General features: G+C 42.4%; 4 protein-coding genes and 1 non-coding gene across 5 annotated transcripts; 2 read left to right on the forward strand and 3 right to left on the reverse strand.

The window, feature by feature from the left end:
- Positions 1-7,703: 7,703 nt before the first annotated feature.
- Positions 7,704-7,776, reverse strand: TRNAG-UCC (transfer RNA glycine (anticodon UCC)). Its single transcript has one exon. It is a non-coding gene; the product is annotated as a tRNA-Gly (tRNA).
- Positions 7,777-74,911: 67,135 nt separating this feature from the next.
- Positions 74,912-90,731, forward strand: PDHA1 (pyruvate dehydrogenase E1 subunit alpha 1). The gene is made up of 11 exons (XM_055438531.2): positions 74,912-75,098; positions 81,199-81,258; positions 81,846-82,019; positions 82,789-82,915; positions 83,622-83,713; positions 84,495-84,587; positions 85,414-85,569; positions 85,780-85,851; positions 86,641-86,708; positions 87,706-87,814; positions 88,206-90,731. Exons 1-11 carry the CDS (start codon positions 75,042-75,044, stop codon positions 88,368-88,370), a joined length of 1,173 nt encoding a protein of 390 aa, XP_055294506.2. The 5' UTR covers positions 74,912-75,041; the 3' UTR covers positions 88,371-90,731.
- MAP3K15 (mitogen-activated protein kinase kinase kinase 15) lies at positions 89,697-242,886 on the reverse strand. Its single transcript, XM_055438529.2, has 29 exons — positions 242,529-242,886; positions 209,227-209,366; positions 206,768-206,791; positions 181,874-182,067; positions 178,644-178,812; positions 176,530-176,636; positions 146,088-146,258; positions 141,840-141,952; positions 141,218-141,377; positions 137,618-137,768; positions 136,670-136,777; positions 128,613-128,662; positions 126,442-126,537; positions 119,783-119,870; positions 117,781-117,914; positions 112,730-112,857; positions 109,447-109,577; positions 109,145-109,250; positions 97,564-97,721; positions 96,485-96,668; positions 95,756-95,912; positions 95,187-95,361; positions 94,325-94,510; positions 93,609-93,714; positions 92,513-92,726; positions 91,378-91,490; positions 90,534-90,634; positions 90,379-90,455; positions 89,697-89,784 (listed from the first exon to the last, which is right to left on the reverse strand). Exons 1-29 carry the CDS (start codon positions 242,884-242,886, stop codon positions 89,697-89,699), a joined length of 3,987 nt encoding a protein of 1,328 aa, XP_055294504.2.
- LOC148773237 (protein BEX3-like) lies at positions 132,236-132,630 on the forward strand. The gene has a single exon (XM_088834346.1). The coding sequence runs from the start codon at positions 132,316-132,318 to the stop codon at positions 132,622-132,624; it is 309 nt and encodes a 102-aa protein (XP_088690472.1). The 5' UTR covers positions 132,236-132,315; the 3' UTR covers positions 132,625-132,630.
- Positions 171,629-172,552, reverse strand: LOC129564494 (vesicle-associated membrane protein 3). Its single transcript, XM_055438532.2, has one exon. It carries the CDS (start codon positions 172,550-172,552, stop codon positions 172,238-172,240), a length of 315 nt encoding a protein of 104 aa, XP_055294507.2. The 3' UTR covers positions 171,629-172,237.
- Positions 242,887-243,793: the final 907 nt, after the last annotated feature.

Here is a 243,793-nt window from a genome sequence, read left to right on the forward strand (position 1 = left end):
GAGTTGGGGCTGGGTAGATGTCATAGCCAGCACTAACTGCTTTCACTGTCCATCTGCTTCTTAGAAAAGTTCAGGCATCTTTAGCATGGGAGCAAACTTTGTGTTGCAAAGAGGGGGACACAGCTGAGCAACTGAGCACGCACTTGTGTAGGGTTCTGGGGCTTCTTTTTGTTTTGTTTTGGGCTCTCTCTCTCTCTTTTTTTTTTCCTGACAAGCACACAAAGTCACACTGCCTTCTGGAAAAGCTTCCATTTCAAATTACTAGCACTACACAAATGTGAACCCCACCCTAGAGAACAGGAGGCTCCCATTTCATATACCCATCTAAATTTGAAAAGCTTCTTCCAAAGCATCCTCACGACTTAGAAATATCAGTGACAATGTGGTTTCTTGTCAGCTACTAAGAGGGTTTTACAGGGCATGATTTCTAAGTTAATTTAAATACATTAGTCTTTTCACATAACAAAATAAGCAAATCTCATAGAGAAAATGGATATGGGAAACTACTGTTGATATCATCAAAGCACAATAGAGGGACTTCCCTGGAGGTCCAGTGGTTAAGACTCCATGCTTCTGATGCAGGGGGTGAGGGTTCAATTCCTGGTCAGGGGAATTAAGATCTCACATGCTTCACAGCACAGGCAAAATTAAAAACAAAAAACAATACAATAGAGAAGAACAATGGAGAGGGGCGTATGAATCACCCTTTAGTTTACACTTACAAAGATACTTATTTTGTGATAGGTATATGGAAAGGAGAGTGAAAAAGCTGGCTTAAAACTCAACATTCAAAAAATGAGGATCATGGCATCTGGTCCCATCACTTCATGGCAAATTGATGGAGAAACAATGGAAACAGTGGAAGGCTTTATTTTGGGGGGCTCCAAAATCATTGCAGATGGTGACTGCAGCCATGAAATTAAAAGATACCTGCTCCTTGGAAGAAAACCTATGATCAACCTAGACAACTTATTAAAAAGCAGAGACATCACTTTGCCAACAAAGGTCCATCTAGTCAAAGCTCTGGTTTTTCCAGTAGTTGTGCATGGATGTGAGAGTTGGACCATAAAGAAAGCTGAGCACCAAGAATTGATACTTTCGAACTGTGGTGTCGGAGAAGACTCCCGAGAGCTCCTTGGACAGCAAGGAGATCAAACCGGTCAATCCTAAAGGAAATCAGTCCTGAATATTCATTGGAAGGACTGATGTTGAAGCTGAAACTCCAATACTTTGGCCACCTGATGGGAAAAGCCAATTCACTGGAAAAGACCCTGATGCTGGGCAAGATCGAGGGCAGGAGGAGAAGGGGACGGTAGAGGATGAGATGGTTGGATGGCATCACTGACTCGATGGACATGAGTTTGAGCAAGCTCTAGGAATTGTTGATGGACAGGGAAGCCTGGCATGTTGCAGTCCATGGGGTTGCAAAGAGTCAGACATGACTGAACAACAACAATACCTAGATAACTCATTAATGTCCATTCATAAGTAAAGCACTTATTTAATATGCATGTTTGAACTTTACAGCTATTGTATTATGTGTAAAGCAAGACGCCAAGATTACTCAACTTTAGCACCTTAATTTTCAAAGAATTTGAACCAGCAAATATAGACAGACCACAGAGGTTTTTGGTAACCCACTCCAGTATTCTTGCCTGGAGAATCCCATGGACGGAGAAGCCTGGTAGGCTACAGTCCACAGGGTTGCAAAAAGTCGGACACGACTGAGCGACGGAACGGAATGGAACAGAGGTTTTGCAGGTTCAGTTCCAGACCATTGCAATACATCAAGGATTACAATACAGCAAAATTTTTAGTTTTCCAGTGCATACAAATGTTATGTTTACGGGACTATAGTCTATTAAGTGTACAATAGCATTATGTCCAAAATAACAGTGTAAATACCTTTTAAGAACACTTAGACTGGGCTCCCTCTGTCCCTTCAAATATCAGCAGATGATGATTCTTGGCCTCTGGGATCAAGTGCTGTGACATTTGTAGTCACTTTAATTTTGAGATTTTCAACATCAGCCCTAGAGGCATTTTATTTCTTCTGCACCACTGCCACTGTGAGGACGCAGAAAACAGCAATCCCTGAGGTCAGAAGATGGATTCCCTCAGGCACAGACAATAGAAGTTGGGAGGTATGTGTAATCACACACTTCAGTCAATGGAGAATTTTCTCTAAACATGAGTAAATACCCAGTAATCACTACTATAAAGCTGATTATAATTTTCTTTCAATGGAAACAATCTAAGCAGCAATCAACAAGTGACTGCTGAAATAATACATTTTAGACAACCGTTAAAAATTACGATGTTTGGACAATTTTATTGACATGAAAAGTTGATATAACGTATCATGCAGTGAAAAAAATGGGAGGTTATACTACAGCATGTTTATATAGCAAAGACTATACAGGAATGTTGATATTCACAAAGAAATGCCTAATTTTCTTTAAATGGAAACTACCTAAACAACTAAATGCAGTGCCTGACCCTAGTCTGCATCCTGTACTATGCTATAAAAGACATTATTGGATCAACTGACAGAACTGAAACACAAATGGTAAAGTGAATAAAAATATTATATCAATGTTCAATTTCCTGAGGTTGATAACTGTACTGTGGTTATTTAAGAGAATATTCTTTTTCTTAGGAAATGTATACTGAACATTTCTCCAAGTTTAAATGATTCCCCCCACAAAAAAAAATTTGAAGGATTATTTAGGAAGTTCACAGAATCTCTAGAGAGTGGAGGTACAGCACAGAGAGTCAGGCTACTTCTCAGACAGATCCCACAGTTCCCACAGATTACAGTGGGGACTAGGTACCTGAAATTCAACTATTGTAGCCTCCAAAGAAGATGCCAGAGATGGGTTCCTCATATCACCTGCTCCCATACATTACTGGCTTTCAGATCCGAGTCTTATCCAGATACCTCTGGAGGAAAGTAGCTGAACTTGGGGAAAGCAAATGTATGATTTCAATCTTTAAAAAATCAGCATCCATGTAGGAAGGTCTCCAAATAAAAGGTGGGTGTTCAAAAGATGCCAGGTGGCCACAGATGACAGAAATGTCACCAGGGGAAAATAGTTATTCTCTAATGCTGACTTTTGTGGAGTCACCTAGCCTGGGTCTGAGATGCCTTCCTTGTGCTCATCTAATCAGTTCCTCATGGAAGCAGCTGCCTAAGGCTGGTCCAGACATATCAACCATGACATAGTCACTGGGCACCTCAAATCTATGCCCAAAATGCAAAGAGAGCTCAATGAGACATCACTACATACCCACCAGACTGGCTAAAGCATAAAAGGAAGGCTGACACACTAAGTGATGCTGAAGATATGGAAGGACTCTCTCACATTGTCAGTGAGAGTGTAAACACTGTGGAAAAGCAGAATCTAGGTACACTCTATGAGCAGTTCAGCTCCTGATACCTAATCAACTGCTATGAGTTCTTATGTCCACCAGAAGACATGCACAAAGTATTCAATGGCATCGTTATGCATAATAGCCTCAAACTGGAAACAACACACATATCCATCAATAGTAAAATGGGTAAGTCTTGCAACATATGCAAAATGGAATACTACACGGCCATAAAGAAAAGAATAGAATACTCTTGTACACAATAATATGGATGAATCTATCCAAGAATGTTGAGAAACAAATGCCAGACACAAAAGCACATGATTCCATTTGCATGAAGTTCAAGGACAGATAGACAAATACACGACAGTATGTTAAGAGCAGTTAAACTTACTGTGAGGGTAAGAGATATGGAGAAGGGGCATGAGGGAGCCTTTTAGGGTAATGAAAGTGTACACCCATAAAATTCAAACTAAGTACTAAAATCTGTGCACTTTACTGTGTGGAAGTTACATATCGACTTTTGAAGAAAAACTTCAAAAGTAGAATTACAGACTTTTAGAGCCTTAAGAATCCTTTTCTATTAAGAAGAAAGAATTGTCATCTGAGAAGTATGACATTTCCTAAAGCTCTGAGGTGACTTTGGGGTCATGCTATGATCTCTGCCAAGTTCAGCTCTTGACAGCGTTTTCCCAAATCTGCCTCACCCCTCCATATCCCTTCAGGAAAGTAACTTTTTGCACTTAAGCCCTAGGTAACTAGCTGAAAGTGGGTGTATGGAACATCCTGCATATTTGCACAGTGCTTTGCCATTCGCAAAGAAGAGGGTACATCATTTGATCCTGGCAACAACCTTGGCAGGTGGGCAAGGGTGAGCACTCCTCTTCATTACCAAGTGAAATATCTGGAGTTCAGAGAGGTTAAAAGGTCATTTAGACTCAGTACTTCTGACTCCTAATGTTTTTTAGTGGTGTTCATAAGTGTTCACTGCCATAAAATAACTAAAAATACAGCAAGTCATATCCTGGATTGGATCCTGCAAAGTAAAAAATGCTATAAAGGACATTTTGGGAACAATTAGTGAAATTCGAATACAGACTATATGTAGAGAATAATATTGTATCTACCACTGTTTAATTTCTTGATTTTGATAATTATATTGTAGTTTCATAAGCAAGTTTATAAAAAATGCATGCAAAAGTACTGAGGTTGAAATGTCATCAACTAGTCAGCAGCATGTCCACAACTCACTCTCAATTGGTTCTTTAAAACTCTATATCAATATATCTATATCTATACAGTAAGTCCCTTATATATGAACCTTCACATTGCAGACTTCCAAAGACGTAAATGTGCAGCTTATGAATGAAGGCCTGATGGAACTGGAGGCCCAGAGAAAGGATGAAGAGAGACAAGGGGAAGAAGTAACTGAAGAGATTCATGATGCAGGAGATGGCCAGGGGATTTTCTTTATCTGAGGAGGCACTGTTAGTTTTTGAGGCACAGGACCTGTGTAGAACAGTCCACGAAGGATGTAGCAGCTGTTCAGAATGCAGCCCAGTGCTACTGAGTCACAGATGATGAGAAAAAAAGAGAGAAGGCAACCCACTCCAGTATTCTTGCCTGGAAATCCCATGGACAGAGGAGTCTGGTGGACTGCAGTCCACGGGGTCGCAAAGAGTCGGTTACGACTGAGCAGGCAGGCAGCCACACGTTACTGGATTGTTTTTTTCAAGAGGACAGATAGAATTGAATTGAGCCAGGAACCAGAACCTGTGCTATCCGTGTCAGGCGTGAGTGAAATTGCAGCTTGCCCTCCATCTCCTACCCTTCACCTCTACCATCTCCCACCTCCTTTCCCTCCTGCGATTGCCTGTTCACTTGATGCCAGCCCCTCTATGTCAGCTTTTGTGCTGTACTATTGTACTTTTCAAGGTGCTATACTGTAAGATTTAAAATGTTTTATTTATTTTTTGTTTTTTATGTATTATTTCTGTGAAAAGTATTATTAACCTATTACAGTACAGTACTATATAGCTGATTGTGTTAGTTGGGTACCTAGGCTAACTTTGTTGGACTTATAAATAAACTGGACTTAGGAACATGCTCTCAGAATGGAACTCATTCATATGAGGGGGACTCAACTGTACCTGTATCTAGAGAGAGTACAAATGTGGCAGAATGTTAACAAAACACTAATGTAAGTGAATAAATATCTGTTGTACTGTTCTTGTAACTTTTCTGGAGAAAAGTTAAATATTTTTCTAAATTAAAAAAATCTTTAAAAATTCAAGAAAAAATAGGTATCTTAGGTAAAATCAAGTTGTGCCTTCTGTCGTGCACACCCCATTAAACCACAGTCATCTTGGGCAGTGTAGCAGAAAATGACTAAATTGAATCCCTAACAGATTTATTCATTGCTTCATTTCATCACCACACAAGCAAAACAGCTTCTCTCTTACTAACTTAGCATAGTCTAGTGAACTTAATAGAAGGACTTGCTTTGCTTGGAAGAGACATAGTTTTCATAAAATACCTTAGAACATTCTATTTTAAATCCCTGGGGGAGAGAAAGAGTCTGCTGTTTTGTGATCCTTGCTGCCTTTGTGGATGCCTGAGGAAAATAGTAAGACCTTGGTAAGCTCAGAGAGCCCCTGAGGCCCAGGAACAGGGGCTCCAGCTTTGCCAGAGTCCCATGATCCAGTTGTGTCTTGGCAGGACCAGAACTGCTGAACTTGAAAGGGAGCTTGTACCATGTCCAGTACAGGAGAATGGCTGATGACCATGAAGCAATTGCACAGCTGTGGCCTAGAGAAGACTCAGTAACTGAGATCAAATTTTTCTCCACCATGGCTATCTAAAATTGAATTTAAGCAAATAGTAAAATGATTTTGTTATATTTAAATTTTTGAACTGAGAGTCATTCCAATACATTAAGAAACATGTATTTAAATGGATGCTATGCTAGTAAGCGTGTTATAATGACTATCTCATTTTGTCCTCACAACAGCTAGCTGTATGATTTAGGTAAAATCATTCCTATTTTACAAATAGAGAAACTGAAGCTTTGTGGGGTTAATGACTACTTGCCTGAAGTTACACAGCAAGTAACCAAAGAAGCTAGTTGAACCCAGGCAGCTTGAATCCAGAGCCTAGGCTCTTAGTCCCTCTACCACACTTGAAGGTGGCTATTTATTACCTGTAAGGCTAACTCCTCCCTGTAGCAATTCCCACTTCTAACTCCCAGCTTACAGAATAGGGCTGGTGATTTATTAAAGGGAGATGCTACTCTTTGTTGTAACAGAAATGTAAGAAAATCCCAGCCCAACAGAGCACAAGAAAATCATTAATTCCATCCCTTTCAGTAAGCAGCCAAACTCTCTACACTGCATGCTGATGACTCAAAGACAGAGCTGATGTGCCCAGGAGGGTGGGACTCCCATGCTAAATGTCCTGGCTGGTTATGACCTCTTCTCCTACAAAGAGTAGGGTGCTTCCAAACAACTCTAGTGTGCTCCACTCCCCCCATGGATCTGTAACTTAGGTAAGCCCGCCAAAGTCATACACTGTGCCTCATCCAGCGCCTGAAAAGAGCTGGTCCCCCACTGAAAGCAATCTGTGAAACATAATTAATTGCAGATTCCTTTTGGAGCTGCTTCGGCTCCTTGATGTCTCACATGTGTGGTCAGGATGGAGCTCTCCTTGGCAGCTGAGGATCCTTCTGTGTCCAGCTGGAGAGGAGGTCCATAGACAGAGACCAAGGGCATTTCTCAGATTGAGTTTGGCCTTCCCAAGACTTGGTGGGGTGGGCTCAGATGTATGAATGAGGGTTTGGGGAGCCTACCCTTCCAGTAGATCCAAACCACACAGATCACAGAGATCAATGGAAAGTAAAGTCTTCCTGATGAGCTGATTGAGCATTAGTGATAGTCTCCATTTGACTCAACTGCACGCTGGGTGGGGAAATGATGCAAAGAGCCTTTTCTTTCAGTTAAAGGGGAAACATGATCAGCAGTGAACATGTCCAGTAACCAAACGGGAGGATTTTCCCAAGATAGCATTTGCTTTCTGTTCAGAGATGCACATAAGCTTTGATTCTGCTACTCTAGTGTTTCTAATTATATTATCTATTACTATCAAATCACAAAACTAGTATGGATGCAGCTGTCTATAAACTTAACTCTCCTCCAAATCCTAACACATAGCTGTCATAAGTAACCAAGATAATGTACGCTTGAAAGGATTTTAATTATTTAAATTTTTTTTTTATTTGGCCACATGAGTTCTTAGTTGCCACATGCAGGATCTTCAGTTGTAGCATGTAGGATTAGTTCCCTGACCAGGGATTGAACCTGGGCACCCTGCATTGGAAGCACAGAGTCTTAGCCATTAGACCATCAGGGAAGTCCCGAGAGGATTTTAATTTTTATTTTTTTAAAAAGCTTTAAAAATGTTATTTATTTAGTCTGTTCAGAGTCTTCACTGCTGCGAGGGCTTTTCTTTAGTTGTGCTGAGTGGGAGCCACTCTTTGCTGTGGTGCAAGGACTTCTCATGGTGGTGTTTTCTCTTGTTGTGGAGCACCACCTCTGGGCACGTGGGCTCAGTGGCTGTGGCTCCTGGGCTCTAGAACACAGGCTCAGTAGTTGTGGCATATGCACTTAGTTGCTCTGCATCATGTGGGAGCTTCCCGATCAGAGGTTAAACCTGTGTCTCCTGCATTGGTGGGTGGACTGCTCACCTCTGAGCCACCAGGGAAGCCCAAGATTTTTTTTTTTTTGTAATTAATTAATTTTTTATTGGAGGCAAATTATTTTACAATATTATATTGGTTGGTTTTGCCATACATTGACATGAATTTGCCCCGGGTTTACATAAGTTCCCCCTCCTGAACCCCCCTCCCCCCTCCCTCTTCCCTTTATCCTCCCTCTGGGTCATCCCCGCATGCCAGCCCCGAGCATCCTATAATATGCATTGACCCTGAACTAGTGGTTCATTTCACATATGAATTCATTTTTTTAGTTGAAGGATAACTGCTTTCCAGAATTTTGTTGCTTTCTGCCAAACATCAACATCAATCAGCCATAGGTATACATATGTCTCCTCCCTCTTGAACCTCCATCCCAAAAGCCCAAGATTTTAATCAAGGTCAGATCAAACTTAGAAGCAGAGGACATCCAACAACATGAATGAATGTCATAGATATTGAACCAAATGAAAGAAGCCAGATAAGAGTGCATACTATATGATTCCACTATATGATGCTCAAGAACAAGCAAAATTAATCTATAGTGACAGAAATCAGAACAGTGGGTACTCCCAGGAGGGTGGTATTGACTGGAATGAAGTATGAGGGAGCCTTCAGGGATCCTGATAACATTCTAGATCTTGACTTCAGTGGCAGGTGTATGTGTGTGTATGTGTGCTAAGTCGCTTCAGTCGTGTTGGACTCTGTGCAACCCTCAGTGGCAGGTGTCTACAAATGTGCAAATTTATCTAGCTGTGCTTTTATGATTTCAGTACTTTATTATATTTAAATTATCTCTCAAAAATGCTTTCATAATTTATGACAAAGGAGCCATTAATATACAACGGAGAAAGGATAGCCTCTTCAAAAGTGTTGGAAAACCTTGACAGCCACATACAAAAGAATGAAATTGGACCAGTATCTTACACCATACATGAAAATCAACTCAAAAATGGGTTAAAAAGTTGGATGTAAGACCCAAAACCACAAAACTCCTCAATCAAAATATGGGGGTAAGCTCCTTGACATTGGTATTGGTAATGACTTTCTGGATCTGGCAAAAAAAATGAAAATAAACAAGTGAGACTATATAAAATTAAAAAGCTTCTATACAGGAAATGAAGCCATGAGCAAAATGTAAAGGCAGCCTACAGAATGGGAGAAAATATTTGCAAATCATATATCTGATAAAGGGTTAATATCCAAAACATAGCAGAAATCTTAGGGAAGATTTAAGCTGCTAACTCTAGTGCTTCTGAAGAAGCAAAGCCCCAAATTGACAATCAACCTTTATTTAGATAGCTTCAAGCAAATAGTTTTTATACCAGTTACATAAAAATTCAGTTAATCTGTACTCTTGCCTGGAAAAATCCCATGGATGGAGGATTCTGGTAGGCTGTGGTCCATGGGGTCGCTAAGAGTCGGACACGACTGAGCAGCTTCACTTTCACTTTTCACTTTCCTACATTGGAGAAGGAAATGGCAACCCACTCCAGGGTTCTTGCCTGGAGAGTCCCAGGGACGGGGGAGCCTGGTGGGCTGCCGTCTATGGGGTCGCACAGAGTCGGACACGACTGAAGTGACTTTGCAGCAGCATACCCACAGAAGCGTGGTGGATGCGACAGACCGCGCAGAAGTGCGCCCGAGAGGAGTTACCCCACGCCCAATGTCAGGGGCGGTCACCGAGAGTGCCAGGCGGCAACGCAACGGCGCAGGAGCAGCAGAGAGGAGCTATGCCACTTCCAACGTCAGGGGCGGCGGCCAAGAGAAGCAACCGCAAGTCCACGGAGCCGCGGCTGCGCAGGCAGGGCCAAGAGGAGCTACCCCACGTTCAAAGTCAGGAGAGGCGACCTCGTCCAAGGTAAGGAGCAGCAGCTGCGCTTTGCTGGAGCAGCCGTGAAGAGATATCCCACGTCCAAGGTAAGAGAAGCCCAAGTAAGACCCCTTACCACCCCTAGGTTTTTACAGAGTCCCAGTTTGAGTTCCCTGAGTCATACATCAAATTTCCATTGGCTATCTATTTACATGTTAGTGTGTATCCTCCCATGCTATTCTCTCCATTCATCTCGCCCTCTCCCCGACCCTTGTCCCTAAGTCTTTTCTCTATGTCTGCATCTCCATTGCTGCTCTGTGAATAGGTTCATCAGTACCATCTTTCTAGATTCCATGTATATATGCATTAATATATGATATTTATTTTATCTATTTCTGACTTACTTCACTCTGTATGGCTCTAGGTTCATCCACTGCATTAGAACTGACTCAAATGTGTTCATTTTTATGGCTGAGTAGTATTCCATTGTGTATGTGTACCGCAGCTTCTTTATCCTTTCATCTGTTGATGGACATCTAGGTTGCTTCCATGTCCTAGCTATTGTAAATAGTGCTGCAATGAGCATTGGGGTACATGTGTCTTTCAGGTTTTTTTTTTTTTTTTTCCGGGTTATATGCCTAGAAGTGGCATTGCTGGGTTGTATGGTGGTTTTATTACTAGTTTTTTAAGGAATCTCCATACTGTCTTCCATAGTGGCTGTATCAATTTACATTCCCACCAGCAGTGCAAGAGTGTTCCCTTTCCTCCACACCCTTTCCAGCACTTGTTCTTTGTGGATTTTTTGATGATGGCCATTCTGACTTGTGTGAGGTCGTTTTGATTTGCTTTTCTCTAATAATGATTGATTTTGAGCATCTCTTCATGTGTTTGTTAGCCATCTGTATGTCTTTTTTGGAGAAATGTCTCTTTAGGTCTTTTTCCCACTTTTTGATTAGGCTGTTTATTTTTCTGGTATTGAGTTGTATGAGCTGCTTGTATATTTTGAAAATTAATCCTTTGTCAGTTGTTTCATTTGCTATTATTTTCTCCCATTCTAAGGGTTGTATTTTCACCTTGTTTATAGTTTCCTTTGCTGTGCAAAAGCTTTTAAGTTTAGTTAGATCACAGTTATTTATTTTTGTTTTTATTTCCATTATTCTGATCATAAAAAGGATCTTGCTATAGTTTATGTCATACAGTGTTCTGCCTATGTTTTCTTCTTAGTTTTATAGTTTCTGGTTTTACATTTCTGTCTTTAATCCGTTTCCAGTTTATCTTTGTGTATGGTGTTAAGAAGTGTTCTAATTTCATTCTTTTACATGTACTTGTTCAATTCTTCCAGCACCACTTATTGAAGAGACTATCTTTTTCCCATCGTATACTCTTGCCTCCTTTGTCAAAGATAAAGTTGCCCATATGTGTTTGGGTTTATCTGTGGACTTTCTATCTTTTTCCATTGGTCTGTATTTCTGTTTTTGTGCCAGTACCATACTGTCTTTATGACTGTACCTTTGTAGTATAGTCTGAAATCAGTTGATTCCTCCAGCTCCAATCTTTTTTCTCAAGATTGCTTTGGCTGTTCGAGGTCTTTTGTGTTTCCATACGAATTGTGAAATTTTTTGTTCTCAGTTCAGTTCAGTCACTCAGTCATGTCCGACCCTTTGCAATGCCATGGACTACAGCACATGAGGCTTCCCTGTCCATCACCAACTTCTGAAGCTTGCTCAAACTCCTGTGCATTGAGTCAGTGATGCCATCCAACCATCTCATCCTCTGTCATCCCCTTCTCCTTCCACCTTCAATCTTTCCTAGCATAAGGATCTTTTCAAATGAGTCAGTTCTTCGCATCAGGTGGCCAAAGTATTGGAGCTTCAGCTTTAGCATCAGTCCTTCTAATGAACACCCAGGACTGATCTCCTTTAGGATGGACTGGTTGGATCTCCTTGCAGTCCAAGGGACTCTCAAGAGTCTTCTCTAACACCACAGTTCAAAAGCATCAATTCTTCGGCGACCAGCTTTCTTTATAATCCAACTCTCACATCCATACATGACTACTGGAAAAACCATAGCTTTGACTAGACAGACCTTTGTTGGCAAAGTAATGTCTCTGCCTTTAAATATGTTGTCTAGGTTGGTCATAGGTTTTCTTCCAAGGAGTAGGTGTCTTTTAATTTCATGGCTGCAGTTACCATCTGCAGTGATTTTGGAGCCCAAAAAAATAAAGTCTCTCACTGTTTCCATTGTTTCTTCATCTATTTGCCATGAAGTGATGGGACCGGATGCCATGATCTTAGTTTTCTGAGTGTTCTGTTTTAAGCCAGTTTTTTCACTGCGACTTTACTAAATTCACTGATCAGTTCTAGTAATTTTCTGATCATATCTCTAGGGTTTTCTATGTACAGTATCATGTCATCTGCAAATAATGAGAGTTTTACTTCTTCCTTTCCAATCTGGATTCCTTTCATTTCTTTCTTTTCTCTGATTGCCAGCTAGGACTTCCAAAACTATGTTGAGTAATAGTGGAGAGTGATCACCCTTATCTTGTTCCTGGTCTTGGAGGGAATGCTTTCAGTTTCTCACTGTTGAGAATAATGTTTGCTGTGGTTTTGTTGTATATGGCCTTTATTATTATGTTAAGATAGGTTCCTTCGGTGCCCATTTTTTGAAGAGTTTTTTATCATAAACAGGTGCTGAATTTTGTCAAAAGCTTTTTCTGCATCTATTGAAACTATCATATGGTTTTTATCTTTCAATTTGTTAATATGGTGTATCACATTGATTGATGAGTGTATATTGAAGACTCCTTGCATCCCTGGGATAAACCCAACCTGATGATGGTGTATGATCTTTTTAATGTGCTGTTGAGTTCTGTTTGCTAGAATTTTGTTGAGGAGTTTTGCATCTATGTTCATCAGTGATATTGGCCTGTAATTTTCTTTTTGTGTGATGTCTTTGTTTGGTTTTGGTATCAGGGTGATTGTGGCCTCGTAGAATGAGTTTGGAAGTGTTCCTTCCTCTGCAGTTTTTTGGAAGAGTTTCCAAAGGGGAATTATCAATGATTATTATAGAAAGTTACATTTGTTAGAATATTTGTTCACTTAAAGTCATAGCCTCTGACTATGATGTGAATGGTTGATTTTACTCAACCTCCCTTAATTACCTAGATGGCCATGTTGTTCAGTCACTCAGTCATGTCTGACTCTTTGCGACCCCATGGACTGCAGCACGCCAGGCTTCTCTGTCCATCACCAACTCCTGGAGTTTACTCAAACTCAGGTCCATTGAGTCGGTGATGCCATCCAACCATCTCATCCTCTGTTGTCCCCTTCTCCTCCTGCCTTCAGTCTTTCCCAGCATCAGGGTCTTTTCCAGTGAGTCGGCTCTTCCCATCAAGTGACCAAGGTATTGGAGCTTCAACTTCAGCATCAGTTCTTCCCATGAATATTCAGGACTGATTTCCTTTAGGATTGACTGGTTTGATCTTCCTGCAGTCCAAGGGACTCTCAAGCGTTTTTTCCAACACCACGGTTCAAAAGCATCAATTCTTTGGCATTCAGCCTTCTTTATGGTCCAACTGTCACATCCATCCATGACTACTGGAAAAACCATGGTTTTGACTATATGGACCTTTGTCAGCAAAGTAATAAATCTGCTTTTTAATACCCCATCTAGATGTCTGTTGCTGTGATCTAATTTTAAGTGATCTAATCACTCCACAAAATACTGTGTATTCCATGAAAATAAGAACATAGTTAAAGGCATCTCTCCTTGAAGGGACATTTAGAGGGGAAATAACATGACCAAACATATTCTCTTAAAACACAAAAAGGAATCTTGAAACTGAGGGATGAGATAAGTAGTCCTGGGTTGTGTGGCTACCAAATATGAGAAATGGGCTAGAGCTCAGGCCTTCTCAGTCCTGATCTTACCATCTTTCCATTGTCTCATGACTCCTCGGACTGTAAAAAAAATTTTTATTGAAATGTAGTTAATTTACAGTGTGTTTCTTTCAGATGGATGTATAGCACAATGATTATGATATAAAGGTATAGATACAGATTCTTTTTTATTTATATTCTCTCCCATTATAAGTTATTGCAAGATAGTTTAGTTCCCTGTGCTATACAGTAGGTCCTTGTTGGCTATCTATTTTATATACTGTAGTGTGTATATTTTCATCCCAAAGTCCTAATTTATCCCTCCTTACCCTTTTCCTCTAATGAGAATCTTAAGTTTGTTTTCTAAGTGTATGAGTCTATTTCTGTTTTGTAAATAAGTTCATTTGTATCATATTTTAGATTTGACATATAAGTGATATCATATGATATTTGTCTTTGGCTTACTTCACTTTGTATGATAATCTCTAGGTCCATCTGTGTTGCTGCAAATGGCATTATTTCATTCTTTTTAATGGCTGAGTAATATTCCATTATATATATATATACACACACCATATTTTCTTTACCTAGTCATCTGTTGATGGACATTTAGGTTGTTTGCATGTCTTGGGGATTGTAAGCAGTGCTGCAGTGAACATTGGGGTGCGTGTATCTTTTCGAATTATGGTTTTCTCTAGATATATGCCCAGGAGTGGAGTTGCTAGATAATACGGTAACTCTGTTTTTAGTTTTTTAAGGAACCTCCAAACTGTTCTCCATAGTGTCTGTATCAACTTACATTCTTAACAACAGTGTAGGAGGGTTCCTTTCTCCACACCCTCTGCGGCATTTATCTGTAGACATTTTGTTGATGGCCATTCTGACTAGTGTGAGGTGATACCTCATTATAATTTTGGTTTGCATTCCTCTAATAATTAGTGAAGTTGAGCATCTTTTCATATGCCTGTATGTCTTCTTTGGAGAAATGTCTATTTAGATCTTCTGTCCATTTTTTTTAAAGAAATAGTTTTGTTTATTTATCTTTGGCTGTGCTGGCCCTTTGTTGCTGTGTGGGCTTCCTCTAGTTGCAGTGAGTGGGGGCTACTCTCTAGTTGCAGTGCACAGGTTTCTTATTGTGGTGTCTTCTCTTGTTGCAGAACATGGGCTCTAGGGCATTTGGGCTTCAGTAGTGTTGGTTCCTGGGCTCTAGGGCACAGGATCAATAGTTGCAGCCCATGGGCTTAGTTGCTTCTCAGTACATAGAACCTTCCCAGATCAGGGATCAAGCCTGCATCTCCTACATTGGCAGGCAGATTCTTTACCACTGAGCCACTAGGGAAGCCCTGTCCATTTTTTAGTTAGGTTGCTTGTTTGTTTGATATTGAGCTGTTTGTATATTTTGGAGATTAATCCCTTGTCAGTCATATCATTTGCAAATATTTCCTCCTGTTATATAGGTTCTCTTTTTCTTTTATTTATGTATTCTTTTGCTGTGCTAAAGTTTTCAAGTTTAATTAGGTCCCATTTAGGATTTTATTTATTTAATTTGCTTCTTATTTATTTATTCGACTGCGTGGGGTCTTAGTTGTGGCACACAGAATCTTCGTTGCAGCATGCAGGATGTGTAGTTATGAGATGTGGGCTCTTTAGTTGTGGCATGTTGGATCTAGTTCCCCTGCTGCTGCTGCTGCTGCTGCTAAGTCGCTTCAGTCGTGTCCGACTCTGTGCGACCCCATAGATGGCAGCCCACCAGGCTCCCCCGTCCCTGGGATTCTCCAGGCAAGAACACTGGAGTGGGTTGCCATTTCCTTCTCCAATGCACGAAAGTGAAAGTGAAATAATTCAGTCGTGTCCAATTCCTAGAGACCTCATGGACTGCAGGCCACCAGGCTCCTCCACCCATGGGATTTTCAGGCAAGAGTACTGGAGTGGGGTGCCATTGCCTTCTCCGCTAGTTCCCCTACCAGGGATCAAATCCATTGGGAGCACAGTCTGAGCACTGGACGACCAGGGAAGTCCCCTCTGTGTTTATTTTTGTCTTTATTTCCATTACTCTAGAAGATGGATCAAAAAAACAATTACTGCAATTTGTGTCAAAGTGTGTCCTGCTTGCGTTTTCCTCTAGGAGTTTTATAGTATTTGGTCTTACATTTAGGTCTTTTAATCCATTTTTAGTTCATTTTTGTGTGTGGTGTTAGAGAATGTTCTAATTCCATTCTTTTACATGTATCTGTCCAGTTTTCCCAGCACTAGTTGGTGATGAGACTGTCTTTTCTCCATTGTATATTTTTGCCTCCTTTGTCATAGATTAATTGACCATAGGTGCATGGGTTTCTCTCTTGGCTTTCCATCCTGTTCCACTGATCTGTATTTCTGTTTTTGTGCCAGTACCATACTATTTTGATTACTGTAGCTAAATTCTCTTTTATATTTAAAATGCAAATACCAATGGAAAAAAATATCTACTTCAGTGTAATAAAATTTGATATTAAAAGAAATGCCTGTCCCTTCCCAAAAAGGTTTCTCATGTGGATGTTTAAAAACACATTTTTCATAATTTCTTGGGGTATCCTACTCTACCCATGCTCCTACCTAAGACCCCTCTCTGTAGCTACCAAGGGCTAGTCTTTGAACACTCTGGGCTTTGTTAGTTATCAGTGTGCCTTTGCAAATGCTGGTCCCTCTTCCTGCAACTGTCTTTTCTCCACTCTCTACCTGACTCTGTACCTGGTACAATTATCACTTCCTCAGCAAGCCTTCCGCCAAGTGCCTCAGGCAGAATTCCCTCCCTTAGCTGGGTTTCCTTGTACCTCTGGGTAATTATTATTTAAGCTTATCTCCCCACTGAACTGTGAGCAGCTTGTCAAAGGCAGGGCATGTGTCATGTTTACTCTTCTGTCTCCAGTGATCAATAATGTTCGTTGTATTAATAATCTCCTGAGCTTCAATGTAAAGACAATAATGTTTGTTATGAATAAAATAATTTCCTGAGCTACAATGTTAAATTAAGAGCACATAATCCTGGAGTGGCAGTTATGAACTCTACACCTCTGGGGGTGCCAGAGCCATCTGGAGAGAGTCCAGAAACTCTGTCCAATAGGCCGAATCAGTCTTTGACTTTTCTAATATTGACCATCTCCAGAAGCCTGCTTTGTATGAATTGAAATACCATGTTCTATCAAAAACTACTCTTCTTGGGCATGGATGATAGGAATAAGGGAGAAGGGATAGAAGGAGAAAATGTCAACCTTCCATACAGAACCCTTTCCCTATACCTAACATCCTTGGAGAGTTACATGCTTGCATGCATGCTAAGTCGCTTCAGTCGTGTCCAACTCTGCGACCCTATGGACAGCAGCCCACCAGGCTCCTCTGTCCACGGGATTCTCTAGGCAAGAATACTGGAGTGGGTTGCCATTTCCTTCTCCTTGGAGAGTTACAAGGTCTCACCAAAAAGTCTTTGCTAGATTTTTAAAAGTAAGAACTACTGACATTTCACAACTGCAGTTTCTCTGAAAATTAAGAGTCTCTCAAGCCCACTTTCCTGGCATTCAGAAAGTGCATTTTCTGTAGCCCATAAAGCAGAGGGCAGGAAGGTGTTCTGATAGGAAATCTCAATACCAGACTCCTCTGGAGTCAGGAGCTACACTGAGCAAATCAACCTAGGCAGAGTGTTTTAAAGGTCATAAAGATGAAAAAGGGTAGAGAAAACATGACCTTCAAGAAAAGAAAAAAAGAACCAGATGGGAGTCTTTGCATAGCATCGTTTCAGATGACTGTGGAAAAGACTCTGAAATAAATAGGTGTTCAGTTAAATGTCTGAGTCTTTTTTTAAAAAAAATAATTTTAACTGGAAGCTAATTACTTCACAATACTGTGGTGGCTTCCGCCATACATTGACATGAATCAGCCATGGATGTATGTGTGTCCCACCATCCTGAACCCCTGCTCCCACCTCCCTCCCCACCCCATCCCTCTGGGTTGTCCCAGAAGAGCAGCTTTGAGTGTCCTACTTCATACGTCAAACTTGCACTGGTCACCTATTTTACATATGGTAATATACATGTTTCAATGCTATTCTCTCATATCATCCCACGCTCACCCTCTCCCACAGAGTCCAAAAGTCTGTTCTTTACATCTGTGTCTCTTTTGCTGTCTTTGTTACTGTCTTTCTACATTCCATATATACGCGTTAATAAACTGTATTGGTGTTTCTCTTTCTGGCTTACTTCACACTGTATAAAAGGTTCCCGTTTCATCCACCTCATTAGAACTGACTTAAATGTGTTCTTTTTATAGCTGAGTGAAGCTCAACATTCAGAAAACAAAGATCATGGCATCTGGTCCCATCACTTCATGGGAAATAGATGGAAAAACAGTGGAAACAGTGTCAGACTTTATTTTTTGGGGCTCCAAAATCACTGCAGATGCTGATTGCAGCCTTGAAATTAAAAGACGCTTACTCATTGGAAGGAAAGTTATGACCAACCTAGATAGTATATTAAAAAGCAGAGACATTACTTTGCCAACCAAGGTCCGTCTAGTCAAGGCTATGGTTTTTCCCGTGGTCATGTATGGATGTGAGAGTTGGACTGTGAAGAAAGCTGATCGCTGAAGAATTGATGCTTTTGAACTGTGGTGCTGGAGAAGACTCTTCAGAGTCCCTTGTACTGCAAGGAGACCCAACCAGTCCATTTTAAAGGAGATCAATCCTGAGTGTTCATTGGAGGGACTGATGCTAAAGCTGAAACTGCAATACTTCAGCCACCTCATGCGACGAGTTGACTCACTGGAAAAGACTCTGATGCTGGGAGGGATTGGGGGCAGGAGGAGAAGGGGACGACAGAGAATGAGATGGCTGGATGGCATCACTAACTCTATGGACATGAGTTTGAGTGAACTCCGGGAGTTGGTGATGGACAGGAAGGCCTGGCGTGCTGTGATTCATGGGGTCGCAGAGAGTCGGACACGACTGAGCGACTGAACTGAACTGAACTGAACTGAAAATTCCATTGTGTATATGTACCACAACTTCCTGATCCATTCGTCTGCCGATGGACATCTAGGTTGCTTCCATGTCCTGGCTATTGTAAACAGTGCTGCGATGAACATAGGAGTACACGTGTCTCTTTCAATTCTGGTTTCCTCGGTGTGTATGCCCAGGAGTGTGATTGCTGGGTCATATGGCAGTTCTATTTCCAGTTTTTTAAGGAATCTCCACACTGTTCTCCATAGTGGCTGTACTAGTTTGCATTCCCACCAACAGTGTAAGAGGGTTCCCTTTTCTCTGCACCCTCTCTAGCATTTATTGTTTGTAGACTTTTTGACAGCAGCCATTCTGACTGGCGTGCGGTGGTACCTCGTTGTGGTTTTGATTTGCGTTTCTCTGATAATGAGTGATGTTGAGCATCTTTTCATGTGTTTGTTAGCCATCTATCTGTCTTCTTTGGAAAAATGTCTGTTTAGTTCTTTGGCCTATTTTTTGGTTGGGTTAAATGTCTGTGTCTTAAACATACTAAATTATTGTATCAGCCAGGATCCTGGTAGAAAACAACTTGCAAATGGGGTAAGTTGAGACATGTTTAATAAAGAGTTTAGTCATAAAGGATTGGGGTCTTCCCTGGCAGTCCAGTGTTTAAGAGTCTGTGCCTCCACTGCAAGGGGCACAGGTCCAATCCCTGGTCAGGGAACTAAAATCCTGCTAGCCACATGGTGTGGCCAAAAAAAAGGAAAAGATTGGGAAAGCATTACAGAATTCCACAGGGGGTACTTACACTGACCCACTCAGCTCCCCATCTCTTACTGGTCTTGCCCACTGGTTGGACCCAACAGGAAGCCAGAGAGCAAGGGGGTCTATGGATGTAACTCATGCAGATCAGCCTCTTGGGCCACAGGATGGGGAAGCATGGAGAAAGCAGAGGGTGGAAGCAAGATGCTCAGCACGGCAACAAGCCCAAACAAATCAGGTGGCTCCCTGGCCTACCTTTGCTGAACACACTAGAAGAGCCTCTCTTCTTCATTTCCTTCTGCCCAAACAACTTGCTGGTCCCCTATACATTTTACAACCGTTGATTTGTGTTTGCTGTCCAGTCTCTGTTGGGCCTTTCATGCGCTTTAGCCATTTGATACCCATAGACCAGCGTGGCTTGGATGAGGAAGTGCCATTGGAATCAAGAGAGAAGAAGGTATTTGGGTAAATGTCTAGGGTAAACCATTCTATGCCAAAGGAAACAGCAAGTTTATAGTTCAAGTTCTGTCCCTCTGAGACATAAAGGAGTTTGGAATGCTTGAGGGACAGAAAATGCATCCCAGCATCCAGAGCTGAAGCTTAGTTACTTGTCAGTGATTGGAATGATCAGACCCATCACCCCACACATAGGCACATGCAGTCCATGACTGGGTGAGAAATGGAAGCCTTGCTTTGACAAGCCATTTCAGTTCTCTGGACCTCTTTCATCTGTGAACTACAAAGCTTGACTAGGGTCTTTCCGGAGCTCACCTCCTATTCCAAAATGGTATGACTCTTCCCTGCTTAGGCTAAAATCATAACTGTCACAAACTCCTTGGGGAATTTTCTTGTGTTGTTGCACCTATGTGCATACATGGAATCACAGTTAATCGCTAAACATTAGTGACATTATCTGAAAAATACTCTGTGGGCATCTAAGGTGTTTACTGCTATGGGGCCAGTGTGACTGACGCCATCACTTCATTAACAGTAATACCTTTTGCACTCACCATCCCCTCGTTCCTCTTGCCCACTCCTTCCATGGAAGTACATCCAACCTGTGTGCAAGGAAGGCCAGAGTGGCATAGAGTTGCCCTGGAGCAGCCCTGGGCCATGATGAATGAATGGGAGTAGGAGGGTCAATACCCCAGCTCCCTCTCCCTCAGATGAAACCCCAGTTGCCCACAGAGGTAACCTGTTCTTGCACTGGCTTCTCTGTTTCACTTCCTCTGTCTCACTTCCTCACTTCCTGACTGCTGCTCCTTCCAGATAAATGACTCGCATTTGAATTTCATTCTCAGATCAACTTCTGAGGGAGCCCTATCTAAGACAGCCAGGTGTATTGGGCAATACCAAGGAGCATAAAATATTTCTCCAAACACAAAGAGCTCACCATCTAGTTACCAGATTTTAGAGTAGACAGTAAAGCTTTGAAATACAAGTTTTGATGTAGCTGTCCAAGTTCTAAGAATACATTTTATGAAAATTATTGTTGTTGTACACAAACTTAGACACCAAAATATTCATCTCTTGTCAAAGCATTGAAAATAATAGATACAATTAGGAGATGTAAGTGACCTCTCATAGGGAAGTGAATAAATAATGGTATATCCATATAGCAAATATTTTTTTGTATGTGGGGACTGTCCTGGGCACTGTAGGATATTTCACAGCATCTGTGGATGCCAGCAATACCCCACCTCCAGTTGTGGCAAACAAAAGCATCTCTAAACATTGCCAAGAGTCTCCTGGGAGCAAAATCATTCCTGGTTCAGAACCACTGGCCTAAGAGTATTTCATACTGTAAAACAGTTAACGACCACAAAGTCAAGTAAGATGATTCAGAAGTTGTTTCAGATTTGCATGAGTTTTTTCTCATTTTGACGTAAACAGCATCATATCAACATTTAACTTAAAGTTGAGCTATTTCAAGTCCTAAAAGATGATGCTGTGAAAGTGCTGCACTCAATATGCCAGCAAATAGATAAAAGGAAAAGGTCAGTTTCATTCCAATCCCAAAGAAAGGCGATGCCAAAGAATGCTCAAACTACCGCACAATTGCACCCATCTCACACGCTAGCAGAGTAATGCTCAAAATTCTCCAAGCCAGGCTTCAACAGTATGTGAACCGAGAACTTCCAGATGTACAAGCTGGTTTTAGAAATGGCAGAGGAACCAGAGATCAAATTGCCAACATCCGTTGGATCATCCAAAAAGCAAGAGAGTTCCAGAAAAACATCTACTTCTGCTTTATTGGCTATGTCAAAGCCTTTGACTGTGTGGATCACAACAAACTGTGGAAAATTCTTAAAGAAACAGAAATACCAGACCACCTGACCTGCCTCTTGAGAAATCTGTATGCAGGTCAAGAAGCAACAGTTAGAACTGGACATGAAAAAATAGACTGGTTCCAAATCAGGAAAGGAGTATGTCAAGGTTGTACGTTGTCACCCTACTTATTTAACTTATATGCAGAGTACATCATGAGAAACGCTGGGCTGGAAGAAGCACAAGTTGGAATCAAGATTGCCGGGAGAAATATCAATAACCTCGGATATGCAGGTGACACCACCCTTATGGCAGAAAGTGAAGAAGAACTAAAGAGCCTCTTGATGAGAGTGAAAGAGGAGAGTGAAAAAGTTGGTTTAAAACTCAACATTCAGAAAACAAAGATCATGGCATCTGGTCCCATCACTTCATGGCAAATAGATGGGGAAACAGTGGAAACAGTGGCTGACTTTATTTTTCTGGGCTCCAAAATCACTGCAGATGGTGACTGCAGCCATGAAATTAAAATATGCTTGCTCCTTGGCAGAAAAGTTATGACCAACCTAGACAGCATATTAAAAAGCAGAGACATTACTTTGCTTACAAAGGTCCGTCTAGTCAAAGCTATGGTTTTTCCAGTAGTCATGTATGGATGTGAGAGTTGGATTATAAAGAAAGCTGAGCGCCGAAGAATTGATGCTTTTGAACTGTGGTGTTGGAGAAGACTCTTGAGAGTCCCTTGGACTGCAAGGAGATCCAACCAGTCCATCCTGAAGGAAATCAGTCCTGGGTGTTCATTGGAAGGACTGATGCTGAAGCTGAAACTCCAATACTTTGGCCACCTGATGCGAAGAACTGACTCATTGGAAAAGACTCTGATGCTGGGAAAGATTGAAGGCAGGAGGAGAAGGGGATGACAGAGGATGTGATGGTTGTATCGGATCATCAACTCAATGGACATGAGTTTGAGTAAACTCTGAAAGTTGGTGATGGACAGGGAGGCTTAATGTCCATGGGGTCACAGAGTCAGACACGACTGAGCGACTGACCTGAACATTTCTAGGAGAAGGGCCACTTCCTCAGACCTCTAAAACAAGAGCAAATAAGAGGTTTCAAGGTATCATCTGTTCAGTTTCTAAGTTTAGGCTTTAAAAAGTTAAAGTCTTGCCAGCCTCATGGGACGTTTGTTACCCATCTGTCCTGACACCGCATGAAGAACGTGAGATAAACAGAAGCCCCCCCAAAATATTCTATATTAGAGACTTCCTAGGCATGATAATGTTCAGTGATTAACTGTGATTCCTCGTATGAACACAGATGGAACAATGCAAGAAAATTCCCCAAGGAGTTTGTGAGAGTTAGGAGTTAGCCTGAGTGGTGAAGATTCCATCAAGACATGATTATTGAGCACCCACTCTGTGCCAAACAGTGTTCCAAGGCTGTGAGGATACAGAGGGGAGCCCCTTATGCTGACCCTAGATGGGTTCTCCATTCTAATGAGGGGTGCCAGTGATAAACACGGGCACAGCTAGGCCAACAAGCTAAATCTGGGACAAGAACTAGATCCTGTGGAAGAAAGCTGCTGGGTGGTGCGGAAGGGAGGGATGCCTTTAGCTGCTGCATCTGTGCAGACATCTGGGCCTAGACTGGTGAAAGCACACCTGCAATGCCCTGAGCTGGGAATGAGTCGGAGTATTTGAGGAACAGAAAGAGAAGCAGCTGGACCAGGGCAAACAGAAGGCGAGGGAAGAGAGGCTAGGGCAGGTGGCTCCTTTGAAGATCTTCGCAGGAAGTTTGGGTTGTAGTTCATGACAGAAGGTGCAGGAGAAGAAGGGGAGGGACAAGATCTGGTTTCTGCTTTGGAAAGATCCTTTTGAGCACATGCCAGAGTGACCTGGAGCAGGACGAGAGAAGCATCTGCTGTTTGGTCTCCTCAGGAGTCCAAGTGAGGCCAACTGGGTTGGAGGGGTGGAGGTGAAGTGCTTGCATTTGGAAGGAGATTTGGGAGAAGAGTTGGTGGCCTACATGGGCCTGGCAGCCCCGGTGTACTGAGCCAGCTGTGGACAGAGGCCAGAGTGAGGAGCTGGGGGCTTGGCAACACGCTCGGGCTGCTTGAAGCTGAAGCTCCAGGGAATGAAGCAGTGACTAATGACAGAGAGTGTGAATGCCAGGGCCTTGTAAACCCATTTTTATTTTTAAATAGGCTAACAGCCAGGGAGTAGGGCATTTTGTAACTTCCTTGGGAGTCAGAGCCAAGTGGCGCCAGGAGCTGCTGGCTGTGTGAGCAGCACAGAGCAGAGGCCAAAGCACGGCCGGCTTGGGGGAGATCCTCTTATTCCTTCCTGAAAAATCCCTGTCCGGTGACTGATGCCTGAAACTCCACTGTTTGAGAAATGCCTTTCAGAGTTAGGTTCGTAGTTTAGGACAAAATGCAAATTCCTTCCCAGAAGGCAAAGCAGAGGCCAGCCATGAGACTGAGCCCTGAGGAACAGTGCAACCATGACTTTCAGGACTGTCAGAAGTCATGGGGACAGAAGATTCTGGGTTAGAAACAGTTTTAGGCTGTGGCACCGGAAGTCCTGAGGTGTCTAGTGGGTGACTGCTGGGTGAGCAGGTTTGGGTGGGGTGAGGGGAGCTCAGAGAGAAGGAAGCCATCCATCAGGGCCTGAAAATGGGCAGGGGGACAAATACAGCCACACTTCCTGGGGCCACCCTGGCCTTCTGTGTCTGATCTGCAAATCGGGAAGCCCTAACCTCCTCCTCCCATGGCTGATGGACCCTAACAGCTTCCCCAGGCTCCTCTGGGTGAATAACAGCAACATTTAATTCAAAACCCAACATCCAGAGCATTTAAGTGACTGAAACAGTTTTGATGGCCATTGAAAACACAAATCAAAGAAACCATTTTAATAGGCTGTAAGCCTATTTAAAAATAGTTTTCTCACTGCATTTTATCCTTTAATGTGTTTTTTGCTGAATTTTCTTATCTTTCGATTCACTAAAAGGTCTCACCTTTGGAAGGCATTAAAATGAACAACACTGTTATTTCTGTCTCAATCACGTTTTCGCCTACTTTTCACCCTACATGTCTAACTGCAGGATACAGAAGCCTTGAGAATAGAGCTCAAATAATCTAGAATTTTATTCGTGTTTTCTTCCCTCCCTGTTCACTGGCCTCTCACAGTTTTATTCATTCGTTTCACTATTTAATAAATATTTACTGAATTCCCATTATGCATCAGCTACTGTAGGAGATTCTGGAGTGGTAGTAAAGTTAGACAGTTGTCCTCTGCCCTTGAGGACCTGCTAATGGTGGGAAGAGGATACAAACAAGTAATTAAAATGTAAAAGTTAAGCACTATAATTAAGATCTGCCAAAACCACTTGAAAAAATACGTATTAAAGTTTAATTTACACTGTAATTTACTAAGTAAATAAATCCTATAAGTTGATTATCACAATATTTCCTTTTAGTCTTTTTTTTTTCCCCCAATTTGTTGTGTTGGAGTACCATCTACTGTGAATTTCCCGGAACTACAACTGCAAGGTTTTCTATTTCTTATGTTAGAGTGCCATCATGTGGATTTTTTATGTAATTGCAAGGCATACTTTTTTCATTTCTTGTGTTAGAGTGCCATCATGTGGAATTTTATGTAATTGCAGGTCATCCTTTTCCATTTCTTACGTTAGGGTGCCATCTTGTGGAACTTTCGTGTAACTGCAGAATGGATTATTTGTGGTTTTTGTTTCTTTGTTATAGTGTCGCCTATTGGTTTTATTATATAATTGCAAAGAGTTGAACATGACTTAGTGACTTAGCAACAAATATTTTTCTTACTTATCAGGTAAGAGTGTCACCAGGTAGAGTTTTCATGTAATCGTACACAGATACGTTTTTCTTGTTATTCTGTTTAAAATGTCACTTGATTTTTTTCCTGAAATTGCAGATTAAATTTTTCATGTTTCTCAGGTTAGCGTGCCCCCAATGGAATTACTGTGTAACCGCAGAACTTATTTTTCTTATTACAGGTATCGCCTGCTTTCTGAAAATTATTATTACTCCATTGTGTTTTATGAGAGTCCGAGAGTTGGTGATGGACAGGGAGGCCTGGCGTGCTGTGATTCATGGGGTCGCAAAGAGTCGGACACGACTGAGCGACTGAACTGAACTGAAATTAGTAGATCTTTCATAAAAGATGCTATTGAAAATAATACCTAATTTTCAGTAATCAAAAGAAATCTGAAGAGGATTTTTGCTTTCACAAAAGAAGAAAAAGAGCCATTACTGACTGTATTGATGTTGGTCTTTTGTGACAGTTAAGTGGCATTATTGAAACTTCTAGAAATCTGAGATTCTCTTTACCCCATTTCTGTTTACAAAATGTTTTACAGCAACTTTGCTTTCAGATAGTGGGGGAAACCTGCAATAGGAAAGAAAAATGTGTTCTGCACTTACATGATAGTTCCACCAGGTGGCACCCCAGATCACCATAGCATGGAAATACCATATAATTGCAAAACAAGTTTCTTATTATTCAGGTTAGGATGCCACCCAGTGTAATTTTCCTGCAATTGTATAACAGATGTGCTTTCAGTTTCTTATGTTAAAGTGTCACCTTGCAGGATTACCCAGCAGTTGCAGAAAAAAAAGTTTTTATATTCTTGTGAAAGAGTTCCACCTAGTGGAACTGTTCTTTGTTATAAAGTACACTTGAGACATCTGAATCACCTGGAGAATTTCTTAAAACAAAAATTTCATGTCCCCATCCCCAGAGTTTCTTATTCAGGAGGTTTGGGGTGTGTGTGTGGGGATTTGCATTTCCAACAAGCTTTCCAGTTTATGCTGATTCTAATTATCTGAGACTGCCCTTTGAGAACCACTGAAATACCTACTCCTTAAATCTTAGTTTCACACATAACTGAGAATTGTTTTCCTGTATAATTTCTAGAATTGTTTCAGTTCAAAGAGCTGTAAGGATTGGAAACCTTTGCTCTCCTGAATCCAAGAACTTAGGATACCTGTTGATTAGATCTACAAGTTGCTTTTGATATCAGTGTTTGCAAACTTACCTAAGCCACATTACAATGTGTAATGAATTCTGTTTTCTGTACCATAGGACTACAGGCGCTCCCTATATATCTGTTGGATGAGTGAACAAACATGGGCCTTCAGCATTGCCAGGTTGTTAGGATAAACATGGCAGCTTTCCACAACTGAAACAGGACACTTAGTTTCCTTGTCTGCAGCTTCACTATCATGTTACAATGCAAGAAGCTGCAGACAGAAATCTGTCAAAATTTATTCACTATAACAAAGAAATAAAAATCATTTATTCACATGCAAGCACAAACCCTGCCCTACAGCCTGTGCCAAGAAGCAGCCAAGGGCCTGCTCTGTCTTTTCAGGCACCATGACAAGCTTCGAAGTGTTAAATCAAGGCAGAGATAACAGAGTCTCCGTAAGAGGTGAACATGGAGCACTGTTTCAGAGCTGTTACCCCTCTGACTTGTCAGATGCTTAGCCTTTGTTCATGCAAGGAGTGGGTCCCTCATTATCTTTGTAGCCAGTTACATGTTTTGAACACCTCTCATTTCACCAATTAAAAAGTTTTCCTTATATTTCTTAGGTGAATTAATAAGCTCTGGTGCAGATGGAGATGGGATATTTGCAGGTCGTCTACAATATGGAATCCCTATCAGGGTTCTTCCGATGTTAATGAGCTAACCTGCAGCATGGCTCCCTGATTAGGGTGCATCACAGGTTAACTGACTGCCCCTCTGTTAGAAAAGACTAATGTTAATTTATAGACATCTATACCACTTCATTTACGTTGGAGTCTGTGAAAGTAAATGGCAGACAGTATAAATCCTGGAAACCAGAAATGTTTTTTTCATGCATTTATTTACTCACTCTTTATTAAAAGTCTTAACACATGGGAATGTAGGCTAAAAGTTGGGAATTCTGAGTTCTGGTCTCAGCTAGGCCACCAGCTAGCTGTGTTATCTCAGGCAAATTCCTTAACCTCGCTCAGCCTTTTTTCATTTGTGAACAAGAGGCCTGAACTAGCCATTACTAAAGCTACCTCTAACTCTAAAATGTCAAGCTACCATTCTTTCGGAAAATGTCAGGACCGATTTGCAATTCCAGTTATCCTCCAGCCTTTGTCAGCTCCAGTGAGGATTAAACCCTGATATCCCCAAGCATCCATTGTATGTAGTGAATTAAATTCTCTCTTGTATGCCTAATATAGGAGTTCTGTATTCTCTCTGGCAGAAGGGAAAAGATAGTCACTGCCATCATCCGTGTTCTGTGGTCCAGATGAAGAACCTGGCGTGAGAAAGCCTTGCAAAGCCCTCTGAAGATCATCCAGAGCAGAACACCCAAGTGGGGTGCCACAGATGTGCTACGAGGATGCCACGATGGATTGATCTGCTTGCCTTGGCTGGAGGCTGGAACTCCTGTGGAGGCCCAGGTTGGTGTGACAGCTGCCTGGCCCGTTGATTCCAATGAGCTGAGTAAGGAGCATTGTTTTCTCCCTGTGCTGCAGCATGAACAGTGTGATAAGCACTTCTCAACTGTAGAACGAACTCAAAAGTGTGCAATTTAGGCCATGGGAATCATGGTCCTTACCCTAAAAGATGCCCCGTGGAGATGTGAGTCAGAGCGTGCCAAGCAGCTGAGGGGGAGGGGGGCACACATCAGTGGGAACGCTCCTCACTCAGTGGGGTGCCCAGTTCCCAAACTCTTGTCACTGTAGAAGACAACTGTCTGCTTCAGTACAAAACTTGGTGGCGCAACACAACATGCCTTTAGTATCTCCTGTGGCTCAGGAATCCAGAAGCAGCTGAGCTGGGGGGTTGGGGCTCAGGGTCTCTGGTGAGATTATAGGCCAGGCTGCAGTCATTTGAGCTGGGAAGAGCCATCCCCAGGTCCCTGGCTGGGCTGTGGGTACCCTGTGGGCCTCCCTGCAAGGCTGCTAGCGAGGCAGCTGGCTGCTCCCAGAGCCAGTGTGACCTAGCACATGGAAAAAAGCCTAGTGCTTTTAAGACCCTGTCTTAGCAGTGACAGATCACTGCTTCTGCCAGGGTGCAGGAGGAGGAGCCAAGGGTGTGAGTGCCAGGGGGGTGGCGCCATTGGGCCAGCCTGGGGGCTGCTGCACCTGCCTCTGCAGATTCCATGCTGCGGGGCAGCCGCCTAGGGAGCCATGCACATCACGGGTGATACCATCCTCTGGTGGGAAGGGAAATCTGGTTGTCCTGTGCTCTCTCCAAGTCCTCTAACTTGCCCCTCCTTCAGTATTCTTGTCTCCAGAAAAATTCACCGTTTTCTCCCCTTGCCAGCCAGACCTCCCAACCCAGACCGACCCGGGCCTTCTCACTCCCTTTTTTTTCTTGCCTTTCTTTCTTCCCTCCACTTTCTTTTTCTTCCTCATTCTCTCTTATGTATTCATTTTCCAGAAAGTGCAGGAGGATTTAATTTTCAAAATGATTACAAGGAAGAAGTCCAAGAAGAATGATGAAAACCGAAGTACTCTGGCCCCTTGAGACTTTAGTTTTTCTCTCTGAAAAGACACCTACTTCGGCTGCCAAAAGACACTATTCTTTCGGAGCAGAGGCCTCAAAGCTGCCAAAAGGAGCAAATAGCTTTTCCCAGTGAAATCATCTATTTAAGGCACGGAGGCTCATTTTGGGGGAACGCTGAGATTTGGGGAACCTTGCCTCCCCATGGGGAGTGAGCCACCTCCAGGGAAGGATTCACAGGGACCCTTCTGTGAGGTGGTCCTGCACTGTGCTCTGTTGCCTTTAGAAAAGTGCCAACGTCCATGAAATCCAGGCACTTTGGAAACTTCTCAGAGCACCGTGGTCTCATAACGTGAGACTGCTGAATACAGCTCACATAGACAAGGATTTAAAGTCAAGTTTGAACTTCTCCCCCCAGCAAGCCACGTCAGCACCACCTGGCAGACGCCAAGTCAGCCCTGCCCAGAAGTCCTGGATGTGAAACCCTCGGGGCAGGACCACCAAGTCCAAGGAGGGATGCTGGGGCGTTGAATTAAAGGACCACTGGTTGGAGAAAAGCAGGAGTCGAAAGTACACATTGGGACTCTGCCACTAATGGAGTAAAAGACCTGGGAGACACCAGCAGGTAAGACAGAAAAAATAAGGGAATGTGACGTGCTGAAATTTTCGGCATTCTTTCCCTTGCCTCTGACTGCCCCCCCGCCCCACTTTCCGCTCTATCCCCCCTGTTCAGGTACCAGCTCACTAACAGGAACCAGCCCTGTTTGAGTCTGGGCGGGTCGGGGGTGGGGGTGAGAAAGGGATCATTTCCTTAACCACATTTTGGAGCCAAAAGCTTTTAAAAGAGCCGCTGGCTATGAAGCATTGCTCTAGTACGCCACTAGGGGTCGCCAGCAAGTTGCTCTCAAGCCTATCACAACCCACTGCCAGCTTTTTAAAACAACTGTTTTTTAAGCATCCTCTTTAGTGTAATTCACAGGTAATAATACCTAACTTCACACATAATTTCTAGACTTTTTAAAGACTATAATACAACCAAGAAATCAAAACAGTATGTTATAAACTAATATGTATGCTTGAACGACTACATTAGAGTCACACCGAAGTGGTTGGACGTTTGCTCCCGATCGCTGTGACTGCGGCACCTGCGGGTATAGACCAAAGTGGGGTGTTAAAGCAGTGGCTTGAATAGCACTAGTAGCATTGCCGCTGGTGATAGGACTTTTCTGCAGTGGTAAACAACTCATGAAAAACCTGGAAAAAAGCAAAATATCAACACAGCCCTCAATTTACTTACTAGATACTTTTGTATTCCTGGAAAGTTCATTCAAAAGCTATTTTTTATTTTTCTGTAGAATGGCGATAGGATCTAAGTCCAGATAGTGCATGCAGGTTTTAGATGCAGGATTCCACCTACGTAAATGTCCAGAGGAACATTTGAAAGTCATGTGAGAAGTAGACAACATTGCCATTGCATAGGCTGTCAGCAGTCTAAGTTCAAGGGTACCCCCACATCACTGTCACAGCAAACCCTCACCCACAGAGATGCCCACTGTGAGCCACAGAGGACAGCGCAGCTCCCATTGAGAATCACTGCAAAAAGAGGAGCAAAGGCAAGAGAGGAGAGACTAAGGAATGTACTTGTAGGCTCAAGATGGGCCAAGGACCAGTCTTCTGGCGGATGCAGCACGTGGAGCCCACGTGGGCTAGGTTGCACATGCGCACTGTGTTGCCTGTTTGGGTGGCAGGGAAACAGCATACACCTGTGTCTTCCTCCCACTTTTTAGCCCCTCTACCACCGCCCTTGGAGTCAACAAAATATTTAAATATCTAGAAATCCTCTTTTAAAATTTCTACCTGTTTATTGCTACCAACCCATCTCCCTCCACCCCGGTCACATATGCGTGCTCTGTCGCATGACCCCATGGTTTGTAACCTGCCAGGCTCCTGTGTCCATGGACTTCTCCAGGCAAGAATACTGGAGTGGGTTTCCATTTCCTTCTCCTAAAAATATTTTTTAAAAATAGATGTAATGTTCTTTTTTGGCCCCAAGTGGATTTCTGAGCATGAATCTAATGCTTTCTAAGGGGCAAAGTAGGTTTATGAATCAGATCCCTGAAATGTTTGCATATTGTTGGACCCAGCAATTTCACCTCAAGAAATTTGGTCCTTAAAAATAATAATAATAATTTGAATGAGGTGATAGTTACAAATATACTCAAGCGTTGCTTATAATTGTAAAAACAGAAAATCATCTAGTTGGGCAAAAATGAGGGATCAGTGGGATAAGTTACAGCTACAGTGGAATATTAGGAGTTAAAAATCAGGTTGTTAAAAATCTTTACTTATGCCTGAGAGCGGGTTACAAACTAATAGGTACCTTCTGACTTCATTCATATAAATTTTTTAAATGTGTAAATGTGTGACAAAAGTATATTGCTGGCAGATCATACACTGACATTAACAGCGCTTTTTGTGGCCCTGTATGGTGGGAGAATATCTTTATCTTTTTAATTTTGATTTATCATTAGCTTCTAGAATTTCTATACAGAACATGTTTTCTTTTGTAATACGAAAAGTGCGAGTTGTAAAATGATGCAGAAAAGCTTTATGTAAGAATTCCATGATAGCTATTTGGTAAAGTCCCTAACTGCATCCCCTTGTGTTTGATAAATTCAAATTTTGGTTTTTTAAAGGCTGGCTAGTTGCTTAAGATTGGCAAGGTTTATCGATGGTTAAGCCAGTTGTGCAGACAGTTGGTGAAGTCTGGTGGGTTTTTTTTTATTGATTTTTTATTGGAGTGTAGTTGATCAACTACACTCCAATAAAAAATCAATCAAAAATAACAATGTTTCTAGTTTCTGCTGTACAGCCAAGTGACTCAGTTAAACATATACGTAGATCCACTCTTTTTCAGATTATTTTCCCACAGAGGTCATTACAGAATATTGAATATCGAGCTCCCTGTCCTATAAAGTATGTCCTTGTTTGTCATCTCTTTGACACATATTAGTGTGTATGTCAATCCCAGGCTCCCATTTTATCTTCCCCTCCTCCTCCCTGCTGCGTTCCCCTTTAGTAACCATAAGTTTGTTTTCTGTAGCCGTGACTCTATTTATGTTTTGTTGTAGGTTCATTTGTACTATTTTTTTGATTCCACGTATAAGCAAAATAACATGATATTTGTCTTTCTCTGACTTTACTCAGTATGGCAATCTCTAGGTCCATCCACGTTGATGCAAATGGCACTGTTTCATTCTGTTTTCATGGCTGAGTCATATTCCATTGTATATATGTGCACCACATCTTCTTCTTTATCCATTCCTGTATTGATAGACATTTAGCTTGCTTCCATGTGTTGGCTATTGTAAATAGTGCTGCAGTGAACATTGGAGTGAATGTATCCTTTCAAATTATGACTTTCTCCAGATACATGCCCAGGAGTGGGATTGCTGGATCATATGATCACTCTCTTTTTAGATTTTTAAGGAACCTCGGTGTGTGTACACACCAGGTCGCTTCAGTCTGTGTCCGACTCTTTGCAATCCCGTGGACTATAGCCTGCCAGGCTCCTCTGTCCATGGGATTTTCCAGGCAAGAATACTGGAATAGGTTGCCATGCCCTATTCCAGGGGATCTTCCTAACCTAGGGATTAAATCCATGTCTCTTATGTCTCCTGCATTGGCAGGCAGGTTCTTTACCACTAGGGGTACCTGGGAAGCCCGTATGAGGAACCTCCATACTATTTTCCATAGCGGCTGTACAAATTTACATTCCCACCAATAGTGTAAGAGGGTTCCCTTTTCTCTACACCCTCTCCAGAATTTATTGTTTGTAGGTTTTTTGATGATGCCCATTCTGCCAAGTGCAAGGTACTCCCTCATTGTAGTTTTGGATTTGCATTTCTCTCATTATTAGTGATGTCAAGCATCTTTTCATGTACCTCTTAGCCATCTGTATGTCTTCTTTGGAGAAATGTCTATGTAGATCTTCCACCCATTTCTGATTGGGTTGTTTGTTTCTTTAATTTTGGACTGCATGAGCTGTTTGTATATTTTGGAGATTAATCCATTCTCGGTTACTTCATTTGTAAATATTCTCTTCCATTCTGTATGTCATCTTTTCATTTTGTTTGTGATTTCCTTTGCTGTGCAACAGCTTTTAAGTTTAATTAGGTCCCATTTGAGGCCTAGTGGATTTTTGTGAGTGGAGAACCTTAACCAGAAAGAAGCTGAGCTGCAGGATGAGGTCAAAGGCCGCTGAGCACCCCAATTCCACCTGTCACTGGACATCTGTCTTTGTTTGGCCAGGTTGTTTAATTAATGATCTTTGGCTAAGCACTACACTGACACAGGTTCTCTCTGTTTATGTAGTAGCTCTTGTTGCTAGCCCCGAAACAATAGTTAACTATTGGCTGTGAAGATAGCAGTCACCTCTAAAACCTGCCGAGTACCCAACTGATTCATTCTCAAAGTGTACCTAGCAGAGAAGTTTCTAGAAGTTGCTTAACTAATGAGGACAGTGAGGTGCCAAGAGGTTCAAAGATACTAGTATGCTGCTTGTTATGGATCAGACATTCTTCAAAGTGCTTGACAAATGTGAATCTATATAAGTTTCATAAGGGCCCCAAGAGACGAATGTTTTCATCCCATTGCTTTTAATGATGAGAAAGCCCAGGCACTCAAAGGTTAGGCAACCTCCCCAGATCGCAGGATTTGAGATCAGACAGATTGACTGAGAGTCCAGATGCTATGCTACCTCTCCACAAGCCTATTCTTAGGTTTCCAAAGGCTGCTTCAATTTGGAAAGCAGCCACACAAAATGACTGGCAGGAATTTAAAGCTATGATGAACTTTGTTGTTGTTGTTCAGTGGTTAAGTTGTGTCGAGCTCTTTGCGACCCCATGGACTGCAGCACACCAGGCTTCCCTGTCCTTCACTATCTCCTGAAGTTGGCTCAGATGCATGTCCATTGAGTTGGTGATGCTAACTAACCATCTCATCCTCTGCCACCCCCTTCTCCTGCCTTCAATCTTTCCCAGCATCAAGGTCTTTTCCAATGAGTTGGCTCTTCACATCAGATGTCCAAAGTATTGGAGCTTCAGCTTCAGCATCAGTCCTTCCAATGAATATTCAGGGTTGGTTTCCTTTAGGACTGACTGGTTGGATCTCCTTGCTGTCCAAGGGGACTCTCAAGTCCTCTACAGCACAATTTGAAAGCTTCAATTATTTGGCTCTCAGCCTTCTTTTAGGGCTTCCCTGGTGGCTCAGACAGTAAAAGTGTCTGCCTGCAATGCTGGAGACCCAGGTTCAATCCCTGGGTTAGGAAGATCCCCTGGAGAAGGAAATGGCAACCCACTCCAGTACTCTTGCCTGGAAAATTCCATGCACAGAGGAGCCTGGTGGGCTACAGTCCATGGGGCTGCAGAGTCGGACACGACTGAGCGACTTCACTTTCACTTTCAGCCTTCTTTATGGTCCAACTCACATATCTATTCATGACTATTACTGGAGAAACCATAGCTTTGACCATATAGACCTTTGTCAGCAAAGTGATATATTTGCTTTTTAATACACTGTCTAGGTTTGTCATACCTTTTCTCCAAAGGAACAAGTGTCTTTTAATTCATGGCTGCAGTCACAATCTGCAGTGATTTTGGGGCCCAAGAAAATAAAATCTGTCATAGCTTCCACTTTTTCCCTATCTATTTGCCATGAAGTGATAAGACTGAATGCCATTATCTTAGTTTCTTGAATGTTGAGTTTTAAGCCAACTTTTCACTCTCCTCTTTGACCCTCATCAAGAGGTCCTTTAGTTTCTCTTCACTTTCTGCTGTTAGAGTGGTATCATCTGCATATCTGAGATTGTTAATATTTCTCCCCCCAGTCTTGATTCCAGCTTGTGATTCATCAAGCCCAGCATTTCACATGATGTATTCTACATAGAAGTTAAATAAGCAGGGTGACAGTATGCAGCCTTGTTGTACTTCTTTCCCAATTTGGAACCAATCCGTTGTTCCATGTAAGATTCTATTGCTTCTTGACCTGCATCCAAGTTTCTCAGGAGACAGGTAAGGTGGTATGGTATTCCCATCTCTTTAAGAAATTTCCATAGTTTATTCTGATCCACACAGTCAAAGGTGTTAGCATAGTCAGTGAAGCAGAAGTAGATTTTTTTCTGGAATTTCCTTGCTTTTTCTATGATCCAACGAATGTTGGCAATTTGGTCTCTGGTTCTTCTGCCTTTTCTAAACCCAACGTTAAACATCTGAAAGTTCTCGGTTCACATACTGTTGAATCCTAGCTTGAAGGATCTTGAGCATAACCTTACTACCATGTGAAATGAGCACTATTGTGCGGTAGTTTGAACATTCTTTGGCATTGCTCTTCTTTGGGATTAGAATGAATACTGACCTTTTCTAGTCCTGTGGCCACTGCTGAGTTTTCCAAATTTGCTGACCTGTTGACTGCAGCAATTTCGCAGCATCAACTTTTAGGATTCTAACTAGCTCAACTGGAATTCCATCACCTACACCAGCTTTGTTTGTAGTAATGCTTCCTAAGACCCACTTGACTTCATACTGCAGGATGTCTGGCTATAGGTGAGTGACCACACACATCATGGTTATCCAGCTTATTAAGACCTTTTTTGTATAGTTATTCTTGCCACCTCTTCCTAATCTCTTCTGTTGCTATTAGGTCCTTAGCATTTCTGTGCTTTATTGTGCCTATCCTTGCAAGAAATGTTCCCTTGATATCTCCAATTTTCTTGAAGAGATCTCTAGTCTTTCCCATTCTACTGTTTTCCTCTATTTCTTTGCACTGTTCCCTGAAGAAAGTATTCTTATCCCTCCTTGCTGTTCTCTGGAACTCTGCATTCAGTTGAGTATATCTTTCCCTTTCTCCCTTGCTTTTTGCTTCTCTTTTTTCCTCAGCTATGTGTAAGGCCTCCTCAGACAACCACTTTGCCTTCTTTCATTTCTTTTTCTTTGAGATGGTTTTGGTCACTGATTCCTGTACAGTGATACGAACCTCTGTCCATAATTCTTAAAGCAGTCTGTCTAGCAGATCTAATCTCTTGAATCTCTTTATCACCTCCACTGTGTAATCATAAGGGATTAGATTTAGTTCGTACCTGATTGGCCTAGTGGTTTTCCCTATTTTCTTCAGTTTAAGGCTGAACGTTGCAATAAGGAGCTGTTGATCTGAGCCACAGTCAGCCCCATGTCTTGTTTTTACTGACCGTATACAGTTTCTCCATGTTTGGCTGTAAAGAATATAATCAATCTGGTTTCAATATTGACCACCTGGTGATGTTCATGTGTAGAGTCATCTCTTGTGTTGTTGGAAGAGGGTGTTTGCTATGACGAGTGTGTTCTCTTGGCAAAACTCTCTTAGCCTTTGCCCTGCTTCATTTTGTACTCCAAGGCCAGACTTGCCTGTTACTCCAGGTATCTCTTGACTTCCTACTTTTGCATTCCAGTCCCCTATGATGAAAAGGACATTTTTTTGATGTTAACTATAGAATGTCTCATAGGTCTTCATAGAACCGATCAACTTCAGTTTCTTTGGCATCTGTAGTTGAGGCATTGACTTGCATTACTGTGATGTTGAATGATTTGCTTGGAAACGAACCGAGATCCCTCTGTTGTTTTTGAGATTGCACCCAAGTACTGCATTTTAGACTAGGAGGGCTATTCCATTTCTTCTAAGGGATTCTTGACTGTAGTATATATAATGGCCATCTGAATTAAATTTTCCCATTCCTGTGCATTGTAGTTCACTGATTCCTAAGATGTGGATGTTCAACCTTGCCATTTCTTTCTTGACCACGTCCAATTTACCTTGATTCATGGACCTAACATTCCAGGTTCCTATGTAATATTGTTCTTTACAGCACTGGATTTTACCTTCACCATCAAACACATCCACAACTGAGTGACATTTCTGCTTTGGCCCAGCTGCTTCATCCTTTCTGGAGCTATTAGTAATTTCCCTCCACTCTTCCTCAGTAGCATATTGGACACCTTCCGACCTGGGGTGCTCATCTTCCAGTGTAATATCTTTTATCATACCATCATGGTGTTCTCACAGCAAGAATACTGGAGTGGTTTGCCATCCCCTCCTCCAGTGGACCACGTTTTGTCAGAACTCTCCACTATGACCTGTCTGCCTTAAGTGGCCCTGCACAGCATGGCTCATAGTGTCATTGAGTTATGCAGGCCCCTTTGCCATGACAATGCTGTGGCAAACCTAGACATGAAGGGGATGACAAACCTAGACAGCATATTAAAAACCAGAGACCTCACTTTTCCAACACAGGTCCATCTAGTCAAAGCTATGGTTTTTCCAGTAGTCATATATGGATGTGAGAGTTGGAGCACCAAAGAATTCATGCTTTTGAATTGTGGTGCTGGTGAAGACTCTTGAGAATCCCTTGGACAGCAAGATCAAACCAGTCAATCCTAAAGGAAATCAACCGGAATATTCATTGGAAGGACTGATGCTGAAGCCAAAGGTCCAAAACTTTGGCCATGTGATGCAAAGAACGGAGTCATTGGAAAAGACCCTGATGCTAGGAAAGATTGAGGACAGGAGATGGGGGCAACAGAGAATGAGATGGTTGTATGGCTTTACCGACTCAATGGACATGAATCTGAGCAAACTCCAGGAGATAGTGATGGACAGGGAAACCTGGCGTGCTGCAGCCACACGAATCAGCCATGGTCTGCATGATGGGAAAACGCAGCCAGACTTTAAGAATGTGCCATGTGATGCAATACATGGTTTAGTGAAAACCAACCCATACAACTGCAGATGGAAGAAAAGGCTTGCCCTACAACATTCAGAAAACAAAGATCATGGCATCTGGTCCCATCACTTCATGGGAAATAGATGGAAAAACAGTGGAAACAGTGTCAGACTTTATTTTTTTGGGCTCCAAAATCACTGCAGATGCTGATTTCAGCCATGAAATTAAAAGACGCTTGCTCCTTGGAAGGAAAGTTATGACCAACCTTGATAGTATATTAAAAAGCAGAGACATTACTTTGCCAACCAAGGTCCGTCTAGTCAAGGCAATGGTTTTTCCCGTGGTCATGTATGGATGTGAGAGTTGGACTGTGAAGAAAGCTGATCACCGAAGAATCGATGCTTTTGAACTGTGGTGTTGGAGAAGACTCTTGAGAGTCCCTTGGACTGCAAGGAGATGCAACCAGTCCATTCTAAAGGAGATCAATCCTGGATGTTCATTGGAGGGACTGGTGCTAAAGCTGAAACTGCAATACTTTGGCCACCTCATGCGACGAGTTGACTCACTGGAAAAGACTCTGATGCTGGGAAAGGTTGGGGGTGGGAGGAGAAGGGGACGACAGAGAATGAGATGGCTGGATGGCATCACTGACTCTGTGGACATGAGTTTGAGTGAACTCCAGGAGTTGGTGATGGACAGGGAGGCCTGGTGTGCTGTGATTCATGGGGTCGCGGAGAGTCAGACACAACTGAGCGACTGAACTGAACTGAACTCTTGTCAGGCCACACAGAATAAGTCAAAGGCATCACCATGGTTGAACTACAGATCTGGTTGTCCCAGCATTTCATCCTGAAATTCTCTTCAACTGGAGCACACCCACATTTCAATAGGGAAGACTTTATAATTCTTTTTTTTTTTTAACATTTCTACATTGGCTATAAGAAAAAGATGATCATCAGTCAGTTCGTCACTCAGTAGTGTCTGACTCTTTGTGACTTCAGCACGCCAGGCTTCCCTGTCCATCACCAACTCCCGGAGCTTACTCAAACTCATGTCCATTGAGCCAGTGATGCCATCCAGCCATCTCATCCTCTGTCGTCCCCTTCTCCTCCCACCTTCAATATTTCCCAGCATCAGGGTCTTTTCCAATGAGTCAGTTCTTCCCATCAGGTAACCAAGGTATTGCAGTTTCAGCTTCAGCATCATTCCTTCCAGCCCTCCATTATTCACACATTTTACCATGTTTCAGGAAACCCACACTTCCAAGAAAACACTATGGGTCTTCTTTCAGTGACTTTCCCTTGGAGTCGTGCCATGAGTACATACTTCTATCTTCCATATGTACAAAATGCAAAGCTAAAGGTAAAATCCTTCTTTGGCTTCTCATTGTTCTTAAGACAAATGTCTAAATCTTCAGTGAATTTAAAAGGGCCAGGATGATCTACTGCCAATCTCATTCCCATTTCTCAAAAGCATCTGTGATGTGACTGAGGACTGCCTTGGGCATCATGCCCTCTACTTGCCTCAGCTCAGCTGGTTACCCAGTGCAGCTCAGCTAGCAGATCGCATCTGAAAGGCTTTTTCTCAGCCTTTCCTAACCACTTCAGACCCTCAGACCTACATAACACCCTTTATAATGGAAATGCATTGTTGTTGCTGTTTAGTCACTCAGTCTGTCTGACTGTTTGTGACCCCATGGACTGCAGCATGCCAGGCTTCCCTGTCCATCACCAACTCCTGGAGCTTACTCCAACTCATGTCCATTGAGTTGGTGATGCCATCCAACCATCTCATACTCTGTCATCCCCTTCTCCTCCTGCCTTCAATCTTTCCCAGCATCAGGGTCTTTTCTAATAAGTCAGCTCTTTGCATCAGGTGGCCAAAGTACTGGAGTTTCAGCTTCAGTGTCTGTCCTTCCAATGAATATTCAGGGTTGATTTCCTTAAGGACTGACTGGTTGTATCTCCTTGCAGTCCAAGGGACTCTCAAGAGTCTTCTCCAACACCATAGTTCAAAAGCATCAATTCTTTGGCACTCAGCCTTCTTTATGGTCCAGCTCTCACATCCATACATGACTACTAGAAAAACCATAGCTTTGACTAGATGGACCTTTGTCGGCAAAGTAATGTTTCTGCTTTTTAATATGTTGCCTAGGTTTGTCACAGCTTTTCTTCTAAGGAGCAAGCAGCTTTTAATCTCATGGCTGCAGTCACCATCTGCAGTGATTTTGGAATCCAAGAAAATGAAGTCTGTCACTGCTTCCATTGTTTCCCCATCTATATGACATGAAGTGATGTCATGATGATATGACATGATGTTAGTTTGTTGAATGTTGAGTTTTAAGCGAACTTTCTCACTCTCCTGTTTCACCTTCATCAAGAGGCTCTTTAGTTCTTCACTTTCTGCCATAAGGGTGGTGTCATCTGCATATCTGAGGTTGTTGATATTTCTCCCGGCAATCTTGATTCCAGCTTGTGCTTCATCCAGCCTGGCATTTCACATGATGTACTCTGCACATAAATTAAAGAAGCAGGGTGACAATATACAGCCTTGACAGACTCCTTTCCAGATTTGGAACCAGTCAGTTGTTCCATGTCCAATTCTAACTGTTCCTTTTTGACCTGCATACAGGTTTCTCAGGAGGCAGGTAAGATGGTCTGGTGTTCCATCTCTTTAAGAATTATCCACAATTTGTTGGAAATGTGTTAATTATGTATAAAATTATGTATGTATCTGTCAGATACATATATATTCTGTATCTGTCACCTTATCCCCTTGACCCTAAACTCCATGACAGCCATCATGTCCCTGTCACCTACAACTCTGGTGTCTGGTTTTCAGATGTTCAGAATGTATTGTGAAGTAAATAAATGAATATCTGTAAATGTTTACAATTGCTTGACACAAGCAGATCCTTCTGTAGATTCTATGCATTGTTCAGTTCAGTTCAGTTGCTCAGTTGTGTCCGACTCTTTGCGACCCCATGAACCGCAATACGCCAGGCCTCCCTGTCCATCACCAACTCCCGGAGTTCACCCAAACCCATGTCCATCGAGTCAGTGATGCCATCCAACCACCTCATCCTCTGTCATCCCCTTCTCCTCCTGCCCTCAATCTTTCCCAGCATCAGGGTCTTTTCCAATGAGTCAGCTCTCCGTATCAGGTGGCCAAAGTATTGGAGTTTCAGCTTCAACATCAGTCCTTCCAATGAACACCCAGGACCGATCTCCTTTAGGATGGACTGGTTGGATCTCCTTGCAGTCCAAGGGACTCTCAAGAGTCTTCTCCAACACCACAGTTCAAAAGCATCAATTCTTTAGCACTCAGCTTTCTTTATAGTCCAACTCTCACATCCATACATGACCACTGGAAAAACCATAGCCTTGACTAGAGAGACCTTTGTTGGCAAAATAATGTCTCTGCTTTTTAATATGCTGTCTAGGTTGGTCATAACTTTCCTAACTTTCCTTCCAAGGAGCAAGCATCTTTTAATTTTATGGCTGCAATCATCATCTGCAGTGATTTTGGAGCCCAGAAAAATAAAGTCAGCCACTGTTTCCACAGTTTCCCCATCTATCTGCCATGAAGTGATGGGACCAGATGCCATGATCTTAGTTTTCTGAATGTTGAGCTTCAAGCCAACCTTTTCACTCTCCTCTTTCACTTTCATCAAGAGGCTCTTCAGTTCCTCTTCACTTTCTGCCATAATGGTGGTGTCTGTAGAAAACAGCAAAAGATGAAACATGGATTTCCTTCAAACAACTGGAGATAATTGTTTAACATGTAATCCCTAATGTCTGGCATCTCCACTACTCTTTCTGTAATGAGAAATTTCCAAACATCCACAAGAGTACAGAGAAAAGTACAAGGAACACCTATTCAGACATCACCAGCTTAAACAATTATCAGCTCAGGTGCCATCTTGTTTCCTTTGTATGCATCTCCCAGCACAGCCACCACTGGCACTGCATTATTTTAAGTATGGAAATTATAAGAATATACTCCCACAAGATCTCAAAAAAATATATAATAAAGCTGCTTCCAGGCATTATAGCATCTCAGCTGTAAAAACTTCACTGTATCTGTAAAAGATAAGGACTTTTTATAAAATTGTTTTAATAACATTTGCATACCTAAACAAATTAATATCATCAAATATCCAATCAGTGTTGAAATTGTCCAAGTCATCTGATAAATTTTTTTTTTCCAGTTGACTTTGTATGAAATGCAGCCAGGATCCACAGGTTGCATTTATGTGACAATTCCTGTATCTTCTTTTTTTCTTTTTCATTTATCTTGCCATTTGCTTATTAAAGACACTAGGCCATCTCTTCTGTAATACTTACTGCATTTTTTGATTTTTACAGATTCCATCCTGTAAGCTGGTAAGAAGTCTGAAAGCTTGATGGGATTCCAGTGTGATATGGAAGCAAGAACATTCTGCAGGTGAGGAGGCATCTGAGCTTCTCCTGGGGCAGGAGTGTGGGCCGCTGGTTGGCTAGACATTGTCAACTTGATCCTACTTTATAAAGTTCTCCAGTGGCTAGATCCATCATCTCATTGAAGGTTGCAAGATGGAGATATTAAAACTCTAGGATTCCTTCTTTATGTATTAGTGAAAACTTTTCTATAAAGAACTTTCCCCCATCAGTTACTGGTTTACTTGTAATTCAGTCTGTGTAGGAAAGGGAGGATAAATTGTCGATTTTTTTTTCCCATTACCTATTTTCAGAGTAATTACTATTGGGTGTCTCTTTGCTTTTACGTCTTTCCAGTAGAGAGTTAGGATGTGTATTTTTTTTAAGGGGAAAATAGCCATGAGTTTATACTGTTATTTCCAATTCAAAATCAGTACCACCAGGCTTCTTTGCCTTTAATTTCATGCTTGTGTATCTTTTGTTTCATGTTTAAAATCTTGGTTCCTAATGACATCAACATAATTGTATATTCAGTTTTTCAGGCTGTGAGTGTGTATAGTCCCCATTAACGATGGCACTGATAACTGAAAACAACTGAAGCTTGTTTTTTGGCAGTTCTTTTTTTCTGACTATATTACTGTGTTGTTCAAGTCATGCCCTGTGAGGTTAGGTCAACAACTTGGTATATGGTTAAATTCATTTGTTGCATTTTGTCTCCATTTGTATTCCATTTGGTGTTGTGGTTATGGAAAACACTTATGTTGCCCCAGAGTGAACATAGCCCTGAGTGATAATCTTTCCAACAGGGACTTCCCTGGTGGTCCAGTGGGTAGGACTCAGTGCTTTCACAGCTGAGGGCCCGGGTTCGATCCTTGGTTGGGAAACCAAGATCCCACAAGCAATTTGATGTGGCCAAAAGTAGTAACTAAATACAACCCTTCTAGCAGCATGGGGTCTAGCTCACCAGAAACACTCAAATAGTCATTGACTTCTTTTTTTTTTAATTTATTTATTTTAATTGGAGGCTAATTACTTTACATTATTGTATTGGTTTTATGATCTGTGTATATGGTTTTTCTAAATCATCCACTGTGGGGATGGTTCTCACAAAGAAAGCCAAAGGTATGGAAAGGACAATGGAGTGCCTTAAAGTTAGCTTGATTGAGAATTTTTAGGGTGCTTTGTAAAGGAAAGGTCAGAAGGCATATTTCAATATCCCTAATCTAAATCCTCCAGCTTCACCCAGAGAAGCTGGTCCAAAATTGGCCAGAATGCTAGAGAAATAAGAGTCCCTTATCTCCAATTGTACCCTGGCTCTGAAAGCCTCCCCTTGTCTTTTTTTATATTATCATAGAGACTGTCAAAGTTTATTTTTCTTTAAGAAATAAAACAGATATTTTTTAATTGAGGTATAATTGACATACGATATTTCAGATACACAACATAATGATTCAGTATTTGTAGCTATTGTGAAATGATCACAATAGGTCTACAAAACATCCACCACTACACATAATTATGAATTTTTCCTTGTGATGACAACTTTTAAGGTGTACTTTTACCATCTTTCATATATGCTGTGTATGACATCCCCATGACTTACTTAGGAGCTTCCCAGGTGGCGCTAGTGGTAAAGAACCCACCTGCCAGTGCAGGAGACATAAGAGACCTGGGTTTGATCCCTGGATTGGGAGGATCCCCTGGAGGAGGGCATGGCAACCCACTCCAGTATCCTTGCCTGGAGAAGCCCATGGACAGAGGAGCCTGGCAGGCCACAGTCCATAGGGGCGCAAATAGACACGACTGAAGCGACTTAGCACAGTACACACATGACTTACTTTATAAAGATGAAAAAATTAATAGCTTCACAAATAAGTGGAAAGTTTCATTTGAACCAATCTGAGGATGATAACCCGGGAAACAGTCTTTTAGAGAGCTCTGAGGACAGTTCTGAAGAGGTGAAGGGAGGGGAGGCCAGTATGTCTGTGGCTTTAGAAGTCAGTGGGTACAGTCAAGCACACATCTTGCTGGAAGGCTGCTGCTCTTTGTTTGGGAACAGACATCTGCGTTAATGGATTTAGTGCTTTTCCAAGTATGGGAAGATGCAGAAAACTGGGTTCATAAAATTTTTACCCGAAAACACCTAATGATACCTGAGGCCAGTTCTGTCAATTTTCCTTGAATACAAAATTTCTCACTCTGATCTTCACCCTGAATTCCTTTTAGGGTATAATTTAGGTCAGTGACTGCAGTGGCTCACAACTGGATTCCTGTAGGACTGGGTGGTGGGCAACAATCTTTGTTTCACAAACTCCTCCCTTTAGGTCTTAACTTTGACCAAGGTTTGAGAGGCATTTTGTGACCAGTTTGGCCCACAACACTAGGAATGCTCATTCCCAGGTCAGGCCAGGGTTTCTTTGATAGGACCCTCCGTGTGCTGTTAGTGGACTCGGCCCTTCTGACAGTAGCCCACAGCCTCTGGATGGCTTGTCTTGCTGGTCTGTTACAGTCAGGAAATGAGTCCCTCTTGTTGCTTCTTCCCATAGCTAGAGTTCTGCTATTACCATCATTGATCTTAGAGAGCTATCAATTGGGTGAATGGTTTCAAGTCAGTTAGTTATTGTTTTTATCAGAGGCTTAGTCACACATCTGGTAATGCAAGAAACAATCATGTCGTCAAATAGGGAGAATATGAACAGTATAGCTAGTGAGACTAATAAAGTCTCAAGCAAGTATTTAAGGTGAGAACTTCTGGTAGGTGTGGCTCCATATCTCCTCACGTCCTGTGACCTGGTCTGTTCTGTACCAGTCCTTATCTTTAAGGGAAATGATCAGGGAAATGATCTATTGGCATCGTGTGTCAATTTCACCAAAGCTGTATGCACATGCAGGGTACGTGGCGAGTCATGGTGATCCCATGCAGAATTAAGAGAGGCGTGTTATCTTCTAAGGAGTTTCCATGGCTGGCACTAGAAGAAGAATAATTGATCTTTCTAGTTAAGCAGGTGTTTCTGCCGTTGGGGAGGTCAGGTTAATGCATAGTGCAGATGAACAGTGCACACTAGAGGGCAAGGGAAAATATTTATGTTTTACTCGTCTTCCCTTAAAATATTAATTTTATTCAGTGAGACTGAAAGTTGGTACCTTTTGAGCTCCTTCATCCATTTCGCCCCTACCCCAACCCAAAAATGATCTTAAGGATTCTTGGGAAATGGAACTTAAGTGATGTCACTTCCCTGTTTCTATCTGTTCAAGGGCTTTCCATTCCACGCAAGACACAATTCAATTTTGTATCACCAAAAAAAAGAAAGAAAGAAATCCCACTAGAGCTCTACTTGTCCTGGTGTCTTTTCTAATTCATTTCCCGTCTCCCTGCCTGCTCTATGCCCCTGTAGTATCCTGCTCCTCTTGTGAATTTCTGTCACCTACAAAGTTTATTTCCACCTCAGGGAGTTGGCATTTGTTGATCCCTCTTTGCAAAGCTCACCTTGGGTTCTTTGCACAGTATTTCCCCACTCGCATTCCAATCTCTGCTTCCAGGTCTCCTCCTCAGAGGAGCATTTGTTTGTTTCTTTCTTTTAAATTATTTTTTATTGGTGTATAGTTGCTTTGCAGTGTTGCTTTAGTTTCTACTGTACAGCAAAGTGAATCAGTTACTGTACACATATATCTGTCTTTTTTGGATTTCCTTTCCATTTCCATCACAGAGGTGTGTTTCTGATCTTCCTCTGGTTACTGTCTATTCCCTTGATGTTCTTTAGTTTCTAAGTGGTGTCTGACTCTCTTACAACCCCATTGTAGTCCAGGCTGTGCTGTCCACAGGATTTCCCAGGCAAGAATACTGGAGTGGGTTGCCGTTTCCTCCTCCAGGGGATCTTCCTGACCCAGGGATGGAAGTCGCATCTCCTGCATTGCAGGCAGATTCTGTACCACTAGTGCCACCAGGGAAAAGCCTCCATTCCCTTGTTTAATTGCCAAGTCGAGTTCTACTCTTTGCAACCTTATGGACTGCAACATGCCAGGCTCCTCTGTCCTTCACTGTCTCTGGAGTTTGCTCAGATTCATGTCCACTGAGTCTGATTCTATCTAACCATCTTATCCTCTGCTGCTCCTCTCTCCTCCTGCCCTCAGTCTTTCCCAGCACCAGGGTCTTTTCCAAAGAGTTCTCTCTTCACATCAGGTGGTCAAATTATTGGAGCTTCAGCATCAGCCCTTCCAGTGAATATTCAGGGTTGATTTCCTCTAGGATTAACTGATTTGATCTCCTTGCTGTCCAAGAAACTCTCAAGAGTCTTCTTCAGCACCACAGTTTGAAAGCATCAGTTCTTCGGCTCTCAGCCTCTTTTTGGCCCAACTCTCATATCCATACATGACTACTGGAAAACTATAGTTTTGACAAATACAGACCATTTTCAGCAAAGTGATTCTGCTTTTTAATATGCTGTCTGGGTTTATCATAGCTTTCCTTCCAAGGAGGAAGCATCGTTTAATTTCATGGCTGCAATCACTGCAGTGATTTTGGAGCCCAAAAAATAAAATCTGTCACTGTTTCACCTTTTCCCTGTTTTATTGGCCATGAGGTAATGGGACTGAATGCCATGATCTTACTTCTTTGAATGTTGAGTTTCAAGCCAGCTTTTTCACTCTCATCTTTCACCCTCATCAAGGAGCCCTTTAGTTCCTCTTTGCTTTCTACCATTAGAAAGCTATCATCTGCATATCTGAGGTTATTGATATTTCTCCCAGCAATCTTGAGTCCAGCTTGTGCTTCATCTAGCCTGACATTTCACATGATGTACTCTGCGTATAAGTTAAATAAGCAGGGTGACCATATATAGCCTTGATGTACTCCTTTCCCAATTTGGGACCAGTCTGTTGTTCCATGTTTGGTTTTAACTATTGCTTCTTGACCTGCATACAGGTTTTTCAGGAGACAGGTAAGGTGGTCTGGTGTTCCCATCTCTTTAAGAATTTTCCACAGTTTGTTGTGGTCTACATAGTCAAAGGTGTTAGCACAGTCAATAAAGCAGAAGTAGACGTTTTTCTGGAGCTCCCTGCTTTCTCCATGTTCCAAGGAATGTTGGCAGTTTGATCTCTGGTTCCTCTGCCTCTTTAAAACTCAGCTTGTACATCTGGAAGTTCACAGTTCTTCACTTTCTGCCACAACTTAGGTTGAAGCATTACCTTGCTAGCATGTGAAATGAGTGTAATTGTGTGGTAGTGATAGCTTACGGTGAACAGTGTCAGATTCGTGATCTCCAAAGAAGAAGATTTAACTTTGGGACCAGGAACCAGGCTTGATCACTCAAGAGCTTCTGTATAGCAGAGTTTTATTAAAGTATAAAAGGGACAGAGAAAGCTTCTGACATAGACATCAGAAGGGGGACGGAGAGTGCCCCCTGCTAGGCTTTAGCAAGCTGTTTTATGACTGTTCGAAAGCTATTATTCAGATAAGAGAGACACCTCAAGGCTGATGGAGTTTCACCAGGCCCCTCTCCCACAATATGCATTTTTGAGATAGGATGGCCATAAAACAATTGATATGAATACTGGTTTGTTGAGCTATTATCAGCCCAAGGTTTGAGAAAAGAAAAAAAGTTAGTCTTAGGTGGAACCATTTTGAAGAAAGGCAAATTCCAAAGCAAATAACATAGTTTCATTAACACAGCTTAAGAAAAACATTTCCATGGAGAAACCTCCGTTTAATTTTGTATGGAGAAGGAAAAAAAAACTGACACTTGTAGTTTGTTTCCTCCTGCCACTTAAGGGAGAGATAAAAAATGTCTTACACTTGTAGCCTATTTCCTCTGTTTGGAGAGCCCTGGCCTTCCTGCCTGTTACCAACTCATTCCCCCTTTTCTTTTAGGAGAATTATGTTGCCTAGGGAAAGGGGCGTTGTGTTCATTCCATAACTACTTCCTGCTGTTGAGGGGCATGGTCCCTAATTTGTTGAGGCAATATATTCTCCTAACCCTCATATGGAAAGTCTCTGATCCAGGAGCTCCAAGTAATAGTTGGAGGAGGCTGTGGCACTTGTAGGAGCCTGGACAACCTTTTGTAACTTAAAAGCTCTCAGATGGTTAGAAACAAATGCCATTTTACAGTTACAGATAAGTTACTGTAACTAAGTTAAAACCTAATCAAAGTTAAAAGTCACATTATGTCCATAGTTAAGGTACAATATGTTATACCAGTCCATCTTAGGATTGTTAGATGTCATCAGATCAAGAAGAGGCGTCACAGACGATTGTTGTTGGTGAAGGTATTCGCAGAGTTGTAGAAAGAGTTGTAGAAAGCCCTTACCTTGAAGTGGAGAAACCCACCATGGGAAGCCTTCAACTGATGAGTGTGGTGACCCAAGGACGAAAGAGCAGATAAAACCAAGGAGGGTCTTGGAATGCAGGAATGGAAAGTCCAGACCCTTAGCATTCTTCCCTTCCCCATGTTGTAACTATTAATGGAACAGTATAATCTGTCTCCCCTCCTACCCCATCGGGATAGGATGCCCTACTCTTCCCCCACCCCGTATACATGCTTCATCCAATCAGCAAATGACCTGCAAGATCCCTATCCCATGCCTTGTACCTTGGGTATAAAAGTGGACTAAGGACCCCTGTTCAGTTCTCCCTTGAGCTGACCTGCTGTTCTAACAGCGTCTCCCATTCTAATACACTTTATTCTTCTTTCATTCTGTCTCATGTCTGGAAATTCTTTTCCAACCTGCGCCTGGGCCACGACAATGAGGAGGTTGAAAAGCTGAAAGCTGAGTCAAATAGTTAGTTCTAAGGCTTTAGGATCTATGATGATGATATCTATGCAGAAAAACAGACAGTCATAGAGGCAGTCCCTTCTTCTTAGGGGCAGTTTGAGCCCTCATTAAAGCTACGAGTAAAACTTTAAACCAACTGTCTTGTGTTTTCTGAGTTAGCTTACACGGGTGTCTTTTAATAATGTAATTAGCCTTTTCAACTTTTTCTGAAGATTGGGGTCTCCAGGAACAGTGTGACATTCTATTCCTAGAGCTTTTGACACCCCTTGAGTTACAGCAGCTTTAAAGACGGAGCCATTGTCACTCTGAACTTCAGAGTTTAAGATACCACTACATCATGAGAACAGACTGGTTCCAAATAGGAAAAGGAGTACGTCAAGGTTGTATATTGTCACCCTGCTTATTTAACTTATATGCAGAGTACATCATGAGGAACGCTGGGCTGGAAGAAGCACAAGCTGGAATCAAGATTGCTGGGAGAAATATCAATAACCTCAGATATGCAGATGACACCACCCTTATGGCAGAAAGTGAAGAGGAACTCAAAGGCCTCTTGATGAAAGTGAAAGAGGAGAGTGAAAAGGTTGGCTTGAAGCTCAACATTCAGAAAACGAAGATCATGGCATCTGGTCCCATCACTTCATGGGAAATAGATGGGGAAACAGTGGAAACAGTGTCAGACTATTTTTGGGGGCTCCAAAATCACTGTGGATGCTGATTGCAGCCATGAAATTAAAAGACGCTTACTCCTTGGAAGGAAAGTTATGACCAGCATAGATAGCATATTAAAAAGCAGAGACATTACTTTGCCAACCAAGGTCCATCTAGTCAAGGCTATGGTTTTACCTGTGGTCATGTATGGATGTGAGAGTTGGACTGTGAAGAAAGCTGGTCGCCGAAGAATTGATGCTTTTGAACTGTGGTGCTGGAGAAGACTTTTGAGAGTCCCTTGGACTGCAAGGAGATTCAACCAGTCCATTCTAAAGGAGATCAATCCTGGGTGTTCATTGGAAGGACTGATGCTAAAGCTGAAACTGCAATACTTTGGCCACCTCATGCGAAGAGTTGACTCACTGGAAAAGAGTCTGATGCTGAGAGGGATTGGGGGTAGGAGGAGACGGGGACGACAGAGAATGAGATGGCTGGATGGCATCACTGACTCAATGGACATGAGTTTGAGTGAACTCCGGGAGTTGGTGATGGACAGGGAGGCCTGGCGTGCTGTGGTTCATGGGGTCGCAAAGAGTCGGACACGACTGAGTGACTGAACTGACTGACTGACATCATGAGAAGTCAGTATAGTAAAATTTTGCCCATTAGTAAATTTATGAGCTTTAGGCATTAGCAAAATAATAACAATTACCCTTATACAATGTGGCCATAGCCTTTTTTCAGTAACAACTCTGATCCTGTGGGCAAGCTCAAAGTTGGAGCCTATAAGAGAGCAGTTTGAAGAGCCTTAAAAGCTTTTTGAGTCTTCTGGGGACCAGATCAGCTTGTTGGTTTGGGCCTACCGAGTCTCAGTTATAAGTTTATATAAAGGCTGGGCAAGATCCCCATAACCCAGAATCCAAATGCGGCAATAGCCTGTAATGCCCAAGAATCCTCTCAATTGTCTTAGTCATATTTGACTCCTTTAGGAATTTCAGACAATAAAGTATAAGGATTCAGTTCAGTCAGTTCAGTCACTCAGTCGTGTCCGACTCTCCGCGACCCCATGAATCACAGCACGCCAGGCCTCCCTGTCCATCACCAACTCCCGGAGTACACTCAAACTCATGTCCACAGAGTCGGTGATGCCATCCAGCCATCTCATTCTCCGTCATCCCCTTCTCCTCCCACCCCCAACCTTTCCCAGCATCAGAGTCTTTTCCAGTGAGTCAACTCGTCGCATGAGGTGGCCAAAGTATTGCAGTTTCAGCTTTAGCATCAGTCCCTCCAATGAACACCCAGGATTGATCTCCTTTAGAATGGACTGGTTGGATCTCCTTGCAGTATAAGGGACTCTCAAGAGTCTTCTCCAACACCACAGTTCTAAAGCATCGATTCTTCGGTGATCAGCTTTCATGCAGATGACACTACCCTTATGGCAGAAAGTGAAGAGGAACTCAAAAGCCTCTTGATGAAAGTGAAAGAGGAGAGTGAAAAGGTTGGCTTGAAGCTCAACATTCAGAAAACAAAGATCATGGCATCTGGTCCCATCACTTCATGGGAAATAGATGGAAAAACAGTGGAAACAGTGTCAGACTTCATTTTTTTGGGCTCCAAAATCACTGCAGATGCTGATTGCAGCCATGGAATTAAAAGACGCTTGCTCCTTGGAAGGAAAGTTATGACCAACCTAGATAGTATATTAAAAAGCAGAGACATTACTTTGCCAACCAAGGTCCGTCTAGTCAAGGCAATGGTTTTTCCCGTGGTCATGTATGGATGTGAGAGTTGGACTGTGAAGAAAGTATAAGGATTAGACACTTATTATTCATATATCTTGAACAAGTCTCCATTTATCATTTGACTTTTTTACACCCAAAATAGGAGTGTTGTAGGAACTTTTACAGGGAATTAATAGCCCCTGCTCCTTTAAATTCTCAATGATGGGTTTTAACCCTTCCTTAACACCTCAGTCTTTAATGGATACTGCTTTTGATGTGAAAATAGGTGAGGGTCTTTGAGCTTGATAAAGACAGGAGCAGCATTGTATGCTCAACCCAGTTTTTCCATCAGCCCACACTTTAGGATTTACATTTTGTTCAATTAATGGGAGAGAAAGAGCAGGTTCCATATTCATGAAAACAGAGCCCTGAACCTTACTCAGTATATCCCTCCCCAGAAGCAGTGAGGGAGACTCTGGCACGATTAGAAACTGAAGAAAACAGCACAGAGTCCCAGTTGTAGCTTAAAGGATGACTGAAATAATAGCGTTTGGCTCATCCAGACAGTCCCATTACGGTAGTGGATCCAGAGGAAAGTGGACCAGGGGCTTCAGTGAGCACAGAGAAATTTGCCCCAGTGTCCAAAAGAAATCAACTGATTGGCCATCCACAGTTATTAATACACGGGGTTCCTCAGGTGTAATTAGGATGGGAGTTTGTGTGGGGACCCCTGGGCACCTTCAATCCTGATTGTCCCAAGAGCCTGACCCCTGGAGCCTACACCTCAGAGGGCAGTCTCTTCTCCAGTATGGTCCTCTGCAGACCGGACCTGGAGCAGGGGGCAGCTTAGATGCCTGAGGGCAATCCCACTTGAGATGCCTCTCCTTTCCACAGTAATAACAAGCCCATCCCTTTTCACCTGGGTCCCTCTGGGCATTTTTCTCAGGCTGTTTCAGAGCAGGTCTAACAGTCATGTTTGGGGCTTCAGTCTTTCGTCTGGTTCTTTTTTGCCCTTTATTTTCCTCCTCATATTCTCTACCATAATGTACTGTCTGAGCCAGCTGTAACAGTTTTTATAAAAACTGATTTGGTCCAAACACCTGTTTTTGTAACTTACGTCAGATATCTGGAGCTGACTGAGTGAGAAATCTATCTTTTAAGATCATTTCTCCCTCTGAACTTTCAGGATCAACGTCAGTAAACTTGTAGAGAGCCTCCAATAATTATTTAGGAATTCACCAGGAGTTTCCTTCTGTCCCTGTTCTTTGTCAGTAAACTTAGCCTAGTCTTAGCACGTGCTCACTTGAGTCCTTCAAGAATACATCCAGCAAAGTGGCTCTGTTATAGGAACTGCTTGGCTCCCAGTAGGGAGGAGGGTTATTTCGTGCTCTGTCTTTCCCCTTATCTTATGTTCAAGCCATTCATCTCCAAAAGTAGTGAAAAAAGTGAAAGTGAAGTCGCTCAGTCATGTCTGACTCTTTGCGACCCCATGGACTGTAGCTTACCAGGCTCCTCCATCCGTGGGATTCTCCAGGCAAGAGTACTGGAGTGGGTTGCCATTTCCTTCTCCAAAAGTAGTAGTTTCCCCCAAAACTCAGGTTCTCAAGTCAGGAGTCAGCATCTGTCCCAAGACATGCTTTACATCTCTCCAAGTAAGCTCATAGAGTAAAGTTAGTCCCATAAAGTCTTGTATGTACTTTTTGGATCCTCTCGATAGTCTCAACCACAATTAGTACTGTTTGAATTTCTACTGAGACCAAGGCAACCCCTCCTGGAAGGGTGCCCTGGCTCCCAGCCTGTTCAGTTGGGAGCCCCAGGTTCAGGGGCAAAGTAAGAGAACAGGAGGCAGCTGAAGGTTTCCCATCCAAATCTGTACCCTTAGGACACAAGGCTGGCATGTCTTGTAGAGAGATCAACACATATGGCACTTCTGCCCGTTTCTCTTGTTTTCTACAGATCTGGTCTAGGTGTAAAACAGTACCGTAATTGAGAGACCCTTTAACAGGCCAGTGTTCCCCATCTTCTAAAGGATACTGTGGCCATTCATTATCACAGAAGAAGATCAGGAGTGTCTTTTTTAAACTCTGGGGATCAAACTTGTCCCAGTTTTTAAAATACACTTTAAAGGAGTGGTTTTTGGAACTGCTAGCTCCAGTATTCTTGCCTAGAAAATCCCATGGATGGAGGAGCCTGTAGGCTGCAGTCCATGGGGTCACTAAGAGTCGGACATGACTGAGCGCCTTCACTTTCACTTTTCACTTTCATGCATTGGAGAAGGAAATGGCAACCCACTCCAGTGTTCTTGCCTGGAGAATCCCATGGACGGAGGAGCCTGGTGGGCTGCCGTCTATGGAGTCGCACAGAGTCGGACACGACCGAAGCAACTTAGCAGCAGCAGCAGCAGCTCCCATCTGCAAGAGAGGAAAAAAGCGGCATCCACAGCGTGCCTTTTTTCCGCCGGAAGCGTCCCTCCCTGCTCTAGATGGGGGTGTGGACAGACTCTCCATCAAAGCTTTCCTTCCCTGGTCGGACTTAGTCTGTCCCTTACTGATGCAGGCGTCTTACTGGCCCTCCCGGTTCTACCACCGAGACGGGGTGGAGATGCACCGGGGGTAGACCTGATGGCATCCCAGACTGACTTGAGTTCCATACCAACAAGGCCTTTCTTTGATTCGCCCTTTTCTCTGATGCCCCCTGGGGTGGAGCAGAATAGTTTTCCCAGAATGTTTCCCAAGCTAGGACTCCTAGGGGAAGCATCCATCTTTCATGTGCCTATGCACATTCCTGAGTACAGCCCTGACCGCAGTAGAAGCGGTGAGTCATAAAGGGATGAACAACGATCAAGATGTCCCTTCTGAGCGCCACTATATGTGATCGCAAAAGAGCTGGTGGAGGGTTGGCCAGCGAGGAAAAAATGATTTTTGTCCTCCAGTTACCAGGGCCAATCCTTCCAGTTCATTTCCACAGATTCCACAAAAGGAAAATCTAGGGAGTTGAGACAAAAGCCTTGAGAGAGCCTTCTCTGGTCCACGAAGAGCTAGCATTTCCAATCTGACCAGATCCTGCAATTCCCGATCTGTGTCCTCAAAAACCTCATGGTCACTAGCAGTGCTTCTGTCCATATAGATAGGAGAACACAACCCTGACAAAGACTCGCTTTCAGGTTGCTGGCCCCTGAGGCAGGCAGCCAAGAGAGTGACCTCTAGCCTGAGAGAGACATTCCTGGAGCTAGAACTCCACCTCGATCCCAATCATGCTCTTGTAACTTTCAGTTCCTAGCAAGGGTAGGCACTTCCATGACTACCAATCAGGGTCTAAGTAAAAGTACATAGTAACAGCATGTCCCTTGAAAGTCTATGATCCGACAGATTAGGTTAGTAGTTCTAATTCTCCACTCAATTACGAAATGGTCAAAGAGACCAGGAAAAGATGACCAAGAAAGGAAATTTCGGTCCACACGCTTTGCCCATCTCTGGCCTCTCCCCTCACAGGGATGTTGGGTGTCTCTTGGCATTGGCAGGTCGGTATAAACTACCGATAAGGCTCCCTGTTTTTTGGGCTGCCTTCAGTCATTATGAGGCACTGCGAAACCACAGAGCAGGGCTTATCACTTGCTTCGCGCACGGCATGTCATTCATTCACACAAGCACACCGTAGAGATAGTAAAGTAAAGCAGAAAACGTGCATACTGAGAAAGCAGAGAGGCTAGAGCTCTGAGTGTTTTTACCTTGTCCTGAAGATCCCGGATGAGCCCTCATGATGATAGCTTACGGTGAATGGTGTCAGACTCTTGATCTCTGAAGAAGATGATTTAACTCTGGGACCAGGAACCAGGCTTGATCACTCAAGAGCTTCTATATAGCAGAGGTTTATTAAAGTATTAAAAAGGAGACAGAGAAAGCTTCTGACATGGACATCAGAAGAGGTACGAGAGTGCCCCTTGTTAGGCTTTAGCAAGCTGTTTTATGTCTGTTCGAAAGCTATTAATTATATAAGAGAGACATCTCAAGGCTGACGGAGTTTCACCAGGCCCCTTTCCCACAATATGCATTTTTGAGATAGGATGGCACAAGGTGTGTCATCCCCCAGCCATAAAGCAATTGATATGAATACTGGTTTGTTGAGCTATTATCAGCCCAAGGTTTAAGAAAAGGAAAAAAGTTGGTCTTAGGTGGAACCATTTTGAAGAAAGGCAAATTCCAAAGCAAATACATAGTTTCACTAACACAGCTTAAGAAAAACATTTCCATAGAGAAACCTCCTTGTAATTTTGTATGGAGAAGGGAAAAATCTGACGCTTGTAGTTTGTGTCCTCCTGCCACTTTCAGTTCAGTTCAGTCGCTCAGTCGTGTCTGACTCTCCGCGACCCCATGAATCACAGCACGCCAGGCCTCCCTCTCCATCACCACCTCCCGGAGTTCACTCAAACTCATGTCCATCGAGTCGGTGATGCCATCCAGCCATCTCATTCTCTGCCGTCCCCGTCTCCTCCCGCCCCCAATCGCTCCCAGCATCAGGGTCTTTTCCAGTGAGTCAACTCTTTGCATGAGGTGGCCAAAGTATTGCAGTTTCAGCTTTAGCATCAGTCCTTCCAATGAACACCCAGGATTGATCAGCTCCAGAATGAACTGGTTGGATCTCCTTGCAGTCCAAGGGACTCTCAAGAGTCTTCTCCAGCACCAAGGGAGAGATAAAAAAATGTCTTACACTTGCAGCCTATTTCCTCTATTTGGAGAGCCCTGGCCTTCCTGTCTGTTACCCTCTCAGTAGTTTGAATATTCTTTGCATTGCCCTTCTTTGGGATTAGAATGAAAACTGACCTTTTCCAGACCTGTGGCCACTGCTGAGTTTTCCAAATGTGCTGACATAAGGGGCTTCCCAGGTGGCACTAATGGTAAAGAACCCACCTACCAATGCAGGTGAGATGCAAGAGACACCAGTTCGAGCCGAGTTGGGAAGATTCCCCCGGAGAAGGGAATGGCAATCCACTCCAGTATTCTTGCCTGGAGAATCCCAAAGACAGAGGAACCTAGCGGGCTACAGTCCCTAGGGTGGCACAGAGTTGGACATGACTGAAGCGACTTAGCACAGCACACAGCTGACATATTCAATGTGGCACTTTAACAGCATCATCTTTTAGGATTTGAAATAGCTCAGCTGGAATTGCATCACCTCCAATAGCTTTCTTTGTAGTAATGCTTCCTAAGGCCCACTTGACTTCAAACTCCAGGATGTCAGGTTCTAGGTGAGTGACAACACCATCCTGGTTATCCAGGTTATTAAGACCTTTCTTGTATCAGTTCAGTCACTCAGTCCTATCTGACTCTTTGCAACCCCATGGACTGCAGCATGCCAGGCTTCCCTGTCCATTACCAACTCCCAGAGCCTACTCAAACTCATGTCCATCATGTCGGCGATGCCTTCCAACCATCTCATCCTCTGTCGTTCCCTTTTCCTTCCACCTTCAATCTTTCCCAGCATCGGAGTCTCTTCCAATGAGTCAGTTCTTCGCATCAGGTGGCCAAAGTATTGGAGTTTCAGCTTCAGCATCAGGCCTTCCAATGAATATTCGGACTGATCTCCTTTAGGATTGACTGGTTGGATCTCCTTTCACTCCAAGGGACTCTCAAGAGTCTTCTCCAACACCACAGTTCAAAAGCATCAATTCTTTGGCGCTCAGCTTTCTTTATGGTCCAACTCTCACATCCATACATGACTACAGGAAAAACCATAGCTTTAACTACAAGGACCTTTGTTGGTAAAGTAATGTCTCTGCTTTTTAATATGCTGTCTTGTATAGTTCTGTGTATTCTTGCCACTTCTTAATCTCTTCTGCATCTCTTAGGTTTTTACCAGTTTTGTTCTTTACTATGCCTTTCCTTGCATGAAATGTTCCCTTGATATCTCCAATTTTCATGAAGAGATCTCTAATCTTCCCCACTCTATTGTTTTCCTCTGCTTCTTTGCACTGTTCACTTAAGATGTTTTTCTTATCTCTCCTTGATATTCTCTGGACTCTGCATTCAGTTGTGTATATCTTTCCCTTTTCCTTTGATTTTTGCTGCTTTTCCTTCCTCAGCTTTTTGTAAGCCCTCTTCAGACAATCATTTTGCCTTCTTGCATTTCTTCTTCTTGAGGATGGTTTTGATCACCGCCTCCTGTATAATGTTATGAACCTCTATTCATAGTTCTTTGGGCATTCTGTCTCCCAGATCTAATCCCTTGAAACTATTTGTCACCTCCACTGTAGAATCATAAGGGATTCAGTTCAGTTCAGTCGCTCAGTCGTGTCCAACTCTTTGCGACCCCATGAATCACAGCACGCCAGGCCTCCCTGTCCATCACCAACTCCCGGAGTTCACTCAAACTCATTTTCATTGAGTCGGTGATGCCATCCAGCCATCTCATTCCCTGTAGTCCCTGTCTCCTCCTGCCCCCAATCCCTCCCAACATCAGAGTCTTTTCCAGTGAGTCAACTCCTCGCATGAGATGGCCAAAGTATTGCAGTTTCAGCTTTAGCATCAGTCCTTCCAGTGAACACCCAGGATTGATCTCCTTTAGAATGGACTGGTTGAATCTCCTTGCAGTCCAAGGGACTCTCAAGAGTCTTCTCCAGCACCACAGTTCAAAAGCATCAATTTTTCGGCAATCAGCTTTCTTCACAGTCCAACTCTCACATCCATACATGACCACTGGAAAAACCATAGCCTTGACTAGACGGACCTTTGTTGGCAAAGTAATGTCTCTGCTTTTTATTTATTTTTTATTGGAGGCTAATTATTTTACAATATTATATTGGTTGGTTTTGCCATACATTGACATGAATCCACCCCGGGTGTACATGAGTTCCCCCTCCTGAACCCCCCTCCCACCTCCCTCCTCCCTTTATCCTCCCTCTGGGTCATCCCCACACACCAGCCCTGAGCATCCTGTAACATGCATCGACCCTGAACTGGTGATTCATTTCACATATGACAACATACATGTTTCAATGCCATTCTCCCAAATCACCCCACCCTCACCTTCTCCCACAGAGTCCCAAAGACTGTTCTATACATCTGTGTCTCTTTTGCTGTCTCATATACAGGGTTATCATTTGCATCTTTCTAAATTCCATATATATGTGTTAGTATACTGTATTGGTGTTTTTCTTTCTGGCTTACTTCACTCTGTATAATAGGCTCCAGTTTCATCCACCTCATTAGAACTGATTCAAATGCATTCTTTTTAATGGCTGAGTAATACTCCATTGTGTATATGTACCACAGCTTTCTTATCCATTCATCTGCAGATGGACATCTAGGTTGCTTCCATGTCCTGGCTATTATAAACAGTGCTGCAATGAACATTGGAGTACATGTGTCTCTTTCAATTCTGGTTTCCTCGGTGTGTATGCCCAGGAGTGCGATTGCTGGATCATATGGCAGTTCTATTTCCATTTTTTTGAGGAATCTCCACACTGTTCTCCATAGTGGCTGTACTAGTTTGCATTCCCACCAACAGTGTAAGAGGGTTCCCTTCTCTCCACACCCTCTCCAGCATTTATTGCATGTAGACTTTTGGATAGCAGCCATTCTGACTGGTGTGAAATGGTATCTCATTGTGGTTTTGTGTCTCTGCTTTTTAATAGGCTATCTAGGCTGGTCATAACTTTCCTTCCAAGGAGTAAGCGTCTTTTAATTTCATGGCTGCAATCAGCATCCGCAGTGATTTTGGAGCCCCCCAAAATAAAGTCTGACACTGCTTCCACTGTTTCCCCATCTATTTCCCATGAAGTAATGGGACCAGATGCCATGATCTTAGTTTTCTGAATGTTGAGCTTCAAGCCAACCTTTTCACTCTCCTCTTTCACTTTCATCAAGAGGCTTTTGAGTTCCTCTTCACTTTCTGCCACAAGGGTGGCGTCATCTGCATATCTGAGGTTATTGATATTTCTCCCGGCAATCTTGATTCCAGCTTGTGCTTCTTCCAGCCCAGCGTTCCTCATGATGTACACTGCATATAAGTTAAATAAGCAGGGTGACAATATACAACCTTGACGTACATCTAGGTAATACCTGAATGGCCTAATGGTTTCTCCTAGTTTCTTCAATTTAAACCTGAATTTTGCAATAAGGAGGTCATGATCTGATCCACTATCAGCCTCAGGTCTTGTTTTTACTGACTTCTCCATCTCTGGCTGCAAAAACACTATCTGATTTCAGTGTGGACCATCTGGTGATGTCCATGTGTAGAGTCATCTGTTGTATTGTTTGAAAAGGGTGTTTGCTATGACCAGTGTGTTCTCTTAGCAAAACTCTGTTAGCCTTTGCCCTGCTTCATTTTGTACTCTAGGGCAAATTTGCCTGTTATTCTGGTTATCTCCTAACTTCCTACTTTTGCATTCCAGACCCCTATAATGAAAAAAAACATTTTTTTTTTTTTGGTATTAGTTCTAGAAGGTGTTTCCCTCTTCATAGAACTGGTCAACTTCAGTTTCTTCAGTATCAGTGATTGAGTTGTGATGGTTGTGGTAGTTTAGTCACTAAGTCGTGTCCGACTCTTGTGACCCCATGGCCTGCCAGGCTCCTCTGCCCGTGGGATTCTCCAGGCAAGAATCCTGAAGTGGGTTGCCATGTCCTTCTCCAGGGGATCTTCCCGACCCAGGAATCGAACCCAGGTCTCCAGCATTGCAGGCAGATACTTTACTGACTGAGCTACGAGGGAAGCCCCCAATTGAGGGGGCTTGAGTAATGTTGAATGCTTTCTCTTGGAAATGAACTGAGATCATTCTGTCATTTTTGAGGTTGCACTCCTGTACTGCATTTCAGGCTCTCTTGTTGAGTATGAGGGCTACTTCATTTCTTCTAATTGCCCACAGTAATAGATATAATGGTCATCTGAATTAAATTTGCCCATTCCCGTTCATTTTAGTTCACTGATTGCTAAGATGTTGATGTGCAATCTTGTCATCTCCTGTTTGACCACGTCCAATTGCCTTGATTCATGGACCTAACATTCCAGGTTCCTATGCGATACTGATATTACAGCATTGGACTTTACTTTCATCACCAGATACATCCACAACTGAGCATTGTTTCCCCTTTCACCAGCTGCTTCATTCTTTCCGGAGGTGTTAGTAATTGCCCTCCACGCCTCCCCAGTAGCATATTGGACACCTGTCGACCTGGGAGGCTCATCTTCTAGTGTCATATCTTTTTGACTTTTCATACCATCCCTGGGGTTCTCCAGGCAAGAACAGTGGAGTGGTTTGCCATTTCCTCCCTAAGTGGACCATGTTTTGTCAGAACTATTCATTATAATCCTTCTGTCTTAGGTGACCATGAATGGCATGACTTGTAGCTTCATTGAGTTATGCAAGCCCCTTTGCCACAAGGCTGTGATCCATGAAGGGGTCTGTTCCCTTACCCTGAGAATTTGTCTTCACAGTATTTATTGGTAGTATTATATGCGCATATGTATTTATGTGCATTGTTGATTACCCCTCTCACGCTGTACGTTCTGTGAGAATAGAACCTATGTTCGACCTATTCCATGCAGTATCCCCAGTGCCTACTCCTACACTGGACACATAATTGATACACAGTAAATAGGTGTGGAATGAATGAAAGATTGAACAGGTTACTTATGTTCCTGTGTCCCACAGTGCTCTTGTCCATACACAGTCAGTATCACCCTGTGGAAAAAGAGTGGCCTGTCCTCCCAGTAAACAAAGGACATTGCAGCCATTAAGCCATCAGCCATGGCAGCCACCCTGGCTGTGCACACTGAGGGGATTCAGGTGGAGAGAAATAGGATACTGGCCCTAGTGAGTTAAGGTGCATAGCCAAGAGACCACGCTGTTGCTTCCTCCCATACACAGAAAAGGTCGACATTCATTTACTTGGGATGTCTGTTTTTCCTCAATTAACAGTCATCTTTTGATGTTCAAGATTTTGTTGTTGTTGTTGCAAAAACTCATATGTATCCTGGCTGTTCCGTTACCTCTTCAGAGCAGTCCCTCAGAGTGATGTGAGAGGCCGTCTTTTTGGCTTAAGTCTTCAGAAAGCCCAGGGAATAGAACATCATTCTCAACTTTTAGTTTGTGCATTTTTTTCAGTGGAAACCCCCTATGCAAATAACTCCAAGATTTCTATTTCTAGGCATGTGTTCCAGACTTACAACTCCACCTTCCTAGAGGACATCTTCAGAGAGCTGACCCACTGCCACCTCCAGGTCAACATGGCCCAAACCATCCCAATCAGCTTCTGCTCATGACCTGGGACATTTAACTTCCAATCCTTTTCACCCCCTCTTCCTCACCCCTCACGTTCTATCAGCAGCAGCATGGGCTGAAATCGGGCTCGCATGGATCTCATTTCTGTTGCTGCCTTTTAACAATTTCCTCTCGCTTCCTTAGGGAGCATTCGTCTCAGTGTAACCTGCTCACAGAGGTGGACGGAATCTCCAGGGTCTCTAAGTCCAGTCTACTGCCAGGGCCCAAGTCTTTTTCTAGCCTTTGTGGCAGCTGGTCATGCTTTGAGGTCCTGCTTTGCAGGGATTAGATCTGATAGAGTACCTGAAGAACTATGGACAGAGGTTCGTGACATTGTACAGGAGGCAGTGATCAAGACCATTCCCAAGAAAAAGAAATGCAAAAAGGCAAAATGGTTGTCTGAGGAGGCCTTACAAAAAGCTGAGAAAAGAAGAGAAGTGAAAGGCAAAGGAGAAAAGGAAAGATATACCCATTTGAATGCAGAGTTCCAAAGAATAGCAAGGAGAGATAAGAAAGCCTTCCTCAGTGATCAATGCAAAGAAATAGAGGAAAACAATAGAATGGGAAAGACTAGAGATCTCTTCAAGAAAATTAGAGATACCAAGGGAACATTTCATGCAATGATGGGCACGATAAAGGACAGAAATGGTATGGATCTAACGAAGCAGAAGATATTAAGAGGTGGCAAGAATACACAGAAGAACTATACAATAAAAGATCTTAATGACCCAGATAAGCATGATGGTGTGATTACTCACCTAGAGCCAGCCATCCTGGAATGTGAAGTCAAATGGGCCTTAGGAAGCATCACTACAAACAAAGCTAGTGGAGGTGATGGAATTCCAGTTGAGCTCTTTCAAATCCTAAAAGATGATGCTGTGAAAGTGCTGCACTCAATATGCCAGCAAATTTGGAATACTCAGCAGTGGCCACAGGACTGGAAAAGGTTAGTTTTCATTCCAATCCCAAAGAAAGGCAGTGCCAAAGAATGTTCAAACTACCACAAAATTGCACTCATCTCACATGCTAGTAAAGTCATGCTCAAAATTCTCCAAGCCAGGCTTCAGCAGTACATGAATCAAGAACTTCCAGATGTTCAAGCTGGATTTAGAAAAGGCAGAGGAACCAGAGATCAAATTGCCAACATGCACTGGATCGTCAAAAAAGCAAGGAAATTCCAGAAAACCATCTACTTTGCTTTATTGACTATGCCAAAGCCTTTGTGTGGATCACAACAAACTGTGGAAAATTCTTAAAGAGATGGAAATTAGACCACCTTACCTGTCTCCTGAAAATCCTGTATGCAGGTCAAGAATCAACAGTTAGAACTGGACGTGGAAAATCAGACTGGTTCCAAATCAGGAAAGGAGTACGTCAAGGCTGTATATTGTCACCCTGCTTATTTGACTTCTATGCAGCATACATCATGAGAAATGCCGGGCTGAATGAAGCACAAGCTGGAATCAAGATTGCTGGGAGATGCCACCTTCATCTGGCTCCTGAGCAGCTGTGGTTCCCCACAGAGAGGTGACAGGGGCACAGGTGGGTGGTGGTCTGAGACCCCCCGATCAGTGCAGGCCTGCCCTCCCCACATTCCTGCAGGGCAGGGTAGAGACACAGGCCCCAACCCTCTGCCCTCACCCCCTGTTGTCTGCCCCCAGCCCCAAGTGTCTCAGCCCCGGGGTTTGCAGCCTCCCACTGCCCACACCTCCTGAAGAACCTCTCCACCTTCCTGTCTATGCTCTGCCCCTGCCCTGTTCTGTCCAGGAAATATTTTTATTGCTTTTTTTCTTGATGGGGAAATGGCCTTCTACCATGACCTGTGTGTTTAGAGGTTAACACCTGTCCTATGCACTCCTCCTCCAAGGTTTCACCATCTTCTTAAAGCCAAGCCCTTTGGGAATTCAAGACCAAATACCACTTCTCTCTCTTCCCACCCACCCCCACACATGCACAAAACTAGCTCTTGCCAGTGTCTTCAGCTTCAGATGTTGTGAATTATGACTCTACTCAGCACCTCGCTGACTACTGTGTTCAGGCTGTCTCCACCTTCTCCTGGGCTCATTACGGCATCAGACCCATGGGTACAGAACCAACAGTTCCCAGAAGGAAAAGAACCTCAGCTTTAAATTTTAAACCTTCTATAATCCATATGGTGGTGTTTTGGTGGTTTAGTTGCTAAGTCGTGTCCGACTCTTGTGACCCCCATGGACTGTAGCCCGCCAGGCTTCTCTGTCCATGGGATTCTCCAGGCAAGAATACTGGAGTGGGTTGCCATTTCCTTCTCCAGATAACCCATATGCCTCCTCTCCACATAAATGGAGGTCAAAATGTGTGAGTAAAAGCCAAGACGACACGGGTCTAATTTGCCCCAGTCCTGATGTAACTTGAGCAAGGAGAAGCAGGGGTCCCTTGTCATAGCTCAGAGTAACTCACCACGTCGGTCGATGTTTCTTTGTTTCCACACTGTCCCATGGAGAAAATCACGGGGTCACCCTGCCTTCCCCCAAATCCAGTGGAGGCACAGACCACCTGAGCTCCTGCTTTCATCCATGAAGTCTGGGGCCATTTTGAAGTTAGCACCGTGGTCATGATTTGCGCTGTGGGTTCTTATCATAAAGACTTTATGTTTTAGAGGAAGCTGGGCTTCTGTGCTTGGAGTCTGCTGGGCTGGTTTTGTGTCATTTCTGAGGTACTTTCTGCAGGTGTCCATGTGGGGACGATGGTGCAGGCTCAACAGCAGTGATTTTTGGGGGGTGTTCCAGGCCCAGGCCCTCTGTGTGCAGCCATCCCCCATGGTCCCCGACCTCTGGAGGTCACTTTTTCCCACTCCACCTAGCCCACCACCCCCAATGGCCTGCAACTTGGCTGCACCAGTGGCATCTCAGCAGAGTTGATGGGCGATTTGGTAGGGACCCTGATGGGTAGTGGCCTGGGAGATGCAGCTCCATGGACACAGCTAGGGTTGGCTTCTTGGAAGGGAGGCAGAGGGGAGAAAAAGCAGAGATGTGATTCTAATGAGGAAGAGGGACATTGAGACTATTTCAGCATTTCCCCTGCGCTTCTCCATATGGGGGCAGAGGTGGCGCCTGAATTGACACGATCGTTGTGGAGGGGGAGGTGTTGCTCTTTAAGAAAGAACACTGCCTGGGGAGAGATCCCCGGTGTTCTCCTTACTTGCTGCAAGTAATCAATCCTTTCTTCTCCTGGCCAAAAAAAAAGGAATACAAAATTATGTTATGACATAAAGAAATTATGTTATGACATAACATAAAAATGTTATGACATAACTAAAAAATTAGTTATGACATAAAGAAATCACAACAGATTACATATTTTAAAAAACTAACAAATAAAATAAAAAAATCCAGGGGAAAAAAAAGATTGCCAGGAGAAATATCAATAACCTTAGATGTGCAGATGACACCACCCTTATGGCAGAAAGTGAAGAAGAACTAAAGAGCCTCTTGATGAAGGTGAAAGAGGAGAGTGAAAAAATTGGCTTAAAACTCAGCATTCAGAAAACTAAGATCATGGCATTGATCCCATCAATTCATGGCAAATAGATGGGGAAATAATGGAAATAGTGACAGACTTTATTTTTGGGGGCTTCAAAATCACTGTAGATGGTGACTGCAGCCATGAAATTAAAACACACTTGCTCCTTGGAAGAAAAGCTATGACCAACCTAGACAGCATATTAAAAAGCTGAGACATTACTTTGCCAACAAAGGTCCATCTAGTCAAAGCTATGGTTTTTCCAGTAGTCGTGTATGGATATGAGAGTTGGACCATAAAGAAAGCTGAGCACAGAAGAATTGATGCTGTTGAACTGTGGTGTTGGAGAAGACTCTTGAGAGTCCCTTGGACTGCAAGGAGAGCCAACCAGTCCATCCTAAAGGAAATCAGTCCTGAATATTCATTGGAAGGAAAATGAATAAGCTCCAATACTTTGGCCACCTGATGCGAAGAACTGACTCAATGGAAAAGACCCTGATGCTGGGAAAGATTGAAGGTGGGAGGAGAAGGGGATGACAGAGTATGAGATGGTTGGATGGCATCACTGACTTGATGGACATGAGTTTGAGCAAGCTCCGGGAGTTGGTGATGGACAGGGAAGCCTGGTGTGCTGCAGTCTATGGGGTTGCAAAGAGTCGGACACGACTGAGCAACTGAACTGAACTGAATTTCTGGATACTTCTGGTGACACTGGCAGGAACGGATCTGATTGGAAAGTTCTCATTGTTAGAAAATTCATTGTTATACTGAAGTTATTTTGCTCTCAGACATGTATACAGTATCTCTTTCTCTTGGAACATGACAGGCCTGAACGTGTGTGTAGATGTGTCTAATGCTCTGTGGTTTTAGTTTTCCTCCTGTTGTCTGACCTCCCTCTGGACAGGAGGATTATACTTGGCCCTGTGGCCGTGAGACATGGTTGGGGAACTAACTCTGATCTATAGAAGCTGAGAGGAGTGGCAGGTGTCACTTCTGGGTCGAAGTTCTGAGAGCCAGCTTGTGTGTGTGTTTGTTTCAGCTGTGCCCTGCCTCTTGTGGGATCTAATAATTTCCCGAACGATGGATTGAACCTGGGCCCTGGGCAGTGAAAGCACAGAATCCTAACCACTGGACTACCAGGGAAGTCCCCAGAGCCAATTTAAATGACCCCTTTCCCTCTACCATAAGCCAAGCTCAGCTCATGACAGAGGCTGCTCCATCAGTCTGAGTTCCAGTGTCAAGGGGACATGGAGCAGAAGCTCTGCCAAGCCTCGAGTGTCCTGTGATATGAACAGGGTACAGGAGCACCTCATGTCCTTGAAGTGACCGAAGATAGAAGTCCATTGTTCACAGAACGTCACCTAAGCCACCTCACGGTAGTCTGGCTTTTCCCTGACTCAATCATTCTTGGCAGGTCACAGTTTCAGTTCCTCAGCATTCTGACCATAGTTCCCAGGATGGCACTCATTCTTGTGAATGTGCACTTACAATGTGAAGTCCAGGTCTGAATCCAGTGTCCCAGGTCCAATCCCATTAGGGCACAATGGCCCCTCTCACCTGGGGTCTCCTCTGAGTAGTCTGGAGTTGCTTTTGTCTTTGTTTCTTCGTGTGTGCTTCTATTGTCAGTTGTGTCATGCTGTTGTGGAGCCTCAATGAACTTGTTAGCCAACAATTAGAGCTAAAGGCTTTTCCTATTGGTCTCTCACTATTTACCTAGGGAATGGATCTTTGGATCTGTCAACAAAACATGAATATTCAGCCTCAGAAAGTAATGGAAAGTTTCATTTGAGCCAACCTGAGGATGATAACCTGGGAGACAGTATCTCAGAGAGCTCTGAGGACGGTGGAGGTCAGTATGTCTGTAATCTTAGAATTTGGTGGGTACAGTCAAGCACACATCTTGCTAGAAGGTTACTGCTCTTCATTCAGGAACAGACACCTGAGTTAATGGTTTTAGTGTTTTTCCAAGTATGGGAAGATGCAGGAAACTGGGTTCATAAAATTTTCACCTGAAAATGCCTAATGATACCTGGCATCAGTTCAGTTCAGTCACTCAGTCGTGTCCGACTGTTTGCGACCCCATGACTCACAGCACGCCAGGCCTCCCTGTCCATCACCAACTCCTGGAGTTCACTCAAACTCATGTCCATCGACTCGGTGATGCCATCCAGCCATCTCATTCTCTGTCGTCCCCTTCTCCTCCTGCTCCCAACCTTTCCCAGCATCAGAGTCTTTTCCAGTGAGTCAACTCTTTGCATGAGGTGGCCAAAGTACTGGAGTTTCAGCTTTAGCATCAGTCCTTCCAATGAACACCCAGGATTGATCTCCTTTAGAATGGATTGGTTGGATCTCCTTGAAGTCCAAGGGAATCTCAAGAGTCTTCTCCAGCACCACAGTTCAAAAGCATCAATTCTTTGGCGATCAGCTTTCTTCACAGTCCAACTCTCACATCCACACATGACCACTGGAAAAACCATAGCCTTGACTAGATGGACCTTTGTTGGCAAAGTAATGTCTCTGCTTTTTAATACACTATCCAGGTTGGTTATAACCTTCCTTGCAAGGAGTAAGCGTCTTTTAATTTCATGGCTGCAACCAGCATCCGGAGTGATTTTGGAGCCCAAAAAAATAAAGTCTGACACTGTTTCCACTGTTTCCCCATCTATTTCCCATGAAGTGATGGGACCAGATGCCATGATCTTTGTTTTCTGAATGTTGAGCTTCAAGCCAACTTTTTCACTCTCCTCTTTCACTTTCATCAAGAGGCTTTTTAGTTCCTCTTCACTTTCTGCCATAAGGGTGGTGTCATCTGCATATCTGAGGTTATTGATATTTCTCCTGGCAATCTTGATTCCAGCTTGTGCTTCTTCCAGCCCAGCGTTCCTCATGATGTACTCTGCACATAAGTTAAATAAGCAGGGTGACAAGATACAACCTTGATGTACTCCTTTTCCTATTTCGAACCAGTCTGTTGTTCCATGTCCAGTTCTAACTGTTGCTTCCTGACCTGCATACGGGTTTCTCAAGAGGCAGGTCAGGTGTTCTGGTATGCCCATCTCTTTCAGAATTTTCCACAGTTTATTGTGATCCACACAGTCAAAGGCTTTGACATAGTCAATGAAGCAGAAATAGATGATTTTCTGGAACTCTCTTGCTTTCTCCATGATCCAGCGGATGTTGGCAATTTGATCTCTGGTGCCTCTGCCTTTTCTAAAACCTGTTTGAACATCTGGAAGTTCACGGTTCACATATTGCTGAAGCCTGGCTTGGAGAATTTTGAGCATGACTTTACTAGCATGTGAAATGAGTACAATTGTGCGGTAGTTTGAGCATTCTTTGGCATTGCCTTTCTTTGGGATTGGAATGAAGACTGACCTCTTCCAGTCCTGTGGCCACTGCTGAGTTTTCCAAATTTGCTGGCATATTGAGGGCAGCACTTTCACAGCATCATCTTTCAGGATTTGAAATAGCTCAACTGGAATTCCATCACCTCCACTAGCTTTGTTTGTAGTGATGCTTTCTAAGGCCCACTTGACTTCACATTCCAAGATGTCTGGCTCTAGGTGAGTGATCACGCCATCGTGATTATCTTGGTCATGAAGATCTTTTTTGTACAGTTCTTCTGTGTATTCTTGCCACCTATTAATATCTTCTGCTTCTGTTAGGTGATCTCTGTTTGTTTCCAAGGAAAACCATTCAGTATTACAGTAATCCAAGCCTATGCCCCAACCAGTAACGCTGAAGAAGCTGAATTTGAATGGTTCTATGAAGACCTAGAAGACCTTTTAGAACTAACACCCAAAAAAGATGTCATTTTCATTATAGGGGACTGGAATGCAAAAGTAGGAAGTCAAGAAACACCTGGAGTAATAGGCAAATTTGGCCTTGGAGCACGGAGTGAAGCAGGGCAAAGGCTAATAGAGTTTTGCCAAGAGAACGCACTAGTCATAGCAAACACCCTCTTCCAACAACACAAGAGAAGACTCTACACATGGACATCACCAGATGGTCAACACCGAAATCAGATTGGTTATATTCTTTGTAGCCAAAGATGGAGAAGCTGTATACAGTTAGCAAAAACAAGACCGGGAGCTGACTGTGGCTCAGATCATGAACTCCTTATTGCCAAATTCAGACTTAAATTGAAGAAAGTAGGGAAAACCACTAGACCATTCAGATATGACCTAAATCAAATCCCTTATGATTATACAGTGGAAGTGAGAAATAGATTTAAGGGACTAGATCTGATTGATAGAGTGCCTGATGAACTCTGGACGGAGGTTCGTGACATTGTACAGGAGACAGGGACCAAGACCATCCCCATGGAAAAGAAATGCAAAAAAGCAAAATGGCTGTCTGAGGAGGCCTTACAAATAGCTGTGAACAGAAGAGAAGCGAAAAGCAAAGGAGAAAAGGAAAGATATAAGCATCTGAATGCAGAATTCCAAAGAATAGCAAGGGGAGATAAGAAAGCCTTCCTCAGCTATCAATGTAAAGAAATAGAGGAAAACAACAGATTAGGAAAAACAAGAGATCTCTTCAAGAAAATTAGAGATACCAAGGGAACATTTCAGCAAAGACCTGGCATCAGTTTTGTCAATTTTCCCAGAGTACAAATTTCTCACTCTGATCTTCACCCTGAATTCCTTTTAGGGTATAATTTAGGTCAGTGACTGCAGTGGCTTACAACTTGATTCTTGTAGGACTGGATGGTGGGCAACAATCTTTGTTTCACAGACTCCTCCATTTATGTCTTAACTTCAACCAAGGTTTGAGAGGCATTTTGTGACCAATTTGTCCCACAACACTAGGAATGCTCATTCCCAGGTCAGGCCAGGGTTTCTTTGATAGGACCCTCCATGTGCTGTTAGTGGACTCGGCCCTTCTGACAGTAGCCCACAGCCTCTGGATGGCTTGTCTTGCTGGTCTGTTACAGTCAGGAAATGATTCCCTCTTGTTGCTTCTTCCCATAGCTAGAGTTCTGCTATTACCATCATTGATCTTAGAGAGCTATCGATTGGTGAATGGTTTCAAGTCATTTAGTTATTGTTTTTATCAGGGGCTCAGTCACACATCTGGTAATGCAAGAAACAATCATGTCATCAAATAGGCAGGATATGCACAGTAGAGCTAGTGAGACTAGTAAGGTCTTAAGCAAGTATTTAAGGTGAGAACTTCCGGTAGGTGTGGCTCCATATCTCCTCAGGTCCTGTGACCTGGTCTGTTCTGTACCAGTCCCTATCTTTAAAGGAAATGATCTATTGGCATTGTATGTGAATTTCACCAAAGATATATGTACATCCAGGGTGCGTGATGGGTCATGGTGATCCCTTGCAGGATTGAGAAATTCAAGTTATCTTCTAAGGAGTTTCCATGGCTGGCACTAGAAGAAGAATTGATTTTTCTAGTTGAGCAGATGTTTCTGCCATTGGGTCAGATCGGTGCATAGGGCAGATTCACAGTGCACACAAGAGAGAAAAATTGTTGCAAGTTTTCTTGTCTTGCTTTAAAATATGAATTTATCAGAGCTTCGCTCAGACAGACCCGGAAGACTTTTACAACTATTATACGATTTCTTAAAGACAATTTCGCAGCAGAACCATCTATAGAAACCAGATGTTTTGTCTTATGCCCTTACCCAGCTATTAATCTTAGAAAGTATGGTTAGATAGCATCATCAACTCAGTGGACATGAATCTGAGCTAACTAAGAGAGATACTGAAGGACAGGGGAGCCTGGCTTGCTGCAGTCCTGAGTTAGCAAAGAGTAGGACGGGACTTTTGTTGACCATGATGGCTACTCCATTTCTTCTAAGGGATTCCTGCCCACAGTAGTAGATATAATGGTCATCTGAATTAAATTCACCCATTCCAGTCCATTTTAGTTCACTGATTCCTAGAATGTCGACGTTCACTCTTGCCATCTCGTTTGACCACTTCCAATTTGCCTTGATTCATGGACCTAACATTCCAGGTTCCTATGCAATATTGTTCTTTACAGCATCGGACCTTGCTTCTATCACCAGTCACATCCACAACTGGGTATTTGTTTCGCTTTGGCTCCATCCCTTCATTCTTTCTGGAGTTAATTCTCCACTGATCTCCAGTAGCATACTGGGCAACTACTGACCTAGGGAATTCCTCATTCAGTATCCTATCATTTTGCCTTTTGATGCTGTTCATGGGGTTCTCAAGGCAAGTATACTGAAGTGGTTTGCCATTCCCTTCTCCAGTGGACCACATTCTGTCAGACCTCTCCACCATGACCCTTCCGTCTTGGGTGGCCCCACATGGCATGGCTTAGTTTCATTGAGTTAGACAGGGCTGTGGTCCATATGATCAGATCAACTAGTTTTTTGTGATTATGATTTCAGTGTGTCTGCCCTCTAATACCCCCTCCCAATACCTACCGTCTTATTTGGGTTTCACTTACCTTGGTCGTGGAGTATCTCTTCACAGCTACTCCAAGAAAGCGCAGCTGCTGTACCTTACCTTGGACGAGGGGTATCTCCTCAAGACCGCCCCTCCTGACCTTGAATGTGGAGTAGCTCCTCTCGGCCCTCCTGTGCCCGTTCGTTTCCAAGGCAAATATTACAGTAATCCAAGTCTATGCCCCAACCAGTAATGCTGAAGAAGCCGAAGTTGAACAGTTCTATGAAGACCTACAAGACCTTTTAGAACTAATACCCAAAAAAGATGTCTTTTTCATCATAGGGGACTGGAATGCAAAAGTAGGAAGTCAAGAAACACCTGAAGTAACATGCAAATTTGGCCTTGGAGCACGGAATGAAGCAGGGCAAAGGCTAATAGAGTTTTGCCAAGAGAACGCACTGGTCATAGCAAACACCCTCTTCCAACAACACAAGAGAAGACTCTACACATGGACATCACCAGATGGTCAACACCGAAATCAGATTGGTTATATTCTTTGTAGCCAAAGATGGAGAAGCTGTATACAGTTAGCAAAAACAAGACCGGGAGCTGACTGTGGCTCAGATCATGAACTCCTTATTGCCAAATTCAGACTTAAATTGAAGAAAGTAGGGAAAACCACTAGACCATTCAGATATGACCTAAATCAAATCCCTTATGATTATACAGTGGAAGTAAGAAATAGATTTAAGGGTCTAGATCTGATAGATAGAGTGCCTGATGAACTCTGGACGGAGGTTTGTGACATTGTACAGGAGACAGGGACCAAGACCATCCCCATGGAAAAGAAATGCAAAAAAGCAAAATGGCTGTCTGAGGAGGCCTTACAAATAGCTGTGAAAAGAAGAGAAGCGAAAAGCAAAGGAGGAAAGGAAAGATATAAGCATCTGAATGCAGAGTTCCAAAGAATAGCAAGGAGAGATAAGAATGCCTTCCTCAGCGATCAATGCAAAGAAGTAGAGGAAAACAACAGAACAGGAAAAACAAGAGATCTTTTCAAGAAAGTTAAAGATATCAAGGGAACATTTCATGCAAAGATGGGCTCGATAAAGGACAGAAATGGTATGGACCTAACAGAAGCAGAAGATATTAAGAAGAGGTGGCAAGAATACACAGAAGAACTGTACAAAAAAGATCTTCACGATGAAGATAATCACCATGGCGTGATCACTCACCTGGAACCAGACATCTTGGAATGTGAAGTCAAGTGGGCCTTAGAGAGCATCACTACAAACAAAGCTAGTGGAGGTGATGGAATTCCAATTGAGCTATTTCAAATCCTGAAAGATGATGCTGTGAAAGTGCTGCCCTCAATATGCCAGCAAATTTGGAAAACTCAGCAGTGGCCAAAGGACTGGAAAAGGTCAGTCTTCATTCCAATCCTAAAGAAAGGGAATGCCAAAGAATGCTCAAACTACCGCACAATTGCACTCATCTCACACGCTAGTAAAGTCATGCTCAAAATTCTCCAAGCCAGACTTCAGCAATATGTGAACCGTGAACTTCCAGATGTTCAAGCAGGTTTTAGAAAAGGGAGAGGCACCAGAGATCAAATTGCCAACATCCGCTGGATCACGGAGAAAGCAAGAGAGTTCCAGAAAATCATCTATTTCTGCTTCATTGACTATGCCAAAGCCTTTGACTGTGTGGATCACAATAAACTGTGGAACATTCTGAAAGAGATGGGAATCCCAGACCACCTGACCTGCCTCTTGAGAAACCTGTATGCAGGTCAGGAAGCAACAGTTAGAACTGGACATGGAACAACAGACTGGTTCGAAATAGGAAAAGGAGTACATCAAGGTTGTATCTTGTCACCCTGCTTATTTAACTTATGTGCAGAGTACATCATGAGGAACGCTGGGCTGGAAGAAGCACAAGCTGGAATCAAGACTGCCGGGAGAAATATCAATAACCTCAGATATGCAGATGACACCACCCTTATGGCAGAAAGTGAAGAGGAACTCAATGGCCTTTTGAAAGTGAAAGAGGAGAGTGAAAAGGTTGACTTGAAGCTCAACATTCAGAAAACGAAGATAATGGCATCTGGTCCCATCACTTCATGGGAAATAGATGGGGAAACAGTGGAAACAGTGTCAGACTTTATTTTTTTGGGCTCCAAAATCACTGCGGATGCTGATTGCAGCCATGAAATTAAAAGACGCTTGCTCCTTGGAAGGAAAGTTATGACCAGCCTAGATAGCATATTAAAAAGCAGAGACATTACTTTGCCAACCAAGGTCCGTCTAGTCAAGGCTATGGTTTTTCCCGTGGTCATGAATGGATGTGAGAGTTGGACTGTGAAGAAAGCTGAGCGCCGAAGGATTGATGCTTTTGAACTGTGGTGTTGGAGAAGACTCTTGAGAGTCCCTTGTACTGCAAGGAGATCCAACCAGTCCATTCTAGAGGAGATCAATCCTGGGTGTTCATTGGAAGGACTGATGCTAAAGCTGAAACTGCAATACTTTGGCCACCTCATGCGACGAGTTGACTCACTGGAAAAGAGTCTGATGCTAGGAGGGATTGTGGGTAGGAGGAGACGGGGACGGCAGAGAATGAGATGGCTGGATGGCATCACCGATTCGATGGACATGAGTTTGAGTGAACTCCGGGATTTGGTGATGGACAGGGAGGCCTGGCGTGCTGTGGTTCATGGGGTTGCAAAGAGTCGGATACGACTGAGCGACTGAACTGTACTGAACTGAGGACGGGACTTAGCGACTGATCAACAACAAGGCTATTAACTTTCATCATTCCGTGTGTTGAGCGAAGGCTGTTAAGTTGCAGCACCGGCAGGGTTGGATGCCCAGTAAGATTCGCTTTGCACGGTATCCATCGTGCGTGGCTTAAGCTGGGTACTAAAACTAGTTCCAACCCCCGCCCCTCCTCCGCCTGAAAGTGTGGCCCCACTTTCCCACGCAGGCGCCCTGGGGTCCACCGCGCCTCACCCGTCGGCGGCGTGGTGACGCGAGTATCGCTCAGCCGTGGCCTCTGGCCCCGACACCCAATGGCCGGCCGTCGTTCTCTCTGGTGGGCGGGGCATACGCTGGGAGCAGTCCTGGTTGGCTTGCGGCCGGGCGCGGCGCATGACGTGTCTCCGTCGCGTCGCGCTCCCGTTAAGGGGAAGCGTCCGCTCAGGGCACCTGAAGGAGATTTGGACGCACCTGGGCCGCACTCCTCGGCTTGTTGGAGGTTCGCAGCTGCAGCCACTGCCTGCGCTCCATGAGGAAGATGCTCGCCGCTGTCTCTCGCGTGTTGTCGGTCGTCGCCCAGAAGCCGGTGAGGCGGCGTGAACAACCCGGGGTGGGCGCGAGACTGGAGGACGGCAGCGGGCAGGGCGCGTGGGCTCAGTGGGCCGGGCGGGCCGGGCCTCGTGCAGCCACGGGCCTTTGTTCAGTTTTCACGTCTTGCGCTGTTCTCCTGATCGCGAGAGTAGCTATGGTTCGGCCTTTGGCGCCGACGCGGCGGGGCTGGGGGTGCGGTTTACAAGGTCCGCGTGGCGGCCAGCCGCGGCTGCCGATGTCGGACTAATCGAATCGCTCCGGAAGGGCGCGTTCGTTTACTACAGTCAGGAAAGGAGGCACTTGGGCTTCCTCGAGTGTACAGTTGACTGCCTCTTCCCGGCCCACTCGTTTTAAATCTTCGTAACTTTGTTCCTCCTGACCGGGAATCCGGAGACTGAGTGGCCCCGTTCCGTCAGAAGTTTCACCATTTGCTTATCCTGTGACCTTGGGCGAGAGTTTTTTGGTTTTGTCCTTTCTGAAACGTGTCGGTGCTCAGTTTCCTTACTTACCCCGTGGGGTGGCTGTGAGGCTTAATCGAGTGACAAGTATGCAGACCTTTCCCTATAGCGCTTGTTGCATAGTAGTTGTTGTCTGTTACATATTGTTACTGAGTGCCCAGTTTGGTATACATTTGTTGATCACCAGGGCTGGTCTCTGGAGGATTCACGCAGGGACAGAGAATGAGGTGGCTGGATGGCATCACCGACTGGATGGACATGAGTTTGAGTGAACTCCGGGAGTTGGTGACAGACAGGGAGGCCTGGCGTGCTGTGATTCATGGGGTCGCAAAGAGTCGGACACGACTGAGCGACTGAACTGAACTGAACTGAGTGTCCCCAGAAACACGCCTCCTACCGTTTCGTCTTCCTCAACCTTGAGCTTTGCTTGGCAGTCAGTTCAGGAGCCCTCAAGCCGAACCTAGAGGGAGACGCTCTGTCCCTTGCACACCTGCTCTTAGGGTAAAAGTAGCTGAAGGAAACAGCAGTGGTGCTTGGGAGGGTGGGGTTAGAGGTTATTTGTGGCTCTAGGGTTTAGATATGCCTAGACTAACCTTGGAGCATTTTGACCTCTAGGCACTGGGGGTAGTGTTACTTGGTAGAACTTCAGACAAGACTTGGAATTCTGGCTGTAGTAACTCTCCCAAGACTTTGTGGCAACTCTGCTTGGTATGGGCAGGGAGTTTGAAAAGGTAGAAAGTGTACCCCTCTAGGAATGCTATTGACTGGCAGATACAAAACTTGTAATGGATTAATCCTTATGAGCATGCAAGTTGAAGGACAGCCACGTTCCACTGTTCTTTATTTCTCCCTGTACACATGACATACCCAACATTTATTGAGCTCTTCGTTTGTGCCCGGCCCTTTGCTAGTTAATGTCCATAGCATCAAGTGTTAGTTGAATGTAGGTAACAGAAACATGTTTTCAATATGATAGAGGTATGTAATGTAATACATGTATATTTGTATATAACATAATGCAGACCTAGTCCTGTATTACATTAAATTTAAAGGGTTACATTAAAAAAAGTAAAACTTTGAATCAGTGATGTTCTACAGGAAAAGAAAAGTTGTGAGTTTTCAAATTACTGCCACCTCTGTGTCCCTAAGAGCAGAGAGAAGTCATTGTTGAAAATCAGAGCCTCGTTCCCTCAACTGTCCGAAGTACTCCTTTTTGTGTTTTTGTTTTCCAGCAATATGTTGGCACAGAAGGCAAATGGCGCTTCATCTTCACCTCAATAAAACTTTGGCCTTTTCAAAAATCATATAATACAGCTCAAATCAAACAAATCAGATTTGGCTTACAATGATCTGCTAATTGTATAAAACAAGAATGGAGTATAACTTTATTTAGTCAGAAATTCTAATCGAGAGAAAAGTTTGTTATGGCAGAAATTGATTACTGTGCAGAGCATTTCTCTTTTATTTAAGTAAAAATAATGTTTTAAATTTTTTGTTGAGGATGAGAGAGTGTGAAGGAGTTATGCTTCTTTGAGCTGCCCTTCTTTTGGGCTATTTTGCATTTTACTTTTTTTTTGGCTGCCTGCCCTTGTGCCCTTAAGTATACTAAGGTCTAGACACAAATATTTTAAGAATTCTATATTAACCCTGGATTGTGGGTGAGCTGAAATTTTGTTTAATAGCTCCCACTCCCTGCAACAAAGCAAGTCAGCTAACCAGCATTTCTATAAACGGTAGTAATCATGAAAGGTTCCCAGAGTGCTCAGTGCATTTTGGGCTCTTGGGTCCAGTGTGCTCATTCATGTATCAGGTTTCAGATGTGTTAGCACAGGCTACTTAGAGAGTTCAGAGTGTTTGGTTTAAAATCATCACAGACATTCTGTTTTTAACTTATTCATTTTAATGCTAAAAAGATCATTGTTAGGTGAAGGAAAAAACACTTAAAACTCGTAGGTCATGGACTAGACAAGTTTCTTGTTCCGTGAACCAGTGTGGCAGATTCCTAGTATTCTGGGATTAACACTTAAGTCAGCACATCGGACGTGAGACCTATCAAGACAGACGACAGCCAGCTTGTTTACTCAAGCATAAGTGACTCAAACACGTTTAAGGAACTTATTGTTTAACAAAATCATTGTATGAAGTAGTAATTTAGTAAACAAAGTAGTAGTTTAATTCATTGCCTCCTTTCAGCCAATCCACCAGAATTTTCAGAAACTGAATGCTTGCACTTGCTACAGAAAGATGAGCCTTTAAAATGAAAGCAGACAGTCCACTGTAACTGAAGTTACTTAAGGTGCTTATGTACCTGTGATTTCATCTTTGAAAGGTTGAGTTTTCAGAGTGCTTATTTCAGTGTTGTGCTAATTTCTGCTGTATAGCAAATTGACTAAGTTTACACATATATACATACTTTTAAAATATTCTTTTCTGGTATGGTTTATCTCAGGAGATTGAGTATTGTTCCCTGTGCTATAAGGTAGGACTTTGTTGTCTAAATGTCTTAGTTTGCATTTACTAATCTCAGACTTCCCAGTCCATCTCTCTCCCTCCTCCCGGCAATCACAAGTCTGTTCTCTGTATCTGAGAGTTTATTTGTTTTGTAGATAGGTTCATTTGTGCCATATTTTAGATTGCACATATAAATGAAATCATATGGTTTGTTCTTTTCTCCTCCTTGAAAGCCCTGGACCCCTTCCTCCTTGAAGGCCCCAGACTCCTTATCAACTTACCTAAGAATTAGCTCTCTTATTCCCCCCATTTTAGGAGAATTATGTTGCCAAGGGAAAGGGGTGGCATTCTCATTTCATAACTTCTTCAAACTGGTAAGGGAGGCAGACAGACCCTAAATTGTTGAGGCAACATATTCTAATGCTCATATTGAGGGTTTCTGATCCAGGGGCCCCAAGTAATAGTTGGAGGAGGCTGTAGAAATTGTAGGGGCATGAACAATCATTTGTAACCTAAAAGCTTTCAGACAGCTAGAAACAAACCCCATTATACAGATGTAAGGCAAAATAGTCATTAAACCAAGTTAAAACATAATAAAAATTAAAAGTCACATTATGCCCATAGTTAAGGTACAATGTGTTATACGAGTCCATCTTAGGATTGTTAGATGTCATCTGATCAAGAAGAGGTATCACATGATTGTTGTTGGTGAAGGTATTCGCAGTGTTGAACAAAGTCCTTTCCTTGAAGCAGAGGAACACACCATGTGAAGCCTTTCACTGATGAGGTTGAAAAGCTGAAAGTTTGTCTTGAAGATCCCAGACAGACAAGCCCAAGCTTATAGTGAACAGTGTGTCAGATTAGTGATCTCCAAAGAAGAAAATTTAGCTTTGGGATTAGGGACCAGGCTTCATTATTCAGAGCTTTTGTGTGGCAGAAGTTTTATTACAGTGAAAAAGGAGAGAGAAAGCTGCTGACATAGACATCAGAAGGGGACAGAGAGTGCCCCCCCACCAAGTTTCTCAGTTTTTTTCACTTATTCTTAGGTATTTTAATGAACTGTCTTTACCCCCGAATTGTCTGAAGCGTTTATTTCTAGCGTTTTCACTTCTTCTTGCAATGTCATTGTCTTTGTTGACTTCATTGGATTGTGGTATACTGATGGGTGTAGAGATAAGTAGGTAATAGCTTTCTGCTTTCTGGCTTGTACACTTAGCAGATCAACCTTATCCCTTCTCACCAAGATCAAGTCCAGGTCGTGAACATATCAAAAGTGCTTTTGTGGGATCTGAAGGGTGTGCTTCAGTTCTGCATGAGAAGTGTTTGTTTACATATATGTGATGTGGCAGAATGTGGCTAAAATAGTACCAGCTGATTAAATGTTTGTGATCTAGCCTGGGCCTTAGCCATCACATAGAGTACTTTTGCTGTGAGCGGAAACATTTCTCCTGGCTTGCCCCTGCCCCCAATCATTGACATCCCCTTGAACATCAAGAAGGGACCACTGGGACTTCTCTGGCGGTGGTGTCGGTTTGAGGAGGCAGCTCACGGGGCTGAGGTAACAGACCTTTGAGCCAGATTTGCTAGGTTTGTACCCCAGCCCGAACATTTAAGTGCTCTATGGCTTGTGGGCAACTCAGTTCAGTTCAGTCGCTCAGTCGTGTCTGACTCTTTGCGACCCCATGAATCGCAGCATGCCAGGCCTGCCTGTCCATCACCAATTCCTGGAGTTTACTCAAACTCATGTCCATTGAGTCAGTGATGCCATCCAACCATCTTATCCTCTGTCGTCCCCTTCTCCCACCTTCACTCTTTTCCAGTATCAGGGTCTTTTCCAGTGAGTCAGTTCTTTGCATTAGGTGGCCAAAGGATTGGAATTTCATCTTCAGCATCAGTCCTTCCAATGAATATTCAGGACTGATTTCCTTTAGGATGGACTGGTTGGATCTCCTTGCAGTCCAAGGGACTCAGGTAGCATGGGATTCATCAGTACAGAGAGAAAGCTTCAGTGAAAACTCATTGCAGCTCCCACCCCCTCAACTCAGATGCCCTTCTAAACCTCAGACCCGTGCAGCAATGGGAATTGAGGTTAAAACACAGATGCCACTGATGTGCACACCAAATGACATGAGTCAAGGACACCAGCTCCGAGACCTGTTTTGAGCCCAAGCAGTGGCCCAAGTCGCACATAGGTCACCTTGCTTGATCTAACAAGATATCAACCTCAGAACAAGGCGTTTTTGACAGAATTTCACCGACTGAAAAAACAGGTGGCTAATCCGTTTTTTCCCCAGTAGTAAACGAGGATTATTTATTACTTAAAAAGGGGGTGGGGTTACTGTTTAGAGAACATCTTTCTGGTGCTTCAGGAGGAGCCTCTGTCTGTCCAAATCATAAAACATCCCTTAGATCTTTTGTTTTCTTAAGTCAGAAAATGCTGAGTATCTTTTCTCTTTACCTTTCTTGCTTAAAGGGCTTCCGTGGTTGCTCAGTCAGTAAAGAATCTGCCTGGGTTTGATCCCTGGGTTGGGAAGATCCCCTGGAGAAGGGAACAGCTACCCACTCCAGTATCCTGGCCTGGAGAATTCCATGGACAGAGGATCCTGGCAGGCTACAGTCTATGGGGTTGCAAAGAGTCTGATTCGACTGAGTGATTTTCACTTTTCTCATTAAGGTGTTTATTTAATGCTTTGAGTAGTTTAAAATATTTTTCTTATAGTACTCTTATACAGAAATGATTTTCTTGAGACAGGAATTGAAACATAGGTTTATCTGAAGAACAGTTCTGAAAGTAAAGGTTTAGCTTGCCCAATATATCTAGTTATGACTAAGAATAGCATAAACAAACATATCCCACAGATCATCTAGTCTCTTCAAGTTCGCCATTAGCCTCATTATATTTTCACTAATTTCTTTGAAAACAAAGTGACGAACTAGATGGGTTTGGATTTTGCTCCCTTTCTGTTTCTGCTGTTTGCCTTCAGATGTGGGTGCAATCGTGTTCATTGGCCAAAGCATTTTGGAAGAAAGGATCCCAACAGTGACCAGAATGGAAGATAAAGCCCATGAATGTGTTAGGGCTCTTGAGTTCTAGGACTCCATCCTGATAACTGATTAGTAAGAATAATAACTAAAAAAAAACCCAGTAAAAAGTACTGATATACTTGTGTATTTTGATCTTTCAAGGCAAGCAGAGTGCTGGTGGCATCCCGTCATTTTGCAAATGATGCTACTTTTGAAATTAAGGTAAGAGGTGTTTTGCTTTCTGTTGAGTTTTTTTCCACAGGTAGACATTGATGTGTAGTTTCACCTTTGTGATAGGGCATTTTGATAATCATGCTTTTTCACCATCTTTTTCCAAGTGTTCTAGAATCAGAGATGCTGAGGAGTTCAGCAAAAGTTAGAATTTACTCCTTTCATGTAGCAGCTTGTTGGTAGTTTGGAGCAGGAGTGCAAGCTAAAAAAAATTAAAGACCTACTCTAAGATTTCAAAAGTAATTTGGTAAAAAGTTTGTTTGAATAAGAAGATTCTTAGAATGATTCTTTGAAAGTTTTGTCTTTGAACCTATAACTCAGTTGACCTAGAGGTTTTCAATGAAAGTCATCTTAGAAAGATTTCCTTCTTCCAAAACCCCATTTCATTGCACACTGAGTTTTAAGAAGGAATCAGAAGCAATGTGCAGCATTTCTGATATGCTTGTCTGCTGGTGTTCAAGTTAAAAAACAGTAAAGATTATAAATATTTAAGTTAATTATTTTGAGTTACATCTTAGAATGGGTTAGCAGTGTTTACACTGTAGTGACTGAGGGATAATTGTCTGATTTCATTTCAGAAATGTGATCTTCATCGGCTGGAAGAGGGCCCTCCTGTCACTACAGTGCTTACCAGGGAGGATGGGCTCAAATACTACAGGATGATGCAGACCGTTCGCCGAATGGAGTTAAAAGCAGATCAGCTGTATAAACAGAAAATTATCCGTGGTTTCTGTCACTTGTGTGATGGTCAGGTGAGTGGTAGTTTTGTAAGAAAGCTACGTTACCTTGGAATTTAAGTATAGTGTGTGTTTTTTGGCTGTTACCCTACCTTATTTGTCTGAAGGATTTGAGGCTGGTATTTTAGAATAAAAATGAAAATGCGGAGATCTGCTAGGGTGCTTATGCTAAAGAGTTTAGTCATGTATCACACTGCTGCTTTCCTGTTCCACTATGGCATTAACGATCACCTGCACTGGATATACTTTTGGAGAAAAGGGGTTTTGGTTTTTTTTGTTTTGTGGGTTTAGGACAAGGTTTACAAAACCAAATGCCTACCAGGGACCAATTAGGTAGAATGAATGAGTGAAGGCTGCCAGTTATATGAAGAATTGAGAATGGTGACAGGAATTGGTGGTGAACTGGAACAGATAGGTCCCACCTGCAGGATAAGTCATAACGATGCCAGCCAGTTGGTACCGTGTGGAAATACGGGGCTAATGCTTCCTGTTGTTTGTCTTCGAAAGTCTCCATTTTCATGTGGAATTCCCCCAATATTTTGATGTAGACATCTGATGCAGGATTTTCTCAGGTTGCTGTACAGGCTTAAAAGAAACAGCATATCTATGGATTGCCAGTTTATGGCTGTGCCTTGGGCTTTACCCTTTACTCTTTTCTGGTGAAAAAGGAGCTACTTGTCATGGTTATGAATGCGTTCTAAGAATGTTTCATAATAGTCAAGGAAGCCTGTTAACTAGAAATGTGTACTGTATTGACTCCCCGATGCTTCTTCCTTGAATGCAGGAAGCTTGTTGTGTAGGCCTGGAGGCTGGTATCAACCCCACAGACCATCTGATCACAGCGTACCGGGCTCATGGCTTTACCTTTACTCGTGGACTCTCTGTCCGGGAGATTCTCGCAGAGCTTACAGGTTTGCTATTAATTTACAAAAGCGGGGAATTGAGTGAGTCAAGTTTTCAAATCTCCAGTAAAGATGCTGTTTATAAGTTAACATTAAAACTTTTAAAAAATTAAAACCTTTTTGATGTTTTTTTTTTTTTTTTAAAGCTGAGAAACCAAGGGAAAAAAAAACCAACCTCTCCCTTTGGGTGCTCTGGTACCTCTATTGTGCTTTTGAGTAAACTGACCATTTTTGAGGTTATCTGGCCTCTTGGGTAAATAAAATCAGAGTAGTATTTATCACTCAAGCATGCCAACAGAAATCTAGCAGCCAGAGAAAGTAAATTGAGTATAAGTATTTCATTGTGTAGAAATGAAATTGTAGGCATCTTCTTAATACTCCCTTTGTCCCCCTTGACTTGTACACCAGTGTAGGAGAAATCGTAAGATGTTTTTAATGGGCCAAAAAAAAAAAAAAAGGTCTAGAGTACCACGCTAACATCTAAAGAAAACTTGGTGATTTGAGAGCTGGAAAGGTTTATGGGACTGGTCTAACCTTCATTATAAAAGGGCCAGGAGACAAGGAGGACTATATATTTACTCTGGGGGACACGTGATTATATAGTTGAGTTGGTCTCTTGGTATCTAATGGTCGAGCCAGTGCAAATACTCGTGGTGTGGTTTTGTGTTATATGTTTGGTGTTTGATATGTCACGTTTGTGTGCTGCCATGTATAGGACGAAGAGGTGGTTGCGCTAAAGGAAAAGGAGGATCGATGCATATGTATGCCAAGAATTTCTACGGAGGCAATGGCATCGTGGGAGCTCAGGTAGCTGAGGACTGGGATTGCATCATTTCTCTCTGAAGTACTTGCGGGCATGATGTGTTAAATGACCTGTTGCTTTCATCCTCTGTTATTTGACCATTTAATAGAGTTGGACAATGATTTAAAGATTTTCCTTTTTAGGTATTTGCTATGTTTTATAAGTAAGCAAGAGCCTCTAGCAGTAGAGCTATACCTTTGTCTTTTGATATTTAAGTACCTTAATTGCTTGGTCACATCCTCTTCGCCACAGCCCTCTCCCTGCTGTAGATAGTGCTGGCGCTGGTACCAGACCAGGAGAGGCAAGAGGTAAGGATATTCAGGGCCTAGTTTGAATCTAAAGCCAGCTTCTGTGGTTGTGCCATCCTCCTCGTTCTCATCAGTTAGTAAATAATGAACAAATAGAGGTATAAAATCATATCTAGATTGTTAAGTTTACTTCCTAATATAGTAAGGTTTTAGCATCTGGGCTTTTGTTGTTTGAGGTATTTTTTTTAACCCTTGGTTTGCTGGGGGCTGCTTTTAGGATTGATAGTTGAAACTTTGCAGAAATGTTATTGCTTAAGGGTTGAAATAGGATACAATAATACAGTAGCAGCTACTTGTGTTACTTTGCCAGTTTACAGTTTTAGGGCTGGGGTAAGCAGAGATAGGGTTGCGTAGGGAAGAGTTTGTAGGGACCCTGTCATTTCTGTCTCATTTTCTGATCAGGAGCTAACGTTCATAGCATTAATTTCTTCCCTCATGGATTTCCGTGGTTCCTTTCTTGCTTGTCCTCAAATATTAGGTGCCCCTGGGAGCTGGGATTGCTCTGGCCTGTAAGTATAATGGAAAAGATGAGGTCTGTTTGACTTTGTACGGCGACGGCGCTGCTAATCAGGTGAGTAAGTGCCTCTTAACTTTGCAGTAGTGTCTTAAGTGTTGAATATTCATAGTTTGTGGTGAAGCAGTGTATCAATTACTAGTTGAAATGGCCATTTATATGGCAGGCTAAAATTTGGTTTTGTGGCCACATTAGAGATTTGCATCTTGGCATTGTTTCACAAGTGATGTGTATGGGTGTACTCCTGAGAGGATGCTCTCCTTTGTTCTATGTCAGTGCTCCACAGACTCTGTGGTGAAGGACCGGTTTACATTGTAACCCTTTGCAAACCAACTCCTAAACCAGTACTGTGATGTGCAGACTCATTCTCTTGAATGTCAAGGCATTTTCAGACTCCTCTCATAGTTTTTGAGCCCTGACTCTTCTTATTCTTCTGTCATGGTCTGAGTGATCACCAGTCTGTGACACTCTCTGAGGCCTTGTGCTAGATTCCGATTCTCAGCCACTGGTTATCCAGAAGGTCTCATAGGATTTATAATCAAGCATAAAAAAAGCCCCAAACTAGGTAGCTGCAGTACATTTCTACATCCTGGTCTTTTCCAGTGTACTCTATACTGCTGTCTCAGCCCCAGAAGCAAGTAGAAGTATTTGGTTTGTCACTTCCTTAGGTGCAAAAAAAGATGAGTTTGCTACACCACCCCCCTCACACACACATTTCTTTGCCTCAGAATCTGGGTTGTAGGTGAGGCTTGTAGGTGGGTTGTAGGTTTCATCTTTTATGAGAGCTTTCTCTTGCTGGGTAGAGCAGTGGGTTTTGGGGATGATGAAGTTGAGAGAAACACAGCACAATGAAACCACTTGAACTTTTTATTTGTACTTCCAGGGTCAGATATTCGAAGCTTATAATATGGCAGCTTTGTGGAAATTGCCTTGTATTTTCATCTGTGAGAATAACCGCTATGGGATGGGAACATCTGTGGAGAGAGCAGCAGCCAGCACTGATTACTACAAGAGAGGCGACTTTATTCCTGGGCTGAGGGTAAGGACACCTGTGGTAGAGCTGGGGTGGCACTCTTGGCCCGATGTCTCACATCAAAGGAAGCATTCTGTTTTCTTAGTGGATGAACAGGTCATAGGAAAAGAAAACTATTTTAGGCAGTTGGAGTTAAGCTCTGCCCTTTTTATCTTTGAACCTTTATGAAGTATAGTTGATTTACAATGTTGTGTTTAAATCTTTCCTTACTGACAGGTAGATGGAATGGATATCCTGTGTGTCCGGGAGGCCACAAAATTTGCAGCTGCCTATTGTAGATCTGGAAAGGTAAGATTGTTTTTTGGCCTCTAAGCTAGAGATTTCTAATGGCATTTATCTGTCTTAAAGTTTAAAGAAGTGTCCATTGTGGCAATTTAGAGTTGCTGCTAATTGAGGTGTATAAGATAGAAGCAGGATCCACTGGAGTCAGTCGGGTCCCTTTATAAATAACATGGTCTTGGTAGCTCACATCCTAGGAAACATTCCAAATCTTTTCTTCCAGTGTTCCCTCAGCATTCTGCCTCTGTCTTTGTTGTGACAATCTGTTTTGCCTTTTGGTTCATTATGTGCCTCCACACCCCCCAACCCCACCTTAATGATAAGCCCCTTGAGTGAAGAGATTAGGGACTCCCACAGTGCACAGCATAGAACTGTGTTTATATAATAGGCATTCAGTATAAGTTTGTTTTCTATAAATTAATATGTTTAAATTATGTAGTCTTATTGTTTTAGTCCTAAGGATCTTGACCTTTCCAGTTACAGCAGTGGAAGGAGAAGGGAACAGTGAGATTGGCCTAAAAAGAGGCTTACCTGCTATTTGAACTGGTGGAAGGATGTTCTTCTCCCTAAATCACTGTTCCACAACCCAGAAAGCAGACCCCTAAGATAATAAGTCCCTCTTAAAAATAGGGAGGATGAAAGATGCTGTAAATAGGTATTAGAAACGAGAAGAGATAACTGAATCAGTCAACTAAGAAGAAATTCTTGACAACTCAGATCTGATCAGAGTAGTTGATAGGGTGTATATTTGAGGCTATGCCCATTGTCTCACCTAACCTCCACTGGGTTCTGTTTTAGGGGCCTATACTGATGGAGCTGCAGACTTACCGTTACCATGGACACAGCATGAGTGATCCTGGAGTGAGGTAGGGTAAAGGAAAAACTGAGTGTGGTGTCCAAAGTAGGTGGGCTGAGAGTGGTACTACTCACATGAAAAAGCAAAAGCATTTCAAAATTTCCTTTTGAATCCAGACACCAGTTGGCTTCATACATTGATTTAGTAGTTTAGTCTGAGCCTGAAAACAGTGCTTTAAAATAAGTTGGTTCCAATCTAGAAAGCATTCTGGAACCCTCTACACTATGTATTGTGTACATGTTAACATGAGTACCAATTAAAAAAACAATTGTAGGAAGGAATTGTGAGGAATTTTACTAAAGCAGGTCTGATGGTAACAGTAGTATACTTGGGAGCATTTTTTGTAGGCATTACCTCAGATGCTCCCAGGACATATTCCTCCATTTGAAAATGTTCTTCTGGCTGGTATGGTGCAAGACCAAGTAGCAGAAGGGATATTCCATGTGTTGAAATAGATGAGTCAAAAAAAAAATAGTGACAAAAGTCCTAACTCCAGCGTGAAATGCTGCAGTCCTGGAGTGTGGCATAATTAAAGAGTAGATTTAAAGTAAGCCGTAAGAAGTCTTCAAGAGTGTAGGCTAAAGGTCTAAGGGAAAATGTTATAAAGGATGACTTTTATGGGGAAAACCATTTTATGTAATTCTGCTGTTTAAAAAACAATGGTAGAGCCTTTGCTTTTAGTATTATTTCAGATAATGTAGGACAAAGATCAGCTATACATTTAAGAATTGGAAAACCTCCTCTGCAGGTTTTTGCCAGCCATGCTGCTCCGGGGTCTTAAAAGAGAAAGGAAAGGCACAATTTTTTCCTGGTTAGCATTCTCCTGCCTCCAGGGTTACAGTTATCACCCCAGAAAACCATCTCCCCAATGTTAGGATGCGTTCTTGTATTTTGAAGTATAATTCTGCCCTTCCTACGGAGATGTAATTATTGATATGGTGGTGTGTTTCACAGACTGTCTGCTCTATTGGAACTGTTCTTACTTGTCCCTCCACTTCCCTTCCCAGTTACCGTACCCGAGAAGAGATTCAGGAAGTTAGAAGTAAGAGTGACCCTATCATGCTCCTCAAGGACAGGATGGTGAACAGCAATCTCGCCAGTGTTGAAGAATTAAAGGTACACTTATTCTAAGGGTTTTCACAGTTGCCTCTCTCAAATTTTGAGCAGTTTTTCTCTGCACAGAAATGCCGCCCTCTTAGGTGAACTAGGTAAGCAAAAGGGAACGCGCACACTGTATTCTCACAGGGCATCATCAGTCATATTGATGAGGCTCGTAAACTCCAATAGCACAGTTCTTCTTTCCTGTAAATACACTTGAGGTTTTTAAGTGTTCCCTCGCCAGGATGTATGTTTCTGTCTCTACTTCAGAATATTTCTAGATCGTTGTTTTACTTTTACCATACTAGCACCTTAAGTATACTTCTAGTACTAGTAGAAGAGTTGAACTGCTTGGTACCTAAGAGGTGTATCTTCAAAAAAATCTCTTGAACTGTAATCTGATTTTTAGGAAATTGATGTGGAAGTGAGAAAAGAAATTGAGGATGCTGCTCAGTTTGCTACTGCTGATCCTGAACCACCTTTGGAAGAACTCGGCTATCACATTTACTGCAATGATCCACCTTTCGAAGTCCGGGGTGCAAACCAGTGGATCAAGTTTAAGTCCATCAGTTAAGGCCTGATACACACACCTTCAGTGGGTTCTTTGGCAGCAACTGTAAGGAATGCTTTGTGTTCTCAACTTTGTCAAGGAGGAAAACCCATAGAGAGGCGGCGTGTAGATTGAGATGGTGTTTGCATGTGGTTTGTACAGTGTTGCATTAAAAGAGGTGACTGCACACACAAGGTTATTTTAGTTATATAGGTCTAAAATAGGTAATAGTTTGCTTAACCCTCCAAATTATTTCTTTAGAATAGTTCTATTTGATTTAGTTGTATACTAGTTTTAACACATACTTTAGTTACTAAGGGCTTCCCTTGCGGCTTAGCTGGTAAAGAATCTGCCTGCAATGTAGGAGACCTGGGTTCGATCCCTGGGTCGGGAAGATCCCCTGGAGAAAGGGATAGGCTACCCACTCCAGTATTCTTGGGCTTCCCTCGTGGCTGAGCTGGTAAAGAATCTGCCTGCAATGCAGGAGACCTGGGTTCCATCCCTGGGTTGGGAAGATCCCCTGGAGAAGGGAAAGACTACCTACTCCAGTATTCTGGCCTGGAGAATTCCATGGACTGTATAGTCTATGGGGTTGCAAAGAGCTGTGAGCGACTTTCATTTTAACTTAGTTACTAAAAGGAAAAACAATTCCCTGTATGCCTGTCCAACTCTGCCACCACCTTGTGTGCCACTGTCCCTCGCAGTGCCCAACAGCTTACCTAGTGTACCCTAATGTGCACACACGCCCGTTAGTGTGCATGTCGGTGCTGAAGCCTGTTCACACTGAACCATCATTCTCCTTAATAACACAATTATTTATTATAACTTGGCAGGGGTGGAAGGACAATTCCATGTTTAAATATAACTACTTCGTTTCAAAGGCCAAATAAGTTAGCTTTCTCAATTTATACATTCAATATAATATGAAGCTATTTTCTTAACAGTTTTCTATTTACATTCATATCAAACATTATTAAATACAAGGCATAGTCTTATCGATTTTATCTTTTTCTAATTTTAAGTGCAATTCCAGTTAATGTATGGAATGTATATTATTGTTTCCACCTTTCCAGCAAATGTTTGAAGTTAAAGAATCCCATAATACTTTGGGATGTGAAGACCAAGTTTTAGTCACGGTTCTCAAAATACATACAGTTCTACTCACATTTAAAACATGTTGAGAAATATTAACATTTTTTCCACAATTCTTTAGAACTTCAAGTTCTTAAATTTGTTCAATGAACAGTGGTGTTTTCCTTGTGGAATCGCAGCAGGATTGGTGTGTATGTAACAGAAGCTTTAACAAAGATGTCTGCTCTGGACTCCCTCTCTCCCCGACGTGGCTGATTATTAAGCCTCATCTTGGGTTGCCGAGGCCCCCTGAGCCCGTCTTCTGTACTGGGAGACTGCAGTCCAGAGCCTGCAGAGAAGACCACCGCTACGAAACAAACAGAGGTCTTCTTTAGAGTGAGTTGTAAGAAAAGGTAACTTCAAAGCAATACCACACAATACTTCTTAAGGAGCCCTTATGGCAAAAGCTATAGTATAGACTTGTCTAGTTTTGCTGGCTAGTCTTAAAAATGCAGTCCCTAACTTTAAAATAGGGAGATGTTGCCTTCACATGTGGAGGTGAAATTTCTACCCCAGCACGAGTGGGATGTGGCCTTAGAGGTATGTACAGGAGTGCCAGGGCATCTGTGCAGAGTAGGCTATTAAACATGACCAGTGGAGGAGAATGAAAGGGTTTGAGTGTAGCCTGCTGTCAACTCCTGTCTTTCCTCATTCCACTCCTAGCCTGGCAGTCTGTTGACTTTGCCTCCTGGGCCTTTAGCTTCTGCTCCCTCTCAGCTTTTCCCCAACTTCACCCTTTGAAACTCCAGAGTTTGGAGTGAGGTTGGGTAGTTTTTGTTTTCTGACTGAGGGAAAAGGGGAAAGTTACCAGCACTTTGTTTTCTACTGCTTTTATGTAAAAGCCTAACCATGCCAAAAAGGCCATTTTCTGTTACACAAAATGTTTTGAGGCTATTCTTACCGTAGTCTAAGGTACCTTAGGTCTTCCTTAGTGATATCATTAAGAATATCAGACAGTGTGTAACCCTCTTCAAGAATCTGAAACAAAGATCACATACATCAAGAGCTAAGCAGCTTTGTAATAACAGCCTAGGAATGGTTTGGTTCTCAGCTTACCTTTTCAATTGTTCTCGTATCTGCTCCTTGCAGTTGCAGCCAATCGACAAGCTCTTTATCTGTTTGCTGCTCATGAGACACAGCAGGGGACACTGAGTTCTCTGTAATGATTAGAAATGTGTTATGTTGTATACTGATGTGTAACAGTAAAAGTCTTTGAGTAGCAAGTTGGATGAAATAAACTATTCCAGAATGTAATTGTGTTGTAAAAAAGGAAATGGATTAAGCTTGGCTCAGCTACACACTGCATAAGAGTCCACAGTCCTTGGTGTCACTTTACAGAGAGTAAAGGTATCATACATAAATATTTTAGTTAGTCTGGAGTTTGATACACTATCTACCACTTTAAATGTGTTTTCCTATCTTTAAAATGCCTTTTCCCTTAAGTCCACTGGAATTCAAATGAGATAGGTTTCAATACTGAGTTTTGCATCACAGCTTAAACCACCCTTTTTAGGTATGCAGTGCTGAGAACTTTGCTAAGCACAGATAAGGAACCACCACTACAATCAAGATAGAGAAATTTCTCTGTCACCCCAAAAGTTCTTGGGGCCTTCTATAATCAGTCCTCCCCCACCCATTCTGATTTCTTTTCTGTCCCTATAGTTTTGCTTTAACATAGTATCGTATAAATGTTCAACATTTATGGAATCGTAACATGTAGGCTTCTTTGCTTTTGAATGTAGTGGTAGTTCCTTTTTATTATTGATGAGTATTCTGGAATCTACTGGAGTACTTACTGGTTTGAACTGAGGATAACAGCTGTGTCAAGGATGACTAGTAGTCTAGCCAGATTTTAAATGCTCTCACACACACACATCACAGCAAGTGGAAAATCACTCACCGTTGGAGGTGAATTGTAACTGAAGGTCGTATAATTCTTGAGTTTTCTGTTCTAGGATGTGCCGTAGAAGATTCTGGTACTCTATCTCTTTTTGAACTAGGTGTTCCAAAAGTCTGGTTAAAACAAAACAAAACATCACTCAGAGAGCCTAACACCATTCAGCTCAACTCAAACATTTGTTGAACAGAGGTTTTAAAAAATGGCACAATCCCAGGTCAGTCTGGGATCCGATTTCAGCCTGCACATGGGCACCTTCCTTGTGTTTCCTCCCCTTGTAAACAAAGTGTGTGGGTATCTTCTGTATCATGTGTGGGTATCTTCTGTATCAAAATGTATCATAAACCAAAAGATAACCTGATGGTGATCAGAACTCAGCCCGCTTGTCTCCCTAAGTCAGGTCAGGCTGTGAAAACGTGGTGAAGCTATTCCCTCCTCACTGGAGACTACATCGAGATAGAAGCCTTGCCATTGTTGGACAGCTGGGGGTGGGGCAGGAAAGATGCTGCTCGGAAGGTGGGAGAGACACTACAGCCAACACCCAGGATGGCACTAAAATGCCTTGCGCTCTTGGTCTCACCAGCACTCCTTGGGACAGACCTGCTTCCCTCACTCAGGGCAGCAGGTGCCTTCCTGCTGAGCCTCACAGCACCTGAGGCGTCTCTGTGCTACAAGGTAGGCGTGAAGCAGCCGCGTGCTCATCAGCTGTCCCCAGTCAGGCTGGCTGCTAGCTCATTATTAATTCTCTTGAGGGGGGAAGATACAGTTCCCCTTGACCCTGGAAATCAATCACCTTTGAATCCATATATAACGTTCAATGAATCAGGTGATTATTAACCTGACTGGAAAACCATTTTAAAGAAGTGCTATGTATACTGTCAACTGTCACATTTTTCAAAACAGAAAAATAGATCTGTCTACAGTTAAACTTCAGAGATCCCTATACAGGGGTGTATACAACTTTTCTCCTGAAACTGAGACACCCTATTGTAGCCAGGAATGCTCTGCCTTTAAAGAAAGGCATCCTTCTAGGTTCCCAGTTGAAGCTGAGAATATCCCCTTGCCCAGTTCCTTGGGGGATGAAGACTTTCTGAGACCTGGATGCAGCACTCAACAACTCTGTCCCACCCCCACCTACCTGCTGGTCTCCTGCCTCAGTTTGCTCAGCTGAAAGCTCAGGTGCTGCTGGGGTGGGGCCTCCTGGGCAACTGCTGAAGCTGGCTCGCTCCATCCACGTGCCACCTGTGCCTCACTTGCAGGTGCGTCTGCGGGGGGATAGTCCTCTTCCATCTCATCCATGTCCTTATCCACGCCTTCGGTCTCTGAGGCAGGCTCAAAGTGGGCTTGGAGGTCTGAAATCATGGAAGAAAAGGAGCATGGTTCAACAAGGTCATGCTTGGTGTAGCTTATGTCCTAGGCCAACAAACCAGGCTGGGGGGCCAGCCCGGCCAACGCAATGCTCCATCAGGAGACTGCTGACCTTAATAAAGGGAGAGGAGACTATTTTACTTACCTCTACCTGAAAAGATGGTCCCCACACCGCTTTACAGATAAGGAAACAAGCTTCAAGGTATTAGTTAGGCAAGGGCAGTTGTAAAAAGGGACAAGCAGCCTGGGTGGAAACCCAGGCCTGTGTGTTTTCTGCAGTTCCCTGCTTGGAGAGGGGAGTAATGAAGTCCTAGGGTTTAACAAGCCACTCCCACAAGTGAAGCCTGGGATGAGTGCAGACAGAGGATAACAGGGAGGGAGCAGAGTAAAGAGAGGAAGCGGCAGTGTCAACACAAGTGCCTCAGAGCCCCCCTTCCTAGGAGGCATCAAGAAGGAGGATCAACTTGGGTACCAAGCTGCAAACTAGAGCCTATGAAAGCCAGAGATTTGAGTAGCTACCACATGATGAGAGAGAAGACAGCCATTTAAATCATCAGCCAACTAGGAGGTGGTCCTGAGCACGCAAGGATTCAGGCCCTGAGGCTCAGTGCACTGTTTGTGTATCAGTCTACGGGCGTGCTCCTTAGTTATGCTGGGGTGGGGGCATGTAAACCTGTAAACCAGAAGGTGTGCTTAGAATCACAAGATACGGCCCCAAAGGGGTCTGTGACATTTTCCTTAATCGCAAGGACGTATATAGCCCAGATGGGAAAGGGAGAGTAACAACTGGTGAGTACAGAGAATCTGGCTGACCTTTTCCACACCCACCATAGCCTAATTTACCGTGACCAGAAAGGGGCCCTTACCTGGGATGAGGATGGTGACCGCAGCCTGCACTGCTCGTCGGATGATGTTGTCCATTGCAAACATCCAGTGGGGCCTGATTAAGTGGTTCCTCAAAATTTTATTTACCTATAATCACAAAAATCCAGATTTCTGGTCCACTGTATTTTTTCAGAAATAGGAGTTCTTACCAATTCAAATTTGCTTCTACTCTGAGATAAAAGTGTTAACCATGCTACCCTGGATTTACGTTTCTTCTGAACTGAGTCTTCCTCTAAGCTGACCCCAAGTCACACTGGGGTCGAGAGGGCACGTACAGCGATTGGAGCTACTGCACAGGCCTCTTTGCTGTTTATTCAATGAACGTTTGTGGAGCACCCGTGAAACCTCAGGCTCTGGTGGGGTCTTGAGACACAAAGCTAAGCCAGACATGGTCTTGGGCCTGGAGCAGCTCACACCTGTTTGTGCAGACACATGAGCTTAAACCACACACCTACTCAGCTGGCAGTTGCTGCTCACCCCAAATCCTACACTTTGCTCTTTGTGGCCAAATAAATGCAGTTGTCTCAGTCTCAAGGACACACACATTCAGTGTTGAGAGAACTGCTGGCACTCGGGATTCAGGTGTAATCAGGCGAGAAGAGATGGATGCTATGGGAGAAGATGGTCTCAGCTACGAGCCCCTTTGGTGGGCGTCCTACCTTCTGTCAGGTTCTTTAGGGCCAAATGTAGCACTTACAGCATGCTGAAATCCAAACAATACCAGGTGAATCTGATTGATGGATGAGCTGTCAAAGTCCAGGTCCACCTTGAGCTTTGATATTGTGGATGCCATCACCCTGTGCTCCGGGCAGCGGATGAAGTCTCTCAGGATCGCAGTTATTTGCTTGATGTGGCCGACTGAGAGATGAAACTCTTCTGAACTCTGATCACCAAGCCCCCAACCAAAAAAATCAAGTCATTGAGTAAATCGGGGGCGGGGGGCATCCAAGAAGTACTGTGGGCACCTAGATGAACCACTGTCCATTAGCTTATGGAAGTGGGGAGCCCCCAGCTGAGATAGGGTCTCTGGTCCTGGAACTTCCTCCATATCCTTCCTGTTAGAGGCTTACGTGGACCCCTCCCCTCCCTGGAGCAATGGGCTGCCATCCTGTTTGACCCCTTGTCAACCACCCCCCACCACCAATGGGCCTTGTCAGAGGCACAGTTCATAGAGGGAAGTGGCCTCTTACTAAAAGGACCTCATCCCATCCAAAATGAGTTAAAAGTCACATTTCCATCCACAGCCTTTCTTCCTCAGGGGCTAACAGAGGCTAACTGCAGCTGGGGGTTAACTGGGCTTTGTGCCGCCATGTGGCCTGTTTTCCACCAGGGGGCAGCACGGCCCCATCAGGGCCTGGTTTCACCGCAGTATTTGGCAAGTTCAGGTTTCAGTGGAGTCTTTTTTTGTATTCTCTTGTTGGAAAAGAGGACGTGGGGAAATACTTATGGTGATTATTGTAACTGCAAATGTTCTGGGGTGGCAGGCCCATTTGGACCTCTCCTGGGACCCTGCCTCGGGCGGAGGGGGTGGGATTGCAGCCCCCACGCCCAGCCTGTACCTGGGCCATGCACTCCTGCAGGTTGGAAGCCACCTGATTCTGCTCCTCCCAGAGGATTTTGTAGAGGATGGCACGGCACTCACTGTCCTTTTGCAGCAGGAAAAGGCCCGGGTCCTTGTCTTCCGGGGACGAGACTGCGCTCCGGTCCTCCAAGGCCGAACTCTCATCCGGAACACTGCGGACAAACGCGCGTGACAGTCCTCCGCTTCCCAGGGGCGGGGTCTCTGCGGGGGCACCGCAGGGCAGGGGTTGAGGTGATCCTCCACGTCCCCACCCTCAGGAAGATGAAACTGCAGGAGGCGAGACCAGCGTCTTTTCTAATCCCCAGACCACCAGGGTTTTTGGGGAGAGGGGGAAAGAAGGAGAAGAAGGAAGGGGGAAGGAGGGGTAACAGGGTGAGGATAAGGAGGGATGGGGAGGAGGAGGAAAGCGGGGAGGGGAGGAAAAGGGGAAGAGACAGTGAGCGACCACATGGCCCGCCTCGCCTGCATGTCAGTGGCCGCCGGCCACCCTGCTGACCGTGCAGACAGGAAGACTCTGGTTTACACCGGGCTGCAGGGCGGCCGTACCTGAGCAGGTGGCTGAGCCGCTGCACCAGCAGCCGGGACTTCTCGAAGAACGCTTCGGGCTGGGCGTTGGAGTCCAGGGAGACGGATGGCTCCCTGCTGCTGTTGCCCAGCAGCTCTCCGGACGGGGGCAGGGTCAGCACGGCGCCCCGGGGACCCTCTGTCGGGGGCAGCCGGGAGAGCAGGGTGAGAGCGGGCAGCTCCTTGGGCCAGGTGACCCACCAGGAGGCCTAAGCCGGCGCTGCTTTAACTGGCGGTGCCAGTGATCACCCAGGGTCCTGGGCAGAAGGAGGCTCTGCTTCCACAGATCTGGGATGGGCCCAACACTCTGCATTTCTAACAGCCAGTGGCTCTCCAGGTGCAAGAAGCTGAGCTGGCCTCCGACCCCATCCACAGCGAGGCCACTCTTCTGTCAGTGCCCAGCAGGACTTTCCTGCCCCAGAGCAACAGACACCCTTTAATCAAGGTAGGGGGCAACACAGGGTGACAGGCCAGGCTCCAAACATGAAGCCCTGGGCCTTGCACTTGGGGAAGACAGAACCCAGCCGGGGCGCCTCTCTCCTTCCTCCCAGGCACAGCCCTGAAAGTGAGGCTGAATGGAGGAGACAGAACCTCACTGTCACCTACGGGGCTCCCTGTGACTCTCCCAGGACACTGAGGGACAGTCATTCCCTGGGTTTGGACAACCCCACCCCTACCGCGCCCCCACTGCTCCGTCCAGGGAGACCTCACCTGCCGGTTTGAAAGCAATCCGGTTCTTCTTGCCCTTGTTCACCTGCCTGAAGAAGCCCTGTTGGAGCAGGCCAGCGGCGGTGACACGTTTGTGGGGGTCAGGCTCAAAGCAGGATAAAAGGCAGGCTCTGGCTTCAGCTGAGAGGGTTTCCGGAATCTCTGGGTGGATCTTAAACATCCCCACCTGCGTTGAAGGCACAATGAGGCGCACCCCGGTGTGCACAAGAGCCACACAACCCCACTGTCTGCTGGCCCTGGAGGGCTGAGGCCGGACCAGCAACGGCTGTGCTGATCGGCCTCTGGAATACCACTGAGTATGATGTTCGCTGCGGGTCTGTTGTATATGACCCTTATTAATATGCTGAGGGAGAAATGTAATCATCTTATATGATACACAGAGAACAGTAGTTCAGCAGGCGAAATGATGAACTTTTCAATAAATGTGCTCTCCGTATGGAAACAGATACATTTAGATGAATACCTCACACCTTTCACGGACATTTAAGAATTTAATTTCTGATGAGTTAAACCCTAAGAAAAACCTAAGTAAGAACATATATAAAGGTCAATCCTCATCCCAGGAAAGGGACTACCAAAGAATGCTCTAAGCATTGGACAACTGCACTCGTCTCCCATGCTAGTAAGGTCATGCTTAAAATCTTGCATGGTAGGCTTTGGCAGTATGCGAATCAAGAACTTCCAGATGTTCAAGCTGGGTTAAGAAAAGGCAGAGGAACCAGAGATCAAATTACCAACATTCGCTGGTAGGATATACATTATACCTCTGTAAACTGAGAGCAATTTCTCACAGTAAGGAGGGAAGAGAAAGCTAAGGGTTTGGGAGTTGCTGGTGGTGTAATGGTTCGGACTTTGGTTCCCAATGCAGGGGTCATGGGTTTGATTCCTAGTTGGGATAGTAAGATACTGGCAGAAGACAGAGAGCAAAGGGAGAGAGAAAAGAAAAATCCTGTTTTCTTTCTTGTCTACTTTTGTGGAGAGGTTTCTGCATTGGGAGGAGGTTTTTTATTTGAATTCTCTCTCTCCAACACCAGCAACCTAGATCACCCGACATGTCTTACCTTGAACATCACTGCCTGCGGTTCACCGAGCTCATGGAATGGAGGCTTGCTGGTGGCCATCTCAATGATGGTGCAGCCCAGGGACCAGATATCAGCCGGGGCGCCATACCCACGAGGGCCTTGATCGATAATCTCAGGTGCCATGTACTGCAGCGTGCCTATTGGGAAAAAATACAGCAAGGATGGTGGGCACCGTGTTGTTCAGAAACAAAGTGTACCATTAGTAAACAAGTGTGTGAGCTCCACTCTCCTGTTAATGACAGATGGGGTCTGATCTCACGCATAAATGCTGCATCTTTTCTCGGACTAGAGACATGCAGAGTGCCTTTAACACTAGTCACATTGAGAGAGGATTGCTCAAGCCATTTGAAGGATAAATGGGCCTCATCCAATTCAGTCAACACATCTGAGAGCGCCACACAGACAGAGGGATCGGGATGTGAGACCCATGGGGCCTGCCCTGTCTAGAGGAGGAGACGGCATGATGACGGTGTGCTAAGCAGGGCAGCAGTGCAATGGAGGATATAGTCAGTGCTTCCCAGGTGGCACAGTGGTAAAGAATCTGCCTGCCATGCAGGAGACACGGGTTTGACCTTGGGGTCAGGAAAATCCCTTGGAGGAGGAAATGGCAACCCACCCCAGTATTCTTGCCTGGAAAATTCCCTGCACAGAGGAGCCTGGTGGGCTACAGTCCATGGGGTTGCCAAGAGTTGGACATGACTGAGCACACACAGAGATTAACGGGTGTACACAGAAGGCACTGAGAACACAGGGAGAAGTGCCTGATTCTGCCTGGTTCGAGTCAGGGGAAGCTCTAGCTGTGTCAATTTGGGTGTCTGACAATAAATACCAAGTCAGAATTAGACATACAAGAGACTTCCTGGGAGAAAGTGAGTGAAGGATAAGCTGGGGGCAGTTTCTGATGGCAGAAGAGCTCCGAGACAGCTTACCAGGCCGCTCGGGAGGCCCTGATCCACAGGCGCCCACTGGAAGAGCGCCACATCGGTTCTAGTACCTCCACTGTGCTTGGTCACTGGCTGGCAGTAGGTGGGGAAAGTACGACCTCACCAGGAACACAGTGGCCGATCCAAACAGGTGCTGGCTGTGGCTGCCAGTGAAGTAGATTCCTGCCACGAGGCTTGGCCAAGTGGCCAAAGCAGGAGGACTTTCAGGCACAGGGAAGGGCTAGAGCCAAAGCCCATGCATAGGTGGGAAGCACACAGTGAACCCAGGAGCTCTGTCTGACACAGGCCGCGGGGAGGGGGCAGGAAGAATGAAGGAGGCAGCCGCCTGGGGGCAGCCCGCATGGTGCGCTGTGCGTGCTCTGAAACCGCTGGCTTTGGACTTTCTCCTGTGGCTCAAGAGCCACCAGAGGCTGCCACAGGGAAAGCAGTGATCAGGGAGGAGGAGGGCTTGTTGGAGAGATGGGGCAGTGAGGTCAATGAAGGGCTCTAAGAGTAAAATCTTTGCTTTTCCTTGAAACTAATCCTGAGGAGAGGAGAGGGGAATGTGGAAGCAGCAGCAGATGCTGTGTGCTGGCAAAGACATTTATAATAAACAGCCAACTTGGAGGTGATATTGGCCAAAGGGTGAATCGAGAACATTAACGCACCAGGAAATTCCAGTGCCTGCCTCAGGATCACAACCATATGACTCAGCAATTCCACTGCTAGCATATGCCCTGAGAAAACCATAATGCAAAACGATACATGTACACCCCAGTGTTCACTGCAGCACTATTTACAATAGCCAGGACATGGAAGCAACTCAGATGTCCATCAACAGAGGAATGGATAAGAAGATGTGGTACATCTATACAATGGAATATTACTCAGCCATTAAAAAGAATGAAATAATATCATTTGTGGCAACATGGATGCACCTACAGATGATCAAACTAAGTAGAGTAAGTCAGACAAAGAACAACAAATATCATATATTAACACATGTATGTGGCTTCCCTAGTGGCTCAGATGGTAAAGAATCTGCCTGCAACGCAGGAGACCTGGATTCGATTCCTGTATTGGGAAGATCCCCTGGAGAAAGGAATGGCAGGCCACTCCAGTATTCTTGCCTGGAGAATTCCATGGAGAGGGGAGCCTGGTGGGCTATAGTCCATGGGGTCACAAAGAGTCGAACACGATTAAGTGGTTAATACTAACTATGGTGGAATCTCGAAAAAATGGTACAGATGAACCTATTTGCAGGGCAGGAATAGAAATGCAGATTTAGAGACAGCACATATGGACACAGGGTGGGAAAGGGAGGGTGGGATGAGTTGTGAGATTAGAATTGACATATATAAACTACCATGTGTAAAACAGACAGCCAGTGGGAAGCTGGTATACAGGGAGTTCAGCCTGGTGCTCTGTGATGACCTAGAGGGGTGGCGTGGAGGTGGGAGGGAGGTCCAAGAGGGAGGGGGATATATGTATTCACAGAGCTGATTCACGTTGTACAGCAGAAACTAAGACAACATTGTAAAACAATTATCCTCCAATTAAAAAAAAAGGTCACACAACCAAAAATAGGTTTCCTGAGTCTTGATCAATGAAAACAAAGGGCTCATTGGTTAAAGTAAGTTTGGAGATGCCACCTGCTACATATTCCTCCTGAATATCCAATGTCTTATCAGCATTTTTCTTTCCTGTGAGCATTTTAAAGGCTCTAGGACAGCTCTGACCAATAGGATGTTCTGTAATAATGGAAATGGTCTATTCTGTGCAGTTCAAGATGGTCGCCAATAGCCACATATGACTGTTGAGCTCTTGAAATGTGGCTGCTGAGACTGAAGAAATAAATGTAAATTAAAAGAAATTTTTTAGATTTTATTTGATTCTTCCTAATTTAAAGTTAAACATAAATTGGGCTGTATCAGTAAGTGCAAGAGATTAGCAGGGCAAAAATGATGGCTTTGGTCTCCTGAGCTGAAAGCCTGGTGGGGAAGTGTTCAGTTGGCAGCAGGGTTGGGCAAGATGGAGGCTTGTAGCAGTGGCTGCAGTGTTAGGAAACCTCAGAGCCCCAGGAAGGGAACCTTCAGTGACACAACATCCCCTACAAGCTCCTACTACAGTGAGCAACACAGAGCGAGGCCTCCACAGGCGATGTGCCTTCTAACTAACCAGTAACTCATTAACTTAGGAGAACCGTGACACTATGCTGTTTATCAAGCTGTTATCTCTCAGCTCTGCTACACTGGGTCTGGGACTATGCAAACCACATTTCTGCTCTGCCTGCTGCTCCCTGGCCGCTTGGGCGGGTGTGGAGGAGACAGTGCACCTGCGTACAAGTGACAGGAAGGAGAGGTTAGCAAGTTTCACTCTGGACCCTCAGTTGGTTGCAGTAGCAGTGGTTGGCTCATCAACAGCTTTTTTTGTCCCTCCATACTTTCAGAACCAGCATCATCTCGTCCCTTCAGAGTTATGTGCTACAGCCCAGTTAGCACCCTCAATGGAAAGCTTTGAATTCTACTCTCCTCTCTGTTCCCTCAAGCCCCAGGGATGGAGGCTGCTTTCTGATTATCAGTTAACAGTTCTTTCAACTAAATTCTCTCTATAAAAAGAACTTCATGTGCACATCTGTGCTGTCGTGTCTGACTCTTTGTGACCCCATGAACTGTAGCCCGCCAGGCTCCTCTGTCCATGGGATTCTTCAGGCAAGAATACTGGAGTGGGTTGCCATTTCCTACTCCAGGGGATCTTCCCAACACAGGGATTGAACTTGCATCTCTTGTATGGGCAGGCACATTTTTTACCACCAGCGCCACTTGGGAAGCCCAAAAATAACTGTGGTGATTTCAATTTTCCTGCCTGAGTCCTGACTAACACAATCACTAAAAGTTAATTCTTAAAAGAGCAAGAGAATAAATTTAGAAATTCATGAGCAGTAGAAAATAGTACTAAACCAAACTGCAATGGCTTATTGACCTCAACTGAACAACTGTCCTTAGTACAATGGTTTCACAATTGGAGGATTAGTCTGCTTCATGCTAAATTTGGAGATTTTCATTATATGGAACCATAGTGAACATCACTGTTTCTAAAGGCAGGGACTTCACAATGACATCCATATCAGTTATTTATTGCTATATACTAAACTACCCCAAAGAAAAACAGAGCTGGAGAAATCAGACTCCCTGCCTTCAGAGTATAGTACAAAGCTACAGTAATAGAGCCAGTATGGAACTGGCACAAAAACAGAAATATAGACCAATGGAACAAGATAGAAAGTCCAGAGATAAAACCATGCACATATGGTCACCTTATCTTTGACAAAGGAGGCAAGAATATACAATGGAGAAAAGACAGCCTCTTCAATAAGTGGTGCTGGGAAAACTGGACAGCTACGTGTAAAAGAATGAAATTAGAATACTCCCTAACACCATATACACACAAAAAAACCTCAAAATGGATTACAGACATAAATGTAAGGCTGGACACTATAAAACTCTTAGAGGGAAACAGCCAGAAGACTCTTTAACATAAATTGTAGCAAAATCGTTCTTGATTCACCTCCTAGAGTACTGAAAATAAAAATAAATTGTGCTCAAAAACTTTTGCACAGCAAATGGAACCATAAACAAAAAGACAACCCTCAGAATGGGAGAAAATATTTTCAAACAAAGCAACTGGCAAAGGATTAATCTCCAAAACATGCAAACAGCTCATACAGCTCAATATTTTTAAAAAATCCTATAAAAAATGTACAGAAGATTCAAACAGACATTTCACCAAAGTCATGTGGATGGTCAAAAGGCACATGAAAAGATGCTCAACTCCACCAATTATTAGAGAAATGCAAATCAAAACTATAATGAGGTATCACCTTACGCCAGGCAGAACAACCATAATAAAAAAAAGTCTACAAACAATAAATGCTGGAGAGGATGTGGAGAAAAGGGAACCCTCCTACACTGTTTCTGGGAATGCAAATTGGTGCAGTCACTATGGAGAACAGTATGGAGGTTCCTTAAAAACACAGAACTACCATATGATCCAGCAATCCCATTCCAGGGCATAAAGCCAAAGACAACCATAATTCAAAAAGATATATGCACCCCAATGTTCACTGCAGAGCTATTTACAATAGCCAGGACATGGAAGCAACCTAAATGTCCATCAACAGAGGAATGGATAAAGCAGATGTGTTACATACACACAGTGCACTATTACTCAGCCATAGAGAGAATGAAATAATGCCATTTGCAGCAACATGGATGGACCCAGAGACTGTCATACTGAGTGAAGTAAGTCAGAGAAAGACAAGTATCATATGACATCACTTACATGTGGAATTAAAAAAAGAGGTGCAAATGAACTTATTTACAAAACAGAAGCAGAAAACAAACTTATGATTACCAGGGGGAAGGGGGAGGGGTAAATTTGGAGATTGGGATTGACATATATACATTACTATATACAAAATAAATAACTAATAAGGACTTTCTGTACAGCACAGAAAGTGCTATATAGTAATCTACTCATTACTCTTTAATAGTCTATATGGGAAAAGAATCTAAAGGGTGGATATATGTATGTGTGAAACTGATTCACTTTGCGGTATACTTGAAACTAACACAATATTGTAAATCAATTATACTCCCCAAAATATTGCATGCTAGGAAAAAAATAATAAATTACCCCAAAGGTTAGCAGTTTAAAACAACAGTTATGATCTCACACAGTTTCTAAGGATCTGAATCTATGAACAACTGGGATGGGTAGATCTGGCCCAGGGTCCTTCATTAGGCTGCAGCCAAAGTTTTGGCTGGAGCTGGAGTCATCTGAAGGCTCAACTGGAGCTAGAGGATCTACTTCCAAGCTCAAGTGAAGGTTAGGAAGAGGCTTTGGTTTCTCACCACCTGGGATCCTCCATAGGGTGGCTTAAAATATGGCTTCCCCCTGGAGGGTATAATCCAAGAGAAAACAAGAGAAATGCCACACTGCCTTTTCTGACCTAGCCTCCAGGTCACACACCACCACTCTATTCTAATCTATTCATTAGAAGCAAGTCACTCAGTCCAGGCAGCAATCAAGGGGAGGGGAATAATAGGCTGTGACTTCCAGGAGGTAAGGATGGCTGGAGGCGATCTTGGAGGCTCTGGCCACAACATCTGGCTTCCAGTTAGTACTCAATGGCATGATACAAAATGTCTCCATGTAGCAGTGGCCATCTGACTCTCAGAACTCCATTAAGGACGCTCAGAAGAGGCATGATGCACTGTTATTCCCACTTTATAGATGAGGAAACTGAGGCTCAGAGAAGCTAGGGAAATTGTTCAAGCTAGAGCCCAGGTCTTTGGTCTTCAAATTTAGAGCTACACACCATGACACTGCTGATCAAAGTAGTGGATCCAGGAGAAGCACAACTGAAGAGAAAGCCGCCTGATTAAGAGCAGCTGATGCAAGAATTTTCAAAGCCATAACGTGACTTCTCACATAACTGGAAGGCCTAGGGCAGTAATGGAAAACTGGGTGCTCTGTTTTACTTATTACTGTGTTCATAGGGAACCACCCAGTCACAGCCAGCAGTGACACAGAGATGGATCCACATAACTATTTCTAAGAGTCAAGGGACCATCTTCGGACAGCATGCATGTTGTGGGTGTACATGAGCTGTACCACAGGCTGGCTTTTGTGGAGAAAACCAAGTGAAGATGCCATGGTGGGGCAAATGAATGGAACAATCCTGGAAATTTTGCTCACCTTACATCTGGCTTTCTTAGGAGGTTTCCTATGATCCTTCAGGTACCTACACTGGTGCAAAAGAAGGTGACCAGGGGACTCACAGAAACCTTCTTCTGGGGATGGGGATGAGGGGTGAAAATGACTTCTTTGGAGAGAGTGGTGCTGGGAGGTCTATGCTCTCCCATTACATGAGTGGGGAATGGCTGTCCCCAGAAGGGTGTGGGGCCATGGCAACTCAAACAACTCAACATCCACTCAAGACAAGTGCCCCGAAAGGAGGCCACATGTGTCAGCATCTTCTAGAGGCCCCTGGACAGTGTTAGAGCCCAAAGTTTCAAAACTTAATATTCATGAAGTAGCGAAAAGAGAAGTAAGGTACAGCTTTCCAGTTTCCGGTACAACTCTTTCCAGGGTTACCCAGTTGTTCTGCCCAAGGGATGGGCCTGGAGGGAGGGGCCTCCACATCCTCCACACCCAGATCCTGTGAGGGCTCCTCATGGGCCCCACTCAGAGCCCTGTACATACATGTCTCCAGCAAAGACACTGCACAGAGGACTGGTTCCCATGGGAGCAAAAGCAGCTGACAGCAGCAGAACGGGGACCATATGGTTTGGGGAGATCACCATACCCTCTTAACAGCAGGTAAAAGGCACACAAATCCTGGACACCAGATGTAGAACTCGTTGTAGACATATCGCTTGAGGGTCTTTTTAAAGGGAATCCTGCTCAAAGACAGCCTTCCAGGGCCTTCTTCCCTCAGCAGAAAAAGATGGAGAGGTAGTTATATGATGCAGGGTAACAGATCAGGGTGAAGGGACAGGGGGTCAGCTGAAGGACAGGCCCCTGCTGAGGACTCTGGAGTTATATTTAGAGGGAGCTGGCAGCAAAGAGTTAACACAACCATCAGCCAGGCCCAGAACACAGGCAGCCACTTAGAACAGTGCCCATCAAGTGAAAATGTTCTCTGTCCCTTTCTCCTGCCCACAGCCACTGAGAAGCAAAGGAGGTGAGGGAGGGAGTCAAGGCCGACACCCTGTCCCCTGCGGTCCTGCCATGGACCAACAGGGACAGGGGAAAGAAGTCCGCCCTGTGCGTGGGGAACAGCATGTGGATGAGCACAGGCAGACCCTGAGATCCTGCAGGTTCGATTCCAGACTACCACAGTCAAGAGAGTATCTCAATACAGTGAGCCACAGGAGCTTTTTGCCTTCCGAGCACATGGAAAAGCTATGTTCACACTATACTATAGTCGATTAAATGTGCAGTTGCATTATACCAGGGGCTTCCCTGATGGCTCAGCAATAGATAAACCCGCCTGCCAATGTAGGAGATGTAGGCTTGATCCCTAGGTAGGGAAGATCCCCTGGAGAAGGAAATGACAACCCACTGCAGTATTCTTGCCTGGAGAACTCCATGGCAGAGAAGCCTGGTGGGCTATGATCCATGAGGTCTCAGAGAGTCAGACGTGACTGAGCGACTAAACAGCAACAACAAAGCATCATATCTAACAATACAATGTACGGACCTTAATTAAATAATCCTCTATCACTAAAAGATGCTCACCATCATCTAACGATGCAAGATTGCCACAAACCTTCAATTTGTTAAAAACAAACAAACAAACGCAGTATCTGTGAAGTGCAGCCAAGCAAAGCACAATTAAACAAGACATGCCTGGGTATCAGCCAGAACCCTTCCAGTGAATAGATTCGGACTGCGTTTGCTTCTTCAAGTGTCATTAGGCCTTTCTTTCTGTTAGCTAAGGGTGGCTGGAATAGTCATGGGAAAGGTCCGGGATATAAGGGACCATGGGAGACAAAAATTAAAATTACCTCTTTTGAGTCCAACAGGTTCAACACGTTAGTTATACACATAAACCTGAGTCTCTCAAAGGCTCCTGCCAGCTCTAAGTGTAAATGAACATTTATTTCATTAATGCAGACTTCAGCCTCACTTGCTATGAGCCAGGTAGTGGTTAAAGTGCTTCATTCCAATATCAATAAATTTAATCCACATAAAAACCCTCTGAGGTAAGTATTATGAGCATCTTTGTTTTACTTATGAAGAAACTTGAGACACAGACAGGTTAAGTAACATGTCCAAACTCACAGAGTTAGCAAGTGGTTGAGCCAGACTTTGAACCAAGGCTGTTCACAGCCAGAGATCAGGAGAGACTTCCTGTCCTAAGTTCCACTCCTGGGTATCCAGCAGAGAGGAATGAAACTGCATCTCCATAGAGAGGTTTGTATCTGAATGTTCACAGCGGTATTGTTCACAACAGCCAAAAAGGGGAAACAATCTAATGACCATTAACTGGTAGATGGATAAACAAAAAGTGGTCTAGGGACTTCCCTGGTGATCCCAGGGGCTAAGAATCCACCTTCCAATGCGGGGAATGTAGGTCTGATCCCTGATCAGGGAACTAAGATCCCACACGCTGCAACTACTGAGCCCACACACTTTACAGCCCAAGTGCTGCAGCAAGAGAAGCCTGCAAGCCAAAACTAAAGAAAGCCCGCTGCAAGGAAGATCCAGTGCAGTCACAAATCAAAACAAACCAAACCAAAATGTGGTCTATCCATACAATGGAGTACTATTCAGCCAGAAAAGGAATGAAATACCGACACATGCTACAGCACAGGTGAACATCAAAATGATTCTGTGAAGCGTAAGCAGCTGGGTACAAGGGACCACATGCTGCATCTTTCTGTTTATAAGCAATCTCCAGAGTGGGAAAATCTACATAAACAAAGACAGAATAGGTCGGTGGTGGGCCAGGGTTGACTGTAAGGTGGCACCTTTTTGGGGGTGATGGCAATGCTCAAAAATTGCTTTGCAGCAATGGCCGCACAACTTGGAAAATTTACCAGAAACCATCGAAATGTGCACTTTTAATGGGTACATTTATGATATGTGAGTTACACCTCAATAAAACTGTTGCAAAACCAAAAGTGAAAGGGGCTGACCGTGGTCATAATGGCTCTTCCTCCTGTCATAGCTGGTTTATAGCTACGGTGAAAAGCCTTCAGAGGAACACCGGAGGGGAGAACTTCAGGCCATAAGGTCGTGTGAAACCTCTGTCTCTCCTTCCAGGCTCTGAAAACCTCTGAGCATTTGTGCGGAAACACCTCACCACGTCTCCCTGCACCCAACTGGACTGCAGCACCAGGCCGGCAAGATTCCTTTACAGAACCGCTCTGTTTTGCAAAGAGTAATTATATGCAGGGGAATTTCCTACCCCAAATGAGACCCCTTCTTTATTATCCCCCAAACACCCCTGCATTATTTTGCAATGCAAAATTCCTGCCTCAAGCCAATTACTTGGGAAAATGTGATATGCTATAATGAATTATACATGTGCTTTCTTTATGAATTTTCTTTCTCCTTGGGGATGGTAATTATGAGATAAATTGTTAGGGGTTTCAAGTCTTTAAACAACTTCTTGCCCTATCAGAGCCCCTCTTGCTATATATTACCAAGCTAACTGGTGACTTCCAAAGAAAAGGAAAAAAAAGTCATTTTCAATTAGACTAGTAAAAAAAAATATGCCAGTCATACATGCATACATACATACTCACTGATATATACATGTCAATATACATATATATACACATACATATACATACATAAGTATAATTATCAGAAAAAATGAATGAAAATTCAATATGCTTCTTGGGAGATTCTGGTGGGGTCTTCAAAAGTTCCCCGTTCTGAGGTGCATGTACCTCCCTTGGTGTTACAACTGAGAAGTCACTTCTGATGCATAAAAGTTCTCTTCAGATAGAGAATGAGTCTCCACTGTGGGCGTCCAGTGGGTGACACACAACAACTCTCTTGTTAAAGAAGTCTTTTGAAGCTGAGACATTATTCACCAAAACTAAGGCAAAATCTGTCTACCCTACAGTTTGGTGTTATAGGGACAGAACATAGTCATCTGCCTTTCATAGTTTATACTGGAGATTTAATATTGTATAATATTGACAGAGGATGAGATGGTTAGATGGCATCACCGACTCGATGGACATGAGTTTGAGCAAGCTCCAGGAGTTGGTGATGGACAGAGAAGCCTGGCGTGCTGCAGTCCATGGGGTCACAAAGAGTCAGACACGACTGAGCAACTGAACTGAACTGATAATATTGTAAGTGCTCTTTCATAATTTCATCAAACAAGAGCTTTGTGATCCTTTCATTACACCTTTGGGGGCCACAAACCTTTACTTATTCAAAATCAGTACTTCTTTCCAAGGATCAAAGTTTCTGTTTTGCTTTTTAAGTGGGAATAACAAAAAGTCATAGGCAGTTTTCAAGCATCATTCTATTCACTGGGTAAATGGAAAGCTAGCTCACAGGTTTCGAGGTTTGAATACAATTCCTCGCAACACATAATTATCACTGACACACAGCAAAAAAAACATAAGTGTTCAAATTCACTAATAATACCATATTCCCCACAAGAATCAACTGCCCTTGGAAAAATCATCATATCAATGCACAAGGTGCCAGAATTCCCTAAAGTAACAGGCCAGTTTTATAAAGGACCAATAAGATGTCCTGGTAAGTTGTCTGAAGGGTACTGTTACCCAGAATCACTCACGATTCTGAATAATGTGCTATTAACTTAAAAGAGATGCTGCCATTTTGTTGGAAAACCTCAAGCAGAGTGCTACACCTATTCAACCTTGGAAGACAAAGAGGAAAGTAAGGCAATCTGGTTGACGCAACTGGCTGAGCTTATCATCCTGACAGAGCTCAAACACTCTGAAGTTGGGGACAATACACAGTCCACTTCAACTACCAGTTCCACTCAGGTGCTTGGTGAGTAACTCCCAAAGGACTGCGGCTCCAGCAGCCTGACTCCAGGATGGCCACCCCGCAGCAAGCTTTGTTCTGCTTACCAGCAAAAGTCTCTGTACATGGATTCACTCCTGCAAGACGTTTCGAGGTGCCGAAATCGGAAATCTTCACCACTCCACTATAGGTGTTCACCAGAACGTTATCACCCTTTGGAAAAGGAAGAACATCAAATGCTTAAAGACAGAGTTCAACAAATTCATGTGAAACTGACTTGGGTCTTAACCAAGGGCCACACATCACTAAGAAGACTAGATTCTGCTCAATTCATCCCCTCTGACAATGCCTGCAGCTCCTGTGATCTGAGATGCAAAGCGACACCCCAGAGGCTCCGACAAGCAAGTACCTTGATGTCTCTGTGCACAATCTGGTTTTCATGCAGGTATTTGAGGCCTTCCAGGATCTGCTTGGTGTAGAATTTGATGGGGGACTCCTTCATCGGCCCCCACTTTGATCTCAGAAGAGCTGAAAGGCTTCCTGGCAGACACAGCAGAAAGCTCCTTAGGGTGATGAAGATTCAAGTATACAGGTTCAGGAAAATAAAATGTGCGGTTTCTAACCTGATGGAAGCACTTGCGCCCACATCACTGTATCTGGCCTAAATGCACAGTCTTTCTTCCCTCTTTATGGCCTGTTTCCCAGATACACAAGCAGAGAAGGGACTGGACGAGACCCAGCCCATGAGGCTAACCAGAGGTGGAGGCAGGGGAAGGAACCCCTGGTGACCCCTGAAACTCAGCCAGGCCACCTTGGGGCTTAGCTCTGTTCACCTGTGGGGAGTCGGGAGGAGTGTGTGGCAGTGCTCTCTGAATTTGGAGGGCTGGCCTGACACTGTAGGTCCTGCACCAGCATCTCACCCTGAAATCAGAGGTGGACAGGAGCAGAATGAAGGGCCCCTGAGGGAGACTGGGACCGGGATCACAGGAGGCTGGGGCTCTCAGTGCTCAATGTGAGAAGCTCCCAAGGCCAGGTCCCAGGGGCAGAACTGTCTTAATATTACACCCCTATTACACTATGAAACACTGAACCTTGGGGCCAGAAGAAAACCTCCCTTCACCGCCTTCTGACCCTATGTTTCTGAGCTCACTGCCCAGGCCCTCGGCATCAGCTAGTCTCCCTTACACAGTGGGGTGCTATGCCTCAGTTTCTCCGTCTGCAGAAGGGGGGTACACATCTATCTCCAACTCTGTGGTCATCCTCAGATCTTATACCTGGAACACCAATTCAGATTCTCTGCAAAGGCTATGAGCAGCTTGAGGGAAGAAGAGACTGCACTTCATCTTAAATGTAACCCTTAAAATCTAGCCTTTTCATACTGTTCATGGGGTTCCCAAGGCAAGAATACTGAAGTGGTTTGCCATTCCTTTCTCCAGTGGACGACGTTTTGTCAGAACTCTCCACCATGACCCGTCCATCCTGGGTGGCCCTAAACAGCATGGCTCATAGTTTCATAGAGTTAGACAAGGCTGTGGTCCATGTGATCAGATTGGTTAGTTTCCTGTGATTGTGGTTTTCAGTCTGTCTGCCCTCTGATGGGTATGAGGCTTATGGAAGCTTCCTGATGGGAGAGACTGACTGAGGGTAATATTGGGTCTTGTTCTGAGGTTCAAGCTGGATTTAGAAAAGGCAGAGGAACCAGAGATCAAATTGCCATCATCCGTTGGATCATCAAAAAAACAAGAGAGTTTCAGAAAAACATTTACTTCTGCTTTATTGACTATGCCAAAGCCTTTGACTGTGTGGATCACAATCAACTGTGGAAAATTCTGAAAGAGATTGGAATACCAGACCACCTGACCTGCCTCCTAAAAAATCTGTATGCAGGTCAGGAAGCAACAGTTAGAACTATACATGGAACAACAGACTGGTTCCAAATAGGAAAAGGAGTAAGTCAAGGCTGTATATTGTCACCCTGCTTATTTAACTTATATGCAGAGTACATCATGAGGAACACTGGGCTGGAAGAAGCACAAGCTGGAATCAAGATTGCTGGGAGACATATCAATAACCTCAGATATGCAGATGACACCACCCTTATGGCAGAAAGTGAAGAGGAACTAAAGAGATTCTTGATGAAAGTGAAAGAGGAGAGTGAAAAAGTTGGCTTAAAGCTCAACATTCAGAAAACTAAGATCATGGCATCTGGTCCCATCACTTCATGGGAAATAGATGGGGAAACAGTGAAAACAGTGACAGACTTTATTTTGGGGGGCTCCAAAATCACTGCAGATGGTGACTGCAGCCATGAAATTAAAAGACGCTTACTACTTGGAAGAAAAGTTATGACCAACCTAGATAGCATATTAAAAAGCAGAGACATTACTTTGCCAACAAAGGTCCGTCTAGTCAAAGCTATGGTTTTTCCAGTGGTCATGTATGAATGTGAGAGTTGGACTATAAAGAAAGCTGAGCACCGAAGAATTAATGTTTTTGAACTATAGTGTCAGAGAAGACTCTTGAGAGTCCCTTGGACTGCAAGGAGATCCAACCAGTCCATCCTAAAGGAAATCAGTCCTGAATATTCATTGGAAGGACTGATGCTGAAGCTGAAACTCCAATACTTTGGCCACCTGATGTGAAGAACTGGCTCATTTGAAAAGACCCTGATGCTGGGAGGGATTGGGGGCAGGAGGAGAAGGGGACGACAGAGGATGAGATGGATGGATGGCACCACCAACTCGATGGACATGAGTCTGAGTGAACTCTGGGAGTTGGTGATGGACAGGGAAGCCTGGTGTGCTGCAGTCCATGGGGTCACAAAGAGTCAGACACGACTGAGCAACTGAACTGAACTGCCTGGCTCTTAAGATAATTAGGCTTTTAATGTAATGGCAGACTCTTAATAACTATGGGTTGAATGAACAATGGAATATAAATTTTGAGGTTAAGTTTTTACATGTGCATTCAGATTATTATTAATTTTATCATTATTTTCTTAAAATGAGTGCTTACTGAGTTCCTGTTCTCTGCCTAGTACCATTCTGAAAGCCTTACATCCGTTACCTCATTTACCCAATCCGACAAGCCACTGAGATAGTGTCATGACTCCCATAATTATTACTACTCCAATTGTTATAGTACTTATTAACACTCTAATTTTAAAATTCATTTATTCACAGAAAATTGAGGTTACGCAGCTTGCAGATGCAAGGACCAACTCAAACTAGACAGCGGGCTCCGGATGGGTGGGACTACTACCCCCGCATACTACTGCCAGTTTTCAGGGACTCTGTGGATCAAGCACTGCTGTTCCCTTTTACAAGTCAACATTTTGCAATGTCATTAAAAACACCTCGGTTCCCTCTCCTCCAAAGCATATTTCAACTCCTAGACTGTGAAGGCCTCAAGGCCAGAGACTATGCTTTATTCATCTCTATGTCTCTAGTGCTTGGCCCAGCGGCTGGCATGCAGCAGATCCTCAATGAATATTTGATGACTGAACTACCAGATCAGGGCTGGACTGTTTATGTGACATTGCGAAATATGCATCTGACTCCTCTGGGAAACAAAAGCCCTCCCACACCTAACACATCTGTCAGTTTTTAATGGCAGGATGGATAACGGTGTTCATGTTGTATTTTTGTCAGTGATTTTCACAGTGTGAGACCAGAAGACCAGCAAGCACTCACCCCCAGGCACCTGCTCCATAAATATCTTGATGTAGCCATCCTCGGACACGGAGCCTAGGTACTGAACAATGTTGCGGTGCTTGAGGTACTTGTGCAGGGCGATCTCCTCGTGCAGAGGCTGGGAGTACCTGGGAGCAAAAACAAAGCCAGTGTCACCTGCCAGCTCCCTGGGGCTTGGGGTCCACATCATGCCCTGCCAGTACCTGCTCTGCTGCCGGCCATCCCTTCTTTCCAGGAATGTTCTCTCCCCAGGCTCCCAGAAGACTACTCGGCTTCCCATCTGTTCTAGTCTTACTCTGCAGACTCACTCCAGCAATAGTCACCTAATGGCACTCCCAGCCTCAGCCTCTGGCCTCTTTGGTCTGTTCTCCTCCAGCTGCCACAATCCTCCTTCCTAAAACATACACCTCATCTTATTACTTCCCTTCACAAAGTCCACATAAAGACCTCAGTGCTGGGGACTTCCCTCATGGTCCAGTGGTTGAGAATCTGCCTTCCCATGCAGGGGACGCAGGTTTGATCCCTGGTCAGGAAACTAGGATCCCACATGCTGTAGGGCAACTGGGCCCACAGGCTGCAACTGTTGAACCTGTGCTCTCTGGAGCCCATGTGCCACATCCAAAGCCACAGCACACAGGACCCCACAGGCCCCGATGACAAGGACCTTCAAACCCAGGTCAGACTACAAGAGCCCTCCAGTGCCCTACATCTTACAGTCAAGTCACAGCAGACAATTTGTTCATGCCAGCAGCTTCTCCCAACAAACAACTGCAACACCCCATCCATCGTCAAAATAAAAGACAGAATACTGGACGAGGAATTCAAGACACTGGATCCTAGTTTTGTTTCTTCATGTCCTTGGAGAAGCCATTTAACCTTCTTAGCCTTAGAAGGTGGACAAGTTCATTTCAGATCCTACCTTATATCATAACACTCAATTCCATTAAAAATGAATGGATAAGACTCATCAAGAAACAAAGGGAAAAAACCAAATCAATAAAATTAGAAATGAAAAGGGAGAAATCACAACAGACAACACAGAAATACAAAGGATCATAAGAGACTACTATCAGCAATTATATGCCAATAAAATGGACAACTTGGAAGAAATGGACAAATTCTTAGAAAAGTACAACTTTCCAAAACTGAACCAGGAAGAAATAGAAAATCTTAACAGACCCATCACAAGCACGGAAATTGAAACTGTAATCAGAAATCTTCCAGAAAACAAAAGCCCAGGTCCAGATGGCTTCACAGATGAATTCTACCAAAAATTTAGAGAAGAGCTAACACCTATCCTACTCAAACTCTTCCAGAAAATTGCACAGGAAGGTAAACTTCCAAACTCATTCTATGACGCCACCATCACCCTAATACCAAAACCTGACAAAGATGCCGCAAAAAAGAAAACTACAGGCCAATATCACTGATGAACATATATGCAAAAATACTTAACAAAATTCTAGCAATCAGAATCCAACAGCACATTAAAAAGATCATACATCATGACCAAGTGGGCTTTATCCCAGGGATGCAAGGATTCTTCAATATCCGCAAATCAATCAATGTAATTCACCACATTAACAAAATGAAAAATAAAAACCATGTGATTATCTCAATAGATGCAGAGAAAGCCTTTGACAAAATTCAACATCCATTAATGATAAAAACCCTCCAGAAGGCGGGAATAGAAGGAACATTCCTCAACATAATAAAAGCTATATATGACAAATCCACAGCAAACATTATCCTCAATGGTGAAAAATTGAAAGCGTTTCACCTAAAGTCAGGAACAAGACAAGGGTGCCTACTCTCACCACTACTATTCAACATAGTTTTGGAAGTTTTGGCCACAGCAATCAGAGCAGAAAAAGACATAAAAGGAATCCAAATTAGAAAAGAAGAAGTAAAACTCTCACTGTTTGCAGATGACATGATCCTATACACAGAAAACCCTAAAGACTCTACCAGAAAATTGCTAGAGCTAATCTATGAATATAGTAAAGTTGCAGGATATAAAATCAACACACAGAAATTCCTTGCATTCCTATACACTAATAATGAGAAAACAGAAAGAGAAATTAAGGAAACAATTCCATTCACCATTACAACGAAAAGAATAAAACACTTAGGAATATATCTACCTAAAGAAACAAAAGACCTATATATAGAAAACTATAAAACACTGGTGAAAGAAATCAGAGAGGACACTAATAGATGGAGAAATATACCGTGTTCATGGATTGGAAGAATAAATATTGTGAAAATGAATATATTACCCAAAGTAATTTATAAGTTCAATGCAATCCCTATCAAGCTACCAACGGTGTTTTTCACAGAGCTAGAACAAATAATTTCACAATTTGTATGGAAATACAAAAAACCTCGAATAGCCAAAGCAATCTTGAGAAAGAAGAATGGAACTGGGGGAATCAACCTGCCAGACTTCAGGCTCTACTACAAAGCCACAGTCATCAAGACAGTATGGTACTGGCATAAAGACAGAAATATAAATCAATGGAACAAAATAGAAAGTCCAGAGATAAATCCATGCACCTATGGACACCTTATCTTTGACAAGGGAGGCAAGAATATTCAATGGAGAAAAGACAATCTCTTTAACAAGTGGTGCTGGGAAAACTGGTCAACCACTTGTAAAAGAATGAAACTAGAACACTCCCTAACCCCATACAAAATAAACACACAAAATAAACTCAAAATGGATTAAAGATCTAAATGTAAGACCAGAAACTATAAAACTCCTAGAGGAGAACATAGGCAAAACACTCTCCGACATAAATCACAGCAGGATCCTCCATGACCCACCTCCCAGAATATTGGAAATAAAAGCAAAAATAAACAAATGGGACCCAATTAAAATTAAAAGCTTCTGTACAGCAAAGGAAACTATAAGCAAGGTGAAAAGACAGCCTTCAGAATGGGAGAAAATAATAGCAAATGAAGCAACTGACAAAGGATTAATCTCAAAAATATACAAGCAACTCCTGCAGCTCAATTCCAGACAAATAAACGACCCAATCAAAAAATGGGCCAAAGAACTAAACAGACATTTCTCCAAAGAAGACATAAAGATGGCTAACAAACACATGAAAAAATGCTCAACATCACTCATAATCAGAGAAATGCAAATCAAAACCACAATGAGGTACCATTTCACGCCAGCCAGAATGGCTGCTATCCAAAAGTCTACAAGCAATAAATGCTGGAGAGGGAGTAGAGAAAAGGGAACCCTCTTACACTGTTGGTGGGAATGCAAGCTAGTACAACCACTATGGAGAACAGTGTGGAGATTCCTTAAAACCTGGAAATAGAACTGCCATATGACCCAGCAATCGCACTCCTGGGTATACACACTGAGGAAACCAGAATTGAAAGAGACACATGTACTCCAATGTTCATCGCAGCACTTCTTATAATAGCCAGGATATGGAAGCAACCTAGATGTCCATCTCCAGACGAATGGATAAGAAAGCCTTGGTACATATACACAATGGAGTACTACTCAGCAATTAAAAAGAATACATTTGAATCAGTTCTAATGAGGTAGATGAAACTGGATCCTATTACACAGAGTGAAGTAAGCCAGAAAGAAAAACACCAATACAGTATACTAACGCATATATATGGAATTTAGCAAGATGATAACGATAACCCTGTATACGAGACGCAAAAGAGAGACAGATGTATAGAACAGTCTTTTGGACTCTGTGGGAGAGGGCGAAGGTGGGATGATTTGGGCGAATGGTATTGAAACATGTATATTATCATATGTGAAACGAATCGCCAGTCCAAGTTCGATACATGATACAGGATGCTTGGGGCTGGTGTACTGGGATGAACCAGAGGGATGGGATGGGGAGGGAGGTGGGAGGGGGGTTCAAGATGGGGAACACATGTATACCCAGGGCAGATTCATGTCAATGTATGGCAAAACCAATACAATAATGTAAAGTATTTAGCCTCCAATTAAAATAAATTAAAAAAAATGAATGGATAAACACATGAATAAATGATGAAGGGTCTTGTCATTTAGTTGCTCAGTCATGTCCAACTCTTTATGACCCAAAGGACTGTAGCCCGCCAGGCTCCGCTGTTCATGGATTCTCCAGGCAAGAATACTGGAGTGGGTTGCCATTTCCTCCTCCAGGGGATCTTCCTGACCCAGGGATCGAACCCGAGTCTCCTGCATTGCAGGTGAATTCTTTACCACTGAGCCACCGGGGAGCCCAATGAAGGGTTCTACAGCAGCTAGAAATCGCTTCTAGTCTATCCCGAATAATTTACTGAGCCCCTGGATGTAGGGATGTTTGCACACATCCATCAGCGTCCATCACTGAAGGCAACATTGCAGACACGGTCAGAGCATGTCTGTGGAGCAGGGAGCTACCATTTCTTATACCATGGTATTACTGTATATATTGCTTTTCTACAAAAACATTTGACAGTCAACACGTTCTTGTTTAGAATTAGGAGGCGTATGAATTTTAAATGGAATAAACGTTTAGTTAACACTCTAGAAAATGTATAAGAAATAAATTGCTAGTACTGGTGGTTAAAAAAAATACTCTAAAATCTATGGGTGAGGTTGAAAGGCAGGGTACAGAAAAAAGTCTGTATTGCAAAAACCCGAATTTCTTTTTACCACATTTTCTGCAATGATACATCTGAATACATCATAGCCATTTAAAATTGTTACAATGGGAACTAAGGCACTGAGTCACATTTTAAAATATTGGCAAACAAATATCAATGTAAAAATGTCCATTTCTACCTGATGCATGGGAAAAGAACTACAGTCTTCTTTTAAAATGTGACTCTGCAATCCACATGCCTGTAAGTAAAGTTGTTCCATTTTCTTTATCTATTTACAATATGCAGAGCACAAAAGGAGATCACCCTTATGAGAAAAAAATTATAAATTTTTTGTGGACAGAAAGCTTTCATCCTTACTCCCTCCTCTGCACCATCAGTGGGGCACACAGGACCTGGGGTATGGAGGTGGCAGCTTCAGAAGGCCCGCCCCGACTTGCCTGCTGTCTCTCTCTGGAATTTCTTTGATGGCTATTCGCACTTGATTGCTCAGATCTCGGCCAGCGTACACGACTCCATATGTGCCCTTCCCCAGCACCACTCTCTCACCTTTCTCATCATGGTCGTACTCATACTATAGAAGAAAAAGTAATGAGATAAAAAGCCCACACGTTGTCCTGCAATTTTAAAAAAAAATTACAAATAACATTATTTGAGTACCAGGCAGGTTACATTTCTTAAGTATTTTTCATTAAATAATTACTTTCAAGGAGTACAGTTCTCACTCATATATTCATAATATGGTTTAATGAAATGAAATACAAGAAATTTAAAACTATAGGTCATATGTAACTTGGTGGGCTGACCTGTTGGAGATCTCTCCCCACTTTAATGCTGCAATTTTAAAAATACAACCAATATGATATTGTAAAATAATTAGCCTCCAATAAAAATTAAAAAAAATAAAATTAACAATAAAAAAAATAAATAAAATAAAAATACTTCTAAGCAACTATACCCCAAGAAAAAGGTATTTAAATTTTTTTAAAAAGACAAATAAAATAAAAATGCTTCTAAGCATGTTGAGTACCACAAACTGGTGCCTTCCTGCATGATCTCTATCAACTTGTCAGGAAAGCAGCCACTTACTATATAGCCCAGAAAAGAACTGAAGGCAAATAAAACTAAAATTGATTTCACACAAAGTACACATGCTGCCCCACCCTACAGATCGAGCACTAAACACGTACCGCAAAATTCCACCTGTCATTATTATTACTCTTTTATTCCCCCAATCTTATCATCAAAAACCTGTGGGACTTCCCTGGTGGTCCAGTGGTTAGGGCTCCATGCTTCCACTGCCGGGGGCATGGATTCAATCCCTGGTTGGGGAACCAAGATCCCACATGCCACGTGGTGCGGCCAAAAAAATAAAGTAATAAAAAATTGTACAGCTTCATTCCAGTTCGTTCTTCTCAGTGATAAAAACAAATGGAACTCCAGGCTGAGCAATATTAATTTAAAGCAGAAGTAGTCAGGCATTCTTTCTGTTATTTTCTACGCCCCACTGTGCCTCCTTACAGAAGTGCACAGGACATGCATACGTGTCCCTTTCCATCCATGTCTAGGGATGTGCATGACAATTACAATTACTAGTGGGTCCCATCACTGTCTGATTTAACCAGACATCAGCCAGACAACCAGACATTCATAACAGGCTTTTATCTCCCACCTTCCTCTGCCCCCACACTTGTTACCTTCAAAGGGCACCACTCAGTTCGCTTTTACAACTAACTTTGATTCTAAGCTAAGAATTCGAGTACCTGACTCAATTATGAAAATGAATCCCTTTGATATTTTCTGAAAGAAACCTCAAAGAACTAATTTCAGCTCACTTGAAAGTATAATTAAAACTCACTAAATTACATGGACCTGAATTAGTGGTAAGTCTGACAAATTGTGCAAGATTTAAACACATGTGCAGTGGTGTTGTATCTGTGAACCATCACTGTGCTGTCCAATAAAAGCTTACGATGATCCTTTCTGAATATTATTTTCTTAATATTAAGAAATTAACATTAATTTCTGAACATTAATATCATAGTTAATATATGCAGTAGATATAACTAAAGTCATTTCAGACATAAATGAAAAAGTCTGCTTCTAATTGTCCAACTATTTCTCTTGTGGTTTTACAAATATTATTAATTAGCACAGAAAAAGCTTTTCTGTCAGTTGTACACCAAAGGGAATTTTAGTCTAGTCCATGTCAGATTTTTCTTACACATTCTGGTTGATGGGGTCCCAAAGTAATGAGGTTTTTCTATAGAGATGCATTAAATTTAATCTCTGACAGTCATGAGTAGTGGTTGCTAGCTTGTTCATAAATGATTACTTAAAAATACACACAAAGAACTTTCACACAAAAAATGGGACGTTTTCTTTAAGTATCAAAAGGACAACAAATAATTTTTTCCATGTTCCAGGTCTTCTGCGACTCACCTCTAAGGTATCCCCATCAGTCTCTCCCTCCAGCTCCACTGTGCTGCCCACTCCATTGGTTATCATCTCTTTGACCAAAGAGCAAAACCTAGAACACCAATCACAAAGATTCTGTTAACTATGATCATTCATATTCCTTACCTCAAACTTATCCTTATCTCATTAAACTGTGATTAAATATAAACCAAGCTTTTACAAGTTATAGAACAATCACTCCACCCCTTGAACTGACAAGGTAGTTTTCTGACATGGCTATCTGTTCTGTTCTGTTCAGTCGCTCAGTCGTGTCCGACTCTTTGCGACCCTGTGGACTGTAGCCTACCAGGCTTCTCCATCCATGGGATTCTCCAGGCAAGAATACTGGAGTGGGTTACCATTTCCTTCTCCAGGGGATCTTCCCAACCCAGGGATCGAACCCGGGTCTCCTGTATTGGAGGCAGACGCGTTAACCTCTGAGCCACTAGGGAAGCCCCAGTCAGTTCAGTCGCTCAGTCGTGTCCAACTCTCCGCGACCCCATGAATCATAGTACGCCAGGCCTCCCTGTCCATCACCAACACCCAGAGTTCACTCAAACCCATGTCCACAGAGTCGGTGATGCTAGGTTAAATACCCATATGATATGCATCCCCACCAACTGGGTGGCTCATTGATACTTGAATACCCCCAGTGTCAGAGAACTCATTACCTCACAAGGCAACCCATCCTTCAGTGAACTCAATGAGAAATGCTTCATTTATATTGAACTAAGACTTCTTTTATGGGGGGTCCCATTGACGGACTGCTTAGAATTAGTCTCCTTTGTGCATAACTGTCCATTAGATAGGCATTGGGTTGGCCAAACAATTTGTTCAGGCTTTTCTGTAGCATCTTATGGGAAAAAAAAAAAAAAACTGGAAGAAACTTTTTGGCCAACCCAACACATAATTCTATCTTGTCCCTGTAAGTCTTTCCTTCTTGTGCCCTCAATGTTTCCCCTAGTACTTGTTAATAAATCATTTCATTAACTGGTAATTCCTCAACTGTATCCCTGTGTTATATTATTCTTCAAGTCTGGCCCCAAGACCAGTGTTTCAGGGGTGATTTAATCAGTGCTGAGGATATTGCCGGTGGCGGGGGCGGGGGCCTCGCCAGGTGGCTCAGTGATAAAGAATCTGTCTGCTAAACAGGAGACACGGATTTGATCCTTGGGTCAGGGAAGTCCCCGGGAGAAGGAAATGGCAACCCACTCCAGTATTCTTGCCTAGGAAATCCATGGACAGAGGAACCTGGCAGGCTATAGTCCGTGGGGTCACAGAAGAACTGTGACACAACTGAGCGACTGAGCATGAGTATGAAGGATAGTGGGACCATCACCTCCCAAGTTGCCAATACTCTAGCCCTTAGTGACAAATAAGGTCCTGCATAAGGGGAGGGTGAGAAGGAAATGCAGAAGACAACCTCATCGTTCTGTTCATGTAGACTAAGCTTAATATCAACTCTAACCCACAGATCTTCCTCACAAATGCTGGCTGAGCCACATCAGCCACTCCCTAAACTTGTGTAGTTGTTTGCATACAAATGACTTGCCTCAGAAGGTCTGTATTCAGTATTCTCTCTTAGGGTAGCAGGGAAGAATATTGCAGACTTTAAGGTAATTTCTACGAAACATTAAAATGTTCTTCTCTCTAACACATCCCATCTCCGTTTCTCCTAAACTTTGAAAGCTGGGAAGCGTGATAAGTCAGGCTTCTTAGGAAACATATGGTATGCACTCAACACAATAACATTGAAAAAACAGGGTCAAATGTTGAGAACATGGAACAACTGGAACCCTCATACATAACTGGTGGCATTATAAATTGATATGACCACTTTGGAAAAGTACTGGCAGGATCTACCAAAGCTGAATATAAACCTTCCCCATAATCCAATAACTCCATTCCTAAGTACATACTGTACAGAAATCAATGAATATGTTCACCGAGAGGCACGCACAAGGGTGTTCACAGCAGTTTTGATGACAATGGCTCCAAACTGGAAATAACTCAAATGTTTGCTAGAACAGATAAACTGTCACATATATTCACAATGGAATACTACAAAGTGAAAAAAAAAATGAACTAATACTTACAACACGGCTGAAATCATAGAGAAAGAAGTGAGAAATAAGAGTACCTACTTTATGATTCTATTTATTTGAAGTCTAAGAACAGGCAAAACTAACTATTGTTGATAGAAATCAAAATACCACTGGGAATGGGTTTAACGACTAGGAAGGGGCATGGAGCACCTGCTGGGGTGCTGCTGATACACTTAACACACTGTATGCACTTCACTTGTATGTATGTGACATCTCAATCAAAAAATAATTTAAACACATGGCAAGAAAAGGCACAGAGGACAGAGAGTCAACAAGCCAAACTTTGTAGTAAAAGGATGTTCTACATGACATTTGACAGCATTTTCCAACTCTAAGTTGAAAATTGTGACCCAAGGGTTCCCTGGGCTGATATTTTTGTCTGATTTCTAAATATGTTGTGAAAATGACTATCTGAGACACACTGAATTAAAATGTCCTCAAATTACATGATGCAAGCTCTCAACAAACTATGAATAAAGGAATCTTCCTCAACCTGATAAAGGTTATCTATGAAAAACATACCAGTAATATCATGCTTAATGGTGAAAGACTAGATGCTTTCCTCCTAAGCTCAGGAACAAGTCAAGGATGTCTTCTCTCACCACTTCCACTCAACATTATACCAGAGAGTCTAGTCGGGACAATTTGGCAAGAAAAAGAAAGAAAGGCATCCAGGTTGGAAAGGAAGAACTCTTAACTATCGCTCTCTGCAGATGACATGATCGTGTATACAGGAAATCCTAAATTCAGGATTGTATACAGGAATTCAATAAAAACTATAAGAAATAATAAGTGAGTGCCAATTTGTAGGACACTAAATCAATATACAAAAATCAAGTGTATTTCTATACACCAGCAATGAACAATCTGAAAATGAAATTTGAAAAACTCCACTTACAATAGTATCAAAACCAAGAAGATACTTATTTATATATATATATATATATATTTAACAAAAAAGTATAAGACTTATACATTGAAACAACAAAAATTGTTTCAAGAAAGACATCCTAAACAAATAGAAAGAAATGCTATGGATGGAAGACTTAATATGGTTAGGATGGCAAAGCCTCTCAAATTGATCTACATATCCAGGGTTCAGTTCAGTTCAGTTCAGTCGCTCACTCATGACTGACTCTTTGCAAACCCATGAATCACAGCACGTCAGGCCTCCCTGTCCATCACCAATTCCCAGAGTTCACTCAAACTCATGTCCATCGAGTCGGTGATGCCATCCAACCATCTCATTCTCTGTCGTCCCCTTCTCCTCCTGCCCCAACCCCCCCCCCCCAGCATCAGAGTCTTTTCCAGTGAGTCAACTCTTCACATGTGCCAAAACCCCAGCGACCTTTCCTGAAGAAATTAACAAGCTGATTCTAAGATTCACACAGACATGGAAGTAATGGCAACAGTTAATACGACTATGAGAAACAGAGCCAAATTGGAAGACTCACATTTTCTGATTTTACAACTTATTACAATACTATAATAATCAAGAAAATGTGGGAGCATCATAAGGACAGACATACAGATCAATGGAACAGAAGTGAAAGTCCAGAAATAAATGTTGACATTTATGGTCAACTAGTTTTTTTTTTTAAGTGCCAACACCATTCAATGGAAGAAGATACAGTCTTTTCAACAAACAGCATTGAGATAACCACATATCCACATGTAGAAGATTGAAGTTGGACCCCCTACCTCATACCATATAAAAAGAAACCTCAAAATGGATCAGAGACCTAAATATTAGAGCTAAAATTATAAAACCCTTCGAAGAAAATAAAAGAAAACCCAGAGAAAATCTTGGGTTAGGCAAAGCCCTCTTAGATATGACATCAAAAGCACAAATGACAAAAGAAAAAATAGTTTGGACTGCCACAAAATTTAAAACTTTCATGCTGCAAATGACACCATCAGCAGAGTAAAAAGACAACCCACAGAATGGGAGGAAGCACAGACAATTCATACGTCTGATAAGGGCCTTGTATCCAGAATGTAAAAGGAACTCTTAAAACTCATTAATAAAAATACCAACCACCCAATTAAAAATGGGCAAAGTTCAGAGAAACTTGTCAAACTTTTGCCAGGTGAGCCAACTTAATGTCAACAGTAATGAGACAAAGATATTAGGTGTCTCCCAGTGTGATATAGTGAGTAGGATACGGCATCACATCCATGGTATTCCCACCCCACATGCAAAACATTAATGTATTCATGCGGGAACAGCAAACTAACCCTAACTGAAGGATCGTGTAAGATAAACTGTCTGTATTCTCTGAAGGGGACTATGCAGATGTGACAGCTAAATGTTACCCTGTGATCCTGGATCAGATCATGAGCCAGAGAAAAAATATTTTTGTTTCACTATAAAGGACACAGTGGGACAATATATAAAATCTGGATAAGGTTTGTAAATGACAATGCCACATCAATCTCTATTTCCTGTTCTGATAACTGTACTATGATTACATAAGTGAATGTTCTTGTGTTTAGAAAAACATGCAGTCAAGTACTGAGAGGTGATGGATCATCATGTCTACAACTTACTCTTCAACAGTTCAGAACAAGACAGTCATCTGTCTACAGAGAGAATGTAAAACAAATGTGGTCACAAATGGTTATTAACACTGGGACGTTCTTAGTGAAACATGGAAAATTCTTTGTACTATTTTTTGAACCATTCTTATGCTAAAGCTGAAACTCCAATACTTTGGCCACCTCATGCGAAGAGTTGACTCACTGGAAAAGACTCTGATGCTAGGAGGGATTGGGGGCAGGAGGAGAAGGGGACGACAGAGAATGAGATGGCTGGATGGCATCACCGACTCGATGGAGGTGGGTTTGAGTGAACTCCGGGAGTTGGTGATGGACAGGGAGGCCTGGTGTGCTGCAGTCCATGGGGTCACAAAGAGTCGGACACGACTGAGCGACTGAACTGAACTGAATAGGTCTGAATATGTTCCAAAATGAAAAGTTAAAAAATTGTTTTAATTCGGCAAAAAATTTGAGTAGGTAGTTCTCCAAAGAAGATACATAAATGGCTAATAAGACCCTGAAAAGATGCTCAGTATTATTAGTTGTTCAGTCGCTCAATTGTGTCCGACTCTTTGCGACCCCATGGACTGCAGCACACCAGGCCTCCTTGTCCATCACCAACTCTTGGAGTTTACTCAAACTCATGTCCATTAAGTCGGTGATGCCATCCAACCATCTCATCCTCTGTCATCCCCTTCTCCTCCCGCCTTCAATCTTTCCCAGCATCAGGGTCTTTTCAAATGAGTCAGTTCTTCGCATCAGGTGGCCAAAGTATTGGAGTTTCAGCTTCAACATCAGTCCTTCCAAATGAATATTCAGGACTGATTTCCTTTAGGATGGACTGGTTGGATCTCCTTGCAGTCCAAGGGACTCTCAAGAGTCTTCTCCAACACCACAGTTCAAAAACATCAATTCTTCGGCACTCAGTTTTCTTTATTGTCCAGCTCTCACATCCATACATGACTAGTGGAAAAACCATAGCCTTGACTAGATGGACCTTTGTTGGCAAAGTAATGTTTCAGCTTTTTAATATGTGGGAACAGTGACGGACTTAATTTTTTTGGGCTCCAAAATCACTGCAGATGGTGACTGCAGCCATGAAATTAAAAGACGCTTACTCCTTGGAAGAAAAGTTATTAGTCGTTAGGGAAATGCAAAACAAAACTACAATGGGATTCTACCTAACACTCAGTATGATGGCTACAATAAAAAGGACAGACAACAGCAAGTATTGGGAACCCCCATACGCTGCTGATGGGAATGTCAATTAGGAAAACAGTCTGGCTGTTCCTCAAAGTTAAATACAGAATTACTGTAAGACCCAGTAATCTGACTCCAAGAGAAATTAAAACATTAAGTTCACATGAAAACCTGCATGTGAATGTTCATAGCAGCATTATTCGCAATAGCCAAAAAGTGAAAATAACCCAAATGCCTTTCAAGTGATGAACAGACAAATCAAATATATCCAGACAATGGAATATTATTCAACCAAAAAAGGAATGAAGTTCTGAATCATGTTACAACATGGATGATACTTGAAAACTTTATGAAAAAAGGAGGATGCTAGTCACAAAAGCTCATATATTGTACGATTATATATATATATATATGAAACATCAAAAATAGGCAAATTCATAAAGACAGAAAGTAGATTCAGGGTCTGTACAGGACTGAGATTGGAGGTTTAAGTTGAGAGGAAATGGGCAGAGACTGTTAATGGATACTAGGTTTCTTCTAGGGGTGATGAAAATATTCTAAAATTAGACTATGGTGATGACTGCAAAACTGTGAATATACTAAAAAAAGATGAAATGGTACAATTTAAAATGAGAAAACTGCATGCTGTGTGAATTACATCTCAATAAAGCTGTAAAAATTATTTCCTAGAAGATAAAACTTCAGGGAAGACAGTATAGCAAATACTTTTCACAACAGAGACCCTTTAAATGTGACCCACCGTTATCAGACTGAAAATATCTGAATCAGATTATAACTCACCTACTGCACTGGTTTTCAGTGGAAAAGTAGATTTGAAAGTCATCAGAATTATCATGGACGTAGAGAAAACAACACCGTTCGTCGAACTTGGATATGCTATAAAGTTTCAAAACACAAGAATGCTTATTTATATAGTTTGATATCAATTTAAATTGTTGGAGAAAAATCTAGTAACAGCTTTTCTTCCAGTTTACAAATCTGAAAGTTTCATTACAGTTTTAACAAATCTCCCCCTCACCAAAATGACTCCAATTTCTCCATGAAATTTAAATCAGAGGGGCATTTAATCCTGCTTATGTTTGAGTCTGTATTCATTGACAGACTTTATTATGCTTTAAGAACTTACTATATATTCAGTGCTAAGCAAAGCATATGGGAAGCAAGAAGGGGAATAAAATATGGTCTCTATCTTCAAGAGTTTATAAGGTCATAAAAAAGGTACCTGTGAAATAATTTATTATGGTATCAAAGAAATTTCTGGACTTGAAAAATGACACAGCATCTGCGGTCACATAAAGCAAACGGAAATAAACATGGCCACTTAGCTCAAGAAAGGCCTTTAAATGATATCTGGTCCATCTACACCAAAGGCCTGGATCTGACTCTACAGCTTCTCAAACAGGCAAAGATCACCGTGCCTGGAATCCCCAGTGACAGAAAATTATTATAGTCCATCTCCTGATGGGTTTCATAACTAGAAAGTTCTTTACCTGCACTGTGCCAAAGACTGTGCAAAAGGCTAGATTCCCTTCTATGGTTAGCCCTTTGAATAAATGAGGCCACTTTATCTTGCTCTTTCCAAGTCATCTCTTCCTGAAGTCATAGCTTCTTTGACCATCCCTTACATGTTATGGATTACATGACAAGAAGTAGACACAATTCATAGTACAGGGTGATTCAAAGTGAATTAGAACTAGGTTACACATGAGTAACTTTTGAAAACCAATCTTTAAAGGAACTACCACAGTTATTTGGATAGCATTGGGAATGCTTAACACATGCTGTTCATGTCACATTGGTTCCAGGGTTTGGTTCACCCCAGGCCCTTTGCACATCCCTGTTGATGACTGAAATGGCAGCAAGAGGTATCTCTACGAGATGGTACAAACAGAAGGTTCTTGACTGTATGTTAACATACAACTTAGTTCCTGAGTAGTACATTTTTGAGAATGTTCAACACATTTTGAATTCTCTTAAATTTTCTGAGCAGTGTCATTCAAACACATGACTCTGTTCTTAAATTATTTCCCTCCCTTTAAAAGTGAGATAAATACTACTCCAAAGAACCTGCCTGCCAATGAAGGAGATGCGGGTTTGACCCCTGGGTCAGGAAGATCCCCTGGGAAAGAAAATGGTAACCTGCTCCAGTATTCTTGTGTGGGAAACCCCACGAACAGAGGGGCCTGGTGGGCTGCAGTCTATGGGGTCGCAAAAGAGTGGGACACAACTTGGAGACTAAACAACAGCAACATCTAGGAAAGGATCATGCTGCATCTAGAGGCAACAGGGATTCATTCAGTGGCCTGTAGTCTCAGAATCAGAGAAACTATGAAGGTACCGAAACCCAGAGAGGCTGAGTGATTTTCTCAAGGTCAAACAGCAAAAGCAGGATTAGAACTCACATCTACTCCACAGTTGCCCCCACCCTTGGGCGTGCTTGCAGGGAGGGTCAGAGTGCAGCCACACAGTTCAGACCCAAATGGTCACCACTCCTGAACCAAATAGCAAGTGGCAGACCTCTCCTGGGAATACACAGCACTACCCACCTGCTAATAGCAATGCCCTTGGCTCCATTACTCTGCCCAGGAGAGCCAAGTTACCATGTAACTCCCAGCTGCAGTTCTGGGGGTCTCTGAGCACTTGAACATCATTGGTTTAAAGAAGAAACACTTTCTCTCTCTACACACATAACTTCATTTTTAAAATAAGTTTGAGACAAGAGAGCTTTGTCTGTTGTATACAAAAGCAGCTGCTCTGCTATAACAAGTCAAGAAGCCATTACTAGCAGCACATTATAAACAAGTTTGGGCAGGGCAACGCATGAGAAAAGTCTGTTTTGGATTCTGTTGAAAATGAGAACATCACATATTATAACTAAATAGAAACATTAAGGTGATAAAAACATCATTATTTGTATTAAAACAATAATTACATTTCTCTTATGCTCTTACCTTATTCCTCTAATGGAAGAGGCTGTAAAATTCCATTCATGAATTTGTTTCTGCAAGATTCAAGGACAAAAGTCAGTATTTTGATCTTTTCCATGTAAAGAATCATTTTTGGTCTCATTGTATGGTGAATCACTTCTGCTATTTTTCACTTTCAGTAGAATTTAGCACCTAAAGCAGTTTGCATACCTTGTAACACAAGAAACATTTTCTATATTGTAAAAATTCATCTGTATCTCTAATCCAGTTCAGAACTAACAATCTAAATTTGAAAGAGAAACAATAGGCACACCGTATGTACACAGAGAGTGGCCTTTCATTTTCTGTCAACATACCAGGAAAACTCTAAAAGAAGTTTGGGAACAGCCCACCCAAGCTGAATGACTGACAAAGATGTTTGGAGAGGCAAGAATGTGGCAGACACCAGACAGTATTAATCAAAAATGGCAACCCACTCCAGTGTTCTTGCCTGGAGAATCCCAGGAACGGGGAAGCCTGGTGGGCTGCCGTCTATGGGGTTGCACAGAGTCGGAAACGACTGAAGTGACTTAGCAGCTTTTTCCCCTGCGTACCTGGCTAGACTACATTTCCCAGCTTCCTATGTGGCGAGGTGTGGTCATATGATGGAGTTCTGACCAGTGGGATGCGAACAAGAGTGTGCCACCTGTGGGCCTGGCTCATAAAACCTCCACAGTAATCCTCTCTCCATTCTCCTTCCCCATCCACTACCAGATGCAATGGGAGCCCTGCCAACCCAGACATGACACGAGGCATAGATAAACTTCTATCATCATAGATAAAGTGCTATTTGGGGGGCTAGTTTCCATTTGGGGGATATTTGGTAGTATCTAACCTGCCATGATTAGTACAAAGACTAACTGGGATTTCAGTCTGTACAAGAAGCACTTAAGAAATACATACATAACTCTGTCCTCTTCCTCCAACATCCCTTGCCCTTAAACTTTAAACAAAGTTGAGCGTCAGAAAGAATGTCTGAATTCTCAGATTTAGAAGACTCACAGGTTACTACAGCAATACAACAGAGAACCATTTTAACTAAGAAAATATATTTGGTTAGCCTGAGGAATGCCATACAACAGTGGTCCCCAACCTTTTTGGCACCAGGGACCAATTTCATGGAAGACATTTTTTTCCCCACGATTGGGGTGGGAGGGATGGTTTTGGGATGATTCAATCTCATTACATTGATTGTGCACTTTATTTCTATTATTATTACATCAGCTCCACCTCAGATCGTCAGGCATTAGATCCCGGAGGTTGGGGACCCCTGGCTTAAATCACCAGCAAAGCCTCGCAGAGAAGTGAGAGGCAAATGAATGAGCATATGGTCCAGGAGAACAGCCACAAGCGGTCAGGGGACAAGTTTCCTGCTGTCCTAGAGCAATAGCAACAGGCACACCTGGGAGGACAGTTCCCAATGGGAGAAGCACGGTTTAGACAAGTTGATGAAGCACCTACTATGCTCCATGCAACGTACCAGCCCTGAAGACATGACAGGCAATGACAAAACCCCTGTCTTCACGGGGCTTACATTCGAGTGAGGGGAGATAGATAGGCAATAAATCAAATTGTAAGTGAAGAATTGGGTAGAGGCTGAAAAGTGCTATGAAGACAAATAACACAGCAAAAGCCAGTAAGGTGGGGCAAGAAGTCATGATTTTTCAAGCAGAAAGCTAAAGGGGGTGAGAGAATGAATGATTCAGATAAGTGGGGGGCCAGTTCCAGGCAGAGGAAACAGTAAGTGCAAAGGCCCTGAGGCAGCAGCGTGCTTGGTATGTTTGGGGACCAGCACAGAGGGGAGTGAGACTGGAGGGGAGTGAGAGAGCAGGCTGGGGAGGCCAGGCTGAGCAGCCTTTGGAGGCCATCATTAGGACTTGAGCCACCACTCTGTGTGAGAATCACCGAGAGATGTGAACGTGGATGAAAACACGAAAGCCAATCACAGAGCTATCTGTGTAGAAAGCCTTTCAAAGGAGAGGTGTGTTCTGAGTCACTGAGAGAGAGTAGTGGTGGAGAATAGGAGTCTGCTCTGGATTCAGGTACAGAAATAGAAATCTCCCTGGCAGATTCGGGAGAACCTTGTCTGACCCACATACACTGGCAAGCGGCTGCATGTATATAGAAAGCTCAGCCACGCAAGTTTTCAAAGTACTCCCAGATGGGAGGTTTACTCTGAGTAGCTTTAGGGAACTTCTCAATATGGGAGGATGATTCACTGGTTAAGAAGTAAAACACACAGACCTCCCATCTTTCCCTTAATATCATTACCAACAGGCATTGGAGGGGGTTCCCGCTTTGTAGGCCTATGGATATAAAAATACAGAAGTCAAGCACAGGCTTGCCAGCAGTTGGGTAGATACTTTGGGAAGTGGATAAATGAGACAGGACGTACTGTGTACATGATACATTTGGGTAGCCAATAGACATTCAGTGCAAGAAGGGAAAGGGTACTTAGAGACACCTTTGCAGAAGTTAGAACTTGGGTAATTGGAAGAACGAATTCCAGGAAGGGAGAAAGATAACAGAAGAGCACATGTGAACCCCTAGAGGGCCAGCTTTGGCCTGTGCAATGATGGATGATGGTCTGGCTGGGCTGAGGGTCGGGGAGAGGGAGGAGGAGCAAGGCGGGGCAGGGTTATACAGGCGCTTGACACTTGGTAAAAGAGTTTGAATTTAGGGGACTTCCATAGCCATCCAGCAGTTAAGACTTCACTTTCCAATGCAAGGGAGTGTGGGTTTGATTCCTGGTCAGGGAGTTAAGATCCCACAGGCCTCAGGGCCAAAAAAACAAAACATAAAACAGAAGTGATATTGTAACAAACTCAATAAAGACTTTAAAAATAGTTCACATTAAAAAAAAACTTAAAAAAAAGTTTGAGCTTTATCTGGAAAGTCACAGGATCCAGTAATGATCTGGGAATATCAACAAGGTCACTACAAGGGTTTTTTTTCAATTATGACTAAACTCTTAAGCTGAAATACAACATACATTCAGAAAAGGGTACAGTGATCATCTCAACAAATTTCCACAAAATGAATACCCACTGTAACTAGCATCTACATCAAGAGACAGAACCTCAGCAGCAGCCCAGAAGCCCCACTAACACCCCTGTTCCCAGTCACTCCTGTCGACCCAAAAGCAACAGCTACCCTGGGTGCATGGCTCCTGACCCGGGGTCCTGGCGGGTCAGTCAGGACAGCTGTGACTGTCCTCCTGCCCTGAGCTTCCTGCTCGGCAGCATCTTAGTCCTTCCTGAGAGGGGTATTTCACCAAACCATGATGAGGAAGTAGACTCACAATTTTAGCTTTCCACAGCGTCTGAAGCCCCCAATAAGCATGCACTGGAGGCAGAGCCAGGGTGGGCTCTGGAGAAATGGGCCGGGAAGTCAGAGATGGGGTGCCTTCAGGATCCCCTAGGAGCTGACTCAGCCTCTGCCCTCCTACCCCCAGAGGGGAGGGGAGCTTTTTGTGTTAAAAGCATAGGCTTTGGGGCCAGGCCCGGGAAGGGGCGTTGGTGGAGTAGGGAACGCGGGGGCGGGAGGCGCCCAGCACCAGGCTGCAGCGGCCTCCCGCCCCCACCCTGGCCCTTTGCAGATCTGCCGAACTAAGTGTGGCAGCGGCGCACTCGTGGCGAGGATCAGAAGGAGCAAGAGACAGCGAGGATAGGCCCAGGAAAGCGAAGAAATGGAGCAACCCGTGCAGAACGGAGAAGAAGACCGCCCTTTGGGAGGGGGCGAAGGCCACCAGCCAGAAAGAAATCATAGACGGGGACAGGCTCGCCGACTTGCCCCTAATTTCCGATGGGTCATACCCAATAGGCAGGTCAATGATGGGATGGGTGGAGAGGGAGACGATATGGAAATATTCATGGAGGAGATGAGAGAAATCAGGAGAAAACTTAGGGAGCTGCAGTTGAGGAATTGTCTGCGTATCCTTATGGGGGAGCTCTCTAATCACCATGACCATCATGATGAATTTTGCCTTATGCCTTGACTCCTGCCATTTCCATGAGATTAATACTGTGATTTCCGGTGTTGTTCTGTTTTTCCTGGCATTTTCCTGATAATGCCTTTACTGATCCGTTTGCTGTGAACCTTATGTAATTTGAATGTGCCAGGTGGGTTCTGTGTTACCAGCTTCTAATTGCAGATTGCCTTGGCACCCAATCTAAGTTTCTGTCAACAGTAAAGTTTCACCCATTTGCACGGAAAAATGTGAAGTTAATAAAGTAATTAAAAAGCAAAAAAAAAAAAAGAAAGCATAGGCTTTGTTGATATTCTTAAAAGCGTTGACTTTTTGTGTAAGATGTTCCAGTCACTAATGTAAGTATAAACAGCACCCCCCAAAGAGCTTTCCAAAACCAGCACCCCTACCCATGTGGACAGTGATGGGGCCATGATGCATCTGTCAGGGCCCAAGAGGAGCCACTGCATTCGTTCTTGCTCTGTGCAGTCCCCCTGAATTGCTGTGCTGGGCACAGCTCACGCCAGTTTGGGAGGCCAATTCTGCACATCTCCTCCTAACCCTGTGTGTGGTGACTTGACCATGGTTGCTGGAAACTGGCCAGGATGGGAGCATTTGCACCACAGAGCTCAGTAAACACGACAAATCGCCCTCTGCTCCCACATCCCCTGGAGAGCTGGTGGTTAAACATTCACCAGCCTAAGTTTCTGAATCCTTGGCTGATGAACCAGAGCTTCATCTCATGGTACAGTGGTGCTGTCTGCAGGTGAACATGTGCCTGTGTGCGATCGCTTCCCACCACCCATAGCCCACCGGGAAAAACTGCAAATCCATGTAGAGAAGTATCATTTCACTCTGGGCTAATCTGCTTGCTTTTACAATCTGCAGAATTTCAAAAATGTAAATGAAAGCAGAAGCAAAGCCTTCCTCTCAAAGAAAAAAGGCAATTTATATTTCTCTCAGACATTTGCTCTGACAACTACCAAGCACTGTGCAAAACATTTCATCAGTCAAGGAAAACTAGCATTTGCTGCTTATATAGTTCTTTCCACTTCTTATTACAGACTATGTACAAACAAAGCAAAACATTTACAACTAGTGAGATGTTATACGTACCAATGGAAAGTTCCATTAAAGACTTGCAACCATTTACAGAATTCCACAAGAACAAAACCTTTTTGCTCTAAAAGTATGAAGACTCGCTTTAATAGGATCCGCTTTTTTTGTAACTATTAATATCTGTCACAATAATGAGGTGTCCACACCCTGTTGGAATGGCCATCATCAAAAAGTTTACAAACAATACATGCTGGAGAGGGCGTGAAGAAAAGGGAACCTTGCCCTTGCTACAGCGTTGGTGGGAATGTAACTTGGCACAGCCACTACAGAGAACAGTACGGAGGTTTCTTAAAACACTAAAACTAAAGCTACCATATGACCCAGCAGTCCTGCTACTGGGCATGTATCTGGAGAACACAATTTAAAAAGCAACATGCAGACTTCCCAGGTGGCCCAGTGGTTAAGAATCTGCCTGCCAATGCAGGGGGCACGGATTCGATCCATGATACAGGAGGACTCTGCATGCCCTGGGGTAACTGGGCCACACCACCACTACTGAGCCTGTGCTCTAGAGCCTTCAAGCCGCCACTCCTGAAGCCCACATGCCCCAGAGCCCGTGCTCCACAAGAAGAGAAGCCACTGCAACGAGAAGCCCTCAGACCACAACTACAGAGTAGCCCCTGCCTGCTGCAACTAGAGAAAGCCCATGTACAGCAATGAAGACCCAGTACAGCCAAAATTAAACACATAATTTTTTAAAAAAATTTTAAAAAAGACACATGCACCCCAGTGTTCACTGCAGCACTCTTTCTCATATCTAGGACATGGAAGCCACCTAAATGTTCATCAACAGAGGAATGGATAAAGAAGATGTGGTACATATATACAATGGAATACTTCTCAGCCATTAAAAGGAATGAAATAATGCCATTTGCAGCAACATGGACCTAGAGGTTGTAATACTGAGTGAAGTAAGCCAGACAGAGAAAGACAAATATATATCACTCATATGTGGAATATAAAAACAGGCTATAAATGAACTTATCTACCAAACAGAAACAGTTACATTTGTAGAAAATAAACTTATGGTTACTGAGAGATAAGGGTGGGGGGAGGAGAGATAAATTGGAAGACTGGATTGACACATATACACTACTATATATAAAACAGATATAAATAAGGCCCCACTGAACAGCATGTGGAACTCTACTCAATACTCTGTAACGGTCTACATGGGAAAAGAACCTAAAAAAGTGTGGACATATCTATACATACAACAGATTCACTGCACTGTACACCTGCAACTAACACAACACTGTAAATCAATTATATTCCATAAAATATTAATTTAAAAATATGACGTGTTTTGCTACCTCTATCAATGGAATAGCGAGATTACAGATCAGGATTTTTAAAATTTTCCTGTATCACAGTGGCATCAATGACACAAAGAATATAAGCAAGGTTGGTATCTAGCACAAGAATCCCAGCACCGAGGAGACGGGGCTTCCTGGCAGTGGAACCTGGACGAGGGAACATAAGTAGGGCTTTGGGGGTGTTTTTATGTGTGTGTGTGTGTGGTAAGACCACACAACATGGTATTTATCCTCTTAACAAATTTGGAAGTGTACAACCCCATACTGTTAATTACAGCCACTGTGCTGTATGCCAGCTCTCTGTGACTTCTTTATCCAGCATAACTAAAACTTTATACCCACTGAACAATGGAAAGTTGTTGTATCACGACTATTTCTGATAAAGAGTTTCTAGTATGACTTTGAAACTCTTCTTATTCTCTGATGTTCTATTTTTGAAGATACAGCTTTTTTTAAAAAAACTATTAAGACATAATTGTTTACACTCTCGTTTCCAGGGGTGGGTGGTGGGTGGAAATCCTTCCTTGCCAAGTTGAAGGCAGAACTCTCCCCCAACTCCATGGAAACAAAGACAGAAAACAGATCTATCTAATGAGCTTAACAAAGGTGCTACTTATTACTAAAAAATATTTTATTAAAGAAAAACTATAATGAAGTACTTTAGACACACAGAGATGAAAATATACCTCATGAAACAAAACATGAGGCTTGGCCCAGCATTTGTGTAATATCTTTAAGGGGCAACGAAAATGTTTTCTCTCCTGCATTGCTGGTGTTGAGTATGAATGGGAATGGTCCAAGTTGGACAGTAGCTATTGAATTTTGAACATATGTAGTCTTGAATCCAGCAGGTCCAATTCTGGGACTCTTTGCTCCTGAAAAATCTACATGTGCATGGTAGGATGTAACCGCCAGGATGTGCACCAGCGTATTTACAATAGGCTAGAATGCAAAACTGAAACCGAAGTGTGCATTAGCAGCAAAGTGGTAAAATAAACTATGGCTCAGGAATACTCAGAAACGCACCACTGTGACATGGGAATATAGGGGATTTTACACTTTAAAAAATCACATGGATCACCGTGCGCCACATGAAAACTCTCCATGGTGTATGCATCACTTAAAAAGGGTGATGCAAAGTAACACATCTCGCCACGTGATCTCACTTTAATGCAAATGCTTCTCACGCTGTCTGTGTATTATGTACATGACGGACATATGTACACACACAGTATACATATATAACTGAGCTTAGAGAAAAGTATACATGGACACCCATCAAATCATCACTGGTGGGAACACAGAACAGGTTTGGGGATCTGAAGGGATTTTTACTTTATTCCTTATCCACGTCCTCATGTTTTAACTTCTTTATCAACAAGTTTTCATTCATTCATATATACACACACATATACACATATAGGTACCATATAATACAAATTACACACACACACATAAATACCTTGCTTCCTTTTTCCAACTGTGATTACACTCTCTCATATACTTCTGTCACTCAGAAGTTAAGCACAGGTGCCTGTTCTTTCAAGTACTACAATATAGTTAACTCTCCTACATGAAAACTGAAGTTTCAATTAAATGATACAGAATAAACAGAGAGCTGTTTATGATTGTTCTCTTACCATTTCTGCGGGTGAGACATGCCATAGAGAAACGGTCCTCTCCTCAGCTTCACTGTTTATGGAGACATAAGAAGGCTGGTAGACTCTGGTTGGTTCTATCACCAGAACCTAGAAGAACAGAACAGATTCCGGTGATGCACGGGAACACGTCGCAGAGCTCACCCTGCCCAGTGAGCAAGTGGGGAGCTCTGGCCTCCGCAGACCCTCTCTGGGCACCTACTGGTGGATATGCAGTAAGGGAACATACACAAAATAAGGAAGAATAATGGTGGGGTGGGGGAGGCACTTGTTTATTAGATGGAGTGGCCAAGAACAGCTTGCCGAGGAGGTCACAGAGAAGAACAAGCAAGGCTACAGTTTTTGAGAGAAATGAGGAAGTAAACTGGAGGAGCCACAGGTAGGTACCAAAGTCTGCAAACAATGCAAGAGCATGCAGAATGAAGTGACAGTCCATGAGTTACATTTTATTGCGCTGAGGGAGAGGAGGAGAGGAGCAGTGAACTCCACAATTTTACTATTAGCGCTGCACTGTTGTGGAATGGAGTTTCTCCCCCCGCAACACTGAACATTTGGGGCTGGGGAATTGTGTGTTGGGGGCAGGGAGCTGTCTCGTCTTTGTGGGAGGTTTAGTGGCATCCTTGGCCTCCACCCCACTAGCTGCCAGTAGCAAAATCTTCCCCACAGCCATGACAACCAAATTGTCTCTAGACATTGCTAAATGTCCTCTGGGGAAAAAAATCACTCCTAATTGAGAAGCACTATTTTAAAGGATATAGCCAACCTTTTCTAGTGAGTTGATCTCTCACTGGCTGACTTTGCATAAGATTGATGAATCTCTTAACATTTTCAATTATTCTAAAGTTTTCTTCCTTTCAGAGTATTCAATAATTTGATAGTACCAAACCCACTTTCTTTTTTATTTTATTGTCAAGATTTAGCATTTCTTACTGGAAATCTGAGTCCATTAGTAACTTCATTTGTTGCCTCAAAAATTATATCTAGCCAGAAGTTCAGCCGTTCTTGCCTGGGTGAATGTTCAATAATGGGTTTCTTGAAACGCTGAATTAACAACAAGTTCTGAACTAATGACCGCAGGTACCTGGAAAGACCACAAGTCCCAATAAATTAGATTTCCAAGGAAACAGTATTCAATCCTCCTCTCTTTAAAAGAAGTTTCACCAAAGCTTTATTTCTTAAATTCATATTGCATAGCAGGTACTTCTTAATCATTTGGCAGCCACATACTTAATTATAAGAAACCCAAATGGAGCAAAATAAACTTGTCCAACAAAATCATAGAACATGCCTTTTTTACTAACATTGGGCTAGACCTCAATTTTGGTACATCTTGTTCAAAGCACAAAGACTGGCAAACATTTGCTATCTTAATTAACAAGAGCAAGTGGTTTGAAGTTCAAAGGAACTGCAAAATGACAAAATTTCAAACTGAGTGTCTTTTTCTTTTCTAACAAGACACTTATAGATTTATATATAGTTGTAAGAAACAATACAAGGAGATCCCATGTATCCTTGGCGTGGTTTATACCAATCATAACATCATGCAAAATTCTAGAACAGTATCACAATCAGGATATTGACATCGACACAGTCAAGATAGAAAAAATTTCCATCTGAAAGGATCCCTCATGTTTCTCTTCTATAGCCAGGCCAGTTTCCATCCTACCCTATTTCCTCTTTGACCACTGGCCATTACTAATATTAAACTCAAGGTCTCTTTAAAAAAAAATCAAATCTGACCCGGTGGATCTTTAATTTATGAGGTCTTCCATCTTACCACATCTTTACTATCTTTAGGCAAATTGAACCTTTTAAACATAGCTGCCAGGCAGTGGCGGTCTCCTCTCTGGTAGGGAATGGGGTTGAGGCGAGGTGGTTACACTGATAGTGTCAGAGCATTATTTTGCCCTTTGAGGATAAAGTCTGGAGCTATCCTGGGAAGGTACAGTGTTGTGAAGGATTAACTTGGCAGGCCTGGGTTTCCAAACTACATATTCCAAAGAAAGGTCTGGTCTTTGACTGGCTTCTGAAGCATCAGGTCTAAGCCCTTGGGATATCCTGCCTGATAAGAGTCTTTGTCCACATTTGGCCTTGTGCCAGGCCAGCTAGTCTACACTAACATTATGATTCATGGTGGAGGCCTTGGGCCATGTTGTATCAGTGTGATCTCTGGAGAGGCTGGGGACTCAGGTCAGCTACCTGCATGCTTCATGCCTACATAACTGATCCTCAATAAAAACCCTGGGACTTCCCTGGTGGCTCAGTGGTAAAGAATTTGCCTGCTTGCCAATGCAGATTCTTTACACAGGATCAAAACTGAGACACAGGTTTGATTCCTGGTGTGGGAAGATCCCACATGCAGAGGAGCAACTAAGCCCATGATTCACAACTACTGTGTGTGCTAGAGCCCAGGAACCACAACTACTAAAGTCCGTGAGCCTAGAGCCTGAGCTCCACAACAGGAGAACCCGGGGCACTGCAACTAGAGAGTAGCCCTCACTCACCACAACTAGGGAAGAATCCGCACAGCAGCGAAGATCCAGCACAATCAAAAATAAATAAAATTATTTTTAAAAACAATTAATAAAAACCCTGGACAACAAGGCTCAGTGAGCTTCCCTGGTCAACAATAATTTGTACATGTTGTCATACATCACTGCTGAGAGAGTTAAGCACTGTCCACATGACTCCACTGGGCTTTCCTGGTGGCTTAGCAGTGAAGAAGCTACCTGCCAATGCAGGAGATGAGGGTTCAACTCCTGGTCAGGAAGATCCCCTGGAGGAGGAAATGACAACCCACTCCAGTATTATTGCCTGGGAAATCCCATGGACAGAGGAGCCTGGCGGGCTACAGTCCCTGGGGTAGCAAAGAGTCAGAGGCGACTTAGCAACTAAGTAACGACAACCACATACAACTCCAGTAGAAAAGGACAACTGTTCTGCCTGTTTGTGGTCTCCCCTGAGCCCTGCCCTAAGTGCCTCTTGTCTTTGCTGATTTTAATCTGTATACTTTTACTGCAATAAACCACTGCCACAGGTATAACAGCTTTTCTGAATTCTATGAATTCTTTGAGCAAATCATGAACTTCAGGGTAGTCTTGATCACACAATAGGTATGAACACTGTAAGTCAGTCCAGGTTCTGATGTAATGGGAATGTATTCAAGCCTCAGAGCTCATCTCCAGAGAGTCAGCCCTGCCTGCCTCAGATGCAGCAATACACCGTAACACTAGAGTGCTTCAAATAGCGGGCACTGCAGGAGAGCTGCAAGCTCAGCCTACCTCTGTGTTCCCTCAGCCTCAGAAAACTCTCAAGAAGTTCATAGGGTTTCAGGATCAAATTTAAGTCGTCTAGATGAGGAGGAAACACAGTCAACCCTAGGTATGGCCACTGAAATTCCTATCCCCTAGAGTCCAGATTGGCCGACTGAGAGGAGACACAGAAGGGGACAGACAAACATGGATCATTAGAAGCAATAATGTTTTAATTATGTAAGTGATCCAAATGCATTTTAGACAAATCAGAGGATAGATTTAAAAAGCAGATTCAAAACTTCTTCATCGGTTACCTCCCTGAGACAACCACTCTCAATATTTTTGGGACAATTCATGACTCATCATTTATTCATTATACAAATATCTGCTGAGCACCTATTGATTTTATGAAACTATAGCAATCAATGGCGGAACCATGTTTCTAGCGGAGCTCAGTGTCTATTGGGAAATCAGCTATTGCCCGACTCTCCCAGACCCTCCTCCAAGTCACATATGAAACAGAGGTTTTTAATGAAAATGAGTCCATATAGAACAGTAGTTCTCAAAGTGTGGCCCCCAGGCCAGCAGCATCAGCTTGTAATTTCTAAATGCAAATTCTCAGGCCCGACCCTATACCCTCTGAACCAGAAATCCTAAGGGTTAGGCCTGGCAATCTGTTTTAAATCAACACAGGTGATTCTGATAATGTCACTGATAGAAACAAATACATGCTGCATCTGGTTTTTCTTATTCAATGATAAACCATGAACACATTTCCATGTCTCCAAGTATTCTTTCTTGCACGTTTTAATGGCTGCATAATGAGCTAACTATAGGCACTGCTGGGCTTCCATTTTCCTGACCACATCTATGATGGGTGTTTTAGTTCGCTCCATTTGTGATGAAAATCATTTACTTGGTGTACTTTGAGCTTTACTATCTGCTTTCTCACAAATGCACAATATGGACTGGTACCCAAGAATGCTCTGCTCTTGAGAACCTACATGATCTGAAAAAACTAACAGAACTGAGAGTTTTGTCTTGGAGACATAGCATGTAAGGATATATTCTATGTGGGGGGTCTGTCTGTTTTTCCCTCCCTTCACATAAAACCAGGTGAGACTTTCTGCCTTAACTTCGCTTTAATGAAGATTCAGAAGGAAAAACACATCAGTTGTTACTGTTTTTTGCATTCACACCTTTTCCTCCTGGGTTAACTTTTCAGAACAAGACTAGATATTGACATGGGTGATAAAAATGCACAGTCATGACTCACCAGACGGGAGGTTTCAGTCTGAACAACCTCTCTGCTGCCTGGACAGCCTTCCCAACATCACTGGCCAACATGCTGACACTGAGGAATTGACCTACATCCCAGTAGTTGTTCATTTTCTCCAAGCTCCCTTTTCTTCCCAACAAACTGTTCAGCCGGACACCTGAATAATTTGAAGTGTAGATAAAGTTAAGACAAATCTTGCTAGTTTCTATCACATCATGTAAGCCTTCAGATAGAGGAGAAACTGGGCATTGTATTTGGGCTGCAGCCTCACGTGTGCTATCAGAGAGTAACTGTTCCTTCTGCAATATAATGCTGGTTGTGTTTGTTGTTGTTTAGTCACTAAGTTCTGTTTGACTCTTGCAACTCCATGGACTATAGCCTGCCAGGCTCCTCTGTCCATGGAATTTCCCAGGCAAGAATACTGGAGTGGGTTGTCATTTCCTTCTCCAGGGGATCTTTCCAATCCAGAGGTCAAACTCACATCTCCTACATTGGCAGGCAGATTCTTTACAACTGAGCTGCCAGGGAGTCCCCTAATGCTGGTTATTTGAGCATAATTTTGAATGCTGGACTTGTGTTGTCAAAGCATATCAACATGTGCGGTCATGAACAGCTTTACCTATTTTCCTCAGTTCCATGGAAGTTTCAAATTGTTGTCCAGCAACTATCAGCAATACTGCAAGGTTGATTCCTGAATAAAGAGATGGCTGGAGTGCAAACCCTTTGCGATACCTGTAATTATAGAAGCACCGAAACTCGCTTTATATCAGCTTATTATAATAGAAGAAAAAAGTGTAAATAATAGCACATATCAAACTTATCATGGAAATTTTTACTATTCTGATTTGTTTTCCTACTCTTTGCCCCTCCCTGCCCATCTTTACAGATAGCTACATGCACCAATCAGATAGATTCTTAAAAATGTCATAATAGCAACACAATAGCACTAGCGAGTTTTAAAATCTTTCTTCATCAGATTTATAGCTTTTAGAGAAAAGCTGTGATCATTGCATAAAATAAGGAAAGTACATTAAAGTGTACAAAAGAAATTTAAGACTTATTATAATTCTACCCCTAAAGTGAGCCACAATGTCAAGATATCATTTTTAAAGTTATACTCCATTTGCACACTGAACATTTTTTATTCTACGGAAATCTCAACAGGTATAGGTCCTTTCTCTGTAGGCCGTCTGTTTGTTTGTATCACAAAATGGAATTATTTTTTCATGTAAGAAGCAGTTCTGCCAAAATGTTGGATCCCAAAGAACAGTGGCATAAAGTGAGAGAAGGGGCAGTGATGGTTTACATTAGGATAAAGAAAAAGACCCTAAACTGTGAGTGCCATTTTTACACTGAAAGGTTCACCATGCCATTTAAAATTTTCTTATTTATCGCTTGTTGACACATAAAAAATGTATTTCTCTTCCATGATCAAGTATGAATATCAAGATCAGGGAATAAATAATATGATCAATGAAGTAATGACACAAAAATGTCTTTTTGTAAACCAGGAGTGATTTTACCACTCATGTGACAACAGGAGGATTAAGCACCAACAAAACATTCATTGTGAAAGGCAGAACTTATAAGTTAAATCTGATCATGTCATGAAATCAGTTAAAATCTGATTCTGTGAACTGTGTGGCATGATACAAGTACCCTCAAGTGCAGCCGAGGACATCAAGAAAGTTCTTCCAACCCCAGTCAACAAAATTTCAATAAAATTGAACCCTCTCTCCCTCCCACTCCGGGTATGTTTTGGGGATTTTAAATTCCATATCCTACTATATGTGACTTTTTTTTTCCATTTCCTTTTATTATGGAAAGCTATCTGGGAAGAGGGCAGAGAGGGTGATTTCTCTATGCTTCTTATCCACAAACCAAACAGGCCCAGCTTGGGGACAGACAAGTCTCTAATTCGGAGTTAGGACTGCAGTCCCAGATTTGTGTCTGTCCAGCCCCATGACCTTGGACTGGCCCCCTGCCTCCCTGAGCCTCACGTTCCACATCTCTAAGAGCGAGATGATCCCCATGGCCTCACCAGAGCCAACATGCCTTGACCAGAGGATTAAGTTTCACGTGCTCCTGTACCCACAGCACTACCTTCTGAACTGCATGGAGAGGGCTCTGATGACTTCCTTGAAGGAGCCACAAGGTAGTCATTTCCTGACCTGGGGGTTGAATTCCTGGCCACGGTGGTGGGAACACAGCTTCCTATTTTGCCCCTGCCAATTATTTTCCTCTGTTTCCCTTCCCTTCAACACCCCGAGTGATTCCTCTTGACCATGCAGTGCACTGGGTACTTCTTGGGGATTAACTAAGACTAAAAGAAGGTCCCTACCCTATAAGAACCTATACCATGTAAGAGGTCATAAGATCTACACACATTAGTGAAAATACTAATTTTCATGAGTGTGGCAAATAACCTAAAACCACACAAATCCATCTAGAGGGACTCACAGGAGACAGAGGCTTGAGATGTGGCATGAAGATGGACAGAATTGTAACAGCAGCGATTTAGAAAGGAAATCCCCAGCACAGAAAATGGCAGGAGCAGAGATAGGAGTTCGGGGAGCTCCTAAGGAACTCCAGTTTATGTGGACATATATCAAGTAGTGACAAACAGGGCTAGGGGCAGGTTGAAGAAAGTCTGCAGAGCACCCAGCATGGTGATCTACAAGTTTGAAGTTGTATTTAGTAGGGAGTGAAGAAGTATTTTGGGTCTTTGAGCTTCAGGAAAAGTAAGCTATTAATCTATGAAGGATAGACTTTACAGACACCAAGCAGAGAACTTACCTGGGATACTGTTAGAACATTCCTGGCAAGAAAGTAAAAAAAAAAAAAATGGCACCAACTGAGGGTGGCGTTGATGGGAAAGGATGGTTAGGGAGGAAGGGAAAGCTCACAGAAGGGCTGAAATTGGGAAATGACTGTATGGGGAGATAAGTAAGTGAAAGTCACCAAACATTAAGCCAAAGTGCATGCAGAGAAGGCTAAAGAATGGTGCTAAAAGAGCAAGACAATGGAAACCATCCCTTATGGAGAGAAGGGAATAATTTCAGTCTTAGACATGTTGAGTCTTAAATACCAGCTTGAAAGAATAGGTAAGCAAAGAGTGGGGCAACGTGGGGCCAAAGCTTAGGATAGGGGCTGGGCTGGAGACTGACTACAGTCCAAGGTGTGGGAGTGCATGGGATTGCCAGGGAACAGCGCAGATGGAGAGGACAGGGGAGAGGATAAAGTCCAATCTGTACAGAAGGAAAACAAAAAGGAGGGGGAAAGGGAGCAGTCAGAGTCAAATGAGGCCAAACAGCGGTACCAAGAGCTCTTGTGACGGAAATGGAAGATGTAGGCTCTTTGCTCTATCTTGAAATACACTCAGGTTCTGACATCTCATTGTTTTCATTACTACTCTGGTTCAAGCTACCATCAGCTCTTCTCTGAGGTTCTGACTGTTCTCTGTGTCAGCCCTCATCCACGTGGTAGGTTGCTTAATAGCCACAACCCCCTGCCAAACCACTAAGCACATGCCTTTGTCATGTCTCCCTCTCACAGGTGGCATCTGTGTCTCTACCCCTTTGAATCTGGGCTGACCATGAGTTTGGCTTTGATCAAGAACATATGGCAGAACTGACCTTGTAAGAGTTCCTGACCCTTGAGAAGCTTTCTGGTTTCCACATTCAATCTGTTAGAATGCTGTCTATATGTAAGGGAGCTGGTCTTGCAGGACTAAAACTACTGCTAGAGAATGGAGGCTCCTACCAACAGCCAGCACCAGCTGTCACATGTGACTGAGGCCATCCTGGACCTTTCAGCCCTGCTGACTCTCCAGATGACTACAACCTTAGGAATGAGTTCAGCACTTCAGGACTAGAATCGGCAGAGGAACTGCCTGGGCAATCCACAGAATCATGAGAAATCATAAACCCTTGGGTTAAGCCACTAGGTTTTGGAGATGCTTGTCATGCAGTAAATGATAGCTGACACACCCTCTAACATGTATTCTTTGCATAACTGTAGAGTCCTCTGATTAAAATGCAGCCCAGATCTTGTCACTCCTGCTCAGAACGTTCTAGCACTCTATCATCTCACTCTGAGTAAAACAGTCTTCCTTTGCATTTCCTGCCACTCTCCCCCTTGCTCCTCCCTCTTCATCCTTGCACATACTCAGCACGCTTCCTCCTCAGGGTCTTTGCTGAGGAGACCCCCCTCAGCTCTTGTTCTTGCTGTCCTCCACCCCACTTTTGGAACACAGTTATCTGCAAGGCTCATTTCCTCACCACCTATACTTTATTCACCTTCACTGAGCATCCTATATAGAACTGCTGACAACTCCCAACCCTCCCTTCCCTTGTCCCTGGTTAACTTTTCCTCAAAGCCCTCACCATCAGCTGATATTCTATTTTACTGTATTTGTTTGTCTGATGCAAGGTCCATGAGGGTGTGGCTTCAGATCTACTGTTTATCCCCATCATCTAGAAGAGTTCCTGGCATGCAGTAAACCCTCAGAAAACATTTGTTGAATGAATAAATGAATAAGAAATGAACAGCTCACTGAGAGGATAATGCCATGATGGTGGTGGAACAAGGTTCTGGAAGGAGGAGCTGGGAAGGAGGGTGCTGAGCTTCCTTGCCCCTATAAATGTGTGAACTTGTGAGAAGAGTGTCACCAGCAGAAAATCCTGTTTCTAATGGTTTCCTTTTGGAAAAAAGAATCTGGAAATTCCCAGACCACGTGTATGGCATCTTTCTTACTGCCAGCAAACAGGCAGATACACATATGTAGGGAAAAGACCTGGACCCTGAGCTTGTGCAATTCTATTCTTTGCAAAGATGCACATGTTACTGATGAAGGCGGCCGGTTTACCATTTGATGGCGCTGTCCCTGCTGGCATCATCTTCACAGTCCGAATCTAAGAAGATGTCCTTGTAGATCCTCCCACAGAGGCAGAACATGTCGGGGGCCGGGTGGTCACAGCACTGCAGAACCTGGAGCATGATTTGCAGGGCCTTCTCACGATCACCTGCGCTGTTTCTCCTGAAAGATTCAGTGATAAGATGACAAACGTCTGACTCAAGACATGGAGTGTATATATCTATGTCTATATCTATATATGCATTCATTCTGTGAAAGGCTGGTTCAAGGATGCTGCACTTTAACAGGAAAAAAATTTAAATGATCTTTCATTTCTCATATTCAAATGAAACAAGTGCTTAAGATCCACACCAGTAAGTCTCATTAAATCAAACTCAGTCCTTACCTGATCTTTTCTAAGTTAGACCTAGACTGTGGATGAAAGTATATGCAGATAAATGTATTTGGAAAGACATAAAAAAAATAATATGGCATCCTCCTGTTGCTGGATGGAGAGTAAAGATTTCAGAAGCTAAGCCTGAATCATGAGGATGAGAAAGTCTGACACAAGGTTCCTTTGGAAAAGAGGCACGGTCCCCAAATTCAGAAAGCCAAGATGAATTTAGAAATATATCTTGGCATTTCTTGACCTGAAATGTCTTGCCATTCTCAAACAGGGAATGACCCCACCAGTAATTCCTGTTATACTCATCAGAATCAGAAATTATTTATATATTCACACACCACAGTCTTCTTTATTAGTACATTATATGGTAAAATTTTCATTTTATACACAAGAAATGGATTCCTTAGATAGCTGTTAAATTTTTTTGCCACAAAATATCTTTTGAGTTTGTGGCTGTGAAATATTAAAAGTGTTCCTGTGAAGGTTTGGAAGCACATGTTCATCAGTAGTGAGGACTGATTAAGTCAATGATGGTTAATGCTATTCATATTACAATATAAAATATTAACCATTTCTAAACAGAAATGAAGCAACTTCTATGTAATACTGCTATGGAGGAGTCTCCAGAACATTCTGTTAAGACAAGAGAGCAAGGTGTTGAATACTGTGCACAGAATATTATCTTTTTATTTAAAAAGAGGGGATGTGAACAATAAATGGATCTCCTTTCATTTCTTCAAAATGGAAAATAAAAAGGTAAGAAAAATGGCTACTGATAGGTTGAGGGGAAAAAAAACCATGATGAAGGGGGCAGGGACAGATACAAAGTTCCATTAATATGTCTTGGAATTTGGCTTTGAAACTACATAAGATTTTTACATAATTCTTTTTTTAAAATGAGACAATTCTTAAAATTTTGCCTAAAAAGAGAGTTTGCTAATGAACATACTATCTGAATTTGTGGCTGGGGCAAAACAAAACAAATGAATGCATCTGGTTGACAGCTTACCCACAAAAGAGAAACTAATTTATCACACGATTTACAAACACAACAATCCAATTGTATTTTCTTAAGAGGATATAACCTAAGGAAAAAATATAAATGCAAAGAAATCTTATATAGTTTCCAGTAATCATACTATATAAGTGATAATAGTGTTGGTGTGTACTCAATTGTGTCTGACTCTTTGCCAGGCTCCTCTGCCTATGGAATTTCTCAGGCAAGAATACTGGAGTGGGTTGCCATTTTCTCCTCTGGGGATCATCCCAACCCAGGGATCAAACCTGTGTCTCCTGCATCGGCAGGCAGATTCTTTACCACTGAGCCACCTGGGAAGTCCAAGTGATGAGACTAGTACTGGTGTTTTGAAAAAGAATACAAAAATATTAATTTAGTATCATTAAGAACCAGAATTTTCAGCATAGGAGAAATAAATACAAAAATCAAAGAAGCAAATATCGTATAGTCCTAAATTTGAATTGGAATATCAGTAGGAATTCAGGTGGTCTCCCCAGCTCTATCTACCAAAAATGTCCAAAGCAATGACCAACTCAGTAGCAATGAGAACCTTCAAGCCCTGACTGGGGTCTGTAAACGTCATCTCTTACTAAAGAAACCAGGACTCCTTGAAAGAATCACTGATTCAACATATGTCTAAGATGATCCTGGAACATCTTAACCCACAAAGAAACAAAGAAGCTACTAAACTCTTATCAAAGACTTAGGAGCCAACTTGAAAGTTTTTGGCTAAAGAGGGAACGATTTGAGCATTAAAAAGAAAAATAACTATAAAGCATTGAAATACATTAATTATCACTAAAATTATGAGTTCATAAAGATCTTATAAAACCCCACTTGTCACTCTTGGAGGATGCTAACAAACCAATTCACTGTTTTCGAAAAATGATCAAGACAAAATTAAGCATACAGCTTCCTTTTCCCCATACAAACTGTAACCAAGTCATTGATAAGGGAAGATTTCTCTTTATAAATAAAGTATTTGTGCTACTAACTCAGGAATTAATTATAAAATTCAAGTATCACTATTTTACAACTTCTAATGAAATAATGGATCTAGGAAATGATCATCAAGGGCCACCAGCATCACAAAAAGAAAAAACAGATGAAGTACACAATCAACTATTAAGTAGTCTTTAAAAAAAATCAAACCAACCTAAATAGACATTTCTCCAAAGAACAGATAGATGGTGAAAAAAGCACATGAAAAGATGCTCAAAATTGTTCATTATCAGAAAAATGCAAATCAAAACTACAATGAGGTATCACCTCACAGCAGATAGAACGGCTATAATCAAAAAAAGCTACAAGCAATACATGTTGGAGAGGGTGTAAAGAAAAAGGAACCCTCCTAACCTGTTGGTAGGAATGTAAATTGGTACAGCCCCCATGGAGAACAGTACGGAGGTTCCTTAAAAAAACTACAAATAGAACTACCACATGATCCAGCAATCCCACTTCTGGGGAGATATCCAGAGAAAAACATAATTTGAAAAGGTACATGCATCCCAATATTCACTGCAGCACTATTTACAATAGCCGAGACATGGAAGCAACCTAAATGTCCATCAACAGAGGAATGACTACAGAAGATGTGCTATATATGTACTATGTAATACTACTCAGCCATAAAAAAGAAAGAAATAATGCCATCTGCAGCAACATGGATGAAACCTGAGGATTATCATACTAAGTGAAGTAAGCCAGCAAGAGACAGGTAGCATATGATATCACTCATATGTGGAATTCAGTTTTAAAAAATGATTCAAATGAACTTATTTACAAAACAGAAAAAGACTCACAGATGTCAAAAGCAAATTTATGGTTACCAAAGGGGAAACATGGTGGGAGGAGGAATAAATAAGAGCTTTGGATTAATATGCACACATTATTATATACAAGATAGATAACCAGCAAGGATCTACTATATAGCACAGGGAACTCTACTTGACATTCTATAATAACCTATACAGGAAAAGAATCTGAAAAAGAATGGCTATATGTATATGTATACTGACTCACTTTGCTGTAAACCTGAAACTAACATGCTATTATAAATCAACTATACTCCAAAATAAAATAAACATTAAAAATTCAAACCAGAATCTGAAATAAGCCTCCAGATTTAACTACCAACTTACAGGAGTTGCAGGGTTGGTCGGGGGGGAGGCACGGCGGAGGGACTTACTAAATTATACCACAGGGATATGATCAGCAAAATCCAGAAATTTGCTAACTTTACATGACAAATGCTTCTTTGACAAGAAGAAAAAGAAAAAATTAGAGGAGAAAAGTTGATAAGAATTAAGAGTCTTATCAACAAAATGCAATGTGTAGACTTTGCCTGGATCATGTCAAACAAAGATGGTAACCTTAACCCTGTATACGAGACTGCAAAAGAGACATAGGTATATAGAACAGTCTTTGGGACTCTGTGGGAGAGGGTGAAGGTGGGATGATTGGGGAGAATGGCATTGTAGCATGTATATTATCATATGTGAAATGAATCACCAGTCCAGGTTCGACGCATGATACAGGATGCTTGGGGCTGTGCACGGGGATGACCTGGAGGGAGGATATGGGGAAGAGGGAGGTGGGAGGGGGGTTCAAGAAAGGGAACACATGTACACCCGGGGTGGATTCATGTCAGTGTATGGAAAACCAACCAATATATTAATGTAAGGTAATTTGCCTCCAATAAAATAAATTAAAAAAAGGACACACAATTTGGAAAATCTGAACACTGATATTAAGGAATTATTGCTAATTTTTAGGTATGATAACTGTGATGGTATTTTATAAAATGTTCTTAATCTTTAGGATAATATTTTATAGATGAAATATTTATCATTGAAATGTCATGTCTTTGCTTCATAATTAACCTAGTGTTGGGGTAGAGGGAGTCAGTGGGAATGGGAAACAAAACTGGCTTGTGATGGTAATTATTGAGGTTGATAAGGAATAAATGGGGTTCATTATGTTACCTTCTACTTTTGAATATATTTGAAATTTGTATAATAAAAAAAGGGATGGTAATAACCCTGACTTAACAATTATACTTCTGGAATCTATACTATAGAAATAGAAACATACGTACATATATATTTTCAAGAATTTTTGAACAAATGTTTATTATGGCACTGTTCACAATAGGGAAAAACTGGAGATGACCCAAATATCCATTAACAGAAGAATGGTAAAATATATTTTGTAACAACCAAACTACAGAATATCATAAAACCCTTGGAGAGAAGCAAATCCATATATAATTATATAGAAGAACATCCATAATAGCTCAAGGGGAAAAAAATTGCTGAACTAAATGAATAGCACAATCCTACTCTGCAGTAAACACTATTCACACATAAGCTTATGTTCTGAGATAAAAGTCTGGAAGGATACACATTAAATTGTCCAAAAAGTCACTGCTGGGATTTGTACAAGGTGTTCCTGTGCTTATTTTACTAATAACTATTCTAATAAAGAGATTCTTCTTTTTAATTTCTGGGCAGTTTTACAACAGGCTCTTTTTTATGCTTTCTTTCGACTACTATGTCATCCAAGAAGACAGATTAGTACCTAAAACAGCCTTTCTCAACGGGGGTTCTGCTAGAAAAACCCTAAGGAAAATTATTTGATTATCTGAGTGACTGTTTTCTCCATTCTCCCAAGGATGGTACATAGCCCCATTAAGGATGTATGAGTTTATTCAGTTAATACAATAAATGCCTTAGAGCTTAATTCTCTTGGAACCCAACCTGGGCTAAGAAGGGCTAATCTAGACAGTTGACATCCTTCTGCAATAATTAGGCCTCTATTTCAACTCAGACTTTCTCTATTTTCTATCTTGGTCTTGTCCTAATACATTGAATCCTTCCTCTCTTTGGCCATAGAATCCAACTTTACCAGCCTATGAATTAGATCTCTTGATGAACAGCTTACCCATGATATGCTTTAATTTTTAAGAGCCAACAGCTACCAACTCAACTCAAATTTACTAAAGCATTTAAATAATTTCTAAAGTCTGCTGTGAGAAAATGAAAACAATTAAAGCTTTAATGTGGTACAAAATTTCTATAACTGTTATAAGCCAACTTTTGAGGTGTTCAGATTCTGAAAAGAATGTACTTAATTCTTTTAAATGCTTAATTATTGATTTCAGCCCAAGTTTGTTTGGTTGGTTTTCTTTAGATCAATTCCATCAAGATTTCCCTTGAACTTTTTCATTAACTTGAAACTTACCCCTGTTACTCACAACAAAAGGTCTTTTGAGGATAAACAAAACAAAGAATCAAACATTTGCAAAAAGTGAAAAGCAAAGGGATTTTCAGCTTAAAAGCCACTTTCAGATAGGTGCTAAATAGCTAATCCCTTTAGTGGTTAATAATCAGTTTTCAGATCTGCTTATTATTTTCACATCCCAAAGTATCCAAGAATAAGCCTATAGATAAATAGTTCTGTGTATAATCAGTCCAGCCACATCTGTTTCTGATAACAAGACCATTTCACAATTTAAGAGAGGAAGTTAATGAAGACAGTGGGGTCTCAACCTTGGCTGCATACTAGAATGACCTGGGGAGCTTTAAAAACCTTGCTGTCCAGGCTGTACCTCAGACCAATTAAATCAATCTGTGGAGATGGGATTCAGGCATCAGTATCTAATACTGGACAGTCTGATTCAGTAGGTCTTCTTCATTGCTAAATCCACTGATTAATTCTCAGCCCTTGTCTTTGACCTTCCAGCAGCATTAGACCATTGCGTATTCCCTGCTCCTTGGACCACCTTCTTCCTTGGCTTGCAGAATACCACACTTCCTAAATTTTTCTTTTACTTCAATCTAATTCTCTAGTTCCCATTCATTGCTCTGATCTTTTAATGCTGGAGTGTCCCTAGGCACAATGCTTGGACTTTTCATCAGTAACTGCACCAGATCCCTTGGTGATATTATCCAGCATCAGGATTTTTCAAGCCATCTATATATATTCTGACGATGCCCCCATTTCTATCTGCAGCCCAGAGCACTTCCCTAAACTCAAGACTTATATATCCATTGCCTTCTAGGCATCTCACTTGCGTGTCTAATACCTCAAACTTAGTGTGTTCAAAACAAAACTCTCGATTGTCCCATCAAATTTGTTCTCACAGTCATTTTCATCTTAATGATGGCTGATCCATTCTTCCTGTTATTCAAGCCAAAAACTTTGAAGTTTCATTACTCTAACACCTTTTGTTCACTCAACAAAATCTTTTGGCTTTTATTTCAAACCATATCGAAAAAATGGCCTACTTCTCATGAATTCTACAATGACCACCCTGGTCCAAGTCACCATAATTTTCTGCTTCCACCCTTGCCCCTCTTCAGTCTATTTTCAACACAGCAGTCCAAGTGATCCTGCTAAGCTCTAAGTCTGAACATCTCTCTCAAAACTCTTCATACAAATCATATATCTGATAGGAAGTTAACATTCAAAATACATAAAGAACAACAACAAAAAACCCACCAAAAATCTGATTTAAAAATGGGCAGAGGATCTCATAAACATTTTTCCAAAGAAGGCATACAGATAAGCTAACAGGTACATAAAAAGATGCTCAACATCATTAGTCACTAGGGAAATGCAAAAACAATGAGATATTACCTCATACTTGTTACAACGGCTATCATCAAAAAGACAAGAGATACAAATGTTAGGATGTGGAGAAAACGGAACTCCTGTGCCCTGTTGGTGGGAATATAAATTGGTGCAGTCACTATGGAAAACAGCGTGGAGGTCCTCAAAATATTAAAAACAGAACTACTCTATGACCCAACAACTCCACTTCTGGGCATTTATCTAAAGGAAACAAAAGTACTAAGTCAAAAAGATACCCACACTCCTATGTTCATTGCAGCATACTTTACAATAGCAAAGACATGGAAAAACCTAAGTGTCCATAGACAGATGAATGAAAAAAGAAAATGTGATGTGTGTGTGTGTATACACAGACATACATACAAACACATACATATACACATGTTCACAATGAACTATTATTCAGCTATAAAAAAGTAAGGAATGGATAGACCTTGAGAGCCTTATGCTAAGTGAAGTACACCAAAGAGAGAAAGAAAACTACTGTATAATCTCACTTATATGTGGAATCTAAAAACAAAAAACTGAATTCATAGGTATAAAGAACAGATTGGTGTGCCAGAGGGAGGGGGTGAGGGGTGGGAAAAACAGTAAACTGGGTCAAGACTGCAAACTCCCAAGTATAAAATAAGTAAGTTTGGGGGATATAATGTACAGCATGATGACTATAATTACTATTACTATATTGCATATTTGCAAATTGCTGAGAGAAATCTTAAAAGTTCTCATAACAAGAAAAAGATTGTTTATGTAAGGTGATGGATGTTAACTAGACTTACTGTGATAATTTCATAATATATACATATATTGAATCATTATGTTGTACACCTGAAACTCATATATATGTTATATGTCAATTACATCTTTTTTTTAAAAAATCCCCCCCAGTGGTTCCCATCTCAGAGCAAATGTCAATTCTCTTATGATGCCCGGCAAGGTTCTGTAAGATCTGGTCCCCACTGTTTCTCCAACCTCATCTCTTACTACCCTCTTCCCCGATCATCACTTGTTCTGCTTTAGCTGCTCTGATGTTCTATGTGCTGATACCTCGACTTGGAGGGCTCTTCCCCCACAGTTTACATGGTATGTTCCCTCATCTCTTCTTGATCTTTCCTCCAAGTTGCTCTCTAATAAGTGAGGTCTTCTCTGAGCACTCAACTTATCGTTGCCATTTCCCGGACTCACTGCCCCTCCTTATCATCCTAACGTGTTTTCATAATTTTACTTATTTTTAAATTATCTCCCCCTATTTAAGAATATAAGCTCCAAGATGGAAGGATTTTTTTTATTTGGTCTATTTTCTACTGTGCCCTAGGGCTTAGAACTGGATCTGCTTTAAAAAAAAAAGTGTCTATTAAAGGAATGATAAACTGAGCAGGACTAAATGTACTGACATGGAAAGATCTCCAAGCACTGACTGCTAAGTGGACAAATAAAATAACAGAACATCTCCTGCACGGTCTTGTATTTTAAAAACCCTGTGGTATGACAGTTGAGTAGCATGTAAAAGCCGACAAAATTATCTTAAAGGACATACACCAAACTGACAAGAGAGGTTACTTCTAGAATACAAGTGGGATCACAGATTAGAATTACAAGAGACAACTGCTTTAAATGTATTTTTTCAATTTTTCGTAAGGATATATAAACATATTCATGTATTACTGATGCAACAAAATGCATCGAGTAAAAACAGAATACTGCACTGGAAATATATAAAGCTAGATTCCAGTTAATTTCATACCATGCACTATCCATCTGAATTTGGAACAAGATACTTGCCCTTTCTGCGCCTCAGTTCTTCACTTGAAGAGTATGTTTGGCTTTGCTTGCCTCACAAGGTTACTGTGAGCCAGAAGTCTGCCAGAGCACTGGTTTGTCACTAACCATCCTCTCTGCCTCTCTGCATTCTATACTGTGTGTCTGCGAGAGAATTTTTATAGAGTGGGAGACAGAGTTCCAAAATAACTTTCTTCTAAGCCAGCTCAAAGAATTAAAAGCAAAAGGTCTCATTAGAGCAGTATCCTTTTCAGAACAAACTTTTCCTTAGGTTGCCCATCAAAAACCTTTTTAAGAGACTTCTGCTTCTTATCAGGATGTAGAAGAATGTGAAAGCCCTTCAACTCCTGGGGTAACAATAAAAACAAGGACAATATAAAAATTATACTAAATGAAAGGAAGAGACTACCTTAATTAAATAAATTCCAGAGAAAAATGGACCTTTCAGAGTGAGCAGAGAGCTGTGACAGCTTCCATAGCTGGGAGCCTGCTCTAAGTACTGATGAATGGAAGAAAGAGCCCTTCATAGAGAAACTTCACAAAGACGGGGAGACCATCAGCCAAGCTTTGAATAAGATGATGTATAGAACAGTCTTTTGGACTCTGTGGGAGAGGGTGAGGGTGGGATGATTTGGGAGAATGGCATTGAAACATGTATATTATCATATGTGAAACTAATCGCCAGTCCAGGTTCGATGCATGATACAGGATGCTCGGGTCTGGTGCACGGGGATGACCCAGAGGAATGGGATGGGGAGGGAGGTGGGAGGGGGGTTCAAGATGGGAAACACATGTACACCGGGGGCAGATTCATGTCAATGTATGGCAAAACCAATACAATAATGTAAAGTAATTAGTCTCCAATTAAAATAAATAAATTTAAAAAAAAGATGATGGGTGATAGGACAAAAAGGGATCTGGAAGGGTCCCCAAGCAAACATAGATCACTTAATGTAATAATGCTCTGGCCTCACACCCACCCCTGGAATTCTGCCAAGAAAGCCACAGTGAATGAAAGGCTCAAAAGTAGATTCTGGGGCTCTGCCAACACTGAATCCAAAGATACCAGAAAGCAGCCCCACACCTTCTCTGCTCAAATACTGAGAGAATCAAAAAGGCAGCAGAGGGGCAAGAGGTTTGGGTTGGGCTAACCAAGGTCCGTCTAGTCAAGGCAATGGTTTTTCCCGTGGTCATGTATGGTTGTGAGAGTTGGACTGTGAAGAAGGCTGATCGCCGAAGAATCGATGCTTTTGAACTGTGGTGTTGGAGAAGACTCTTGAGAGTCCCTTATACTGCAAGGAGATCCAACCAGTCCATTCTAAAGGAGATCAATCCTGGATGTTCATTGGAGGGACTGATGCTAAAGCTGAAACTGCAATACTTTGGCCACCTCATGCGACGAGTTGACTCACTGGAAAAGACTCTGATGCTGGGAAAGGTTGGGGGCGGGAGGAGAAGGGGACGACGGAGAATGAGATGGCTGGATGGCATCACCGACTCTGTGGACATGAGTTTGAGTGTACTCCGGGAGTTGGTGATGGACAGGGAGGCCTGGCGTGCTGTGATTCATGGGGTCGCGGAGAGTCGGACACGACTGAGCGACTGAACTGACTGAACTGAACCACAAGTAAACTGAGTCTAGTTAAAAGGAGGGTCCACCATCGGATAAATGGATAAAGAAATTGTGGTACATATATTCAACAGAATATTACTCAGCCATAAAAGGAACACATGTGAGTCAGTTCTAATGAGGCAGATGAAGTAAGTCAGAAAAACAAATAATGTATATTAATGCATATATATGGGATCTAGAAAGATGGTACTGGTAAACCTACTTACAGGCCAACAATGGAGACACAGACATAGAGAACAGACTTATGGACATGGGTAGGGGGAGGAAGGAGAGAGTGGGATGAATGGAGAGAGTAACATGGAAGCATATACACTACAATGTGTAAAACAGACAACCAATGGGAATTTGCTGTATGACTCAGGGAACTCAAACCAGGGCTCTGTAACAACCTAGAGGGGTAGGAAGGGATGGGAGGTGGGAGGGAGGTAAAAGAGGGAGGAGACACATGTATACCTATGGCTGACTCATGTTGATGTATGGCAGAGGCCAACACAACACTGCTTCACAATTTTCCTTCAATCAAAACAAAAAGGAAGGTCCATTCCCAACCCAGCTACCCTTCAGGAGAAATATGAAAAACACCAGTCATACATGTTCACTGCCAGACCTAAGAGAGGGCTCAGACATTCAGGCTAATAAAAGAAAACAAACTGAAACTATATGTCAGTCTCCACCGTTCTTGTAGATAAAATGTCCAGAATATAGTAAAACTATGAAATAAGCATATGAGCAAGAAAATGTGGCCCATAATTGACATAAAATAATTATCAGAACCAGATACAGAATTGACTATGAGTAAATTTAACAGAAAAGAACTTTAAAGCAACCATTGTAAATACATTATTTCTATAAATATAATGCATGTGTACATGTGAAATAAGATATTTTGTAAGAGAAATGGAAATTCTCAAAAACCAAATGAATATAAGTCCTAGAACTGGGTGAAATAGATGAGGGAGATTAAGAGGTACAAACTAACTTCCAGGTGCAAGATAAATGAGTCATGGGGATGAAATGTACTGCAGTGGGAATGTAGTTAATAATTATATAATATCTTTGTATGGTGACAGATGGTAACGAGATTTATCATGGTTATCATTTTGTAACATACAGAAATATTGAATCACTATGTTGTACACACGGAAATAACAGTGTTCTAGGTCAATTATACTTCAGTTTAAAAAATGACACTGGGTGGAAACGCATCAAAATGCTAATGGAGGTTATATCTGGGGGGTGGGGATTGAGTGATTCCTATTCTTTATGCTATTCTTTATGTATTTCTAGTTGCCTGCAATGAACACATATTGCCTGTAAAATTAGAAAGAAGACAATAAATGCAAAAAAATAAAAATAAAGAAAAGATCAAATGTCAATAAACAAACAAGACCCTGAAGGATATTCAGACTCAGGTGACAATGAGCATTCCAGACCAAGGAAACAGCTTTAACAAACACCCACAGGGGACAACAGGCTGCTGCTCTTAACAGCTGAAGGCAGTTGACAATGGCTAGAGGGCTGTGAACTAGGGGGAGCAGGATGGGAGGTAAGGCAGGGCCAGGCTTCTCAATCAAGGGACTTCTACTGAGAAGAACTGAGAAGTCACTAAGTTTCACATTTTACTCTGAATCGCTCTCCCAGATTCCAGTTCTTCCCAAGAAGCCTTCCCCAAATACCATCATTTAAGATGACATAACAATGGTGGTTGGAGTTCTCTGCTGGGAAGTAGAAGGACAATTAACGTTTATGCAGCATCTCCTGTGTCCTAGGAACTATGCTTTTTACCTTATGATATTCTTTTTTAATTTTTAAGACCATCTCATTAATTCCCATTAACCTCATTTCTTCCACGGTGGTTCAATCCATGGTTTTGTGGGCTATAAACAGCAGAGTCATTTTGAAATATTTCTCAAACCATTCCAAAGTTAAATGCTTTGGACAAAGTTAAATGCTTTAGATAACCAACTCCCAGTCATTTAAGAGCTATGGGCAGCATAAGTACAACGGAATATTACTCAGCCATAAAAAGAATGAAAACAGGAACAGACTCACAGATTCTGAAAACAAACTTATGGTTACCAAAGGGGAAGCGTAGGGGAGGGCAGGGGTAAATTAGGAGCCTGGGATTAACACACACTGCTATATATAAAACAGATAACCAACGAGGACCTACTGTATAGCACAGGGAACTCTACTCAATATTCTGTGATAACCTATATGAGAAAAGAATGAATATATGTATATGTATAACTGAATCACTCTGATGTACACCTGAAACTATTTTTTTTTGTCACTCAGTCATGTCTGTCTCTTTGTGACTCCATGTCCTGTAGCCCACCAGGCTCCTTTGTCCATGGGATTCCCCAGGCAAGAAAACTGGAGTGGGTTGTCATTTCCTTCTCCAGGGGATCTTCCTGAGCCAGGGATCAAATCTGGGTCCCCTGCATTGGCAGGCAGATCCTTTACCATTGAGCCACCTGGGAAGCCCCACACCTGAAACCAATACAACACTGTAAACCAACTGTATTCCAAAAATTTTTTTAAAAAGAGCTATGGGCTGGGAAAGACTGAAGGCAAAAGGAGAAGAGGGCGGCAGAGAATGAGATGGTTAGATAGTAGCACTGACTCAATGGACTTGAATCTGAGCAAACTCTGAGAGATAGTGAAGGACAGGGAAGCCTGGCATGCTGCAGTCCATGAAGTCACAAAGATTCAGACACGACTGAGCGATTGAACAACAACAACATGGGTGACTTTTTGGCTAAATCATGAGTAGTTTTTCTTATTAGCCATAGTTTCTACAGACTGTGCCGGTAAGTCACTTTTTCACTTGCTGTACTGTCTCCTGCAATCTGTTTTCCCAGGAGGTAAAACATGATGATTTAATACACATATACACTGTGAAACGATTACCACAGTTAAGTTAGTTAACACATCCACCATCTCACATACTTTTTTTGTGTGCTGAGAACACTTAAGATCTACTCTTGGGAGAAAGTATTTGCAAACAAAGCAACTGACAAAGGATTAATCTCCAAAATATACAAACAGCCTATGCAGCTCAACATCAAAAAAAACCACCCAATCAAAAAATGGGCAGAAGACCTAAATAGACCTCTCCGAAGAAGACACACAGATGGCCAAGATACACATGAAAAGATGCTCAACGTTACTAATTAACAGAAAAATGCATATCGAAACTACAATGAGGTATCACTTCACACCTGTCAGAATGGCCATCATCAAAAAGTCTACAAATAATAAATGTTGGAGAGGGTGCAGATAAAAGGGAACCCTCTTGTACTGTTTGTGGGAATGGGAAAGGTTGGGGGCGGGAGGAGAAGGGGACGACGGAGAATGAGATGGCTGGATGGCATCACCGACTCTGTGGACATGAGTTTGAGTGTACTCCGGGAGTTGGTGATGGACAGGGAGGCCTGGCGTGCTGTGATTCATGGGGTCGCGGAGAGTCGGACACGACTGAGCGACTGAACTGAACTGAACTGAACTGAAATCGATACAACCACTATGGAGAACAGTATGGAGGTTCCCTATAAAACCAGAAGTAGAACTACCCATATGACCCAGCAATCCCACTTCTGGGCATATACTCTGAGAAAACTGTAATTCAAAAAGACACATCTACTCCACTGTTTACTGCAGAACTATTTACAGTAGCCAGGACGTGGCAGTAATCTAAATGTTCATCCACAGAGGACTGAATAAAGAAGATGTGGTACATATATACAATGGAATATTACTCAGCCATAAAAGGAACGAACTGCATTATTTGTAGAGACATGGATAGACCTAGAGACTGTCATACAGACTGAAGTCAGAAAGAGAAAAATGATTATTGGATATTAACGCATGTACGTGGAAATCTAGAAAAATGGTATAGGCCATTTTATTTGCAAAACAGAAACAGACACACAGACACAGAGAACAAACACATGGACACCTGGGGGGGAAAGGAGGGGATGGATGAATTGGGAGATTGTGATTCACATATATACACTGCTATGTATTAAATAGATAACTAATGAGAACTTATGTATAGCACAGAAAACTCTACTCAGTGCTCTGTGGTGACCTAAAGGGGAAGGAAATTCAAATAGAGGAGATACATGTATACATATAGCTGATTCACTCTGCTGTACAGCAGAAATGAACACAACAATGTAAAGTAACTAAACTCCAATAAAGATTAGTTTACAAAATAAATTGAATTAAAAAAAGATCTATCTACTCTCAACAAATCTCAAGTATACAACACAGTACTACCAACTGTACAGTCACCATACTGTACATTACATCCACAGAACTCATTTATCCTATAACTAAAGTTTGTACCCTTTGACCAATATCTTCCCATTTTCTCTATCCACCAGCCCTTGGCAATAATCATTGTTCTCTCTGGTTCCATGAGCTTGAAAATTTTAGATACCGCAGATAAGTGAGATCATGCAGTATTTGTCTTTCTGCATCTGGCTTATTTTACTTGGCATAATGTACTACAGGTAGGTACATCTGTGTTTTTCCAAATGGCAGGATTTCCTCCTTTTTTATAGCTGAATAATATTTCATTGCATATACATATACACACCACATTCTCTTTAGCATTTATTGTTGACCAACACTTTGGCTGTTTCCCTATCTTGGCTATTGTGAATGATACTGCAATGAACAGGGGACTGCAGATATCTATTTGAGATACTGATTCCATTTCCTTTGGATATATACCCAGAAGTGGGGCTGCTGGACCATATAGGAGTTCTAGTTTTAATTCTCTGAAAACCTGCATACTGTCTTTCATAATGGATGAACCAATTTACATTCTCACCAACACTTAGGCGGTATCATGGTTTTGATTTGTATTCCCCTGACGATCAGTTATGGTGAGCATTTTTTCATATATCTCTTGACCATTTGGATGTCTACTTAGAAAAAAATGTCTATTCAGGTCCTCTGCCTATTTCTTAATCAGATTGCCTTTTCTATTGAGTTGCATGAGTTCTTTATATATTTTAGATACTAATCTCTTATCAGATAGATGGTTTGCAAGTAATTTTTTTCCCACTCTGTAGACTGCCTTTTCATTTTGATTAGTTCCTTTGCTGTACAGAAGCATTTTAGTTTGATATAGTCTCAATTGTTTATTTTGATTTTATTGTTAATGTTGCTTTTTTTGCCTGTGCTTTTGATGTCATAGCTAAAAAATTCAGTGTCAAGGCTAATGTCAAGGAGTTTTTCCCTATGTTTTTCTTCTAAAAGTTTCATGGTTTCAGACCTTAGATATAAGACCTGGATTCAAGTTAATTGTTGCATATGATGTAAGCTGAGGGTCCAATTTTATTCTTTTGAATGTAAATATCCACTTTTGCAGGCTTCTCTTGTGGCTCAGCTGGTAAAGAATCTGCCTGCAATTCAGGAGACCTGGGTTCTATCCCTGGGTTGGGAAGATCCTCTGGAGAAGGCAAAGGCTACCCACTCCAGTATTCTGGCCTGGAGAATTCCACAGACTGTATAGTTCATGGGGTCACAGAGTGAGACACGACTGAGTCACTTTCACTTGCAATATTGTACCTAAAGGGCTTCCCTCATAGCTCAGTTGGTAAAGAATCTGCCTGCAAAGCAGGAGACCCCGGTTCAATTCCTGGGTTGGGAAGACCCCCTGGAGAAGGGATAGGTTACCCACTCCAGTATTCTTGGGCTTCCCTTGTGGCTCAGCTGGTAAAGAATCCGCCTGCAATGTGGGAGACCTGGGTTTGATCCCTGGGTTGGGAAGATCCCCTGGAGAAGGGATCAGCTACCCACTCCAGTATTCTGGCTGGAGAATTCCATGGACTGTGTAGTTCATGGGGTCGCAATGAGTCGGGACACGACTGAGCCACTTTCACTTTCATCCACTTTTGCCAACACCATTTATTGAGAAGACTCTCTTTTCTCCATTATGTAATCCTGATGCCCTGTCAAAGATTAGTTGACTGCATATGCATGGACTTATCTCCTGGGCTCTATTCTGTTCTACTGGTCTGTGTGTCTGTATCACTTCATTAGTATCATACCATTTTGATTACTATACCTTTGTGATACATATAGTTTCAAATCAGGAACTATGATACAGCTTTGTTCTTCTTTCTCAAGATTGCTTAGGCTATTTGGGGGTCTTGTGTGATAAAATTCTATATGAATTTTAGGATTTTTTTCCTATTTCTGTGGAAAATGCAGTTGGGATTTTGACAGAGATTCTGTAATATTTTTATATCATACTAGGTAACCTCCTCATTTGAATTAAGAAGTGAAAGAAGGAGATAAATGAAGAAGGAACCAAACTTTTATTAACAGCCATCTAGCTGCTGGGAGCTATGCAGGCCACTTGCATATGGTGTATCTATTTTAATCCACACCATAGGATCTTCATCCTGGTACCTTGTCAATATCATATTGCTGGTAAGTGATTCAAAGATCAAAGTTAATGCTCTTCTCACAACCCAGAATGACTCCCTATAAAGCAGTGGTTTCACGCAAGGCTGGTTTTGTCCCTAGGGGACACCTGTTAATGTCTGGAGACACCTTCAATTGTCACAACTTTAGCTGAGGTGGAGTGGCTACTGGCATCTAGTGTAGAAGGACTGGGAAGTTGCTAAACTTCCTACAATACATAACACGGCCTCCCAAACAGAATTATGCAGCTCCAGATGTCAGTAATGCAAAGCTGAGAAACTTGCTGTATATTAATCAACACTGAATTTGACTAAACACACTATTCTTTCCCCTACAAATCTCTACATTCAAACAAACTTTGTCTCATTCAAAATCATCACCTCAGAGGACCATATACTTATCCCATGCTAACAACACTTTTATCAGCATTGCTTTATGAAATTTCTTCCTTTAAACTATCTTCTTTGGTGGCAAAATCTCTGCATTTTCCAAGTAGTTTTGATATCTAGAAATGGTCAAACATTTTCTCTTAAACGTAGTAAAAATACAGATGAACAAACTACACAGTAAGAGTCACAGTCACAGCCAAGCACCAGCTTCATGCCAGTATTACTCTCTGGAATTTACTGCATGGCAACTGTTAGTACCCATTCTACATATGAGGAAGGTAAGGCTTCAGGAGATTCACTGGCTTGATCATGGCCATGAAACTTAAGTATAGGAGTTGGAATTCAAATCCAAACCTGTTTTCCTTCAAAGCCCAAAGTAATGATACTGATTTCCTATAGGCCATATTAGCTGACAAAACAATTCTAAAGGAAAAATCTCCCCCCACCCAATGATACAATGGTATTCTGAATAATGGCAGCATTGTCAAAGGCAGAATACTGCAGCATGATTGATTTGAAGAGAACAGTTCACTTGTCTATGTAAGTTCAAGTGTGTAATATGTACACATGTGATTACATTTTTAAATCACTCATTAACTTGAGTCACTGGTAAGAGCTCTCTCCTTCTTTAGCACAAAGCCCTTCCACTGACATACAAATAAGTCAGTAAATGAAGGAAGGACAAAAGAAAGGGAATTGCAGCAGGAACTTGACAGAAAAGGAAGATAACATACGCTCAAGGATACCAGCAGGGAGGAAGGAGGACAGATAGAAGTAACTTCTCTGGATAAAAATTTTTCAAAAGGAAATTATGTATTATTGGCCAGGCCACTGCTCAGAAGATATAAGATCATCTATTTCTCAGAAAAAAATGCAACTGGTCTTTTGGTATAAAAAGTGTTGACTATGAAAGTGGCTTTAATATTCAGCTACTGTCTAATGCCCTCATCATATATGAAAAAGTGAGACATAAAAGTATGGCCCAACAGATGCTGAGTAAATTGCGTTGAATTCCATCTCCAGGTGTATGGGGCAAACATATCCTTTCCAAAGGATCAAGGAGTGCCTGGTACCCTTGCCAGCTAGACCTCTAGAACGTTCCAAAGCATCTTAAACACCTAAGATGATATGACCATCCTTAGCATCTTAAATACTTAAGATGACATCTTTGCTTTGCTATCTAGTTAAGGGTTTCTATATCTGTAAAGCAAATGGTTTAGCTTTGTATGCTTTTTTGTATTTTATAGAATTTAAGATGTCATTATTTGATGGCTCAATAAGAAAGAAAAAATCTATTAACTAAATCATGACCAAGTATTTCAGTTCAGTTCAGTTCAGTCGCTCAGTCGTGTCTGACTCTCCGCGACCCCATGAATCACAGCACGCCAGGCCTCCCTGTCCATCACCAACCCCCGGAGTACACTCAAATTCATGTCCACAGAGTTGGTGATGCCATCCAGCCATCTCATTCTCCGTCGTCCCCTTCTCCTCCCGCCCCCAACCTTTCCGAGCATCACAGTCTTTTCCAGTGAGTCAACTCGTCGCATGGGGTGGCCAAAGTATTGCAGTTTCAGCTTTAGCATCAGTCCCTCCAATGAACATCCAGGGTTGATCTCCTCTAGAATGGACTGGTTGGATCTCCTTGCAGTATAAGGGACTCTCAAGAGTCTTCTCCAACACCACAGTTCAAAAGCATCGATTCTTCGGCAATCAGCCTTCTTCACAGTCCAACTCTCACATCCATACATGACCACGGGAAAAACCATTGCCTTGACTAGACGGACCTTGGTTGGCAAAGTAATGTCTCTGCTTTTTAATATACTATCAAGGTTGGTCATAACTTTCCTTCCAAGGAGCAAGCGTCTTTTAATTTCATGGCTGCAATCAGCATCTGCAGTGATTTTGGAGCCCAAAAAAATAAAGTCTGACACTGTTTCCACTGTTTTTCCATCTATCTCCCATGAAGTGATGGGACCAGATGCCATGATCTTTGTTTTCTGAATGTTGAGCTTCAAGTCAACCTTTTCACTCTCCTCTTTCACTTTCATCAAGAGGCTTCTGAGTTCCTCTTCACTTTCTGCCATAAGGGTAGTGTCATCTGCATATCTGAGGTTATTGATATTTCTCCCAGCAATCTTGATTCCAGCATGTGCTTCTTCCAGCCCAGCATTCCTCATGATGTACTCTGCATATAAGTTAAATAAGCAAGGTGACAATATACAACCTTGACGTACACCTTTTCCTATTTGGAACCAGTCTGTTGTTCCATGTACAGTTCTAACAGTTGCTTCCTGACCTGCATACAGGTTTCTCAAGAGGCAGGTGAGGTGGTCTGGGATTCCCATCTCTTTCAGAATGTTCCACAGTTTATTGTGATCGACACAGTCAAAGGCTTTGGCATAGTCAATGAAGCAGAAATAGATGTTTTTCTGAAACTCTCTTGCTTTCTCCATGATCCAGCGGATGTTGGCAATTTGATCTCTGGTGCCTCTGCCATTTCTAAAACCAGCTTGAACATCTGGGAGTTCACGGTTTACATACTGCTGAAGCCTGGCTTGGAGAATTTTGAGCATGACTTTACTAGCGTGTGAGATGAGTGCAACTGTCCGGTAGTTTGAGCATTCTTTGGCATTGCCTTTCTTTGGGATTGGAATGAAGACTGACCTCTTCCAGTCCTGTGGCCACTGCTGAGTTTTCCAAATCTGCTGGCATATTGTGTGCAGCACTTTCACAGCATCATCTTTCAAGACTTGAAATAGCTCAACTGGAATTCCATCACCTCTACTAGCTTTGTTTGTAGTGATGCTTTCTAAGGCCCACTTGACTTCACATTCCAAGATGTCTGGCTCTAGGTCAGTGATCACGTTATCGTGACTATCTTGGTCGTGAAGATCTTTTTTGTACAGTTCTTCTGTGTATTCCTGCCACCTCTTCTTAATATCTTCTGCTTCTGTTAGGTCCATACCATTTCTGTCCTTTATCGAGCCCATCTTTGCATGAAATGTTCCCTTGGAATCTCTAATTTTCTTGAAAAGGTCTCTTGTTTTTCCTATTCTGTTGTTTTCCTCTATTTCTTTGCGTTGATCACTGAGGAAGGCTTTCTTATCTCTCCTTGCTATTCTTTGGAACTCTGCATTCAGATGCTTATATCTTTCCTTTTCTCCTTTGCTTTTCGCCTCTCTTCTTTTCACAGCTATTTGTAAGGCCTCCTCAGACAGCCATTTCGCTCTTTTGCATTTCTTTTCCATGGGGATGGTCTTGGTCCCTGTCTCCTGTACAATGTCACGAACCTCCGTCCAGAGTTCATCAGGCATTCTATCAATCAGATCTAGTCCCTTAAATCTATTTCTCACTTCCACTGTATAATCATAAGGGATTTGATTTAGGTCATATCTGAATGGTCTAGTGGTTTTCCCTACTTTCTTCAATTTAAGTCTGAATTTGGCAATAAGGAGTTCATGATCTGAGCCACAGTCAGCTCCTGGTCTTGTTTTCGCTAACTGTATACAGCTTCTCCATCTTTGGTTGCAAAGAATATAATCAATCTGATTTCGGTGTTGACCATCTGGTGATGTCCATGTGTAGAGTCTTCTCTTGTGTTGTTGGAAGAGGGTGTTTGCTATGACCAGTGCATTCTCTTGACAAAACTCTATTAGCCTTTGCCCTAAGTATTTAGAGGTCACCAATTGTAAGATAACAAATTTCAGCATTACTTTAAAAATATAAAAAATTCTTCATCTTAGAAAGGAAGAAATAAGATATGGAATTATCTTATATGTTACTTTTATGTCTTGCTTCTTTGGCCTAACATTATGTTTATAAGGGGCTCCCAGGTAGCGCAGTGGTGGAGAGTCTACCCGCCAATGCAGGAGATGTGGGTTTGATCCCTGGGTTGGGAAGATCTCCTGGAGGTGGCAGTGGCAACCTACCCCAGTACTCTTGCCTGGAGGATCCCACGCACACAGGCGCCTGGCGGGTTGCAGTCCATGGGGTTGCAGAGAGTCAGACACAAATGAGCAGGCACGGACACACACACATACACACATACAAAGTATGGCCTTACAATTCCAAGAGGCCTATGGCTTAATTTAGTTGCCCATCAGGCAAACAAAATAGAAGCTCAAGCTTTCTGGGCAGAGTTCCCTTGATTATGCCATGATATGAAACCAGTGTATGTAGAAAACTGGGTTCAAACTGGGGAGTTCTGGTTCCCAAGCTCTTATTGACCAGCTGCTTTCTTTTGGGCCCTTGCCTTTCTTTCTCCTCTCTAAAATAAAGGATTGAGACTATATGATTCCTTATAATTGCACAGATTCTGTGGTTTTCTTCATTGCCAGGAAAACAATCACCACAAACACATATCTTTCTTTTGCAACATTGTTTTAGGTCCCTGGAGGTAAATGGACTAGGAAAGTAGTGCTAGTAAGTCAGACACAGAAAGACAACTATTGCATGACATCACTAATACGCAGAGTCTAAAAAAATGATACAAACGAACTTACTTACAAAACATGAATAGTCCCACAGAGAAAACAAATTTATGGTTACCAAAGGGGAAAGGGGGAAGGGATGAATTAGGAGATTGGGATTAACATATATATACTACTATATATAAAATAGATATAAGGATTTACTGAATAGAACAGGGAACTATACATATTATAATAACTTATAATGGAAAAGAATCTGAAAAAGAATATATATGTAATCACTTTTCTGTATACCTGAAACTGACATAACATTGCAAACCAACCATGTTGTTTAGTCTCTAAATTGTGTCCGACTCTTTGCGACTCCATGGACTATAATCCGCCAGGTTCCTCTGTACATGGGGCTGTCTAGGCAAGAATACTGGAGTGGGTTGGCATTTCCTTCTCCAGGGGATCTTCCTGACCCAGAGGTCGAACCCACATCTCCTGCATTGGCAGGCAGGTTCTTTACCACTGAGACACCTGGGAAGTCCCTGTAAACCAACTATACTTCAATTAAAAAATAGACAAAAAAAGTAGGGTGATGTCATCATTTTCCTACCCTTTACAAACATGTAACAAAAATGGTTCTTTATCTAAACATATGAATTAATATGGTGAGATCACACAGCAAACATAAACAAAAGAAACAAAGAAAAGGAGGCTGTGGTTACTGCAGAGACACAAGTTCTCTCCATCTCTCCACCTGAGCAGGGGCCTGGCTGGGCAGCCCAGAGGTTGAGGATGAGCTGACTGCTGTAGGTTCTGGAACAAGCTTGCAGTCCCTTTGGCGTGTGCTGGATTCAGTATCATTCATCTTATATTCCCCCACACGTTTCTAGGGCCCAGAGAGTATCTTCCTCTCTCCATCCTTAACTTACTCACAGAACGATACATCAGATATTCCAATACACGTGTCACACATTCAGTCTCCCCTTCCACTTTGCTGAACAGTTCAACGTTGCCAGGGCTGGCAGTCTGGACTCAAAGACGCAGGGAGTAGAATAAGAGTATACTCCTGCTCTTTGTCAGGCCAATTGTGTTGTTTTTAAACCCAGGACTTTGATTCTGTTGTTGTTCTTCCAGACCATGCCTCTGCCTGCTGCCTTGATACCTAGTCGGATCTTCTAGCTGCTTCAGTTCAGTTCAGTTCAGTCACTCAGTCGTGTCCGACTCTGCAACCCCATGAATCAGCACTCCAGGCCTCCCTGTCCATCACCAACTCCTGGAGTTCACTCGAACTCATGTCCATTGAGTCGGTGATGCCATCCAGCCATCTCATTCTCTGTCGTCCCCTTCTCCTCCCTCCCCCAATCACTCCCAGCATCAGAGTCTTTTCCAGTGAGTCAACTCGTCACATGAGATGGCCAAAGTATTGGAGTTTCAGCTTTAGCATCAGTCCTTCCAATGAACACCCAGGATTGATCTCCTCTAGAATGGACTGGTTGGATCTCCTTGAAGTCCAAGGGACTCTCAAGAGTCTTCTTCAGCACCACAGTTCAAAAGCATCAATTCTTCGGCGATCAGCCTTCTTCACAGTCCAGCATATGTAATAAAGTCCCGTCTGTAAAAGTAACAGCCAGTAAAAACTGTTCATAAAGGTTCCGTGCCACTGGGAGTAAAGCAATTTAAGTGCTCAGTGGAAATGGGAAGTACCTTTGACTGGGCTTCTGAATGCAGTGAAGGGGAAGCTGTCAGGAAAACATGCCTGTTCAAGGCAGCATGATACAGGAGCCCTTGGCATCCGACGGTGCAATCATTCATCACTGTCAACCTTTAGTAACACTAACGGCCATGATTTGTTCCACTTCCTAAGAGTTAAAGGTCAACTGTAATGCAGGAAAATTCATTATTTGTTTAACACTGATATTCCCTTTTATAAACACACACTACCTCCATTAACTTTCTCAAAACAGTACATGATGCCAAGTCCTACTGTGACTCTGCTGACGGGTGGCCAAGTTATACCTAAAGCAAAGATTCAGGACCAGACTGCATGGATATATGAGGCAAATATTGTAGTTCCACAGAAAATCCCTCTTTAGTTGGAGAAAATGAGATTCTTGGCAATGAGGGGCCTGACCGGCCTCAATACATATTTGTGGTGATTGTTTTCTTGACAGTGAAGAGAACCACTGTCTAACAGGACAGAGGTCCCCAGCCCCCAGGATTTAATGCCTGATGATCTGAGGTGGAGCTGAAATAATCACAGAAATAAGGTATACAATAAATGTAATGTGTTCAAATCATCCCCAAACCATCCCCCCCAACCCTGCTCCATGGAAAAGTTGTCTTCCATGAAATGGGTCCCTGGTATCAGTAAGGTTGGGGACTGCTGTACAGGGGACAATCAGACTAGAAGGAGAAGACCCAACATCAGAAAGGTGGTTGTCCAGAGAGTAATCCCAGCCATTCCACTTCCAAATGGGAAACGTACATCATCTTGGAATCACTTCATCTTGCCATGCTGGGTTCTCCTAGATACTGATTTTCCATTTCAGAACACATTTTATTCTTTTATTATTTTGAGTGGATGGTAATCAGACTATTTCATTCTGCTTGACAACCAGTACATCTGCTTGGTCTGGGAAAAGACTTGGTGGTGAGTGATTTATTTATTTATTTTATGTTTATAAACACTTTATTCAGTTCATTAAAGGGGGTGAGTTCCCAGCTAAACAGATACAGGTGGGGTATTCCTGGGTTAACACAACAGCCAGTGGGTTACATGGGACCAAGCACCAAAACTGCAGAGTCAGACCTAGCAGAGACCTGAGACGAGGGTGGGCCACTGACTGCTGTCCCCTTCTCCCAGCAGGGCACACTGCAAGGCACGTCTTAAACTTCATACCATTGCACTGACATCAGGGGAACAGATGTTAAAGAAGTGGAACTGGGTGCTGATGCACCTTAACTGCTGTCACTTTGCACATCACCAAGTAGCATGTGAACGAGACTTTGTGAACATTCTGGTCACGGTGAGCCCTAGGGTGCTAAGACTTCTTTCCCCCTTGGTGCCTCCTCGCCTGTTTTCATTCCCACCTGACTTCTTGACCTTAAGCCACACACCCTGGTGTCCAAAGTCTCACGTACACAACAAAAGTCTCTCAGCTGACAATACCTCTGCCCAAAGCAGCGTTTCATGCAGAAAGTCTGTGACGTCAAAGAAAGTGTCTCTTGCGAGCTGTCCCCTGGGAAGAGGTCATCTACCCTGACCAATGCCTAGTAGAAAGTGAAATTTACAAGACAGATATAGGGAGTGGAATATGGATCACAATTGGAAACAAACTCCACGAAGCTGTTGTCTATGGGGACTGGACCAGAAAATGACCCGTCTACAGATGATCTCACGTGAAGACTACAAAATTGTTGCTCACATATTATTAGAAACATATTGGAGCTTACAGCTGATAATCTGCAAACTGCTGAATAAAACGCTGCCCACAGGTAGGAAATGGTCAGCATCGAGTTCAAATCCCTCTAAACCTCAGGAAAAATGCTAGCTTGGAAGGGCAGTTGCAAGACCTACAGTCTTACAAGGACAAGAAAGGCCTGCCAGGATGTCAGAGGTTCACACACAACAAGTTTAATTCTGAAGGGCACCTTGAGTTCCACTGCTCACTTTTCTGAATTTATCCGGCAGGAACAAACTTGATGTCTGACTGGGATTTAACTTTTTGGCAAGATAGAAACTTTGGTCACAGCCATAGGTCTATAAAAATGTTTTAAAGAGGTCATTATTTCTGATTAAAACAATATTTTTAGCAAGTGATACATAACAGTAACAAGAAAGTAAACATCTTCATATCTAATGTAAGAGCAAAAACTCTTTACCAGTATCTTATTTTAAAATACAGCAAAAGAGTCAGTAGCGTCTATAAACAGTAGAGTGTTCTGCTATAGGGAATCAGAAAAAGAGCAAAATAAGGCACAGCCTGTTATTGTCACAGATTTGTGTTAGGCAGTAGTGTTCTTTCTGGAAGGCACAAATTGGAATCTGATTACCCAGAAGTTTAAAATGAGGATAATGTCATATGATGAGGACAGTTAACTTGGCACAAATTTCCTTAACTGCAGTCAATGGCAATTAACCAGACAACATTACTGCTAGGTTATAACACTCTGCAACTGAAGAAGTCCTCTCCATCAGCCCATCTGTAAATCTGAAAAGGCACTGTGCAAAACGGAGGTTGAGCTGACCACGCTTCTAGTTTGGAGTGCATATTACAAAACAAAGGCACATCTCCTAGGAAACAAGCTTTACAGTCACTAACAGAAAAATAATCATTTTAGATAGCACAGTAGGCGAGCTTGATAATATAGCAGGTTCTAAATCAAAAGTCTTGAAGAGGTTTCTTGAACAGCAGGCTGGAGTTTCACTAGTTCTTCAGGAAGATACACTCCACACAACAATGATAATGATGATGATGACCACAATGGTGATTCCTATCGCCCACATCTTGCAATTCTTCCACCAGTATTTCCTCTTCAACTTGGCAGCACTTGTTTCAAATTGGGAGGCTCCTGCCTGCAGTGCATCTGCACGGTCATCCAACTCAGAGAGCTTCTGGTCTCTTTCCAACACTTTATCCACATTGACTCTCATGATGTCCACCACCTCATCCACTTGATTTTGTGTCTGCTGAAGTCTTCTACTGCTGCCAGTGGCAGCACTTGAATCTGCCGGTGCATTTGTAGTCATTTTGGAGCAGAGGCAGCGTCTCAGGATCAGCTGACTGGCGCTGCAGGACCGGAGGCCGGGGACCTGGGCGGGGCGCCAGCGGCGAGTGATTTAAAAGGCCCTTTTAGTTTCAATTTAATGAGCCATTTTAACTAATAGCACTTTTGGTATGCCAGGCATTCTTCCAGAAACTTCACCAGTGATAACTGATTAATCCTTGTAAGTCAAGGATCGACCAAGTATAATTTAAGAATATTATCTTAAATATAATTTATTCTTAAATTATACTTGAATATAATTTATATATTAAGAATAAATTATATATACTTAATATATAATTAAGTATAAGTTATATATATATCTCCCCACTACTCTGGGGGGACAAAGTTATAGAACTTCCTTTCCAGGCTTAAGGAAGATGCCCATCCCCATGTTCCCTGCCTTGGGATGCTGAGTTTAAAGACTGCTGGGGAGAGAGAAGGCATATTTACACAGAGACCATGGAGCTCCTCCACCAAAAAGAGTAAAAATCCTGACTACCACTGCTTGCTGGTTGCCTGGTGGCTCAGAATCTGGTAAAGAATCCGCCTGCAATGTGGGAGGCCTGGGTTGAATCCCTGGGTCGGGAAGATCCCCTGGAGAAGGGAATGGCTACCCACTCCAGTATTCTTGCCTGGAGAATTCCATGGACAGAGGAGCCTGGCAGGCCACAGTCCATGGGATCTCAAAGAGCTGGACACGACGAAGCGACTTTCACTTTACCACTGCTTGCAGGTGTCCAGTACAGCAGGACACAAGCATGTGCTATGTACCCAACAGAAATGTGCCCAGAGGTGTGCAAGAGCCATGCACATAAATGCTAGTAGCAGCACTGCTCTCAGTACCCCCAAATTGGAAACAACCTAGAGGTCTACCAGCTGTAAAACGGCTAAATCACTTGTGGCATACCCACACAACAAAATACTCCACAGCAAGGAGAAGGAATGAACTACTAACACAGTAAACAGCATGGACAAATCTCAGAAACACGACACTGAGTGTAGGAAGCCAGACACAAGAGTACATACTATGTGACTGCCGTTTAATCGCTTGGTCGTGTCCAACTCTTTCTGACCCTGTGGACTGTAGCCCGTCAGGCTCCTCTATCCACGGAATTCTCCAGGCGAGAATACTGGAGTGGGCTGCCATTTCCTGCTCCAAGGGATCCTCCTGACCTGTGTCTCCTGCATTGGCAGGCAGATTCTTTCCCACTGAGCCCATATTGTGTGATTCCATTTATACAAAGTTCAAGGACAGAAAAAACTCATCTCTGGAGACAGAGGTTGCAATATATGAAGAGTGGCTGCCTGTAGAGGGGTGGGGACTACCTGCAAAGGGGAACAAGGGAACTTCTGGGGTGGGGGTGGAACTACTTCATATTTTGATAGGGGTATTGTTTACATGTGTTTATTTATTAAAACTCAAGTTGTATAAAGATCTACACACTTCACTGCCTGTGTGCTTTACAAACCTCAATACAAAAGAGAGATGTTCCCTCATATGCGTTACAGGAATCCTGAAGCCATGGATTGTGTAGCTGCTGCCGTGCAGAGGCTGCCAGTGGTGAGTCCACCATCTACAGCTTAATCCAGCTGCTGAAGCAAAGCCAAGCCTCTGAGAAATCAGATGCAAGTGTCCTCTAACTCGTTCCCCATCAACTCTCACTGTACCCATTCCCTAAGGAAGATGTTTGCCACGGAGGGTGATAAGAAGGTGCCAGAACTCTGGTTCTCAAGCCACATTTGAATATCCTCCAGTTTTTGGCGGTGTGATTCAAACATGAGCAATTCCTAGCCCCAGCAGCAAGTGGATTTGTATGTAGGTCTCACTATGTTCACCTAATGCCACCCCTCTTCCTGTATCTTATTGGGGAGGAAGAGTAACTGCAGGACTAAGATGTTTAGGCAGCTTGGATTTTGTGAGATTAGATGCGTCAAACTAGTTATTCTCCACATGGCCACTCAGTGAGAGACTCCATTTCCCAGCTTCCCTTATAGCTAGATAGGGCTCATGTGACTGTGCTCTCACCAACAGAATGTCAGTGGAAGTGGCCCATGCAAATTCGACTTGCATTAAAGGAAGCGGCTTAACTGGGCTTCCACACTACTCCTTTCATCAGGCTGGAACAAAGAGTAAAGCAGTGACCGAGTTTCAACTAGAAGAGAACAATACTCTTGGGAATGAAAGAGCTACAAAATGGGCAGAAGTTAGGTCCCTGAACAACTCCTATGCCACTAGCCTGGTCCACTCACCTCTAGACTGCTATGTGAAAGAGAAATTTCCATCACTGCATTCGGGGTCTCTATACGACAGCAGCTTAGCTGACACCCCTAGCAATAAGCTTTTGAGTCTCAGGGTCTCCAGGCACGAATTTTCAAGTCTCACATACTTGACCTAGTCTAGTCATTCAGATTACAGTAGTACAGGAAGACAGCAGCCCCCTTCCCCATCATTCAATGTTAATCTTGTTGTTAAACTAGCCCCCTACCTCCACAGTCTGAGACACTTTCAGCTCCCTCATGTGCAGATATACAGTCCTGTCACAACACAGTCCCACCCTCCATACTCTGCCTCACTGCACACATTTGCTGCACCTATAGCTCGTATTCTGGAGGTTCCCTGAAAGCACACTGCACCTGAAGAACTCTCTGCTCACACTTCTGGCCACGTGGAGTGGCCTCTTCCTCACCCCCATCCCGCAGTCTCTCCCGCCCATGAGGCAATTCTTACTAAGTCTTCAGAACCCAGCCCGAAAGACTCCCAAGAAGCCTCTTGAAAACCCCAAAGAAGAATGACTCCCTCCCTCTACTATGCTGCGATATTCATGAAGACATTTATCACTCTGAGCTGACGGGGTTTAATACATGTCTGACCTCACAGCTAGAATATATGCTCCAAAGACAAAGTCCCTAAAGGTTAAGATCATGTCGTGTCCATTTTCTTAACTTTGGCATTCAGCCATGATCTGGCTCATAGTCAATGAGGATTGAATGAAAGAAGGAAACAGAATTTAAGATGCTCAACACCACTCATTATTATAGAAATGCAAACAAAACTACAATGAGGTATCACCTCACACTGGTCAGAATGGCCATCATCAAAAAGTCTACAAACAATAAATGCTGGAGAGGGTGTAGAGAAAAGGAGACCCTCCTACACTGTTGGTTGGAGTGTAAGCTGGTACAGTCACAATGGAGAACAGTATGGAGGTTCCTTAAAAACTCAAAGTAAAGATATGATATGATCCAGCAATCCCACTACTGGTCGTATACCTTTAGAAAACCATAACTCAAAAAGACAGATGTATCCCAATGTTCAATGCAGCACTATTTACAATAGCCAGGATACAGAAGCAACCTAGATGTGCATCAGCAGAGGAATAGAGAAAGAAGATGTGAGACACACATACATGATGAAATATTACTTGGCCCTAAAAAGGAATGAAATTGGGTCATTTGCAGTGATGTCGATGGACCTAGAATCTGTCATATAGAGTAAAGTAAGTCAGAAAGAGAAAAACAAGTATCATCTATTAATACATATTTGTGGAATCTAGCAAAATGGTACAGATGAATCTATTTGAAGGGCAGAAACAGAGATACAGACATAGAGAACGGACATGTGAATACAGTGGGGGGAAGGGGAGGGTGGGGCGAATTGAGAGAGCAGCACTGACATATATAACTACCATGTGTAAAAGAGCTAGTGGGAAGCTGCGTGTAGCACAGGGCGCTCAGCCCGGTGCTCTGCGATGACCCAGAAGGGCAGGGTAGGGGTGGGAGGAAGCCTCAAGAGGAAGGGGATATGCGCACACACAGAGCTGATACACTTAGTTGTACAGTGGAAACTAGCAACATTGTAAAGCAATTATTCTACAATTTTAAAAAAGAAGAAAAAGGGGAAACAAAATTTAACAGCTGGCCTGCTTCAAAACTCTATCTATAAATTATCACTCTTACCTATTCAGTGCAAACGCATAGTGGAATTTAATGTTATGCTGGTCAGCCAAATCACATGTAGGCAGCATCTCCAGTGTTTCTACCAGCTTCACCATTGCATCATAGTCCTGTTGGCAAGAGGTCCCAAAGTGAGAGAGGAAACGCAGCTCTTTGCAGGTTTTCTTAAACAGTTATAAACATGAGACCACCTTAGCATTTAAATATAGGCCCTCCCCTACAGGCAGTATTTAGTGAAGTTAAAGTCCTTAAAAGAACAGCAATGAGATTAAAAACAACAAGATGGATGAGAGAAGACAGAGGAAGAATCCCTGCTCTCGGAGGTCACAAAAGGACCAAGGGAAGGAAGTTAGATTCAAAGTCGATAAAAGAAAATGAATGAGCCAAGCAGCTAGGAAAAGCTACCACATTTTGAGGATAGGAGAGTTATCACCACTGGCAGGGCTGTGGGTTAAAATGAACTGGACGTAAATATATAAGAAATCTTACAGTCATTTGCCACGTAAAGGGAGGAAACATCCCAAGGCTTCCTATTCTGTCAGAAACATTCCAATTCATTGAAATCAGTTTCTCGACTTTGGCACGAGTGACACTGGGGGCGGGGTCATTCTGTATGGTGGGGGCTGTCCTGTGTATTGTGGGATAGTAAGCAGCACCTGGGACCTTGACCCACTAGGTGCCAGTAGCACTCCGCACCACCCCCCACCCAAGTTGTGACAGCCCAAAATATCTCCAGACACTGCCACATGTCCCCGCTCGAGAACCATGGCTCTAAAGAACCAGGGGAAAATTGCTGCCGTGTTCGTCTCGGCTGTGTCCCCTGTGAGCAGTGCCATCTGTTACCCTTTCAGCCGGCTCAGAACCACTGTTACTGGCCAACTCGCTGACAGCTGGCCACAGTTAGCAGACGGGACTTCCCGCCGAAATCTCATGCCTGTTTTGTGGCATTACACTTTGATGCTGCTGCCCAAGGAAAGGGAAAGCAGAGTACTGCAAGAAGTTTCTGACTCATCCTTGAGCCTGAGAGTCCCACCAAGGGAAGGTTATAAAGAGGAGAGATGCGTGAAAGCACAGGCAGAAGGAAGCCAGCTGCTCAATGGAAGAAAGACCTCAAACAAGGTCCTTCCCATTCTCTTGTTCCATGGGGCATCACTCAGTCAGCGTAATTTCTAATAGCATCTGCTATTAAAATCAATTAGATGCATCTGTTTGTCACTAGGGGCATGAGTTCCTTAAGTGGTTGACTCTTGTTCTTGGCTCAGGTCATAAATGGAAGCCTCTCTCATGTAAAAACCTGTGGCCAACAACCTCCAACATGGCTCTGCACTGACAGAATTCCACAGGTTATGTACACTGCTCTATGTTCCTCCAAAGGGAAGGAAGATAAGACATCTTGGAAATGGCTCCATGGCATTAAACTTGGAGGAGGGAAATGATTGCTTTCCTCTATGGTACCATATTCTACAAACCCTGTCTTCAGGACTTTCCAGAAGTCTCTGTCCCTTGTCTTAGAATAAAGCCCTGCAGCCCCTGATTCCTAGACATGCCTCTGTTACTCCTGCTCTCCCTTTCACTAACAGGTAGTGCTAAACAAAGAAGGAAGTGACAAAGGCCTAAAGGAAGTAGAAGAGGAGAGGCATTAAGGGCAAGGACAACAGACCTGGTTGCCTCAGTTTGAATCTTGACTTTTGCCAACTGCTGTGTGACCTGGGGCAAGTTATTTAGCTTCTCTGTACCTTATGTTCCTCATTTTTAAAATGGGAATAATCAGACTGTGCACCCCATAGGCTTCTGAAGAGGATGAAGTGAATTAGGGCTTACAAAAGGCTTGGAACAACGCCTAGCACAAACTGCATATAAACTGTTAAATTCTGAACTTCTTTTACTAAGCAGTACCATATCTAAGAATTTGCTGGAGCACCCTTCTGATATGATGTAACCTTCTGCAACATTTCTACCACAAAAGATATGTGAGGTGACCTATGACCCAGCTATAAAACAGCTATTTGGCCATAAAACAGCTACCTAACCATACATCTAGTGTATGAGTACTTCATACAAGGAATTCCTCATGTCAGGGAAGAACTGTGTTAGCTTCAGATAAGCATATGGCATACCTGGATATCGCGATAGGACAGCAGTAAATTAATAACGATGTCTGAGGTCAGAACCTCAGTGTTATCCATGCGGAGCTTGATCCGAGTCAGCTCCTTGGCCAGTTCATCACCCTGGTATTTCTCTCTGGCTCTCCGGATGTCATTTAACAAGGTTTCTTTGTAATAAGCACTGGAGAGGGAAACAAGAAAAGCTCCAGTCACGTCTACAAGCATCCAGGGCTGTGCTGCAGCTCAAACAAACCTAGCTCTCATGGACATGACTTAGGCTAACACACAGGAGCCTCGCCCACACCTGAGCCTCCCAGGATCAGCCAACGGGGAGCACGTCCTACTTGTAAATGTCACTTTGCAAAAACCTAACCACTTAACACTTACAAAGAAAATCAGTTCATTATGACCTTGAAAATATTTTCAAAGTTGACCCCCTATATATTTGGATAACACACCGGACTCACTAGCTACCCTACCCCATCCCCTCTCCTCCGGTATTTTCAAACACACAGAGGACAAGAAAGTACTTCATTTGAACAGTAATTTCCCCCACCATTAAGAGATTTTTCACAAAGCCAAACAAAACTCCAAAGCCATGAAACATAGTAAGATGAATGTCTTTAAGATCTATCTTTCAGGTATCCCCAGCTAGTAGTCACAAAGCTTTTTACACTTGATCGAGAAACAAAATCTGGATGTGTCCATGAGCAATACAAGAAGCCATGCCTGGATACCTGCAGACCACCTCTGCCTTTCACCCCCTATCCTCTGTATCATTTTTGACAGCCAGAATGCTTTCCTAATGGAAGACACAGAACTTCCTTTATGTGGGCATCCAGATAATAACAGGGATGTATTACAACATTTAAATCAGTTGAAATTCACACTGGAATGTCTCACCATAGCCCCTCCAAGAACCAATGCTAGTATTCAGTACTTGGTTTAAAATAGATGGATTTAAATATGTTGGCTACTTTCCAAGCATTTTTTTTTCTATGGAGACTGGGCATGATCAAGGTATAATACTGTCAACCCATTACGTAGCTGAAACGATTTAACTGTAGACAGTAAAATTAGGTGGTCTATTAAAAAGAGCAAGTTTAACAAGTAATAGTCTTCAGAGAATGAGACAATACCAAAGAATAACCAATGTTGATTTTAATTGTTACAAAACTCTGTCCAAAAAAGTGTTTACAGTACATTTCCTGGTCCAATGCTTATAATAAATCTCAACATCTCAGTAATTAAGTGAAATTAATAACATCTCAGTAACTTAAGTGAAAGTACTCTGATATGAAAGTATCAGTGCATTGCTTTAATTTTTATTTCCTTGTCTCTTGCTTATTACCTCAATGATGAGCAAATTAGTAGATTCTACTAATGTTTAAAATTCTATGATTAATCAAATGAATAGTTAAGTTGGGTGATAGCCATTGTTCATTTGCTGGACTATAAAGGCATCAAAAGCTATTAAAGTGTTATTAGTTTCACCTGTCAAGTAAAAATGTACACTTTAGTCTTGTTTTCAAGGGGAACTCTGAAAAATAGTTTCAATAAACTAACAAACCTAATAAGAACGGTAACCTGCAAGAAAATAAACAAAACACTGAATTAAGTATGGCTTGGAGACAACATGTATGTAATAAGCATGTAGCCATTTCTGCCTCTGGTAACCAGGAAAGATACTGCTAATCAGTGTGAACTTGGAAATGTCTTCAAATCCCTTTTCTGCACAGGGTTCCAGGTGGCCTCCATCAGTCTATGCAAGTTAGCACTTGAGCTGAAAATCTGTCTGCCATCCCTGTTACAGATGTTTTCAACCATTAGCATCATTTACCCTCTCACTAACCCTTGCCAGGTATCTGGGAGTTCAAGGGGTTGAATCAACCAACAGGTATTTCAAGTTCTTTGAAGTTAAACCGAATTGAAAGACTTGTCTTCCTACTGAAACATACATGAAGTGAATGAGAAGCAAACCTGAGACCACTTCTTGCAGACACCTTGCTCATCTGGCAGACTCAAGCTAGCCTACTTCCTTGTCAGACCTGAAAAAATGATCCTGGGGGACTTTTCTCCCTGAACCTCACTACAATATTCACTGTGCAGTAAGACAATAGTTATCAAGCTGGGTCCGAATGAGGTTTTTGAGGGATATGCTGCAAAAGGTGCCCTGTTTACTTTCTAGATTGGCATGTGGTCACATATGCCTGAGTGGCCAGTCTTCTTTTCCCATTACAACCTGTAGCAGAAACTGTGTGTCCAAAGAAGAGGTGACAGGATAGAAAAGGAGAACACTGTGAGCAAGCATGCACCTCCCAGCAGCCCCACTGTAGTAATACTCCACAGTTTGGGGCCACAGCGCAAGCCAGAGGGACGTGTGGCCCTTACACTTGAAGTCAGTTCTGCCAGCGCTTTGGATTTTCATTTGTTTTGGAAAGACAAATCTTTCTCCTTGTGACTCAACTTTCAGGAGTAAATCCTTTAAATTGGCTACAGGTAAAGAAAATCTGAATTCTCTAAGTGGAATAATTTTTCTGCCTCAAGTTTCAAAACAGGGATATTCCAAGGACTGGCTTCTTGAGCACTGAGGCTCCAAGAGATGAGCTGACTGTTCCAAGGCTGCACAGTGAAGGACCACCTGAGCCAGGATTCAAACCCATACCTGTCAGCTCTTGAATTACTGCTCCACACCTTCTCTGACATAAATCTGCCAAGAACACGTCCCAGGGCACACTGTGGTCAGGCTGGCTTCAGCCTGACTCAGTATACCCCAACTTGTACAGCATAGGGGCTAATGTTTGGAATAACCTTGCTGACACAGTTTAACTACCTCAACAGCTGACTGGCGGTGGGCAGTTACTCACCTTCAGAAATGATCTTAGAACACAGAATGTCAGAGTTGAAAGAGCATTAAAGAAAATCAATGATTTAAGTTCCTTATTTTCTAGATGAGAAAAAAGCTACAGAAAAGTTATTTGTCAAGGTTGCGTAAGGAGCTGGAACCAAACACAAACTGAACCCTGACCTCAACTCCAGTTTCATTCTCTTTCAGCTACACCTCAACAGCCCAATGCACTGAGCCAGTGTGGAACCCTGGATTCCAGGATGACTTTAAAATGACTGGTTGGAGTTCCCCACTCTCTGGGCACTATGGTCTCTTGAAGGTACATCACCTCCATGGACACGAAGGGAAAATTTTGGCCAAGCTCCCAAGGTTGAGGACAGTTGATGGGAATTACCATGAGGTCACATGGATGTCCTTGAGGAGGCTAGTAAACCTGTCCACCAGAGGCACACACAGCGGACCCAGGAGGGTGTCCCAGTTGGGCTGCATGTACTCCGAGGCACGCCGCTGGGCATCACTCTCACAGCAAAAATAATCAGCGCATGGTGTCACGATGTATGGGATGAAATAATAATTTCCACTGGATGCCTAGAAAAAAGAAACAAAAATTGTTTCATAAAATAAGCAATGCAGAAGCACAGCTGTGGATTTGGGCAGGTGGAACCTTGGTGGGACAGGAAAGGTGAAAAAGCCTGATGATGAACAACTACTTGCACAATAAGACTATGAATCTATCAGACACAAACAGGAAGCCACTCCATTTCACAAGCTATAACACATGTTCGTACAACAAAAATTTGGTTTTCAATGCTGAACTGAGCAGTATACATCTCTGAATTTCACTGGCAGAGATTTTAGGTTTTTAATTCTCAGAAATTATATTTCATTACATATCCTCCAAATCAGAGGGAACTTCAGCCCAATGATAACCAAGAAGTAAACTGTAAAGGTTTAATTAATTTCTTTTGCCATGGCTGGAAGAGCCTTATTATTTGATAATTTAACCGCAGGTGAATTATTTATAAACTTTGTTGAGCAGAAACTGTTTTGCAAGAAGCAGATATTAATAGATATGATTAGTCCCAGAGATGTTTTGGGAAAAGATTTGTTTAAAAATGTTTATATTGTCAAATAATACTCAAGTAAAACTATGCTTTTTCTATGGAATAATCATGATTCATAGTCAAACTGTAACCATTTTTTAAAGCATAAACACTACCTTTAGTTTTTTTACTCTTTCAGTTTTTAAATTATGAAAGTATGATAATACATTTACCGGAGACTTGGAAAATATACAACAAAGTTACAATTATTTTAAATAGATAAACTTTTAGTTGGAGTTTATCAAAGTCTCAAGTATTAATAGAATGAATATACAGAAAAGTAAAAGGAAAGCACCATGAACCAGTTCAACATAATTAAGATTAATACAATTTTCACACAACAGTAGGATACAAATTCAAGTTCCCACAGACTATATATAAACTATGAGACACTGGAACATATCCAGGGACATAAAACAGGTGCAAAAAATTCATGGTCTAAAGGTAATGAAATCATACAAAGTTGGTTCTCTTATCACTGTGGAATTATGTTAGAAATCAGTATCAAAAGATATTTGAAAATAACCCACATATATTCAAGTCCAATGTGACATTTACCAAGAGAGATCTTTGACTTAGCCATTGAAAGCCTCAGTAAATTCAGAAGACTGAAAAAACAGAGGGTGATTACAGAGAAGAAAGCGTTTAAATGAGAAATATTAAAATGAAAAATTAATATCAAAGATATTTAAAAACCCCATGTATTTGAAAATTAAATGTCCACTTTTAAATGATGGGTGTATCTAAGAAGCCCTAACAAGGAAACTTAGAAAATATTTGTAATAGAATAAAAATTAAAAGAGAATTTATCAATTTGTTGCATGCAGCTGAAACTGCTCAATGCAACTAAATACAAAGTAGAATCTTGAATAAAGTATGAAAATAAATAATGGACACTAGCATAAAATCTTGTGAAATTTGTACAAAATTTGTACTTTAGTTAATAATACTATTATCACATGTTTTTTGGTTTTTTTTTTTTAACAACATAGTATTTCTTGATATTCTCAGAACTGGATTAGAAGTTTTGAGCTTCAAATTTTTGTAGAAAAGATCACTAAGATAATGAATTTTCTAGTCTTTTATCAGTAATATCAGATGCCAAAATATATGGAACTATATCAAAGTTTTGAGTGAATATTAATTAGAAACCTAGCATTCTATTTATACTAAGTCAAACAAGTGGAATTAAAATGTCATAAATTTTTTAGCTAGGCAAAAATTCATAACATTTCTAAAATATACATATCATACATACTATACACACACACACACACATATACAAAAGTTTTTTACTATGCTTGATAAAGGCTCGAGAAAGAAAAACAGAAAAGAGACACAGAAATTGGAAAACATAAACTAAATGAAATGGGAGCACTGAACATGAAATAGAAAAAGAAACACTACCTTTAAATAGCATTCAGCCCATGCTTGGGCTCCCTGATAGCTAAGCTGGTAAAGAATCTGCCTGCAATGCAGGAGCTGCTAAGCTGCTAAGTCACTTCAGTCGTGTCCGACTCTGTGCGACCCCATGGACGGCAGCCCACTAGGCTCCGCCATCCCTGGGATTCTCCAGGCAAGAACACTGGAGTGGGTTGCCATTTCCTTCTCCTTGCAATGCAGGAGACCCCGGTTCAATTCCTGAGTTGGGAAGATCCCCTGGAGAAGGGATAGGCTGCCCACTCCAGTATTCTTGGGCTTCCTTTGTGGCTTAGCTGGTAAAGAATTCACCTGCAGTGCAGGAGACCTGGGTTCGATCCCTGGGTTGGGAGGGTCCCCTTCAGGAGGGAAAGGCAACCCACTACAGTGTTCTGGCCTGGAGAATTCCAAGGACTATAAGGCAACACCAAAGAATGCTCAAACTACCGCACAATTGCACTTATCTCACATGCTAATAAAGTCATGCTCAAGATTCTCCAAGCCAGGCTTCAGCAATATGTGAACTGTGAACTCCCAGATGTTCAAGCAGGTTTTAGGAAAGGCAGAGGCACAAGAGATCAAATTGCCAACATCCGCTGGATCATGGAGAAAGCAAGAGAGTTCCAGAAAACCATCTATTTCTGCTTCATTGACCATGCCAAAGCCTTTGACTGTGTGGATCACAATAAACTGTGGAACATTCTGAAAGAGATGGGAATACCAGACCACCTGACCTGCCTCTTGAGAAACCTGTATGCAGGTCAGGAAGCAATAGTCAGAACTGTACATGGAACAAAAGACTGGTTCCAAATAGGAAAATGAGTACGTCAAGGTTGTATATTGTCACCCTGCTTATTTAACTTCTATGCAGAGTACATCATGAGGAACGCTGGGCTGGAAGAAGCACAAGCTGGAATCAAGATTGCCGGGAGAAATATCAATAACCTCAGATATGCAGATGACACCACCCTTATGGCAGAAAGTGAAGAGGAATTCAAAAGCCTCTTGATGAAAGTGAAAGAGGAGAGTGAAAAGGTTGACTTGAAGCTCAACATTCAGAAAACAAAGATCATGGCATCTGGTCCCATCACTTCATTGGAAATAGATGGAAAAACAGTGGAAACAGTGTCAGACTTTATTTTTGGGGGGCTCCAAAATCACTGCAGATGCTGATTGCAGCCATGAAATTAAAAGACGCTTACTCCTTGGAAGGAAAGTTATGACCAACCTAGATAGCATATTAAAAAGCAGAGACATCAGTTTGCCAACAAAGGTCCGTCTAGTCAAGGCTATGGTTTTTCCCGTGGTCATGTATGGGTGTGAGAGTTGGACTATGAAGAAGGCTGATTGCCGAAGAATTGATGCTTTGGAACTGTGGTGCTGGAGAAGACTCTTGAGAGTCCCTTGTACCGCAAGGAGATCCAACCAGTCCATTCTAAGGGAGATCGATCCTGGGTGTTCACTGGAGGGACTGATGCTGAAGCTGAAACTGCAATACTCTGGCCACCTCATGCGACGAGTTGACTCACTGGAAAAGACTCTGATGTTGGGAGGGATTGGGGGCGGGAGGAGAAGGGGACGACAGAGAATGAGATGGCTGGATGGCATCACCGACTCGATGGACATGAGTTTGAGTGAACTCCGGGAGTTGGTGATGGACAGGGAGGCCTGGTGTGCTGAGATTCATGGGGTTGCAAAGAGTTGGACACGACTGAGTGACTGAACTGAACTGATACAGTCCATGGGGTTGCAAAGAGTTGGACATGACTGAGAGACTTTCACTTTTCACTTTTTCAAGTACATGCTCAGTTTTTAGCATATTTGGAGGACTACAATATGCTCTTAAACGACATTCTACTATCACAGTCTATCTTTTGTCTGTACTGTTATAAAAAGAGACTATGTTAAAATTTCTGACTTGTTAATTCCTATATCTTCACTAAGTTTTAAAGATTTTGATGCCAGCAATAATACATCTGACTTTTTCCCTTTAATTTGTTAAACTAAAGGAGTTATCTAGGAAATTTGGCATCAGTTCAGTCGCTCAGTCGTGTCTGACTCTTTTCGACCCCATGAATCACAGCACTCCAGGCCTCCCTGTCCATCACCAAATCCCAGAGTCCACCCAAACTCATGTCCATTGTGTCGGTGATGCCATCCAACCATCTCATCCTCTGTCATCCCCTTCTCCTACTGCCTTCAATCTTTCCCAGCATCAGGGTCTTTTCCAATGAGTCAGTGCTTTGCATCATGTGGCCAAAGCAATGGAGTTTCAGCTTCAACATCAGTCCTTCCAATGAATATTTATGACTGATTTCCTTTAGGATGGACTGAATGGATCTCCTTGCAGTCCAAGGGACTCTCAAGAGTCTTCTCTGACACTGTAGTTCAAAAGCATCAATTCTTCGGCACTCAGCTTTCTTTATAGTCCAACTCTCACATCCACTAATGACTACTGGAAAAACCATAGCCTTGACTAGACGGACCTTTGTTGGCAAAGTAATGTCTCTGCTTTTTAATATGTTGTCTAGGTTGGTCATAGCTTTTCTTACAAGGAATGTCTTTTAATTTCATGGCTGCAGTCACCATCTGCAGTGATTTTGGAGCCCTCAAAAATAAAGTCTGTAACTGTTTCCCCATCTATTTGCCATGAAGTGATAGGATAATTTGGCATAACACATAACCTTGGGAAGCACACTTTCAACAAGAATGAGAAGTCAAATAAGCAATACAGCTTCTTCTAAATTAAAAAGAAATTAATTCACCCTAGAGACAACTGTCAGAATGCTACAATTTCAACTCAAACAGAAGTCTTGGGAAAACTCCACATTGGAGAATTAGTTTCAAACATATATGTGACAGACATTTTAGTTTTCCTTTTGAATAAGATTTGCTTACACAAGGATAGGTGGTATTCTTCTTTCTATCTAAATTCAAAACCAATACAATATTGTAAAGTAAAAACAAAAAAATTAAAGACATCAATAAACATTAAAAAAAATACAAATAATTGTCTTGAAATTCTCTCCCTCTTTTGTAGGAGCCTGGTGGGCTGCAGTCCGTGGGGTCGCTAGGGGTTGAGCACGACTGAGCGACTTTACTTTCACTTTTCACTTTCACACATTGGAGAAGGAAATGGCAACCCACTCCAGTGTTCTTGCCTGGAGAATCCCAGGGAAGGGGGAGCCTGGTGGGCTTCCGTCTATGGGGTCACACAGAGTCGGACACGACTGAAGTGACTTAGCAGCAGCAGCAGCAGCAGCAGCAGGGCATCTATCGGAGAAGGCAATGGCAACCCACTCCAGTACTCTTGCCTGGAAACTCCCATGGACAGAGGAGCCTGGTAGGCTTCAGTCCATGGGGTCATGAAGAGTCAGACACTACTGAGTGACTTCACTTTCACTTTTCACTTTCATGCATTGGAGAAGGAGATAGCAACCCACTCCAGCATTCTTGCCTGGAGAATCCCAAGGACGGAGGAGCCTGGTGGGCTGCCGTTGATGGGGTTGCACAGAGTCGGACACGAATGAAGCGACTTAGCAGCAGCAAGCAGCAGCAGGGCATCTATATCCCTGCTGAGATGTCTCTAGGCCCTAAAATACTTTGTTAAGTAGAAATGACTAACGCTGCTCCACTCGATCATACTTGAGACTGCACAAGCACACTTTTTCTGTAAAAGGCCAGATGGTAAATGTTTTTGCTCTTGTGGGCCATATAATCTCTACTCCCCAAGTACTCAACTCTGTTGTTAAATCATGAAAGCAGCCACAGACAAGACATAGACACATGAGTATGGCTGTGCCCAGTGAAACTATATATGGGCAAAAATATGAATTTCATATTTTCACATGTCCTAGAATATTCTTTGGACTTCCCCAGTGGCTCAGTGGTAAAGAACCTGCCTGCCAATGCAGGAGACACTGGTTCAATCCCTGGGTTGGGAGGACTACCTGGAGAAGGAAAAGGTAACACACTCCAGTATTCTTGCCTGGGAAATCCCATGGACAGAGCAGCCTGGCAGGCTACAGTCCACAGGACTGCAAACAGTCAGACATGGCTTAGTGACTAAACAAAAACAAAATATTCTTCATCTTCTGATTTTTTTCTCAATCGTTAAAAAGTGTAAGAGCCATTGTGAGTTCACAGGTCACACTAAAACAAATGGTGGGCCAACCCTTGTCTAACGCTAACCTGCCTGATGTTTCATGATTCCTGATAACAGATTTTATGAAAGTACTTACCGCACTACAAAATAGCAGCTGGATACTGTCCCTGTGGACACTAGATAATGGAGTTAAACACCTCTCACTGCAAATGCTGGTGTGTTATAGAGAGGTGGCAACATTTTGGGTATGTTGGTGATAAATGGGGAATAGGAGGAAGACTCATGGTTACTTCCTAGCAATCACTGAGCAAGGCCTGCACCAGAGGAACAAAGACCCTTCCCTCTCTGGTAATATCTGCAAATTCTCAAAGACCGATTCAAAGTGCCCAACAAAGTAAGCTTTTGGTAGGTTAGAGACACACTGCTCCATCATCTATATCAAGAAAGTCATGGTGCCAAAGTTAATTAAATTAAATGCCATTATACATTCATTTATACATCAATCTGCTTGTTCTTTTACCTTAAGTTGGTTGAGTTTATGGTAAAAGATTTCCTAGTTTAGACTAAGAAGGATAAAAGAGCTGTGTGAATCAGTGAATTCTAGAAGGTAAAAAATAAAAATCCTTGAAGGAATGGAGTTTGTTATTTTCAGAAATTTAGGGCTAGACTGGAGGTATGTGGAGCTCCTCAGATTCCCTTCCCAGAAAATCAACCATAACTGGTAACAAATATTTTTCTAAAAAAAATTTGAAGTCTGTATAAAATGTCTTAAGAGAAAATAGCAAATGGACAAGAGATCTTTACTTGAAAAAAACAATTAAATCTTGATAAGAGCAGTGAGGCTCTAGCATGTGAGCTATAAGCTGCTCTACCCCTACCCTCCAGCCCAGAGTGACAGTTCTACTCTGGATGGGTACAGCCAAGAAGAAGCGGCCCCCTGCTACCCCCAATCTCAAGACTAGGATGACAGTTTCTCCCTAGGAAGGCTAGGCCACCAGCATCCTCATTCACCACTGTCCTGTGTTGTAAAAGCCCTATTCCAGGTAAGCGTGGTTAAGAGAACCAGGGCTCCATCTCCTCACCCACTTCCCATTTGTATAGCATCTTAGGTGAATCAGACCAAGAATACTGGGCCCTGATCATCTATGTCACAGCTCACATCGGATGGAGGTTCCATGTTAGGAGAGGCAAGCTGAGAAGATCAGGGGCTGCTAGCTCTGGCCAGGAGCCCACTCACAGCAGGGTATCATTCTGAAAGAGGCAGGCTGCTCTCCCCCTGTCCTGCTCGGGAGCAGTGGTGCAGAGCTCTGCCTAGGGTTAAGGCATGAGGTAAGAACATAGAGCTCTGTAGCTCTCCCCAAGGGGACTAGTTTTATGTGGAACATAACATGGGGAAGTTCAAACGTATGGAAGCGGTCAAAGACAACGAAGACTTTTGTAGCAAGAAATGAAGAGGAGGCTGGTAGCTCCATGAGAGCAATGGGTGAAAGGTAGACCAGCTAGAAGTTTAAGAAAAAGAAACAGGGGAAGAGAGAGTTATGGAAGCCTTCCTGTGGTCAGAGTAAACCTTAAAGAATAGCCTTAAAAAACCACATCTGCAAAGAAGTCCAATGTTAATGATATCAGACTGTGGAACACTTATGTCTCAGGTTATTGGCCAAAACAATAAAGCAATTAGCTACCAACTTGGGGACGCTAACAACTGGATGCGGTATCAATAGAGGAAGATCAGTCAGAAACTTGAATCCCACCATGGGACTCTTCTGGTGGCCCAGTGTTTAAGAATCTGCCTGCCAATGCAGGGGACATGGGTTCGACCCCTGATCCGGCAAGACTCCACATACCATGGAGCAACTAAGCCCATGCGCCACAAATTCTGAGCCCGAATGTCGCAACTACTGAAGTCAGTGTGCCTACAGCCTGTGCTTTGCAACACGAGAAGCCACAGCAATGAGAACCCCGTGCGCGGCAACAAAGACCCAGTGCAACCAAAAAAAGAGAAAATCAAGAAGAAAACCTTAAAAGTGAAATTAGGGAAAGATATAGTCCAAGAGAGCCCAGCTATAATCACTGTCATCCCCAAGTGGGGATGAGAGTTAGGGTAGCTGTGTGCATGCCCAAGGCTGCACCTTCTGAGGAGTGACATCAGAGGCTGCACACTGTGGAGGAAATAGACCTCAGTGAACCAGTCCAGCGAAGTCACTCAACACATAAACCATTAAACAGGAAGAAATTGCAGAGGCAGGAGGGAGAGAAATCAGTATCCAGAGTTGCTACATTACCTGAAGTGTCCAGTTTTCAACCACAAAATATGCAAAGAAACAGGGCAATGTGGTTCATATATATGAAAAACAGCAGGCAATGAGTAACTGCCTTTGAAAGGACCCAGGTATTGGACTCAGGAGACAAAGACTTGAAAACTGGTACTATAAATATGCTAAAAGAACTAAAGGAAACCATACTTAACAAACAATGTATCATCAAATACAGAATATCAATGAAGAGTCAGGAATTAGCAAAAAAAAAAAAAAAGTAAAAGGGAATTCTGGTGCTTAGTTGCTCAGTCATGTCCAACTCTTTGCAACCCCACAGACTGTAGCCTGCAAGGCACCTCTGTCCATGAGGATTTTGCAGGCAAGAATACTGGAGTGGGTTGCCATGCCCTCCTCCAGGGGATCTTCCCAACCCAGGGATTGAACACAGGTCTCTCACATTGTAGGTGGATTCTTTACTGTCTGAGCCACCAGGGAAGCCCCTGGAACTAAAATGTATAATAAAAAAATAGTGTTAGTCTTTCAGTCGTGTCTGACTCTTGGCAACACCATGGACTATAGCTGGCCAGGCTCCTCTGTCCATGGAATTCTCCAGGCAAGAATACTGGAGTGGGTAGTCATTCCCTTCTCCAGGGGATCTTCCCAACCCAGGGATCGAACCTGGGTCTCCTGCACTGTAGGAAGATTCTTGGTCTGAGCCACCAAGGAAGTCCCAAAAGGATAATAACCAAAATTAAAAATTCACTGAAGGGGCTTAACAAGAAATTACAGTGGAAGAAAGAATCAGCAAATTTGTAGACAGATCAACAGAGATTATGCAAACTGAAGAACAGAGAGAAAAAAAGAATGAAGAAAAATGAACAGAACCTCAAAGAAATGTGGGACACCATCAAGTATACCAACAAAAACAGATCATAATGGGAGTCCTGGAAGAAGAAAGGAGCAGGACTACATTAAAAGAAATAATTGCTGAAAAATTCAAAATTTGATTAAGCTAATCTATATACCCAAGAAGCTAAATTCCAAGTAGGATAAACTCAAAGAGAGCCACATCCAGATACACTGTAGTCAAAACTGTGAAAGACAAAGTCTTGAAAGCAGCAAGAGAAAAAAGTGTCTCATTGTGTACAAGGGTAACATCTGACTTTTCATCAGAAGCAATGAAAGTTAGAAGGCAGTAGAACAACATATTCAAAAAGATGAGGGGAAAAAAAGTCAACCAAAATCTTGTATCTAGCAAAACTATCTTTTATAAATGAAGGAGAATCTAACTTTACCTAAAGTACACAAGATATTTAGAGAAAATTTCAACACCCTAATAAAGGATCTGAAAGAAAACCTGAGAAGAAAAGGAGAAAATAAAGAGATTTTTAAGTAAACACAAACTGAGATAGTTTGTTCCTAGAAGACATGTTTCATAAAAAAAAAATAAATAACTAAAGGAAGTTCTTCAGGCTGAAAGCAAGTGATACCAGACAGTAATTTTAATTCACACAATAAAAACAAAGTATGGGGACTTCCCTGGTGGTCCAGGGGCTAAGACTCCACGCCCCCAATGCAGGAGACCAGGGTTCCTGGTCAGAGAACTAGATCCCACAAGCTGCAACTAAGAGTTCACATGTCACAACTAAAGATCCCACATAACACAATGAAAACTGAAGATCCTGCTTACTGTGACTAAGACCTGGCACAAATAAATATTCTTTAAAAATATGCAATAAAGTTAGTTATATAGGTAACTGTAAGAAACAATACAATCGCTAATTTCTTTTCTTGTCTTAACTGGTTTAAAAGACAATGGCACAAAATGACATATATAATCACATGTTGGGGCCTATAACATATATTAATAGATATGCAACATATTTGACACTGACAGTACAAAAGATGTAGGTAGAAACAAGGCTATACTTGAATAAGGAAATAGCACCATTTGGTAACCTGAATCCACAGGAACAAATGAAAAGAATTAGGAAGGTAAACAAACAGGTTGCTGCTGCTGCTGCTAAGTCGCTTCAGTCGTATCCGACTCTGTGCGACCCCATAGACGGCAGCCCACCAGACTCCCCCGTCCCTGAGATTCTCCAGGCAAGAACACTGGAGTGGGTAATGTAACTCTATAAATACTTATTTTCCTTTCTTCTCTCAGCTTTGTTAAAAGATGACATTATACAGAGTAAGAATTCTAACAAAAATACTTAGAAACATTTCAACTAAATAATCCCCAGTCTCCATAAGAGGAAGGTAAATTGAAGGTGCAAGAGTCCAACCTATTTGGATAGAATTGTTAGAGGATTTAAAAATATTTCCAAAACAAATATTTGTGCTGAAATCTTGTTGACAGTCTTCCTTAAGCAAATCTATTCTTCCCAGAGAGCACAAGAGTTAACTTTGCCCCAGTCCTGCTCAAACCCTCAATAATGAAGTGTGAAAAAATGAGACATTGATAAATATATGCTCTGTGATGTCACAGGTTATGGCTCAAGTGAGCAGAACAGTAGCAAGGGAGGCTGGTGAAGGCTTGCCCACAGCTGGAGCAGATCCTGATCCTCTGAGCAAACATTTAGCCTTAGTTTGAGAAAATAAGGAGAAAGAAGGGGAATGCATGAATTCTGAAAACAACTGGGTGAATTTAATGAACAGGACTGAGGAGACAACAGGAATCTGGAGTCTTGGGAAAGTAAAACTACTTCTTTTGAGAAAATCTTCCATAAAAGTGTATAAAACTTAAAGAAATTCTACAGAAAGAAATTGGGACTAATGACTACATTTAAAAAAGCAATTCACGAACTTCCAAATGAAAGCACAGGCTCTTGAGTGCAGTACTTTTGTTCTTCTTACAAAGAATAGGCCCAAACATCTTCAAGTGATAACTTGAAGACTTTTGTTGGTGGGGAGACCCAAAATTAAAAAGGAAAACATTGATTAGCATAACACATGTTCAATAGCAAACCAGGCTTGGATATTTATAATTGTTACATTTCTAAACAGAAACATCTCAAGAATCCAACTCATTAAAACAAATTTAACAAAGACAGCTTAGTTTCCTACATAAAGGGGCATTAGAACCAGTATGCTAGGCATATTAACATGTAAACCCTTATTCCAAACACTCTTCAAGTATTTCCAAAAGGATGATTCTGATATAGTAAGTGAGGTCAGAGAGCAGAGTAAAAGTCACTGGTCTCTAACACTATGAGGGTGGGGGTGAGAAATCAGTAGAACTACAACCATCTACGAACATCAGAACAATGAACAGTTCATCCCATAGCATCACTAGCTTAAATAATAGTTTTTTTTTAAAAAATAAAAACAAAAAACAACTCTCATTACAGGGACTTCTCTGGTGGTACAGTGGCTAAGACTCCAAGCTCCCAATGCAGGGGGCCTGGGTTTTATCCCTGATCAGGGAACTAGATCCTACATGCTACAACTAAGACCCAGCTGCTGCTGCTGCTAAGTCACTTCAGTCGTGTCCGACTCTGTGCAACCCCACAGACGGCAGCCTACCAGGCTCCTCCGCCCATGGGATTTTCCAGGCAAGAGTACTGGAGTGGGGTGCCATCGCCCCAGCATGGCCATATAAATAAATATTTTAATAAAATAAAAGCTCTCATTACAAAAGTGTGGATATATAGTCTCAAATGCCAAAATTTTTAATGCCTATCTAATACACCATCTGGTGAATATATATATACTGTATACTTCATCATTCTCATTTATTATATAACTTTGGAATTTTTTACTGTACACTGAGATGAACATCCTTGCATATGGCATCTTTCCACTCTGGTCTTTTCCTGAGAATAGCTTCCCAGGAGTGAGATTATTAGAGCGAGTTTAAGGCTCTCCATATGTGTGGCCAAGCTGCTGTCAAAAAGGATGGAGCAATTTATACTCTCACCAGTAGTACATACAAAGACATTTCAATTTCATCATTGTCTCACGAGAGCTGGGTAGTGAGTTTTTTTTTCCCCACATTTGCTAAGTCAGGAAACAAAGAAAGAACACAATTATTGAAATAGAAAGTCAATATCATCCCAGTTCAAGCACAGCAAGATGGTGGAGAATCTGGATGGCCAAAGATGGAAACTCAGCTCCACCCCATACTAGATGGATGACCGTGGAAAATGTATTTGTCCATCTAAACCTCAGTTTTCTCATATTTGAAATGAGGACAGTAATACTGCCAACTTCATTAAGTGACAGAGGCTTAAAGATGGTTATGGCACATAGTAGACATCCAATAAAGATTACTTATGTTTGATAGTTCTAAACTAGACCAGACTGGGAATTCTGAACCTCTGGCCCATTAATTCTTGGGGGTCTGCAAAAGTGAATGAGGAAAAAAAGTTCACCTTTTTCATCATTCACCTTTCACTGAAATATAACAGTGCCTTAGATCAGGAATGTAGGCAACACATTTTGTTTTCAGCAGGACATGGGACTTTGTCACTAATACAAACCACAGAATTTTTCATGTCACATTACAGCTCCTGAAGAAATCTCAAAATAACTTTTATACTTATCACTACACCAAAATTATGGCAGGTTTTAGACTTGCTGTTTGATATTATTTGAGACATTAGTAAAGGAGGACATAGACTACAATATATCCCTTTAAAATATTTTTGATAACTACATGCATGCATGCTAAATTGCTCCAGTTGTGTCTGACTCTTAGCGAGCCCACCTGGCTCCTCTGTCTATGGGATTCTCCAGGCAAAGACACTGGAGTGGGTTGCCATTTCCTCCTCTAGGGGATCTTCCCAACCCAGGGATCAATCCCACATCTCTTATGTCTCCTGCTCTGGCAGGCAGGTTCTTTACCACTAACTCCACTTATATGTGAAGTGAAGTTGCTCAGTCATGTCCGACTCTTTGCAACCCCGTGGACTGCAGCCCACCAGGCTCCTCCGTCCATGGGATTCTCCAGGCAAGAGTACTGGAGCGGGTTGCCATTGCCTTCTCCAGAGGATCTTCCCAACCCAGGAATCGAACCCAGGTCTCCTGCATTGCAGGCAGACGCTTTAACCTCTGAGCCACCAGGGAAGCCCTAGTTCAGTATAATTGCTCTCTTTTGTAGTAGTTTGTGTTTGTTTAAATATTTTAAGATTTATTCTGAGAAGGGGTCCATAGGCTCCTCCAGACTGACAAAGGAGTCCCATGACCCCCAAATCTAAGAGCCCCTGCAGAAGTTGCACATAGAACAGACTACCTGCAGCCCTAAAACATCAGAGTTTCTTCAGTGAGGTTCATGTATGAACAGTTACATGATAATAGGCGAGTCCCATCCATAAATAGCTGCCAGGAGAGCAGAACATGTTGTAGTCTTAACCTTACTGTCCATCAATCATGGCCACTACCCAAGGATACCTAGGATGAGTCCCCCAGCAGGCTCCTCTGTGGGTGCCCTATGCAAGAAGGCCAGCACAAAAACACAAGCAAAGGGGCCCACTACACTAGCACTTATTTCTTTATGGCAAGCAGCCTGGAGAATTTCATGGACAGAGGAGCCTGGCAGGCTACAGTCCATGGTGTTGCACAGAGTCAAACACAACTGACAGACTAACTCTCACTTTTCAGCAGCAGCTCTTTCTGTTGCTGGAGAAGGCTCGAGAGTCCCATGGCCACCAAGGAGATCAAACAAGTCAATCCTAAAGGAAATAAACCCTGAATATTTACTGGAAGGACTGATGCTAAAACTCAATACTTTGGCCACCCAATGCGAAGAGCAAACTCATTGGAAAAGACCCCAATGCTGGGAAAGATTGAAAGCAAAAGGAGAAGGGGGCGGCAGAGGATGAGATGGTTAGATAGCATCACCAACTCTGAGTTTCTGCAAACTTCAGGAGATAGTGGAGGACAGAGAAGCCTGGCAGGCTGCAGTCCATGGAGTTGCAAAGAGTTGGACACAACTTAGCAACTGAACAACAACAGCAGGTCACAAAGTTGTTCAGTAATAGCACAAGTTTTTTATTATTTTTTTTAATAAACTAATTCTTTGGAGCAAAATGTGCACGAATTTATCCCAACCAACTTCAACATGAGACTTTCAGCCTAACCTTCCAGGGAACATTTCTAAAATAACGATTAAATAAATGTTTAGTCAAAAGAAGAGGGAAAAATCTAAGGCAAATGGAAGGAGGTTTAATACTACCCATGATAAGCTGATTTCCAAGCACTTACGGGAGAATGCATATCTTGACTGCTGGGAAAACATGGCACTCTGGAGTTTAACTCTTGTAATAGAAAAGCCCTCCTCAGACAGCCATTTTTCTTTTTTGCATTTCTTTTCCATGGGGATGGTCTTGGTCCCTGTCTCCTGTACAATGTCACGAACCTCCGTCCATAGTTCATCAGGCACTCTATCTATCAGATCTAGTCCCTTAAATCTATTTCTTACTTCCACTGTATAATCATAAGGGATTTGATTTAGGTCATATCTGAGTGGTCTATTGGGTTTCCCTACTTTCTTCAATTTAAGTCTGAATTTGGCAATAAGGAGTTCATGATCTGAGCCACAGTCAGCTCCTGGTCTTGTTTTTGCTAACTGTATACAGCTTCTCCATCTTTGGCTGCAAAGAATATAATCAATCTGATTTCGGTGTTGACCATCTGGTGATGTCCATGTGTAGAGTCTTCTCTTGTGTTGTTGGAAGAGGGTGTTTGCTATGACCAGTGCGTTCTCTTGACAAAACTCTATTAGCCTTTGCCCTGCTTCATGCCGTGCTCCAAGGCCAAATTTGCCTGTTACTCCAGGTGTTTCTTGACTTCCTACTTTTGCATTCCAGTCCCCTATAATGAAAAGGACATCTTTTTTGGGTGTTAGTTCTAAAAGGTCTTGTAGGTCTTCATAGAGTCGTTCAACTTCGGTTTCTTCAGCATTACTGGTTGGGGCATAGGCTTGGATTACTGTAATATTGAATGGTTTGCCTTGTAAACAAACAGAAATCATTCTGTCGTTTTTAAGATTGCATCCAAGTACTGCATTTAGGACTCTTTTGTTGACCATGATGGCTACTCCATTTCTTCTAAGGGATTCCTGCCCACAGTAGTAGATATAATGGTCATCTGAGTTAAATTCACCCATTCCAGTCCATTTTAGCTCACTGATTCCTAGAATGTCTACGTTCACTCTTGTCATCTCCTATTTGACCACTTCCAATTTGCCTTGATTCATGGACCTAACATTCCAGGTTCCTATGCAACATTGCTCTTTACAGCATTGGCCCTTGCTTCTATCACCAGTCACATCCACAACTGGGTATTTGTTTTGCTTTGGCTCCATCCTTTCATTCTTTCTGGAGTTATTTCTCCACTGATCTCCAGTAGCATACTGGGCACCTACCGACCTGGGGAATTCCTCATTCAGTATCCTATCATTTTGCCTTCTGATACTGTTCATGGGGTTCTCAGCACAAGTATACTGAAGTGGTTTGCCATTCCCTTCTCCAGTGGACCACATTCTGAGGAGACCTTACAAATAGCTGTGAAAAGAAGAGAGGCGAAAAGCAAAGGAGAAAAGGAAAGATATAAGCATCTGAATGCAGAGTTCCAAAGAAGAGCAAGGAGAGATAAGAAAGCCTTCCTCAGCGATCAATGCAAAGAAATAGAGGAAAACAACAGAATAGGAAAAACAAGAGATCTCTTCAAGAAAATCAGAGATATCAGGGAACATTTCATGCAAAGATGGGCTCGATAAAGGACAGAAATGGTATGGACCTAACAGAAGCAGAAGATATTAAGAAGAGGTGGCAAGAATACACAGAAGAACTGTACAAAAAAGATCTTCACGACCAAGATAATCACGATGGCGTGATCACTCACCTGGAGCCAGACATCTTGGAATGTGAAGTCAAGTGGGCCTTAGAGAGCATCACGACGAACAAAGCTAGTGGAGGTGATGGAATTCCAGTTGAGCTATTTCAAATCCTGAAAGATGATGCTGTGAAAGTGCTGCACTCAATATGCCAGCAAATTTCGAAAACTCATCAGTGGCCACAGGACTGGAAAAGGTCAGTCTTCATTCCAATCCCAAAGAAAGGCAATGCCAAAGAATGTTCAAACTACCACACAATTGCACTCATCTCACACGCTAGTAAAGTCATGCTCAAAATTCTCCAAGCCAGGCTTCAGTAATATGTGAACCGTGAACTCCCAGATGTTCAAGCAGGTTTTAGAAAAGGCAGAGGAACCAGAGATCAAATTGCCAACATCCGCTGGATCATGGAGAAAGCAAGAGAGTTCCAGAAAACCATCTATTTCTGCTTCATTGACTATGCCAAAGCCTTTGACTGTGTAGATCACAATAAACTGTGGAACATTCTGAAAGAGATGGGAATACCAGACCACCTGACCTGCCTCTTGAGAAACCTGTATGCAGGTCAGGAAGCTACAGTTAGAACTGTACATGGAACAACAGACTGGTTCCAAACAGGAAAAGGAGTACGTCAAGGTTGTATATTGTCACCTTGCTTATTTAACTCATATGCAGAGTACATCATGAGGAACGCTGGGCTGGAAGAAGCACAAGCTGGAATCAAGATTGCCGGGAGAAATATCAATAACCTCAGATATGCAGATGACACCACCCTTATGGCAGAAAGTGAAGAGGAACTCAAAAGCCTCTTGATGAAAGTGAAAGAGGGGAGTGAAAAGGTTGGCTTGAAGCTCAACATTCAGAAAACTGAGATCATGGCATCTGGTCCCATCACTTCATGGGAAATAGATGGGGGAACAGTGGAAACAGTGTCAGACTTTATTTTTGGGGGCTCCAAAATCACTGCATATGCTGACTGCAGCCATGAAATTAAAAGACGCTTGCTCCTTGGAAGGAAAGTTACGATCAGCCTAGATAGCGTATTAAAAAGCAGAGACATTAGTTTGCCAACAAAGGTCTGTCTAGTCAAGGTAATGGTTTTTCCAGTAGTCATGTATGGATGTGAGAGTTGGACTGTGAAGAAGGCTGATCGCTGAAGAATTGATGCTTTTGAACTGTGGTGTTGGAGAAGACTCTTGAGAGTCCCTTGGACTGCAAGGAGATCCAACCAGTCCATTCTAAAGGAGATCAATCCTGGGTGTTCACTGGAAGGACTGATGCTAAGCTGAAACTCCAATACTTTGGCCACCTCATGCGACAAGTTGACTCACTGGAAAAGACTCTGATGCTGGGAGGGATTGGGGCCGGGAGGAGTCGGGGACAGCCGAGAATGAGATGGCTGGATGGCATCACCGACTCGATGGACATGAGTTTGAGTGAACTCTGGGAATTGGTGATGGACAGGGAGGCCTGGGGTGCTGTGATTCAGGGGGTTGCAAAGAGTCAGACACGACTGAGAGACTGAACTGTACTGAATAGAAAAGGGCTGCAAACCCTTGGTGAAAACTGGAATTTAAAAAGCACAGAGAATTGTTCCCAAGAAAATTTAGGGAGAAACTGAGCAAACTTAAGACAATTAAAAATTATTTAACATAACCATATGTGTGACAAAGTCAACTTATTAAGGAAGAAAACCTAAATCAAGCACTGCTCTAAAAAAAAGGAGGATTTTTAAAATCAGCACGCATGCACATCCGGGAAATGCAGTTTTTTTAAGATCAATGCAAATAGCATTCTATGTACATTGCTAGCTTTCTATATTTATCTGGTAATAAGAGGAAAATACAGAAGCTGAGTAACAATTTCAATTGGATAATTAGACTACTGTGCCACTGAAAGGTGAATGAAGACATCCCTGCTGGAAACATGCCATGTAGCACCAACTGAGCTATTCCAACAGACCATCTGCTTTGTTCAAATAACAGAATGGCTATCATAAAGTCAGAAAATTATGGCACAAATGGCAGTGAATCACTTTAGTAATAATCATCTCATTTTATATGGGAGGAAACTGATTCCCAGCAAGGTTAACCGACTGGCCCACAGATGACCACAGAGCCAGGCAAATCTCATGTCCTCCCTCTCCCTTCCTATGGGCTTCCTGCCACTCACTGCCAATCCTGCTTAATCCTGAAACAGTCTTATATCAAGATAGACATGATATACAAAACCAAATGCCCAACACCAACAGATGGGTGAATGGTGTAGCTTATGGTATTTTCTTAAAGAAAATAAACGGGTGTCATGGGACACTGGCATGCTGCAGTCCAACTCGCAGAGTCAGACTCAACAGCAACAAATGGCACACTAAAGACTTATTCAGTTGGTAGGCAGAATTAAAATATTTCTGTTTTGTTTCTGACATTGGTCCTGTGAAATGTGACACTACTGTCATATTCAAGAGATAGAGAGAAAAGTTTTATGGTTCATACCTCCAGAGTTCTGCAATTTATTATATTTTTTTCCAGAGTACTTCTGTTTAAAAGAGAACACAACCACAGGCATGAAGGGGAAAAAAAGACAAAAAGACTTGAAGGGAGAATTTAAGATGAGGTAGAAATACAAAATAGCTACACAAATGAAATAAATATTCAAATGGCAGAGATTTTTTTTTTACATAAATCACATTCAATGAATAAAATCCTCCCTCTCCAACTACTATGACAATTAGCCTTCTTATCTGAAATAGTCTTCACTAATAAAAATGGTAGAAATTCTGACTCTGAACTCAGGAAACCCAAAGGATGCAGAAAGGAGAAAAGAAATTTAATCACCTTTTTACCAAAGAGTCCCTAAGCAATTTACATCATCCTTCATAATCTTGGATCCTAAGTCAAAGCAAACTGAAAGAATGAGGAAGGCAAGAGAGAAAGACCAGGAGAATTTCTGTTACTCGAAACTTGAGGCCTCAGTGAGCTTGCAAGCCAGGTACAAGACTTGCATTACCACAGAAAATACCCCCAATACCAGCAATGTCTGTTTCTCAAAGAATTTCCAATTTACTGCCATCATAGAGATAACTATTTTGATGGGAATAATGAGTGTCTTTTAAATCTCACTGGATTTCCAGAAAAAAAAAATCACTTAGTCCAGAGGTCAAGAACCAGATTAGTTTTTTAATAACATCATCCTAGCTTGGAAATTTAACTCTGCTTTAAAGGACCGCTCTCAATTCCGGCTTTAGGACATGACAGACGAAAGTAAGGTCCGGTTTACTTTGAACTATCTCTTCTCCACGTACTGGGTAGAACACCTCATCTTCTCCTGGTCATTTTCTTGAGGGTCCAGGAAGGTTTATGGTCCTATGTTTCCTCTCTGGTGAGGCTACATACAGCTTCTGAATAAATCACCCACCACTTCAAAAGAAAACATCACTTCTGTGGATCTCTGCCTTCGAGGTACAAGCCTTAGTCTTAGGGTACATATGATTCATATATTTCTCAAATGAAATGATTACAATGCAGCGGACACTCAGGTGCACACCCAGACCCCCCTTTCAAGGAAAGATGTAGTATCCTAGCTACTAAGGACACTGCAGCTCTCACCCCTGCTGCCAGCCCCTTCTGGAACTGCCTTAGGTGCAGAGAGCACCTCAACCAGTATCATTCTCCTTCCAGTGAGGGATGGATGTAGGAGTATAAAGGCCTGACCACCTCGTCACAACTCAGAACTACTCGGAAACTCCAGCCCTCCACGGAGGTCAGGTAAGGCTTCCACTGGGCCTGCATCCCAGTGGGATTTCTCTTTCTGCCCAATCCTGCTTCCTGCCCTCCTCTCCCTCACAGGTGATCCCAAGGGCACTCCTCAATCAATTTCCTGTTCACTGAACTCAGTCTCACAGTTTACTTCCCGGGGAGAATCAACCTACAAAATATAATGTATCTTTGAAGGTATAGTTTTTACAAAGGAAAATTAAAACAAACAAAGAATACCTGTGGACTATGTACAACAATAACAAACTACCGGGAAGTTCCAAGGTTTAACAGATAAAGGAGTCTTGGGATTGGCTATACTTTCACTCTTGTTTCTGATCTCTCATCATATAAACAAGTCTTCTGAAGTGATAAAATGCTGAAAGGGGCTATCTTTGTTATCACTAAGCAGCAGAAAATAGCCTCTAAGAAAGAAAATGGATAAAAATAATATATGAAGTCATTTTAATGGAATTCTGATCAAAAACTGAATTACATTTTAACTCAAATATTGAATTATGAAGCAAAATATGATGTGTTAAAGATTTCTATGGAAAATATCTTTAAAAATAAATCTTGCAAATGAAATTAAGAAAATTTCTTTTACAAGAATATCTAGAAGAAGAAAATATCTAGGAATAAATTTAATTGAGAAGGTAAAAGACTTGTACACAGAAAGCTATAAAACACTGCTGAAAGAAAGGGGACCTCAATAAACAGAAAGACATCTGTTTTTGCATTGGAAAACAATATTATTAAGATATCAATACCACCTAAGTGATAAACAGATACAATGCAACCCCTATAAAAATTTCAACAGTCTTTTTTGTAGAAATGAAAAAGCTGATTCTTAAATTCACATGGAATTGCAAGTGACCTCAAATGGCCAAATCAGTGTTGAAAAGAACAAAGACAGATTTCCTATTTTTAAAAAGTACTATAAAGTTATAGTAGTCAAAACAGCATGGAACTGACATAAGGGTAAACATACAAGTCAATGAAACAGAATTTCAAGTCTGGAAACAAACCCTTAAATTTATGGTCAGTTGATTCTGACAATGGTGCCAAGAAAATTTAAAGGGGAAGGAATCATCTTTTTAAGAAATGGCACAGGGACAACTGGATAGCCACATGTAAAAGAAAGAAGTTGGACCCCGACCTCACACCAGACACAAAAATTAAGTCAAAATGGGTCAGAAGAATAAATGTAAGAGCCAAAACTATAAAACTTTAAAAGGAAACATAGAAGTAATTCTTTGTGACCTTGGGTTAGGCTAAGCGTTCTCAGATACAACACCAAAAGCATGAGGCGTAAAATAAGTAATTGACGAAGTCTCTGAAAAGGGCCTTGCTTCCAGAATCACAAAGAACTCTAACAGCTCCATAATAAGACAAAAAATCCAACTAAAAATAAGCAAAAGATTTGAATAGACATTTCACCAAGACTATGAATGGCTAATAAGCACATGAGAAGATGCTCAACATTATGACTCACTGGGGAAATACAAAACCACAATGAGATACCACTTCATACTAAAATGGAATAATAAAAAGACAGACCATACCAAGTATTGATGAAGATGTGAAGAAGCTAAATTTCTCATTGGTGAAGGAAATGTAAAATGGTACAGCTACCCTGGACATTATTTTGATAGTTTCTTACAAAGTTAAACATATATTTACTATATGATCCAGCAATTCCATTCCCAGGTATCTACCCAAGAGGAATGAAGACATATTTCCAACACAAACACCAGAACTTTATAGCAACATTATGAAAAATAGCTAAAAAGTGGAGACAAACCAAAAGTCCATCAACTGAAGACTATATTGCTATAAATACGTGGAATATCCACACAATAAATACTTTTCAGCAATAAAAAGGAACCACTGATACATGCTACATCATGGATGAACCTCACAAATATCATAAGTGAAAGAAACTAGATGCAAAAGACCACATTATTGTATCCTTCCATTTCTATGAAAAGTCCTGAAAAGGTTAATCTGTAACACATAAAGCAAATTAGTGGCTTGGCGCTGGGATAGGAATAAGGGTTGTCTGAAAACAAGTATATTGCAGGGTGATGGAAATGCTCTAAAACTGGATCGTGGTGATGGCTGCACAACTCTTAAAAGCCACTAGATGTTGTGCACACAGGTAAACTTTACAGTATGTCAATTATACCTAAATAAAGAGCTAAAAATACAAATGTGGAAGACAAGACTATGAGCATCATCTGAAAAAGAGGTGAGCATGAAAGGTGATACTATGTTTCCAAAGACCAGAAGAGCCCAGAAGGGCTGCAGGTCTGGTCCAGACTGAAGACTACAGATTGGCTTCCCATCCTTTGCATTCCTGCAAAGCAACTGCTCCCAGAAACAGAAGCAAATGTAAGCTATCTGCGATGGCCAATTTTATGTGTCAACTGGACCAGCCACATGGTGCTCAGATTAAACATTATTTTGCAGGTGTCTGGGAGGGTGTCTCTGAATGTGATTAGCATTTGGGTCAGTGGATTCAGTCAAGTAGACTGCCCTCCCCGCTGTTGGTGGGCATCCTCCAGTCCACTGAGGCCTAACCAGGACAAAAGGCAGAGGGAGGAGGAATTCCGCCTCTTTTGCCTGCCAAACTGCTTGATCTGGAACACTCATATCATCTTCTCTGATCTACCCTCATTGGCTTCCCAGGCCTTTGGATTTAAACTGAATTACACGACTGGCTTTCCCAGGTACCGTCATAATAAATGTCTCTATCTCCTATTAGTTCTGTTTCTCTAGAGAACCCTTACTAATACACCATCCCTCTACCATGTGAAGCCGAGTCCCATACATCATCAGGCACAATTCTAAAAACATGAAATACTCCCTGAAGACAGAGATCTCAAAGCATCTTGGTTTTCATACATTCATAAATCACTTCAAGCACTCAGCTCCATGTTCACTGTGTGGCCTTTAATGTCTACCTGACTCACAGGACTTTATAATTCACCAACCACGACTATGTTGTATCTCTCTCTGTTAAAGCTGTCCAGTTATCACAGTCCCACAGTGTCATCAGATTCTCTCTCCAAACCTCTGGTGTCATACAAACCATACCTCTGTTTTCAGGCAGCATTACCCCCATCCATATGGAGGGGACCAGTGAACAAACTCTTCATAAAAGTCAGCTGATTTACTTTGACATTCTATTTCAGTGTTTAATCACCATTACTGTGAGATGTCCATTCTGCTGATCCCAACCTTTTTTCCATTTGCCCTAGTTCCATGCCATCTGGAGTAGAAATAACTGCCTCCAAGCTTCATGAAAAGGGGTAACCTTTGAAAAAGACCATGAACCATACCTCTTGAGGTTTGTTTCCCTTCAACTTTTTCTTTTAGGTGCTATTTTCAACCCCTCCAGTCACCTCTGGTCCTTTATTTTGTTCTCCCGAATGCTCTAAAATTTCACACCCCATCAAGCATGACAACCAGGACTGGGCACCCAATTCTAAAGTAATGTCAAACATAGCAGAGACAGTTGTTGCCAAATCTTTCACAATCAGTTTGTTCCTAAAAAACCAGCAAAACAAACAAAAACCTAGGGAGAATGCTACAGTCTAATTAGAATTACCGAGAATGTGAAGGAATTCCTAGGTGTTTATAGACAAGGGAGAATGAACCAAAAGGTAAAAAGGTTTCTAGGCTCTGACACAACCAACAGTCAAGATGCAAAAGAGTTGTGTTCCTTGTACCTGGCCTTAATGTAATTCTTGCTTTAAGGAATAACTGTTTACTAGATGTTCTGTGTATTAAATCCAAGTTCTGTCTTTTCACTTGTGCAACAAATATGGGATACAGACAGTGAGTGCTGGAAGTTATCTATGAATGAAATAACTGAGTTCAACCTTTTCATTTTACCCATGAGGGCACTGAGGATTGGGTTCAGGGATGGAATGACTGACCAAAGTTATTCAGAGACACAGCTGGGAGGCTGAGTGGGGATAAGCCAGTTGGCAGCTTGAGGTGTAGCGGGTTCCAGCTGTCCCCGAGAAATACAACCAATAGGTACAATCCTAGCCACAGCAATCCACAAAGAAAAAGAAAGAAAAGGAATTCAATTGGAAAAGAAGTAAAACTGTTACTGTTTGCAGATGACATAATACTACATATAGAAAACCCTAAAGATGCTTCCAGAAAACTACTAGAGCTCATCAATGAATCTGGTATTGTTGCAGAATACAAAATTAATATACAGAAATCTCTTGCATTCTTATACACTAACAACAAAAGATCAGAAAGAGAGATAAGGAAACTATCCCACTTAGTATCACAATAAAAAGAAGAAAATACCTAGGAAAAAATCTACCTAAGAAGGTAAAAGATCTGTACTCTGAAAACTATAAGACATTGATGAAAGAAATCAAAGATGACACAAACAGATGGAGGAGAGACACCATGTTCTTGAACTGGAAAAACCAATACTGTGAAAATGACTATACTATCCAAAGCAATCTATAGATTCAATGCAATCCCTATTAAACTACAAATGGTATTTTTTTTCACAGAACTAGAACAATAAATTTTACAGTTTGTATGGAAGCAAAAAAGACCCCAAGTAGCCAAAACAATCTTGAGAAAGAAAAATCTAGCTGAAGGAATCAGGCTCCCTGACTTCAGGTTATAATACAGTCATCAAGACAGTATGACACAGGCACACACACAAAAAGAAATGTAGATCAATGAAACAGGGTAGAAAGCCCAGAGATAAACCCAGGCAAGCATTTTACATGTTTACATTCACAAAGTTAAAAATCTGAAAATACAATACTTACTGTGTTTTTTTGAGTTACCATATCCTGTAAAGAAAAGATAGGCTAAATTTAGCTTTTTTCCAGAACAGTTAATTTCCATAAGCACTTTGTCCCCATGCCATCATCTGAAACCCACTTTAGAGCAAGAGTTATTCATTTCAGACCCCCCCCATCCCTCCCCACGTAAAAAGCTTCAAATAGAATGGAGCTTCAAATAGAATGGAGCTCCAAGAAGTGTAAAATTCATGTTCTAAGGAAACTTTACCATGATTTGTTAGCTTTGGAACTCCTGGGGACATATATGGTTATGAGGATTTTCCTGTAGCAGTGGCCATACTTCTGTCCAGATATTTTGAGATTCAAGTTCAGGGCTCTGAATGTCCTGCACCTTGCCCTCTCAGGGACAGCAACAAAGTGCATGGGTGGCCCACTGTGTCCTCGGGTCTGGAACCATTCATGTCATCAATGTGAAGGCTGCAGGTCACCCTCCCGCCCCCAATCAGCCTTCCAACAGAAGAGGTGTTGCCGATAGAATTCCTGACACCACAGATAGGTATTTTATTTACATATTTTCACTATAGGAATTTTCACACTCAAATTCAATGACAATAGTTTCAGTCAGTCAGCATAATGGTTATGCAGCCCTCAACTGTGTATCATTTATATGCTGAAAGCCATTTGCTGACAAAAGAAAACATAATTAAATAGCTGTCCAGTAAAATGTGTTTTATGTGTTCTGAGATTTCTATTTTCTGACAAGTGCAGATCACTTCTTCTGCCGTCAGATACAATGGGTACTCATTTCCATTTTACGAAGTATTTTTCTGTATAATTAAAAATTAAAACTTATCTAGATCATGGGACTTTCCAGAGGAGTTCACTAAGGCACAAAAGAGGAAAAAAATGATTGAATTGGGGAAAATATGATACACTCAGATTTCATGTCATGTTTTTCATAAAAATACAGCTTAATATTATCTACCCTTTCACATTTTCTAATTCTAAATATTGCTCAGCGTAACTACTTTAGTTAAAATCAGTAGAGAAAAGAAATCTAAATACCAAAAGTAATTTAGATTGGCTTATAGACTTTTGGGAAACTATTTTACAATGTAAAATATAACAACAAAACAGTTTCTTCCTCCACTGTCACACAAATGACTCTTAAAATACAGTACTGTGCTAGGATGCCAGAGGACACACCTGTGTCAGGTGTATGTGATATATAATACATACAGGTCACACATCTGAGACAGGTAGTATTTCTACTAGGAATAATTCCAAATTATTACAGAACCCACACACATCTGGTTAATACTGGACATTAAGAAACACAAACAAAAATGTCCAACTTGCCATCACAAAACTGTGTCATTTATATACTAGTGATTTTTAATGCTAAGGGAGCTGGACATTTAGAAATGATGTCTGTGAAGGTTAAGGCTGAACCACTGATTCTCACTCCTGGCTGCACATTGTGGGGGTTAAAAAAAATCCCCGAGAGACTGTGACATAATTGGTCTTGGTGTGGCCTAGGTACTGGGACATTTATAAACTCCCCAAATAATTCTGAAGTGCAGTCAAGGTTGAGTAACACTGCTGTAAACAAACTAATCTTCTATTTCTGAAATGACTTAACATAGACCAGGATTTCCTGACTGATGTTAAGATGTTAAACAATATTATTGTTCAGTTGCTACGTCGTGTCTGACTTCTCGTGATCCCATGGACTGTTGCCCGCCAGGCTCCCTTGTCCTCCACTATCTCCTGAAGTTTGCTCAAATTCATGCCCATTGAGTTGGTAATGCTATTTAACCATCTAAACAGTATTAGCTAAATTTTGTAATAACTCACATTCAACCTTCAGATTTTACAAACAGGAATTTTTTTTTTTTTTTAGAAAAAAAAAAAAAAAACGCTATTCTAAAAAGTTTGTATCAAATTTGCAAAAATACATTAAAAAACTTCTCAATAATTACTGAGTTACCAATGAACACACAAGTTTTCAGTTTTGCTTGGCTTTAAACTGGGGAGAAAATACAGATTAAACAATGATTACATCAGTGATCCTAAAAGTTCCTACCTATTTTGGTAAATGTTAAATATTTTCCTATTGCCGTCCAAGTTGAAATTTTTTTTAAAGTATAGGTTTGGATCAAATTGCCCAATATAGGATTCCAAAGGCTGTGTTTGCTTCAATGGAAACCATCAGGAGTTTTTGCTTTCACTTTCCTAATGAGCTTAGACACACTCAAGTTGCCTGCAAACACACATCAATAGCACATATGCTCACACAATAGCCAGGAAGTCACCTGCAGGAGCTAGAATTTGGGGTGGGGAGGAAGGAATTGCACAAGCAAATCTTTATTGTTTTTCTTCAACCTCTTCTGCTACATGTTCATTTCAACTGAGCACACAGTATTCACAGTCCTGCTTTCCCAAAACGAAGTATTTAGGAGAAGGTGAACAATACTCTTCACCTTCAAAGAAAGAGCAGTGTCAGCATCGGTGTCGTGGTACAGGATCACGTTATTGGCCATGTCGAAGCTTTCACGGACTCCAAGATGGTAGAAGAGTGAAGGTTGTCTGGAGACATCGCTCATGTCCACCACAGCAACATCTGCAATGAACAAGGAGACAAGGTCAGCGGAGAGAGAGGTGATCTACTTTCTATTTCCTGATGATCACCAATCGTGAGCTGCTGCAATCTGTATTCTACCATTAGTCCAAAATAAGGAATGATTTGATTAAAATTACCACCAGGAACTGTGGAGGAAAAGCAACAGGAATAAACATCCAAAACTGAAACTTTCTTCCTATTTCTTTTCCTATTCCCAGCTGTTGTAATGACCATTCCTACAGCATGCTTCCAGTTCCCATGTTACCATCAACTGGACGACACAGATCGTGAACTAGATCTCTCGAGTTGTGAACTAGAGAGACTTCAACCAAAACAGAGGAGCAACACGGCACATCAGTAAACTATTTGGCAGAAATCAACACAATTTTGTAAAGCAATTATCCTTCAATTAAAAAATAAATTTAAAAATTTAAAAAAAAGAGTAAAACAAACACATGAAAAGATGCTCAACATCACTCATTATCAGAGAAATGCAAATCAAGACCACAATGAGGTACCATTTTGCGCCAGTCAGAATGGCTTATATCCCAAAGTCTACAAGCAATAAATGCTGGCGAGGGTGTGGAGAAAAGGGAACCCTCTTACACTGTTGGTGGGAATGCAAACAGCACAACCACTATGGAGAAGAGTGTGGAGATTCCTTCAAAAACTGGAAGTAGAGCTGCCATACGACCCAGCAATCACACGCCTGGGCATACACACCGAGGAAACCAGAATTAAAAGAGACACATGTACTCCAATGTTTATCGCAGCACAGTTTATAATAGCCAGGACATGGAGGCAACCTACATGTCCATCAGCAGACGAATGGATAAGAAAGCTGTGGTGCATATACACAATGGAGTATTACTCAGCCATTAAAAAGAATACATTTGAATCAGTTCTAATGAGGGGGATGAAACTGGAACCTATTATACACAGTGAAGCAAGCCAGAAAGAAAAACATCAATACAGTATATTAATGCATATATATTAGAAAGATGGTAACAATAACCCTGTATACGAGACAGCAAAAGAAACACAGATGTATAGAACAGTCTTTTGGACTCTGTGGGAGAGGGTGAGGGTGGGATGATTTGGGAGAATGACATTGAAACATGTATATTATCATATGTGAAACGAATCGCCAGTCCAGGTTCGATGCATGACACAGGATGCTCAGGGCTGGTGTACTGGGATGAACCAGAGGGATGGGATGGGGAGGGATGTGGGAGGGGGTTTCAAGATGGGGAACACATGTACACCCAGGGCAGATTCATGTCAATGTGTGGCAAAACTAATACAATGTAAAGTAATTAGCATCCAATTAAAATAAGTAAATTTTAAAAAAAGAGTAAAATTTGCCTAGCAGCATTGGTCACCATGTCAAACCTAGTCATTTTCCAGACAGTATCAAGAGCTCCAGGTTCGACTGGATTTCCCCACTCTGTGCAGCAGAAACTTGGGGAAATAATGTCCAAACTTAGGCTTGTGCTGCTGTTCACAGGAAGTCACTGAAAATCCCAATGAAACAGAACAGAGGTGAGGTAAGCAAGGGCATGAAGAAAAGGCAGAGAGAAGCAGCATCAGCGCCAGGTACCCCTGGCTCTGGGAGATCTGAGATCAAGCATCGGTATGCCTCGGGTGGGCCTTTTAATTCTCTAAATTATGGGTTGCCTGCTATATAAATGCCAGGCATTGTGTTTGGTGTCAGGGACAGAAGTGTGAACAAGGGATAATCCCTCTCCTCAAAACCATGTTTAATACAACAGGGGTGACGGGAAGGAAGCAGTGATTAGAATCAGGGTGCTGCTGCTGCTGCTGCTAAGTCACTTCAGTCGTGTCCGACTCTGTGTGACCCCATAGACGGAAGCCCACCAGGCTCCCCCGTCCCTGGGATTCTCCAGGCAAGAACACTGGAGTGGGCTGCCATTTCCTTCTCCAATGTGTGAAAGTGAAAAGTGAAAGTGAAGTCGCTCAGTCATGTCTGACTCATAGCGACCCCATGGACTGCAGCCTAACAGCCTTCTCCGTCCATGGGATTTTCTAGGCAAGAGTACTGGAGTGGCTTGCCAGTGCCTTCAAGGGAGGCTAAAGTGAGGGGAACAGCGACACCCCTGGGGGGACGTAATCCACACTCAGTTGGAGGGTGGTCAGGGAAGGCTGAAAGGATGCACGCTGTCTGGAACCTGAAGGTACAGAAAAAGAAAGAAAGAAAGTGAAGTCGCTCAGTCGTGTCCTACTCTTTGTGATCCCATGGACTGTAGCCCACCAGGTTCCTCCATCCATGGGATTCTCCACGCAAGAGTACTGGAGTGGGTTGCCATTTCCTTCTCCAGGGGATCTTCCTGACCCAGGGATTAAACCCAGGTCTCCCGCATTGCAGGCAGATGCTTTAACCTCTGAGTCACCAGGAGAGGCAGGCAAATTGGGATGAGGATGTGGGGATGGGAAGGGAAGGAAAAAGTGTCATAGGAAGAGGTGCTAGCAAGTGCAAAGGTCAGAGGTCAAGCGGGATATAGATGTTGCTGCTGCTAAGTCACTTCAGTTGTGTCCGACTCTGTGTGAAGCCCACCAGGCTCCCCTGTCTCTGGGATTCTCCAGGCAAGAACACGGGAGTGGGTTGCCATTCCCTTCTCCAATGTGTGAAAGTGAAAAGTGAAAGTGAAGTCACTCAGTTGTGTCCGACCCTTAGCGACCCCACAGACTGCAGCCTACTAGGCTCCTCCATCATTTCATGGGTCCAGAACACCTTGAGAAGAGGAACTTGGAAAGGTTAGCAGGTGTCATGCAGGGTCTGAAGGGCATGTAAAAGAGGGATGGACACTAGCTTGAGACAATGGGAAACCTACAGTAGGGTGTTTTTGTTTATTATGGATAATTATAAATATGTGTGTGTGTGTGTAAAAGTTCAGAATAGTGTAATGAAATCCCTTTACCCCTCACCACCTTTAACAATTATCAATACAGCCACCCTTATTTCATCTCAACTGCCATCCACACCACCCCTTTCAGATTATTTTGAAGCAAATCCCTCATAGCATACCCAAACGCTTCAAAGTCTCGTTATTTTTTTTAAAATGTCATGAAGGGCTTAAACTATCATATCTAAATTCACCCTTTAGAGGTTCCTGCTCAAGAAAGGAGAAACACATATGCTAAGGAAACACTTTTACAACCCAGCCTGGTTAATTTATCTCAAATGGATGTCTGTCCCCCACAGACATCTGCTCAGAGTCAAAAACCACACTGCAGTGGAATTAACTAGACATTTGCCTATATGATTTTTCCCTGGACTCTTATTACCTATTCAAACGAAAAAGAATGTGTTTCCCAGTGATGTTATTAAGAAGTGGCAACACAGATGCTAATTCTAAGACCATGGGAAGTTCTGCAATTAAAGGAAAGGAAGCAAATGAGAGTGGGAAGGGGCAAGCAGAGGTGAATGAAGGACATCAGTTCCAAATCATGCAGGCCATTTTCATAGGAAGCCTGCAACTTGGTAGAGCATCTTGTTGCTAAGCAGATTAAACTTGAATCTGTTGACATGAGTTCCTCTCACTTCTTTGAGAGGAACATGCCCTGTCAATGTTCTGTGCTAAGACCTGCACACTGGCCTCACCATCTCCACTAAGGAGCTTGTCTGGGGCTCCACCAAGGGTTGAAGTGGAGACTTCTCAGTGCCTCGTTAAAACAGGGCAGAATGAAGTACAATGGCTATTGCGTGACTCAGGAGGGGAACACAGGACACGGGACACATTCCAGGACAGCAGGACAGCATGAGACTTTGTCATGCTACTGCAGAGAAGAAACCCTTTTCAAGAGGCATGGTTCAGCAAAGCTTTTACACAGTGAAAAAAGGAAAAAAGGAAAAAAGGGTAGAAACAAAGACATGTTTGATGGAAAATGAACAAGACAGTTTCGTGTCATCCTTTGTAACAACACTCTAAGCATTTCCCAATCCCAGAAGTTAGCAAGGGCTGCCGTACCTGTGCACCCTGTATAAAGCGGATTATGACCAGCAAACACTGGGGTAAGAGGCAGCAAGCAACCAAACTAAATGCAGCCCCTCAACTCTGGAATAGAAGGTGGAGTAGCAGGAGTCGAGCTCACCTCCTCTCGTGAAAATACCAAAATCACAACTAACAGCTGAACAAGCATCAGCGAAAAAGACTGGAGCCTACCAAAAAACCTTTTTTTTTTTTTTAACATTCAAAGACAAAGAAGCAGCCACAATGAGATGGTAGGAAGGCCACTTTCACTACAATCAAATCCCATTCCCACCAGATAAGCGACCCACAGACTTAAAAGAAATCATATTGCAAAATTTCTCCCGTTTGTTTGAGAGTCCCAAGTCCCACATCAGGCTCCCCAACCTGTGGTTCTGGCACTAGAAGGAGGAACCCCCAGAGCATATGACTCTGAAGGCCAGCAGGGCTTGAGTGCAGGAACTCCACAGGACGGGGGAAACAGACTCCACTTTTGGAGGGCACACACAAGGTTTCCTACATATTGGGACCCAGGGCAAAGCAGTAACTGCATAGGACCTACCTACAAGTCTTGGAGGGTCTTCTGAGGAGACTCGGGGAGTGAGGGCAGGGGCAAGGACACTAATGGCAGAGGCCCCAGAGAACACTGACCAATGTGAGCTCTCCTGGAGGTCAGCATTTTGGCAACAAGACCTGGCCTACCCAACAGCCTACAAGTTCCAGTGCTGGAATGCCTCAGGGCAAACACCCAGCAGGATAGGAACACAGCCCTCCTACCCCGCCCCCCACACACACAACAGCAGACAGGGTGCCTAAAGCCATATTGAGCTCACTTCAGTTCAGTTCAGTCGCTCAGTCGTGTCCAACTCTCCGCGACCCCATGAATCACAGCACGCCAGGCCTCCCTGTCCATCACCAACTCCGGGAGTTCACTCAAACTCATGTCCACAGAGTCGGTGATGCCATCCAGCCATCTCATTCTCGGTCGTCCCCTTCTCCTCCTGCCCCCAACCTTTCCCAGCATCAGAGTCTTTTCCAGTGAGTCAACTCGTCGCATGAGGTAGCCAAAGTATTGCAGTTTCAGCTTCAGCATCAGTCCTTCCAATGAACACCCAGGATCTATCTCCCTTAGAATGGACTGGTTGGACCTCCTTGCGGTACAAGGGACTCTCAAGAGTCTTCTCCAACACCACAGTTCAAAAGCATCAATTCTTCGGCGATCAGCTTTCTTCACAGTCCAACTCTCACATCCATACATGACCACGGGAAAAACCATAGCCTTGACTAGGCGGACCTTTGTTGGCAAAGTAATGTCTCTGCTTTTTAATATATTATCAAGGTTGGTCATAACTTTTCTTCCAAGGAGTAAGCGTCTTTTAATTTCATGGCTGCAGTCAGCATCTGCAGTGATTTTGTAGTGCAAAAAAATAAAGTCTGACACTGTTTCCACTGTTTTTCCATCTATTTCCCATGAAGTGATGGGACCAGATGCCATGATCTTTGTTTTCTGAATGTTGAGCTTCAAGCTTTTCACTCTCCTCTTTCACTTTCACTCTTTTCTTTCACTTTCCTCTTTCACTCTCCTCTTTCACTTTCATCAAGAGGCTTTTGAGTTCCTCTTCACTTTCTGCCCTAAGGGTGGTGTCATCTGCATATCTGAGGTTATTGATATTTCTCCCAGCAATCTTGATTCCAGCTTGTGCTTCTTCCAGCCCAGCGTTCCTCATGATGTACTCTGCATATAAGTTAAATAAGCAAGGTGACAATATACAGCCTTGACGCACTCCGTTTCCTATTTGGAACCAGTCTGTTGTTCCATGTACAGTTCTGACTATTGCTTCTTGACCTGCATACAGGTTTCTCAAGAGGCAGGTCAGGTGGTCTGGTATTCCCATCTCTTTCAGAATTTTCCACAGTTTATTGTGATCCACACAGTCAAAGGCTTTGGCATAGTCAATGAAGCAGAAATAGATGCTCTTCTGGAACTCTCTTGCTTTCTCCGTGATCCAGCGGATGTTGGCAATTTGATCTCTGGTGCCTCTGCCTTTTCTAAAACCTGCTTGAACATCTGGGAGTTCACGGTTCACATATTGCTGAAGCCTGGCTTGGAGAATTTTGAGCTCAGAGCCACCTCTAAACGCACAACTTGACATAGCCCTGCCCACCAGAGGAACAAGAACCAGCTCCACCCACCAGTGGGAAGACACCAGTCCCTCCTACCAGGAAGGATGCACAAGTCTCAGGATCAACCTCACCCACCAGAGGGCAGATACCAGAAGCAAGAGGAGCTACAATCCTCCAGCCTGCAGAAAGTGAAAGTGATAGTGAAGTCGCTCAGTCCTGTCTGACTCTGCAACCCAGTGGACTGTAGCCTACCAGGCTCCTCTGTCCATGGGATTTTCCAGGCAAGAATACTGGAGTGGGATGCTATTTCCACAAACACAGAAAGTCAGACAAAACGTGGTGGCAGAGAAATGTGTTCCAGATGAAGGAACAAGATAAAAACCCACAGGAACAACTAAATGAAGTGGAGATAGGCAACCTATCTGAAAAAGAATTTAGATTAATGATACTAAAGATGATCCAAGGTCTCAGAAAAGAATGGAGGCACAGACTGAAAAGTTAACAAGAGATGTTTAATAAAGAGCTAGAAGATTTCAAGAACAGAGATGAACAATGCAATAACTGGAATGAAAAACACACTAGAAGGAATCAGCAGCAAAATAACTGAGGCAGAAGAATGAATAAGTGAGCTAAAAGTCAGAATGGTGGAAATCACTGCCACAGAACATAACAAAGAAAAAATAATGGAAAAAAATGAGGACAGTCTCAGAGACCTTTGGGATAATCTTAACTGCACTAACATTTACATCATAGGAATCCCAGAAAGGGAAAAGATAGAGAAAGGGCCTGAGAAAATATTTAAGGAGATTATAGTCAAAAATGAAAAGGAACATGAAAAAGGAAACACTCAAGTCCAACAAGTGTTGAGAGTCCCATACAAGATAAATCCAAGGAGGAACACAGCAAGATACACATTAATCAAACTGACAAAAATTAAAGACAAAGAAAAAATATTAAAAGCAACAAGTAACATGCAAGGGAATTCCCAGGAAGTTATCAGCTGATTTTTCGGCAGAAAATCTGTAGGCCAGAAGGGAGGGACATGATCTATTTAAAGTAATGAAAGGGAAAAATCTATAACCAAGAATACCCAGCAAGGCTCTCATTCAGATTCAATGGAGATATCAAAAATTTTACAGACAAGCAAAAGCTAAGAGAATTCAGCACCACCAAACTAGCTTTACAATAAAACCTAAAAGAACTTCTCTAGGTGCAAAGGAAAAGGCCACGGTGAGAATCAAGAAAATTATGAATAGGAAAGCTCACCAGTAAATGCAAACATAAAGTAAAGGTAGAAAATCATTCACACACTAATATGACATCAAAACCAGCAATCATGAGAAGAGAGAGTGCAAATGCAGGACCTCAGAATCCACTGGAAATTAAAAGACGAGCAACTTAAAACAATCTTTTATATATACAGATTGGTCTATCAAAACCTCATGGGAAGCACAAACCAAAAATCTACAATAGATACACACAGAAGGAAAAGCAACCCAAACAACATTCAAGACAGATATCACATCACAAAAGAACAGAAGAGGGAAGGAAGAAAAAAGACCTTCAAAAACAAATCCAAAACAATTAACAAAATGGCAATAAGAACATTCATAGTGATAATTATCTTAAATGTAAATGGACTAAATGCTCCAACCAAAAGTCAAAGACTGGCTAAATGGATAAAAGGAAAAAAAACAAACAAGACCTGTATATATGCTGTCTATAAGAGACCCACTTCAGATCTAGGGACATATACAGACTGAAAATGAGGGGATCAAAAAAGGTATTCCATGCAAATCAAAATCAAAAGAAAGCTCAAGTAGCAATATTCATATCAGACAAAACAGACTTTAAAATAAGGGATGCTGGACTTGCTTGGTGGTCCAGTGGCTAAGCATCCTTCTGCCAACTCAGGGGACATGGGTTTGATTCCTGGTCTGGGAACTAAGATTCCACATGTCATGGGGCAACTGAGCCCATGTGCCACAACTGAGAGTAGCTGCCACTCGCTGCAGCTGGAGAAAGCCCATACACAGCACAAAAGAGCCATGTGCACTGCAATGAGGACTCAGTGCTGCCAAAAGTAAAATAAATAAAACATTTTAAAAAGAGGCAATAAGTCTATTAGAATGGCACAAGTTAAAATAAAAAAATGTTATAAGAGACAAAAACACTGCATAATGATCAATGGATCAACCAAAAAAGAAGATATAACAACTGTAAATATATATGCACCCAATATATGAACACTTCAATATATAAGACAAATGCTAACAGCCATAAAAGGAGAAATCAACAGTAACAAAATAACAGTGGTGGACTTTAACACCCCACTTTCATCGATGGAGAGATCATCCAGACGGAATATCAATAAGGAAACACGGGCCTTAGGTGACACATTAGGCTAGATGGACTTGATACTTGCAGAGCATTTCATCTGAAAGCAACAGAATACAATTTCTTCTTAAGTGCACATGGAACATTTTGCAGAATAGATCACATATTGGGCCACAAATCAAGCTTCCATAAATTTAAGAAAACTGAAATCATATCAAGCATCTTTTCTGACCACAACGCCTGAAATTAGAAATCAATTACAGGAAAAAAAACTGTAAAAAACCCCAAAAACAAACCACAACACATGGAGGTTAAACAATAGTCTACTAAACAACCAATGAATCACTGAAGAAATCAAAGAGGAATTCAAAAAGTAGATAGACACAAATGACGATAAACACACGATGGTCCAAAACCTTTGGGATGCAACAAAAGCAGTTCTAAGAGGGAAGTTTTTTAAAAGAAACTATTTTAATTGAAGGATAATTACTTCACACATTGTGGTGGTTTTTGCCATACATTAACATGAATCAGCCACGGGTGCACATGTGTCCCACCATCCTGAACCCACCTCCCTCCCCACACCCTCCCTCTGGGTTCAGGGCACCAGCTTTGAGTGCCCTGCTTCATGCATCAAACTCGCACTGGTCACCTATTTTACATATGGCCATATACATGTTTCAAAGCTATTTTCTCAAATCATCCCACCCTGGCCTTCGCCCACAGAGTCCAAAAGTCTGTTCTTCACGTCTGTGGCTCTTTTATAGCAATAAAACTGATCGCCGAAGAATTGATGCTTTTGAACTGTGGTATTGGAGAAGACTCTTGAGAGTCCCTTAGACTGCAAGGAGATCCAACCAGTCCATTCGAAAGGAGATCAATCCTGGGTGTTCATTGAAAGGACTGATGCTAAAGCTGAAACTCCAATACTTTGGCCACCTCATGTGATGAGTTGACTCACTGGAAAAGAGTCTGATGCTGGGAGGGGTTGGGGGCAGGAGGAGACGGAGACGACAGAGAATTAGATGGCTGGATGGCATCACCGACTCTGTGGACATGAGTTTGAGTGAACTCCGGGAGTTGGTGATGGACAGGGAGGCCTGGCGTGCTGTGATTCATGGAGTCTCAAAGAGTTGGACACGACTGAGCAACTGAACTGAACTGAACTGAATCTTATATTAGGAAACCAGAAAAATCGCAAATAAACAACCTAACCTTACACCAAAAACACCTAAAGAACAAACAAACCCCAAAGAAAGTAGAAGGACAGAAATAACAAAGATCAGAACAGAGACAAATGAAAAACAGATACAGAAAACAATAGAAAACATGAATGACATTAAGAGCCGGCTCTTTGAGAAGATGAAATTGATAAAACTTTAGCCAGACTCATCAAGAAAAAAAGGGGGAGGGCTCAAATCAATAAAATTAGAAATGAAGGGACTTCCTTGGTGTTCCAGTGATTAAGAATCCACCTTGCAATGAAGGGGACGCAGGGTCAATCCTTGGTCAGGGACTAAGATCTCACAGGCTGTAGAGTAACTAAGCCCACACACCAGAACGACTGAGCCCACATGCTCTGGAGCCTGTATAGCATAACAAGAGAGCCCATGCACTGCAACTAAGACTTGGTGCAGCCAAATAAATATTAAAAATAAAATAAATTAATTAAAAAAGAACTGAAAAAGGAGAAGTTACAACTGACACCACAGAAATACAAAGGATCAAAAGAGACTACTACAAACAACTACATGTCAACAAAATGACAAATCTAGAAGAAATGCACAGATTCTTATAAAGATACAATATTCTAAGACTGAACAAGAAAGAAATGGAAAATATTAACAGACCAATCACAAGCACTGAAATTGAAATAGTGATTAAAAAACTTGCCAACAAACAGAAGTCCAGGATCACATGGCTTCACAAGCAAATTCTATCAAACATTTAGAGAAAAGTTAACACCATCCTTCTCAAACTCTTCCAAAAAACTGCAGATGGGAAAACTCCCAAACTCATTCTGTGAGACCACCATCACCCTGATACCAAAATCCAGACAAAGACAACACAAGAAAAGAAAATTACAGGCCTATATCACTGACGAACACAGACACAAAAATCCTCAACAAAATACTAGCAAATCGAATCCAACAATACGTTATCAGGATCATACAACGTGACCAAGGGGGCTTTATCTCAGGGGATTATCTGAGATAAAGGATTTATCTGCAAGGATTATTCAATATGCACAAAGCAATCACTGTGATACACCACATATTAACAAACTGAAGAATAAAAACCATATGATCATCTCTTTAGATACATAAAAAGATTTTGACAAAGTTTAACACCCATTTATGACAAAAACTCCAAAAAGTGGGCACAGAGGGAACTTACCTCAACAGAATAAAGGTCATATATGACAAACCCACTGCTAACATCATTCTCAATAGTGAAAAACTGAAAACATTCCCTCTAAGATCAGGAAGAAGACAAAGATGTTCATTGTTGCCACTTTTCTTCAACACAGTTTTGGAAGTCCTAGTCACGGCAATCAGAGAAGAAATAAAAGGAATCCAAATTGGTGAGGGGAAGCAAAACTGTCACTATTTGCAGATGCCATGATACTACACATAGAAAATCCTCAAGGCGGTGCCAGAAAACAACTACAGCTCATCAATAAATTCACTAAGTTTGCAGGATACAAAATCAATACACAGAAATCTCTTGTATTTCCAAACACCAACCACAAAAGATCAAAAAGAGAAATTAAGAAAGCAATCCTCCTTACCATCATTTCAAAAGAGTAAAAATATCTAGGAATAAACCTACCAAAGGAGACAAAAGACCTGTACTCTAAAAACTCTAAAGATGCTGATGAACGAAACCAAAGATGACACAAACAGATGTAAAGATATACTACGTTTTTTGATCGGAAGAATCAATATCGCCAAAATGACTATACTGTCTGAGGCAATGTACAGATTCAGTACAATCCCTTTCAAATTACCAATGGCATTTTTCACAAAGCTAGAACAAAAAAGTTTTTTAATTTGTATGGAAACACAAAAGACCCCAAATAGCCAAAGCAATCCTCAGAAACAAAAACAGAGTGGAGGAATCAGACTCCCTGACTTCAGACTATACTACAAAGTTACAATCATCAAAACAGTATGGTACTGGCACAAAAACAGAAATATAGATCAACGGAATAGGATAGAAAACCCAGAAATAAACCCAAGCATCTATGGTCAATTAACCTATGACAAAGGAGGTAAGAAATACAATGCAGAAAAGACAGTCTCTTCAATAAATGGTGCTGGGAAAATTGGACAGCTACATGTGAAAGAATGAAATTAGAACATTCTCTAACACCATACACAAAAATAAACTAAAAATGGATCAAAGACCTAAATGTAAGGCCAGACACTATAAAACTCTTAAGGGAAAACACAGGCAGAACACACTTTGACATAAATTACAGCAATTTTTTTGATCCACCTCCCAGACTAATGAAAATAAAAACAAAAATAAACAAATGGGGCTTAATTAAACTTAAAAGCTCCTGCACAGCAAAGGAAATCATAAAAACAACAAAAAGACAACCCACAGAATGAGAGAAAATATTTGCAAACAAAGTAACCAACAAGTGATTAATCTCCAAAATATACAAATAGCTCAGCTCTATGTCAAAAACATAAACAACCCAATCTAAAAAAAATGGTCAGAAGATCTAAATAGACATTTCTCCAAAGAAGACATACAGATGGCCAAAAAACACATGAAAAGATGCTCAACATCACTAATCAGAGAAATGCAAATCAAAACTACAATGAGATATCATTTCTTACTGGTCAGAAAGGCCATCATCAAAAAAAGTCTACAAACACTAAATGCTGGAGAGGGTGTGGAGAAAATGGAACCCTCTTACACCCCCACTGTTGGTGGGGATGTAAACTGGTACAGCTTCTATAGAGAAGAGTATGGAAGTTTCTTAAAATACTAAAAATAGAACTACCATATATGACCCAGCAATCCCACTCCTGGGCATATATCCAGAGGAAACCATAATTCAAAAAGATACATGCACACCAATGTTTACTGCAGTGTTATCTACAATAGTCAAGCCATGAAAGCAATCTAAATGTCCACTGACAGACTAATGGATAAAGACGATGTGGTACATATGTATAACAGAATATTATCTGGCATAAAAAAGAACAAAGTAATGTCATTTGCAGCAACATGGATGGACCTAGAGATGATCATACTATGTGAAGTAAGTCAGACAAAGACAAATATCATATGTTATCACTCATTTGTGGAATCTAATTAGAGCTGACTGTGGCTAAGATCATGAACTCCTTATTGCCAAATTCAGACTTAAATTGAAGAAAGTAGGGAAAACCACTAGCCCATTCAGATATGACCTAAACCAAATCCCTTATGATTATACAGTGGAAGTGAGAAATAGATTTAAGGGACTAGATCTGATAGACAGAGTGCCTAATGAACTCTGGACAGAGGTTCGTGACATTGTACAGGAGACAGGGACCAAGACCATCCCCATGGAAAAGAAATGCAAAAAAGCGAAATGGTTGTCTGAGGAGGCCTTACAAATAGCTGTGAAAAGAAGAGAAGCGAAAAGCAAAGGAGAAAAGGAAAGCTATAAGCATCTGCAGAGTTTCAAAGAATAGCAAGGAGAGATAAGAAAGCCTTCCTCAGTGATCAATGCAAAGAAATAGAGGAAAACAACAGAATAGGAAAGACCAGAGATCTCTTCAAGAAAATTAGAAATTCCAAGGGAACATTTCATGCAAAGATGGGCTCGATAAAGGACAGAAATGGTATGGACCTAACAGAAGCAGAAGATATTAAGAAGAGGTGGCAAGAATACACAGAAGAACTGTACAAAAAAGATCTTCACGACCAAGATAGTCACGATAACGTGATCACTGACCTAGAGCCAGACATCTTGGAATGTGAAGTCAAGTGGGCCTTAGAGAGCATCACTACGAACAAAGCTAGTGGAGGTGATGGAATTCCAGTTGAGCTATTTCAAATCTTGAAAGATGATGCTGTGAAAGTGCTGCACTCAATATGCCAGCAAATTTGGAAAACTCAGCAGTGGCCACAGGACTGGAAAAGGTCAGTCTTCATTCCAATCCCAAAGAAAGGCAAAGCCAAAGAATGCTCAAACTACCGCACAATTGCACTCATCTCACATGCTAGTAAAGTCATGCTCAAAATTCTCCAAGTCAGGCTTCAGCAATATGTGAACCGTGAACTCCCAGATGTTCAAGCAGGTTTTAGGAAAGGCAGAGGCACCAGAGAACAAATTGCCAACATCCGCTGGATCATGGAGAAAGCAAGAGAGTTCCAGAAAACATCTATTTCTGCTTCATTGACTATGCCAAAGCCTTTGACTGTGTGGATCACAATAAACTGTGGAAAATTCTGAAAGAGATGGGAATACCAGACCACCTGACCTGCCTCTTGAGAAACCTCTATGCAGGTCAGGAAGCAACAGTCAGAACTGTACATGGAACAACAGACTAGTTCCAAATAGGAAAAGGAGTATGTCAAGGCTGTATATTGTCACCCTGCTTATTTAACTTATATGCAGAGTACATCATGAGGAACGCTGGGTTGGAAGAAGCACAAGCTGGAATCAAGATTGCTGGGAGAAATATCAATAACCTCAGATATGCAGATGACACCACCCTTAGGGCAGAAAGTGAAGAGGAACGCAAAAGCCTCTTGATGAAAGTGAAAGAGGAGAGTGAAAAGGTTGGCTTGAAGCTCAACATTCAGAAAACAAAGATCATGGCATCTGGTCCCATCACTTCATGGGAAATAGATGGAAAAACAGTGGAAACAGTGTCACACTTTATATTTTTGGGCTTCAAAATCACTGCAGATGCTGACTGCAGCCATGAGATGCCTACTCCTTGGAAGGAAAGTTATGACCAACCTTGATAGTATATTAAAAAGCAGAGACATTACTTTGCCAACCAAGGTCCATCTAGTCAAGGCTATGGTTTTTCCTGTGGTCATGTATGGATGTGAGAGTTGGACTGTGAAGAAAGCTGATCGCTGAAGAATTGATGCTTTTGAACTGTGGTGCTGGAGAAGACTCTTGAGAGTCCCTTGGACTGCATGGAGATCCAACCAGTCCATTCTAAAGGAGATCAATCCTGGGTGTTCATTGGAAGGACTGATGCTAAAGCTGAAACTGCAATACTTTGGCCACCTCATGCGACGAGTTGACTCCCTGGAAAAGACTCTGATGCTGGGAAAGGTTGGGGGCGGGTGGAGAAGGGGACAACAGAGAATGAGATGGCTGGATGGCATCACCGACTCTGTGGACATGAGTTTGAGTGTACTCCGGGAGTTGGTGATGGACAGGGAGGCCTGGTGTGCTGTGATTCGTGGGGTCGCGGAGAGTCAGACACGACTGAGCGACTGAGCTGAACTGAACTGAATTAAAAAAAATGATACAAGTGAATTTATTTACAAAACAGAGAGAGACTTACAGATATATAAAATAATCTTACAGTTTCAAAAGGGGAAACTTCAGTGAGAGAGATAAATCAGAAGCTTGGGATTAACATACACACACCACTATATATGACAGATATCCAACAAAGACTACTGTATAGCACAGGGAACTCTACTCAATATTCTCTGATGACATATGAGAAAAGAAATAGAAGAAGAATGGATAATTGAATCACTTTGCTGTACAACTGAACCTAACACAAAATTGTAAATCAACTATACTGTAATAAATTTTTTTTTTCAAAAAAAGGACAGATTGATACCACAACTGATAAAAAAATTCCAAGTAACTCACTTTCAATTGGAAAAACACCTCAAACCCAAAGGTGATATTTGCCTGACATTTTTCAGTTGGCCCAATTGAGTGAGTTTACTTGGAAAAGTTCTACCACAATATTTGACCAGTTTATTTTTAGAACTTTAAAGACACTAAGTTAGCAGATTTATAAATGAGAAATAGGATAAAACATCAGATTGGAATTCTTTATTATGTATGCAGAACTGAGTTTTTTCCCCTAAAGTATGTTAGTCGCTCAGTCATGTCCAACTCTTTGCGATCCAATGGGCTGTAGCCTGCCAGGCTCCTCCATCCATGGGATTTTCCAGGCAAGAATACTGGAGTGGGTTGCCATTTCCAAGAGACTATAAATTACCTAAAAGCTTTAATCATCACAGTGGTCATTTGCTTTGCTATTTACAAAACACTGTCATAGACATCTGTGTTGAATTTCAGAACTAGCCCATGAGGCAGGCTTGGTAACTGACTCTACTTTGTAGGTGGGAAAATGAGGCAGAGAGAGTAACAGAATCACCCAAGGTCACACAGCAAGGGAACAGCACTCGGGGCTTGAAACAAGCCAAATCTTGTGCTCCCCAAGGCCCAGATGAGGCTTACAACTTCCTAGACTCACTTTCTGAAACTGAGTCACTGGGGAGGAGGGGCAAAACAGCTTATCAATCTTAGGCAAACAGTTTAGATAACATCACTGACTCAAGGACAGGGAAGCCTAATGTACTATAGTCCATGGGGTTGCAAAGTGTCAGACATGACTTAGCGACTGGATAACAACAAAAAGCAAACAGATCACAGAAAAAAAGAGGTCAAATTCAGATTTATCATTGACAAATGCACCCTATGCTCCAATTACCTTTAGTTCCCCTGATGCAGGACAATCTCAGAGGAAAAGCCTGTACAGAATATATCTTCCTCCTTGATCATGGAACACACACACACACTCTATACATCTTGGCTTAATAAACTTTAAGAAGTGATACCCCATCAGGGACTTCAAACAGCCAAGACTCCCATTAAAACCTACTCTTAGCAGGAGAGTGTCTGAATTTAAAAGCAAAGTGCCCTTCCAACAATTTAAGAATCAATTTTAGTGATCTCATTACATGTTTACATGAAATAAGAAAATGAATGATGTAGAGGACTTTAGTTCACTAAAAACTTTTGAATATTATTTCAGTGAAATGCCTTAAAAGGAATAAGTAAAACTATAAATTTTCTACTGTGGTTTAGAAGTACCTAATTTTCAAAGCAAAGTATTAGTCAGTACAACGATAAGACGGCAAATGATTTACCATAGAGCAAGATTGTACTGGCTCATGCCAGGCTTTAAATACATTCTAGGTTATCTATAAGCTTATCTCCCAGCAGAAAATAGGATATGATGAATATTCAAGTTACGGTTGGCTGTGCCGAAATGAAAACAACTAGATTTCAGAATAATATTTCCGCCAAAGACATTTTAAAAAATCTGATCAGATTTATGGCAACACTGGTCATCTAAAAACTACCTGAAAAACAACAGAGCCCATTTTTACTGGACAGGAGGCACCTCCACTAATCCCAACTAGAATTTAGACCTAATTTTATCCACTGCTGCTCAATACCAACATATCTAAGGGCAGGTCAATGGAAAGAATGTTGTCAAGTCTCATTTAAATCCAATTTTCCCATCTCATAAGGAGGATACAGCCTACCAGTTCAGGGTCAGGAAGTCAACAAATCCTAACCAAGTGCCACGTGGGATGGGTACTAGCTGCTTGGAGTATTAAGTTTCAACTGGGAGTGTGGGGTGGGAAAGAGGGTGGACATCCGTAACCTATATCTGGTCCCCTGTATTTTGCTTTCTAGTATCTTTTTTGGTAAGAATGACCAAAAAAATAAGTCATTTTTATATTTTATATGTATGATTGAGATATGTTCATTTACCAGGTTTTTTCAAAGAAAGATGCCATATATAAGCAAACTATGCTTACTCACAGAGGTGAATGGAGTCATTGGGCTGAAGTTCAGACCACTTGCAGTGAAATATTTATAATATCAAGTGTAGCATGAATTAAGCCATGCATATGTTGCTCTTCCAACTAACAAGGCAAAAAATTGTGCAGCTTTATACTGCAAGCTAGGGTGCATTCATCACTTCAGATGGTTAACGATATCCTGTGATCTCACGCTTCACAGTTTTGACTCTGGGTTCCCTTTGAAAACACTACCTCATACTCTCATTTTTAGCAGCTTCCTTCAACTCTTTTATAAATGAATCTGCTTTGACATGACTCTCTTTGGCAGATTTTTTGGCAACCTATTTCTTAAAACCTTTTCTGACCAGCAGCTAGTGACCTCGTTGTCTAAAAGGTCTGTGTCACACATTACCTTCAAGATGTGGGCAGTTTTAGAAATGAGCAGAGCTTGGTGTACTGCTACCACACCCTGCAAACTGCCAAGAGGGTACTGCTGAGCTTTTCTGTTAGAGTGGCAAAACTGCAGGAATTTCCTTAATTTGTTCTCTAATCACCTCCTTAAAATAACCACCAGTCAACACAAGAGGATCCTTGACTTCTACATCAACTTCAACCATAATAAATACCCTCTTTGTTTTTAACAAAATCAACTGCTCCTTCAAGGTCATCACTAGGTGCCAGGACTTTTGCTGACTTGTTCCCCATTCTCTGTTCTAAGCTTCCCAAGTGGTGTCCACCACCACAGTCTGTGGAGGGCAACTGAGTTCATTTCATGGTGGTGATGGTGACTCACTGCTAGATATGGGGCCATTTTCTTTCTTTGAATCCCTTCTAATTTCCTTTTTCCCATGTACCAATTTCCTTTTTCTTAGGTGATTCTCTGAAAAGGAATATGCAGAGCTTATTATCCTCATCAAGCATGCCTTACTAGCCAGAAGCTTTACAAAAATTACTTAGCAAGGACAAGTATTTTGATTGCGAGATTTTTATTCTCAGGACAGAGAACACATTTTTTTTTAATGAATCCATCCAACAAGTCTTGAAACTTTGGCCTTGTGAGATCCAACTGACAATCCAACAGTCATTCTAAACATCCAGATGGACTTTGCTTCCAGCTCACAACTAATGTATTTGGAGGGATACACTGAAGGCCAATCAGGCATGTTTATCATGCAAACCATTTCGTTTCATTTATTCTACTTCTTTTGCACCCCCCTATAAAAGCCTCTTGATGAAAGTGAAAGAGGAGAGTGAAAAGGTTGGCTTGAAGCTCAACATTCAGAAAACAAAGATCATGGCATCTGGTCCCATCACTTCATGGGAAATAGATGGAAAAACAGTGGAAACAGTGTCACACTTTATTTTTTTGGGCTCCAAAATCACTGCAGATGCTGACTGCAGCCATGAAATTAAAAGACGCTTACTCCTTGGAAGGAAAGTTGTGACCAACCTTGATAATATATTAAAAAGCAGAGACATTACTTTGCCAACCAAGGTCCGTCTAGTCAAGGCTATGGTTTTTCCCGTGGTCATGTACGGATGTGAGAGTTGGTCTGTGAAGAAAGCTGATCGCCGAAGAATTGATGCTTTTAAACTGTGGTGTTGGAGAAGACTCTTGAGAGTCCCTTGGACTGCATGGAGATCCAACCAGTCCATTCTAAAGGAGATCAATCCTGGGTGTTCATTGGAGGGACTGATGCTAAAGCTGAAACTGCAATACTTTGGCCACCTCATGCAACGAGTTGACTCACTGGAAAAGACTCTGATGCTGGGAAAGGTTGGGGGCGGGAGGAGAAGGGGACGACAGAGAATGAGATGGCTGGATGGCATCACCGACTCTCTGGACATGAGTTTGAGTGAACTCTGGGAGTTGGTGATGGACAGGGAGGCCTGGCGTGCTGTGATTCATGGGGTCGCGGAGAGTCGGACACGACTGAGCGACTGAACTGAACTGAACTGATTGCAACGTTTAGTCACACAGAGTATCAGGTATGGACAGAACTGGTCTGATAAAATGCAGTTGGCGCTGAGGCTATTTTTACTTATTGGTAAAGCTTGTTGGGATGCAGACATATTTTATCATATTCTGGTTACTACTGCTGCATGAAAAAAAATCATCTCAAAATTGAATGGTACAAGTCAGAGTTCTGGCTCTAAGTAAGATGGAATAAATACATTCCACTCTGTCTCTCCACAAATGCAGCTACAAAAACTAGACAGAGTGGATGGAATAGCTATTTCAGGAGTGTGACGAGTAAGTGGAAGCAAGCAGACTGGAGATGACGACCAGGTTTCTGAGTGCCACCAAGTCAACAGCAAGTTCCCCTGGTTTCCCCAGCCTGGCCTGAAGGCAGCATGAATCCAGAACTGGGTGCTAAATGCAGACACAAATAGCACCAGGAGAAACCATTAAAAAAAAAAAAGCGGGAAAGGAGGCTCCCAGTGCTCAGAGAGTGAGGGGAATTCTCAACTGTTTCCTTTGCCCCCTGTAGCCCCAGGCCCCCTGCAATCCTGCAGTGGTGATAGCAGAGACAGTCAGTGGCAAAGGGGGCCTTCAGATGTCGGGAACTGAGAGAGGGCAATCTTGTGCTCTAACTGAAGGAGCTGTGGCCCCAAGGGAGGTGCTGGTTGTGAATCTTCATTGGCTTTTTCTCCTTCTGAACTCCTGGCCCCAGACATGGGCCCAGTTGTAGGAAGTGTGAGGCTGAGTGGAGTAACTGGCCACAGGACTGAAAAGGGGAGCCTCAGTAAACCAGAGAGTACAATGCTGAACAGGACTAACAGGGCCTGGAAATCCTATCTGACACCACAACTGAAATGGAACTTGGCAGCTTAAACCAGCTAGGCCAACTGTCTGTTAAAGCACAAATATCAACAGACTCCACAGAATATAAACAAGGGCCAGAATCTCCTAACATAATATTCAAAATGCTCCAGAGAGAGACCTGTTGCTCAGCATTCAAAGACGCAGGAAAGTTTCGACTCACACGGGAAAAGACCATCAACAGACTCCAGTGACAAGATGGTATCACCAGACATCAGAATGATTTCACAATGACTTTAAATAAATTATTATAAAAATTCTCCAAGAAGTGAGGGCAAACACTCCTGAAAAGAATGGAAAAAATAGAAAGTCTCAACAACTAAAAAACTGAACGGAAATTTTAGGAATGAAAATTTTAATAAGCAAAAGAAGAAACTCACTAGATTGGCTCACAAGTCAGTGAACTTAAGAGATGGATCAATAGAAATGATAAAATCTAAACAAGAGACAAAAGACAAAGGGTTGAGGCCCCAACAGAGAAAGATCTCCTAGAAATTAAGACCCTCTCCAAAAGGCCCAAAAACCAATAGGAAAAAGTGGGGAGAGTTATGAAGAAATATAGGAAAAAGAAGGAAATATGCTCAACTTCGCTCAGAACAGGACAAACACAGACTAAAACTAATTGATCCAAGGAAGCGAACGTAGCAGCTTATTTCCTCTTCACTTGTTTGGTCTTGCTGCATGTTTCTCTGTCTTTTCATTTTGTTTAATTTACTGTGTTTTGGGTCTCCTTTCTGCAGGCTTGCAGGTCGTAATTCCTCTTAATTGTGAAGGCTGCCCCCCATGGTTGGAAATTTGCTGTGTAACACAGGGAGCTCAAACCCGGTGCTCTGTGACTACCTAGGGGGTGGGAAGTGGGAGGGAGGTCCAAGAGGGAGGGGGCATATATACACGGATGGCTGATTCATGTTGATGTATGGCAGAGACTAGCACAATATTGTAGCAATTGTCCCCTAGTTAAAAATACCCAGTTACCCAGGTTTCCTGCCTGCAGGATGTCTGAGTTTTTGATATGTTCACAAGCACTGAGGGCCCCTGGGGGGCGGCTGCTCGGTGCAAACATCCCCAATACACACAGTATGCTAGCCAAAGTCATGATCACGAATTCTCTTAAAGCACATAAATGGGCACCTCAACGAAAGGCATCAAGGCATATCCAGAAGAAGGGGCTCCTATAAAACAAAAAACCAGATATGCTTTGCTCTCCAAATCCTAGAAGTAATCAAGTTACGGATCCCCACTTGCTGAATTTGATAGTTTTACTGAACTTGAGACTCTCATCTTGAGGATGGGTGTTAAAAAAAACAAAACAAAAAAGGGTCCTTCTGTGGGTCAAAGGCACACAGAGATGACCACCACTTCTGTTAATGTAAAACAAATGTCCCTCAAAAAGTTAAACACAGAATTACCATATGACCCAGCAATTTCATGTACAGGTATACACCCAAAATGTGAAAGCAGAGACTTGAACAGAAATTTAGCCACCTATGACAGCATCAGTCACAGCACCCTAAGACATCATGCTAACTGAAATAAGCCAGACAGTTCAGTTCAGTTCAGTTCAGTCGCTCAGTCGTGTCCGACTCTCCGCGACCCCATGAATCACAGCACGCCAGGCCTCCCTGTCCATCACCAACTCCTGGAGTACACTCAAACTCATGTCCACAGAGTCGGTGATGCCATCCAGCCATCTCATTCTTCGTCGTCCCCTTCTCCTCCCGCCCCCAACCTTTCCCAGCATCAGAGTCTTTTCCAGTGAGTCAACTCGTCTCATGAGGTGGCCAAAGTATTGGAGTTTCAGCTTTAGCATCAGTCCCTCCAATGAACATCCAGGATTGATCTCCTTTAGAATGGACTGGCTGGATCTCCTTGCAGTATAAGGGACTCTCAAGAGTCTTCTCCAACACCACAGTTCAAAAGCATCGATTCTTCGGCGATCAGCTTTCTTCACAGTCCAACTCTCACATCCATACATGACCACGGGAAAAACCATTGCCTTGACTAGACGGACCTTGGTCGGCAAAGTAATGTCTCTGCTTTTTAATATACTATCAAGATTGGTCATAACTTTCCTTCCAAGGAGCAAGCGTCTTTTAATTTCATGGCTGCAATCAGCATCTGCAGTGATTTTGGAGCCCAAAAAAACAAAGTCTGACACTGTTTCCACTGTTTTTCCATCTATTTCCCATGAAGTGATGGGACCAGATGCCATGATCTTTGTTTTCTGAATGTTGAGCTTCAAGCCAACCTTTTCACTCTCCTCTTTCACTTTCATCAAGAGGCTTTTGAGTTCCTCTTCACTTTCTGCCATAAGGGTAGTGTCATCTGCATATCTGAGGTTATTGATATTTCTCCCAGCAATCTTGATTCCAGCTTGTGCTTCTTCCAGCCCAGCGTTCCTCATGATGTACTCTGCATATAAGTTAAATAAGCAAGGTGACAATATACAACCTTGACGCACTCCTTTTCCTATTTGGAACCAGTCTGTTGTTCCATGACCGGTTCTAACTGTTGCTTCCTGACCTGCATACAGGTTTCTCAAGAGGCAGGTCAGGTGGTCTGGGATTCCCATCTCTTTCAGAATGTTCCACAGTTTATTGTGATCCACACAGTCAAAGGCTTTGGCATAGTCAATGAAGCAGAAATAGATGTTTTTCTGAAACTCTCTTGCTTTCTCCATGATCCAGCGGATGTTGGCAATTTGATCTCTGGTGCCTCTGCCTTTTCTAAAACCTGCTTGAACATCTGGGAGTTCACGGTTTACATACTGCTGAAGCCTGGCTTGGAGAATTTTGAGCATGACTTTACTAGCGTGTGAGATGAGTGCAATTGTGTGGTAGTTTGAGCATTCTTTGGCATTGCCTTTCTTTGGGATTGGAATGAAGACTGACCTCTTCCAGTCCTGTGGCCACTGCTGAGTTTTCCAAATCTGCTGGCATATTGAGTGCAGCACTTTCACAGCATCATCTTTCAAGACTTGAAATAGCTCAACTGGAATTCCATCACCACCACTAGCTTTGTTCGTAGTGATGCTTTCTAAGGCCCACTTGACTTCACATTCCAAGATGTCTGGCTCTAGGTCAGTGATCACATTATCGTGACTATCTTGGTCGTGAAGATCTTTTTTGTACAGTTCTTCTGTGTATTCCTGCCACCTCTTCTTAATATCTTCTGCTTCTGTTAGGTCCATACCATTTCTGTCCTTTATCGAGCTCATCTTTGCATGAAAAGTTCCCTTGGAATCTCTAATTTTCTTGAAGAGGTCTCTTGTTTTTCCTATTCTGTTGTTTTCCTCTATTTCTTTGCATTGATCACTGAGGAAGGCTTTCTTATCTCTCCTTGCTATTCTTTGGAACTCTGCATTCAGATGCTTATATCTTTCCTTTTCTCCTTTGCTTTTCGCCTCTCTTCTTTTTACAGCTATTTGTAAGGCCTCCTCAGACAGCCATTTCGCTCTTTTGCATTTCTTTTCCATGGGGATGGTCTTGGTCCCTGTCTCCTGTACAATGTCAGACACAGAAAGACAAATACTGTGCAAGTCCACTCATACGAGGCACCCGGAGCAGCCAAATTCATAGAGACAGACAAAAGAGGGAGGGATGGAGCTCCATCCCGGGAAGGGAGGCCTAAAAAAAAAAAAAGAGAGAGAGAGAAGATTCCAAACACCTGGAAACACTGACGAGTCTGTGGCGAGCCTTGGAACCTCAGAGGGCCACATAACCGAGAGAGAAAAGAAATAGTTAAAACCCACAGACTAAGTGCCCTGAGGAAACTCTCAGTGGAGAAGCAGCACGACCACCTGCACCCCCCACTAGCAGGCTGGGGCTGAGCAGGGAGTCACGGTGGCAGCGCTTAGAGAGAGGACTGGGCCTGAACGCCCCGAGGGCAAGCTGAGGGTGCTAATGGGAGGCAGCTAAGCAGACTGTGCAGCGAAAAGCCCCAACCTAAGACTCCACCAGCCCCACACACAGAACAAAGGACTGAGCAGAGCAAGCTGGCTGCGGGCGGCCCATCCCCCAGCCCCCACCGGGACAGGAAGGGTGGGCGGCCAGCGCCGGAAGGGGCAATCGTGGCCTCAGAGAGCCCTTCCATACCAAGCGGCAGGCAGGCTTCATTGCTAACCGAGACTTCTTGGGTTCCTGCCGGTCGATATCTGCCTGAGAAGGTGAGCCGGTTGTACCCCCAGAAAACAGAGCAGCAGGGACCGGGGAGGTGATAAGTCGCAGCGACCGTGCTCGCCAAACACCTGGTCACCTGAGCTGCTCAGACCGGGGAAGGCACAAAACGCAGGCCCAACCAAGTCTGCGCCTTTGTGGAGTACCCAAGTACCTGAATCTGAGCTGCTCAGACCTGGGAAGTGCATGCAACCCAGCGCCGGCCGCGGACAGCTCCTGGCAGAGCAACCCAGAGCCTGAGCGGCATAAACAGGGAAAGCACACATGCCTCGAGCAGGAGCATTCCCAGTGTAGCCGAGACACTGCGAGCACTCCCCACAGATGCCAGGGATATTTGTTAGCTGCGTTCCTCCCTCCCCATAGCACGACTGAACAGATGAACCTATAAAAATGCCCACCGCAGCCCCCTTGTATCAGGGCAGGAATTAGACACGGAAGAGACCAGCAAACAGAAGATCTTAAACAGAAAGAACTGCCTTGGATGTGACAGATGGAGAAGTCTTGAGCCTACTGCAAGAATAAGACCGAAAACCAGAGGCAGAGGCTTAACTCTAAATCCTGAGAACACCAGAGATCTCCTGTTCCAGGGAACATTAACTGATAGGAGCTCATCAAATGCCTTCATACATACACAAACCAGGCACCACCCAAGGGTCAACAAGTTTCAGAGAAAGACATATCATGCAAATTTGCCAGCAATACAGGAGAATAGCCCTGAACTTCAATACACAGGCTTCCCAAAGCCACTCCAAACCCACTGACATCTCAAACTCATTACTGGACACTTTACTGCACTCCAGAGAGAAGAAATCCAGCTCCACCCACCAGAACACTAACACAAGCTTCCCTAACCAGGGAACCTTGACAAGCCACCCGTCCAACCCCACACACACCAAAGAAATTACATAATTAAGAGAACTCCACCAACTGTCAGAAGATGGAAAGGCCACCCAAAGCACAGCAATATAAGTAAGATGAAGAGGCAGAGAAATACCCAGCAAGTAAAGGAACAAGATAAATGCCCACCAACACACAAAAGAGGAAGATATAGGAAATCTACCTGATAGAATTTCGAATTTTAATAGTGAAAATGATTCAAAATCTGGAAAGAAAAATGGAGTTACAGATAAATAACTTGGAGAAAAGGATTGAGAAGATGCGAGAAAGTTTTAATAACGATTTAGAGCAAATAAAAAAGAGTCAATATACAATGAATAATGCAATAGATGAAATCAGAAACACTCTGGAGGGAACAAACAGTAGAATAACAGAGGCAGAAGACAGGATAAGTGAGCTAGAAGATAGAATTGTAGAAATAAATGAAACAGAAAGGGAAAAAGAAAAACGAATTAAAAGAAATGACAATATTAGAGACCTCTGGGACAATGTTAAACGCCCCAACATTCGAATCATAGGAGTTCCAGAAGAAGAAGACAAAAAGAAAGACCATGAGAGAATACTTGAGGAGATAATAGTTGAAAACTTCCCTAAAATGGGGAAGGAAATAATCACCCAAGTCCAAGAAACCCAGAGAGTCCCTAACAGGATAAACCCAAGGCGAAATACTCCAAGACACATATTAATCAAATTAACAAAGATCAAACACAAAGAACAAATATTAAAAGCATCAAGGGAAAACCAACAAATAACACACAAGGGGATTCCCATAAGGATAACAGCTGATCTTTCAACAGAAACTCTTCAGGCCAGGAGGGAATGGCAAGACATACTTAAAGTGATGAAAGAAAGTAACCTATAGCCCAGATTACTATACCCAGTAAGGATCTCATTCAAATATGAAGGAGAAATCAAAAGCTTTACAGACAAGCAAAAGCTGAGAGAATTCAGCATCACCAAACCAGCTCTCCAACAAATGCTAAAGGATCTTCTCTAGACAGGAAACACAGAAAGGGTGTATTAACTCGAACCCAAAGCCATAAAGAAAATGGCAAAGGGATCATACTTATCAATAATCACCTTAAATGTAAATGGATTGAATGCCCCAACCAAAAGACAAAGGCTGGCTGAATGGATACAAAAACAAGACCCCCATATATGTTGTCTACAAGAGACCCACCTCAAAACGAGGGACACATACAGGCTGAAAGTGAAGGGCTGGAAAAAGATATTTCACACAAATAGAGACCAAAAGAAAGCAGGAGTAGCAATACTCATATCAGATAAAATAGACTTTAAAACAAAGGCTGTGAAAAGAGACAAAGAAGGACACTACATAATGATCAAAGGCTCAATCCAAGAAGATATAACAATTATAAATATTTATGGACCCAATAAAGGAGCACCGCAATATGTAAGACAATTACTAACAAGTATGAAAGGGGAAATTAACAACAACACAATAATAGTGGGAGACTTCAATACCCCACTCATGCCTATGGATAGATTAACTAAACAGAAAATTAACAAGGAAAAACAAACTTTAAATGATACAATAGACCAGTTAGACCTAATAGATCTCTATAGGACATTTCACCCCAAAACAATGAATTTCACCTTTTTCTCAAGCGAACATGGAACCTTTTCCAGGATAGATCACATCCTGGGCCATAAATCTAGCCTTGGTAAATTCAAAAAAAATGAAATCATTCCAAGCATCTTTTCTGACCACAATGCAGTAAGATTAGATCTCAATTACAGGAGTAAAACTATTAAAAATGCCAACACATGGAGGCTGAACAACACGCTGCTGAATAACAAACAAATCATAGATGAAATCAAAAGAGAAATCAAAATATGCATAGAAATGAATGGAAATGAAAACACAACAACCCAAAACCTGTCAGACACTGTAAAAGCAGTGCTAAGAGGAAGATTCATAGCAATACAGGCACACCTCAAGAAACAAGAAAAAAGTCAACTAAATAACTTAACTCTACATCTGAAGAAACTAGAAAAGGAAGAAATGAAGAATCCCAGGGTAAGTAGAAGGAAAGAAATCTTAAAAATAAGGGCAGAAATAAATGCAAAAGAAACAAAAGAGAAAATAGCAAAAATCAACAAAGCCGGTTCCTTGAGAAGGTAAATAAAATTGACAAACCACTAGCCAGACCCATCAAGAAACAAAGGGAGAAGAACCAAATCAATAAAACCAGAAATGAAAATGGAGAGATCACAACCAAAAACACAGAAATACAAAGGATTATTAGAGAATACTATCAGCAATTATATGGCAATAAAATGGATAACTTGGAAGACATGGACAAATGCTTAGAAAAGTACAACTTTCCAAAACTGAACCAGGAAGAAATAGAAAATCTTAACAGACCTATCACAAGCACGGAAATAGAAGATGTAATCAGAAATCTTTCAGCAAACAAAAGCCCAGGTCCAGATGGCTTCACAGCTGAATTCTTCCAAAAATTTAGAAAAGAGCTAACACCTATTCTACTCAAACTCTTCCAGAAAATTGCTGAGGAAGGTAAACACCCTAACTCATTCTATGAGGCCACCATCACCCTAATCCCAAAACCTGGTAAAGATCCCACAATAAAAGAAAACTACAGGCCAATATCACTGATGAACATAGATGCAAAAATCCTTAACAAAATTCTAGCAATCAGAATCCAACAACACATTAAGAAGATCATACATCATGACCAAGTGGGCTTTATCCCAGGAATGCAAGGATTCTTCAATATCCGCAAATCAATCAAGTTAATACACTACATGAACAAACTGAAAAATAAAAATCATATGATTATCTCAATAGATGCAGAGAAAGCCTTTGACAAAATACAACATCCATTTATGATAAAAACCCTCCAGAAGATGGGAATAGAAGGGACATACCTCAACATAATAAAAGCTATATGACAAACCCACAGCAAACATTATCCTCAATGGTGAAAAACTGAAAGCATTTCCCCTAAAGTCAGGAACAAGACAAGGGTGCCCACTCTCACCACTACTGTTCAACATAGTTCTGGAAGTTTTGGCTACAGCAATCAGAAAAGAAAAAGACATAAAAGGAATACAAATTGGAAAAGAAGAAGTAAAACTTTCACTGTTCACTGATGACATGATCCTATACACAGAAAACCCTAAAGACTCTACCAGAAAACTACTAGAGCTAATCAGTGAATACAGTAAAGTTGCAAGATATAAAATCAACACACAGAAATCCCTTGCATTCCTATACACTAATAGTGAGAAAACAGAAAGAGAAATTAAGGAAACGATACCATTCACTAGTGCAACGAAAAGAATTAAATACTTAGGAATATATCTACCTAAGGAAACAAAAGACCTGTACATAGAAAACTATAAAACACTGCTGAAAGTAATCAAAGAGGACATTGATAGATGGAGAAATATACCGTGTTCGTGGATTGGAAGAACAAATATTGTGAAAATGAATATACTACCCAAAGTAATTTATACATTCAATGCAATCCCTATCAAGCTACCAACGATATTTTTCACAGAGCTAGAACAAATAATCTCACAATTTGTATGGAAATACAAAAAGCCTCGAATAGCCAAAGCAATCTTGAGGAAGAAGAATGGAACTGGGGGAATTAACCTGCCGGACTTCAGGCTCTACTATAAAGCCACAGTCATCAAGACTGTATGGGACTGGCATAAAGACAGAAATATAGATCAATGGAACAAAATAGAAAGCCCAGAGATAAATCCACGCACTTATGGACACCTTATCTTTGACAAAGGAGGCAAGAATATAAAATGGAGAAAAGACAGTCTCTTTAACAAGTGGTGCTGGGAAAACTGGTCAACCACTTGTAAAAGAATGAAACTAGAACACTTCCTAACACCATACACAAAAATAAACTCTAAATGGATTAAAGATCTAAATGTAAGACCAGAAACTATAAAACTCCTAGAGGAGAACGTAGGCAAAACACTCTCCGACATAAATCACAGCAGGATCCTCCATGACCCACCTCCCAGAATATTGGAAATAAAAGCAAAAGTAAACAAATGGGACCCAATTAAAATTAAAAGCTTCTGCACAGCAAAGGAAACTATAAGCAAGGTGAAAAGACAGCCTTCAGAATGGGAGAAAATAATAGCAAATGAAGCAACTGACAAAGGATTGATCTCAAAAATATACAAGCAACTCCTGCAGCTCAATTCCAGACAAATAAACGACCCAATCAAAAAATGGGCCAAAGAACTAAACAGACATTTCTCCAAAGAAGACATAAAGATGGCTAACAAACACATGAAAAAATGCTCAACATCCCTCATAATCAGAGAAATGCAAATCAAAACCACAATGAGGTATCATTTCACGCCAGTCAGAATGACTGCTATCCAAAAATCTACATGCAATAAATGCTGGAGAGGGTGTGGAGAAAAGGGAACCCTCTTACACTGTTGGTGGGAATGCAAACTAGTACAGCCACTATGGAGAACAGTGTGGAGATTCCTTAAAAACTGGAAATAGAACTGCCATACGACCCAGCAATCGCACTCCTGGGCATACACACCAAGGAAACCAGAATTGAAAGAGACACATGTACTCCAATGTTCATTGCAGCACTGTTGATAATAGCCAGGACATGGAAGCAACCTAGATGTCCATCTGCAGACGAATGGATAAGAAAGCTTTGGTAGACATACACAATGGAGTATTATTCAGCCATCAGAAAGAATTCTTTTGAATCAGTTCTAATGAGGTGGATGAAACTGGAGCCTGTTATACAGAGTGAAGTAAGCCAGAAAGAAAAACATCAATACAGTATACTAACGCATATATAAGGAATTTAGAAAGATGATAACGATAACCCTGTATACGAGACAGCAAAAAAGACACAGATGTATAGAACAGTCTTTTGGACTCTGTGAGAAAGGGCAAGGGTGGGATGATTTGGAAGAATGGCATTGAAACATGTATATTATCATATGTGAAATGAATCGCCAGTCCAGGTTCGATGCATGATACAGGATGCTCAGGGCTGGAGCACTGGGATGACCCAGAGGGATGGGATGGGGAGGGAGGTGGGAGGGGAGTTCAAGATGGCGAACACATGTACACCCGGGGTGGATTCATGTCAATGTATGGCAAAACCAACCAATATAATATTGTAAAGTAATTAGCCTCCAATGAAAAAAAAATAATGATAAAAGTTAAAAATGCCAATCAGATGATCCTCAGCCCTCATGGCCTGCAGTGGTTGTCTCTCAAAGCAGTGCCCACATGCGCCCTTGCAAGTTGATGGCTGTCCTGCAGCCCATCAAATCACCCAGGCACTGGTGACATATAACCTCTGTTTTTGACTCACAAAGGATTACAGAAACTTGCACAAGGAGACAGGAAACATGATCCAAGCCAGCCTTGACTTGCTGTGACACAGGGGACAGGAAGTGCTTCAATTTCACATCTGTGATCCCCCCAAACACACTAGGACAGTTCAGTAGTTCCACTCTCCTACAAGCATTTTTCTAGAACAGCACCATCTGGTGGGACCTTCCTTGATGAGGAAAACACTCTCCTCACTCTGTGGAGCACTCAACATGTGGCAAATGCAAATGAGGAACTTTTATTTTACTGCATTTAAACTAACTTAAATGTAAAAAGCCACCTGTGGCTAGGGGCTAACATACCAGACAGCAAGGTTTTAGAAATTTTACAAAGAAACCAGTGACAGATTTTTATCTTTTTGGTGGAGACACCAAAATGTGTGAATGGCAGAGATTAGGAAACCAGTGGAAGGTGGTGGTGGTGGTGGGGCATCTGTTTAAATCCATGAACCCTTTTACTCGAGTTTTGTATACTGTTCGTCAAACCTATGAGAAGAACTTATTAGTTATGATGATGTATTGAAAAATAATTTATTCAAGACCAAGCCCAGGTCAACGAAAGGGGGTACATAATGAAGCTGAAAATTCTAGGCAATCAGGACCCAGAACAAGAAAAGGTCCTGTGCTCTTTGTGTGGCTCTGGAGTTGAAAGCCCAAGATCTCTGCCTGAATGAACCATCACACCCAACTCGACAGAAACAGTTATGGTAGTAGATGAGGTTTGTTTTTTACACACCACCCCTCTTTCACTTGTCACTTTCACACATTGGAGAAGGAGATGGCAACCCACTCCAGTGTTCTTGCCTGGAGAATCCCAGGGACGGGGGAGCCTGGTGGGCTGCCGTCTATGGGGTCACACAGAGTCGGACACAACTGAAGCGACTTAGCAGCAGCAGCAGCAGCCCCCCACACACACACCACAGAGAAGCAAAGCCACTGCACGTCAATTTTCAGAGCACCAGCAGGCAGGAGGCTACAGTTGTGCCGAATGGTCAAAGGGACATTCAACCATTCAGAGAAGAGTCTGTTCAACTTCATTTTCAGAAAAGAATGAACAGAAGTTGAGAAAACCGAGTGGTTCCCAGAGAAGTGGGCTCCTGAAAACTTTTCTAAAAATGATGCTGTGCTGAAGTCAACTCTGAATGGTCAGAAAAGTCAAGGGAGCATTTTCAAAGGGCCCAGCTGCCACTTGTTTGAACAAGCCTGCTACCCTGCCCCCCTTCCAGCTGGGGAGCATTTGCTCTGCAGAAAACAGATCCCGGCAAAGAATGGACAGTAATAAAGCTAGCTCACCACTTCATCAGCACAGTGTGGCCGGCGCCTTAAAGAGACTCCATTTCCCTTCTCAGGTGCTTTTGGGGTTGGGGCAGGCATGGTGCTCCTGTCTGACCCGTGGAGAAACCAAGGCACAGGCTCCCAGGTAAACTACTGTCTCACATGCAATGTTTGTGAATGTCGCCCAGTGCCAGAGGCTTGTCACATAGCTTCTAAAGGTTAGGTAAGGAAAACAGCCAAGCAATAATCCTGTCTATACCTCGAGGAACTCGTGCCAACCACAAGTACGAATTTAAGGCTGAGTGAGCTGAGGGTCCCATTACAGCAAAGGAGGAGCTCCTGAAGCCAGGAACGCTTCAGAAAGAACAAAATACATCTGCCACACTGGTGGTACAGCACAGCTGTGATAAGTGTGCAAAAGAACACAGGGTGGGGGATACTTCCCTGGCTGTCCAGTCTTGAAGACTTCTTCCAATGCAGGAGGTGCAGTGTTCAATCCCTAGTGGGGGAACTAAGACCCCACATGCCTTGGGGCCAAAAAATCAAAACATAAAACAGAAACCATACTGTCATAAATTCAATAAAGAATTTACAAATGGTCCACACCAAAAAAAAACCTTAAAAAAAGAACACGGGGACATTTCCAAGAGATGCACCCCCACTGTAACATCGATTTCCATTCTTGGCTGCAAAATGGAATCACCTTGGAAGCATTCAACATTCCTGAGGCCTCAGGTTCTGCTGTCATTGGTCTGGGCAGCAGTAGTTTTTAAAGCCCCCCCCCAGGGGATTCCAATGTGGAGCCAGGGTTGGGACCCACAGAAGGGAGAAAGTAATAGTAGGATACCTAGTGCGGAGGGGACACGGCCTCGTCTGAAGTGAAGTCGCTCAGTCGTGACCTACTCTGTGACCCCATGGACTGTAGCCTACCAGGCTTCTCAGTTCATGAGATTTTCCAGGCAAGAGTACTGCAGTGGGTTGCCATTTCCCTCTCCAGGGGATCTTCCCGACCCAGGGATCGAACCCGGGTCTCCCACATTGTAGGCAGACGCTTTACCCTCAGAGCCACCAGGGAAGCCCCTAGGCCTTGTCTGGGTCATAGGCTATTTCTTGGATCATCTGATGTTTAAGAAAACTGAAGAATAAAGAAATATAAATGCCAGGGGTCTCCGTTTTCTTATCTGTAAAAGGGTACAATGCCCCCTACTCTCCCCTCCCCAAAAGGCAGGGCGGTACTGTCAGGGGGTGCTAGGACAGGGGGGAGCGGGTGCTATGGCGGCCTGAGTGCTAAGGAAAGCTGGGAGGAGTGGGGTGGGAGGGAAAGGGGGACCTGCCTCACCTGCGTCGTAGAAGGCGTCGAGCACGGCCGTCTCCCCGAAGTCGAGCTCCCCGAAGGGCACGGAGGTGAGGTGGGCGCCCTCCGCCTCACAGGCCCGCAGCAGGCACTGGCGCGCCCCCGCCTCCGGGCCGCTGGCCGCGCCGCCCCGGGGGCTCTCGCTGCGCACGTACACTGCCCGCAGAGCCCGCCGCGGCCCGCCCGCGCCCGCGCCCGCGCCGCCGAGCCCCGCGCCCTCGGCCGCGCCCTCGGGCTCCGGCGGCCCCGCCGCGCCCCCGCCAACCGGCGGCAGCGGGCTCTGTGGCGGCTCGGCCGCGGCCCCGCCCGCCCCCGCCGCGGGCGCCCCACCACCGCTCTCCATGTGGCCGCCCGGCGCGCCCTTCCTCGTCCCGCTTCGGCGTGAGTGGCCGGCGGCGGCGGCGGCGGCGGCGGCGGCACCTGCTCCCGGGAAGGGAGTTGTGGGAACCGTCGGCCGCCGGTGGCCCCGCGACGGACAGCTGATGGCGGGCCCCTGCCGCAGGCGGAAGCGTCGGCCCCACAGACCCCGAGCGCCCCGTGAAGGCTCTGCCGGGGGCGGGGGAGGGGGACGCCAGGTCCCGCGGAGGGCGGGGGAAGTCTGGGAAGCGCGGCGGGGCAGGAGCCCGCCGGGCGCCCCCTGCCGCCTCCCCCGGGGCAGCGCTCTGAGAAGGGCGCATTCACGAACTGCAGGGTTTTGTTGTTTATTGCCGTCGCTCCAGCCTTCGGAGTCCTGATTTTGTCCCTCGAAACAATTTGAGGCTTTTCAAACAGACTGAAAAACGCTCTTTCAAAGCGCCGGTTGATTTATCTCTGGGCTTTTTATTTTGTTCCATTGATCTATATTTCTGTCTTTATGCCAGTACCATGCTGTCTTGATGACTGTGGCTTTGTAGTAGAGCCTGAAATCTGGCAGGTTAATTCCCCCAGTTCCATTCTTCTTCCTCAAGATTGCTTTGGCTATTCGAGGCTTTTTGTATTTCCATACAAATTGTGAGATTATTTGTTCTAGCTCTGTGAAAAATATCGTTGGTAGTTTGATAAGGATTGCATTGAATGTATAAATTACTTTGGGTAGTATATTCGTTTTCACAATATTTGTTCTTCCAATCCACGAACACAGTATATTTCTCCATCTATCATGTCCTCTTTGATTACTTTCAGCAGTGTTTTATAGTTTTCTATGTACAAGCCTTTTGTTTCTTTAGGTAGATATATTCCTAAGTATTTAATTCTTTTCGTTGCACCAGTGA

This window comes from Moschus berezovskii, chromosome X (genome assembly GCF_049115385.1).
Source record: "Moschus berezovskii isolate FMDL1 chromosome X, NW_MosBer_1.0, whole genome shotgun sequence".
NCBI classification, from domain to species: Eukaryota; Metazoa; Chordata; class Mammalia; order Artiodactyla; family Moschidae; genus Moschus; species Moschus berezovskii.

Excerpts from the sequence above, each read along its gene's own strand:
- PDHA1 (XM_055438531.2), top strand. The coding sequence starts at position 75,042 with ATGAGGAAGATGCTCGCCGCTGTCTCTCGCGTGTTGTCGGTCGTCGCC. Across the intron at positions 84,588-85,413 it reads GCGACGGCGCTGCTAATCAG|GGTCAGATATTCGAAGCTTA; the intron begins GTGAGTAAGTGC and ends TTGTACTTCCAG. Across the intron at positions 85,852-86,640 it reads CCTATTGTAGATCTGGAAAG|GGGCCTATACTGATGGAGCT; the intron begins GTAAGATTGTTT and ends GTTCTGTTTTAG.
- LOC148773237 (XM_088834346.1), top strand. The coding sequence starts at position 132,316 with ATGGAGCAACCCGTGCAGAACGGAGAAGAAGACCGCCCTTTGGGAGGG.
- LOC129564494 (XM_055438532.2), bottom strand. The coding sequence starts at position 172,552 with ATGACTACAAATGCACCGGCAGATTCAAGTGCTGCCACTGGCAGCAGT.
- MAP3K15 (XM_055438529.2), bottom strand. The coding sequence starts at position 242,886 with ATGGAGAGCGGTGGTGGGGCGCCCGCGGCGGGGGCGGGCGGGGCCGCG. Across the intron at positions 109,251-109,446 it reads TTGTGCACAGAGACATCAAG|GGTGATAACGTTCTGGTGAA; the intron begins GTACTTGCTTGT and ends CCTTTTCCAAAG. Across the intron at positions 96,669-97,563 it reads CGCAGGCAGTGATGTTCAAG|GTGGGGATGTTTAAGATCCA; the intron begins GTAAGACATGTC and ends CCTTCAACGCAG.